Genomic DNA, 286,087 nt, shown 5'->3' on the forward strand with positions numbered 1-286,087 from the left:
GGGGTAACATAGTCGTCTCCTCCGCTACACCCAACACCTCTCCCATCACTCATGGCATCTTCCCATGCAATTGCAGAAGGTGTAACACCTGTCCTTGTATCTCTTCTATGCTTACCATCCAAGGTCCAAAACATTCATTCCAGGTTAAGCAGCATTTCACTTGCTAATCGTTCAATTTGGTATATTGTATTCGCTGCTCCCAATGTGGTCTCCTTATATCGGAGGGACCAAGCGTAGACTGGGTGATTGCTTTGCTGAACACCTTCGGCCTGTCCGCAGTCAGGGCACTGACCTCCCAGTTGCTTGCCATTTTAACACACGATCCTGCTCCCATGCCCACATGTCTGTCCTTCGCTTGATGCAATGTTCCAGTGAAGCTCAACGCATACTGAAGGAACAGCATCTCATCTTCCAGCCTGGCACTTTACAGCTTCCAGTCTCAACATAGAATTCAACAACTTCAGATGATTTGCTCTACCCCACCTCAACCCCTTTGTTTTCATTTTATTTTATTTTTTACTATTCTCTACCTTTTTATTTCTTTATGGTCTTTCTTGATTTCCCTCCCCCCCGCCCCATACTCTCTCATTCCCCCTACTTCATCCCCCTTCCCTGACTTTTTCCACGCCCCCACCCCCGTTTACCCTTTTCTACATTCTATCTCACATTCCACCAACCCTGGAATACCTTGGCACAGTTTACAGCTTCTCTGCCATTTGGCCATTCACACCCTTTATTCTCTCTGTGAACAGCTATTAGCAGCCTTTTCCCTTGGTTTCTATGGCTATGGCTTATCTTTCATTCTCTCCCCTGCAGTATGAATATCTCCCACTTTCTATACGTTTTAGCTTTGAACAAGGTTCACCTGGACTCGAAATGCCAGCTCTTTTCTCTCGTTACAGATGCTGCCAGACCTGCTGAGGTTTTCCAGCATTTTCTCTTTTGGTTTCAGATTCCAGCATCTGCAGTAATTTGCTTTTATTTCTACCTTTGTTGCCCTAGGAAGATGGTGGTGGGTCTGCTTCCTAAGCTGCTGCATCTCTTGCCTAATATTGTTGCCATTATGGTGGTGGGTCGATTGCTTTGATGTTAGAGTGCAGATGACTTTAGAGATCTGGATGTCACATAGTTTAGATGATACGGATCATTTGATGATCCCTGAAATGCTTCAGATTCTGCTACTGCTGGGTAACTATGCCCTGGATATAGAACATGAGGGGGAGGTGTTGGCGTGGTGGTACTGTCACTGGACTAGTAATCCAAGGATCAAGGAGTGCTCTGCGGATCATAGCATAGTGGATGGTGAAATTTGTATTCAATAAAAATCCACAATTAAAAGTTTACTGATGGCTGTGAAACCATTGTCGGTTGTTGGAAAAGCCCATCTGTTCACTAATGTCTTTAGGGAAGGAAATCTGCCATTCTTACTCGGTCTGGTCTACATGTGACTCCAGATCTATAGAATGTAGGTGACTCTTAACTATCCTCTGAAATGGCCCAGCAAGCCACTCAGGTCAAGGGGCAATTAGGGTTGGGCAATAAATGCTAGCTCAGCCAGCCACACCCAAATCCAATTTGAGGATGAAAAAAAATGAAGACAGTTCACCATCAATTTCTCAAGGGGCTATCATGGAATCATGGGTGGCACAGTGGCACAGCACTGCTGCCTCACAGCACCAGGAACCTGGGTTCGATTCCGGGCTTGGGTCACTGTCTGTGTGGAGTTTGCATGTTCTCCCTGTGTCTGTGTGTGTTTCGTCCGGGAATTCCATTTTTCCCCCCCCACATTCCAAAGATGTGTGGGTTAGGTGGATTGGCTGTGTTAAATTGCCCCTTAGTATTAGGGAGATGCATGGCGGTATGGGGATAGGGTCTGGCTGGGATTATGGTCAGTGCAGACTCGATGGGCTGAATGGCCTCCTTCTGCACTGTGGGGAGTCTATGAATGGGCAACAATTGCTGGCCTTGCCGCATCCAGTGGTCACACCCTTGAAACAAAAGGTAACCCATTCGGGGTGACTGACATTCAAGACTCCAGGAACACCTTGGTGGGAAGCCTAAATTGAAAATAAAGGGTGATATATTTATTTACAGTTGTTCAATGAAGGGTGGTAAATTTGTTTAGAATAGATCAATAAAGAGTGATATATATTTGTTTACAGTAGATCAATAAAGGGTGGTATATTTGTCTAGAATAGATCAATAAAGGGTGGTATATTTGTTTACAGTAGATCAATGAAGGGTGGTATATTTGTTTACAGTAGATCAATGAAGGGTGGTATATTTGTTTACAGTAGATCAATAAAGGGTGGCATATTTGTCTAGAATGGATCAATAAAGGGTGGTATATTTGTTTAGAATAGATCAATAAAGGGTGGTATATTTGTTTACAGTAGATCAATAAAGGGTGGCATATTTGTCTAGAATGGATCAATAAAGGGCGGTATATTTGTTTACAGTAGCAGCCCGGTAGGAAGGGGAGGGCGGGATATTGGCCAACGTGCATTGACCTGCTCCTTGAAGCACATATCCCATGGCCCAGGTGGGGGCGTGGCGCACGCAGGCCGGAGCCGCGTGCTGCGACCGTTAACGGTTTCGGCTCGCGGCCCGGAGCAGGCCCAGCCGGGCCGAGCCGCCATTTTAATTTTACCGCTGAGACCGGGACATTTACTCAGTCTTTCACCGTGAGGGAAGGAAAACAGCCACAAGCGGTGGCGGGAGGGAGGACCAAACAAAACGGAAAAGATGATCATCCTCAACTCAGGTAAGCCCCAGATTCGCACCTTGAAAATCGGGAGTTTATCCTTGCTCAACCGTCGCGCGCGGTTTCACCTCATTTGAAAAGTGCGCCATTTTCTGAGATGTGTTTACAACTGCGATGTTTACTCCTCCCCAACGCCAAATGTGACTTCTTCCTCATTCATTCAAGAGAAGCCCACTGGTGCATTTTATCCCCCCGCGACTTTGGTGGTGAAGGAGTGTGCACACAACGAAAATGGAAGAGTTTGATCCAGATCAAGGTGGCATGCAAACGGCTTGTCAGCTTGGGTCTTACATTTTTAAAAGTTTCTTTTTAAAGTTTAAAGTTATTTATTAGTGTCACAAGTAGGCTTACATTAACACTGGAATGAAGTTACTGTGAAGATCCCCCAGTTGCCACACTCCGGCGCCCGTTCGGGTTCCACTTGAGGGAGAATTTAGCACCTAACCAGCATTTGCTTTCGGACTGTGGGAGGAAACCAGAGCACCCGGAGGAAAGCCAGGCAGACACAGGGAGAATGTGCAAACTCCACGCAGACAGTGACCTAAACCAGGAATCGATCCTGGGTCCCCGGTGCTGTGAGGCAGCTGTGCTAACCACTGTGCCAACCACTGTGCCATCTGGTCTGTCCCTCATGTGGGGACCAAGATTGGACTCAATTTGAATTGGCTTTTTTTTTTGATTAAATTTCAACCAGCCCCCTGCAAACACAGTATCTTTCTTTAAAGCAGGAGATAAATTCGGACGAGTTGATCTTTCATGCTTCGTTTTATGTTCTTTCAAAAAAAAAGTATCTTTCAGTGCACGTTGCATGTGAAAAAAAGCACACATTTTTCTGTTTTTTAGTTTTCCCATTTTATTTCGCAACTACTGTACATCAAGGCACAACAGATCAATGTAGAAGACTTTTTCATGACCAGCATCCGAGGTGGCTCTAAACCGATGGTCTTAGAAAAAGACGTATAAATTAAAGGTTTTATTTGTGAGGATGCAGCAGCAAATTAGGTAAAATAACTTCTCAATGACAAGTTCAAAAGTGCTTTGGTTGCAAAATTTCACATCACAAATTCTGATTCTCCTGCACACAAATGATAACAGTTTGGAGTCTGTTACAGTGAACTGGAACGTTGTAACACGGAATTATAACGATACTTTTAAGAAGACCATTCAGCCCATCAAATATATGCTATCCCTCTTTAGAGCAATCCAATCCATTGCATTCCCCTGCTCTATCCATGCAAGTTTATTTCCCTGACTGTTATGTTGAATTTTCTTCTCTTAATTATTGTTTATCTCAATTTTCAACACCCTTGCAGGCAAGGAGTTTCAGAACATTTCCATCACTTCTCATGATACTTCTTCCTTACATCTCGACTGCTGACCACCCATATCTGACTGAAATCTGTGTCCCTCCCCAGTCCTTTACCACCAACTAAGAGGAAGAGTTTTTTCTTTGTTTACCTGTCAGCATTTTGCACATTTCTATCAGATCTTCCAGCCTCAATCTCTCTTACCCAAAGGAGAACAGGCCTAGCTTCTGAACATTGTGTCTGAAATCCCTCATTTTTTGGACAATTCTGGTAAATCTCCTCAATCTTTACTGTTTACAGTTCTGGTCACCCTATTAAAGAAAGTATATTATTAAACTAGACAGAAAACTTTACTAGGACTTGGTTTAAGTTATAAGGAGAGTCTGAATAGACTGAGACTATTTCACCTGGACTATAAGAGGCTGAGGGGTGATCTTATAGAGGTTGAAAAAATAATGAGGGGCATAGATCAGCTGGATAGTCAACACCTTTTCCCAACGGTAGTGGAATCTGAAACGAGAGGGCATAGGTTTAAAGTAAGAGGAGAAAGACACAAAAGTGTCCAGAGGGGCAACTTTTTCACACGGACAGTGGTGACTGTCTGGAATGACCTGCCAGAGGTAGCAGTAGAGGCAGGCACAATTTTGTCTTTTAAAAAGCATTTAGACAGTTACACGGGTAAAATGGGTATAGAGGGATATGGGTCAAATGTGGGCAATTGGAACGAGCTTAGTGGTAAAAAAACTGGGCAGCATGGACAAGTTGGTCCAAAAGGCCTATTTCCATGCTGTCAACCTTTATGATTCCATGTATCATTTTGAGGAACTCCACATCTTTCCTAAAATGTGGTGACCAGAATGGGACATGATACCCGAATTGTGACCAAACCAGAGATTTGTGAAGATTTGGCATAATCTCCCTGCTTTGGAAAGACATTCAATTGACTTCATACAAACCAGATCTCATCATTGTTAATTGATTTTGAGATGTTCTTTCTTTTTAAAATACACAACGTCCACTTAGATGGTTTTATATTTTCAGCACTTGTTTGTTTTGCTGGCGTGTTTCATGACATTTTAAGTACTTTCCTATACCATGACATTTTAATTGTAGTGATTTAATTGCATATTCAGAATAATTGCATTGTACATATCTTAATTATGATCAACTGGGATATATGGAAATGTTTATTCTTTTACTCATTCATTGCTGGCAAGGACAGAATTTATTGCCAATTCCTAATTGCTCTTAACAAGCTTTCTTGAACTGCTGCAGTGCATGTGTGTGAAGTGCACCCCATAGTAATACCTGCTCTGCAGGCATAGTATTAATATGGCTGGTCCAGTTAATTTTGTGGTCAAAAATGACCTTGACGATACTTATCCTCAAAATTTGCTCGCAGTCATTGCATTGAATGTCAAACGGAGAGGTTAGGTCCTCTCTTTTGGGGAAATAGACATTGGCATTTGGATGGCAGGAATGTTACTTATCAATAATTAGCCAAAGCTATATGTTGTCAGGTCTTGTTGGACATGGCATGAACTGCTTCAGTACATGAGCAATTGTGAACAGTATTGAACATTGTGCAATCATCAGCAAACATCCCCACTTCTGACATTATGACGGTGGTGGAATGATCTTATATGAAGCAGCTGAAGATGGCTGGCTCCCAAACCACTGTCCTGAAGAACTCCGTAAGAAGTCTCACAACCCCAGGTCAAAGTCTAACAGGTTTATTTGGTAGCAAAAGCCACTAGCTTTCGGAGCGCTCGCTGTCCCTTCATCAGTGAGTGGGAGTTCAGTTCACAAACAGGGCATACAAAGACACAAACTCAATTTACAAAATAATAGTTGGAATACGAGTCTTTACAGGTAATCAAGTCTCAAAGGTACAGACAATATGAGCGGAGAGAGCATTAAGCACAAGTTAAAGAGATGTGTATTGTCTCCAGGCAGGACAGTGAGTGAGAAGACCTGAGCTGAGAAAAGCTGAGACGATTGGCCTCTAACAACCACAACTACAATCACCTTGCTAGCTAGCTATGACTCCAGCCAAGAGAGAAGTTTTCCCTTTGACTTCAATTTTACAGGTGCTCCTTGATTCCTTGAAACTAAATCAAATGCTGCCTTGATGTCAGGAGCAGTAACTCATTGTTTCGACCAAGGCTGAAATGAGACCTGGAGACTTGTGGTCCTGGCAGTATCCAAACTGAGAATCAATAAACACATTTTTGGATAGTAAACACTGCTTCATAGCACTGTCAGCAACACCTGGTCCTTGCCTGATGATGGTGTGTCTCATTGATGCCTAGTTTTGATCTGATCTCAAATTCTCTCATTTATCAAGGTTATATGGGAATCTTCTTAATGTGATTTAATTTGATTTATTATTGTCGCATTTATTGGCGTACAGTGAAAAGTATTGCTTCTTGTGCAGTTTGTCTACAGACAAAGCATATCATACAAAGAGAAGGAAAGGAGAGAGTGCAGAATGTAATGTTACAGTCATAGCTCGGGTGTAGAGAAAGATCAGCTTAATATGAGGTAGGTTTATTCAAAAGTCTGATGGCAACAAGGAAGAAGCTGTTCCTGAGTCAATTAGTAAGTGTCCTCAGACTTTTATATCTTTTGCCCAACGGAAGAAGGTGGAAGAGAATATGTCCGGGATGCATGGGGCACTTGATTACGCTGGCTGCTTTTCTAAGCCAGCAGGAAGTGCAGACAGAGTCAGTGGATTGAAGGCTGGTTTGAGTGGACTGGGCTTTGTTCACGATCCTTTGTAGTTTTTTTTAAGGTCTTTGACAGAGCAGGAACCATATCAAGCTGTGATACACCAGAAAGAATACTTTTTATAATGCATCTGTAAATGTTGCTGAGAGTCACTGCGGACATGCCAAATTCCTGTAGCTTCCTGAGTTGGTGGGCTTTCTGAACTATAGTGTCAACATGGAGGGATCAGGACAGGTTGTTGGTGATCTGGACACCTAAAAACATGAAGCTCTCAACCATTTCCACTTTGCCCTCATTGATATCGACAGGGGCATGTACTATGTTTCCTGAAGTTGATGACTATCTCCTTCATTTTGTTGAATTGATGGAGAGATTATTGTTGTCACACCAGTTCACCAGATTCTCTCTCTTTCCTGTACTCCATTTCATCATTGTTTGAGAGATCAGACCCACTACAGTGATGTCATCAGCAAACTTGAAGATTGAATTGCAGGGGAATTTCGGCAGACAGTCATAGCACATGAGGAGTATAGTAAGGGGCTGAGGACGCAGCCTTAAAGGACACCGGTGTTGAGAATGATAGTGAAGGAGGTGTTGTTGCCTATGCTTACTGATTATGGTCTGTGAGTTAGGAAGTCTAAGATCCAGAGGGAGGAACCAAGCCCTAGGCCATGGATTATGGAAGTGAGTTTCATAGGAATAATGGTGTTGAAGGCTGAGCTGTAGTCAATAAATTGGATTTTGACATAGGTGTCTTTGTCTAGGTGTTCCAGGGTTGAGTGTAGGGCCAGAAAGATGGCACCTGCTGTGGACCAATAGCAGCGGTAGGTGAACTGTGGTGGATTCAGGGAATCTGGGACGTTGAAATTGATTTGTGCCATGACTAACCTTTTGGAGCACTTCATAATGATCCATGTCAGAGCCACCAGATGACAGTCATTAAGGCACACTGCCTGGCTTTTCTTTGAGACTTCGGCTCCACAAGGGCTGTGTGCGAGCTATTCCAACCAGTATTGTCAAGAAAAGATACACTTGCTGCAGGAAGGTTTTCCCTTGTATTGATTCTCTCACCACATGCCACATCCCAGTTGAGATCTTATGCGCTACAGGACAAGCCAGCTTGTGCCACTTTTGAAGGGCATTGATGTCCCTTCACAGAGTACATTCTGTACCATTGATGCTCTCAGTACTTCTTCCTAGTTGTTAACATGAAGAAATGCTGATTCATCAGCTGAAGAGAGTGTGTGAGGTGGGAGTCAGCAGGAGGTTTCCTTGCCCATGCTGGAATTGATGTTATGGGACTTCATGGGGTTCAAAATCAATTTTGAGGTCTCTCAGTGACACTACCTTTCAACGGTGATACAATTGTGCCGTCACTTCTGACTGATCTGAGTGACACGTGGGGAATTACATATTCAGAGAAAGTGATGGAAGAATTCACTGAAAGGTATAATTCAGTTAGTACTACTATTGTCAGACTGTTATTTGACTAGTCTGGGACATCTGTCCCAATTTTGGCACAAATACCCAAATGTTAGTGAGGAGGACTGTACCGGTTTGACTAAGTACATCTTTGTGTCTAAATCTGATGCCCCGGTTTATTCTTTGTTGTAACAACTTGCTAGACCATTTCAGAAGAGACCAAAGTGTCATTCACTACACAAAAAGGCCAGACTTGCTGAGGACAACAGATTTCATTTTCTAAATAACATTTATTACATAAATAAACCATACAATTATAAATACTATTAACTACGTGTGATTATGTTAGAAATGCAAGCTTTTAAATTTCTGTTGAAATATTCTGTTGTTTCAATTAATTGTTTGTGCGGGTAGCTGGTGTCAGTACGAGCACTGACTGTAAGTGACTTTGTCAGTAATGGTTCATGATGATGTTAGCACTGAGCATTTGCCAAGACTAATGTTATCAATAAATAATCTGGATTGCCTATTGCAAAATTCTACATGAGTTACACTTAATATCACAATAAATCAGTTAACTTCTGTTAATATCATCAAATTTTCTCAATCATTGCTTTTTTAGTTGTGTCTCGGACACTTTTAAGCAAACACATGATCCCTGAACCACCAGTCCCCCTTTCCTCCAAAGCAGATGGAGCTTTCTGTAATATTTGTGCTGAGCTGTTTTGCTTGGCTTTCTCTGCTTTTGCTTTGGCAGAAGTTATGGTAATATACCGGGTAACTACTGTGATGTGATAGTTCCTCAGAGCAACAAGCGCAGTAATGCAGTCATTGTAGAGCTCACAGAGAACAGGATTGCCACTGAGCATGATGTACTCACGCACAGATGGACCTGAGGCAATAGTTTGGATAAGTGCCTTGTGTGATGGAGGCATATAATCCCTCATCCGATGTAGAAATTCAGCTGTAATTCCAAATAGAGAAGCAAATTAGATATAAAGACTGGGAACAAATGTTATCAATATTAATTTGAATTAAAACAACAGGAAGTACTGGAAAAAATATAGCAGGTCTGGAAGTATCTGTGATGAGAGATAAACAATGTTTTGAGTCCAGTTTCGAAGAAGAGTCATTTTGGACTTGGAACAGATCAAATCTTCCACTCTGCAGATCTTTGGAGACTATACACACGGCTCAAGATGCATTTCAGGGTCCTGCAGATGTCTAGATGCACTGACTCCTTGAGAATTCCTGAGGAACTTCCAATGGACAATTTGCCTGTTTCCTCAGGCTGTCTGACAAAGTCTCAACTCTGAGTTAGCTTTGGAGACTTCAGATGGTTCTGGCTGACTTACCCGGTGAGTTAGCCTGGAACTGCTAGGCAAAAGAATCCTAGTCTAACTGAGTAAATATACAACTGACACCCACCCGTCACCCCTCTCACCACCACCAATTCCTTGTTAACACCTCCCCCCGCCACCAATCCCCTCTTTACACCTCCTAATCCAACGTCTACTCACTGATCCTCTGACTACCCCTTGACCCGACCTAGATTGTCCCTCATTACGTCACAACCCCCTCCCCACGACTATGACCTGATTAGCCCCATCACCTGAAAAGCATGCCATTGGTGTGTCCAGGTGGGGCATTCTCCATCTGAATGTTGGTGTTGAAAATACAAATGTCATAATTATGACAAAAAAGGTCACATAATCAAGGCATGGTGGATCAGACAAAATCCTCAAATCTTGAAGGATAAACACAAGAAAGTACCTAAATCCATACAAAATGTTTATAGAATGCCGAAGACAATGAAGATTCCCAGGAAGACACAATGTCTACGGAGATCGAAGAACCAAAACTGGAGTAAAGGGGAAGAAATGTTATATCTTGTAAATTAATGCATCCCTATGTAATGTATCACATGATTATCTGGTGACTTCAGTAGAGGCATTTAGGAGATTTCCCCTGTCCTTCATCTTGGATTGTAAGCAAGCAATACCTATCTAATAAAGCTCCACAAACTAGTTAAGTAATCCACTGTGTGGTAATATTTTCATTCATTTATTTTGCTTTAAAAGTGAGCTGACCACTTTAGTGTACAACACTTAAAAACACACACATCTTTCCAAAAGGAAACCACAGAAAAAAAACAAAGTAAGACAAGGAAATTTGGGTTTCGTAGAAACATAGAACAGTACAGCACAGTACAGGCCCTTCGGCCCTCGATGTTGTGCCGAGCTATGACTGAATTCAAGATCAAGCTATCCCACTCCCTATTGTTCTGGTGTGCTCCATGTGCCTATCCAACAACTGCTTGAAAAGTTCCTAAAGTGTCTGACTCCACGATCACAGCAGGCGGTGCATTCCACACCCCAACCACTTTCTGAGTAAAGAATCTACCTCGGACATCCCTCCTATATCTCTCGCCATGAACGTTAAAGTTATGCTCCTGAGTAACAGCTACATCCACCCGAGGAAATTGTCTCTGCATGTCCACTCTATCTATCCCCCTCATCATCTTATAAACCTCTAAGTCACCTCTCATCCTCCTCCGCTCTAAAGAGAAAAGCCCCATCTCCCTCAACCTTTCCTCATAAGACCTACCCTCCAAACCAGGTAGCATCCTTAAATCTGCTCTGCACTATCTCCAATGCTTCTACATCCTTCTTATCAGTTTCAGTTTATCTTTCCTCCCCTATTGATACCAAGGGCCGGAATTTTCCAGCAGTTTCCACTGGTGGGATCTTCTGGTCCTGGCAACAGCAAACCATGGGTTTTCTGACAGCAATGGAAAGATCCCATTGCCAGCCAATGGCAGGCCACTTAATCACCATTAAACACTTGGAAAATCCCATCCTATAAGTGAAAAGTAGTCACGGATGACTTTCAAAGCAAAGTTGTTCGATCAGCTGGATTTTGCAGGAATGTCATGCTGCCTTTGTGGTAGCCTCCACAAATAATGTATGTTACTCATGTGTTCCGCCCAGTTTTAAATGTATATAGTGTTTTCATAAATCGGCTGTAGTTTATTTCAAAAATCTTTTTTGCTTCTCAAAGTAGAGTACCTCTTTAATTAGTGGGTTAGTAGTGTGCATGGTGGTGGTGATAACATCATGGTATTGTCACTGGACTTGTATTCTAAAGAACCAGGGTAATGCGCTGGGAACTTGGGTTTGAATCCCACTATGGCAGATGGTGAAACCTGAATTCTGGAATTGAAACTCTATTGAAATCAATGTCAATTACCATAAAAACCCACCTGGTTCATTAATGTCCTTGAGGTTGGAAATCTACGATCCTTACCTAGTCTGGCTTACATGTGACTCCAGATCCACAGCAATGTGGTTGAATCTTAAATGCCCTCCGAAAGGAATGGGCAATAAATGCTGGCCCAGCCAGTGATACTCACTTCCCATTTCCTTATACATAATTGCTTAAAACATTGGATTGAAATTCCTCTCTTCTGTATTTTAGAATTTGTATTAACTCATTTAATGTAATTTTATTGACACCTAAGCTAACATAGTAGAGAAAGGAATTCTAGTCTAATGCATTAGCTGTTATACACATGCAAAATCATCCCATTTTATGTGTCTTGAGAGGACCTGCTGAAATGAAATAGTGGTGTGTCTTACCGTTTTCTTTATTGTGACGGATTCCCAAAAACTCGTCAAAAGATTGCAGAGTGGAACTTTGTGCGGCACTTCCACCTGAGAAGTGCCTAGGTTTATCCCATACTCCTTCATACAACAATCCTTCTGGAAAGGCTGGATTATCCATCCATCTGCAAAGAAAAGTAATACAAATCACAGCACATTTCACACAAAACTTCATTCGACATGATGAGTCATTCATTTTGAACTGAGCTACAACAAGTGCAGCTCATTCATTTGCAGTTCAGTATTTTTTTAACATTGGCTTACTCAGTGATATCTTTTCTCAAAGCTGTGCTGAACCAGTTTGTACAATACGTTCACCTCCTCGAACAAATACTGGATTTTAGTGCAAACTTGAATCGTGCTTTCTCCACTGGATTGTTTTGATCTCTCCAGGCCACAAGTCTTTCTCAGCTGTCCAAGCCAAAATATAGGGACTTGCTAACTCTCTCTCCACTTTTTGTCTTCTGGAACTGCATTGTGGAAGAATGGTATCATTATTCACCACTAGATGGCCTGCATTGTTTATAAAACAACTGCTAAATCGAACAATTAAAAACAATCTGGCTTGTAACCTTCGAGTGACCTAATTCTGTCAGGCATGTTGCACATCCACTGGGTTGGTACTGCTTACCATACTCTCCTCACGTTTTCATTCTGCTCTCTCACATCCCAAGTTCCAGGTTGCAAACTCTGGCAGAGAGACAAACAACTGCACAACCTCAAACAGACCACTGTCCACAGCAAACTACCCGGCCTTCAGGAGAACAGTGACCATGACACCACACAACCCTGCCACGGCAACTTTTGCAAGACGTGCCGGGCCATCAACGCGGCTGCCATCATCTCACGTGAGAACACCATCTACCAGGTACATGGTACATACTCTTGCAACTCAGCCAATGTTGTCGACCTGATACGCTGCAGGAAAGGATGTCCCAAAACATGGTACACTGGGGAGACCATGCAGACGCTACGACAACAGATGAAAGAACACTGCTCGACAATCAGCAGGCAAGAATGTTCTCTTCCTGTTGGCGAATACATCAGCAGTCACGGGCATTTGGCCTCCGAGCTGAGGGTAGGTGTTCACCAAGGCGGCCTTCATGACACACGACAGCGCAGAGTCGCTGAGCAGAGACTGATAGACAAGTTCTGCACATATGAGGATGGCCTCAGTCAGGGTCTTGGGTTCATGTCACACTATTTGTAACCCACATGACTTGCCTGGGCTTGCAACATCTCACCTACTGTCCTGTCTGGAGACAATGCACATCTCTTTAACTTCTGCTTAATGCTATCTCCAGTCACATTGTCTGCACCTTTAAGACTTGATTAGCTGTAAAGACTCACATTCTAATCAGTATTCTGTAAACTGAGTGTGTGCCTTTATATGCCCTGTTTGTGATCAGATCTCCCCACTCACCTGACGAAGGGCCAGAGCCCCGAAAGCTAGTGGTGTTTGCTACCAGATAAAGCTGTTGGACTTTAACCTGGTGGTGTGAGACTTCTTAATGTGTTTACCCCAGTCCAATGCCGGCATCTCCACATCGAAGAGACAATTGCACAGCTCTGGTGGGGGGAGTGGGGGTGGGGGGAAGGGGTGGGATAGGGATGTGGCGGGGGGGTGGGAAGGCGTGGTAAGCAGACAGTCTTCAGGATGTACTATTATCGGTCTAGTGAATGGCAACCCCAGTCATCCACATTATCAATTCCAGTCTCTGTTCCTTTTAGGAAGCAGAAATGCAGCTTTACCAGAGAAATGGCCAGGGTAAGAGAGAATAATGAGTTTAATGGCATCTGGAGTTTTGAAGATGGATGTGCAGCAAATCGTACCTGCATAAATGTTGTGAAAGGAGGACCAAAGAAAATCCAGAGAGTCAGGGTTTTGAAAGTTCCACTAACAGAAATGCCAGAGTATCTTTTTCCAGGATGGACACAAAAGGAAGTTGGGGATATACGTGAAATATGATATTAATTAGAGATGGTTTTACTGATGATTTATATGATGAGTAGCAATTAGGCTGTGTGAAATAGCAAAGGTTGACCAAGAGTACAGGTTGGAGAGGTTCTGTGGAGGCAGTGATTATGGGAGGATGGAAGACCAGTGAACTCAGAGGAGGAAATGCTTGATCAATTAGTATGGAATTTGAAATCAGCTAGGATGAGAAATTTCTCAATGAAGAGGCTGATGGAGGAAAGCTGTGAAGTCATCTCAGTAAGAAATTGTAATATATAACAGTTGGTGTACATTAAAATCAGACTGCGGACTGCTGTGGATCCTGGATCTTGACCAATTTTGTCTGGGGTTATTATTTTTGTTGTTTTAAATACTAGAGCAAGTGTCTGAATCAGAAGACAAGATTAGGAGTAGAGAATTAATACAGCACCATTCTGCCGCAGTCATGAGCTTCTCTACAATTATTCCAGAAAATAATATAATTATCATATCACTTTGCTTTAAGTCTTTTGTGTATCCACAAGACCCAAGTTGCTATTGGAACTGTGGTTGAATGGCCTGCAGAGATTTAACTTTTAATATGCTGAAAGATCTTCAATCAAACAAACTTAATTTTTCGTTACATTTGTTTTTCACTATGCTGGGATTTCTTGTGGCCCAATGGGTCTACAACTGATCAAAAGACACTAGGTGTTCGATGTAACAGCTTGTCTTTGGCACAGATCTTTGGAACCAGTTTTCCTGTTATGGACATTGGAATGTAAACAATATGCACTTACAGGGCCGAGATATGATGGGGCCTGAAGTGACATTGAACATAGAACATTACAGCTCAGTACAGGCCCTTCGGTCCGCGATGTTGTGCCGACCAGTGGAACCAATCTAATTTCAAAGTAGTGACCAATGCCACTACTTTGGCTCTAATTGATTGGCCTAATAAATAGAATGATGCAGTTAGGGTTTCTCATCAATTGGTTCTCGGCCTTTTGGCTAAGATCAAGTGTAGTATCGACATGCTGTACTTGCTTGAAGTCATTAGGTTACATTTTAGCTTCATTTGAAGCAATTTTTTAAAGCTGTATCTCGTCCTTTTGGCTAAGATGCAAATGAGATCAAGCCTTGGAGGAGGAGCTATACCTATTCCGATCAGCTTAGATCATGTAGATCAAGCCCAAGACAGGAGGTGAGAGCCCTGTCTTGTCAGCTTGGATCGGGAATGTCTCAATTTGTTGGGACTCTGAATTGGATTTGATTTGATTGGATTGAATTGGAATAAAGAATCAATTGGTTACCAAAGAGCCTTTGGAGTTTTAACTCTGCGAACACAAAGAATTTGTTCAGAAAGGCAGTGTGAAGGACTCAGGGACCAAGCTCACAAGGAAAGGTAACATCTGGAAGAAGAGGAGAACAAAGGACTGATTCCATGTGATAAGAAAATCCTGGCCAGGTTTTAATTGCAAGTGGGAATCAACCTTAAGTAAAGTAACAGATAGTATTTGGTATATGCATTGGAAGTATTTACTATTGTTTAAGTAGCTACAGAATAAATGAAATTGTGCTTAAGTATTTAAAGTCAACTTGGTGTCTTTATTCGCTGTAGACGTTAAAACACACAGGTTTGTGTAACAGAACATAAAATTTAAGCTCTTTTCAAATGCTGGGGAATATTTTATCTATGAATGTACCATTTTATTAAGTTATCAAATGACTCAGTATAAATTACGATGTTCAGTTTCCCAAATGATTTGGATTCTGCGCATTATTGTTTCCCATCAACTAATGGCAACTTTTTAAGTAAAATCTAGGTATTATGGCAGGAGCTATAGAAAACACAAATTCACATATTAAAGCAACTTTATTTAAAACCTTCAGACAAATCCAAAGCAAATGCAGCAGTGTGGTGGGAGTGCTAAATAAAACGAAACAAAGGGATTCAAAGCAAGTAAGAGAAAATGAAAGAATAATTGTAAGGGATATTTCACGTAACCCTAACTCCTATCAAGCCATGTAAAAGTGATATAACTTTTTTTTCCCAGACTGGATTTTCTGGTTAATGCTGAAATGACAGCTGATCTAAGAAAGCTGCTCACAAAGATCTAGTCATCTCTATGGCATGAATTTCCCCTTTTCCACCATCAGTTTGAATTTAGCACCAGGTTTGGGGAAGTGCACTCTGGTTCGGAACCCCAAATTTCTCTGAATGCTGCAGAGCCTTTTGTTATAAACAAGATCCCCCCCCACCCAGGAACCTGATTGACAGGCTTGCCTCCCTCTTCAGGGAAGTTTCAGGATGTTGCAAAAGAGGCCCCAACCTCAGGGGTGCGTAAAACTTCGAGCTCTTTAGGCTCGAGGTTGTGAATCAGGGTGGTTTAGAAAACTAGGGATAAACATGAGGTCTGAGATGGATCTGGGGCAGAGGTGAAGGTTGTTTCACAGGTGACTGACTGTGGGGGGTGGTTGTCAGTAGCTGAGAAATCACCAGAATTACACTGTGGCTTTAAAGTTTACTCTTTGTGAACAGGTTGTCTCAACTATGCTTTAATTCTCTGAAGTTTATAAGTTGAAAGATGATCCAATACAAGTTAGAATGAGTTTATGTAGAGTGTTTGAAGACTGAAACCTCAAAGCCAGCAACCATGGTTCCACCCTTGTGCAGCAGAAACCTTTAAATCCCTGCAGAAATATCACCAACATTGCCCTTGCGAAATCTGACAAATTCACTGGAAGGTTAGGCATACCAAATGACAGCACTCTCTCCCAGGCCAATATCCTCAGTTTCACTGGTCCCCCTCAAACCAAATGCAACGGGCATTATCCGCATGCCTGACACAAGACTCCCTCACAAGGAGGGCAGAGTAAATGCTACAAGGATACTCTGAAAACCTCCCTACGTGCGACATCTCCACACACTTGCCCTAGAATGCACAAACTGAAAAGCATTCGCAAAGGCACGAACCGCCTCAGACATCACTGAGTAAGCATTTGGAGCCCAAGCACAAACAGTAGAAAGTGTGCAGAATCCAGAGCATCCCACCCACCTGCGTCATCAAGCACCACCCATTCCACCTGTGGCAGAGGCTGCAGCTCCATGTTGGACTATTCAGCACCGCAGAACCCACACCTGCCCCCAGAAGTGGAAGCAAGTCATCCTTGAACCTGGTGCGACCAAAGATGATGATACGGTTGATATAGAGAATCTATATCCACCAGTGAAGAATTTCAAAATGAAAGATCATGATCTTAAATTTACAGCTAGGCCATTTAGAGAGAAATGAGAAAGCAAATCTTAGCACAAAGGTTTGTAGCGCTTTGGAACCCATTTCCCAAAATTCTTTGATTCCTGGACCAATTGGAATTTTCAATACGAAGATCATATTTTTCTTAGCCAAGGATACAATGGAATATCAAGCGACATGAAGGGTCCATGGATCGTAAGGTCAGGATCACCATGAATGGTGAAACAAGCTTGAGACACTGAGGCATCTAACCTCTGTTCCTATAGCTGTTATTGGAGTACTGTGTACGATTTTGTGATGCACCTTATAGACAGGAAGTTGGAGTGTTTGAGGAAGTACAGCACAGATACTGCTTTTAATATGAAGGAATAAAAATATGAAAAACAACTTGAAGAATGGGGTTTGCTTTTAGCAGAATACAAGTGATGAAACAATATGGCAGATGCTGGAAATCTGAAATAAATGTAAATAAGATGGTAAATGAGGCATATGGAATGCTTTTCCAAGATACAGAATATAAAAGCAAGGGTGTAAAAACATTGGTTAGACTGTAGCTGGAATTTTGCATTCTGTTTTGGTCCTCACATTACAGGAAGGATATAATTGCTGTGGAGAGAATTATGAGAACGTTGCCAGGACTGCAAGATTACAGCTATGGAAAAAAATTAGGTGGGCTCGGGTTGTTTCCCCTCAAACAGAGGAGGCTGTGGGTGACTTGATTGACATGGACAAAATTATGATGAGCCAGATAGACAGGAAAGACTTGTTTCCTTGAGCAGAGAGGTTAATTATCAAGAGGCACAGATTTAAGATGATTGGTAGAAGGAATGGAGGGATATAACTTAAGAACTAGAAGCAGGAGTCAGCAATCTGCTCCGCCATTCAATATGATCGTGGCTGATCTCATCTCAACCTCATTTCCATATAACCCTCATCCCACAACTAATTTAAAAACTTACAAATCTCCTCAAATTTGTTTGATGTACCAGCATCCAGTGTGCTGTGGGACAGAGAATTCCACAGATTCATGACCCTTCGAGTGAAGTAATTCCTCCTCGTTTCTGATATAACTCTGTCATCCTTTAGCATCTTGTTCTAGAATGTCCAGCAAGGGAAATATCCACTCCACCCTGTCAATCTCCTTTAGCATCAGAAAAACCTCGATTAGATCTCCTCTCATTCTTCTGAACTCAGCGAGCATAGGCCTAAACTGGTCAATTTCTCTTCATAAGACAAGTCCGTACTTTTCACCCAGCGGGTGGTAGGTATGTCCCTACCTGATTAGTCATTCAGGCAGAAACTCTCAACTTATTTAAAAGGTACCTGGATCTACACCTAAAGGACAAAAACTGTAAAGTTATGGACTCAGTTGCTGACAGGTGGGATTAGATGGACTGCGCAGACTTGATGGACTGAATGAATTCTTTCTGTGCTGGAACTTAGCTGTGATTCTAAAGGCAGAAATTTAGAAGCCCTTAGCACATCAGGTGGTATTGGAACAGTATTAACATTTTAGGTCAATGACCTTTTACCATGATCAGATTAATTAACAATTTGGTAGTGGTGTTTAAAAATTATGAAGGGGTGGGACAGAGTAAATGGAACCTAACGGTTCTCATTGATTAAGTGTTTTAGAATGGTTTGGACATTAAATCTAAGACATGGATGCCAGAGAGCAGTAGAAATAGTTTTACATGGACTGCTTTGAGACTGAAATGCTCTTTTAATTCAGTTCATGATGGAAGCACAAAGCATCATTATTCAGCATTTAAGTATAAATTAGAAAGGAAATTAAAGTAAAATGAGACAGAGGAACAGAGAAGGCACATGATATTAGGGCTACATTTTTATACATACTTACATAGAATGTAAAGACAGCATTTGTTTCCCATTGCGAATTGCCATTGAACTGAACATGTCAGAGGACAATTAAGAATCAATAACATTGTTATGGATCTGGAGTCATGACGGCCGGACCAGGGTAAGAATGGCAGGTTTCCTCCTCTAAAGGACATTAGTGAACCAGATTGGTCTTTACAACAATCAATGAGAGTTTCATGTTAACTATTACTGAAATGAGGTCCATCTTCCAGATTTATTAATTGAGTTTATATTCCACCAACTTCAGTGGTGAGATTTGAACAAAAGTCCCCAGAGCATTCGACAAATGGTTATCCAGATCCGAAAGGTTAGCTCTATTCTTTTTCCACAGATCCTGTGAGACCTGCTGAGGTTTTCCAGCATTTTCTGTCTTTGTCCCCAGAGCGTTAGTTCAGATTACCAGTAGATTACGAGTTCAGTGACATTACCATGATGGCATCATTACCCCATCTACTGCTTTACATTGAAGATCAAATCAAAGTGAACAAGCTGCTTATGTGTGCAATTTCTGTGTAATTTGTTTTTTGGAAATCAGGCACAGTGCTTTAAAAGTGGATACGTACCCAGAAAGAAAGAGTCGTATTATTCCATAAAAAATATCAGGATTCACATGGTCTAGGGAAAGAAGAGACAGAAAAATACATTTGATATGATTATTTGAACGTGAGACCAAAGGAATTAATCATTGACTAATATTTGTGTAGCAAGTAGCTGGGCTTCAGATTAAATTCTGGCTATTGGCTGGCACCCAATCTGAAATTAGGTTCACTGAAGTTTTGTCGCAGCCTAGCATTGAAACAGAAGAATCATCATCTGAGCTAAGTACACAGTTCAGATTGGCAAGCTTACAGATCTGAACTAAAACCTGGTTACAGTAAGTACTAGTTCTGAAGATTCTGATGTCCATCACGCAACATCCAGACAAAAACTGATAGGTATCTTTCTTAATGGAATTCTTCTATACATGGGGAAATCTCAAAGGTCACAGAAATTCTCTTCATGATCTTTCGTATCTCTCAGCAGTCCTATCTGTCGGAACTGCATTCATCATCTTTTTCATTTTTTTCAGTAACCATTACTTTTCCACAGGTAATAACAAAATATCAATATAGCTCAAATAGTGATGCTATTTCAGGTATTTAAATAACCAATGGCAAATTCATCAGCCAACATTACACTCGGGTGAACAAGTAAGTCAACGATATCATTATAATTATGTCTGAACTTACCATCCATCTTCTTGAGCGAATGATTCATCTTCCTAATTGATTCAGCCATATCTTGCAAAGCAGTTTTAATTGAGTCATCATCACTGTTCAGTACTGCTTCAGTTGCAATGGGAATAGACTGGGGAGATTGGAAATGTAGCATATTACAAATTCAAGTCAACAGTTGTTTTCATATTATAGCGTCAAATGTAGCTCAGTTAGTAGCACTCTCACCTGAGTGAGAAGGTTTTCAGTTCGAATCCCAATCAGGACTTAAACACAAAAAATCAAAAGCTGACATTCCAGTGTCAGACTGAGGGAGTGCTACACTCAGTACTGGAGGTCCCATCTTTGATGAGACATCAAACCAAGTCTTCACTCACAGGTGGAAGCAAAAGATCCCATGGCAGTCTTTTACGCTCATGTCATATGTCCACGAGGATATGGAGATGATGAATCATTTTTACTTTAAAAGTAAAAGAACAACATGGCATACAGACATTTTACCTTGAAACAAAATGGGTGCAAATATGACCTTCTGTGGTTTCTGCACAAAGGATTAACTCACGTCTGAACATACTTGCAGAAAATTCTTAAAATGGCTGGGGCCCTTCCCTTGAGTAGACATACCAAGACAAAATTCACCAGTGGAATTCATGGCTTCTATTGTTTGTGGGTTGACCCAAAAGTTGAAGTCTGTGGACTCCCAGACTTATTGTCTTCGAGCTCAAGACTTAATAATGAAAACTGTAAGGAAACCAGTCAAGTGATAAGTAGGTGTGAAAGACTACCATCCATTCTCCATTGAATTACAATGGCTCCTACTTGTATTGCTCTTGGTAGACAATAGGCATATTGACCTTGTGGCTAAAACTTATTAATGCAGGAATCAATCAGTCTGGAAACTGACAGGACAAGGAGGACAATTCCACCAGGCAAAAGAACACAAAACTGCCTGAAAACGAGTCAACCATGCAGAGTGAGGTAGTTTAATTAATCTTCATCTGCAAAATTTGCCTTGACAGAAACTGGGTTATAACCTTGTCTATGTCCCCCATGATCTGCATGGGGAATCACCAAATGACCTCACAGTTGGGCTCGTTGAATATGAGCTCCCTGGGAATTGGTAATTAGCCGATCAGATGGAGCTCATATATGGAGCCCTGTGTAAAGCAAGACCTTGAGAGGATCAGTTAACTTTTTAGTCCCAGTTGGGATCTTTTGTGTTCACTGCAGCCTAGTAGCTGTTGTTTACTTTCATCTGATGGAATAAAGCATAGTTCCTTCACAGCCAACTCTTGAAGTTGGCAACAAAGTAAAATAAACATTTTGGTAATCCTGCTCATCTGATCCTGGGAATCATTTAATTTTGCAATGCCATCTTTTGAGAAATTAGAGCCATACGACAGAGTATTGAGGACTGGCCACAATATGCTGAAAGAATTAGGTACTTTTGAGCAGATGAAACAGAAAGAGTTACTCAGCAAACAATCATTCTGTTGACTGCGTGTGGGCTGCAATATTCAGTATTATAAAAAGCCTGATGTATCCACAGTCCAAGACTTTTGGTGAATTGGTCGGATTGGTAGCAAATCATTACTACCTGAAACTTTGCTTGATCTTGCAACAGTACTGGTTCAATGTGACCACTAGATTTGCAGGGAAATCATTGATGGAATTCCTGATGTGACTAAGAAAACTGGTGGAGCATTGAGAATATGGTACAGCATTACTGGAAATGCTGAGAGACCATTTAGCGTAGGCCTAAATGATTTAGTAACCCAAATAAGGTTTTTGACAGAGCCAAACCTAAATTTATAAAAAGCCATAGAGCCAGCCTTAGCTCAGGAGAATGCAGTGAAAGGGGCCCAAGAGTTGCAAGGATCTTTAGGCAGTAACATCCATAGGCTCAGGCAAGTCCCCTACCACAGGCCCAAGTCCCCAGTTGAAAATACTCTTGAACCCTGACCTTGAGTGAGGACATTGGCTGAAAGAGAGTTCTACAGCACAAACAGTGCTGTGCATGCAGCCAGGGAGCCCACTGCAAGCAAGGTTACCAAAACAGAGTTTGCAAAACCTATTTAAAAGGGCAAACCACCCCAACTCAAAGTACCAGATAAGTCAGGCTCAAGAGGAGGAGCTAGCACCACTAAATTGCATCACCACAGCAAAAGTGGGCCCAATACAGTAACAGCTCCAAGTGAATGTACACTCATTGGATATGGAGGTGAACATGGGAGCATGAAAATTTAGCAGAAACCCAGCCGGAGTCATCTCATTCCACCAGCTGTCGGTGTTCTTTTGAAGTTCTGCATTATCTTTCATACAATTAACAATGCTTTAAAATGTTTTGTCATCTACAAATTATGTAATTGTGCCTTGTGCATCAAGGCTTAAATCACTGATAAATATCAGGAAGAACAAAGGTCTTAACACCAAATTTGGGAAACTCCATGATAAACCTTCCTCTAGTCTGTAAAACAACCATAACTACTATTGGTTTTTTGAGATAAAAATGAAAAGTGCTGGAGAAACAGCACCACCCAGGCAACATCTGTGGAAAGAGAGAGACAGAGCTCACATTTGAGTCCAATATGACCCTTTTTTGGAATTCTTTCCTATCACTCAGCCAATTATGTATTCATATTGCTATTGCTACCATTCCATGTTATTCCTTGAGTTTTAACTGCTCGTACATCTGTTGCGTAACATTTCATCCAACAGCTTTCAAAAGCTTGATTCTGTGGCAATAGTTCAAAAGTACAAGTGAAAATTTGTTTCTAAGCTTCATAGTAATTAAGTAATAATCCAGGGGAAATCATACTTATCAGAATATTTATTGAAGGAAATTATAAATTTAATCTGTCTCCACTCAGAGGAGCTTTAGAATCCAGTGTCTTAAATGAACAAGAGTCGAGGTGACAAAACAAGTCACATCAAATGTTCAATTCAGCTCGAAAAGTGACCTCAGTACAACCTACAATTAAATCAGTGCATGACAACGGCGAAGTAAGTTTAATTATAGGACAACTGGTGAGGCAGAAAGTTTGCATGCTGCTGTTCAAAGATACAGAGGATAACTACAGATCACAATGTGACTGAGTGCATTGTAAACAGGGTGGAACTTTGAAATAGTCATTGACTTCAGGGCAGCTAGTGGAGGCTATACACCAATCTGCATCAACAATGAAGTGGAAATGGTTGAGATCTTCGTGTCTAGGTGTTCAGATCATCAACAATCTGTGGTCTCTCCACACTGCCTCTATAGTTAAGAAAGCCCACCCATACCTCTACTTTCTCAGAAGGTTAAGGAAACTTGGCACAGCCTTTGCAACTCCAATTTTGACAGTTGCACCATTGAAAGCACCCCTTCCGGATATATCACAGTTTGGTATGGCTTCTACTCCGACCAAGACAGCAAGAAACTACAAAAGGTTGTGAATGTAACACAATCCGTCAAGCAAACCAGCCTCCCATCCATTGACTCCATCTACACTTTCCACTGCCTCGGAAAAGCAGCCAGCATAATCGAGGATCCCACACACCCCAACCTAGTTCTACCTTCTTCCGTTAGTAAAAAGTCTGAGAACAACCGATTGAAGAACAGCTTCTTCCCTGCTGCCATTAGACTTTTGAATGGACTTATCAGATATTAGGCTGATCTTTCTCTACACCCTATCTGTGACTATATTCTGCACCTTGTCCTTTCCTTCTCCTGTATGTATCCTATGAACTGTATGTTTTGTCTTTATAGCATAGAAGAAATAACACTTTTCATCACCCCAATACGCGACAATAATAAATTAAATCAAAAACTTGGAGAATTGGGTGAGTAGGAATTTGGTGCAGGAGTGAGAGGAGGTGGTATTTGTTTCTTTATATATATAATGGTTTATATAAAATGGAAGCAGCATAGTTCAGTGAGTGTAACTGTCCTTGACATAAAACAGCATTTGAGCAAAATTAAAGTCAAGGAGAAGGCACACATTCCACAAAGGTTGTGATTATTCAAGCCAATCATCTTAGTCCCAAGACATTCTTGCAGGAATTTCTCTGAATACTGTCCTAGACCCAACTATCTTTAGCTCCTTTAACAATGATTTTCCTTCCAGCATTACACAGGAGTATTACATGTTCACTGCTGATTGTACCATTTGTAACTTCTTGGATTCTGAAGCATCCCATGTCCATTGCAAAGCCTTCATCTCAACGGCAATTAGGAGTGAATAACATATATTGGCCTTGCAAGCGATGCTGACATCCCATGGATAAATAACAAAAAAAGCCCTGGAGAGTTGACATGGCAGATGCGGGGAAGCTATTTTCCCAACTGGGGAGTCAGCAATCGGGCACCTTGGTCTCAGGGTAAGGTGTTGGCCATTTAGGACTGAGAAGAAATTTTGTTCGTCACATGGTTGTCAATCTTTGAAATTCCGTACCTGAGAGCTTGGATGCTCAGCTGATAACTGTACACAATACTAAGATTAATACGTTTTTAGACACTGAGTGAATCAAGAAATATGGGGGTAGAGCGAGAAAGGTGATGTAAAACTTCAACTATTACATTATTAAATAACTGAATCAATGTTTCTTGCTTCAATTTCTTAAGTTCTAATGAACTTGTCAATAATGCTGCTATGGAGATGGATTTTTTTCAAGTCAAGTATCCCTCAACAAAGAATAAAGAGGATTGCTATCTATAACACACTGTCACTTTCTCTCTGAACAACAATCAAAGACAGCTTTCGCAGAGGTGTGGCAGCAGGACGTTTATGAACCCGTCAGTACAGGATACCGAAGGAGGTGATTCGGACAGGCAGGTCACACTTGATTGAGTGAGATGTACTCCCAGTTTGGAAATGAAGCAAATATAAATTTTAACAAAGCAGAAGTTGTATATGTTTCAACTCAAGTCTTTGTTTCACACTGTTGGCTGTTTGAAAGCAGGTGTTTATCTCATCAGAAAATAACTACTGGATAATAAAAGGTGATGCAATGCCACAGTGGTCAGCACTGCTGCCCCACAGCACCGGGACCCGGGTTTGATTCTCTGCTTGGGTCACTGTCTGGAGTCTGCACGTTCTCCCCATGGATTTCCTCTGGGTGCTCTGCTTTCCTCCCACAGTCCAAAAGACGTGCTGGTCAGGTGCATTGGCTACGCTAAATTCTCCCTCAGTGTACCCGAACAGGTGCCGGATTTGCACAATAACGTCATTGCAGTGTTAATATAAGCCTACTTGTGACACTAATAAATAAACCTAAACATGAAATCACCGGTAGATTTTAGACAGTTATTGGAACATTAGAAAACCTTGACATGCTATTGGACCATGTGTTGCATTTTACTGCTGTAAGCTTGTAACATGCTTTACTTTTCTTGGGTGTACCTTGATGCCTTGTACTGCTGCCAGTTCCACCTCGAGTGTCACCAGGAAGAATCCTTTCATGCTGTCTCCTCCCGGCAGTGCGAAGATAACGTCTAAATTTCTGGAAGAAATGTAGTACCATCTAGTGGCCATGCAAAGTACCATCTTAAAACCTATGAATATCAAACCTTCCTTTGCCACAATTTCTTTCAACCATCAATATCTTACTCAGATGTACAAATCTAATATTGTTAAATTTGTTCTATGCTTTTGAAGTGAAGCCTCTTCACTGAAAAGAATTGGAATGGAACTCCTCTGAAGAGGTTCTTTGTTTAGTTTATGAAGTTAAAGTAACATATAGGAATAACTGAGTGGCTTGTACAAGAAGGAAAATTGAGGCAAGATTTGAAGTCTGGAAATATTAAAATATGAAATGAAAAATGGCAAGAGCTAGAAATCTGAAATAAAAACATTTCCTTTCAAGTTAGTTAGTATTTGTCAAGAGAAAACATAAGCTATACTTGTTGAGCTTAAGCCCTTCTATCGAACAAGTGTTTTTAGGAAACATGAAGGAACTGGGAGAAGAAGTCAAAATATTTAAAAGGGCAAATACTGAGAGCACAGAGCTCTAAAAAGGGCAATCAGCTCCACTACCCAAAACAGAGAGAGGGGGCAGTTGGTTTTCAGTGTCTGCATGATCGTGTGGACTGAGCTATAAATCATTCGATATCATGCAGCAAGACTATATCTCAAAGGCAGTGCACTCAGTGCTTCCCAAGCTCATATATGACAAGGTATACCTCTATACTTTAGAAAGAATTTTTGAGGCATACCTCCTATTTTTCTCTGTCTTCTTCCCTTATTGGTAACTTCATTTGTAACTTCTCCCTGCCCTCTTGCTTGTTTTTTCTAACCTCTCCCTGTCTCTCCCAATCATCCAAGGGTTTTTTTGAGATTTTGCATTTTGTGCAGGTGCATGAGACCTTTCTCTTTAGCTCCAAGTCCCATTAGCCATGTGCATGGGCCTGACCAACAGAAAAAGTCTAAACCACACATGTGTGGCTCTTTCCTAGTCAGCACAAGATTTGTTGGGTCTTGGAGATGACAGAGAGCTGAAGACAAAGGTTAGTTTTAGTTTAATTACATGGACTTTGAATCACTTAGAATCTTTTCTCAGTGTGCTTGGGGAGGTTGGGGGTTGGGGGAGGACCAATTTCAAGGCACACAGGTTGAGAACCACTGCACTAGAGAACCTTTCTGGTGATAAGATTTTTGATATATGCTGTGGTTATGTTTGCCTTTGCAGAATGAGCCCCATAAAGATCAATTTGCTTTAGCTGTGTTCTCCAGATCATAGCAGCATAACATCCTTACCAGCTCAGCTGGTGATCAAATTCACAGTATGTCACCTATTGAGGGGAGGCGATGGCCTAGTAGTAATATTGCTAGATTATTAATCTAAAAACTCAGCTAATGTTCTGGGGACCTGGATTTGAATCCCACCACAGCAGCTGGTGGAATTTGAATTCAACAAAACAAAGCTGAAATTATGAATCAACTGATGACCATGAAACCATTGTCAGAAAAAAATCATCTGGTTCGCTAATGTCTTTTAGGGAAGCTAATCTGCTGTCCTCACCTGGTCTGGCCCACATGTGACTCCAGACCCACATCAATGCAGTTGACTCTCAACTGCCCTCCGAAATGGCCAAGCGAGCCATTCAGTTTCAAGGGCAACTAGGCATAGGCAAATGTTGGTCAGCCAGTGACACCTATTCCACAAATGAATAAAAAATAACTGCTGAACGTACATTATATCTGTGAGCACCCAAAAACTCCTCAGTGCCTGTGTCACCTGTGTAGCCAGAACAACTATGTTTGCAATAGACATTCACAGGTTCTGCCCATCTGAGGAATCAGACTGTTGCTGGTTGTCAAAAAGCATGAATAATCGTAATGATATGACACTCGTGAAGCCAACATAAGGCAAATCCATTACAGCACTCTGGCCACATTTCATTCTGATACCAGAGTCATGTATTCTTCCACAGTGATTTTAATCAGACACAGGCTTGCATCTGATCCTGTCCAGGACAAGTGAATTGAGACTTTTCAAGTTGGACCCATACAAGCCATCGGGGAGAGGACACTTAAATTATTTTAATCTGACCTGACAATTAACGCATTGTAAATTCAATCTGGAATTCCATCTGTACCTCCCAGAAGTAAGATATCAAATTCCACAATGAATATGCAAAAGAGGACAAGCAAATTAAAACTCATGTAAAAATTGTTAAATTGACAGGAGTAAACTTAATGAGATCAAGTTACTTTTCCTCCCTATCTAAATATGGAAGTGCATACATGTTAAATTATAAAGTTACCCTGAAAATTTGAAAAGTCATGAAATGTGGAAAAGGTGACACGGCCCGCAATCTTTCACAAACCACAACTGACACTCCATCTATTTTAATCTCTAAATAAAAAATGCTGCAAAAGTATCCAGAGCCCAAAGACAGTTGAAGGTAGCCCAACATTCCAAAGTAACCACTGCTTATTCTGTTTGTAGCTCAGCATTTTAAGCATCCAGATCGGTATCCTTTCAACCTTTCTTGATCTTTTGGTATGAATTGAACTTTGTTGACTTGTTTTCATTGAGCTGCAGGAGAAGAGAGAAGGTGGCATCTGCCTTAGATTTGGGAGGAGGATAGTCATTCTGTCACTGCACTGCTGATGTATGTCTTTTCCCAATTTGAAAGGCATTATTTCAAAGGGGAACATAACAATAATAATCCTTGCTTACCTCAGTTCCATTTCCCTGGAAATATTCACCAAAGATTTATGTGAAAGAAATAAAAAAAAGTTAGCATATTTTCTGAAGCAGATGAACAGCAAAATTAGCAACCGTCATTCAATTTATATTTTTTTTAATGTGCAATGTGAGACTGCTAACATGGAAAGTGAGGTGGGTTTGGACCACAATTAATACAAACATTCTGATAAATCAGGCAGTAAAAGCTTGGTGCAGCAAAGATTGCTTTTGCCCAGAGTCTTGCTCTTGTACTTCTCAAAGCCAATGCATCAGGGTGAAGCTATTGAAATCAGAGTTTCTGAGTAGTTTAGCTTGCAACCTGTGGATAGAGTGACTGCGATAAAGGGATAAATATGTCAGTGGTCACCCGATTATTAAAGGGAGAGACATACCAGAGGAAATATTCTAATAGGCTGGTGTGAATGAAAACAACCCACTCAGAAGGTGAAAAGTGTGGTTTTCTGCATTTCTCATTAACACAGTGTGATGCTAGTGTGCCTTTAAGAGGTGTTCTTTTCGAAATCATGTTTTCTGCAGTTGTTATTATGGCACTGGTTTGACTGGAGATGCCTGTTTATTACTGCTTAAATGGGGGTTTGTTTATTTTCACTGGGATATTTATGGTTCTGCATTGTTGGAAGAAAAAAACTGGTTGGCAGGCCGGGCGAGTCTATCTAGAGAATTGTACACTTCATCCAAAGTACTCAATTCCACTATCACATGAGTATTATTCTATGTTGTATTAAACCTGTTTGAAGAGTTCTCTTTCTGGGGTTGGTTTGATTGGGACAGCTCCTATATTTGTTAAGGGTTATACACATTATCATGATTGTTTTGATGTTGTTTGTCATTGATACAAATTATTGCTAGTGTTCTTACTATACATGTTAACTGTATTCTTAAATAAACTTTGTTTGATAAAAGCTCCCAAGTGGGTCACTTGAATCATACCTGAAGTGAAACCTATCATGCTTATCCTAACCAAATTCAAGATGCAAAACTTATGATCCAGGTGGTCTCCAAAAAACATTTTGGAGTTTCTGACCTGAACCAAAACAACAGAAAAATAATTACAATAGATCATTGTCTTGTTGACAAAGGATTTGGGAATTCCTTAAAGAAATTTAATTATTGTGGAAAAACCTGCTTATGATCAGAGATGCAAAAATTTCTTTGTCAGCTGTGCATTCTGTTGCCTTTCACCACCTCATGGTTTGTTGGTTTCACAGCAATGATGAGAGGGAGAACTTGATTAAAAGAAAATGGCTTTGTAACTTTACTGATGGGATCAGGATTCAAATACTTCATTTTTATCGATTATTGGGTGGCACGGTAGCGCAGTGGTTAGCACTGCTGATTGACAGCTCCAGGGACTTGGGTTCAATTCCTGACATGGGTCACTGTCTGTGTGAATTTTGCACATTTTCCCTGTGTCTGCAGGGGTTTCCTCTGGGTGCTCTGGTTTCCTCCCACAGTCCAAAGATGTGCGAGTTAGGTTGATTGGCCATGCTAAAATTGCCCTTACTGTCCTGAGATGCATAGGTTAGAAGGATTAGCAGATAAATGCTTGGAGATGTAGGGGTAGGGCCTGTGTGGAATTGTGGTTGATGCAGATTTGATGGCCCAGATGGCCTCTTTCTGCACTGTGGGGTTTCTGTGATTTCAGTATTATACAAGTGAAATGTTCAGTCACACAGCATAACAAGCAATTTGCTTCAATACCTTTATGGTTTTGAAGTTTTGTCTTTACACAACACTTACGTTAAACAGTGTGAAATTTGATTTTCTTTTTTGTTGCGTTGTATGTAAAAGAATTCTAAACAACTTTTTTTTTTGATGACTTCATCACATTACTGCGGAATCCTGGAAAAATGTCTTGCAAAATGTAGCTCAACAGTTTTTGATTCCACTCTACTTAAAATGTTCAAACAAAATATTAAAGAGAACTGATGCCAAGAAATTATTCCTGTTGTTGTGGAATTTATGACGAGGGGCACAATCTAAATAATTAGAACTGGAGTGAAATTCATAAATACTGATTCCCACAAAGGATAGTAAAAGTTTGGAATTGATCCCACAAACTGCAGTTGATGCCAGAAAATCATTAGTTTTAATTCTGAGATTGATAGATTTTTGTTCACCAAAGGTATTAAGAGTTAAGGGGCAAGGCAGTTCAATTGAGTTCGCTTGTAGAACAGCCAGGACATCATTGAATGCTGGAACAGGCTCAAGGGACAAAATGGCCTTATCAGTTTCGATGTTCCTATCCCATTGTTCATTTACAAGGTTCACACATGATGAGTGAATAATTTCCTGAGATATTGATTGCCCATCAGCACATGAGGCAAATCCCAATATCTTCAAACATCGATAAGTGAAGAAGTCAGAGGAGAAACTGAAGTATCTTGTAGATCCTTGATCAATTTACCACAGCCATCAAGGGAGGAAGAGAAACACCAACATCACAATACATATGTCCTCATACGTAAGTGGAAGAATTTATCGAAGTTCTTACCCATTGGGATCCTTTTTCCTCCAATTTGTTAATACACAATCTGCATGAACTAAGATAGGTGGTAGCCCAAGGATTTTGGATATTTCACAGAATGGCACTGCAAGGCTCTTGGGCAGCACCTAGTATTGAAAATAACACAAGAAATATCAACACAAGTAGGTCATTTGGTCTGTTGAGCCTATTCTGCATAATCATGGCTGGTCTTCTTAACCTCTCAACACTTTTTCCTTAGTATCCTAAATATCTATAGATTTCTGTCTTGAACCTATTGACTCACTGATTACAGCCCCCTGGGGTGAAGAATTCCAAAGATTCACAGCCACTGAATGAAATAATATTCTCCTCACCTCAGTCCGAAAAAACAGACCCCTTCAGTTGAAACTATGACTCCTAATTCTATACTTCAGCAGTACCTAGCAATAAAAATAAATCTTTTATTGCCAGCCACAGATCTTCAGCTTTCTAGGCCCCATGCTCTGGAACATCCCATGCTCCCCATGTTCTTCTCTTAATTTAAGAACTCCCCAAGCACTCAGTATTGCAATCACCGAATGACCGAGTCTTCCTCCAATTGCCTGCAACCCAATGCCAGCAACAGATGTGGAGACCAGCTTTTGACAGCTATTGAGTCTGTTTCCCATGATGCCCTCTCATTCCTATGGTCCTACCCATCCTCCAAGAGTTTCCTTTTTACTGTGGATCTCCAGATGGTCCATGTTGAGGTCCTTCACTTTATGAGCCGTTGAACACTGCAACCTTTGCTGCCAGTAAATCTCTGAGTAGTGAGGCGTCTCCTCAAGAATTACTCCAATTTGCGACAGGGAACACATCCATATTTAGTCTACTTGCTCCACACGCCAAACGTTGACTGCCCACACAGCGTGGTTCCCACACAACTCACCCCACACAACAGGTCACCCCACACAACAGGTCACATGACCCATTCCCATAAAGGGGCTATGCCCCAATAAACATAACACCTCCCCTCCCAATTCATAGAATCCCAACAGTGCAGAAGGAGGACATTTGGCCCAATGAGCCTGCACCGACCACAATTGCATCCAGGCCCTATCCCTGTAACCCAATGAGTCTACGTTACTCATCCCCTTGACGCTAAGGGGCAATTGAGCATGGCCAGTCCACCTCATCTGCACATCTTTCGGACTGTGGGAGAAAACTGGAGCACCTGGAGGAAACCCACGCAGACACAGAGAGAATGTGCAAAATCCATTGACAGTAACCCAAGGCCAGAATTGAACTTGGGTGCTGTGAGGCAGCATTGCTAACCACTGTACCATCCTGCCACCCCACCATTATCATCAAAATGTGGGATCAATCTTGGTTCAATGAAGAGTGCTAGAGGGCATGCCAGGAGCAGCAGCAGCAGCAGGCATACCTAAAAATTAGGTTCTCCATTAATGAAGTTTCAAGGCAGGACTACTTGCATGCAAAATGGTGGAAGTAGCATGCACTGGATTCCAAAACCAACAGATTTAGATTTAAGCTCTGCAGTCCTGCCACATATTTATTTATTTAAAATATTAATATTTTTGTCTTTATTCCACAGGTGGAGGTCCACCTCGTGTCAAACGAGGGGCATGCACACGGCGGGTCGTGCGTGGGCTGCTCTTGGAAGTTCCAGGAGTGGCCTAGTACTTCATGTCGGTGTGTGTGCTTGATCCTGGACCGGTAGACGGGCGCCGCAACAGCTCAGTGACTAGCACTGCTGGCTGTGCAGACACATGGATTTGGGCCTGTGTCTGTGGGAGTTTGCACATTCTCCCTGTGGTTGCGTGGGTTTCCTCCGGGCGCTCCGGTTTCCTCCCACACCCCAAAGATGTGCTCTTAGGCTAATCGGTTTTTACCAAATTGACACTATTTCTTCCCTGAATCTGACTGAGTAGGGTTCCATTCGTAGACATGCAGGGTAGAATAGGTGTAGGGTGATGCAGCGGCGCGGGCTCGTTGGGCCGAAGGGCCTGTTTCCCGTGCTGGGTTGTTCTTTGTTCTTTGTATATAGTACTGAATGGTGATGGAAAATTAAGAACCAGTCAGTGCAAAAGATAAGGCTGAAACATTTTCATCTTTCAGCCAAACATGCTTTGTGAATGATTCATCTCAGCATCCTTTTGAGATTCTGAGCATTGCAGATGCCAGCCAATTTGATTCACTGCAGGTGATATCAAGAAATGGCAAAAAGCACTGGATACAACATTTCAGCAACAGGACTGAAGACTTGTACTCCAGAATAGCGATGCTCTTAGCCAGGCTGTTCCAGTACAGCTACAACACTGGATTCAAAGTGGTAATTTCAGAATTGTCTAGGTGTATGTCTTGTACCGAAAAAGCAAGACAAATCCAACCCAGCTAATTACCACCCCATCAGCACTGTGATGGAAGTGGTCATTGACAGTGCTTCCAAGGGGCACCTATTCAACAATAAACTGCACAGTTTAAGCTCAGTTTGGGTTTTGCCAGAGTGACTCAGCTCCTGAACATATTATAGCTGTATTCCAAGCAAGGTGAAAAGAACTGAACAGTAGAGGTGAGGTAACAGTGACAGCCTTGTGTGGCATCAGGGAGCCCAGGAAAACTGAAGTCAGTGGGAATCCAGGGATAAACTCTCAACTGGTTTGGACTTGTGCTTCACACAATGGAAGACTGTTATGGTTATTGAAGTTCAATCATTTTAGTCCTGGTAAGTTTCAGCAGGAGTTTCCCGGGAGTGTCTTAGGCTCATCCACTTTCAACTGTTTCATCGACGAACTCCACATCACCAGAAGGTCAGAAGTGGGGATGTTCACAGATGATTACACAATATTCAGCACTATTCATGAGTCCTCAGATACTAAACCAGTCCATATTCATATACATAACCTGGACAGCATTTGGGCTTGAGCTGATAACATAGAACGTTACAGCGCAGTACAGGCCCTTTGGCCCTCGATGTTGCGCCGACCAGTGGAACCAATCTAATGACCCTCTAACCTAAACTATTCCAATATTATCCATATGTCTATCCAATGACCATTTGAATGCGCTTAAATTTGGCGAGTCCACTACTGCTGCAGGCAGGGCAATCCACACCCTTACTATCCTCTGAGTAAAGAACCTACCTCTAACATCCGTCCTATGTTTATCACCCCTCAATTTAAAGCTATGTCCCCTTGTATTAGCCATCAGCATCCAAGGAAAAAGGTTCTCATTGTCCACCCTGTCTAATCCTCTGATCAGCTTGTATGCCTCAATTAAGTCACCTCTTAACCTTTTTCTCTCTAACAAAAACAACCTCAAGTCCCTCAGCCTTTCCTCATATGACCTTCCCACCATACCAGGCAACATCCCGGCAAATCTCCTCTGCACCCTTTCCAATGCTTCCACATCTTTCTTATAATGCGGTGACCAGAACTGTACAACATTTGCAGCACATAAATGTTGGGCAATGATCCACAAGAGAGAATCCAAACTATTTTCCCTTGACATTCAGTTGGACTCCCATCACTGAATTGCCACTGTCAACATTGTAGGGGTCCCCATTGACCAGAAACTGAACTGGACCAGCCATATACGTACTGTGGCAGCAATATATGTCAGGGGCTTGGAATTCTACTGACAGTAATTCACCCCCTGACTCCCCAAAGCTGAAGGTGTATCCAGATAAGTGCAACTCCAACAACAGTCAAAAAGCTTAACTCCACAAGACAAAGCAGCCTGTTTGATTGGCACCAATCCAGCACTTCCAACATCCACTCCTTCCACCACCGAAGCCGGGTGCCAGAAGTATGTACCTTCAACAAGATGACCTGCAGTAATCCACCAAGGCTCTTTTGGCAGCACCCTCCAAATCTGTGACCTTGACACAAGTAGAAGGACAAAGGCATGGGATCATCATTACCTGAAAGTTCCCTTCCCAACTTAAAATATTCTGAAAACACTTCCCAACTTAAAATATTCCATCAATGTTGCTGGGTCAAAATCTTGGAACTCCACCCCTGCTTCCCCCCCATCCTAAGAGCAGTGGATGTACCTACACCCCATAAATTCAAGAACCACCACCTGCCACCACCTTTTCAGGGGCAATTAGGGATGGGCAATACAATTGCCAGTGATGCCCACAACCCATAAAAATAATTTTTAAAATCATATAGAGCTGTCCTGCAATCAAAATAGAAGGGAAAGCAATTCATCCAGCATTTTGCAACTGAACGGCTTGTTCATTAAGAATCAACCACAATATTTGGAATTTGGGTCATAAAAAGATCAGGCCTCAGTTGAGGTAAGCAGATTTCCTTCTGCTTCATAGGAGTGACTCTGGTGGATTTATCTCGCAATCTGGCAGCTTTTGTGATTCATTTTCATTAAGTTATTCCAGAAATTATTATTTTTATAACTTGACATACTGTGAATACTTATCTCCGGTTTGCTAGCTCAACCTCAGCAATATTCATGCTATGTAAATTTGTGTTCACAGTAATTGCAATGTCTCTCAACATATTGAACAGACCTTGATGTTCTCATCACGAATGAGGAAACTGTGCCTAAAATTGTTCTTTTCAAATCCTCATTTGCACAAGATTGAAACAGAGTAAGCCAACAATTAATAAGAGCTAATCAAGATTAATTTTCCTGGGAACTACTGATGAAGCAAAACTATCTTATAAGATTTACAAATGTCATTGTACAAAGCTGATGATAATGCAGTGGTGTGTTGGAGGGTAAAAACCGTTGTATGGCTTAGTTGTAGGTTATTAACTTGCACTTGCACATTCCTGCAAGTGAGTTTGAAATCTTGTCAGTGAAGATGTTGCACAGAGGACAAACGCTATCTGGGCCAAAAATTATTCCTCCATATCTCCCTGCAGCCTGAAATAGCTCTGAATAGATCATTGACCTATTCTTCTGTCCAGAGAAAACAGGGCAATTGTTACTTAGATGTTAAGTACGAAAATAGAAAATGGAAGGCATGGCGAGTAAAGCAGATATTCATACACATTTTGCTTCATCCAGTTTTCTAATTTTCTGACAAGAGCTCTATTTAAGGTTCAAAAAGTCAAATTAGATGTTTGAAAGGTTATGAAATGGTTTCACTGTCAGATCTGACCATTAAGTAGCTTTCAATTTGCATCATAACATGAGACACATGCATTCAAACCTTTGCAATGTTGTGTTCTCCCTCCTGCCACACGTAGCCCATTGTAATGAAGCTGAGTGCCATGTGTGCCAACCGTAGCTGTTTATACCCAAATAGAAAACCTGTGCTCAGAAGTTGCATCTGTTAAACCAAAAAGAGGAGAAATAAAATTCAAGGATTGTACTGGAATTTACTCCATCACACCTCATCCTGCAGTTTTTGGCCCAGTTACCCTGCCTACTCCAGTTCGGACCATGCCCTTCTGGCAATCCATCACTATCTACTTCTGAGTGGACTTGCATACTGAGTGTGAATAGGCAATTGGCTGAAAGAGATCGAAGATAAAATTTCTTCTGTCCTCATTTCAATATATGTGTACTGGACAACAGGTTTCACTGGTTAGAAATCAGGAGTGAAAACCAAGCTAATTTTGTTCATCTGGGACAATTAAACAATAATCACTTGCAGCACTCCCAGATATCGTACAGGACCAGTGGGTCCCAAGTTTAATTTCCACGTAACTGGTGATAGGAGAGATAAGCAAGAGGGGTTTTCATGCTTCTGGACTCGGCAAAGGGAAAATCAGCCATTGATCCCACTCCTGGTCCTTATACAGTAATACCAGCTGACAAACATGATTGCTGGGTCAAGGTCAGAATCCTCCATTCTGATGTTCCACTAATAGCTTCCCTCCACCCCACTACACAGACACACACACACACACATATTTTCAGTGGGAGAGCACATATAATATGAGGGATGGTTAGCTGACAGCTTTCCCCACCACCCCCAACCCATTGTCCATAATATAATGAATGATTGGTCCCAAATTGGAAGCTTTCCACCATTTTTAAATAAATAATTAATGAAAATTATGTGATGTGGTGGCCATTACGGAGACTTGGATGTCTCAGGGACAGGACTGGGTACTTCAGGTGCCAGGTTTCAGATGCTTCAGGAAGGACAGGGAGGGTGGCAGAAGAGGTGGTGGAGTGGCACTGTTGATTAGAGACAGTGTCATGGCTGCAGAGAAGGAGGATGCCGTGGAGAGATTATCTACAGAGTCTCTGTGGGTGGAAGTAACGAACAGCAAAGGGTCAAAAACTTTGCTGGGTGTATTCTATAGGCCGCCCAATAGTGACAGGGAAGTTGAGGTGCAGATAGGGAAACAGATTCTGGAGAGATGTAGTAATAACAGAGTTGTCGTGATGGGAGACTTCAATTTCCCAAACATCGACTGGAATATACCTAGGGTAAGGGGTTTGGATGGGGAGGAGTTTGTTAGGTGTGTTCAGGAAGGTTTCCTGACACAGTATGTGGATAAGCCTACGAGGGGAGAGGCTGTACTTGACCTGGTACTGGCGAATGAACCAGGGCAGGTGATGGATCTCTCGGTAGGAGAGCATCTTGGGAATGGTGACCATAATTCTATCTCCTTCACAATTGCGTTGGAACGAGATACAATCAGGCAGGCTAGGAAGGTGTTTGTCTGGAGTAAGGGGAGATACGAAGAAGTCAGGAAGTTACTTGGACAAATAAACTGGAAGGAGGCGTACTTAGGGAAAAGTACCGAAGGAAGGTGGCGGATATTCAAGGAATGTTTGTCTGGAGCTCTGCATGACAATGTTCCGATGAGACAAGGGGGTTTTGGTAGGTCGCGGGAACCGTGGTGCACGAAGGCTGTGTTGAACCTAGTCAGGAGGAAAAGGAAGGTGTACAAAAGGTTCAGGGAACTAGGAGATGTTAAGGATCTTGAGGAGTATAAGGACTGTAGAAAGGAGCTTAAAAGGGAAATTAGGAGAGCCAGAAGGGGTCATGAGAAGACCTTGGCGGGTAAGATTAAGGAGAATCCCAAGGCCTTCTATAAGTATGTGAAAGGTGAAAGGATGAGAAGAGAAGGGATAGGACCTATAAAAGGTGAAGGGGGAAAGGACTGTGTGGAACCAGAAGAAATGGCAGAGGTGCTTAATGAGTACTTTGCCTCAGTATTCACGGTGGAAACTGATCTGGGACATTTTGCTATGGATTTGCAGCAGACGGAAAAGATTGAGTATGTGGATATTAAGGAGGAGGATGTGTTAGAACTTTTGAATTCTATCAAGATAGATAAGTCGCCGGGACCAGATGGGATGTACCCCAGGATACTGTGGGAGGCGAGAGAAGTGATTGCAGAGCCCCTGGCGATGATCTTTGCGTTGTCGATGGAGACGGATGGCCCTCGATGTTGCGCCGACCAGTGGAACCAATCTAATGACCCTCTAACCTAAACTATTCCAACGTTATCCATATGTTTATCCAATGACCATTTGAATGCGCTTAAAGTTGGCGAGTCCATACTGCTGCAGGCAGAGCATTCCACACTCTAAGTAAAGAACCTACCTCTGACATCTGTTCTATATTTAACACCCCTCAATTGAAAGCTATGTCCCCTTGTGTTAGCCATCACCATCTGAGGAAAGAGGCTCTCACTGTCCACCCTATCTAATCCTCTGATCATCTTATATGCCTCAATTAAGTCACCTTTTAACCATCTTCTCACTAACAAAAACAACCTCAAGTCCCTCAGCCTTTCCTCATAAGTCCTTCCCACCATACCAGGCAACATCCTGGTAAATGTCCTCTGCACCCTTTCCAATGCTTCCACATCTTTCTTATAATGCGGAGACCAGAACTGTACGTAATACTCCAAGTGTGGCCGCACCAGAGTTTTGTATAGCTGCAACATGATCTCATGGCTCCGAAATTCAATCCATCTACTAAAAGCTAATACACCGTATGCCTTCTTAACAACCCTATCAACCTGGGTGCCAACTTTCAGGGATCTATGCACATGTACACCGCAATCTCTGCTCATCCACGCTACCAAGAGTCTTTCCATTAGCCCAATACTCTGTAATCCTGTTACTCCTTCCAAGGTGAATCACCTCACACTTTGCCACGTTAAACTCATTTGCCACCTCTCAGCCCAGCTCTGCAGCTTATCTATGTCCCTCTGCAAACTGTAACATCCATCTGCACTGTCTACAACTCCTCCGACTTTAGTGTCATAAACATATGGAGAACAATTTGTGAGATGTGTCCAGGAGGGCTTTTTGACACAGTACGTTGACAACCCAACTAGGGAGAGGGACCATAACAGGCTTGGTATTGGGGAATGAGCCAGGTCAATTGATGTTTCAGTGGGGTAGCATTTTGGACCGATTGACCATAATTCCATAAGATTTTGGGCACTCTTGGAAAAGGATAAGAGTGGCCCTCGGGTGAAGGTGCTTAATTGGGGGAGGGCCAATTACATCCAAATTAGACAGGGGGACTGTGGTTGCAGAGCAGTTATTTGAGGGCAAATCCATATCTGACATGTGGGATGCTTTTAAAGGCCAGTGGAATTCTGGGTCGGCTGGCTAGATGGTTACATAAGAACATAAGAACTATGAGCAGGAGTAGGCCATCTGGCCCCTCAAGCCTGCTCCACCACTCAATAAGATCATGGCTGATCTTTTCATGGACTCAGCTCCACTTATCTGCCCACTCACCATAGCCCTTAATTCCGTTACTGTTCAAAAATTTATCCTTGCCTTAAAAACACTCAATGACGTAGCCTCAACTGCTTCACTGGGCCGGGAATTCCACAGATTCACAAGCCTTTGTGTGAAGAACTTCCTCCTCAACTCAGTCCCAAATTTGCTCCCCCTTATTTTGGGGTCGTGCCCACTAATTCTAGTTTCACCCACCAGTGGAAACAACCTCCCTGCTTCTATCTTATCTATTCCCTTAAGAACATAAGAAATAGGAGCAGGAGTAGGCCATCTAGCCCTTCGAGCCTGCCCCGCCATTCAACAAGATCATGGCTGATCTGAAGTGGATCAGTTCCACTTTCCCGCTCTCTCCCCATAACCCTTAATTCCCTTGTCTGTCAAAAACCTATCTACCCGTGACTTAAATATATTTAGCGAGGTAGCCTCCACCATTTCAACGGGCAGAGAATTCCAGAGGTTCACCACCCTTTGAGTGAAGAAGTTCCTCCTCAACTCCGATCTAAACTGCACCCCCCCATCTTGAAGCTGTGCTCTCTAGTCCTGCTGCCCTTTCTGAGCGGGAAGAATCTCTCTGCCTCTACCCTATCCATCCGTTTCATTATCTTATACGTATCTATAAGATCCCCCCTCATCCTTCTAAACACCAACGAGTCATAATCTTATACGTTTCTATTAGATCTCCCCTCATTCTTCTGAATTCCAATGAGTATAGCCCCAGTCTACTCAGTGTCTCCTCATAAGCCAACCCTCTCAACTCCAGAATCAACCTAGTGAATCTCCTAGTCCTGGCTTGGTCATAGAAGACAGAGAGTTTTTCAGAACGGAGATCAGTAGCTAGTGGTGTTCCGCAGGGATCAGCGCTGCAACCTCTGTTGTTTGTAATATATATAAATGCTCTGGAGGAAAATGTGGGTAGTCTGATTAGTAAGTTTGCAGATGACAGAAAGATTGGTGGAGTTGCTGATAGTGCCAAGGATTGTCAGAGAATCCAACAGGATATATATAGATAGATTGGAGATTTGGGCACAGAAATGACAGATGGAATTTAATCTGGACAAATGTGAGGTGATGCATTTTGGAGGATCAAATTTAGGTATGAATTATACTGTAAATGGCAGAACCCTTAGGAACATTAACACGCAGAGGGATCTGGGTGTGCAGTTCCAAAATTCCTTAAAGGTGACAATACAGGTGGCCAAGGTGATTAAGAAGGCACATGGCATACTTTCCTTCAATGACTTGGGCATGAGTTCAAGAGTTGGGAAATCCCAGTGCAGTTGTATAAAACTTTGCGCTGCATTTAGAATATTGTGTGCAGTTCTGATCGCCACACTACCAGAAAGACGTGGAAGCTTTGAACAGAATGCAAAGGAGGTTCACCAGAATGTTGCCTGGTCTCGAGGATGTTGAGTACGAGGAGAGGTTGAATAAACTAGGATTGTTTTCACTGGAAAGACTGAGGGGAGTCCTGATAGAGGTCTGCCGAACTATGAGGCATTAACAGGATGAATAGTCAGAGACTTTTCCCAGGGTGGAAGTGTCAATTATAAGGGGGCACAGGTTCAAGGTGAGAGGTGGAAAGTTTATGGGAGATGTGCAGGGGAAGTTTTTCATGCAGAGAGTGGGTGCCTGGATGGTGCTGCCAGACGAGGTGGTGGAAGCACGCGCGCCAGCAACATTTAAGGGGCAGCTGGATGGATACATAAGTAGGGAGGGAATGGAGGGGATACGGACCAAGTAAAGGTAGTTTTGTTTGTTTAGTTAAGGCGTCATGATCGACCTGCACTTGATGGGCCAAAGGGCCTGTTTCTGTGCCGTATGTTTCTTTGTTCTTTTGGGGACTGTGGCTTGCTTTTGCAACAATGCTGCTCAGCACATGGAAACCCTTTGGCTGCCTCTATGTTTTTTCCCGGATTCACTAACCAAACCCCAGCTTGCATCCAACCCCGCCAATAAAGTTCCTCCTTTCTAGGCACTTTCTTCCAGGTGGGCAGACCAAGCTGGGAGTTTTCCTGACTTCCCTATCTGCCTCGTGGATGGAATTCCAGGTATTTGTGTCAAGAAAGAGGTGGAACTCATAAATTGCATTCAAGTTACCTGTCATAATTTAAGTGTTAAAACTTTTAATTGTAGCTTGATGTAACACAGAAGGAGGTCATTTAGTGTATCACACCTATGTCAGTTTTTTGGTAGAGCTATCCAATCAATCCCATTCTGCTGTTTTTGGCCCTGTAAATTTAGTCCTTCCAAGTACTCCTCTTTTGAATGTGTTTCCAATATCTTTTCAGGCAGTGCTTTTTTAAAATTTACCTCCTCAATAAGTTTTGATCACGACTGCGACAATCTCCCTTTGGCTTGGTATTTTGATGAATAACCCTCTTGTGAGGCACAATGGGACAGTTTGCGATGTTATAGGTGCGACACAAATGCAAATAGCTGATATTGTATCTGAACTCATCTGAAATTTGTGCTTAAGAAAGAAATACTTAATTTTGCCAACACACAATTTGGGATTTATGAGATATCCTGTACACTATGTAAGGTTCATGGGTAGCAATTTTGCCATTCAAAGTGATGCAAATCTTGTCCAATTTGAGAATCATGCGATTAATGTAAAGTATCAAAAGGATTTGCCAGTTAAAATAACTGGCTTTACGCCATCTGGTGACATTGGTGTGAGCGCAATTTAAAATTTCCTTGTATGTCAACTTGGACAATGAATATCAATCAGTATTTTGTCTGAAGAGAATATTTCTAAGTGACTAGGACAGAGCTATGGGGTAAAGCACAGTTGATACATTTTAAATTGACCCCAAATGTGCTCCTTAGAGGCAGAGAACATTCCAGGGGTGAGAATCACAGAGGATCATAAGTAGATCATACAGCCTCTCAAGCCTGTGTTACCAGATGATGTAAAACCAGTTATTTTCAATGACAGATCCTGCAAGTGATTGCATGATACTCAAACTGAACAAGACTGGCATCGTTCGAGTGGCAAAATTGCTACCCATGAACCTTACGTAGTGCACAGGATATCTCATCAATCCCACTGGTGTGTATAAACAAAATTAAGTATTCCTTTCTTAAGCACAGATTTCACGTGAGTTCAGATTTAATAACATACGTAAAGCACAGTTGGTAATACTTCTGATAGTAGTAAAATAAAGTTGAAGCATTGAAGTAACACACAAGAACTACATTGGCTTACATACTATTTTTTCCGACACTGTACACCATTCATGCATTAAAAGTGTGGTAAATGAAGAACTTACATTATTCACTGCGCATCGAAGCTGATGATATTCAATCAGATGAGTTAAGCTGTTTGCGATTTCCATCCAAGGTTTGTAGAATTTTGGGAGGTCAGACTGGTAAGAAAATGTAATTCACCAAGTGAGCTTAATGCAAATTTTGTACAGTTTGGATCAACAAATCATAAATTTGTGTAGTGGAAAACAAAATCCCCCAAGTATTCTTTTCTAATTAATCTCATCCCTTAATTTCCGAACTGCTGCTAGATAAATTTATGCCACTTTTCCACAGACTAACAACAAATGTTTTAAAATTATTGGCATTCTTATATGGAAGCAAAAATGTCAATTGAAATGCTAAGAATGGTTAATTTCATTTCAAGACAAATTATAAGCTTTTGGGTGGCATGGTGGCACAGTGGTTAGCACTGCTGCTTCACAATGCCAGGGACCCAGGTTCGATTCCTGGCTTCTCTGTGTGGAGTTTGCACATTCTCCTCATGTCTGTGTGTGTTTCCCCCAGGTGTTCCAGTTTCCTACCACAGTCTGAAAGACATGCTGGTTAGGTGCATTGGCCGTGCTAAATTTTCCCTTAGTGTACCCGAACAGGCGCTAGATTGTGGCGACAAGGAGATTTTCACAGTAACTTCATTGCATGTCAATGTAAGCCTTCCTTGTGACTAATAAATAAATTTTCCTTTTATTTTATTCACTTTGATTCTGAACATGTCAGTTCCAGCATCAAAAAATAGATTTGTTTTTGTTTGAACAGTTTATTTGACATAATGATGCTGATGGAGGAGGGATTTATTGGATGTACTGCTGAGGAATTGAAAAGAATTCAGTTGCGTCAAACTGCATCATGACTCCCTTTGTCAGTCGGTAGTTGAGATCTGGATTACACTGCCTGAAACGGTGATGTCGGCAGATTCAATCATAGCTTTTAAAAAATAATTGGATAAGCACCCAAAGAGCAGAAAATTGCAGGACCAATTGAAAAGGGCAAGGGAGTAGGACAAGGTTAAATTGTTTTTGCACAGGGTGGGCATGAGCCCGATGGGCCTGACTCCTGTGATGCATTTATCCTGACACTTTAGACTGTCAAAATGTACATCTGTGGAATTATAGTGTACCTGTTTCTTTAGCAAAACAGTCACTTATAAATGGATCGAACAAATGAGGTGAAAACGCACGCTTGAAGGTGTGCCACATAGGAAATATTACGTAATTAAAACTTGCCTCAAAATATGTGGTGTGAATGAAAAAAGAAGTTAAATTACTACTTTGGAAACTTTGCATGTGCCTGGAGTTCTGACCGCAGTTGACTTTGAAACTCCAACTAAAGAGCATAGCATTGGCTGCAATACAAATATAGATTTTTTCTTTATCTTCCAAAAAATGACATGGATAAATTAGTGGCAAGTATTTTCAGTATGGCAGATCAGGGAAGGGTGGCACTTTTGCAAAGGAGGTGAAAACACATGCTTGAAGGTGTGCCACATAGGAAATATTATGTAATTAAAACTTGCCTCAAAATATGTGGTGTGAATGAAAAAAAAAGTTAAATTAGTATTTTGGAAACTTTGCATGTGCCTGGAGTTCTGACCGCAGCTGACTTTGAACCTCCAACTGACTTTATTTGATTTCAAACTGTATAAATAACTTAAAATATGATTTAACAGTTGACATTTCAGGAAGTTAAAAATCATAGAATTGTTACAGCACAGAAAGATGCTTTCGGCCCATTGATTCAATCCCAGCTGCCTGTAAAAGCCATCCGGAGAGTCACCCTCCTATCCTGACTATTAGCCCTTCAATTTCCTTCCCTTTTCATCCTAATTTCAATTTCAAAGTCATGATTGATACAGCCTCTCTCACTACATGCTTTGGCAGTGTATTACAAATCTTCACAACTTGCTATGTAGAAAAGTTTTTTTCCCCATAGAATTAGAGAATAGTTAAAGGAGGCCATTTGGCCCATTGTGACCCTGCTAGCTCTCTGAAAGAACAATGCACCTAATTTCCTTACTTTACAAATCTTCTTGCCCCCTGGTTCTCAACCCTTTCTCTAATGTGAATGGCTACCCTCTATCAATTCTGTCTGGACTCCTCGTAGTTTTGAACACCTCTACCAAGTATCATCTCCAAATTAAGAAACTGCTGGAAAATCTCAACAGCTCTGGCAGCATCTGTGGAGAGAGAATAGAGCTAACATTTTGAGTCTGGATCACTCATCGTCAGACTCAAAACGTAGGCTCTGTTCTCTCTCCACGGCTACCGTCAGATCTGCTGAGATTTTTCAGCATTTTCTGGTTTTGCTTCAGATCCCAGTAGCTATGGTCATTTGCTTTGATCTCATTTCCAACTTGTTTGTTTTGAGGAGAACCTTCTTCAGGTTCTTAAATTTATCTATACATTATCCCTGAAACCGTTTCTGAAATCGTTTCTGTGCTTTCCCTCAGGTCTTTGCGTTTTTCTGAAAGTCCAGTACCCAGAACAGAACGCAATACTTCCATTGTGACAGAACCTCTGTTTTATAGAGTGATTTAATCGGTTCAACACAATCTCCTTGCTTTTGCCCTCTTTTTAAAGTCATATTAAAGTAAAAATTTCCTGAAAAGTTACATTTTCCTCTGCACTGATAATTGATTCTCAATGTGAACAACCTGTCTCTGACTAATAAACTAGAACACTTTGGAAGCATGCAAAACAAAAACATATTTCTTTCAACTTTACCAGTCTCATGACTGCTAAATCTCAGGAAGAAAATTCTGCATATAATTATTTTTAAAAAGTGCTTCTTCCATTGCACACTGAAAGTCTGAGTATCAAATGGAAGTGAAACATGAATTTCAATTCAATATTTAACAGCGGTAGAAAAACAACTACATACCAATGGATCTGGTAAAACAAATCCCCACTCTTTAGAAATGTGAAATTCATCCAGATTTATGTAATTTGTGCCTCTCGCCTTCTTTTCTTTGTTCATTGCTTGACTAAAAATGGTGATATTTCTTGAGTAAAAGATACTTGTTCAGCAACGTTGGAATATTCAAATTGCAAGTCTTGTTTTCAGATCTGTTCTAACCTCAGACAGAGCAGTCAGCAGCAAACAAAGTGGAATGAACATTGGACTTTATATCTAGAACTGGCTGCTTTAAATGGCCTTTTGAATAGCCAATGTGTATGTCATTTTATGGACAATCTTGAAGCTTCCTGAAATGACTGGCTGAAATGTAAATTTCACCTAGGGCGGTACCTATTGGCCTATTGGGATAGCCAAATGACGTTTACTTTTTCAGGAGACAGATTACATCAAATGCTCCACAAGATAAAAAAAGTAGAACTAAGTTAGCTGCATCCAATAGAAGGGACACAAAGTACACACAATTGTTTACCTGTATTTTGTCTGATTCATTATATCCATAAGATGAAATATGCCTACCTTCAGAAATTCAGACCCGAGCAAAAGCTGAATAAAACCAGGAAGAGATTGATTTTCTGTAACTCATCATACTTTTGCAAAAAAAGTGTCTTTTACAGGTTTAGAACATAGATTTGTCCAATCTTTTCGCTCGTCAGTGCCACATTTGTATATTTTCTCACTCAACAGGCTTCAGAAAGATAAGGTTTGACATGGAAATAAACTGAATTTCAAAACAAATTTGAGGTTTTAAGGAAAGAAACAATTGCTGAGCAGAACAGTCCTGTCTTAACAATAAATTATTAGAAAGAAAGTAAGTCATAGAATAACCAGAGTGTGAGTGGGTGCATGTGTTTTGGTGTTTGATGGGATGAATTAGTGGGAAACCAGAGACTGGGCATAAGGCAGACTCTCACTCAACCCCATACACTCAGGTACTCACCCATCCCCAGATTCACTGTCCATCCTCCCACACACACAGCCACTCACCTCCCCATCCCCCCACACTAACCCACTCACCTGCCCATCTCCCCACCACACTCACCCACCCCCACACTCACTGTCCATTCCTCCACATTCACCCACTCACCTGCCTATCCCCCAGACACACCCACTCACCTGCCAATCCCCCACACTCACCCACTCACCTGCCAATCCCCCACACTCACCCACTCACCTGCCCATCTCCCCACACTCGCCCACCGCCATGCTCGCTGTCCATTGCTCCACTACATACTCCACTCCACTGACCTGTAAACTTGAGGATAGTAATGGAAAAGGATGAGTGTTGTCCTACGGGTAGGGTGCTGAATTGGGGTAAGGCTAAATTTTGCCGGATGAGGCAGGAATGGGTGGCTGTTGATTGGGAGAGGCTGTTCGAGGGTAAATGCACAGCTGGCATGTGGAAGTTTTTTAGGGAGCAGTTGATGGGGCTGCAGGACGGGCATGTGCCTGTAAAAAGGAAGGAAATTGAGGGTCTCATCAAAAAGAAAAGAGAGATGTGCGTTAGATCCAGGCAGCGAAAAACAGATGGAGCACTGGAGAAATACAGAAGAAGTAGGAAAGAACTCAAACAGGGAGTTAGAAGGGCAAAAAGGGGTCATGAAATGTCCTTGGCAGAATGGATTAAGGAGAATCCTAAGGCATTTTATTCATACGTTAGGAACAAAAGAGTTGTCAGGGAAAAAAATGGGAACTCTCAGGGACAAAGGAGGGGAATTGGAGCCCAAGGAAGTAGAGGAGATCCTAAGTGAATACTTTGCATCGGTATTCACAAGGGAGAGGGACGTGTTGACTGGAAGTGTCTCAGAGGGAAGTGTTGACGCATTGGAGAAAATCTCCATTACAAGGGAGGAAGTGTTAGGTTTTTTAGGGAACATTAAGACTGATAAATCCCTAGGGCCTGATGGCATCTATCCTAGACTGCTCAGGGAGACAAGAGATGAAATTGCTGGGCCTCTGACAGAAATCTTTGTCTCTTGATTGGACACAGGTGAGGTCCCAGAGGATTGGAGGATAGTGAATGTGGTACCGTTATTTAAGAAGGGTAGCAAGGATAACCCGGGTAATTATAGGCTAGTGAGCTTGAGGTCCATGGTGGAGAAATTGTTGGAGAGGACGCTTAGAGGTAGGGTGTATGCACATTTAGAATGGACAATCTCATTAGTGACAGACAGCATGGTTTTGTAAGAGGCAGGTCATGCCTCACAAATTTGGTGGAGTTTTTTGAGGAGGTGACAAAAATGGTTGATGAGGGAAGGGCCGTGGATGTCGTCGATATGGGTTTTAGTAAAGCATTTGACAAAGTCCCTCATGGCAGGTTGGTGCAAAAGGTCAATGAATAGGTGGGTGAGTAAATGGTCGATGATAGTGGGTAGATGAGAAGGGTAGGCAGGTTGGTGGGTGATGTGATAAGTGGGGTGAAGATAAGTCTGGATGGGGTATGTGGGGGAGGGCAGGCGGGGAGGCGGGGTGGGGGGAAGATGGAAAGGCAAGGTAAATCGGAGCAAAACAGGACAGCCAGTTGGTTCAAGTCAGGAAGGCAGTTGTGGGAAGGGGTGGTTGGAGGAGTGATGGGGGCGGTGGGGTGTAGTGACTGTGAGGGGGGTGAGGGTGATCAGTTGTGTTGCTTCCTGGTTTTAATCTGTATTTGAGTAACTGTGCAGCTAAATACCATGGAACTGTTCAAAGCCTCTGAATCTTAACTCGGAGACATTCGTGGAGGTTCCTGGGGAGCAGGGGAATTGACCATTGAAAGTTTAAACTTCCCAGGAAATTTCCACCTAAGTCCACAGATTAGGATTTGATTTGATTTGAATTATTATTGTCATATGTATGAACATACAGTAAAAATTATTGTTTCTTGCGCACTATACAGACAAAACATTCTGTTCGTAGAGAAGGAAATGAGAGACTGCATAATGTAGTGTTACAGTCATATCTAGAGTGCAGAGAAAGATCAGCTTAATACAAGGGAAGTCCATTCAAAAGTCTGACAGCAGCAGGGAAGAAGCTGTTCTTGATTTGATTGGTACGTGATCTCAGACTTTTATATCGTTTTCCCAACAGAAGAAAGTGGAAGAGAGAATGTTTGGGATACGTGGGATCATTAATTATGCTGACTGTTTTTCCGAGGCAGCAGGAACTGTAGACGGAGTCAATGGATGGTGGGCTGATTTACACGATGGACTGGGCTACATTCACGACCTTTTATAGTTCCTTGCGGTCTTGAGCAGAGCAGGAGCCATACTAAGCTGTGATATAACCAGAAAGAATGCTTTCTATGGCGTATGGTAAAAATTGCTGAGAGTCGTAGCTGTCATGCCAAATTTCCTTAATGTTCTAAGAAAGTAGAGGCATTGGTGAGCTTTCTAAAGTCGATGACAATCTGCTTTGTTTTGTTGACATTGAGGGAGAGATTATTGTTGGCGAACCAGTTCACCAGATTCTCTATCTCATTCCTGTACCCACTACGGTGGTGTCATCAGCAAACTTGAAAATCAAATTGGAGGGGAATTTGGCCACGTAGTCATAGATGTATAAGGAGTTTTGTAGGGGGCTGAGAGCACAACCTTGTCCACACTGGGAGCAAAAAAGGAAATCAGCTTCTCACTTTCATCTTACATTGCAGCATCTAGTCAGTAGCCTTGCAGAATATAACACTTCAGATACAGATCCAGGAACCTTTTAAGCCAGTTAAACGTTTCAGCCTCAACCAGGCAGTGAATTCCAGATCGCATCACCCTTTGGAAGGTAATTCTTCTACCAAACACCTTAAATCTATGCCCCAGATAAAGGACCCCTCAGCTTGGGGAAATGGATCGTTCCTGTCAAAGCCCCTCATAATTTTGTACACCTTAATTAGCTTCCTCTATTCCAAGGAAAACAATCCGAGCCTCTCCAATCTCTCCTCGTAGCTACAATTATCAAGCCCTGGCAACACTCCTTCTCTACTCACTCCAGAGCAATTATGTCTTTCCTGTAATGTGGTGACCAGAACTCAAAACTCCAGCTCAGGCCTAACCAGCATTTATACAGCATTACATCCCTGCTTTTGTATTCAGTACCCCATTCAGTAAACAAAAACATTCCATTCACTTTCTTTAATGCTTTATTCACCCAAGATGCTACCTTCAGGGATTTGTGAACTTTCATTCCAACGTCTCTCACTGCCTCTACCCCTCTCAATATCTTTCCATTTACTGTGTATTGCCTATCTTTGTTTGCCCTCCCCAAATGCAATATCTTACACTTCTCTGGATTGAATTCCATTTGCCACTTTTCCGCCCATTGAACCAACCAGTTAACATACTTCTGGAGACAAGAGCTAAGCTCTTCACTCGTGACACAGCCTATATTCGTGCAAATTTCCCAATCATGCCTCACACATTTAAGGTCAAGTCATTTTTACGTACAACAAACAGGGCCCCAACCCTGAACCCTGTGGAACACCACTGGAATCTGCTTTTCATTCACAAAATCAGCTGTCAACCTACCCTTTGTATCCTGTGGATTAATGTTTGATCCAACTTGGCATTTTGCCCTGTATTCCATGGAATTTCACGGTATTGACTAATCTGCTATGTAGGACCTTGTCAAGCTTCTTAATAAAGTCCATGCAGACAGCATCCCCTGCACTACCGTCATCAATCCTATGTTCCTTTCACAATTTGATTAAGTTGAAAGATGTGATCTTCCCCTAACTTAATGCGAGAAATCTCTGTGCCAAAGGGTTATATGTATCCTGTCTTTCAGAACTGATTCCAATGATTTGTCTGCCACCAAAGTCAGACTGGCCAATCTATAATTTTCTAGCCCATTCTTCTCACCATTGTACATTATGGGTAAATGATATGTGCAAAAGATCCTAAAACACCATTCAGAGAAGCGTAGGAATTTCTCCCAGTGTTTCCCAACACCATCAAAAACAAATTATCTGGTCATTGATTAATTTGAAGTTGGTGGAAACTTCTTTATGTATAGCTTGGCTACTGTATTTCTTTACTTGAGAGTTGACTGCTCAAAGTTTCCATCCCTCCAATCCTCTTGTACCCCACCTCTCGCGAGAATTAGGAAATGATCTTCGAAGCATTCACTATTCTCTCCATGGCTTCCTTTGTCTGGTGTGCTAATGCCATCGTCAAAATGATGTCCACTATGGGCTAGGCGAAGGACTGTGCGTGTGGTGTGCGCATACCCCCTCGTCCTAAACTCCAGCAAGTCCAACTCAAACTGCTTAATCTCTCTCCATGTGTCAACCTTTTCGTCCCCGGAATCAACAGTGGCAAAATACAGTTCTGAATTTTGCAGCCCAAATACTTGTTTCCTTCAATTGAACCAGAATTTTTATTTCAATCCAATGCAATTTGTGGCAACAATCTTTTTTGTGTTGCTGATAGTGTTATTTTGATATATGTGTATTTAACTGGAAATGAATAGTCTCGGGTCCATAATACATACCAATAACCAAGGTTATTAATTAACTAGAAATATCACGATAGAAAATACTTATGAAGTTACAAACCAATTGTAAAAACACCTTTATATTTGAGTTTTGCATTGTTCATTCTCAGGATCTGCACAATTTGTTCTGGAGATTGAGTTGTATTTAGTGAAGCCCCTCAGCTGTTTCCTTGAATTGAACTCTGCAGTCTTCTATTGTTTCAGTTTTAAAGACAGGCGACACTATTGTGGTCAAGGTTACAAATTACGGCGCCCTATTACACTGCCCCCTTGTTCTAAAAATAACTTCCATAATGATTGTGGCCAAGGACTGCTTTGGTAAAATTTTGTTAAGGAGTGTTGCCAAGAACAATAGCAATTGGAAAACTAAGTATTTTAATTTCAAATTTTACAATTAAATCAGTTCATATATGACTTTCTCTATATGTTAGTACAAAAATCACCCAGACTGTTGAATAGCAAGAGTTTAAAATGCAGCAAATAACTTTTAAAAACCACTTAAGGAGGCAGACAGGGCCTTAGTCTAACAGCTGATCAAAGATATAGCACCTATGACAATGCAGCATCTTATTCCACATAAGTGTTGGTTTTCGATTCTCGCATGCAAGTCTTTGAAAGGGACTTGAACCCATAGGAACATAGGAATTAGGAGCAGATGTAGGCAATTCAGCCCTTAGAGGCTGCTCCGCCATTCAGTCAGATCATGGCTGATCCCTCCCTAGTCTCAAATCCATCTTCCCACGTGTTTCTCAAATCCTTTCAACCCATTTTCGAAAATTCAAAACTATCTATCTCCTTCTTGAAATTATTCAATAATTCAAACTCTACCATGCTTTGGGGCAGCAAATTCCACAAATTCACCATCCTCCGTAAGAAGTAATTCTTTCTCCTGTTTTAAATCTACCACCTCTCAGCCTATACCTGTGACCTTTTTTTCTAGATTTCCCCATAAGGGGAAACATTTGGTCTACATTTAGTTTAACAATTCCTTTTAATATTTTATATACCTCGTTCAGATTCCCTCTCATCGTTCTAAACTCCAGCGAGTATAGCCCAAACTGTTTAGCCTCTCCTCATATGTCAACCCTTTCATCCCCAGAATCAATCTGGTGAACCCCCTCTTTAACGCCACCACATCCTTCCTCAAATAAGGGGACTAAAACTGGACACAATACTCCAACACCCTATTCAATTGCAATTCCAGTCCTTTTGCAAGAAATGCTAACATTCCATTTGCATTTTTATTGCATGCTGTACTGGCATGGGGCAGCATGATGGCACATTGGTTAGCACTGCTGCCTCACAGTGCTAGGAACCTGGGTTTGATTCCTGGCCTCAGGTCACTGTCTGTGTGGAGTTTGCACATTCTCCCTGTGTCTGCGTGGGTTTTGTCCAGGTGCTCCGGTTTTCTCTCAGTCTAAAGATGTGTGGGTCAGATTGATTGGCTTTGCTAAATTGCCACTTCGTGTCAGGGGGTCGAGCTAGGGTAAATGCATATTGGGATGGGGTCTGGGTGGGATTCTGGTTGGTGCAGACTCGATGGGGCTGAATGGCCTCCTTCTGCACTGTATGATTCTATACCTACTTTCTGTGATTCATGAACATAGAAACTTGCATTGGCTCCAGGTTAAGCAATACTTCCACGGCCTCACCAATTCCTCTTTGTTAATGTCCAATCCCACAACCCTCCAAGATATTTATCTTAATCTAATTCTGACCTTCTCAGCAATCCGAATTTTAAATGCTGTGCCTGTGGTGGCCACTCTGGAATTACATCCCTAAACTCCTCCACCTCTCTATCCTCCTTAAGATATAACTTAAAACCTACCTCCTTGACCTTGGTTTTGGCTTTCTGACTAATAAGAACATAAGAACATAAGAAATAGGAGCAGGAGTAGGCCATCTGGCCCTTCGAGCCTGCCCCGCCATTCAATAAGATCATGGCTGATCTGTCGTGGCTCAGTTCCACTTTCCCGCCCTCTCCCCATAACCCTTAATCCCCTCTCTTATCAAAAACCCATCAACCCGCTTCTTAAAAATATTTAGCGAGGCAGCCTCCACCACTTCAACGGGCAGAGAATTCCAGAGATTCACCATCCTTTGAGTGAAGAAGTTCCTCCTCAACTCCGTTCTAAACCGCCCCCCCTTTATCTTGAGGCTGTGCCCCCTAGTCCTACTGTCTTTTTTGAGCGGGAAGAGTCTCTCCACCTCTATCCTATCCATCCCATTCATCATCTTATACGTCTCAATGAGATCTCCCCTCATTCTTCTAAACTCTAACGAGTACAAGCCTAGTTTATTCAGCCTCTCCTCATAGCTCAACCCCCTCAACTCCGGTATCAGCCTAGTAAACCTCCTCTGCACTCCCTCCAAGGCCAAAATATCCTTGCGCAGGTGCGGCGCCCAAAACTGCACACAGTACTCCAGCTGCGGCCTCACCAATGCCCTATACAGCTGCAGCAAGACCTCCCTACTTTTATATTCAATCCCCCTCGCTATGAAGGCCAGCATCCCATTCGCCTTCCTGACCACCTGCTGTACCTGCAGGCTGGGTTTTTGCGACTCATGCACAAGGACCCCGAGGTCCCTCTGCACCGTCGCCTGCTGCAGTTTTTCGCCACGTAAGTAATAGTCCTTCCTACCATTCTTCCTACCAAAGTGGACCACCTCACACTTGCCAACATTAAATTCCATTTGCCATTTCCTGGCCCATTCGCCCAGCCTATCTAGATCCTTCTGCAGACTCTCCACACCCTCCGCACAATTTGCCTTTCCCCCAATCTTGGTGTCATCAGCAAATTTCGACACCCTACACTCGGTTCCCTCCTCCAGATCATCTATATAAATGGTAAATAGCTGAGGCCCCAGCACCGACCCCTGGGGCACCCCACTAGTCACCAACCGCCAATCCGAATAGCACCCATTGACCCCCACTCTCTGCCTCCTATTTGACAACCAATCCTCTATCCACGCTAACACCCTACCCCCAACTCCATGTCCTCTGACCTTCTGCAGTAACCTCTTGTGAGGTACCTTATCAAACGCCTTCTGAAAATCCAGAAAGACCACATCCACCGGCTCTCCTCTATCCACCGCCCTAGACACATCCTCATAGAACTCCAGTAAATTTGTCAGACACGACTTCCCTTTAATGAAACCGTGTTGCGTCTGCCCTATCAAGCAATTCCCTTCAAGATGCCTCGCAATTTCCTCCTTAATGACGGATTCTAACATTTTACCTACCACAGACGTTAAACTAACCGGCCTATAATTCCCCGCCTTTTGCCTGGCACCCTTCTTAAACAACGGCGTAACATTAGCCGTTTTCCAATCTTCCGGCACTTCCCCGGAATCCAGCGACGTCTGGAAAATAACCACCAAGGCATCCACTATAACCTCCGCCATTTCTTTCAGAACCCTCGGATGCATTCCATCCGGTCCTGGGGACTTGTCCACAATCAGCCCCTCCAGTCTGTCGCGCACCACCTCTCTAGTAACAGTAATGTCATTAAGACCCTCCAGTCCTACCACCTTTCCATCACTAACACCCGGCAAATTATTCACGTCCTCCTCCGTGAAGACAGAAACAAAAAAGTTATTCAAGACCTTAGCCATATCCCCATCCCCTACCACTAGGTCCCCTTTCTCATCCTCTAAGGGACCAACGTTCACCCTAGCCAGCCTCTTCCTTTTTATATATTTATAAAAACTCTTGCTATCCTTTTTTATATTAAGCGCTAGCCCAGCTTCATAGCTTCTTCTACCCTCCTTTATCAACTTTTTTGTCAATCTTCGTTGACATTTAAACCTTTCCCAATCCTCTTCTCGCCCACTGCTCTTAGCTACTCTAAATTCCTCCGCTTTTAATTTAACACTTTCCTTCACCTCCTTCGTTATCCACGGCTTATTACCTCTCTTCCTACTGTCCTTTTTAACCATCGGAATAAATTTCTGCTGAGCACCAAGAAAGATCTCCTTAAAGATCCTCCACTGCTCCTCAGCAGACCTACCTTCCAACGCGCTCCCCCAGTCCACATTCGCCAATTCTTCTCTCATCCTACCATACTCCCCTCTATTCAAACAAAGGACTCGTGTCCGGGAACCCACTTTCTCCTCCTCCATCTGCAACAGAAACTCCACCATACAATGATCACTCTCTCCAAGAGGATCCTTCACCGCAAGGTCCCTAATTCTACCCGCCTCATTACATAGCACCAGATCCAAGATAGCTCGCTCCCTCGTCGGCTCCAACACACACTGTTCCAGGAAACTATCCCGGCAGCATTCCAAGAACTCCTCCTCGAGCCCACCTCGTCCAACATGGGTCGACCAATCAATATGCAGATTGAAATCCCCCATAACTACTGCCGTCCCATTCCTGCACGCCGCACTTATTTGCGCATTAACAGCCCGCCCCACCTCCAGATCATTATTCGGGGGCCTATAGACGACACCCACCAGCGTCTTCCTCCCTTTGCTGTTCCTAATCTCCACCCACAACGATTCCACTTTCTGCTCTTTGGCTCCGATATCATCCCTTACTACCACCTTGATGCTGTCCTTAATCAGCAGAGCTACGCCACCCCCTCTTTCCTCCTGCCTATCCTTCCTAAACACTTGATAGCCCTGTACATTCATCTCCCAGTCCCTGTCACCTTGCAGCCACGTCTCTGTAATGGCCACCAGATCGTATCCATTTGTGTCGATCTGCGCCACCAGCTCATCCACTTTATTCCGAATGCTTCGTGCATTCAGATAAAGCGCTTTCATCCCAGCCTTCTTCTGGACCCTATTTGCCGTAACGCCACCACTTGGGACATCCTCAGCCTCTTCCCTTACCTGTACCCTATCCTTAACTGTAGACCTCCTAACATCACCTACCCTCGCACCCTCCCCCCCCCTAATTAGTTTAAAGCCCTGTCTACAGTCCTCTTTACTCGATTCGCCAGCACTCTGGTCCCAGCACGATTCAGACCAACCCCATCCCGCCCGAACAAGTCCCACCTCCCCCAATACTGGTGCCAATGCCCCACAAATTCGATCCCATTCCTCCCACACCAATCTCTGAGCCACCCATTCACTTCCTTTATCCTGTCAACCCTACGCCCGTCTGCACTCGGTTCAGGCAGTAGCCCAGAGAAGACCACCTTGTCGGTTCTACTTTTTAATTCCATTCCCAGCTTCTCATACTCCCTCCCCAGATCCTCAGTCCGCACTTTGCCTACGTCGCCGGCACCCACATGTACCACCACAACCGGGTTCTCACCCTCCCACTCCAGATTCCTCTGCAGCCCAGCTGCGACATCCTGTACCCGAGCACCAGGCAGACAACACACCCTTCTGTGCACTTTGTCATTGTGACAAAGGACAGTGTCAATACCCTTCACCCCACTATCCCCAATCACTACTACGTTCCTTTTCCCCTTCTCTTTGCCTATGTCCTGCTGCATCACTGTACCGTGTGCAGTTTGCTCACCAACCTCACCTGCCTCGTCCTCTTCCAGAGTGGAAGCAAGAACCTCAAACCTGTTATGCAGATTAAGAGGCTGAGGCCTCCGCTCCTCACCCCCCTTCCTCCTCCCAGCAGCCCCCTTTTGTTCCTGACCCTTAGATTTAGACAGTCTAGAGGGGGTGGATGTCACTTGCACCCCATTGACAATGACACCCTCTCTCCCCCTGATGAGCCTCAGTGTCTGTAGCTCAGAGGCCAGCTCATCCACCTTGAGCTGGAGCTCCTCCAGCAACCTGCACTTACTGCAGACATGGTCTCTGGGAAGGACCCTGGGGTCCACCAGTTCCCACATCATACAGGAACCACACATCACATGCCCCTCCATTATTCAATATAATTTGTTGTGGGAAAAAATTTTTTCCTTGTTTCTTGCTGTAGTAGTTTTGAAAAAAAAATTTTTTTTTTCCTTGTTCTTTCAACCTGGCCTTTTTACCTTCAAGCCCTTTTTGATATTAAGCCCTAATAGCTCACTCTGCTTCCCTCTCACTCCGCTGCCCGCTCCGACGCTGCTCGCTATCTACACCAGGCCTCCTTTTAAACTTGGCGCTGATTTAAAGCTGATGGGCCACAACTGCCTGATAATCACTCCCTCACAATTCTTAAAGCAGTAAATACAATAAGTAAATGCTTTAAACAGTTCTACAAAGAACAAAGTGCTTTAAACTTATTTTAAACAGGTTTTTAACAGGTAAAGTCTTAGCTTTCTCTCTGATGCTCCTTCCTCGTCTGCTCCTCTGAATTATTTTGTGACATTACGCTGAAGGTGTGATATAAATGGATGTCACTATTGCTATTCTTGACTGAGCTATCAGAGATGTATAAGATGAGACTTAGCTCATTTGTCTTCACACAATTGACAACACTCTGGGCCAATTTGGCCATTTGTCTTCAATGTTTTAACTTCAGCAAAGTACCTGAGAACATAAAACAGTCACAGCCTGTTTCAAACTCTGGTATGGTTTTTCAATAACATTAGAGAGTTGCCAGTGTAAAGTAGGAGCTCATTTTCAATGAGGATCGTCTAGTGCTTCTCTTGACTGCAAGACTCAATCATTGCAACCAACATACTAGTTACAAAGAAGCATGTTGCCTGCCTGTCTTTGATGTTGGGTGACATGTCAACATTGGAAAGTGAAGCTGACAGTGAAGGATTAAACCATCAAGTCAAGTGCTACCAAAGTTGAGAATCGCTGTCTCACTGCCTAAACAATAAATAATCAACAATTAAAATAAACCTCAGATTAAATGAGGACTTCAGTTTAGAAAAAGAATCATTTTTATTTCATTATTGCTCTTTATATAGATTAAATAAAAGCCCTTTGTCATCCACAGGTGCATAATATCTTTACATCTTTTAATAAAAATCAGTATTTTTGAAAAATGTAAAACACTACTTATTTTTAAGCAAAACAAGTGCAAATATTCAAGTGAAGTGAAGAGAGTTTGGTTACATTTAGAACGAGGGATACCTGGGAGTGAATTGTAGCCTCAAATCCATTGATGGTTTTGGTTAATCTAAGTAATGCCAGTGCTGGGGGAGAGGGTTCATTCAATACTCTAAAATCCCATGTTAGGTGTCAACTTTTCACTGACTTTGATGTTAAATTGTCAGTATATTTTATATATATTGCTTTAACCTGAAACCTATCAATAGATAATGCACTTGAAAAAACACCCAACCAGCATCTGGCTTGCAGCATTCTGTGTTAGGCACAAAAGTCATTGGTACAATCACCTGGCTCACAGTAAGGTACACTCTTCTATCCTTGTCACAAAAGATATACACGTGCCTGTGACCATTTTAATGTGATGAATTTATGTAAAATTCAAGAGATGAACTCTTAACACCACAGTCATATGATGCATTCCTCCAACTAGAATGTGAATGAATATTTCAACAAATACCAATCTTCGAAGCATAAAATTAATCTGATCAGTCTAATGAGTTTCAGAAGATGGTTGGATGTCGTCCATCTGTCAGTTGGACATTTAATTAAACATCATACGCTCATGTCCAAAGCTTCCTCAAGTGGAAGCCACACAAAGATAAAATGTTGCTGCATGAACCATCAAGCCCATATTTAATCCTGGAGTCTACTGCTGACTCTTGATTGAACTTAAAGGGAAAGAATAACAGAGTTAAAATCATGTCCATAATTTCAGAATCATAGATTTATAAGCATTACTGGTTATGCTTCACTTTCAGAAATATTTTGGGAAGGTCAATTAGATTTTTCTTGAACCATGGCAGAAAAAATTTTTTACATGGACCATGACTGTAATTGACCATCAGCTAAGAACGTTTCAAGGAAAAATAATGCATTCTGATGGGATTTTAGATTATAATCCTGTATACAACAGTATCCCAAGTTCAGTGAGTTTACAAACCTGTTTTTTGTAGTAGATTACAAGGCTATTTGCTTCACAGAATATATTATATATAAATCAAGATAGCTTGAATCAGAAGTGCCAGTTAAAAGTTTTGCAATGTATCATGGCAAACCTCATTTAACACAATATAAAAGTTCCATTATACATCTTATGTGCCATTTGTCCAGGGTACATACATTATTTATGCAGGAAATATACAACATTTGTCTAGGCTTGTACCCATCAGACATGCTGGGTAGAAAAATGATTCATTTGCCAATGTTATTGCAGCTATGTTTGAATAAACTATGCTATCACATATATTAAGCAGCACACAGCACAATATACAGGAGCTCGTCAAGAGATAGAGTGAAGCCTTACAGTACCAGATGCAAGTACTGTGCACTGTACTGTATGAGATTTCCATTAAAATTTCATAAAAAAGATACTAAAATGCACATTCAACACTGCAACTAAAATGTGTGCCCCAAGTGTCTTGATGTACAAATACAAATAACGACAAGCTTCTCCCGAGTTGTCGGTGGTACCTAGGAGTAACTTTCCAGCAGCTAGTTTTAACACACAAGGCAATATTGTACCACATGGTGGTCAGGTATAGCTTCACACTTAAAATTCACTGCATGATGTGCACCCAGTGATGAATGTCTACACAAAAACTCAAGTCAAAAATCAACTCAGAGCAACTGTCTCAGCTTTCTTGCTGTAAACTAAAATACAGCATGAGAAGAGGTTGTCTGCCTCCCACCTTGGTTTGTAAGTGTCAGCAAGGGAACCAAGAAAAAACTCCAGGGCAGTGGAAACAAAACGTAGAGTAAATAGAAACAGGTTTAAAAATGTTTAAATTTCAAACTCAATTTAAAATAGGCACATATTTTAAGAAATGGCATGGACACAGCAGATGACGTTTACAAATTATTCCCTTGATGGATTGAAAAGACAAATTATTCTCATTCTGCTCTGTTGCAGACATAATGAGAACTTCTGAATGGGTAACCAGCAGAGAAAGTTCACCAAAGCAATCAAACAATGTGGAAGCTGTTGAAAACCTCTATAGAAGAACAAGAGAAGGTAGGAAAGATGGAACATGCTGCTCAATGTAATATATTGCAATCTTCAAAATAGTAAAATAAATTAGTTGTCAGTAGTAATAGTTTTTTTCCTTCTTTGCTATTATGCATCAAGTATCCAAGAACAAGTAACCATGGCTGAACTTTCAGCATTTTGAAATAGAAGGATTCCTTCAAACTAAAGGTTACAATCATTTCAGACAATTTTCATTTTGAAAAACATAGGAGGTATTCAGTTGCAATTTCCTTTGAAGATTGCTATCAGCAAACAAGGCTTTCTTGAGGAAAATGAAGCATCTGTAGAATGCAGAAGTGTTTGATTAACTTTAATGTTGATGAATCAGTGAAGTTGATTGACACTCTGGGAGGGCATGGGCAAGATCGCAAACGAGCACACACAATTTGAACATCTGCACAAGAGTCCTGTACAGTGTCAACTGCAATTTAACCTATATCCTTTGGGTCCTAGGAACAGGTCTTGAAGGTGCTGGACGTGGGGGTGGTGGCCTGAAAGAAAACAAAAACACTTTCAGGAGAGAAAAAAAAATCAAATTTATGATTATACTCCAATACATTCTCACATTGTCAATGAAACAATGTGATAATTGAGATCATCATCAAAGTGAACTTGAAATTCAGTGATTATAAGCTTGATGTCCTGTACTATCCAACCATTAAGCACATCAGTTTCATCTGAATGCCAAAAAGAGAATCAGCTAACCCCAAGGCTAATAATAGAGATTTATGGTCAATGATGAAAGGCAGGCCATGCATTTCCCCAAGCATCTAGCCGAAAGCTGTTGATACTTCAGTTTTTCCAAGCTCAAGCATTTATGAAGAGTCAAAAAACACAGATGTAGGCCAGAATTCTCTGACCTCTCCCATGGCTGGGATAGTAAACAGAGATTTGGCTGCGCACCAAATTCTGTGTTCTCACTGGCCACAGTAGCAGGGTGTACAAGACCAGAGAATTTGGGCTATTGTCTGAAAGAAGGTAATGGTCATTTGGAAAACAAAATTAGAAATTCCTTTAGATGTCAAATAGGAGGTTTCAAATGAAAAAACTGGAGAGTTACCATTTGCAACAAGGCTCATGTGACAGTAAGCTGGATATCTCAAACTTGATAATCAAGATCACATGGAAAACAAAACACAACGGCGCATAATTTCTAAACTCAAGTGATATAGAAAGAACTGCACTTCAAAACTACTTAATTGGTTATGAAGTGCTTTGTGGCATCCTGAGATCATGAAAGTTACTATATTAATGCAAGTTCTTTCCTCAGTATATCAAAGTGCAGGAGAGCAGAATCTAGGAGTGGAAATTGGTATGCAAGCAAAGTATTCATTAACCTTGAACATATACAGTTCACAATTGGGAACAGACATACCTTGCTGGTGATGGCTGTGGTGGTCGAACTGCATATGTTGGCACTGTGGTACTTGTTGTCTGAACGACCTGATTTATAATAAGAAGATATATCATTTGGGAATACATTGCTCAAAGCAACATTTTATGTACCAAAACATTTTCTGGAGACAGCGTGCCTCTATCAGTATTATATGCCAAACATGGATGAAAGGCAAGTGTACACAACAGTTTTATGAAATGTTCATCTATGTTTTAATCCCTTTTAAATAATTTAATTATACGAAATGGAATCCAAGCAAATTCCACAACATGAATGTAAAAATGAAGTAATCCCTGGTATGAAAACATTACAGATTTGATTCAAACATTCCACACACTAACTAAAAAAAGTTAAACACCTCCTGATAGAAAGTTGGTCGAATGGAGGGTTTGAAGAGCGACGGACATGCTGAGTCGTAGGGCGGGATTTTCCGGCTGCGTTTGCCCCAAGACCGGAAAATCCCGCCGAGGTCAACAACTTTCATATGGTCCCGTTCCGCCCGCTGTGATTCCCGTGTCAGGCAAGACAGGTAAATTCTGGTGACGATGTCAAAGTGAAGGTTAAGTCTAAGTCTCTGTTAATTTGTGTGCTGTGCACGTCAGCCTCTGACAACTGAATTGAAATTACGTTTTCCCATTTGAAATTGAACTCACAAGCTTCAGCAAGACTTTGGTGTTTCATATTCAACAAGGAGTAGATTCAATCTATTGTCCCAGAGCCTAAGGGACATTTACATGTCACCTAGCCAACTTAAAGTGTTTTTACTGATCTTTCTCCCCCAGCCCTTTTCTCTCAAGTAGGCCAGTGATCTGTTTCGTATTTGCACATATCCTCTGATACTTTGGTCCAGAATTTCCTGGAGAACTGCTCCATTGGCAATTATATAATACAGCACAGAGAGAAAATGACCTCATTGACTTACTTCTTTCCTGACACCAGACGGTGGATTTTGGGAAGTGCACACAACCTCTATCATTCCTGTCTCTGAAACAATGAAGTTAAGCACAGCTCCACCTGGTCCCATTAAAATCAATTATAAATCACAAAATCCTGAATTAAGCCTCTTAAGACTAAAATGACTTTGCAGGCAGAGACTTGGTGATCTGGATGTGGCCTAGTTTGTTGGTTTGAAGGATACATCAATGGTTCAACTTATCATTTTTTCTGAGTAAAACTGGAGGAAATTACTTGAGCAACTTGCTGGGAGATTTGTTGGAATTTTATCATTTGGTGCATCAAATCAGTATTTCATTAAGAATTGATGAGTTAAATATGGTTTGTGGCTGTAACAATTCAAACCATTTCGACAGTTTGATTTGCAGAAATAACGGGCAGGATTTTCCAGGCTTGCTTCTCTAAGATGGGAAATTCCCACCCAAGGTCAGCAGACCTTTGCATGATCCATCCCTGCCCGCTATGATTTCTGTGGCAGAGGCGACAGGACAATTCCGTCCAAAGGTTTTGTTGGTCGATTGAAAGAAAATAGTTCTGTGCACATTTGCTGCTATTGCCTGGCGAAACAGATGGGGTCTCCACACAGTTTATCAACAGAATGAAAGTTACAGCCTTCAACAGACACACAATGCATTCTTAACACGAAGGTACATTGCTGAATAACTTGCTCAACCCAGTGACCAGTTTTCAAAACTGGTTCACTTTGGAAATACAGTGCAAATATTTAGAATGCTGGGTGAAAATGTACTTCATAGATTTTCTAGAAATCACATGTAAATAAATCATTGGTGAAAAATGGACATTATTTGTTCAAGACAAGTATTGACTTTGAGAAAAAAATGTTGAGTTTTTTATCTTGCTCTATTTCATTACAATGCAACAAAGCAGTGTATAGCAAATGAGACATTTAGACTTTTGGATGACGTGGAGGAGCAATACTCCATAAACAATATCATGACATCATGCTAATTAGTCTTTATAATGTTTAAACAAGTAATTCGTAGTGTCTAGTTCAAGTTAGAATTCTAAAACAACATACCTTTGCCATTACATGAAATGATGTGTGTCCAATCTAATTAACATTTTAGTTATTCACCAGTTTAACAAATCTTTTTAGGCAATTGTCAGTTTTAGCCATTCAGTGATCAAATTAGGTTTAAATTAGTGATTGGTAATGAAACAAAATAAAGCAGCTGATGAGGACCAGTTATCAAAGTTTCAGCAGCATGAGAATGGCATGTCATCAAGATACACAACATTGTATGCCATGCAAGTATGTCTCAGTGGCCACTCATACTGCACTGTGTCTGGGCTGTATTAAACCCATAGGCACAATCTTGCTGTGACGCCAAAGTTACATCCCGTTGGCTACTGAGTCCCAAGATTTGATAAATTAAATTGCAATTTCCAAAGATATCATTGGGCATGGTTGACAGGAAATATTCCTGGATGGCAATCATTTGATCTAACTTTGTAAAGTTAGTATCTTCAACACATGGAGCAATGCCAGAGGCAAGAAACATTTGCAGTATGCAAACTCCATGTGTTTCAGGATTTGCGTTTCAAATTTTGTTGGGAAAAGCGATTTAAAACATAACCATCCATCTGGTTTTATAATCCATGCATTTTATAATAATTATCACAAATTGAGCATTTCAATTATGCTCAGTTTAGAAAGTAAGAAGGAATTGAATCTTACAGTACAGCCTAGCAGGCAAGAATCTTCCCTGCTTACTTGGACTGTGCAACACCAGAACAAGTCTAATATAGAAGGCAATTGGAATCCATACAATCCCTACAATGCAGAAGGAGCCCTTTTGGCCAACTGACTCTGCACTGACTCTCGGAAAGAGCATCTTACCCATGCCCATCATATCCCCAAACCTTGTGCATTTACCACGGTTGATCCACCAACCTACACATCTTTGGACTGTTGAAGAAAACCCATACAGACACAGGGAGAACATGCAAACTCCACACATACCTGTCAAACATGGATCCCTGGTGCTGTGAGGCAGCAGTGCCAACCTCTGTGTCGCAGTGCATATCATGGTTAATCTTTGCTAAAATTCTTATTTACCTGCATAGGAACTATGGGTTGAATTCTCCAACAAAAACAAAGTGATGCCACCAGTGGAAAAATCAGTGCATTCCCTATTGGCCCTGGCAGTGCTAGTCAGCTGCAAGTCACAGGCACTTGGAAATGTTTGTGGAGAGGGTGAGTTTTGCACTGACTTTCAGAGGGTGGGACCTAATCATGCTGACAGATCCTACGCCCCTTCCAAATTCACGGTGCCTGGTCCCCACTTGTCAGGACCATGGGAAATTGACGCGCGTGAGACTTCCAGCTGGGGGATGGTGGGAGCATCCTGAGACACCGGAGCATTCTGCCTCAAACACGCTAATTATATTACAATCGATGCAAATATGTTCTGATCAGGTTTCGCCCTCTCTGGGAGCAGGCCAGGAGACTTGCAATGGGTTTGACATCCAGCATGAATCCCAGTTTGGGCCTTATGCTTCCTTCAGTGGACATTGGGAATCCCAGCTGGGGTTAACATCCCCAGAGAATCGCCCCTGTAACTCTTCATTTCTAATTAAAATTTGTTAATGTCAGCCTTGGAAGTCTGAATAACCACAGTTCCTTGGAAGAAGAGAATTGTGTCTCATTGTTGTGATTCCTCCATCGGGTGAAATAGTTTCACTGCATTTAGCCTATAAAATCCTAATATAATTTTAAACACTGTAGTTAAATCATTCCTCAACTGTTGAAACTCAAGACATTACAAGATATGTTTGTGTCCTCATGATTTTACTCTTTAAGCCCTGATTTCATACCATTAATACTTAACTGTGAAAAACTGTTCACGATTTCCTGATAGAAGACCCCTCGATGGACATTATATGGCACAGTATAACAACCAAATATTCTTCAAGAATACCACAAATAAATCACACAATAGTAAAAAAAAAGCACCTTTCACAACCATAGCTTATCCCAAACAATCACTGAAGTGCTGTAAAGTATTGTCACAGTTATTATCTGAGTGCAACAAGCTCCCACAAACAGCAATTGTACAGGGTGTTGGTGAGACCACATCTGGAGTATTGTGTCCAGTTTTGGTCTCCTTATTTGAGGAAGGATGTGGTGGCAGTGGAGGCAGTTCAGAGGAGGTTCACCAGATTGATGCTAAGGATGAGGGGTTGATGTACGAGAAGAGATTGAACAGTTTCGGTAAAACTTACTAGAATTTAAAAGGATGGGGGGGATCTGATCGAGGTATATAAAGTTTTAAAAAGCATTGATAAAGTAAATGTAGCCCAAATGTTTCCTCTTATGGAGCAAACTAGAACAAGAGATCACAGGTATTGGTTGTGAGGCAGTAGATTTAAAACTGAGATGAGGAAGAACTACTCCTCACAGAGGGTTGTGAATTTGTGGAACTCGCTGTCCCATAGGCCGATGGAGTCTCAATCATTGAATGGTTCAAGACATATTTCTGATTAAAAAAGAGATAAGGGGATATAGGCAACAGGTAAGGAGATTGATTTGAGCCCAGGGAGAGACCAGCCATGATCTGATTGAATGGCAGAGCAGGCTCGAAGGGCTGAATTTGCCGACATCTGCTCCTAATTCTGACATTCATAATATGGTAATGACCAAATAAGCTTAGTGACTTCTGATGGTTGGGGAATAAAATGTGAGCGAAGGCACTGGAAAATGAAAAGCCTGAAAAATGAAATGGGCCTTAATTTAATGTCTCATCCATTTAACATCTCTAACAGTTTTAAAGATTCACGCATGATACATACTTCATGAGAAGGATACAAAGGAATGAGTGTATTTAAGGCTATCAATCTCAAAACTGAGGGGAGGAAGGGCGTTCTCAAAAACTTAGTAAATTGCATGAACATATTCCTCTCAATAGATTTACAGCGTTAGTCTCAAGTAATTATTTATTAATACTAAGTTCAGTTATTTATTAACACCAGGTTTTTGGAATGTATGCTATTGTCGTCTCAATTTACTGAAGGTATACAGGGTATTCCGTTGATAGTGCATATAACACAAATTTGCATGTTGAGCAGAGGATGGGTTATTAGAGCAGTGATGTGTACATGCCCCCAAAAGCTTATTGTGATAGAAGTTACTAAATATTAGCCAAGCTAATCATGATATGCACATGACTTGAGATAACAGAAGTAAATTATTTCCCATCTTCAGCCTCTGCTATCTTCAAAGGAATTTATTACTTGAATTTCAAATAGATTGTAATCATCCAAGCTTTTCCAGTATTTGTGTCGTCACCTCCCATTTCAGAGAGTAATCACTCAATGTCCACATTGATTCAGCTAAAATCAGCATGAAAATGTATTACTCCGCCTTCCGATATTGATGAAATTAATAAAAGTCCGTCACACACACACAGAACTATTGTTAACTTGTGGTGCTCTGCATCCTTCACTTTGATAATTAAATTTGAAAAAGTCATTCATCAGTCAATTTTTGTCACTGCTGCTCTTGCTCCAGAGGCTGGGAGATGGCCAGGATTAATCTGGGTGACTCATCAGCGAATTCAACTCCTCAACATTTTCCGCAGCAAACATGTCTAGTCAGAAAAATGCACCATGAAGACTATGGGAAATGAAGTTGGGCTGGGCATTGTCTTATAAGGATAAATTGCACACAGTTGATTTATATGTCCAAGAGTTTAGAAGACCAAAACATGATCTCATTGAATTGTATGAAATTCTTAATAGGCTTCACAGAATAGATGCTGGGAAGAACGTTTCCCCTAGCTGATAAGTCTAGAATGAGCAAGAGTTTCATGAAGTTTATTAGTGTCACAAGTAGGTTTACATTAACACTGCAATGAAGTTACTGTGAAAATCCCTTAGTTGTCACACTCCGGCGCATGTTCAAGTACACTGAGGGAGAATTTAGCTTGGCCAATGCACCTAACCACCACATCTTTCGGACTGTGGGAGGAAACTGCTGCACTCAGAGAAAACCCAAGCAGACATGGGGAGAACATGCAGACTCCGCACAGTCACCTGAGGCCAGAATTGAACCCAAGTCCCTGGCGCCGTAAGTCAGCGGTGCTTACCGCTGTGCCACTGTGCTGAAGAAGGTCAGGAGTAATCCCTTCATTCAAAGGGTTGTGGATGTTTGGGGCTCTCTGGCCCAGAAGACTGTGGATACTCAGCAGCTGAGCATATCAAGTCAGAGACTAATAGATTTTTAGATAACAAGGGAATAAAGAGATGGGGGAAATAAAGAAGCAATGCAAAAAAGACGGAGGATGGTAAGTTCATGATGGAATATGGAGGAGAGAAGGGAAAATAATAGTTTCTAAAGTAATACAGCATTCACTACTGAAGATTTATCACGGAATAGCATACATAAGCAGGGACAGAATGCTTGATTTACTGAAGAAATGTTAGTGTTGTCAGAGGTGTCTGCAGTGCACCCTAGTGGTGCCAGGATGTCCCTGCAAGATTAAAATGGGAAGTCAACATGGATCCAAAGGACCCTGGGTGAATTTACAAATGGATGTTGCAGGGCCATTACTACGTGTACATGAAAAGTGTACTGTTTAGTAATTGTAGACCAGTTTACTGGATGGGTTGAATCATTCCCATGTAAGGATGCCACAGCCACACCAGCAGCCATGATATTAGCAAACAAGATAATTCCCAGGCAGGAATGCCTCTTCAGCTGAATTCTGATCAGGGAATTCATTTTACAGGGAGAGTTTTGAAAAAGGTCTGTCGTATGTTGGGAATAAAGCAGAGGTTTCACATACCATATCACCCTCAGAGTTGAGGGATGGTGGAGAGGATGAATTACATGTCTATTAGAGTCAAGTGCAGCAATAATTAGAGGGATCTAATAGACAATCTGCATTTTCTCAAAAAGTAGGTGATCACGCAACAGCAGCACCGAGATTGGACTAAATTGGTGGGAGACAATACTCCTAAATTGCCTTCAATGGGGGATACGGAAATGGTGAAACTCATGACAGACGAGTGGCGAGGAATTTGCTTGGAAGGGCCTTTTGATGTGGTGGTTACAATGCAGATGTGCCCATATTGATGAGGAGCGTGGAGACACTGGTCTCAGTTAAGGCCACACTCTGGTGGTAAGCCCCAAATTAGTGAACCTGACCCAGGGACTGAATGACTTATTATAATTGTAGAAATGAAGAGAATCTGATCAGATTGAATTTATTCTGATTGCTAAATTTAAGATTGCAAAGCCATCAGGATTCCGTCTCAGATTATGTTCACAGAAGATTTCTCACTGCCACAGCTACATCAAGGCACAGCTCCAAACAAGGTTGACCGGACATCCCCCAATGCAAGAGCAAGTCAAGTCACGAGCATGTTTAAAGTGTGGTGCAGTGATTGTGTGAGTTTTGTAAACAAACTATTATTACCTGACATTGATCAACAATTGTGTTTGATTGTAAGAGAGAAATTGTAGAGATTGCTATAATGAATGCATGTGATTATATCTTTTATTATTGAATGTACAGCTTTTGACTCACGTGGGACCAGCAACTGAGATTCTTCAGCGTTCCCCTCAGGAGGTAAATGTTAATGCTTACTTATATATGGCACACACATGCCAGATTGACCAGTCAGGTGAAGTGTTGGGTATGTTCACACATCCCCATATATGCAGGAAGGGTGATCAGTAGAGAGGTAAGGAAAGAATTTCTTAACAGTGAGTCTTGTGCAAGTCATATAAACATGTACACCCATCTATAACCTAGGGGGACCAGTTCCTAGTTTAGTTTTAAAACAGCCAATACCAAAATCAAAAGGGATACATTGTGGTAGAAATGTGGAAGGCCAAGGGGAGAACTTAGGCATGAGTAAGTGTGAACACATGATAGATCGAACCACCCGGCTATACCTGAGTCCACCCAATAATGACCAATCTTGCAATATTTCTTATTGCTTTACAGGAGGCAAGATTTATCCAACTCTCAGTGGATGATATTAGATTCGTGAGGATAGGGCATATTCTTGGCTCCCTGTCGGATGGAAGGGATTGTGTTAGCTTGGATATGTAATCCCATGTACACATCACACTCCTAAACTCCCTCCTATGCCAAGACATCGATGAGCTATTACAGAAACAGAATGGGTTCTTTGGCATATTGTTTCCCCAACATGGAGTAGCGAAAACGCGTGAAATTCTGGTTTTATGCTGGTTTTACTTTGGAACAAGTTGCCAATGGTACAGCAACTGCCCTTGCTAAGGTTAATGAGGAGATGGTAGCCATGCACACTGTAGTCCTTCAACACAGATTGGCATTGGAGTAAGTTTTGGCAGCAAGGGGTGGGACTTCTGCTCTGATTAGATCAGGGTGTTGCACGGACGTACCAGATGGTTCAAAAAACATAACGAATCTTATCAGGTTAATCATATCAGGAAAACAGTAGAGAAACCCGAAGACCTGAACCATTTACCTTAGGTGGTTGCCTCTCAGGCTGGCTGGGCTTCTTGGGAACATCAATCTCACAAGGGATTGCAGTATTCTTCATGGTGATCTTGGCATTGATGGTGCTTGTCAATGTAGTTAAGTGTGCCTGTGCAAGGTGGTCCAAGTCCATAGAAGAGATGGTACCAGTGATGGCAGTTAAGTTAAGCAAGCAAGGATACAAAGGGACCAGTCGTCCTTCAGGACACAGGAATGGGTATTGGGACACTTCCATTTAGTGGCCTTATATCTGAGGGTCACAAGCAGGGACTGATGGGGGTAGTACAGAACTGCAGTATCAGGCCTTCCAAATTAGTTTTACAATCATAAGTGGACTAGGTTTAGGTAATTATAAAGTGCCTTATATATAGTAAGAATTCACTATGTGTCTGGAACAAAATATACAAGGTATTATAAACTGCAAACGTATTATAAACTGTATAACCACAAGTTAACTAAATATTATGAGCTTAAATTGTATTTTCAATATATACGTTTGTGCATCTTGGCCAACTTCATTCTGAACGCAGCATGATGGGAAACATAGTGGTAGACAGGCCGAATTCTTTTAATACAACGGAGCGCAGAAAGGCAGTTTCCGTTATCTATTTTTCGGTATACAAAAGGCAAGTTTAATGTGCCTGTTATTTAAGGGAGTAAATTCGTTCATGGCTAGCAAGGCTGGAGCAGTCTCTCAGGTTGATAAAGAAGGCCGAGGTTCCAGCAAAAGAGTGACTCCCTTCACCAATTAAAAATTACAGATGTTAATAATGGCCTTGGTGACTTGACCTTGGTTACTGGTAATGACATGGGCTAGGTTTTCGAGGTAAAAGGGGAGGAACCTATATGGACAACAAATTAATAATCTCCTATTTCTGTTGACAGAACCTTATTGGCTAAGGTAATAATGTTGAATAGTGAGACTGGGCCCTCCAGTCTGATTGACAAGACTAGGAGGAATATTTAAATGTTCAGAATATAATAATTTTACCGGGCAATATTAGGTCAGAGAGGACAGACAACCCTCACTGACTGTATCTCTCTCTCCTGATGTATGCATTAACAAATAAATTCCTTTTTGTTCTTTAACTATATACTGTCTTTCGCAGTCTACGTATTGATTGAGTGAGGTTCAACAAGTACAGAGCACCCAGGGGATACCTGAGAAATTCCTCTTACAGTGCCCTTACTAACCCCCACTCTATCTGATCAGTGGCCTCCTGATGTCTCTGGGCTTGCCCTGATGGCTCCCTCCTCCTCTCACTCTGGATGGCCAGCCCTGATCAGCCCCCTTCCCTCCCTTTGCCACCAATCTCAACTGCAGATGTGCCACAAAATCTGGCCCCAGAGACGTGCAGAGGTTGTGGCGCCCAGCAGGAAGCCTGCTAAATGGCCTCCGCTGATGTCACCCAGCCCACGTCAACTGGGAGAACCGCTCACCCCGCAGATTTCCAGCAGAGGGTCACAAGGTGACCGTCCTGAGCAAGAAATCAAAGCAAATTTTCCTTTACCTACAGAAGATGCATTCAAGTCCTGTTCCCCATCCAGGCTGAAATCAGCCCATTGAGCACAGGCCAGGAATGAAGTCTTCAGTCAAGTCTGTCATTGAAAAGCCATAATTATTTTGAAACAATGTTTGAAGATGTAAGTGTTAACAATGCAGTTCTAAGTATTAGTTGGCGACATTAACAACAAGCTGGATTTGAAACATCAATAAACGCAGCTGTCAGCTGAAGGCAGATAAGCTAGCAGCTATTTTATCTGTACAGATGATTTGTCTTTTAAGTGAACACCGAGGCACAAAACAAAGTCATGCTCTCGTCAGTCATTGACTGACAAAAGTAATTAACATTTTAAATAGATACAACAGGAATAGAGGAAGGTTTGAAAACTGTACACTCCTGAAACAATACTTTTAAATTGTGACAATGGAAGCAGTAAACAAAAAAGAGGCTGTGATGCTGAGGCAGGTTTCCTGCTATGAGCGTTTGTCTTCATAAGATCATAGAAACCCTCCAGTGCAGGAGGCCATTCAGCCCACTGAGTCTGCACCATCAACGGAGAATCCTACCCAGGCCCTATCCCCATAACGCCACATATTTACCCAGCTAATCCCCCAAACCCACACATCTCGGCACACTCAGGGGCAATTTAGCATGGCCAATCCACCTATACTGCACATTTGAGGACTGTGGGATGAAACTGGAGCAACCGGAGGAAACCCATGCAAACACAAGGGGGACACGCACACACCACGCAGACAGTTACCTGAGGCCAGAATTGAAGCCAGGTCCCTGGCCTTGTGAGGCAGCAATGCTAACCACTGTGCCACCCAGTATTTTTAAAGCTATTTGCTTTTGCACTACTCCCACATCAGAAAAGCACTGTCTGCACTAGACAAAAAGTAGAATTATACACAGATCAAAGAACCATCATGGCCGTAAATGTGAATTAATTACTTACTCATTGCATATTCAATACATTTGCTCAGAGCTGCCCCTTAAATTATCATGCTGCATGCAGTTCTAAAATCAAAGCTTTCTCACAATGCACAAAGCTCCCTGATGTTGTGAGTATGTTTCATCAGCATTTGTCGGTCATAGATGATCAATTATCTTTCAGCAGCACTTAGCCTCAATATTCCCAAAAGTTAAGTTGTGAGTAATTACATTTAACAAAAGTTATATTTAGTTTGGATTTAGTTTCAAGCAAAGAATTGCAGCATTAGTCTACTTCCTTTAAAGTTGATTCTGAAATAGGCTTTCAATCGTGCACAAAATGCAGAAGAGCTTTGTGAGTTTATATTCAAGAGAAACACCAAATTACTGCCGAACATTACATGAAAGCAGAGACAGAAGACCAGCTCAGCGAAATATTTATTCCTGAAGGTTCAATAAGTTAAATTACCTGTTGACTTGGCAATAAGTTGACCTGAGATGTTGAAAATAAGTAAAATTACTGCTACGTCTAAAATATTGTCGCAGATAGTCCTAAATTTTGACACTGTGGCCTGGCAGGAACTAGTTTTGTCTTGTCCTCCTTACCAACCCTTAAGCATTGAACTAGAGTAGCCTGAAGTATATACGTAATTATGGCATGTTAATCGCAAGATTGGTTAAATTCAGGAGTGCTTTTTTTTGGCTGTGTCTGTTTTTGAGTTAATATGCTATGGCCAAAACATGAGATATTGGGAGCCCATATATTGGGCATCAGAGCAGATTCAATTAAGCCAATGCTGTTGGATGAAGCAGCAGAGCTTCAGTTCTGCATGTGAGCAATACACAGTTAAACGCTGGACTTGGGATCAAGGAGATCAAGATCATTTGGCAGTCTCAGGATCAGCATTGCAGACCAAGGGGCTGGTAACAGAGTGTGCATAGGATCAGGATGGTGACTGTGGGGGTGAGAGTTTTTATTTACCCGATGTTTAGGGTCAGTTTTCCCTGAGTGGGCAGTGTTGCTGCATCAGGGAAAGCCAGCATTAGGTAGGAGGCCTGAAACAGATGTTAAGCTCCTTACTTGAATATGCAAAGGGTCTAATGCCTGCTTAAGACATGGATAAGGGATATCTTGATTATTGGTGTACCTCCAACAGAAATGTGTACAGGATTTCGGCCCAGGATTTCAGGAGCCAGGGAAGCTGGATTAATGAGCTACTTCATCTAATTTAACATCCACTATCTGTTGTTCATATATTGTGCAGCTTTTTCTGGATGGAAAATAGTTTCTAAGTGTTGCAACAATTATTGGAGCAGTTGTGTAAATTTGAAGCAATAACATGAAACCCAAAAAAAAACAATGGAGCACAGCGATTAAGTCCACAGCTTGTCTCACAGAATCAACCAGACCTAGGCACAATGGTGCCTGGCTACTAGTTCAATTGCTAACTCATAACAAGGAAAAATGCAAATTACATTTGGGGCATTTATGGCCACTTGTTTTATCAAACATACCCATTTTCCCAAAAGCAGGAATTGAATGGGGAAGCAAACAGATTGAAATACATGGTAAAAATGCAAGCTTCAGTTCTCACCTCAGAACAGCGCTGTTCGTAGAATCTGTACAGTGCAAAAGGCGGCCATTTGGCCCATCGAACCTGCACTAACAACAATCACACCCAGGCCCTCTCTCCATAACTCCACATATTTACCCTGTTAATTCCTTTAACACTAAGGGACAATTTGCCATGTCCAATCAACCCAACCTACACATCTTTGGACTGTGGGAGGAAACCGGAACGCCCGGAGAAAACCCATGCAGACGTGGGGAGAACATGAAAACTCCGCACAGACAGTGACCCGAGGTCGGAAGTGAACCTAGTCCCTGCCGCTGAGAGGTAGTAGTGCTAACCACTGTGCCACCGTGCCGCACTGTTGTTGCAAGGCATGAATTAACAATGATTTTAATCCATTGTTATAAATATTCTGTTGGTAAGGCTGTTAGATTTTGGGGCTGAATCTTTATTTTAGGGCAAGATGGAGAAATAATGTGGGTTACAGGACCGTCTGCTGACGACAAGCCTGGGTAGCTAAGTTGTTAAAAGTCAAAGGGAGGCCAAGATGTTTTTTGTTGGGAAGAGGGCACAAGATGCAAATCATAACCGAAGTAACCTTGCTAATGAAGACGGACTTCACTCTCCATGTCTTAGGAAGTTATCCAGAATGTCCAGTTTTGTCTACTGAATTCTAATATAGAATAGCGTTGGTGGTCTAGATCATTAATTAGCATTTCTGCCTGGAGGCATGAGGGTGGGGCATCAGGCAGAGAGAGAGAGAGATTTGTAACTGCAGCTTAAACATTAAATGGGAGATGTTTTCTATTGTTTAGATTATGCAATTCATACTGATTTAGACACATTTTTAGTTTTTGTATTGCATTGAAAGTCTTAAAACGTGAAATCCTGCTATGTGATCCTTCTAGTCAATCACTGGAAAAATAAGTCTTGATGGAGATGTCTAACAGCCGGACTAGATTTAGAACAACGTGTGTACTGGGTTGATGCTCAAACGTAGTGACATTGAGAACCATGACTTACCCCTTCCTTGGCTGCGTTATTTGAGGCACTTCTCGGTTGAGCTCGGTTTTCAGACCTAATTTAGATAGAATAAATGTGACAGAATAACCCAATAATCCATGTGACCACACTTAGCCTTGTCAAGTTTCTTTTCCATCATCAACAGAAGATTACAAATTAATGTTGTACCCTGATGCGCAATGCCCATTGTCACAAATGCAAATATATTTCAAATAAGTGAATTTGCATCTCTATCGCAACTTATTATATTCTTCGGGCACCTCAAAGCATTTCACAATGAACTACTTTTGAAATGCAGCAATTGTCATTTGGTACATGAACATGGAATTGGACTGCAAGATCCTACAAAACGTAAATGAGGTGCAACTGCAAGTTAATTTGTCTTTCATTGGATATGTTATTTGATTGAAGATTATTAACTGGAATATTGAGAGAACTTCCCTCTGTTCTTTCAATAGTTCCATGGAAACAGTCATGGTTTCACAACCAATCTGATAGAGGGCACCACTGGCAGTTTGTTTGTCGTATTAGGCATCAATATATGTGCAATTATGAATTGCAGACTGGCTGCAATGCTTGTCTACTTAACAAAAGGGTTATTAAGAGCGAGTGAAAAAATTTGTCCAGGGACCCAATCAGTGAATGTAGTTCAGATTAACTCAAGTCAATCCAGACCACTGGAAGCCTCAGAAGATAGATTCAGAGATTGTGGTACATATTGGTACTAACGACGTAGGTAGGAAGAGTGATGAGATCCTGCAACAGTAGTTTAGGGAGTTAGGTAGAAAGTTAAAAAGCAGGAGTAATCTCAAAATTACTCCATGTGCTAGTGAGGCTAGGAATAAGAGGATCGTGCAGCTCAACATGTGGCTAAACAGCTGGTGTAGGAGGGAAGATTTCAGATATCTGGACCATTGGGGTCTCTTCTGAAGCAGATGGGACCTGTACAAGAAGGATGAGGTGCATCTAAATTCGAAGGGCATAAATACTCCGACCGGGAGGTTCGCTAGCGTCACACAGGAGGATTTAAACTAGTTTGGCGGGGGCGGGGGCCAGGGGCCAGGGAACCAAAGCAAAGGTGAACGAGCTGAAGGGGAACCAGACAGTAGCACCAATAAGACTCCGAGGAACAGCAGGCAGGGTGGGGTTGCTCATCAAAGAGGGTCTGGTGGAATGAAGTGCATTTGTTTCAATGCGAGAAGTGTTAACAGGTAAGGCAGATGAACTTAGAGCTTGGATTAGTACTAAGAACGACGATGTTGTTGCCATTACAGAGACTTGGTTAAGGGAAGGACAAGATTGGCAGATTAACATTCCAGGATTCTAATGTTTCAGGTGGGATAAAGGGGTAAAAGGGGTGGGCGAGTTGCACTACTGATGATGGAGAATATCACAGCTGTACTCTGGGAAACATCTCGGAGGGCTCAGGCAGCAAGGCAACATGGGTAGAGCTCAGGAATAGGAAAGATGTAGTCACAATGTTGGGGGTTTACTATAGGCCACCCAACAGCCAGCGTGAGATAGAGGAACAGATATGCAGGTAGATTTTGGCAAGGTGGAAAAGTAACAGGATTGTTGTGGTGGAAGATTCTAACTTCCCCTATATTGAATGGGACTCACTTACTGCGAGGTGCATGGATGGGGCAGAGTTTGTAAGGAGCATCCAGAGGGCTTCTTGAAACAGTATGTAGATAGTCCAACTGGGGAAGGGGCCATACTGGACCTGGTATTGGGGACTGAGCTCAGCCAGGTGGTCGAAGTTAGAGTAAAGGAGCAGGTCGGGAACAGTGGCCACAATTCAGTAAGCTTTTAGGTACTGATGGATAAAGATGAGTGTAGTCCTCGAGTTAAGGTGCTAAATTGGGGAAAGGCTAATTAAAACAATATTAGGCAGGAATTTAGATTAGAGGCAGATGTTTGAGGGCAAATCAGCATCTGGCATGTGGGAGACTTTCAAGTATAAGTAGATAGGGATTCAGGACCGGCACATTCCTTGAAGGATGAAGGATAAGTCTGGCAAGTTTTGGGAACTTTGGATAATGAGAGATGTTGTGAGCCTAGTCAAAGAGAAAAAGGAAGCATTTGTCAAAGCTAGCGGCTGGGAACACACAAAGCAAATGTGGAATACAAGGAAAATAGAAACAAACTTAAACAAGGAGTAAGGAGGGCTAAAAGGTGTCATGATAAAGCATTGGCCAACAGGATTAAGGAAAATCCCAAGGCTTTTTATACATATATAAAGAGCAAGAGGGTAGCCAGGGAGAGGATTGGCCCCCTCAAGGACAAGAGAGGGAATCTATGAATGGAGCCTGACGAAATGGGCAAGGTATTAAATGAGTACTTTGTGTCAGTATTCAAAGAAAGGACTTGGTTGATGATGAACCTGGGAAAGGCTATGTAGACAGTTTGAATCATGTTGAGATCAAAAAGGAAGAGGTATTGGGGTTCCTGAGAAACATTAAGGTAAAGTCCCCAGGGCCTGATGGGTATACCCCAGAACAGAGAGAGGCAAGGGCGGAAATTACTGGGGGCTTGAGAGAAATCTTTTTTCTTCACTGGCTACGAGGGAGGTCCCTGAGGATTGGAGAATAGCCAATGTTGTTCCTTTGTTTAAGAAGAGTAGCAAGAATAATCCAGGTTATTACGGGCTGGTGAGCCTTACATCAGTGCTAGGGAAATTATTGGAGAGGATTCTTTGAGACAGGATTTATTCCCACTTGGAAATTAGTGGATGCATTAGTGAGAGGCAACGTGGTTTTGTGAAAGGGAGGTCATGTCTCACAAACTTGATCGAAGTGACAAAGATAATTGATGAGGGTAGGGCAATGGATGTTGTCTACATGGATTTGACAAGGTCCCTTGTGGCAGACGAGTGCAGAAGGTGAAGTCGTATGGGAACAGAGGTGAGCTGGTAAGGTGGATACAAAACTGGCTCGGTCAAAGAAGACATAGGGTAGCTGTGGAAGGGTGCGTTTCTGAATGGAGGGCTGTGACAAGTGGCGTTCCTCAGGGATCAGTGCTGGAACCTTTGCTGTTTGTAATACGTATCAGTGATTTGGAGGAAAATATAACTGGTTTGATTTGTAAGTTTGCAGATGACACAAAGGTTGGTGGATTTGCGGATAGCAATGAGGACCATCAGATGATACAGCAGGATATAGATCAGTTGGAGACTTGGGCGGAGAGATGGCAGATGGAGTTTAATCCAAACAAGTGTGAGGTAATGCACTTGGGAAGGTCCAATGCAAATAGGAAATATACAATAAATGGCAGAACCTGGAAGAGTATTGAAAGGCAAAGAGATGTGGATGTACAGCTATACAGCTCACTGAAAGTGGCAATGCAGGTGGAGAAGATAGTCAAGAAGGCATATGGCGTGCTTGCCTTCATGGGCTGTGGCACTGAGTTTAAAAATTGGCAAATCACATTGCAGCTCTTTATAGAACCTGAGTTAGGCCGCACTTGGAATATACTGTTCAATTCTGGTCGCCACAGTACCAGAAAGATGTGGAGGCTGTGGACAGGGTACAGAAAAGATTTACCAGGATGGTTGCCTGGTATAGAGGGCATTAGCTATGAGGAGAGGTTGGAGAAACTTGGTTTGTTCTCACTGGAGCGATGGAGATTGAGGGGCGACCTGATAGAAGTCTACAAGATTATGAGGAGCATGGATAATTAGAAGCTTTTCCCCAGGGTGGAAGAGTCAGTTACTCAGGAACATAGGTTTCAGATGTGAGGGGTAAGGTTTAAAGGAGATGTATGAGGGAGATTTTTTATACAGAGGGTGGTGGGTGCCTGGAACTCGTTGCCGGGGGAGATAGTGAAGCGGATACGGTAGTGACTTTTAAGGGGCGTCTTGACAAATACATGAATAGGATGGGCAGCGTGAGATATGGTCCCCAGAAGGGTAGCGGGTTTTAGGTCAGTCAGGCAGCGTGTCGGTGCAGGCTTGGAGGGCCGAATGGCCTGTTCCTGTGCTGTAATTTTCTTTGTTTAAGTCCCATTCCTTGCACATACGCATAATGTAGGCTGATACTTCAGTGCAGTCGTGAGGAAGTGCTGCACGGTCAGGTATACAAAGAAGAAAGAATAATACAGCACAGAAACAGGCCATTTGGCCCACCAAGTCTGTACTGATACAGATGCCTCTCTAATCTAATATTTTCTTGCCTCTACATGGTCCATATCCCTCTATTCCCTGCCTATTCATGTACTTATTCAGATGTCTCTTGAATGTTGTTATAGAATCTGCTTCCAACACCTCATCCGGCAGTGAGTTCCAGGCATTCACCACCTTGTGTGTGAAAAACTTGCCCCTTACATCTCTCTTAAACTTGACCCTTCAACCCTGGCAAAAAGACTCTGACTATCCACTCGATTCAAGACTGTCAGAATCTTGTAAACCTCTATCAGGTCCCCCCTCATTTTCTGACGGTCCAATGAAAACAATCCAAGTTTATTCATAATCCATGTTCTCCAAATCAGGCAACATCCTGGTAATTCTCTTCTGCGCCCTTTCCAAAGGCACAACATCCTTTTGGTCGTGTGGCAACCAGAATTGTACACAACGTTCCAAATGCGGCCTAACCAAAGTCTTCTACAGCTGCAACATTATTTTCCAATTCCTATACTCAATGCCTTGGCCATTGAAGGCCAGCCTGCCATATGCCATCTTGTCCACCTGAGTTGCCACCTTCAGGGAACAGTGGGTCTGAATGCCAAGTTTCCTCTGTATGCTGATATTTCTAGGGGCTCTACCATTTACTGTATGCTTTCCTTCTGCAGTAGGCCTTCCAAATCGCATCACCTCTCATTTGTCTGAGTTAAATTCCACCTGTCACCTTTCGGCTCAGGTCTCCAGCCGATTTTATATCCTGCTGTATGCTCTGACAATCCTCCTCACTAACCAGTATTCCCCCAATTTACATTTTCCCCCAAATCATTGATATACATTACAAACAGAGGCCCCAGCACTGATCCTGGTGGAACACTGCTTGTCACAGACCTCCACTTAGCAAAGTACCCTTCCACTGGTACTCTCTGCTTTTGATGCCCAATAAAAAGTCTGACAACACCAGGTTTTAGTCCAACCGATTTATTTGATAGTAAACTCACAAGCTTTCGAGGGGACTGCGTCTTCGTCAGGTGAATGGAGAGTTCTGGCCTCGGACAGAGCATATAAAGCACAGACGGTTTAGAGATTACTGATTAGAATGCGAATCTTTACACCGAACCTGCTGTTCAAGTCTTAAAGTGGCCGACAATGTGTGTGGAAGGATCACTGATCACAGGTTAAAGAGATGTGTATTGTCTCCAGACAGCACAGTGAGTGAGGTTTTGCAAACCCAGGCAAGTCACGGGGGTTACAGATAGTGCGACATGAACGCAAGATCCCTGTTGAGACCGTCCTCGTGTGTGGAACTTGGCTATCAAGAAGCCATTCCCTATGGACAAGCCCTCCGTATACACAGGATTTGCTCAGATGAGGAGGATCGTGACAGACACCTCCAGACCCTGAAAGATGCCCTCATAAGAACAGGATATGGTGCTCGACTCATAGATCGGCAGTTCCGATGCGCCACAGTGAAAAACTGCACCGATCTCCTCAGAAGGCAAACACGGGACACAGTGGACAGAGCACCCTTCGTCGTCCAGTACTTCCCCGGAGCGGAGAAGCTACGACATCTTCTCCGGAGTCTTCAACATATCATTGATGAAGACGAACATCTCGCCAGGGCCATTCCCACACCCCCACTTCTTGCCTTCAGACAACCACACAACCTCAAACAGACCATTGTTCGCAGCAAACTACCCAGTCTTCAGGAGAACAGTGACCACAACACCACACAACCTTGCCACAGCAACCTCTGCAAGACATGCCAGATCATCGACACGGATACCATCATCACATATGAGAATACCATCCACCAGGTACACGGTAAATACTCTTGCAACTCGGCCAACGTTGTCTACCTGATACGTTGCAAGAAAGGATGTACATTGGGGAGACCATGCAGACGCTATGACAACGGATGAATGAACGTCGCTCGACAATCACCAGGCAAGACTGTTCCCTTCCTGTTGGCGAACACTTGAGTGGTCACGGGCATTCAGCCTCTGACCTTCGGGTAAGCGTTCTCCAAGGCGGCCTTCTCGACACACGACAGCGCAGAGTCGCTGAGCAGAGACTGATAGCCAAGTTCCACACACATGAGGATGGTCTCAACAGGGATCTTGGGTTCATGTCGCACTATCTGTAACCCCCGTGACTTGCCTGGGTTTGCAAAACCTCACTCACTGTGCTGTCTGGAGACAATACACATCTCTTTAACCTGTGATCAGTGATCCTTCCACACACATTGTCGGCCACTTCAAGACTTGAACAGCAGGTTAGGTGTAAAGATTCGCATTCTAATCAGTAATCTCTAAACTGTCTGTGCTTTATATGCTCTGTCCGAGGCCAGAACTCTCCATTCACCTGACGAAGAAGCAGTCCTCTCGAAAGCTTGTGAGTTTACTATCAAATAAATCGGTTGGACTAAAACCTGGTGTTGTCAGACTTTTTACTGTGTTTACCCCAGTCCAACGCCAGCACATCCACATCATGACTACTTTGATGCCCAAGCCAGTATTGTGTCCATTTTACCAGCTCACTTCGGACCCCATATGACTTCACCTCCTGCAGCAACTGCCATGAGGAACCTTATCAAAAGGCTTTACTAAAATCCATGTATACAACACCCCACTGCCCTGCCCTGGTCAATTTTTCTTATCACTTCATCAAAGAACTCAATCAAGTTTGTGAGACACGACCTCCCTTTCACAAAACCATGCTGCCTATCACTAATAAGCCTCTTCCAGACGTGAGTATATCCTGTCCCTAACAGTCTTCTCCAATAATTTCCTCACCATTGATGTAAGGCTCACAGGCTTGTAATTTCCCAGATTTGTCTCTTCTGCTCTTCTTAAAGACAGGAACAATGTGAGCTACTCTTCAGTTCTCTGGTACCTTGCTGATGGCTAAAGAGGACGCAAAGATTTTGGCCAAAGCTTTGGCAATTTCTTCTCTCACCTCTATGTTTTTGGATGAGACATGAAACCAAGGCCCTTTTCACCTTCTCAAACAGAGCTTAAAGATCATATGGTGCAAACTGAAGAAGAGCAATGGATTGCTCCCAGTGTATTGGCCTATATTTATCCTCAACCGTTACTTTCTAAAAAAAATCTGTCATTACTACATTGTTGATGTGGGATCTTAGTGCACACAAATTTGCAACTGTGGTTCCTTCATAACAACAGTTATTACGTTTCAAAAAATACCTCATTGGCAGTAAAGAACTTTGGGGTGCCCAAAGATCATGAAAGACTATTGTAAAGGTCTTTCCTTATCACCAAGTACATTTTTGTTCAGGTTTACAGGAATCAATACACAGACGTCAAAACCGGGAACTAAGAAATATGCCCATTTTGCACTGATTTACAAATACCTGTTTAATTTCACTGTTAAAAAGCAAGTCCAAGCAGAGTCCATAGACAATGTTGAACGCAATTCAGAATATTATATGTGATGCCGTTAACAGTACATTGCTTTATGGCAGTCCCCCTTGCAGCAGCAGAGAAACTAGAAGCAGGAGTTAGCCATTTGGCCCTTCAAACCTGCTCAACCATTCACCGTGATCATGGCTGATCATCGAATTCAATATCCCGATGCCCCCTTCCAACCACACCCCTTGATCTCTTTAGCCCCAAGAGCTATTACTTCTTGAAATAAAGCAACGTTCCGGCCCCAACTACTTTCTGTGGTAGTGAATTCTGCATGTTCACCACCCTCTGGGTGAAGAAATTTCTCCTCACCTCAGTTCTAAAAGATTTATCTCTTACCCTCAAACTATGAGCCCCTAGTTCTGGACGACTCTACATTGGGTGGAATTCTCAAAACAAGTTTGAAGTGTCAAATTTGCGGGAAAACTGGAGTAAATCATGCTGGGTTTTTTCAGTGGGAGTTCACACTGGAATCTTCCACACTGTGTGCAATTAGTGCGAATATCACTAAATTACAGGGATCCTATTCACCCTGGAGAGGCTGAAATCAGCCCAAACCGTCAGCCTCCCCATTTGCTAGCCAGCTTAATCGCTGGCCAGCCCAGGAGCCCCGCAGTGCTGCCCCCCCCCCCCCCCCCCCCCCCATGGCCCGATGGCAGCCCCCTGTCCATTCGTGGGCCAGCCCCAAATCCAGCCATGCCTACCCCAATCTCAGCCTTCCCAGGCAGTGATTACTGCCTCATTCTCCCCACAGATCACCACCCCCCCAAATCCACACTGATCGCTGGCTTCCCCCCAGCCCCCACCGGATCCCAATGCAGAGTGCCAGCAAGACCCCCCCACCAATTGCCCTGAGGCCCCACCCACAGCAAGCCGTCCCTCATGGGCCCCACTCCCAATTGGCCTTGCCCCTTTGGCACTGCCCAATGCCCAGCAGTGCCAGGGCACAGGCTGGCACTGCCATATTGCCCATGCCAAAGGGGCACCGCCCCCCCCCCCACCCCCCACTGTTGCCCGACCCTTTGGAAGTCCCCAGTTGACCCCCTTCACTCCAGCAGAGCCAGGCCGCGAGTTCCCCAAAAGTGGGGAGCTAGTCTGAATCTCAATGGAGTGAAATACTCCAAGTGGGGTAGGAGATGTCAGTGGGCCTGAAGAATTCAGTCCTGGGCCTGCTAATAGCATTGAAAATAGTACGTAAAGTACTATTTAAATGCTAGCCCCGCCTCCGAGCTAATTTCCAGCATCGCGCAGATGCCACCAGAAATCCGGGTGTGGGAGATCCAAGTGGAGCACAAACACTTGCAGAAATCCTGCGAATTCGCTGATGCACAATTCTCCTAGCCAGCTGCACTAATTATTGTTAATATTTTATAAGTTCGTATGCGATCCCCTCTCACTCTTCTAAACTCCAATAAATACAATCCTAACCGATTTAGGATCTCCTCGTATGACAGACCTGCCAACCCAGGAATCAGTATGGTAAAACTTTCTGCACTCCCTCCGTAACAACGACATCCTTCCTCAGATAAGGACACCAAAACTGGACACAAGACTCCAGGTGTAGCCTCACCAACACCCGATACAATTGCAGCAAAACATCCCTATTCCTACACTCAGACCCTCTTGCAATGACGGCCAACATACTATTTGCCTTCTTTACTGTCTACTGTACCTGATCGCTTACTTTCAGCAACTGATGCGCAAGGACTCCAAAGTCTTGTTGAGTATTCACCTCTCTCAATTTACACCCATTCAACTAATAATCTGTCTTCCTATTATCGCTACCAAAGTGGATAACCTCACATTTATCCACATTATAGTGCATCTGCCATGCAGATGCTCACACACTGAGCCTGACCAAATCATGCTGAAGCATCTCTGCATCCTCATCACAGCTCACCCTCCCACCCAATTCTTTACCATCTGCAAATTTGGAGATAATACATTCAGTTCCCTCTTCCAAATCATTAATTTATAATGTGAACAGTTGGGGTCCTGGCACAAATCCCTGAGGAACCTCACGAGACACTGACTGCCAATCAGAAAAAGACCCATTTATGCCAACTCTTTGCTTCCTGTCTGCTTTCTATCCATCTCAAGGCATTACCTGCAATCCCGTATGTTTTAACTTTACACAGTCTGTTGTGTGAGACTTTGTCGAATGTCTTCTGAAAGTCTAAATAACCTACATCCACTGTTCTCCTCGATCAACTCTACTAGTTACATCATCAAACAATTCCAATAGAATCGTCAAGCATGATTTCCCTTTTGTAAATCCATGCTGACTTTGTATGATTATACCACTGTCTTCCAAATACTGAATTATGAGATCTTTGATAATAGACTCTAGTAACTTTCCCAGTATCGACATTAAGCTCACTGGTCGATAGTTCTGTTTTCTCTCTACCTCCCTTTTTGAATAGCAGGTTTACATTAGCTACTCTCCAGTGTATATGAACTATTCCAGAGTCCAAAGAATTTTAGAATATAACCACCAATGGATCTAATATTTCCAAGGTCACTTCCTTCAGTACTCTGCGATGAAGATTTATCCACAATCAATCCCATCAATTTTCCGAAAACCATCTTTCTATTAATGCTGACTTCCTTCAGCTCCTCACTGAAACATGTTTCTCTCAGCACTTCTGGTATATTATTCATGTCTTCCGTAGTTAATATTGAAGCCAAGTACAAATTTAATTTCTCAGCCATTCTTTATTCCCCATTATGAATTCTCCTATTTCTGACTGTAAGAGGCCTATATTTGTTTCTGCCAATTTTTTTCTCTTCACATATCTATAGAAACCTTTGCCAACAATTTTTATGTTCCCTGCCAGCTTACTTTCATAATTTCATTCTTCCCTTCTTAATCGATCACTTGGTTCTCCTTTGCTGAATTTTAAACTGCTCCCAATCCTCAGGCCTGCTGCTTTTTCTTGCCAAGTTATATGCTTCTTCCTTGAATCTGATACTATCTCTAATTTCCCTTCTCAGCTATAGTTTGGCCAAAATTTGCTTATCACTCTTGAGCCAAACAGGAACAAACAACTTCTGGAGTTCACCTATTCGTTCTTGAAATGCCTGTCCACTGTCTTTCCTTTCAGTAATGTTTCCCAGTCCATCATGGCCAATTGATGTCTCATACCATCATAGTTACTTTTACTGAGATTCAGGACCCTGCTCTCAGAATCAACGACATCACTATCCATCTTGACAAAAGTTCTGTCATATTATGGTCACTTGGTCCCAAGGATTCTCTCAACAAGATTGCCAATGAATCCTTTCCCATTGCACAACACCCAGTCCAATATGGCCTGCTCTCTTGTTGGCTCATCAACATATTGCTCCAGAAAACCATCTCATATACACTGCAGGTGCGTAAAGCATCAAGGCTGACAGCATGCTACAAAAAAGTTGCAGGTCACCTCAGACCATGAGATGCAAGGTGCAGCTCTTTGCTCACACTATCTGAACTTACAACCTTTAGCTCATTTGAGAACTCCGGCCCGAACAGCACTGCACTCAAACTTCAGGAACTGAAGCAGTTCAGTGAGGCAGCTTACTACCAACTTCTCAAGGGTAAATAGGGATGGGTAATAAATGCTGGCATAGCCATTGACAACTAAATCCCATAAATGAATTTTTTAAAATTCTCAACTTCTATTGAGGTCAAAATCATCTATAAAGATTGCTTTTCAGGGTCATAAGACAGTTGTCATACAGTATTGACAATCAAATTTGCCTTTATGTTTTCAGCTCAAGATATCTCAACTTGACAAAGAGAGGGTGATGCAAGTGCTGTGACTTCTCCTTCATGTACCATGCCTTGACAGGGTGTTGGCGATCATAGAAATCATACAAATTGAAATCAGAAACCCTACAGTACAGAGAGAGGCCATTCGGCCCATCGAGCCTGTACCGGTCACAATCCCAGACCCCACTCCTATATCCCTACATATTTTACCCACTAATCCCTCGAACCTACACGTCTCAGAACACTAAGAGGCAATTTTAGCATAGCCAATCAGCCTAACCCACACATCTTTGGATTGTGGGAGAAAACCGGAGCACCTGGAGGAAACCCACGTAGACATAAGGAGAATGTGCAAATTCCACACAGTGACCCAAGCCGGGAATCAAACCCAGGTCCCTGAAGCTGTGAAGCTGCAGTGCTAGCCACTGTGCTACCGTGCCGCCCATGGTCCACAGATATGCTTGGAAAAGTACTGGAGTGATTTGGCATTGTCTTTTGCACTGTGGCTGACCAGAAAACTCACCCACTCTTGAGCATCAGGCATATTGAAAGGAATCACAGGTAACTAACCTATCTGACCACATTATTATTGCAGCTTCAGAGGCCATCATGTCCTCAAGTTCGACTTGAACCAGAACTTCATACCCAGAGCTTGTGACACAACCACAAAGCCTTCCACAGTGACTATTAAAGAAGCATATTATCCCCCGCTTCACTACAATTCAAGACCTTGTGTCTAAACATTACAACAAGAAGGAACAAACCTCACAACATGAGGTTAAAATCCAACAGGTTTATTTGGTAGCACAAGCTTTCAGAGTGTTGCCTCTTCATCAGGTAAGTGGCTCACTCACCTGATGAAGGAGCAGCGCTCTGAAACTCGTGCTACCAAATAAACCTGTTGGACTTTAACCTGGTGTTGTGAGATTTCTTACTGTGCCCACCCCAGTCCAACACCAGCATCTCCACATCAAGAAGGAACAAGGGCAGTGAGGTACATCATTTCTGAATGTTACAATTCAGAAGCATAGTGTCCCAAGTAAAAATGTTTCGTCTAAAGCAGGCATCACAGAGTTTGCGTGCGTGATAATCAATTTCATCTGATACTGACAGAATTTTTGTGCTTTTCCAACAGTTTTATGCTTCTTTTCAAACTGCCGGCATTAGCCAGAACACTCTAACCTCACCCACAATCGTGATTCTCTGCAGTAACTAGCATTTTGGCTGTGTCAAATTCTGTATTCTGGCTGGCAGCAATGGTGGGACAAACAAGATTGCAGAATGCACGCCATTGCCTTTTTTCTCAAAAAAATACAGACATGCTTTGACATTGAAAAGTGTAAAATTGTTACTTCTGCGTTTGTGAACTTCGCTTTCGACAGAATCTTCGCACTAGTTCATTTCTTTTCACAAACAAGTAAATAGTCACAAGGAGCAGAGGTACCACGAGAAGGAAGAACACCAGCAGGCCATCCCTAAGTGCTGTATTTTTATCTGGAAGGAAAAAAGACGCTTAATTAACAGAAACTAATCATTACTCAGAGAGAAGTCAGTAGCACTGTGACGTGATTGCAGAGTCACACTGGCAGAGACACAGACATCAAAAAACTTGACAAAAATGTTATGAGCACCGGAGAACAGTTTACAATCTATAGTCATCACATCATAGACTTAGACAAGTTAGATCTACATTGATCAAAGAAAAATACTGTGTACGCATGGATTTCCTATTGTGATACTTCTTGGCAACATTTAACTTGGAAAATATCTAAGCACAGGTGTCATGCAAATTCTGCGTTGCAGGAGCTCGAAAAAAATGTGTTGGCCTTATGGTTTGAAATATACTATTCCATTGTTCTTTGTTTTAATCATTTGAATCACTAAATGTCAGCAAAGCTATGTTTTTTGAATTAAAGTTATTAGTGCAGGCATTTTATTTCAAATCATGTTGTATTTTAAATGATCGGGATAGCTAGAATTGCATTATTTTATCGCTGAATTATTTAAGTCAGATCTATTATTAATATGAATTACAGAAAAACTAACTACTATTAACTGAGGGATTTTTTTTCTTGAGTTACACTAAATAACATAGACCTGAATGTACAGGGCACAATTTCAAAATCTGAAGATGACACCAGACTTGGAAGTGTTGTGAACTGTGAGGAGGATAGAGATAGACTTGAAGAGGTTATGGACAGGCAGGCGAAATGGGAAGAAATTTAATGTTGAGAAGTGTGAAGTGATGGTCAGAAGGGGGAAGAGGTAACAAAATAAAGGTTACAATTCTAAAGGAAATGCAGGGGCAGAGGGACCAAGGTGTACATGTGCATAAATCATTGAAGGTGGTGGGTCAGGCTGAGAAAACAGTCTGAAACCTGGGTTTCATAGGTCGAGGCACAGACTACAGAAGCAATTAAGTAACAAACCTTCATAAAATACTGGATCAGTCTCAAAAAGGATATGAACTGTTTTTTTCAGTCGGAGTTCTCACTCGAATCTTCCACACACGGTGCACTGCAATTTCAGGGGGCGGTGTCTATTCACACGGGGGTGGGGGGTTGCTGAAACCAGCGGATCTCAGTGCATGCACAGAGGGCCCAAACTGTCAGGTTCCTGCTTGCTGGCCAGATTGATCGCTGACCAGCCCGGGACCTCCGCAGTGCTGCCCACCAATCCCCACAAGCACAGGCCCACATCAAACCCTGGCCCTTGCCACTGCCCCATGCCCACTGGACATTGGCACCTTAATTCTGGCAATGCCAGGGGCACAGGCTGGCAGTGCCAGGGTGTCATGCCCAGGAGGCACCACCCGTCCCTCCCCCCTGCCACCCGACATCCTCCCCCCATTGGGGGCCCCTTTAGATTGTCCCTCTTCACACCAATGGGGTCATCCCAGTAGTTCCCTGAAAGTGGGGACTATTGCAAACCCTGTTGGAGTGGGTGGGAGATGCTAGTGGATCTCGAGAAACCCAAGGTATCCAAAAAAAACCAAAGGAACTTTTTCTTGGGTTTGGAATGCACTGCCCGAGTGTGGTGGAGACACATTCAGTTGCAATTTTCGAAAGGGAACTGGATAATTATCTAAGGGGAAAAGATTTCACTGAACTATAGGGAAAAGATGGAAGAGTGGAACTCGCTGATTTCTTTGTCTTTGTGGCAGTTCTCTACAATGTACTAAAGGGTCTCCTTCAGTACTTCACCCATTCTACGATTCTAGTTACAGATACATTGAGGAACTTGATAAACAGGAGAAAGAAATAAGCTGAAGGTTACTCCGGTCAAGAAGGATCAAAGGAGGTCGGTGTGGAATAGAAACATAGATGAGGTGGGCCAAATGGCCTGATTCTGTGCTGTCAATTCCATAGAAAGCTGCCAGCAGAGTAAAGGAACAAAATTGCCACCAATTTGCACCGGCGTTTGCTATGGACGCAAATGGTGACGTGGGCACTAAATATTGAGTCGGAAGGCTGACCAGCCGGTTTGACCAGAGCACCAGCTCCAGAGCTGGCTGAAGCTGCACAGCTCAGGTGGCAGTTACCACGAGCCACACCCAGCTCCAGATGACTGACAAGCAGCAATCTCCAAAACGATAACGATGGGGTTGTGAAGTGAGCGGTAGATGGATTTTAACACAGGGAAGTGTGGGGTTATGCACTGAGGGAAGTCAAACAGTTCCAAGGAGTACACAATAAATGGAAATACACCAAGAGGGCAGATGAAGAGAGAGATCTTGCCTTACAAGTACACAGGTCCCGAAAGGCGTGATTGTAAAAAGGCTCTTCCGCATTGGCAAAGGTATAGAATATAAAAATAAGGATACAAGGTGGAGTTGGAAAAACATCGGTGAGACCAGAACCGGAGTATTGTGTGCAGTTCTGGTCACCACATCAGGGGAAGGACGTAATTGCTCTGGAGAGAGTGTAAAGGAGGTTTACAAGAATGTTGCCAGGGTTAGAGAAGTGTAGCAATGGGGAGAAATTGAATAGGTTGTGGTTAGTCTCCTTGGAACAAAGAGGGCTGAGGGGCGAGTTGATAAGAGGTGTACAAGATTATGAGGGGAAGAAACAGAGTGGACAGGATAAAACTGTTTTCCTTGGTAGAGAATTCTAAACCAGGGGACATAGATTCAAGGTAAGTGGCAGTAGAGGGGACATGAGGAAGAATTTTTTTAAATGCAGAATGTAGTGGGTTATTGGAATTTGCTGCCCGAGTTGGTGGTGGAAGCAGAGAGCCTAAACTATTGTAATAAGTGCCTGGATTTGCACCTTAAGTGCTGTAAGCAACAGGGCTAAGGGCTGGGTGCAGAAAGATGGGATTAGAACAGGCACCAGAGGCTGGCATGGACAAAATGGGCTGAATGGCTTCCTCCATGGTTACATGGTACAGCTCAGGGTCTAGGTCACCTTCCACTCCTCCACCTCCAGATCCCGTAACACCTGCTGCTGCTCAGATAGAGCCAGCTGCATCACTGACCATACTGCCATGGCCACCACAACCGTTAACGGAGCAGCAGAATGGATAGCCAGTCAGCAAAGGAGAATTTATCATCTTTAGCATCCAGTGGTGTTCAGGTGGTGCTGGAGTGGTGCTCCAATGCTCACAGGCAGCACTACACTCCTGCCTCTGCAAGCATTGACAATAAGTTAGGGTTGGCCTGGAGGCCATTACTCTGGTAAGTGCTGCTGAAGCAACCTTGATAAATTGCAACATTACACACTGTACACTGCAATTAAATGGCGGATGTTTAAGCGAGTGGACATAGTCCCAACCAAGCAGACCGTTGTGTAGTTTTAATATTGTCACAAACATTATCATTTTAAGCTTCAGCTCTGTATTTGAACACAATAAGCTAACAAAATAGTTTTCACTTGCCGTCATAGGTTGGTCCACTGTCAATGCTACCTCCATAGCCAGTGTTTACACAGTCTGGAGGTGCCCACCCTCTGTCACAGTGACAGTTCTTATTGCTGTTGCATATCTGAAAACCAAAATATGACTTGGGTCAAAATAATTCATTCCTACAGAAGTGCAAAGTTATTGGAGAACAATATAAACATTTGCCAAAATGAACTAGCTTTACATTATGTAAGAAAAATAAACTATTCTGTCAAGATCCCATCCACAAGTCTGTGAATTGGTGGTAACCATAGAAACCCTACAGTGCAGGAGGCAGCCATTTGGCCCATCAAGTCTGCACTGACTCTCTGACACATCATCTCACCCAGGCCCCATCCCTGCAACCCCACATATTTCCCCTTCTAACTCCCCTAACTAATACACCTTTGGGCACGAAGGAACAATTTAGATATAGCCAATCCATCGAACTTGCAAATTTTTGGACAGTGGGAGCAAACTGAAGCACTTGGAAGAAACTCACATAGACACAGGGAGAACAAAGTCTACAGTCACCCAAGGCCGGAATTGAACGTGGATCCCTGGTGCTGTGAGGCAGCAGTGCTAACCACTGTGCTAATCCAAATGCGTTAGGTTACTTTAGCATCCAGTGGCTGATGTTGGATGAACTGTTTTAGACTGCTATTACTCCCAATAAATTAATTAACCAAATTTATCATCACCCCCTCTTAACACATCGTGTAAACATTTATTTTCTATCCATCTATTACCTTTCACCAGAAAAACAAAGCACAACTTTGCCAAAACTTGGTCAATTTTGTATCATGTGCTCCCCACCAATTAGGAACTGGATTGAAAATACACTTTTCTCACCGACATCAGAAAGGGAGGTTCAAGATGGATTTAAACCCATCTCCTTGAAATTAAAATACAATACAGGAAAACACACCCATGGAATGGTATTGTACACACACTCTCATGAGTTTGAAAGGCTGTTCCTGAAATCTAAATGTTGTTTCATTCTCCAAAGATACTGCCAGACCCCCTCTGAATATTTCCAGCATTTCTATCTTTTTATTTCAGCTTTTCAAAATCTGAAGTACCTGACTCCTGTATTAGTGGTCTGTTTCTGTGCGTACATTCCAGATAACTTGACCAGAGTGGTGAAAACCATAACTTGATTATTTAAACCACTTTTAACCAACATCATTGCGTATAAAGTAGTCTTGTCATTATTCATATACAACTGCACGAGAAACATTAAACTTTAATTCTGATGTCTTCGCAAAACTTGTGTTGTCATTTCCTTCATGTGGATTTAATTTAAACCCAGAAGGTGGAAAATAGTAAATATTTTAGAATAGTGGTAAAGGCAACAGTGTTCGAGCTGTCTGTAACATTCATTGCTTGTTCAAAATACAGATTCTAGTTCAGCAATGGGCCAACTGTTTCATCTAGACAAAGGAACACCCTAAATATAAAGCTATAAACAGAAAATGCTGGAAGTTTTCAGCAAGCCTGGACAGAGAAACAGTTAAAGCCAATGACCTTTTGTCAGATCTGCAAAACGTTAGTGGTATTACAGATCTCAAAACAAGCACAGCAGTACAGAAAAGAACAAATGGGAAAATCTGTGATTTAGGGTGGAAGAAAAGGCAGATTAAATGTTGAAAAGAACATAAGAACGTAAGAAATAGGAGCAGGAGTAGGCCATCCAGCCCTTCGAGCCTGCCCCGCCATTCAGTAAGATCATGGCTGATCTGTCGTGGCTCAGTTCCACATTCCCGCCCTCTCCCCATAACCCTTAATCCCCTCGCTTATCAAAAACCCATCAACCCGCGTCTTAAAAATATTTAGCGAGGCAGCCTCCACCACCTCAACGGGCAGAGAATTCCAGAGATTCACCACCCTTTGAGTGAAGAAGTTCCTCCTCAACTCCGTTCTAAACCGCACCCCCTTTATCTTGAGGCTGTGCCCCCTAGTCCTACTGTCCTTTCTGAGCAGGAAGAGTCTCTCCACCTCTATCCTATCCATCCCATTCATCATCTTATATGTCTCAATGAGATCTCCCCTCATTCTTCTAAACTCTAACGAGCACAAGTCTAGTTTATTCAGCCTCTCCTCATAGCTCAACCCCCTCAACTCCGGTATCAGCCGAGTAAACCTCCTCTGCACTCCCTCCAAGGCCAAAATATCCTTGCGTAAGTACGGCGACCAAAACTGCACACAGTACTCCAGGTGCGGCCTCGACAAACAAAAGAAACAAAATGTAAAGGAGGTGTAAACGTGACAACAGAAATACAAAAGCAAAATAGTGGGGATGGTGGAAATCTGATATGAAACTATAAGTGTTGGAAATATTCAGCAAGTTTGGCAGCGTCTTGTTGAGAGAAACTGTTAATGTTTCAGGTGCATTAGCTTTCAACAGCAATGGAATAATTACCAAATAATGTAATCCAAAAACAAAAGAAAACATTAAAAAAAGCAAGCTGTGTGTACGATCTGAATATAAATTTTGAGTTTGGATTAAAAGATGAGCTCCTCTTTCTTAAGGCTAATGTTGAATTTCATTGGAACAATGTAGAAGGCTGTGTGCAGAGTGGTAGTGACGTGGGAAGTAAAAACAATAATTGATTGGAAGGTGAGTTACCATTGTGGACTGAATGGGGGTGTTGTACATCATGTGGTCCCCTGAATTTAAGAGGAAGCTGCCTAAGTAGTGAATAAAGCAACCTATTTTAGCCAAGGGAAACTATGATTTACTTAGAATCATAGAATCCCTACAGGAAGCCATTTGGCCCATCACACCTGCACCGACAACAATCCCACTGAGGTTCTATCCCCATAACACCACATATTTACCCTCCTAATCCCCCTGAGATTAAGGGGCAATTTAGGATGGCAATAAACCCCCAACCACGCACATCTTTGGACTGTGAGAGGAAACCCACGCCAGCACAGGGAGAACGTGCAAACTCCACAGAGACCAGAATTGAACCCAGGTCCCTGGCGCTGTGAGGCAACAATGCTAACCACTGAGCCACTGTGCCCCCCTACTTGTACCTTCAATTTTGAGTTCAGTAAAAAAAAAATCAGTGTTTTAATTAGAATTAATACTTTACACAGGAGCTCTTACTTACACCATTGCCATTGCATTTCTTCTGCACGTCACAATCATATTTTAGGATTGAGGCATCAACACATTTGAAATCCATGCAGATCTAAAATACATTAAAATGATGGTAAATCGGTGAGAATGTGACCAACGCTGATCTTTATTGTTCTTGGATTTATACATAATATTTGTTTTGAGAACAGTGAATAATTACAACTTTATATACGTAAGATGTTTGAATTAAAATATAATTTTTCTTATGTGGCATGCATGGGGAATGGTTGGTGCCAGTTGATGAAAAATGTGGGTTAACAGAGTTCTGTTTATTAATGAAATAGATTGCAATACTTGGAGCATGAATGCAAATTCTCAAAGTTAAGAAGGGTTTTGTTTGCTTGTAATCTTCAAAAGTACATTGAAACATAAATCAAATACAACACACAAGTATATATTCCAGATAATTTCATAATTTCTTCCATTTGATATAGTTATGAATCATGCTGAAGGAACATCAGCGATTTGGGGAGCAGAGAATTCCAGTTGGTAGAGTGCTGTACAAATATAAAGACCAGAATTCACCCAAATCGGGACTAAGTGCCCACGAGTGGAAAAACTGGAGGGTTGCCCACCTGCAAATTAAAGCATCCCAATAAACCCACCAGCCTGCCTGGCTTTAGAGATTGGGGCAACATTTTTAGAGGGTGCCTTGATTTCTGCACTCAGAGACAGACAACAAAATGCAATGATGACCTTTCCCCCTGCCCCAGCTGAACACCCAAACCCTCACAAATAATGGATCAACTCTCTCCCACCCAACACATACACAGATACACACACACACACACACACACACACTGTGGTGGTGATCCAATTCCCTCTAATCAGACCCCCATTTAGACCCCCCATCCGATCCTGTGCCTTGGCAGTGTCGATAGTGCCTGGCATCTTCGAACTGACATCCTGGCCTGATGCTTTGGACCCAGAGGGTGGTCAAGGAGGTTCGGTCCAGTAGGCATCTGCCTCTCTGTCACTGCCAATCTGCAAAGGAAGGATACCCCAACGATCCTCGGGGAAAGGGCTGACCTCACCAATCTCCTCTGGGATCGGGGGGGGGGGTCTCATGGCGGAACTGCACCTTCTAGCCCTGGCAGACCTAAAGGTCACCCCTAACATGATGATTTCAGGTAGCTCTGCAATTAACATTGTCATTGCTGCCTGTCAGCTGTAAATATTTGAAGTGACCTGATCACTTTAATTTCCAAGCCCCATAGACAGCTGGCAAGCTTTGAAATCACAGCAGCGCTCCATTCTGCATTTCCCTTTCTCACTGTCAGAAGTTGTGCCTGTGAGCTGTCCTATGACAGAGAGAAGATTGGGCATGGTGGCATAGTGGTTAGCACTGCTGTCTCACAGCGCAGGGGATCTGGGTTTGATGCCCAGCTTGGGTCACTGTGTGTCGTCTGCACATTCTCCCCATGTCTATGTGGATTTCCTCCAGGCACTGCAGTTGCTTTCCACAGCCTGAAAGATATGCTGGTTCGGTGCGTTGGCTATGCTAAATTCTCTGTGTCTCTCAACAGGCGTTGGAGTGTGACGATGAGGGGATTTTCATGGTAACTTCATTGCTGTTAATATAAGTCTACTTGTAACACTAATCAGTAAATTTTAAACTTGAAAAAAGATTTAAATTTCACTGGGGGAGGGGGTAGTTTCTCCTCCATAAACATTTGCTCAGCATCAGTGTATTCACATAAGTTTTATCTGGTCTCTTAAGCCTTCCTAGAAAGCTGAAAGCTTTGAAACCCTCCCTGTTCCACTAAAAAGCTTTGACCTCTTTCAATTTCATTGTGCAGTGTTTTAAAATAGGCTTTCATTCACAACTTAATGGATTTCTAGTCAGCCTCCAGTCAGCAGTGTTTATTGGCCTTTCCCTTCATGCTTGAATGAATCTCAAGTTACTCCCCATTGTTCTTAATTAACTGACAGCAGGGGTTAAATGGTTTCACTTTTGAGTGATATGCGAGTGATTTTCAACATTAACAAGTGTGTTAGAACCCTTTGTTAATACTGAGATACCCTGGGAAATTTGCTGACCCTCCTTCCAAAAGTTTCATCAAGCCAAAGGTAAACGCTTCTATTGCTGTAAAAAAAAATGTTTTACTAGAAACTGAAATTATTCGATAGAAAGCTATAAAAACACACTAAAATTACAAAATCTTAAGTTTACAAATTTCTGATTTGGAGAATCCTGTAATATCTTTCCAAGCATCCAGAATTCCAGAAATCCGAACGTCAGAAAATCTAATTCTTTCCAAAATCTAAGTTCTGCAAAGTTTAAGTGTCTAAGTTTAAGTGTATTTAGAGTTTCAGTATATTTGCTGGATTTCTGAATTGCACTCCTGCAGATACAAAAGTCATCTCTTCTATTCTCTGACTGATTTCCAGGGCATGGGGTTCATTGCAATAAACTCATCTTTGAACACAACAGCAATCTATGTTGACTGTTATGAAGACAGCAATGTTGGAATTCCCCTATCAGGCTTCACCTTATGAATACTTATGATGCAAAATCAACACAAACTTAATACTAGATCACAAACAGTTGATTGGAGATAGAGTTAACTCAGTGCGTAAGGAGTTCAGTTGCTGGTATTGAACTCTTGCAATATTGTATATTTTTGACAACATTAAAAACTCAACATACTTGTGTCAGCACCATCAAACTTGCCCATGATCCAACTTTACATGGGTCCATAAAAAAAAACAAAGAAAATTACAGCACAGGAACAGGCCCTTTGGCCCTCCAAGCTTGCTCCCACCATTCTGCCTGACAGAACTAAAACTCTACCCTTCCAGACACCATTCCCATCCTATTCATGTATTTGTCAGACACCCCTTAAAACTCCCTATCATATCTGCTTCCACTGACTCTCCCTGGCAGTGAGCTCCAGGCACCCACCACCCTCTGTGTAAAAAAACTTACCTCGTGCATCTCCTTTAAACCTCGCATCTAGCACCCTAAACCTGTGCCCCCGAGTAACTGACTCTTTTGACTTGAAAAGAAGCTTCTGACTATCAACTCTGTCCATGGCCCTCATAATCTTGTAGACCTCTGTCAGGGCACCCCTCAACCTCCGTTGTTTCAGTGAGAGAAACCAACTTTCTCCAACCTCTTCTCATAGCTAATGCCCAGAGATCAGAAGCATGAAAAATAAGTGCCTCCTTTTTCTGCCATTCCAGTAGAGGCGGTGGGGGGATGGGAACAGTGAAGGCACACAAGCAGTAGATAGCTCATTCCAAGATCACATGTTTTCATTTGTTCACTCTTTTCTGAGATTTCCAATCTCAGCAGCAAATTTGAAATGTGTAAGGATGTGAGTGATCCATATGCGGCAAGCTCAAATTGCCATTTGTTCAGCACTTAGTGGAATACTCTGTCATGTTAAGTCAGATGTCAAAATAACCAGGCAACCATCACCAACTGAATCATGACCTTTAGAATAAGTATTTACGTACTTAAGTAGTATATCTTTGCTTGCACTTTGAGCCTTTTAGCAGGCTTAACATTTGGGCCAGAATTTTCCGACCTTTCCACAGCTGGAATTCTCCAGTCCCACTGCTGAGAGCCAAATTATCCATTCTTGCTGGCAACAGTAGCAGGGCATATGACATCAGAGAATTCTGGCCTGTATCATGAGACATGGATTACATAGAAAGAGCCAAAGTCAGTGAACATTTATTATACCTTGCCCGTGTCACATCGGGTCCCTGGGTTTACCATGCCAGGATCTGGGACATCCGATCCCAGTCGGAAGTCAACCCCCCAACAAATAGTCCCACCAATTGGTGTCTGGATGATGGAAGGTTGGATTCCAAAAACAGGTCGAGAGTTTACGTTCTCACATTGCAGCTTCCCACACATGGAATTTCTAGATAAATCAAAATACAAAAACACCAAGAGATAGTACTGCAAAAGAAATGGTATATTGCATAAATTATGACAGAAGAAACATGACAGTAATGTTCACTGAGTAATTTACTCAGTGGTAAGTTTTTTCTTGCAAGTAGTATTGTCGCCTCCTGGTCAGGAGATTGTGGGTTAAAGTCCCATCCCAAAGCTGAGTACAAACACCAAGGCTAACAATTCAGCACAGTACTGAGAGAGCACTGTACCATTGAAAGTGCTGTCTCAGGTGAGACATCAGATGGAGGTTCTTGCTATGCTCTGATGTGGATATCAAGATCTCATAGCATAATTATGAAGAGCAGAGGAGTTATCCCCAAGAGTTCTGGCCAATATTTATCCCTCAATCAATGTCATGAAAACGTTTTAACTAATCATTATCCATGCTGTTTGTGCAAATTACTGAATGAATTTGCCAACAGTGCTTCCAACATTAAAATAGTGACTACACTTCAGAAGCACTTTGTGGGATTTGCTGAAATTGGAAAAGGCACAGTATAGATGCCAGTTTTTCAAAAGAATCAGAAGCAGAATGTTACGGAACACAAACAGATTTTGAGCCCACTAAGTTTGTACTGATATTTTTACACCATCAGCTATATTGTCTGGACCCACATTCTTGCTCACTCCCCTTACTCTTTGTCTCAACGATGGGTTGAAATTAGATAAGGGAAGGAGCGTAAAACAAGCAGGAAGTATTTATTTTTGTTATACCGGAATACAATATTGAACTGAATGTCAGGAGGGGGGTTGGATGAAGAATGTTATAACACCAGTGTTGCATTTTCAATTGGACAGTCTCAATCATATTCACATTGATCCTTTACTCTCACAATCCATGACTCAACAATGACATTTTTGCTCACTATCATAGAATAGTTATAGCGCAGGGGCAATTCAGCCCTTTCAGCTTTCTGCAAGAGTAAATCAGCTAGTCCCACTCCACTGTCCTTTCGCAGCACTGCATTTTTTCTCTTTTGAAAACAATGATTGAATCTGTCTCCACTGCACTGTCAGGCATTGCATTCTACACCCTAATCATGCACTGTGTAAAAATCTTCTTCCTCTGATTGGCTTTGGTTCTTTCCTCGTCATCTCAAAGCAGTGATCAATACAACAGTCAGTGGAAGTTGCACTATTGGTTAGAAAAACCATAAAAAGGCTTTACTCCTGGAGGAATAGAATTGTAAAGTAGGAATGTTATGCTAAACCTGTATTGAACCTTGGTTAAACCGCACTTAAGAGGACTGTGTGCTGTTCTGGTTGCCACATTATAAAAATGGATAGAAAAACACTGCAGAAGCTGTAGAGAGGATTTACAAATATGATACCAGAAATGTGGGAGTACAGAATCATAGAACAGAATCACAACAGTGCAGAAGGAGGCCTTCTGCCCATCAAGCCAGCACCAACTGCAAACCTACCCAGGCCCTATTCTCCATAACCCCACAGATTTACCCTGCTAATCCCCCTGACACAAAGGGGCAATTTAGCATGGCCAATCAACCTAACCCACACATTTTTGGACTGTGGGAGGAAACCCACACTGACACAGGCAGAATGTACAAACTCCACAAGGACAGTCACCTGAGGCCCAAATTGAACTTGAAATTGAGGCAGCTGTGCTCACCACTGTGCCACCATGCCGCCCATAGCAGCATGAAATGCAAAGTTTTGTCTCTTTTCTCTTGAAAAAAGACTGAGTGGTGATTGAATGTTCAAAATGGATACGGAGAGAATGTTTCCTCTTGGGAGAAAAACATTGGGCGGCATGATTTTAGAATCGTATCATTGAGATAATATTGCCTCCTTGTTCTTCTGACGAAAATCTAACTCTTCAGAACTATAAAGTATATTAATTAGTCTATATATGTTTTTTCTAAAAAAAATGAACATTTTGAAGCATTAAATAGCCAATTATAGAATAAATAATAAATGCACAAATTTAATTATTTAATGAGTAGAACACTATTCAGCGATTGCTTCTGTGTGCGCCACTCAGACACAAGTCTCAAGACTACACTTACCATAATTTGGAAACCTCGACATTAGAACCATTAAACCCCAAACTGAACAATGGTCAAGATTAAATGGTACAATGTTGGAAAACTAAACATATATTGGAAGAAGACAAATAACAGATTATTCAACTATATCTTTGTCCTATCAAAACTAACCTTTACGCTTCGTACCCTGGTGACTGAATTAAAGGTTAGATTGGTATACTCAACTGAGATGTGAACGACAGAGGAATAAAATGAAACAGGGAAAAATATACCTGATCTCACATTTCTTATATGCAGCCCCACTTGATCCACAGTTTCCAAAACGGTCACCTTTTGAATTCACTTCTTGAAAACATGTCTGTGGAGCAGTCTTTGCGTCTGGAAATTAAAAACCAAATTGATGGAAAAAAGTACTGATTTCAAACAGACCTTCTCTGAACCTCCTCCAAATACTCAAAACTCCCCATAGCTTTCCCTGGAATTTAAGATCTCAGTAAGATTTCCACAACAAAAAAAGTAAACAGCGCATTGACATGTTTCATCTCATGTTGTTACTGCTTGCATTAGAAACTTAGACCTGCACCCCAACAGTTAAATATGTACCCCAAAAGCTACCAGTGGATTGTGGCTGCAGTATGTGCTCTCTGCACAATGTGCACAGCAAGTCGTGAAGCTTGCTTCAACAAAACTTCGTAGCCCCATCTCCCGCTACCAACAGGAAGGGCAACAACACCAGTCTCTCTAGTTCTGTGCGAACACCTTCTCCTCCACGTTAAGGTTGCGAATTGCATGTGTTTCTACAATGCTGTTGATCAAAATTTTGGAATGACGCACTCGATGGTGGAGAGGTGGAATAATTTTAAGAAAAATGCAAACTCTTATCAATTTAAAAACATTTTCACTGGTCATTTAAAATAACTGTTATATTTATTTAAAGAAAGGTTAATTCAGTTGGGAAATATACTTTTAATGCTATTATCCAAGACACTTATCGGGGACTTACCGCTTCCAAATAGAGCGATGCACTGGGCATCATAACTCTGGCATGCTCCATTGTAGCAGTATGAACTGTTCTTGTGGCAAGGGTGCCCATCCTGCACAAACACATCAGGCTGGCAGATATGACTTGTTCCATTGCAGTACTCTGGGAGATCACATTCATCTGTAGGTGCTCGGCACACTGTTCCAGCTGGGCGGAACTATAATGGCATAGGTGGAAGGAGTGGAGTAGAAATGCTAAACAAAAGTTGCATGGTAAAGCTTAGACATGCACAGTGCAAATTTTGTGTGCACTATTACATTCTATAATTACACAAGAGGTACACAAGGTGAAACTGCATGGGATTAGAGGTGAGCTGGCATGATGGATACAGAACTGGCTCATTCACAGAAGATAGAGGGTAGCAGTGGAAGGGTGCGTTTCTGAATGGACTGCTGTGACAAGTGGCATTCCTCAAGGGTCAGTGCTGAGACCGTTGCTGTTTGGAGCCAAATGTAACTGATTTGACACAAAGGTTGGTGGATTTGCAGATAGTAATGAGGACTGTAGGAGGATACAGCAGAATATAGATCGTTTGGAAACTTGGATGGAAAGATGACAAATGGAGTTTAATCTGGACAAATGTGAGGTAATGCATTTTGGAAGGTCTAATACAGATGGGCAATATACAGTAAATGGCAGAATCTTTAGGGGTATTGATAGAGGGATCTGGGTGTACAGGTATACAGGTCACTGAAAGTGGCAACACAGGTGGAGAAGGTAGTGGTATGGCATGTTTAGCTTTATCAGTCGGGGCATTGAGTTTAAAAATTGGCAAGTCATGTTGCAGCTTTATATAACCTTAGTTAGGCTGCACCTGGAATATAGTGTTCAATTCTGGTCGCCACATTACCAGAATGATATGAAGACTTTGAGGGGGTACAGAAAAGATTTTTACCTGATGTTGCCTGGTATGGAGGGCATTAGCTATGAGGAGAGGTTGGAGAAATTTGGTTTATTCTCACTGGAACAATGGAGGTTGAGGGGCGACCTGATAGGGGTCTAAAAGATTATGACAGGCATGGACAGAGTGGATAGTCAGAAGCATTTTCCCAGGCTGCAAGAATCAATTACTCACTGTCAAATTTAAGGTGGGAGGGCAAGGTTTAAAGGAGATGTATAAGGCAGCTTTTTTTTTTTACATAGAGGGTGGTGGGTGTCTGGAACTCGTTGCCAGGGGTAGATAGTGGAAGCAGATACAATAATGAGTTTTAAGGGCATCTTGACATACATAAATAGGATGGTAATAGAGGGATATGGTCTCCAGAAGGTTAGGGGGTTTTGGTTCAGTCAGACAGCATGATCAGTGCAAGCTTGAAAGGCTGAAGGGCCTGTTCCTGTACTGTAATTTTCTTTGTAAAGTTTGAAAAGAACTGCCTTTTCCACTAAACCAAAATTGTCTGTCCCAAATCTTCCAGCTAAGGTTGGAACTCCTATTTCTCACCCTGAACCAAAAACACTCTTAGTTTTCTTCGATTTTCCAGAACAATCTTCCACTGAAGGACCTTTCCAACTGACTGAGTGCAGCAAACCTTGGAAGGTGCAGATGAGAAAACCCATGCAGAAGCCACATCCTCTTTTTATGGCACAAGCTGCAGTATTCTGATAAGCAAAGAATTTAAATGCTCCAAAGAGTCTTTGAAAAGTAACAGAGACATCCATGAGTTAGATGATCAATTGGCTGCGATAAGTGGGTAGGAAACTAGGTGGGGTGTTCAATGTAGGTAGGGAGGGCAGATCTGGTTAAATTGGGAATAGTAGTTATGTGTATTGGAGGGAAGGGTGAACGGTGAGGCTATTCAAGTTGTATTGTGAGGGAGGGGGCAGTTGAGGGGAAGCTGGGGCAGGGGCGAGTGTGAGTGTTGGGGAGGGCAGTCAGTTGTGTAGTTATCAAACTGTTAGTGTAGGTTTTAATCTAACATTTCCCAGATACCTGTTCAGGTTGGAAGCATCTGAAATTCCTGACTCCAACTCAGAGTTGGAGGCTTTTACATATTATCTCAGGGAGCATGGGAATTGCCCACCGGAAGTTCAGACTTCCCATGCAATTCCTATAACCTCTAAGGGTTCCTGTGGCTAAATCTGGAGGGGAAGGGGGGTTGCCGAGGGACGTTCAGTCTCTGACTCTCTGGAGACCAGAACCTCTGGATCGTTTTTTCCTCAAACCAACAACACTTTGATTTTTTGTCTCATTTTTAATTTTGTCTCATTTTTCATGTTATCAGATGCTTCCCAGAAGCATGTGCAAACAAAATCTGACAGTCACAGAACAGACACTGTGCCACATGACCAAAAGATCTTAAGGAAAGAGAGAGAGAGGGGTTTTGGGAGACATTCCAGAATACAGGACTTTGGCAACTGAAGACATGGCCGCCAATCATGGAGTGATTAAAATTAGTGAAGCCAGAACTGGAAGAATGTAGATATCTTGGAGGATTTTAGGTCAGCATGGTAGCACAGTGGTTAGCACTGCTGCCTCACAGTGCCAGGAACCCGGGTTTACTGTGTGGAGTTTGCACGTTCTCCCTATGTCTGCGTGGGTTTCCTCCAGATTCTCCGGTTTCCTCCTTTAGTCCTAAGATGTGCGAGTTAGGTTGATTGGTCATACTAAGTTGCCTCCGAGTGTCAGGGGGACGAGGAGGGTAAATATATGGAGTCACGGGGATCAGACCTGGGTGGGATTATCGTTGGTGCAGGCTTGATGGGCCAAATGGCTGCCTTCTGCATTGTAGATTCTCTGACTGGAGGAGATTGAAGATTGGGAATGGTGGAGTCATGAAGGATTTGAAAACAAGGATGAGAATTTTAAAATCAAGGCTTTCCTTAACCTGGAGCCAATGTAGGGCAGCAAGTAGAGGGTGATTAAAAAATTGGATTTGGTGTGAGTTCGGATACAGAGTTTTGGATCACCTCAAGTTCACATAAAACACTGTACAGTTAACTGACATAAAATATTCTAAACCCACGTTTATAATTCTTAAGACAATTTCAAGAGCACTTGTACACAAAATGAAATAATTTCTGCAAACTGAGAGCAGTTGTCTCAGAGCAAGAGAGAAGATTGTAATTTCAATGACTAATTCTGAAGAGATTGTAAATAGTGAGTGTGGCTGGGCAGTCAGTAAAGGTCAGGATGATTAAAAAAGCAAATTAAAGCTATGTATAAGCACTAAATAGAGACTGCTGATATTTCTGGTCATGGGATCCCTTTCCTGACCCATGCACAAAGGGAATCTCCTTGTACCTCTTCAACTTCACTGCCAGGGTTGCATTTTGCTCTTGATCTACTTTCAGCATTCACCCTCCTGTTCTGCTTATTGCCCTCACTCTCCAGATTATTCTCTTCAATCATTACTTCATGATCTTTCCCAACCCTCTCTTGACATCTTGACTTCCACTGTGTCCACTGTCTTTCTGATGTGGGTATGCCAGCATTGGACTGGTGTAAACACAGTGAAAAGTCTGACAACACCAGGTTTTAGTCCAACCTATTTATTTGATAATATACTCACAAGCTTTCGGGTTAGTCCCTTCGTCAGGTGAATGGAGAGTTCTGGCCTCAGACAGAGCATACATAAACTGTCTGTGCTTTATATGCTCTGTCTGAGGCCAGAACTCTCCATTCACCTGACGAAGGGACTAACCCGAAAGCTTGTGAGTATATTATCAAATAAATAGGTTGGACTAAAACCTGGTGTTGTCAGACTTTCCACTGTCTTTCCACAGTGGGAACTGAAATTTGGTCTCCAATGATCTGTGTTGCACCTGTCCAAATGAATAACCCATGTGTTTCTCTATCACCAAATGTGTACCTTCTATGAATCATTTATCTCCAGCTCACAAACACAAGTCAGCCTTCAGGTTTATCCAGTCTTAGCGATGTTCAGAGACAGCAAGTTGGATTTGAGCACATATTTAAAAATGGTAATCTAATTCAAAACTGAGGTATGCTGCATTGTTAGAGGTGCCATTCTTCATCAGTCATGTTCATGCAGATGTTAAAGCTCTAGTTTAGGAAGAATATTGAGTTCATTCTTCAACAAACACCTTTAATTCATGGAAAATTACTCTGCACAAATCTGCCTGAATAACCTGTGTGTTTTAAGAAGAATGAAGCATTTTGGGACTAGCCACTATTTTTATTCAAGTCTTCCTGTTCAAAGAATGTAGAATGTTACAGCACTAAAGAAGACCACTGAGCCATCCATGCCTGTGCCAGTTCCTTGGAGAGCGATCCAACGACAGTAATCCCAATCCTCTGCTCTTTCCCTTAAACTCTTGTCATTTGTTTCCTTCGAACATTTAATCAATTCTCTTTTGCATCTGGTTATCAAATCTGCTTCCACCACATATTCTAAATTATGACTAATAGTCTAAAAGTAATACTGCTTCTGCTTTGTTTTTTAATCATCTTAAAGCTGATGTTGTCTGGTACTGATCCACCTGTCACAGAAAACAGTTTCTCTTCATTAGCTGTATTGAAACCATTCTTTCCTTCATAGTTATTCCTAAATAATTTGGCTGCAGCTGATCATGCTGAACCTTCAGGAAATGGGACCATCATTTTCAGCAATGCCCATGCTCTACCAATTCACTCTATTTGCATTTGCAGTATGGCAAATTATTATGCTTGTACCATATTAGTTCTGCACATAGTACTGATGCACTCTTGACAGCAAAACATATCGTGATTCTGCTGTGCTTTTAAGAAATGCATTTTGGATCATGTTTCTGGTGAAGGGTGCGTTTATAAAGCAGTTAAATAATGGCGAATTGTCTTTAAGTGGCAGCTCACCTGCTAAACATACAAAAGGATAATGGCTTCTAATTATTGGAGTGTTGTTTTAATCTGTGCTCATGCATTTTTGTTATTCTTAGAGTTGTGTCCTCTGGTTTCAGAGTAGGTTTTGATGAGGTTGATTGACATGTGCGTGCCATGTGGGTTGAGCTGAACTTGCAGGAAGAAAAATGCAGGCAGTTACTGTTTGAATTTGAAAGAGCAGTAGCTTTTTTCCTCTCATTTTGTCTCTTTATGAAATTGAAGTCTGGGGACCTGTGTGAAAATAGGTATCTCTCTTCAAAGATCTGCAAAAGGGCTCAAAGTCTTTTCTTCCTCTCTCTTTCACTGGAATTCTGCTGTGTGAAGACAGGTATTCCTCTGGATGCTGCTGTCAGAAAATGGGAGTGTCTCTGTTTCTCTGTCCAGAGGGTTTGAAAGGCTGGAGAACTGGGAATTCATTTAAGCCTATGTCTTAGTAAGTCTGACTAACTGATTCTGAAGAGGAGTTTACATTTATGAGGCTATTGCTTAAATTGGAATTAATATCAATAACTAGCAGTTACAAATGATACCTTGTCATGTTGAAGTATCTCAATTCGTAAAAGTTATGCTATTTCTTTTTGTTACGCTTTAACCGTCTGGTTAAATAAAGTTTGTTTTAATAAAAGCTTCTGAGTGGGTCAATAGAATTACCCACACGGAGTGAAACACCTGACATTAATGCCAAAATCAAAAATTTGGGTCCAGTCTAACTTTACAGAGTGAGAGCTAACTTTATAGAGTTAAACCTTATCGAGTTTCTGAACTGGTCCCTGACAATATCTTTCAATCCTTTGAAATAATTGGTGTAAAGAAGTAGAATCTAATGAATTTAAATTTACACAGGATAAGGCTGCCTCACTGTGTTCGCCCTCACTTACCTTGCATCTCTTGCAGCAAACCCCAAATGCACACTGTGCTCCATACTTGAGCTTACAGGTGGAGGCTTCGCAACAGGGATCATTTTCACAATCCTAAAAAATATGTAAAGAAAGCATACCACATGCAACAAGATTAAATGAAAACACAAAATTGCCAACAGTTCTATCTTCCTTTCACTCATGTCACACACAACTGAAAGGCCAAAATCATCATCTCCTCCTCACCCAGTGTTATTCGAAAGCGTGTCATAAGCATGTACAAAGAAAACCTATTTAGAAATACTAAGTAGTCTCACAGCACCAGGTTAAAGTCCAACAGGTTTATTTGCTCCGAAAGCTCATGCTACCAAATAAACCTGTTGGACTTTAACCTGGTGTTGTGACACTACTTACCGTGCCTGTCCTCGTCCAACGCTGGCAACTCCACATCATGTTTAGAAACAGACACTAGATGCAACTTCTGAATTTAAGCTGCAGAAACAACCTTTTAAAAAGACTGCAATCCCGCTTGTTCCAATTCTGGACTGAGCAAGAGTTGCCCAATTCCAGCTTTAACATTGGCGTGTCCAGTTGGGTCAGAATTCAGTCTGGAGAATGTTTGGTGCAACACCCCATCCTGCCACTATGTGGCATGCCACGTAAGCAGATCAATGCCACAGGGTGTTCACCCTGTGTGAGCTTTTCTTGTTGATGGATAATTGTAAGGTAGTGCTGCAGCACACATACCCCCAACCCATTCTTCTTCAAGCACAAGCTTCAACCTGGCGAAAGAGCCCTTGGGCCTATCGGATGTTGTGCTTGTATAATTTTGAGGAAGTATTTTCATTTATCTTTTCCAAAGTATCATCTGATGAAACAATGCCAAATGCAGTTCCATAACTACAGTACAGGATCACTGGTTCTTGACTCAAGTCCTGACTAATATTCATGTTAAAACTCTATAGCACCATCAGGGTCACGTTGCCAGTCTCGGATTGATAGAGGAAAAGTGAAAGCACAAGACAGGAAAAGTGTGTTCCTGAATGCTGAGTAAGCACCAAAAGCGGCAACGCCCTATAATATTTGTGGATTAGAATATCCCACAGTACTGTCAAATGTTAAAAGGAGTGGGAAAAGCAATACAATTAAACAAAAAAAGTTAGGAGGCAGAAACAACATTCTTGACAAATCCTGACACTACATTGCTACCACCACGTGGCACAGCTGCAATCAAGAACCATAGAATCCTACAGTGCAGAAAGAGGCCATTCAGCCCATCGAGTCTGCACCGACCACAATCTCACCCAAACCCTATTACCGCAACCCCACACATTTTCCCCACTAATCCCGTGACATTAGGGTCAATTTTGCATGACCAATGCACCTAACCCACACATCTTTGGATAGCATCCAGAGGAAACCCATTCAGACACGAAGAGAAAAGTGCAGACTCCACACAGACAATGATCCAAGGCTGGAATCGAATCTGGGTCCCTGGTGCTGTGAGGCAGCAATGCTAACCACTGTGCCACCATGCTGCCCCATTGCACCACCATGCCGACCCACTGCGCCACTGAACACCAATGAAAAAAGGTTGTCAGACATCATCTGGTTAGACCATGGCCAGTTCATTCTTCATGTCCACCCACTTCTATTAAAATATGCACTCAAAATCAAAACTTCCTCACGATTTAACTCATTCTCCAGTTGAAAAACAACCAAGTTAACATTACAACATTGCACAAAAAGAATACAAAGTGGCTGGGTCTACTTGTCTGTTTTGGCTCTTTTCAACAGGAATGCAAAACAAACCCCAGTGCCCACCTGTCTTTAGAACACTCGAGAGTTCAGCTCCAAGATCTTTCCCCTGTTTTACAAGGACGAAGCAATGTTTTCTGCCAATGGCAAAGCATTCCAGGCATCAAGAGTCCGAGATAGTTCTTTTAACCTTTCTTCTCACACTCAATGATGATTTTAAATTCTTCATACCCCACCATAAAATTCCATTCGAGTATCCCTTTTCGGCCATCAAATTTGTTAACTTTAAAAAAACTCATTAATTCTCTTAGTCTTCTTTGCTCCACTGGAGAGAGCTCCAATATCTTAAGTTACTCTCTATTCCTGTGATTTTATATCCATGGTATGATGCTGACTATTTCAGATTGCACATTATTTCAGGTGTCAATTGGCAATTTCCCACCTGCAGCTCTGAAATACATACAGCACAATCATCGCAGATTCTATCATAGGTCTGCTAGTTATTCTTAACTGGCAAATAATGACAGCTATGTCCCTCATGTCCAACTGAGCAACTGGTCTGAAGCACCAACAATTACCAATTTACAATTACAGGGGCAATCTTGGGGACACAGGAAAGTAAGAGTGATTTGCTTGAAACAGCAGAGAGCTGCAGAGGACACCACAATCATAACCAGGAGTCATAGAGGTTTACAGCCTTTGGCCCAACTTGTCCATGTCGCCCTTTTTATTTAAAAACGCTCAGCTAGTCCCTTTGGCCCGTATCCCTTTATACCCAACTTACCCATGTAACTGTCTCAATGCTTTTTAAAAGACAAAATTGGACCCACCTCTACTACTACCTCTGGCAGCTTAAGAACATAAGAGATAGGAGCAGGAGTAGGCCATCTCGCCCTTCGAGCCTGCTTCGCCATTCAATAAGATCATGGCTGATCTGAAGTGGATCAGTTCCACTTTCCTGCTTTCTCCCCATTACCGTTAATTCCCTTGTCTGTCAAAAACCTATCTACCCGTGACTTAAATATATTTAGCGAGGTAACCTCCATCACTTCAACAGGCAGAGAATTCCAGAAATTCACCACCCTTTGAGTGAAGAAGTTCCTCCTCAACTCCGATCGAAACTGCCCCCCGCTTATCTTGAGGCTGTGCCCTCTAGTCCTGCTATCCTTTCTAAGCGGGAAGAATCTCTCTACCTCTACCCTATCCATCCCTTTCATTCTTGTTCCAGACACTCACCACCCTCTGAAAAAACTGCCTCTCTGGATCCTTTTGCATCTCTTCCCTCTCACCTTAAACCTATGTCCTCTCGTTTTAGACTCCCCTACCTTTGGGAAAAGATATTGACTATCTAGCTGATCTATACCCCTCATTATTTTATAGACCTCTGTAAGATGACCCCTCAGCCTCCTGTGCTCCAGAGAAAAAAGTCCCAGTCTATCCAGCCTCTCCTTATAATTCAAACCATCAAGTCCCAAAAGCATCCCAAGTAAATCTTTTCTGCGCTCTTTCCGGTTTAATAGTATCCTTTCTATAATAGGGTGACCAGAAATGTACATAGTACTCCAATGTCTTGTACAACTTCAACAAGCCATCCCAACTCCTGTATTCAATGTCCTGACCAATGAAACCAAGCATGCTGAATGCCTTCTTCACCACTCTGCCCACCACTCTTCACCATTCTGATTCCACTTTCAAGAGGCTATGAACATGTACCCTTAGATCTCTTTGTTCTATAACTCTCCCCAACACCCTACCATTAACTGAGTAAATCCTGCCCTGGTTCAATCTAGCAAAATGCATCACCTCGCATTTATCTAAATTAAACTCCGCCTGCCATTTGTCAGCCCACTGGCCCAATTGATCAAGATCCCGTTGCAATTCGAGATAATTTTCTTCATCAGTCCATCATCTTCAGGTCAAGAGTGAAAGAACATGGGGAACCATTGCAGAAATATTGTTGGGGCCAGTATCAATTCATCAACATAATCACAATCTATTAGGAATAACTTGAGCGTAAGAGGAATGAACGATGTAACTTTACAGCTGACCTTCGGTGACCCACAGTCACATTCTTCTCCAGTGTCGACCAGTTTGTTGCCACAGTAGGGGGGGCTGTATTCTTCCTCAGGTGTTGGAATGTTCAACAGGCAAGAACCCCCTCGATTTAAGATCATATTTTCAAAGTCATCAGCACTGCAACTGCTGAAGTTTGTGGCACCTCTGTGACAGAATGAGAAATCCAGAAATCAGTCATTACAAACCAAATAAAAAATTAGATCATCATTTCAAAGTCAGCTTGCATCGCATCAACCCAACAGAAGTGCAGTGCATCAACTAGACACCTACCAGGCAAGTGATATACTGATATCACTGTGATGCTACTGCACCTTTAAGAACGATATTTTTAATCATGTTCTCTGCAGTTATAAGCAGGCACCAAGCTGCCTGCTTAGAAATCTTTTATTAACAAAGAAAAAATAAAAAGTATAGCACAGGGACAAGCTCTTCAGCCCTTCATGCCTATGCCGACTATGATACCCTGACCAAACAGAAAATCTTCTGCCCTTCCTTCGTCCGTGTCCCTCTATTCCCTCCCTATTAATGTCCCCATCCAGATGCCTCTTAAATGTTGCTAATATGCCTGCTTCCACCATCTCCTCTGGCAGCGCGTTCCAGGCACCCACTACTCTTTGCATGAAAACTTCCTCCACACATCTCCCTTAAACTTTCCCCCTCTGACCTTGAACCTGTGCCCCCTTGTAATTGATACTTGCACCCTGGGAAAAACCTCCGACTATCCACCCTGAATATGCCTCTCATAATTTAGTAAACCACAATGAGGTGTTCCCTCAGCCTCTGTCTTTCTCGTGCTGCTGCTTAAATGATTGAAACGGGGTTTTGTTTATTTCTTACTCTAAGTCTAATACATTTTTTGGTCCTGAATTGTTGGAGGAAGAAGGATGGATAGATCAGGTGAAAGGAGTTATTTTCCTTTCAGTCTTGTTCAGATTCAGGGGCTGTCTTGGTTTTCAAGCTGCAGGCTGCTGTTTCAGTTAGAAGGCGTTTTACTTCAGGTTGGATGCAGTGTTCGATCTCTCTCAACCTGGTGTTTTAGGAAGCAGTTCTGACTTCAAGCTTGTCTGTGTGTGTGTGTGTGTGTGTGTGTGTGTGTGTCTGTGTGTGGAGAAAGCTGCAGAATTCAACAGCATCATGTGAGCATCCTTGTTTTCTGTATTAAACCTGTGGCAGAGCTATGTTTATAACGAAGTTTTGTGGCACTGGAACAGGAATCTGCTGTTAACGTTTATACAGTATAATGGTTGTTTTTTTTTGTTTATAATTGATAAAAGCTATTGCTAATTTTCATTCTATGTGTTAACTGTATTTTTAAATAAACTTTTGAAGTCGGGAAAGGGTTAATGCATTTTGTACCTGGAATATGTCACAAACATAACCCTGCCTCAGAGCTGATCTCCTTGAGCTTATACTGCTCCTGGCATTAATATAAGTTATTTGTTCATATATTACATGCTTTAACTCTCACTTTTATAAAGACAGAAGTTTACTGTGGCTGTTATTTTGTAGACTTTGCAAATCTTACCTATTTGTGTTAGTTGGACATCATTACACAGATGGTAGTTTACAATACCGGCTTCTGACAGCTGCTGATGGCAGATCACAATACCAGCTTTTAACAGGAAGAGTCCTGCTGGGACAGCACGATCGCACAAGTAACTTCAAAGACAAGGATGCCAGTACTTCTGCAGAAGGGTTTTGAATACCTCTGAGACTGTTAGTGAGTCAAAGTACAGTAGCTTTTATTTCAAAACTCTGGCATTTATTCCAGAGTTTTGGGAGAACTGGTTCCTTACAATGGACTACTAGACTTCTCATAGAACACAAACATAATTGGGAATTTATACATTATGAGCTCCAGCAGTAATCACGATTCAAAGTTCCAATTCCTGCCAGACCTCCAGGTCTTCCTTCCCTGGTCATCATTTAGCTTCAGAGTTGACCAGAGATTACTGTCCAGCTGGCAGCTGCAGTCATGACACAGGCTTCATCCGGTCACGTTTCAAAACCCTTCTGCAGCAGTACCAGCATCCCTGTCTTTGAAGTTACTTGTGTGATCGCGCTGTCCCAGCAGGACTCTTCCTGTTAAAAGCCAGTATCGCAATCTGCCATCAGCAGCTGTCAAAAGCCAGTACTGTAAACTACTATTTGTGTAACCATGTCCAACTAACACAAACAGGTAAGATTTGCAAAGTCTACAAAATAACAGCCATGTTAAACTGTCTGTCTTTATAAAACTGAGAGTTAAAGCATGTAATACATGAACAAATAACTTCTACTGCTCCTGGCATTAATATAAGCTAAAGGAGATCAGCCATGAGGAAGGATTATGTTTGTGACATATTCTTGGTATAAAATGCATTAACCCTTTCCCTACTTCACTTTGTTTGATAAAAGCTCCCTGGTGGGTCATTTGAATCAGACAGCTTAATGAATAGGCTAGATAAGAGTCCAGAACAGGTAGCCGTGGGGATGTCAGGCAGAAACTGTTAGAAATTACTTCTTCTATGCTGTCAGAAAATATCTGTAATTGGCCAAGGGACATGTCTTTTACTAATAATGATTGAACTATTCAAAAGACGGTTGGCTGGACTGCACAGCCCTTCTCTCCTGGCATGCATTGGTCAATAAAGAACTGTCTTTCACCAGGATTCTGTGCCGTGAGTCTTCATATTCGCGAAAGTTCAGCTTCATTCATGGCCTCTGAAAAACCCCGACACTTTCCTTGATAAGTAGGTGTGAAACTTGTTGAGGTCTATCAATGGCAGGGTAAATCAGGGCAAGAATAGAGGTTTAGCCTTTAGAAGTAAAACATCTCAAGCTTATCTTAACCAAATTCAAATAACAAATCTTACAATCCAGGCAGACTTCATAAAACACTTTGGGGAGTTTCTGATCAGGATTATAACAGTCACCAACACAGAAGGCACGGTTCATGCAGGAGGGGCTTTTGAGTCAAGTACTTACGTGGCTCCAGCGTTCATTATGCAAGCTTTTGCTTCACAATTGCATTTCCGGTCATTATCATGGTTCATTCCTAAGTTATGGCCCAGCTCATGAGCAACGATGGATGCAAAATAGAGAATGTTTTGCGAATACTAGAAAATAAACCAAAAATTCAAAACCATGGCAATTAAGACCAAAAACTTCAGAAGCATGAATGCTGCCACTCCACCCACCCTCCACACTTCAAACGAAATATATAGTTTCAGGATATTTAGTAAACCAAGGAGATCATCACAAGAGAATAATGAAAGAAACTAATTCCTCAATCTACATAAATATGGGCTTATCCACTTCAGTAGCAATAATAGGAAGACAGATTATTACTTGACTGGGTGTAAATTGAGAGAGGTGGACATTCAACGAGACCCTGGAGTCCTCGTGCATCAGTCGCTGAAAGTAAGCGCGCAGGTACAGCAAGCAGTAAAGAAGGCAAATAGTATGTTGGCCTTCATAGCAAAATGATTTGAGTCGAGGGATAGGGATGTTTTGCTGCAATTGTATAGGGCGTTGGTTGAGGCTACAGCTGGAGTATTGTGTGCAGTTTTGGTGTCCTTATCTGAGGAAGGATGTCCTTGCTATAGAAGGGGTAGAACAAAGGTTTACCAGGCTAATTCCTGGGATGGCAGGTCTGTCATATGAAGAGAGACAAAGTCAGTTAGAATTGCACTCTTTTAGAAGAGTGAGAGGGGATCTCATAGAAACTTATAAAACTCTAACAGGGTAGGTTCAAGAAAGAATGTTGCCAATGGTGGGGGAGTCCAGAACTAGAGGTCAGTGTTTGAGGATAAGAGGATAACCTTTTAGAACTGAGGTGAGAAATTTCTTCACCCAGAGGGTGGTGAATGTGTAGAATTCACTAACACAGAAATAGTTGAGGCCAAAACATTGTCTGATTTCAAGGAGAAATTGGATAAACCTCTTGGAACTAAAGGGATCAAGGGAGATGGGGAGAGGTGGCGGCGGATCAGCATATTGAATTTGATGATTAACCATGATCAAAATGAATGGTGGAGCAGGCTTGAAGGGTCGAATGGCCTCCTCCTGCTTCTAGTTTCTATATTAACCTAAAATATTCATAACAAACAAGTCCACTTGATTGGCACCCCTGCCACCAAATCAATATGCTTCACCACCAACACATTGTGGCTGCAGAGTGCCCTCCACAGACTGAAGCAGCTGGTCAGTCTTAATTCAACACCATCCTTTAGCCCACAGTCTCCACTACACAGAAGGCAGAGCAATGGGATATTGGCACCTTCAAGATTTCCTCTAAGTCTCACATCACCCTGACTTCAACATGTTTCCTACTCAACGCCACTTTGAGAATAGCATCACCACACTGACTGCTGTGGTTCAAATCAACCCACACAAAAGCTTGAGTTGAGAAATCCTTTGGGCCTACCTTACCTGCAATGCACATATTGTGAGAAGAAATAAACAAACATATTATTAGGATCTTTTTTTAAATAAAACACTTGTTATTAAGAGTTCTTAAGAATTTTCAGGTTTTGGTTGTGGTCATCCCACTGTGGTTATGGCAGGCTCCTTGCAAGAGGAGCTGGAGAAGAATTATATCATTGTCCATCCAGAGGACTCATAGAAATAGAATCATAGAAACCCTACAGTGTAGAAGGGGACCATTCAGCCCATCGAGTCTGCACCGACCACAAACCTACCCAGGCCCTACCCTCATATCCCTACACATTTACCCACTAATCCCTCTAACCTATGCATCTCATGACACTGAGGGGCCATTTTTAGCATGGCCAATGAACCTAACCCACACATCTTTGGACTTTGGGAGGAAACTGGAGCACCCAGAGGAAATCCACGCAGACACGAGGAGAATGTGAAAACTCCACACAGACCCAAGCTGGAAATCGAGCCCAGGTCCCTGGAGCTGTAAAGCAGCAGTGCTAACTACTGTGCTACTGTGCCGTCCAAGGGCTAGTGATTGAATAACAAATATCAGCAATATTGATCCAATGCTCTGTTCTCAGGGAGCAGATTCAAGGTAGCCCGTGGCTTCAGGAAACTAGTCTTAATCACTGCACCTTTCTGTCTAAAACAGGTGAAAAGCAAACAGAGGACAGGAGTGAAGAGAAATCGGGGGTGGGGGACGAGTCTGCGGCCCCATATGATTGCACGAAGTCCACACACAGTCAGAAAATCGCAGAAGAGGGGCCTAGCACATTTCATGCAGGTGAGAACTCCCTTTGAGATTCTCCTCACCCCTGCACCCCAACGTAATCAGTTCCCGCCCTCAACCAGATCAGCATATGTAAACATTCAGTTAAACATGCTTTGTCAGTTTAAAGCCGGATGTGTCCGGCTCCCAGAATTCTCCTTCCCTTCCGTACAACGGGAACCCAGCACGAATCAGTACAAGCGTCCAAAAACAGACACCAGTCGTGATGGCCACGCTGGGGGTCCGGAGGCCATTGATGTCTCGAGGGATTGCGGATGTGGGCACTGCCTCTGGCACCCTGACAGTGCCAAGGTGGCAGTGCCAAGGTTAGCACTCCCAGACAGCAATGGGAATGAAGTGGAGGGGTCATGAAGAGAGCAGAGCATAAAGGGGACCCATTGGGAGGGCTCCAATGCCAGTTTGGGGTGGAGTGGGGAACATGCCATCAATGTCCATGGAGTTAGGGTTTCCATTTAAAAAGGGTCTTTTCCAAAGCACAGCAAAACTCACCACACCCCCAAAAAAATAACTCAATGCAGGAAGATTAGATATGCCGGCATAAATCGCACCCGTTTTGTCGCCTGAACTGATACAGAGGGCAGAATTCTCCAGCATCCTCAGGCAGCCTGTGGGAATTCCTGCTGAATGGAGCGTCAGCCAGAGTGGGACGCAACCTGAACATTATTCAAAACATCTCATTTCTATGTAATTGGTGGGCTGGACAGCCTGGTCAGCGGCCACCTGTCACACACCTGCCATCTCTGTCAGAGGTCTCGTGGGCGTAACTTAGAACATAGAACAGTACAGCACAGTACAGGCCCTTCGGCCCTCCATGTTGTGCCAAGCTATGTCCGAACCCAAGATCAAGCTATCCCACTCCTTATCATTCTGGTGTGTTCCGTGTGCCTATCCAATAACGGTTTGAAAGTTCTGAAAGTGTCTGACTCCACTATCACAGCAGGCATTGCATTCCACACCCCAACCACTCTGAGTGAAGAATCTACCTTGGACATCCCTCCTGCATCTCCCACCATGAATCTTATAGTTATGCCCCCTCGTAACAACTACATCCACCCGAGAAAATAGTCTCTGAATGTCCACTCTGTCTATCCCCGTCATCATCTTATAACTTCTATTAATTTGGCGCTGCTTTTTCACAGATACCTGGCATCTGAGGGGGAGCAAGGAGTTAAGTGAACACTTTAAAAATTCTTTGCTTTGCTCCGGGGGGTTTGTGAGTCTCAGCTGGGGCAAGCAGGGTTAGAGTCGGAGGGAAGGGGTAACCTCGGGAAGAGGAAGTCTTGGCAGACTGTTCGCATGGAGTTTCAGAGGTGTTGCAGGTAACCCTAGCTAATTTCAGGCACCTGTGTTGTAACTACGATTCTCTGCATCCTCTATAAGCTCTGAGTTTTAAGCTCGGTATAAATCTCTGAGCCAAGGCCACCTAAATCCCTGTACCCGTTATCCACTCACAGTCTGATCTAACCTTGGCTTGATGGTGAAACCCTGAACTCAGACAAGTCCTCCCTTAACTGACAGCAAGTGGAGTAAATGAATTAAAATTACAGGGTTAAAGAAACACTGAGGCATAAGATTCAGTCCTTCTTCATTTATGAGATTATGGTCCTGATATCTCTTTTACACTATACATTGGAACACCTCATGAGACTCCCCTCATTGATTGTCCCACATCAGATGAGGGAGAGGATTTGGGAGGGTTCGTGCACACAAAGATCAGGTAGCCGATATTACACAAAAATCCTCATTGCAGACACAGTCAGAGGGTGCCCCATGAAAGATGATGCTCTCTGTCCCTGCCTCACAGCTGCTCCCTCTGGTCACATCCTTATCCCACTGAATGACATGAACATGATCAGAATCTTGTTGGATCTCAGGCAAGCTTTCAAACAAAACTCACACTGGAACCAATGACTGTGTCACTCAGTGCAGCTGAACTTCCTGATAGGGTTCCTTCCAGCACAGATGTGAACCTTCAATCTGTGGCATCATGAGGAGATACTTAGCTGCACAGCATAAAACACCTGGTCTACACATCCACAAGGCACCTCAGCAAGGCCCTACCTCCTTCAGACTCCTTTGGAGATGCTGAGGAAGGGGTACTAATTGTTGCTAACACCCAATTTTGAGCCCCCATGCTGCCGACGTGAGATGGAGGAATTGAGAGAACTTCGGCATGCATTTCAAACCAAGGGGTGTCCGTCAGCTCCCTGAAGGAAGCAGGGCTGTCATGTCTTCCTGGAAGGGGCCGGGTTTTTGGTCAGTGGAGCCGGTGGAGGACAGAGGACAGATGGAACTTCAATTTCCAGATCATACGGTTGACTAGCACTTTCTTGCAGCCAAGCAAACTGTCTCAGAGAACATGGAGTGATCTTCACCCAAGAGGATTCACCAGGCGCCATAATTCACCTGTGAGATTTAGATCTGCCCTTTCTCATTCATCCTATCTCTCATCTTCTGAGGACCGATCCCTCAACTTTAAAGAGACTGCAATTCTCCCCAGGGAGAAACACCAAGTCAAGCGTCAGGGCAAGAGTCAGTCACAGGCGGGGCCATGAGGCGGACAGGTGTGAGGCCACCAAGTGTTCATCACTTTGACCAGATCTTGAAGCATACCATAGGTGTTGTGACAGGAGGAATGAGGAGCACGTAAGGCCATGAAGCAAGATGAGGAGACACGGGTCATTGGCCTCACTGTGCAAGCTCACTGGCGCGGTTCACTGGGGATAATGCTCAGGGTTGGTCAGCCTTCAGCACCAGATAGGCATGAAGGAGAATTCTACAGTGAAAAAGATGGATAACATTACTGACTCTCTGTCTTATCAACATTCTCACAAATAGAAGTTGAATTCTGGTTTGGAGCCAGGCCAACTCACCTTATCGTTGCTTGCTGGTACTGAGGCACACAGGAGATGGCAAGAGTGTGAGGGCCAGACCAGGCATGACACTGCACTACAGGAGCCAGAGCTGGAAAATCAGGGGAATGCTGCAGAGGCTCAGGTGCCAGCCGCCCATCATGCCAAGAAAGGGGAAAGAAGACAGCAATACTGAAGAGCTGAGGTCTACAGGAGGCGCTGGACTTTTGAGGAGCTGTCGGAAATAATGGGCTGCAGATGACTATTTCTTCGAATGGAGACAGTGCGACACTTGTGCCAGGTTCTAGCACACCTAGCACTGAAAGGTGGCTGAGGAGGACATCCGCTCCAAATTCATGTTGCCCTGAACATTTTAGCCAATGGCTCTTTTCCAGGTTCTAGCAGGGATCTCTCAATCATCTGTGCACAGGTGCATCCGCCAGGTCATGGATGCCCTGAATGCTCGCGTGGTGGAATACATCTCATTCAACCTGGACCAGGCCAATCAGGATGCCCAGGCTACAGAACTCCATGCCATTATCAGGATGCCGCAGGTCCACGGGGTGATCGATGACACCCGTGCTGCCCTTAAAGCACAGGCAGAGCACCATGACAACAAGTCCCATTCTGCCACCAAGAGCATCATAGAACAGTGCAGTTCTGGTATGGCCCTGCCCATCATTCCTTCTTCTCTCCTGTCATGAGGTCTTATTGTGGCGGTCAGAAGGTGGACATTTTAAGACTGTGGCCAGGTGGATATGGGGGCTTGATATTGACGCCATTGTGTCAGACATGGGGCAAGCCTGAGAAGGATACTGAGTAGGGAAGGAACAGTGGGGGAGTTCTGAAGATGATGCTGGTAGCCAGTGCTTGAAGGTTGGAAACGTTGATTGTTAGAAAGCAGAGGTTGGACATGGTTATGATGCCATGGGAAGACCGGTGGGAACTGACTCTTGCTGCTTAAAGGAGGTCGTTCAGCTTTTTCTAGCATTGAATAGCATTGTTCCTAGTCATGCTGTTGCTGCTCATTGCCTTGGCCACTGCCTCCCAAGCTGCTGCTATAACACGGGCTGGAAATCTCCTGCCTGTCCCAGGGAACAGGGTGGCCCTCCTTTCCTCAACATCTGGTCCACATCAAAATAGAGAAATCTTGGGGCTGCCGTTCTTCCTGCTATCTTCATTGCTGAAGTGAATATTTAGTGAATAGGGAGTACCTATCACCTTCTCCTGAAGGTGATTCCCGACTCCCAACGAGTTATCCTCCACTGGAGTCAGAGATCCACAGGAGAGGTAGGTTGATGGCTTCCATTTAGCGCTGCCAGCCAGCGACAGTGAAAATAACTTCCGTTTTCATGCTGGCAGGAGCACTTCAAGTGAAAACAGGATAATTCTACCCTTAGGCAATTTTTGGGAAAATTCATCCCTGGAATTCTAATATAAATTATAAGTAGATTCTCTGAAAGATCAGCTGAGCAATTCTGAGCAGAGTGCATTAAGTTCCTTTCACTCCTCTCTAAGAAAACAGATAATTTCCAGAATATGTATAAGATTCAAAGCACTGAAAAACATGAAGGCAAGTGTGGGACTTGAAGATGAGCACTGTCCTGTTTGACAGCTTGCTTTCTTCCCCTTCTAGGAGCAAGAGATTTCAACACTGTACAACATACTACCAATTTTGAATAGAAGTAACACACATGATTTTGCTTAATTGTATAAAAAAGCAGATCTGCTTTCTTGAATGGGATATTGTCACAAAGTTCCACAAGGAAATAAACACAGTATCATGGGCAAGAACTTTGCACTAAGAGCTAGCAGTGTGCTTGGTATTCACAAATTCTCGGAGTCTACATCTACAGTTCACCTCACAGAATTCCCAAACTCAGTTGTTCCCAAGGAAAGAATACAGCAGCAACTAAGCACTCCCCTGTTGAGAAATGGGCAGAAAACAGTTTTGCCAGAACAGTTTCAGTACTGACAGAGAACAAAGAACAGCATAGCAAAAAACAGGCGCTTTGGCCCACCAAGCCTGTGCCGATCACATTGTCCTGGAGAGACCAACTGCCTGTATCCCTCAATACCCCACCTGTTCATGTGTCTATCCAGATAAATCTTAAAATGTTGTTAATGTGTCTGCTTCAACCACTTCACTCGGCAGTGCATTCCAGGCCCCCACCACCCTCTGTGTGAAAAAAATTTCCATCGCACATCTCCACTCAATCTTCTCCCCACCATCCCCCCTCCCCACCTTTATCTTGAACTTATCCCCTTACGATTGTCATTTCTACCCTAGGAAAAAGTTTCCAACTATTCATTTATTCATGCCCTTCATAATTTCCTAAATTTCTATCAGGTCACCCCTTAGTCTCTGTCTTTCCAGGGAGAACAATCCTAGTTTCCTCATAGCTAATACCCTCCATACCGGGCAACATCTTGGAAAACATTTTCTGCACTCTCTCCAAAGCCTCCACGTCCTTCTGGTAGTCTAGTGACCAGAATTAGACACAGTATTCCAAATGTGGCCTCATCAAAATTTTATACAACTGTAACATAATTTGCCAACTTTTATACTGGAAGCCGAGGTGTTGTTATTCCCTGTCCTTTCCACAATTTGATTCACAGTTCATTTTTCTTAAAAAAAAGCAAGTGAGTAGAAATAATTCCGTACCACATTGATTCCACCACTGTGGCTCCTTGAACATATGGTGCTGACAAAGGCCATTCCTGCAGTCTCACCAAACCCCCTTTTTCTGAAAAATATGAAAGCAATACAGTGAACAAACAGTAACACTTGTTTAAATGTGTTGTATTTTCCTCCATACTGGCTAATAGAAACATGGATTATGGTGCTTGTGGGTTAAAATCTTCCTATATTCAATGCTTCATTCTCTCCCATGAACAATATTTATGGTGGCACACATCATCTATCGAAATACCATAGAAAACATTCTTTCTGGTTGTATCACAGCTTGGTATGGCTCTGCCCAAGACCGCAAGAAACTACGAAGAGTCGTGAATGTAGCCCAGTCCATCACGCAAACCAGCCTCCCATCCACTGACTCTGTCGACACATCCCGCTGCCACAGAAAAGCAGCCAGCATTATCAAGGACCCCATGCACCCCGGACATTCTCTCTTCCACCTCCTTCCATCGAGAAAAAGATACAAGGTTCTGAGATCACATACCAACCGACTCAGAAACAGCTTCTTCCCTGCTACCATCAGACTTTTGAATGGACCTACTTTGTATTAAGTTGATCTTCGTTCATACCCGAGCTATGACCGTAACACTACATTCTCCACTCTTTCCTTTCCTTCACTATGTATGATATAGTAAAAAGTCTCACAACACCAGGTTAAAGTCCAACAGGTTTATTTGGAATCGTGAGCTTTCAAAATGCTGTTCCTTCATATGTGAGCACATGTATGGTATGCTTTGTCTATAAAGTGCGTAACAAACAGTATTTTCACTGTATACAAATACATGTGACAATAATAAATCAAATCAAGGACTCTCATATGGGACTGAGTTCAGGAGAAATTTCATCATTCAAAGGGTTGTGAACCTTTGGCACTGTCTACTGTAGTTGGATATGGATGATCAGATGTCCCTACTGTTCAAGGAATCAAGGGGTGTGTGTATAGTGGGGGGATGTAATTGGTATAGTAGATCAACTGCGACCTTACTGATTGGTGGAACAGGCTGAAGGGGCCAAAAGGCCTCCTTGTGTTCCTATTTCTTCTGCCAAATTTTCCACAAAATCAGCCATTCTAATGTCCTGTACCAGCAATATTCAAAACAGCCAAATAACTGGAGAAAATAGATTGGGGTTACTTTCCTAACATAAATGGAAAGAGTGAACTAGAAAATCTAGCTGAATTCTAAGGAAGCAGAACAAAGTACATCTGAACTTCAACATTTCTGCCACCTGAAACCAATTCTCCTGCTGATGAATTACATTTAGAAAAGCATTTAGAAAAAGTCCCTCCTAACTCAAAGCCTTTAATTGCAACCTCTCCACAATAGATTGCCCTTTCTGAGGACATTCCCTAATTCTTGGTCAAGCTTAAATTCTGGTTGGGATAACACATAAATGGCGTCATGGATAGAAATCAATGAACTTTCACCACATCTTTAAAAACACTCAAGTGTGCCTCCCTCAGGGAAACAAGCTTCCTGCCTCACAATTTGAGTTGACAGACTCAACACTCACAGAATTAAATGTGCACTGTCATGCCTGCGACGAGGCAATAAGTCTTTCTCTCTCCATTGGACAAAACGCCCCAACACTTCTCCTGCTCCTCCTTCAATGTTGATTTGATTTCGATTTGACCATATTTCCAAACCAACCAGCACAATACGGATGTTCATGGAACTGTACATCTGAGGAGGGAAAAATGCAGTTTGTTACTGTAGTTCCAATATATCTCTTGTCATACGGCCAAAAGATCAGTTTAATCAAGGCTCTGGCACTGAATTGGTTTCACAAGGTAATTCACCATCACCTTCAAGGACAGTTGAAGATGGACAATAAATGCCAGTGATGTCTACATCACAGAAACAAATTAAGAAACAACGCTGTGGGGGTGATTTTACCATTTTCATTTTAAGTGCTGAATCTGGGTGCAGATCTTGGTCCAACTTCGAAATCTGTTCTGAGGTCCCCCCATATGCACTTAGCCTGAAAAAAATCGCGGGTCTGATTCGTGCTGTGGGCAGGGCTTATCACATCTGAAATGCTGCAGCTCCGATCGGAGCCTTCAACTGCGCATGCGCAGTCAAATAAAAATTTGAATAATGTTCCCCTGTCGCATCGTTCCCCGGCTGCAAAAAGCAGATAAAGCAGACCAGGTACTGTAGATATCGTCCATAGATAATAGCCCCAGCCCCACAACATACTGTTCCCCTTATCCAACCCCCTGCTACCCAGACCCATTATGACCCTCCCTGCCCCACTTCCCTTCCACCGATCGCCTGCAGAGTGGCAGCAGACCCCGCCTGCTCCTGCCCCCTCACCCCACTCCACCAGAGATCCACCTGCCTGCCTGCACCCCCACCCCCCACCGAGAATGATTTTCAAGTTGTGGATGTTGAGATAGTCTCCAAGAACCTCCCATGTTTGTGGTATCTCTATTTCCTGCAGCATGTTGCTGTATTCCACTATGTTGGGGCCAAACCATTTCCCAAGACTTAGTCAGGTCTATGACATCTCTCAGGCAAGTCCTACAACTGTATTACTGGTATCCTTTAACTAATAATTCCTAGTCTCACATCCTCAGTTTTGTTGGTGTTTGACAATTGGGTGATGGGGAGGAACAAAGGCAGCGTTGATGCAGAAGAATCACCAGTCGACCCATGCAATTTTCCAGGTAGCCTCTTCCACGTTCCACTGTTGCAGCATTGCCACATCTGTAGCTCACCAGTCGAAAGTGGAAAATCTGATGGTGTTGTTAGAGTCCCAGGAAAGTACCTCAAAATCATTCTATTTTGGCATAAAGGTGAAAGAGGATGCTTCTCTTAAAGAGTAATTCCACTGACAAACGTTGATGATTTATCACTGTCACTGTGTGCCAGTGATGGAGTGTGTGACTGTTGAAGGCGGTGGATGGGTGGCCAGTCAAGCTTTGTCCTGGATGGTGTTGTGCTTCTTGAGCGATGTTGGAGCTGCACTCATTCTGGCAAGTGAGAAGTTTTCCGTCACACATCTGATCTGAGGTTCTCATCCCTATCAGTCCTTGGAAGGCAATAGCATTGTAAAAACCAGCCTGTATGATGACACCAGGAAACTCGATAGCACCCTGCCTCGAGATCTGTGCAAACCTCACTGTCCTATCCTCATTCTCCAAATGTCTTTCATTATTTTTCTCATGAACATTAAGCACCTAAGTTGTGAAGAGGACAAAAGGAGATCATAAAATCATAGAATCGTACAGTGCAGAAAAAGACCATTCAGCCCATCGAATCTGCACCAACCACAATCCCACTCAGGCTCTATCCCCATATTCCTACATATTTACCCACTAATCGTTCTAACCTATGCATCCGGGACACTAAGGCGCAATTTAGAATGGCCAATCAACCTAACCCACACATCTTTGGACTGTGGGAGGAAACCAGAACACCAAGAGGAAATCCACACTGACACAGGAAGAATGTGCAAACTCCACACAGACAGCGACCCAAGTCATGATTCAAACCTGGGTCTCTGATGCTGTGAGGCAGCAATGCTAACCACTGCGTCACCATGCCATAGCCACATCTGTAGCTCACCAATAGAAAGTGGAAGATCTGGTGGTGTTGTTGGAGTGCTGGAAAAGAACCCTGTGGAGGGGCCAGATAGATATGTTAAAATGAGTGAGTAAAGATTTCAATCTGCCAAGATCCTTCAGCATTTTATATTTTCAATCAAGCCACCTCTGACTCTTCTAAAATCCAACGGTTCCAAGCCTAGTCTTTTCAGCCCTTATTCAAAAGGCAACTCATTGTAGGAAAATGTGAAATTGTCCATTTTGGCAAAACAAATAAAAAACTGGCATACTATCTAAATAGTGAGAGATTGCAAAGCTCTGAGACACAGAGGAATCTCAGTGTTCTAGTGCATGAACCACAAAAGGTTCGGATGCAGGTACTGCAAGTAATTAGCAAAGCTAATAGAATGTTATTGTTCATTGCGAGGGCAATTAACTACAAGAGTGTGAAGGTTATACAAGGCATTGGTGGGATTACACTTGGAGGACTGTGTTCTGGTCTCCTTAACTAAGCGAAGATGTTAACACCTTAGAAGCAGTTCAAAGAAAGTTTACTGAATTTGTATTTGGAATGAAGATGTCTTATAAACAAAGGCTGGAAAGACTAGGCTTGTAACCTTTGGATTTTAGAAGAGTATGAGGTGCTTGATTGAAACATATAAAATCCTGAAAGATCTTGGAAAATTGGATTTGGAAAGGATTCTTCCTCTTGTGGGAGAATCTGGAATTCAGGGTCACGGTTTTAAAATAAGGGATTGCCCAGTTAAGACTGGGATAAAGAAGAAAACTTCTCTCAGAGGATGAGAGTCTTTGGAGCTCTCTTCCTGCAAAGCAGAGACCTTAAACATCTTTAAAGCACAAGAAAATAGATTCTTAGATTCTTGGTAAGCAGGAGAAGGGAGGACAAAAGGTTATTCAGCAGGAATGTGGAGTTCAGGTTAAAATCACATCAGCTGCGATCTTATTGAATGATAGAACAGGTTTGAGGGGCCAAATGGCCTACTTCTGCTCCTAACTCATATCTTCGTACATGGATATCTTGTATTGCAAGACTCAGAGGAAAGGAAATTCAGGCTGCGGTGACAGTGGGCTGTATTAGGCCAGATGCCAGTTGCAGCATTTGGAGGTCCTCTTGCAACCTTATCGAAAAGAATTGAAAGTTTCTTCTACTCTGCTTCTCAGACAACTGCAAGTATTTTTATAACACAGTTGAAGGTGCAATAATCTTTTCAAGCACACTTCTTTGGTTTGCTCTATCCTTCTGCCGCTGTTTGTAATCCTCCCACAGGAATTCTTGGAAGGACTCCCGTGAATAAGCCATTTCAAAACCCGAGGCCCCAAACAATTTAGAACAACCAGCATTAATTAAAAGTACGTACAAATGATTTCAAGTGGAAAAATTGAATACAATGGGATAGTAATTGAGATTAAATTCACCCCCAAATTTTGAGACCTTTCCTAACCAAGGAAATGCAGAGGGAGTTAGGAGAGATTCTGGTCTATTAATAATGGAAGATAAAAGACGTTCCTTGTGAAATTACCCTGTTCCACTTTAAGACCTAAACATGCAGAAGCTGCAAACAGTCAATTTTGTTATTCTTCATTCCCTGGTGTTGTTGCCAAGTCTGCGCACGCAGGCAGACCACAAGCAGTCTCCAAGCAGCTGCTCATGGGACAGAAAAAAGCCAGAAGCCTAGAAAGGTCTCGGTAATTTTCCCCGTGATAAGAAATTGTGAAAACACACTTACTCCATCAAGGTAATTAGCAAGTTGAACCATCTGTTCCCTCACAGCAGTCTCATTCTTAGTGACATCATACTACAGCAAAAAACAGAAACAGAAACAAAAGGTAGCAGCAACAACAACTCTTCATGGCTTTAATTCTTCCATTTCTTTTCAGTTGGAGAGACAAGTTTTGATTCTTACCAGGTCCTTATCCACAACCAAGAAGAGCTCAACATAGCGAGTCTGGGGCAATATGGCCCGCTTGCTCTGTGAACAAAAGAAGGGAGAAATTAGTAAATTTTCTGACATAATAAAGAACCACTTTTTCCCAGCTTTAAATTTTCACCTGAGATACTCACTATATTTTAAAACAAATCTGCTATGATCGCACAACAATGACAATAGAAAATGCTTAACACATTTGCATGAGACAAACAGTAATTTTGAAGATATTCCATTTGCTCTGTACTCCTTCTTCCATCTTTTGTCTCTGGTGATCTCTGTCTACACTCTTTGAGCAGTTCAAGTGGGGCAAAGAGTTTGAGCTCCTGTTTACCCTTCTTTAGCCATGGTCAGAACCTTATGTTGTGGGATGTGCAGATGTGAATCTGGAACATTCACTTCACAACATGACTGTAGAGCTCCACTCAACTGCATCACCAGTTCCAGACATTATAGGCTTCATAAAACGTAGGTAAGCCAGAACATTGCAACTTACAAGCAATCTCACCTACCTTCTGTTGGGATAAAGTGGATCACACAAAGCATACTTGTGTACCAAAAGACACAATGAAACATGTTATAAAACAAAAATTTACCAACAAGATTTCAAATATTTTTGGTATTTGAGCATGAACGGTTGGACATTGTCCTCCAATGTGAAGAGAATATGATTAGATTCATTACAAACTCTTCTCTTAATGTCTGGAGTATGGACAGGGGTGTGCTGCTTGAGAAACTGTATGTACTAATGAGTGCAAAGTGTTTTCATCAATGCTCACAATAAGTTCTGTTCCTCCTTGGGAGCACCACTGGTGTCAGCTATGGCTGTGGTTGGAGTCTGGAAGTTGTCTGTTCAGTTTCCGATCCAGGGACAGGAACACGAATTCTAAGCTGAAGCTGCTGAGGGAATGTTGTGGGTGCTATCTTTTGGATGACGAGTTAAATCAAGGCCCTGTTTTCCCACTCAGGTGAACTTCAAATATCTCTTGGCACCATTTGAAGCAAGGGAGTTATCATTGGCATCCTTACCAACAGTTATCCCTCAACTAACATCATTGAAGTAAATTACACAACCATTTTCAGACTATTGGTTATTGAAACTTGTTGTGATGTTACAACAGTGACAACATTTGTTAGGGTTACAAATCAAAAACCCCAAAGAATATTATGAAGCCAGACTGGACCCCAAAAATGTTTCCATTTCGTCATTAATGTCGGGATAGGTGTTTCACCCCAGGTGCCATTCCACTGACAAACTAGGAAGCTTTCATCAAAACACACTGTATTTAACAACAGAGTGTTACTATAACAAATGAATTGGCTTAACTTTTAACAATTGAACAAAACACAACACAATATAATTCTTCCAATCAAGCAAAATTTATCATACAGACTTAAATTTCTCTTTATAATTAGTGAGCAAAACACAGACATACTTGCTGGGGTCATAGATTAATCATCCTGGAGCTTTCAGAAAGCTCCTGGAGAGAGAGATACACTTGTTTCTTCCAGCGTCTCCAGGCAGCAATTGCTTGTATTTTAAAATGAAAATGAAACTGGAGTTTGCTGCAAATGTAGCTCCTCTCATTAATCACATACCTAATCTGCATACCTAATCCAAGACTCCAAGAGAACCTCAATAAAGGTCCATTAACTCGACAATGTAACATATGCTGACCTAAAATCAGCAATCTTGCATTTTCATCACTTGAATTGCATACATTCCCAGATAAATTGACTCTTGTAACAAAACATTGTCTCTGAAGATATCCGCACCTTCTACACAAAATATATCAAAATAGTACCTTATCACATACTTCAGAATTATTTATTTATTATTAGGGTGTAAAGTGCTTTGGGCATCCTGAGATCGTGAATGGCACTATATAAATGTGAATATTTCTTCTTTCTACCAGGTCTTGGAACATCCTGAAATTTGTGCATTGAACCTTAGTGACTCATATTTTAACCTCAAGTTATTACCTAAAATAAAATTAGGGTGTATTGTTGAAGCGTCCTGATTAACTTTGCTCCTCAAATCAGCACCTACCACAAGAAATTGAACACTCTTTCACGAATGATACTTGAACTCAAGAAGTTAAATTACGTAAAATTATGCTGTGTTCCCTGGAATTTAGAAGGTTGAGGCGTGATTTGATTAAGATTTCCAAGATATTAAGGATAGATAGGGTTTCTTGAAAGGTACTGTTTCGACTTGTTTAGGAGTATAAGACCAGAGGACAGAAGCCAAAAACTAGAGTCAGACCTTTCAGGAGTGAAATTAATAAACATTTATTTTTGTAAGAATTTTTGAATTCTTACAAGTTGCGCCGATCACATCCGTACCTACCAAGCTATAGAACTATCTGTAACTCCCAATCCCATTAAGTCCCATGTCTTCATCCAGAAGTCTTTTAAAAGACCCCAGCGAGTTCACCTCTACCACCACCAACCGCAGCCAATTCCGCTCACTCACCACCCTTTGAGTGAAAAACTTACCCCTAACATCTCCTCTGTACTTGCTTCCCAGCACCTTAAACCTGTGTCCTCTCGTAGCGACCATTTCAGCCCTGGGAAATAGCCTCCGAGAATCCACCCTATCTATTCCTCTCAACATGTTCGATTCACAGCTTGGGGGCACTGTCTCTGTGGAGATTGCAGGTTCTCCCTGTGTCTGTGTGGGTTTCCACTGGGGGCTCCAGTTTCCTCCCACAGTCCAAAGATGTGCTGGCTAGGTGCATTGGCCATGCTAAATTCATGTCAGGGGCTTAGCAGGGTAAATAATGGGGTTACAAGGATAGGGCTTGAGTTGGGTCATTGCCGATGCAATGGGCCAAATGGCTCCTTGGGCCTGCACTGTGGGGATTCTATGGTTTTATGACTGCCATATAGGGAGAGATTAAGTCAGTTAGAATTATATTCATAGAACCCATAGAATCCCGACAATACAGAAGGAGGCCATTCACTGGAGTTTATAAGAGTGAGAGGGGATCTCACAGAAGCATATAAAATTGTAACAGGGTTAGACATGGTAGATTCAGAGAGAATGTTCCCAACGGTGGGGAGCCCAGAATTAAGGGTCATCATTTGAGGATAAAAGAGAAACCTTTTAAAGATGAGGCGAGGAGAAATTTTTTTTACCCAGGGAGTGGTGAATGTGTGGCATTCACTACCACAGATAAGTAGTCGAGGCCAAAAAGTTTTTGGTTTCACGAAGGAGCTAAAGGGACCAAGGGATTTTGGGGGGGAAAGTGGGATCAGGATATTGAATTTGATGGATCAGCCTGGATCATAATGAATGGCGGGGCAGGTTCGAAGGGCTGAATGGCCTACTCCTGCTCCGAGTTTCTATGTTTCTTCCACAAACACAACTGATGCCAGATCAACTATTAGTTTTAAAACTGAGAATGGTAGATTTTTGAGAACCAAAAGTGCTGTTAGGCACTTAGTTTGTATTTAGATGTTCAGAAAAAGCGAAACCTAGTTTTAGCTTCATTTAAAGGTTGATGAGCTGGATCCAAGAAGTCAGGTGCCCTGTTTGAATATATGCATTTTTAATAAAGTTTGATAGCTTTTAAGAAATGGGTTGTCAAGGTGGTAGCTATTTAGTAAAGTTAAAATAAAAATAGAAATATTATGCCTTGTGATAGGTGTTCAGAGACACGCAGACAGAAACAGAGAAGGGTGGTCAATTAGTGTGCACACACCAGAGAGTGCAAGCAGAAGACTTAATCTGCTTTTAAATCCAGCATGTTTGCTCAGGAACTGAGTGAAAGGAACTTGTGTGTTTGCTCTGAATTTAAAGTATTAATGAGTTTAGATTGCAGTTTTTGGCTGTCTCAGGGACCAGTTGAAGAACAGCATCGAGTGAATACTTAGAAGTTTCAAAGTGAGCTCCTCCAAGTGAGAAACCTTGGTGTTGAGACAGTGACTGGGGTCTTGTCTGGAAGATTTGCGGCGATCAAGTAAACAGGCCAGGATTCTCCCAAAATAATTCGAAGTCCCCAATTCACATGAAAATGGGAATAATACCCGCTGGGAGTTATTTAGATTTTTAGATTGTGATGCACACAGAATGTGAGAGATTCAGAGTGCCTCAGTGGGATTCCCAATGAAAATCAGGGGACAGGGCCTATTCCCACGAGAGAGGACAGTATTGTGTAGAGGGGGCCACCGCGCATGCGCCAATCTAGTGGGCCCAGAGACTTCAGTCCCAGGCCCCCTAATAAGATGGGGATGTGTATCAGAATATTGTAGTCAGCTCTGTGCTGGAAATCAGCATGGAGCTGATTAATCTGGAAATCTTTGCTATGGAGGCCATGGCGCCCAGTGGGAAGCCTGCGAAATGGCCTCCGTTGATGTCTCCTGGCCCATTGCACTGGCAGAGCAGCACAGCAGGCTGGGAGAATCGCCCCCACAGTGTGAGTTTGAATAATTCTCTGATATTTGTATTGAAAACTTCCCAATCTGTTTGTAATAAAATTCATTTTGTTTTTGTTTAACACGTTTTATTCTTTATGTTACCAAGATCATTCTTGTGAACGTGTTCAATAACTGACCTCTCCACTTTCTAAAACAAAACAAAGTTAGGATCTACCAAGCCAGCTTTCGCTCTGGAATCGTAACAATATAAAGAGATTAGAAAGCAACGACGTGTGGTTAGACCAAAAATCAGTCCTGTTCTCTTTGAATAGCAGAACAAACTTGAGACAAAATGGTGTACTCCTGTTTCTTTGCTCTTCACCTATGCAAAAAAACAGGAGTAACGTGTGCCTAAAATGAGTCACTCCTATTCAAAGGAGACCATGGTTGTAAAGTAAAAGCAAAATACTGCAGAATCTGAAATAAGTGTAACATTAAGAGACTTTTTTAAAATTCATTTCTCTGTGACTCACAACTTTAGCTGATGTCATTGTTGCTGGGCTGTCTATGAGGAGTCCTCCTATTGCTCAAGTGGTTTCAATGGGGGTTGTTTATGTTTACTCTGGGATTAGTTTTTATGACCCTGCACTGTCAGGAGCAAAACTGGTCAGGTGACAGGAGCGCTTTTATTTTCAGTTGGAGCTGCAGGCACAGTGACACAGTGGTTAGCGCTGCTGCTTCGCAGCACTAGGGACCTGGGTTCAATTCCTGGCTTGTGTCACTTTGTGTGTGGAGTTTGTACATTCTCCCCATGTCTGCGTGGGTGTCCTCTGCATGCTACGGTTTCCTCCCACAGTCCAAAGACGTGCTGGTTAGGTGCACTGACCCGTACAGGCACCAGAGTGTGGCGACTAGGGGAATTTCACAGTGACTTCATTGCGGCGTTAATCTAAGTCTGACTTGTGACAAATAAATAAACTTTACTTAAAAATAAAAGTTAGTTTTAGAAGTGACAGCAAGCTGAAGAGAAGTGTTTCTCTATCTCCCCGTTTTCTTTGGAAATTCTGGTTGTCTGAAAACAAAATCTTGCCTTCCTGGAATAGAAAATCTGCTGTTGGTGGCTTGACCAGAGTTTCTCCCTGGGGTTCTGAGAAGCTGTTCTGACTGCAAACTATTCTGAGTCTATCAAGAGAACTGCAGAATTCATCCAACGGATTCAATTCCAGTATCATGTGAGCATGAGACTGCTGTGTTGAACTTGTTTAAAGGATTTTGTCTATAGAGGGTTTTAGTTTGATTGGAACATTTAAAGATATTTGTTAAGGATTATACAATATTGTAATTGTTTTGATTTTGTTCGTGATTGATAGAAGTTATTGCTAATTTTCTTTCCATACATGCTAACAATATTCTTAAACAAACTGCTTGATAAAAGCTCCCTAGTAGATTATTTGAATCATGCTTGAACCATATCATGCTTATCCGAGCTAAATTCATGGTGCAAAATATAATATAATATAAAATATGATCCAGGCGGGCTTCTTAAAACATCGTGGTGTTTCTGACTTGAACCACAACAGAAATAAAAACCACAACAGAAAATATGGAAAAATTCAGAAGGGGGATTTTCCACCCTGTTTTTCAGCGGGCAGGAAAGCCAAAAGGGTGCAGGGAATTCGACAAGCATCCAGAAATGGCTTTTACGCTGGTGGTGTTTCCTTTGCAATTGTCTCTGTCAAAGATCTCATGGGGTTTCACCGTGATAGCTCGGGAACATATTACCATACATTTGCATGCCATCAATGGGCCATCCCGCTATATCATCCCCACCACCCCGTCGGGATTTCCCCCAACCCCCACCTCTGGCATGACATCACAATGGCAGAGTTCACGACAAGTCTTGACAACCAGAGACCTGGTGAACAGAACCCATCAGGGTTGCACGGTAAGTACAGCCCCCAGGGGGAAGAAGGTTATGTCTAAGCACTGTCTCAGCAGTTCTAGGGATGGTGCACTGAGAGGGGGCTTCCTTGGGTAAGTTCGGGATGGAGTTCCAGTGCCCACTGGGTGGGAGGGTTCCTTTTATTTGTTTTTTTTTTCAAATCAGGGTGTCCTCTGTCAGGAGCCAAGGTTGCTTGAGCCCACCCTGCCTGCAAGGCGAAGAGGGACCAGCTCCTTCCATTTTTTTGCTGGCCTTTGCCATGTGTATTGGAGACAACACTTGGAAGAAGAATTGAAAAATTCCACTGGCATATTTGTGTAGTGCTTTGAGATGGTTGCATGACAGAGTGTAGGAATAAACATAGTTTCCATTTAAACTCTTATTTCCGTCATACAAAATTAGGCTGTGTGTTTTGGTATAGGTAGTAATTCATCTAAAGTAAGTCTGGTTACTCTTGTACAAGCATTTGGAAGGGACCCGGGAGTTACAAAATCTAATTTTGTGCCATTATCAAGGACAGTACCCAACATAGCAAAACAAATTATAATCTGAAAATATCAACAGTGGTATGATGCAATCAAGATTCTTCCATTCCAACCAGTTAGCAGTTTCCCTCAAATTATCTTGCAGGCTCCCAATTTTAAGTAGGACTGGAGATAATAAAATGACAGGATGAAGAGGGACACCTCATTATTGTAGAAATTACTTCAAGTGAGAGGGCAAAACATAATCACTTAGGGGTTGTGCACCCCACTATCCCGCCTGTGTTTCTATATTCTGGAATTATCCACACGTCTTCCAACTCTTGGTTGCCTTTAGGCAGGAATTTACAGCCCCTCTCAAACCCAGCCAGGTCTATGTCAGCAACAATAGGTACAGACCAGTATCCAACCAACATGCAGTATCAAATATACTGCAATCGCTCCTGTACAACAAAAAATATCTGTTCAATCTAAAGTCTTTACACACATTAATAAAAATGTTTTTCAGCACGTTTGGATATGCAGGTACATTTCAAAAGAGGTTTACGAGATAAAATTATTTCCACAAGAATTTCTTTCCCTTCTTGTTTTCTAATGGAAACAAACTCCTAAATTATGAAAAGTAAAGATCTGACACAGATTTGGTGGAAAGGCTGAATTTGAACCAGAGGCCAAGAATAATTTTTTTTATTTGTTCAAGGGATGTAGGTGCCGTTGGCTGAACCAGCATTTAACGTCCATTCCAAACTGTTGGCAGTGAACTGACTTCTTGAACTGCTGCAGTCCATGTGGTGTAGACACACCCACAGTGTAGTTAGGACACGATTTCCAGGATTTTGATCCAGCCACAAGTCAGGATAGTGCATAGCTTCTAGGGAACTTTGCAGGTCACGGTGTTGCCATATATCTGCTGCCAGTGTTCTTCTAGATATAATGGTTGTTGGTTTGGAAGGTGCTATCTCAGGGGTATTGATGAGTTGGTGCACTACACCTTGGAGTTCATGTTTGTGGATGTGGTGCTAATCAAGCAGGCTGCTTGCTCTGGATGGTATCATGCTTCTCAAGTATTGTCAAAGCTGCACCGATCCAGACAACTGAAAAGTATTCCCTTGCTTTCCTGACCTGTGCCTTATAGTTGTGGACAGGCTTTTGGAGGTCAGGAGGCGAGTTGCTTACTGCAGGATACCTAGTCTCTGACCTGCTGTTGTAGCCAAAGTACTTATCCAGTTCAGTTCAGTTTTTGGTCCATGATAACTCCCCAGAATATTGATAGTAGGGGATTGAGCAACAGTAATGTCACTACAGTCATGGGCTGGAATTTTACCATCCTACCCGCCATGGCAATCAGGGCAGGAGAGAAGTAGACCACGGAAAGGTCCATTGACCTCAGACGGGATTTTATGGTTTCAGGACCAGGTGGGTGAGACCATAAAATCTCACCCACTGAGTCATATGTCTCCAAGCATTGGTTAGATTATTTCTTGTTGGAGCTGGTCATTGCCTGGCATTTGTGTGGCGCCAATGTTCCTTGTCACTTGTCTGCCCGAGCCTGGATGTTGTCCAGGTCTTGCTGCATATGGGCTTGAACTACTTCACTATCTCAGGAGTCGCAAATGGTGCTGAATGCTGTGTAGTCATCAGCAAACATCCTTACTTCTGACTTGAAGATGAAAGAAAAATCATTGATGAAGCAGCTGAAGATGGTTGATCCTGGGACTACCTTGAGGAACCTCTACAATGATGTCCTGGAACTAAGACGATTAACCTCCAACAACAACAGCCAGGTATGACTCCAACTAGCGGAGAAATTTCCTAACTCCCACTGACTCCTGTTTTGGCCTCCTTAATGCCACATTCAGTCAAATGCTGCCTCGATATCATGGACAGTCACTCTCACCTCTGGAGTTTAGCTAATGAATGGAAACAAAGAGCTCAAATCCCACCGTAGACAGCAGCTGAAGAATTTGAACTTAATTGTTTAAATAAATCTGGAATTTTAATAAAAAGCTAGGATCATAATGATGACCATATAACTATTAGATTTTCATAAGAGCCTATCTGGTTCACACTGCCTCTGAAATAGCTTGACAAATGTTCAGTTGTGAAGAAGATAAGCTGTGCACCATCCTGACTTGGAATGATATCACCATTCCTTGTGGCTGGATCAAAATCCTGGAAATCCTGTCCTAACTGCACTGTGGGTGTGTCTACGCCACATAGTCTTCTGATGGGCAGTTATCTTTGTGCACGGTCCTGTCAGCGATGCCCACATTCAGTGAACTAATAAATTAAAAACTTATCTGCACATTTTCATTCATTTGATGATTTTAGGTGCATAACTAATTGGCAGTAAAGGAATAGTGAAAGCTTAGACTCACACGCAGGAAACCCATTATACTGTGGCCATCATGGAAATTTTGTTCCACATGTTCCTGATGATCCTGCTGCCTGGCAGTGCCCAGATCAGATACTCCACATACCAACCGCTCTTCAAGCATATCCTCCACATGATAAACTATATGTTGGAACGTATGGGAAGATTCAAGTGGTTCAATTGCATAGTGAGTGTCATCTGTCTCCAGTAGACCCCTGTGGAGAAACAATGACAGTTGTGTCTTATTATATCGGTCATTTTTCAATATATTGAAAGCCAATCACTTTTTTTAATTGATGAAAATAGAAGTAAATTGAACATTTATCTGTTTTGTTCCAGTCCAGTTGCAGGATGTAAGGGTATTAACTGTGTGTCAGTAGAATGTATCGTGAATATTTTAGTCAAAGGACATGTGAGGAGCAGAGGACAGTGATTCCTCCCACTTTTCTCACTATTTGCATCCTCCTAGTACTACACCAACTGTAGCTCAGCAAAGAACCGTGTAGCCTTCTGACTTTTACTTGCACCATTGCTCAGTTAAAATTACTCTCGGCTCTCAGCTCCTAGTTCCAGTCCAGGGGCTTGAACTAGAATCCAGACTGACAGCTCACTGCAGTACCGAGGAAACACACTGTTGGAGATGCTGTCCAAGGATGAGCTTTTAAACCAGAGTCTCGTCTCCTTTTGAGGGACGACACGGAAGATCCATGGCACGATTTGAATAGGAGAAAAGGAGTTTTCCCCATGGGCCAAGGCCAATATTTAATCTTAATTGGCATCTAAAACAGACTGTCTGGTCATTATCACATGGCTGTAAATGGGAGCCCTGACATACACAAAGGCTACCATGTTTCCCTCATTACAATAGGGACCACACTTTCAAAGTAGTTCATCGGCTGTAAAGTGCTTTGAGATGTCCTGGAGGACATAAAAGGTACTCTTTGAATGCAAGTATTTATTTTATTTATTTTGATCTCGTTGGCGATCAGTGACCAGTGGTATACCTCAGAGATCAGTGTTTGGACAGCAATTGTTTATGATTTACATAGATGATTTGGAGTTGGGAACCAAGTGTAGTGTGTCAAAATTCACAGATGACAGTAAAGATGAGTGGCAGAGCAAAGTGTGCAGAGGATGCTGAAAGTCTGCAAAGGGATATAGATAGTCTAAGTGAGTGGGCGAGGATCTGGCAGATGGAGTACAATGTTGGTAAATCTAGGGTCATCCATTTTAGTAGAAATAACAGCAAAATGGACTGTTATTTAAATGGTAACAAATTGCAGCGTGCAGAGACTTGGGTGACCTTGTGCAGGAATCTCAAGGAGTTAGTTTGCAGGTGCAGCAGGTAATTAAGAAAGCAAATGGAATTTTGTCCTTCATTGCCAGAGGGATGGAGTTTAAAAACAGCAAGGTTATGTTGCAGCTGTATAAGGTGCTGGTGAGACCACACCTGGAGTACTGTGTACAGTTTTGGATTCCTTACTTGAGAAAGGATATACTGGCACTGGAGGGAGTGCAGAGGACATTCACCATGTTGATTCCGGAGCTGAGGCAGTTGGCTTATGTGGAAAGACTGAATAGACTGCGGCTACACTCATTGGATTCAGAAGAATGTGGGGAGATCTCATAGAAACATATAAGGTTGTGAAGGGAATAGATTAGATAAAAGCAGGGAAGTTGTTTCCACTGGCAGGTGAAACTAGAACTAGGGGGAAAGCCTCAAAGGGGAAGCAGATTTAGGACTGAGTTGAGGAGGAACTTCTTCACACAAAGAGTTGTGAATCTGTGGAATTCCCTGCCCAGTGAAGCAGTTGGGTCTACCTGAATGTTTTTAAGGCAAGGACAGATACATTTTTGAACAATAAAGAAATTAAGGGTTACGGTGAATGAGCAGGTAAATGGAACTGAGTCCACGAAAAGATCAGCCATGATCTTATTGAATGGCAGAGCAGGCTCGAGGGGCCAGATGGCCTAATCCTGCTCTTAGTTCTTATGTTCAAGTTAGGAAGCAAAAGACAGATCCAGAGCACTGTAAATGGAAATCACAGAATTACCACCAAATGTTGCCATCCAAAAACAAAAAAGAAGTGGGGGCAGGGTTTCACCAATTGAAATTACTCCATGTTGAGGAAGCAAAGTTGTAAAGCGCCAAATCGAAAGATGAGGTGATGTTCCTCGAGCTTACGTTCAGCTTCGTTGAAACAATTTAGGAGATTGAGGACAGCAAGGTCAGAATAAGAGTGGGGCAGAGAATTAAACAGACAAGTAATCAAAAGCTCAGAGTCCTGTTTTCAAACTGAACAATTTGAGATTTTACATCATTTTGCTGACAATCTGACAAGCTTTTCTCATGCAACGTGCTCCAAGACAAAAATCAATCTCGATTCTCTAACTGTGGAGTTACACATGGCGGCAGGTAAATTACATAGAATTAATAAACAGCACTTCCACAGCACAATTTATTTCAGAACCTCTGTGTTTTACATGCAGTCACTGCTGTTTTGTAGATAAATGTGAGGAGAGGTCCAATTTTTACCTGAGCCCATTGCAGGTGCTAAGAGCAACCATGGAATTATCCATCCCTTCTACATACCCTTGGAAGTGGCAATGGTCCTGGAAAAATAGATAGTAAGGAAATGTTTAAACACATCATCCAGAAACAACAGCAATGGTTTTGCTGGTATAATTGTCAAAGTTCCTTCAACAGCATCTTCCAAACCTAACACTACTAGTCTTTAACACTACCAACAACTCTCGCTTTGTCATACGTCCAATATATCTTTGTCAAATCTCTCCTCACTTCTGTTTGCCCCTGACCTTCTATTTTGTTCCACCGACTCCATCCCGTCTCAAACAGTATAAAATCCATTACATTTCTTTCCCTCTTTAGCTCTGAAAACCTGTCACCTGGACTTGAGACGTAAACTTTGTTTCACTCTCTATAGATTCTGCCAGTCCCATCATCGATAAAATTACAGAATCCTACAGTGCAGAAGGAAGCCACTCGGCCCGTCGAGTCTGCACCAACCACAATCCCAGCCAGGCCTTATCCCCATAACCCCATGCATTTACCCTCTCTAGTCACCTTAACACTAAGGGGCAATGTAGCATGGCTAATCCACTTAACCCACACATCTCTGGACTGTGGGAGGAAACCGGAACTCCCAGGGGAAACCCATGCAGACACAGGAAGAATGTGCAAGACACAGACAGTCACCCAAGCCGCGAATCGAACTCGGGTCCCTGGTGCTGCAAGTAGCAGTGCTAACCTCTGTGCCGCCCCAAGTTTTGCAGCATTTTCTGTCTTCATTTCAGACTGGCAATATTTTGCTTTTATTTTTATTGATTTTAACTCTTCCATATAAGTGCAAACACAGTGAGAGAAACAGTGAAAACAGGGCAGTGCCACTTATGCCAACTTATTATTTTAACATTGCTGTTTTTTATGGCATAAATATGTACTTAGGGTCTCAGAGGGAAGGTTCAGACATCTGCTGGGACTCTGGAGTGAAGCAGATAATCAAAGTTTCAGCTCACGACATCACCAGCATATAACAGAACGGTTGTGATCAAATGAAAGTGAAGTAAAATTATTTTAGTCTCTTAATCATCTCTAATCAGAAAAAGGAAGTACTCAAATCTTAAGGGGGCAAGAAATCACAGCAACAGTCATTGATAGAGAAGATCATTATTGTGCCATGAATAAAGTCATGGATTTAGACAGCTGAGTTTCTGATGGCTATAAGCACATGGACTGAGTCAGTGAAACTCTTCCTATGTTCTGCTGCTCACAGCTGGTGCTTCTACCCTGCCTCCAGGATAAGGTTGGACATGTGATGAAAGTCCTCTTGAAATTTCAACTTGTTTTGGAGGCAGCCCAGATACAAAGAGAGGAACTTGAAACTCAAGAAAACAGGATGGCCATTGGCAAGACATAAAATTTGAAACCTGAGAGAACTCAAACCCAATTGACCATGCATCGCTGCATTTCCAATTTCAATAGAGATTGAAACGCAGGCTTGCAACCACCTATGACAAGGATGTTGCCCAATTAGTTATTTTAACAAGGCTGTGTGCCTCAGAGATTATCAGCATTTTAAATTTAACACTGTTCCACTGAGTTTCCGTAGCCTTGGGAGTTGAAAGAAGGCAGAATCTGAAGTGTGAAGGAGTAGGCAGTTTTTCGCATTAACCGTGGTCCAGGTTCTTTCAGCTGTCCCCAAAAACTCAACTGTTTCCCTTCCCACGATCAGAATTCTGATCATGTTCCCCCATCATTCCATACCCATTCCGTCCTCCACCTCATTGAATACCTGAACATCTGGCCGAGTTGAGATCAAGATCCCACTGTCACTGTAGGTGAACATCACAAAGTCCTTTCGAACAATGTCTCTGAAGGAAAAGAAAACTAACAGTCAGAACTAAATTCACCATATGCCAACAATCCCAAGATTTTGGGATTGCACAGAAACTTTCAAAACCTGATACACATTGGTGGTATTTTACATGTGACTTATTTTAAGGCACTCCAAGTCATTATTCATTTATTTGACACACTTCTTTTTCAAAATGTAATAATACTTTCAAAATGTTAAAGGCAGCATTCTCATCCAAGAGCAACACAAAGCCTAGTGTGTTGATCGATATTCTGATTCAATCGTCAAATTAAAGTCCTGCACACAACTTGGCTCAAATTCCAGCCTGAGCCAGGACAGAGGAAGCACGTCATTGTTAGAGGTGCTAACTTTCAGCTAAGATCTCAAACCTAAGCCCAGTCTTTCCTGTTCAAATGGACATAAGTGAGCCAATGGATTTATTGGAAGAAAAGGGAATCCTCCATGCCCTGGTATATATTTCTCTCTTCAGCCAACAGATCCGCAATGATTACCTAGAAAATGCTTTGGTCTGTCCCGAGATCATGAAAGGCACTATAAATTCCTTACTATGATGCTTTAGGTCTTTCAGTTAAAATAGTTTGAGCGAGGATAGCTAGCTCTGATAATGCAGTACTTACCTAATTTTCGGGGCGATCTAAGAATGGATTTTTGATTTGATTTGATTTACTATTGTCACGTGTATTAGTATACAGTGAAAAATATCTTTTCTTGCGCACCATACAAAGCATACAGTTCATTAAAAAAAAGGAATGAGTGCAGAATTAAGTGTTACAGTCATAGCTAGGGTGGAGCAAGAGATCAACTTGGTGCAAGGTGGGTCCATTCAAAGGTCTGATGGCAGCAGGGAAGAAGCTGTTTTTGAGTCGGTTGGTACATAATCTCAGACTTTTGTATCTTTTATTCTGATGGAAGAAGGTTCAAGAGAGTATGGCCAGGGTGCATGGGGTCCTTGATTATGCTGGCTGCTTTTCTGAGACAGCAGGAAGTGTAGACATTGTCAATGGATGGGAGTCTGGTTTGCATGAGGGACTGGGCTTCGTTCACAACCGTTTGCAGTTTATTGCGGACTTGGACAGAGCAGGAGCCATGCCAAACTGTGATAGAATCAGAAAGTATGCTTTCTATGGAGAAGTTGGTGAGAGTTGCAGCAGACACACCAAATTTCCTTAGTCTTCTGAGAAAGTAGAGGCGTTGGTGGGTTTTCTTAACTATAATATCCGCACGGAGGGACCAGGGCAGGTTGTTGGTGATCTGGCCACCTGAACACCTGAGAAATGTCAGTATGCATTCAACCATCTTGGGTCACTCACCACCTAAGAAATTTGGACTGGAATTAACAAGGGTCAGAGTTTGTGAACTCACTAGAAGTGTGGAACTTCAGCATCTTGACTACAATGAAAAATTGTCTTCAGAAAGTCCTCGGAGGCAATTCTCCCAAAAAAATTCTCAATATCGAATTTATGTAACTGCAGTAAAGTTCAGCAGGAGTTTCAAAATGAATCTCCCACACTGTGTACTGTAGAGTGCACTAACGTGAATCATATTAGAAAGCTAAGGGCAGGGCCTATTCCTGCTGGAGAGGCTGGCAGCATAGCGCTGAGCGGGCCATTGCATATGCGCTGATCTGTCAGCACCAAGATCGGCGCATGCGTAGTCGCCCTTCACTGCTGACCTCATTGCTGCCCCTCCCACCCTCTCCACGGTTTGATCTTTAGCCCCCCCCCCCAAGACATGTACAGGCCAGCCTTCTTCACCCCTCTCCACTCTGTCAGTGACAACGTGTGGCTGTGAAAGTGGGACCATCAAGAAAAATGAGGTGGCTCAAATAAGAGCAGTTGAAATGAAAGGACTCATTCAAATGTTGTGCTTGTCATGGAATGCCAAGCAGAAAATGAATGGTTGCTCGGGAAAGCTAGTATTAAGAACAACTTGGAAAGCAGTGACATCAAGGAAATTCACATACTTCGGAAATACAACTTCAAGAGCAGGAGTGCTTGGAAAGAGGTAATGCAAAGCAAAGCATTATGAAAACATGCAAAAGGATGATCCAAGGTGGCATGGATGGATGATGCGACTATGTTAACCAGAATCGCTGTGGGACAGGCGACAGAGAAAGATAATCCAGAGTGCAGCCAACCCTTGAAATGAGGACCAGTGAAAAAAGACAGAGACTAGGAAATGAGTGGCATAAACTATTGATTCTCTGGAGACCTTTCAAAATTGGCTAGACTTGTATCCACAAAATTTTGGCATGCAGGGTGGCCTCCAGAGGAATTAATCGTTAAAACATTAGAGGGTATGAGATGGACATGACATGAGATGGACACAATATGAGATGGATCTACAGGTAAGGTTAAAGAAAATCCCAAGAGGTTCTTGAGTTACGTTAAGAGAAAAAGGGCGACTAGGGAGAGGCCCCTTAAAGATCAGCCGTCTGCGCGCTACAGAGATGGGTGAGATTTTTAATGGATATTTCTCAGTGTAAACTGAGGAGAAAATCATGGTGCTAAAGCAATAACGGGAACAAGTGGTGATGTCTTGGGCCACATGCAAATTACTAGGGAGGCATTATCTGCAGCTTTAGAGCGCATTAAGGTGGATAAATCTCCTGGCCTGACAAAGTGAACCCTCTGATATTGTGGGAGGCTAGGTAAGAAATTGCAGATGCCTTGCAGAGATATTTGCTTTATTTCTTTCCACTGGTGAAGTTCAGTAAGCCTGGTGGGTGGCTAATGTTGTTCTGTTGTTTAAGGAGAATAGCAAAGAGTAGTTTTAAGGGGGGCAGGGGGAAGCACAGTGGATAGCACGACTGCCTCTCAGCTCCAGCGACCTGGGTACAATTCCCAGCTTGGGTCACTGCCTGTGTGGAGTTTGCACATATTCCCAGTGTCTGCATGGGTTTCCTCCCGGTGCTCCGGTTTCCTCCCATAGTCCAAAAGATGTGCTGTTGAGGTGCACTGGCCATGCTAAATTCTCCCTCAGCGGACACAAATAGTGCTGGAGTGTGGCGACTAGGGGATTTTCACAGTAACTTCATTGCAGTGTTAATGTAAACCTGCTTGTGGCACTCAAACTTTGAGATAAGCCAGGGAAGTTTATCCAAAGTTTATTTATTCATGTCACAAGTAGGCTTACATTAACACTGCAATGAAGTTACTATGAAAATCCCTCGTCGTCACACTGCTAACTATTGTGCCACCGTATGTTGTTAGGGAATTACAGGCCGGTGAGCCTGACATCAGTAGCAGGTAAGTTACTGGAGGGGATTCTGAAGGCTGAACATTTGGAGAGTCAAGGTCTGATTAGGGACAGTCAGCACAGCTTTGTGCATGGAAAGTCACGTCTGATGAATCATTTAGAGTTTTTCAAAGAGGTAACTAAGAGGATGGATGAGGGTAGGGCAGTAGATGTCGTCAGTATGGACTGCAGCAAGGCCTTTGACAAGGTCCTACACGGCAGGCTCGTCTGGAAGGTTAGGTCACATGGGATTTAGGGAGAGCTAGCTAACTGGATTCAAAAATGGCTTGATGCTAGGAAGCAGATGGTTGAAGGCTGCTTCTCAGACTGATGGCCTGTGACTACTTGTGTGCCTCAGGGGTCTCTGTTGGGATCCGTGTTATTTGTTATTTATATAAATGATTTGAATGTGAATGTACGAGGCATGGTTCGTAAGTTTGCAGATGATACTAAATGTGGAGGTATCGTTGATAACGAAGAATTAAATCAAAAATTACAGGGGGATTGTGGTCAGTTAGAGATGTGGGCCAAGGATTGACAAATGGATTTCAATACAGGTAAGTGTGAGGTGTTGCATTTTGTAAAGTCAAACCAGAGTATGACTGAGACAGTGAATGGTAGGACCCTGGGGAGTGCTGAGGGACAGAGGGACCTCAGAATACAAGTACACATTTGTAGAAAGCAACATCGCAGGTAGACAGAACGGTGAAAAAGAAATTTGGCACACTGGCCTTCGTTAGTCAGAGCATCGAACATAGAAGTTGGGACATTATGTTACAGTTGTACTTAAGTCTGGTCAGGTCGCACTTGGAGTACTGGGTCATAGAAAAGACATTGATAAACTGGAAAAAGAGTGCAAAGATGATTTATGAGGATGCTACTAGGACTAGTGGGCCTGAATTATAGAGAGAGGTTGGTCAGGCTAAGACATCATTCCTTGGAATGTAGGAGAACGAGGGCCGTACTTAATCAAGTGTGTAAAATCAGGAGGAGCATAGATAGGATGAATACACATAGTGATGTTAGTGTATCATTAGAATCCTACAGTGCAGAAAAAGGCCATTGCACCGACCACAATCCCACCCAGGCCCTAGCCCCATACCCCATGCATTTACCCCAGCTGTCCCTCCAACACTAAAGGGCAATTTTGTATGGCCAATCCACTCGTGCATCTTTGGACTGTGGGAGGAAACCCAAGCACCCAGAGGAAATTCACACAGACACAGGGAGAATGTGTAGACTCCACACGGACAGTGACTCAAGCTGGGAATCGAATCTGCATCCGTGGTGCTATGAGTGCTAACCACTGTGCCACCTTTTCCCCTTTAAGAGATTTTTTAAAATCATGTCCTATATCGCTCTCAGCCCTCATTGTGGCACCAGGTTGTCTACGCGAGTCCTTTTATTGCTCCTTAAATGGCTTAAATGGGGGTTGTTTATTTTTACCTTGGGAATTAGTTTTATGACCCTGCATTGTCTGGCAGGTCAGATGACAGGAGCTCTTTCATTTCCAGTTCTGAGCTGCAGGTTTTAGTTTTAAAAGGGACATCAAGCTGGAAAGAAGTATCTCCTTCTCTCTCTCTCCATAGTTTTGGGCAGTTCTGCTGGTTTAGCTCAAAGCTAAACCTGAAGTAGAAGATCTGCCATTGGTGGCTTGACCAGAGAGTCTCCCTGGTCTGGGAAGCTATTCTGACTTCAAACTGTTCTGAATGTATTAATAGGACTGCAGCATTCATTCAAAGGACTCAGTTCCAGTATCATGTGAGCGCTCGTCTTTGCTGCGTTAAGCCTGTGAAAAGGGTTTTGTCTGAAGGAAGTTTAGTTTTGATTGGAACATCTTAGATATATTTGTTCAGGGTTACACATTATTGTGGTTGTTTTGTTTGTAATTGCTAAAAGTTATGATTAATTTTCTTTCATACATGTTAACTGTATTCTTAAATAAACCTTGTTTGATAAAGGCTGCCTCATGGGTTATTTGAATCATACCCAAGGTGAACCATATCATGCTCATCCTAGCCAAATTCAAGGTGCAAAACCTATGATCCAGGTGCACTTCATAAAACATTGTGGAGTTTTCTGACCTGAGCCATAACAATAGTCTTTTTCCCAGGGAAGGGGAAAACTCGAGGCTATGCATTTAATTTGAGAGGGAAAAAATTTCAAAGGGATCTGAGGGGCAACTTATTTACGCAGAGGGTGCTGCATATGAGCTGTCAGTGAAGGTGGTTGAGATAGGTTCAATAGCAACATTTAAAAAGCATTTGGGTAAGTACATGGATGGGAAGGCAGAAGAGGGATATGGGTCAAATGTGGGCAATTGGGATGAGCTGGGAGGGCACCATGGTTGGCATGGACCGGTTGGGCCAAAGGGTCAGTTTCCATGCTGTATTGTTCCATCATTCAAGAAATTGTAGATTTCAAAATGTGTGATGCAAATCTGCTCACTTTCTTTTGGAAAATGACGGTTCAGGCTTTAAATATGGTACAGAAAAATAACTGTCCTGTGAGACAAATGGAATAATCAAAGAATATGGGGGACTATTCTCAGTCTTCACAAATGATCGATGTGAAAGACCAATGGAGAGGCCAAATATGAAAAAGTTCTTGGATTTCCTGACTTGTTTGGATGTACGTTGAACAGGTCACAGGTTGGGACATCCCAGTGTGACAAGCTCAAGTTCAGCTTGTGTCAGAGCAGCTTATTTTTTGTTTAAAAGCAGCACTGTGACATGGTGCAATGGCGGTGCATTGTTCACCATGACTGAACACACACCCATGCGTACACACACAACCTGGGACAAAAAAGAAAATGGGCATAATTCCAAAGAAACAACCACATGATTCACTCACTGTTTAGTTCACAGAAACATGCATGCCTGCCAATATCTAACCTGACTTAGCAAAAAAAAGGACAAAAAGCAGAGCAAAATCTAGCTTCCAGATAGGCGCAAACACTTCCAATTCATAGCTTTTATTCAGTCATGTGCAGTATGTGGTATTTGTTGAACTTGCAAAACAATACTTTATTCGGAGTATCTACTTTATTTCAAACCAAAGTGCTTCCATATGCTATAATCACACTTTATTCCATCCACAGGACATTTGACAGCCATTAAATGATGGCACCTGTTGTTTGCAAACAGATGCAGCACCCAATACATGCACAGCAAGATCCCACAAACAGTAAGTGAAGAAAAGCAACTAACTAGTTTGCTTTATTTTGGCAGTGATGGTTAAGAAAGGATTATTGGCCAAGGCACCAGTAGAACTCCATACATATTTTCCAATCATGTCAAGTGATCATGTGCATCTGCCTGAACTATCAACATGTCCTCAAGTTAAAGTTTCCATCTAAAATATATTATGAGTCCTTGTCAGGGGGATATTTATATTTTTCACATTTAAAATTCCCATTTCTGTAACACTGTTCGACTTTGCCCTTGCCTCAGCTTATCTGCTGCTGAAACCTTCATCCATGCCTTCATTTCCTCGACACTTGACTAATCCAACGCACGCCCCATTAGCTTCCCATGTTCTACCCTCTGTAGATTTAGCAGATTAACTCGTTGACCTTGGTAATGTTAACTGGAGACAAGGGTCAAGCCATCAATGTTTGTCCAGTCCAATAGGTAAAGTCTTCAATGAGTTGCATTTATATCGTGCCTTTCACAACTTCATGCCAGCCCACAAGTAACCATCCAGCCTAACGACACTTTCTAGATCCTGATCCATAGTCTTTTACATTACAGTACTCGAAGCACTTATCCAAGGATTTCTGCTTCTTGCACCCTTTCAGACAATGAGTTCCAGATCCCCACCACCATCTGGATGATAAAAATTTCCCCTCGAATTCTGTCTAATCCTCCTATCGTTTCCCAAAATCTATGACCTTGAGGGTGGCACAGTCGTTAGCAGTGCTGTCTCACAGCACCAGGGATCTGGGTTTGATTCCTGGCTTGGGTCAGTGTGTGGAGTTTGCACTTTCTCCCCATGTCTGCATGGGTTTCCTCCCAGGTGCTCTGGTTCCTCCCACAGTTTGAAAGACATTCTGGTTAGGTATACTGGCCGTGCTAAATTCTCCCTCAGTGTACCTGAACAGGCACTGGAATATGGTAACTAGGGGGTTTTCACAGTTACTTCACTGTAGTGTTGACGTAAGCCTACTTGTGACACAAATAAATAAACTTGAAACAAGGCAATTTGTTCACTCTATCTTGACCCCACTAAATGTTATGCAATTAGGTCACTCCTCAGCCTCCTCTGTTCCAAAGAAAACAACCCCAGAGAAATTCTCCACTCCAGGCAATATCTCATGAACCTCCTTCCGACCAAAGCCCTTTATCGCCAATTAAGTAATTTTGCGGTGTAGGCAATGTCATAATAGGACATTGCAATTTTCTAACCTACAGGATGGGATGGAAATGGGGAGGCAAAAAAAAATGGATGACGAAGTGGCAGGGGGATACTTTGCATCCCCATAAAGATGTGTCTGTATTTCTAATAGCAAGAGAAGGAAAAATGGAGATGAAGAGACAAAGAATAAACTGCATGTGCTGAAAAAGTATAACAACAGAAAGTGCTGGGGCTACACAACCACTTCAGCAACATCCAGAAACATGCCCTTTCAGAGGTCTGTCATGTTTTACCGGTATTTTCTCTCTTTTTTAAAATAACAGGAAGGTATGTGATCCTGGCATTGTGAAGTTTCAAAACTCAGGTGATCTGCTCAGGACAAATGGTGCACATCAGTGCGAGATACTTTTCTGATCACATTCAGAATCACGTTTTTTCAATGTAGTTTCAATCAACATAGGATTCTCACACACACAAGGCAGGGCAGCTGGATGCAATTTAAAAACAAAACCTACAATTGAAACTAAACTGTTCCATTTATGTGGATTCAAAGGAAGTGGGGGAGACTAACAAACCTGTCCGTGGACTGCAGAAAATAGAAGAGGAAGGGTGACCACCAGCTTCTCAGGGGAGTGAGCAATGGGCAACAAAAGATCTACCAGTAATATGGAGAACTTAACAGAGGATTAAAAAAACAAGTTTCCCAACAATTAGCCAACCATTATCCAATCACAGTCTTTTAACCTTCGCTAGTCATAAGAATTTAAGCAGGCTGAGTGGCCTTTTTCTGTGCTGTAACACACTATGGGCACAATTTTACAGCCTCATCCCACCCATCTTCTGAAAAGATGAGGTGGTATGATCAGGTGAGGTGCAAAAAAAATGCACTGTTTCTCGCCTCCCCCAATCGTACCAGTCCTGTTTTACCTGCTCGCCAGTGAGAATCACAGCCAGTCATTGTCGACAGAGACTAGATGTAATGGCCTTGCAGATGAATCAGAGGCCATTGGAGCCCCTGGGTGGTCAAAGGTATGGCTGGATAGTGCCCATGGGGCAGTACCAACCTGGCACTGCTTGCCTGGCACCCTGGTACTGCCCACGAGGCACCATAACGATGTCAGGGGCAGTGCGAAACAGTGGGGCCTTACTCAATGGAGATTGAGCAGGGAGGGATTGAAAATCTGTAGGGCTGGTGATCATGGAGGGTAGGGGAACTCTGCAGGGGTGGTGATCAAGAAAGGGGAAACTCTGCAAGGGTGGTGATTAGGGATGGAAGGGGAGCTCTGCAGGCAACGTCCAAGGGATGGGTGAGCAGAACAGCATGGGGGCAGGGGCTGATCAGCAAGGGGTGCATCCTGATGTCCATAGTGCGAGTTGAGGGGAGGCGGGGGGGGGGGGGGGGGGGGCGGGGGGGTGCGGGGGCGCGGGGTGGTGTGGTGTGTGGGGTAGACCAGCACAGGAAGTGACTGGCAGAAGGCTTTAGGAAGTCTGAGTGTACACTGGGAGATCAGGGTGTCATTACAGCTGAACAAGCAGTGAGCTTAGATTCCGCCCTGCACCAAAACAAAAGCTGCGCAATTCTAGATCACTGAACATAGAAAAACGACAGCACAAACAGGCCCTTCGGCCTATAAGTTGCGCCAAACATATCCCTACCCACTAGGCTTACCTATAGCCCTCTATCTCACTCAGTCCCATGTACTCATCTAAAAGTATCTTAAAAGACCCAATCGAATCCACTTCCACCACCACCGCCGGCAGTCGATTCCACTACCTGAGTGAAAAACTTACCGCTGACATCAACTCTGTACCTACTCCCCAGCACCAGCACCCTAAACCTGTGTCCTCTTGTGGCCTCTGTGTCCTCTCCTGTTTTCTCACAAGTTCAGCGCTTTGAATTTTTTTCACAAGATCGCGCCCTATGACTCTAAAGTGGAGCAGATATGTTAGCTATAGATGGGCTTTGGGGAGTCAGGAAGTGTGTTACTTGCCACAGGATTCTGAGCTTCTGTCACTAAAGTACTTAGATGGCTAGTTTAATTCAGTTCCTGGCTAATGGCCATGTAGCCCCTCACAGCTGCTCCACCTGTTCCATCATTCAGTATCATTTTTTGGATTTTTTTTCTGGGATGTGAGTATCACCAGCATTGCCATCCCTAATTATCATGGAATAGATCACAGTCAGCCGCTGCTTCTGCTGGTCCTCCACTGTCTACGTGGTGTTAATATACTCATCGTGCTATGAGGTCAGAAATTCCAGAATTTTTGCCAAAGTGGTGGCACAGTAATGTAGCTCTAAATCATAATGATATGAGGCTAACAAGAAAATTTGCAGTGCTGCTGTTCTTAATTGTGCTTTAAGGAAGTCGAGATCATGGGCTCGAAAAGCACGGTTGAAGTCTTGACAAGTTGCTGCAATGCTGCAGATCATATACATGTCAGTCATTGTGAACGAGGAGCAGAATGAGTGAATGTTAAAGCTGATGTAAGGTGCCAATCAATCTTGGAGTAGCAAGTGGTAAGTAAAGTTTGCACTTCACAAATGCCAGGCAATGCCCATCTCCAACAATTTGGGTTTTTGATAAGCGAGGGGATTAAGGGTTATGGGGAGAGGGCGGGAATGTGGAACTGAGACACGACAGATCAGCCATGATCTTATTGAATGGCGGGGCAGGCCCGAAGGGCTGGATGGCCTACTCCTGCTCCTATTTCTTATGTTCTTATGTTCTTATTATGTTCTTAACACAGAATGCAACCATCACTTCTTGATATTCAATGGCATTACCATCGCTGAATCCCCCACTATCAGCATCCAGGGTTTACCATAAGCCAGAAACTGAATTAAACTAGCCATATAAATACTGTCGTGACAGAGGCTCAGAATCCTGTGGTAACTTCCTGACTCCCAAAAGCACACGACCATGAGCAAGGCACAGGTCAGGAAGGGGTGTGATGGGGTATTCTCCACTTGCCTGGATTAGTGCAGCTCCAGCGACAACCAAGGAGCTTCACGTCACCCAAGACAAATCAGACCACTTGACTGGTACCCCATCCACAAACATGGACACCCTCCATCACAATGGCAGCAATGCGTACACTCTACAAGATGCACTGCACAAACTCAAAGTCCTTAGGCAGCACCTTTCAAACCCTGCGACCATCTAGAAGGACAAGGGAACAGATATATGGGAATACCTTCACCTACAAGTCTTCCTCCAAGCCACTCACCATCCTGACTTGAAGGCATATTGCCGTTTCTTCACTGTCGCTGCATCAAAATCCTGAAATTCCCTTCCTAACAGCACTGTGGGTGTACCTATATTATATGAGCTGCAGCAGTCCAAGAAGGCAACTCACCATCACCTTCTCAAAGGTGCTTCGGGATGGGCAATACAAACGCTGGCTGAGCCTGCGATGTTCATGTCATGAGTAAATCAAACATAAAAGAATGGCTGTCTGTGATTTGGATGGTGTCAGGTTTCTTTAGTAAGAACATAAGGAATACAAGCAGGAGAAGGCCATTCATAGAATCTTTCACTGTAGGAAGAGGCCATTTGGCAGAATCATAGAATTTCTACCCTCTAGAACAGGGGTTTCCAGACTACGGCCCGCAGCAGGCCGCTTCCGGATCAGAATTTGGAGACCGCTGCTCCAGAAGGAGGCCATTCAGCCCAACAAGTCTGCAGCAACTCTCTGACAAAGCATCTTACACAGGCCCTATTCTCATAAACCCACAGTACTTACCTTGCTAATCCCCCTAATCCACATCTCGGCACACTGAAGGACAATTTCACATGGCCAAACAATCTAATCTGCACATCTTTGGATTGTGGGAGAAATTGGAGCACCTGGAGGAAACCCACACAGTCATGAGGAGAATGTGCAAACTCCACACAGCTACCCGAGACCGGAACCTGGGTCCCTGACAGTATAGGGAGGAGCACTAACCACTGTGCCTCCCTGCTGCCCATTCAGCCTACTCTGCCAGTCAATAAAGTTACAGCTGATTTGATGTGGCATCAAGTCCATTTTCTTGCCTATCCCCCTTAACCCTCGACTCCCTTGTAAGATCAAAGTCCGTCTCATTCATCTATGAAAATATTCAAGGACTCTGCTCTCTGTGGAAGAGAATTCCAAAAAATAATCCTGTGGGAGAAGAAATTATTTTGAAACTGTGGCCATAGTTCTTGATTTTCCCATGAAGGGAAACATCATCTCAGCATATCCATATGTTGTTGGAGTTGCACTTTTCCAGGCAAATGGAGAATTTTTTTCTCGATGCTGGTCAGACTTTGTGAAGTCTTTGGTGAGTTACATACTGATCTGAAGGTGTCCTCAATTCCAAGCTCCTGCCCCTGAATCTTGTGTGGTTGAAATATCTGTCCAACTCAGCTTTAAGGATATTTTAAATTTCAAAGATTTACAACCTTCTGAGAGAAGAAAATACCTACTCATCTCCATCATCAATGGAAAACTATAATCCCTACTTCTACATTCTCGCACAAGGGGAACCATCCCTCAACAACAATCCTGTCAAGCTCCATCAGAATTGTATAGGTTTCAATGTATTCTTGCAGTGTTGTAAACTTGTTCAACCTCTCCTCATGAGGCAATCACTTCATCATATGAATCAACTTAGTGAATCTTTTCTGAGCCCCTTCCAATGCAAGTATAGCCTTTCTTACATAGTGAGACAAAAGTTGTACATGGTACTCTCGGTGTGGTCTCACAAATGCACTATCCATTTGCAGCAAGACTTCCCTACTTTTATCTCCCATCCTCTTGCAATAAAAGACAACATTGCATTTGCCTTCCTCATTACTTGCTGTTGTCGTCATCGCCAATTTTCCTAAAAATTATACAAAACCAGAAAACTTTTTTAATGGTGTGTCAACCCCAAGATGTCTTGGGCACTGGAAACTGTGTTTATCTCTTATTTATTTTCAAAGTACAATCTTTTCAAGATTAATTTTGCGTGCGTGTCAATAGCAACATACAGAAGTCAAGGCTGAAAATCCGTTATCTTATTCCCATCATGGTTCACAGTGTTAAGCGGAGCCTCAATACTGTTGATTTTGACAGGGGTGGGGCCAAGTGAAAGTATCGCTCCAAAATTTACAAATGTGTTGCTTAAAAACTTGCCTTTTGGATTTATAAAAAAAACAAACAGCACACCACATGGTGGCAATTTCAACATGACTTCAGGCAGTATTGAGAAAACATTCAAAAGACTGTACTTTCACCATTAATTGAAATTCTTCCCAAAACAGTCACCATGGTAACATCACATGCAGAGCATATGGGGCTAGAATTTACAAAAAGCTGTCTATACACTGGCTATTCCCCAGTACACTTAGTTATTTAACTCTTCTTAGTGTGACTTTGCAAATCTTCTAATTCCACCATTCATTCACAGCAATTTGTATTTATTATAGCAGCTTTAATGTATTACAAGTCCCAAGGTCCTTTACAGAAGCAAAATTTGACTGAGATACACATATTCGGACAGATGACCAAAAACTGTCAAAGACGCCTGTTTTAAGTAATGCCTTCAAGGAAGGCAGGGTGGTAGACAGGCAGGAGAACTTTAAGAAGAGAGATTCAGAGCTAAGGATCTGAGCAGCTGTAGGCACAGCCACTAATGGTGGAGTCATTAAAACTGTGTATGCTCAAGGGACACAAATTAAAGTAATTCCAATTTATCCAAATACCCCTCCTCTTAATTTGCTCAAAATTTGCCATTCCAAGAATGTTAAAAGAAATGAAATGAGTACATCATTGCCCTCAAGAAGTCATCCCACGTTACAAAAGCATGACTGTTTAAAGTCAGCAACGAGCACTCAATAACACCCTATTCACTTCCTGATCAAGAGAAAGCTACAGTGAAATAGCACTAACAACCAGTCTATGAAAGCAATTATGGATTGCTTCAAAGGCTTCTAAATAATTTAAGACGGAGAAAAAGTCCATCAGTTACACTTATGATCTGACCTCATTAAAATAAAGAGAATGCGTAAAAGCTTGACCACAATTGACAAAGCTGTTTGAGGCACTCTGAATTTTGCAAGCTGAAGTTCAGGTAGTTTGTTGTTGCCACAGAAATATTCAGAGATTTCTATTTCCTCAAGTTTAAGTGTATTTGTGCATCTGTATTTTTGATAAATGCAAAGGCAGGTTTGGAATTAAACCACCCAGGCCATCAGTCATCAGTTCATGTGTCAACCTATGGCGCATCTGCTGCTCTTGGTAGGGTTCAAAGTGGAAGTGCAGTAGGAAATGATCAACAGATCTTCCTGCTCCTAATTTCTGGGCAGTGACGCATACTAGGTATTGCTTGTCTAACTATCAGCTAAGAACTAACTTTGCCTTCGTGGCTGAGCGGCAGTGGCTGTCGGAGGTTGCCACATCAAGGCTGTTTACTAATGTGAGGCTCCCTATGGGACTAATTCAGGAAGGGGAGTCACTTCCTTCCTGAGAAAAAAATGGCAGAGGCGGGAGGGCAACGTTATTCTTCTTGTTTTGGATCTTCCCATCCAAAACACCATTTCTGATCAATAGAGTATAATTGAATAACAGTCAGAGTTACTGGATTAACAATCCAGTGGTCCAGAGTTCAAATATCACCACTGCTAGTTGTGAATTGATTTGTGTAAATCTTTGGGGGAAAAAGAACTTGCTTGGTTAATGTATTTCCTTCAGCAACTTCCAATCCCACCTGGTCAGGTTTATAACTGACATTTTTTCTGATTGACTGTTCAACACCCTCTCAGAGCACTCCAGCATCAGCTTCCCAGGGTAGCAAAAGACAAGCAGCAAATATGACCTTGTATCACTCACATCCCAAGAAGGAATTCTTTTACAGATTTTTTTTTAGGCATCTAGTACTACAAAACAATGACAGTGATCTGTGCAAGCTTGGATTTAACCATCAACAGACACAGAACAGAGACCCAACATTGCTGATTATGAAATGATACTTACTCATTTCTCTTCAAGTGGACAATGTGTTCATGGCCTTCCACCTGAATGGCATATGACAGTCTGTCCTGAGGCATTCAGCATAATAAAAAACAGTCATTAGCAAATACTTTTGGCTCTTTTTTATACATTATTAGCAAATTACAATAAATTACATGTGCAAACTTACAAAAATTAAGGGGGGAAAAAACACCTGATAGAATGTGTGTTGAAAAAAGTGAATTGAAACCTCTTACTCAGGCATCAGTCATCCAGAGGAAATCTTGAAAGGCTTCTAAATAATTTAAGACGGAGAAGTTCATCAGTTACTCTTGTGATCTGACTACATTAAAAGAGGAATCGTAAAAGCATGACTCCAATTTCCAAAGCTGCATTCTGCATTTTGCAATCCATGCAAGCTGAACTTCAGGTGGTTTGCTGTAACCAAAGACATATTCAGAGATTTCTGTTTTCACAAGTTGAAGTGTATTTGCGCACCTGTGTTTTGGACAAATGCATAATCGCAAGAGTAACTGATGGACTTTTTCCTCAGTCTTAAATTATTTTGAAGCCGTTGAAGAAATGCATTTCTTGAGAAAATACTTGTTCATTGGAATCCTGTAACACTGGAATTCCTCCCCAGGGGTAATTACAATGTTCAGATTTCTAAATGGGTTAGTCTATTGACTTGCAACTTTGTTCGCTTGCTGAGTAACTGATCTCCATTAGTAGAGGAGAAGATAAATGGAGGAAGACAAGTTACTCTTCTGACATATTTCCAGTTGATTATAGAAAACTAATAGCAAGGTCCAGGGCAATGGATTATCATCCTCTGCTTTGCTATGAATAAAACATCTGATAGCAAGCAGGTGGAGGGGTAAGAGAGGTTTCCAATTACATGATCACAACACTGATTTGGGAAGGTCCTTCCTTCTCCTCTGTCAAAATTTATACAGGCCTCTTAGTTCAAACAATGAATGTAATTATTAGAAAATATGCAAACTAATCGTCATTTAGCATCTAAAGCAATTTTATTTACCACTTGAAACAGCTCAGTAACCACAGTGGATTTTAAGCAGATTTTGGCAAATCTGCAATTTGTGCCAAATATTGTGGAGCTGCATTATTTGTACAACCATAGAAACTAAAAGCAACTGAACAACTAACAGGCCAGACTGAGCTCAGCAGTGGCACTCTTGTTTCCGAATAAAAAGTTGCGAGTACAAAGCCCTGCACATATTCAAGACAGGTGCAAGACAAAATGTCTTGGGACGTAACACAAAACCCGGGTTCAGTCTGCAATCTTTTGGTTGAGATGTCTTGTCTCTGAACTGGACACAACTTGTTCAAAGTGTACCATTCAAGGAAGATCTTCCTACGCCTTGATAAACAGTTATCACTCAACCAACATCACTAAAACAAACCATCTGGTCCCTTTATCTCCTTACTGTGTGAAAACAGTTGCCACATTTCCCAACATTGCAACATGTTATTGGCTTTGCAGTGTTAAGATTCTGAGGTGAGAAAAAGCACAATGTAACTGAAAGTTCTGCATTTCTGAAATCAACACTTTTCTTACATGAAACAGCAAAAGGGGAACATAGCTGCTAAATCTAATCTTAAAAAAAACTCAGAACAGGGGGTCATCATCGAAAACTTAGAGCCAAATATTTCAGGGTGAAACTACGACACAGTTCTATGTGTAAATGGTGACAGAAATCTGGAACTTTCTTCATATGGCAATTGATGCTAGATAATTGTTAATCTGAGATTGGCAGACTTTTGGTGATCGAAATATATTAAAGGCTATCGGGAAACCATGGGTTTGTGCAGTGAGTTCACAAAACAGTCAGAAGATGCAGACGATTCTCAAAAGGCTAAATAGCTGGTTGCTGTTCCAATGATCTTACTTGAAATTTGAGGTGAAGAATATGATAAACAGACACTTTGAATCGAAGTGTTTAAAATAATCCGTCCAACAAAATCAGTTTCCTCAAGATTTTGAGAAAATGTCCCAAAAGGTGTCTTGAGAAAAGTAGCTTAGCTGAAACCCTAATGCATAGCAAAGAAATCCCCTCTTTTTAAAATCAATCACAACAGAGAATGTGACCATTCTGTTCTTGCACAAAAAGGAGGATCTACGTCAAGAACATATCAACTAAGCTTCCAGGAAACACACAAGGCACTGGTGGGCTGTAACGTCACATGGATTTTTTGGCTGACTATCAAGCTTATAAGATCCTGGCAGAAACTAAACAAAAATAAACGAAAACAGCTTGAAGTGTTTGAATCCTTGTAATAAAACCTAGAGTTTTTTTAAAAACTGCAGATAAAGGTTACATGGCAATGAATTCCTCTGATAGCATAGCTGAAAACAGGCCATCAAAATTCCAAGGTTTAAAGAATGCATCCATTAGCGTAAACAAAAAAAGTCTAATGTTTACAGTAAGTACATAACTTAACTGTCATCAGACTTTCCTTGTATTGTTTCACTGACACAGTTATAAACATGAGAGGTCTCGCTGACCAAATTAAGTTGCTTTGCGCAACCACAGGGTGCTATCTCATCAAAGACTTTAGAGAATGATTCAGTAGAGAGTTAGGAAATTATCTGATTCATAATTCAATGAAACTAACTAAAGAATGAGTTAAATTTTGAAATACAGTGTCAAAACCTGAGGCCAGAAGAGGAATATCATCTACTGCAACACAAACTTACAAAGGATATATAGAACAGTGAAACCAGTCGTTCAGCTCAACCATTCAAGCTGGCGTTTACACTTCACTGAATCCTTCTCCCATCTTTTACCATCTAAATCTACTTTCGTAACAATCTATTTCCTTTCCCTCAAATGCTTGTCTAACTTCCCCTGAAATGCCACTATCATAATCGCTTCAAACACTCCCTGTGGTAATAAGTTCCACATGCTTAAACCATTCTTTGGGTTAAGAAGTTATAGGGTAATAGAATTCCCTATTGATTTCTTGGTGACTATCTTAAACTGGTGGTTTCCGATTACTCCAATCTCTCTATCAAAAGATTTTATAATTTTAAAGATCACGACTCGGTCACCCCTCAGCCTTCTTCTACCAAGAGTCACAGCCTGTTAATAGTCCAAATATTCAGACCCATGCATTTTGGATATTATCCTTGTAAATCATATCTGCACCCTCTCCAGAGTCTTGAGATCCCTTTTACAATCTGGCAACTAGAACACCACAGTACCGTTAAGTGTGATCTGACCAAGGTCCTTGTTTAGATCACTTTTCAATCCTATCTAATATAAATAAATCCTGTTGTGCTTTTCTGTGGCCCTGTTTTTAAATAGTTCATATGCTTGTACCCTGAAATTGCTTTGTTCCTCCACCCTAGGCTTGTCAAACCAGCGGCTTGCTTGCCATACTGTGGTCCGAGAAGTCCCTCTCCGTGGCCCCTGAAACCAATGAACTGGTCAGAGAAATTGAAAATTCCTGGAAAGGACTGCTCTTCCAGTCACAGCCTGTTTGCTGGGGAAAATGAGCCGAGAAGCAGCAAACATGGGAGAGAAAAGGGCTATTATTATTGGAGGTTCAGCAAACTCAGGCAGCTGCGAGTATGTGGAGATAGGAAGAGAGCAGGGAAGAGAGAGATCTTTGGGGTCAGACAGAGAAAGGGCATGTCCCCTTTTCTTCATACTCTGTCATTTTTCTTTCAGCTCACTTCCAACTCTTGTTGCTCCGTGTGATGCCTTGTCCTCATCTTGTGGCTTGTTGTCTTCTTGTCTCCTGGGTCTGAGAGAGAGAGACTCTCGGCCACAAGGGACAACATGTACCTCCTATTCCCTCCACATTTCACTCTCCATAGAGACTGCCAGGGTTGCTGAGTATTGCCAGCGATTTCTGTTTTGATTTCAGAGTTCTAGTAACCATCCTATTCTGCTTATCACACAAGTTCAAAGAACCTGAACAGGCAAGTTAGATAATAGTTTCTTTTTTAGCAGGAGGCAAGGGCAAGATTTCTGAAAAAGCAATGTTACAAAACTTGCAGATTTCTACTGTCACGCATTAAAAAGATTTCACTTCTAAATAGGCTGTCAAATTTTAAGATATGCTCTCTGATTATGGATACCTCAATTTGAGGAAATGGTTTCTCTCTGTCTACCCTATCTAACCCCTTAATTGTTCAAAATACCCTGTACCTCAATTGGATCTCTTTCAAAAAATGCTAAAAGGCAATCTGTTTTCAAACAAATCTTCCTGAATCCTTTTCATCATAGAGACTTAGCAACACGGTACAGCCACGCAAGTCAACAGCATAATGATTTTCCGATATACCTGATGAGAGGGAGATAGGCCAGCATCTCGCTTTTCTCTTTCTGTCAACTGTCGTGGGATTGTAATTTCATATGCAGACAGTTTTGACGTTTGATCAGATGCTGGATGTAAACCATCTATGAAGGAGAACCAAAAACATGAAATTTAGTTTATGCCATTAACATTTACACAAGAAATTTAAAAAATGTTGTTCATAAATTAAAAAAAAACAATTAGGAGCTAATGATGTGACTTGTCCACCATTTGGTCATGTCAGCTACAATTCTCACCAACTTTTACAGATGCACCATAGGAAGCATTCTTTCTGGTTGTATAATAGCTTGGCATGGCTCTTGCTCTGCCGAAGACCACAAGGAACTACAAAAGGTCGTGAATGTTGCCCAATCCATGACACAAACCAGCCTCCCATCCACTGACTCTGTCTACAATTCCCGCTGCCTCAGCAAAGCAGCCAGCATAATTAAGGACCCCACACACTCCAGACATTCTCTCTTCCAACTTCTACCTTTGGGAAAAAGATACAAAAGTCTGAGGTCACGTACTAACCAACTCAAGAACAGTTTCTTCCCTGCTGCTGTCAGACTTTTGACTGGACCTACTTTACATTAAGTTGATCTTTCTCTACACCCTAGCTATGACTGTTAATGCTATATTCTGCACTCTTTTGTTTCCTTCTCTATGAACGATATGTTTTGTTTGTAATAGCGTGCAAGAAACAATTCTTTTCACTGCAAAAAGACACAATAAACTAAATGGGCAAAGGTTGTGGCATAACCTTCAAAGAGGTCCATAAATTACCTTTTTGTTACCTTCCTGCAATGACAGATAAAAACATATTTTCCTTCAAGAGGGATTACATTTTTAGAAGCTATAAACAATTTCTTCATATATTCAGAAAGGTTTCATAAAAAAAAAATCACTTTTTTTGATCATTTTTCTCTTTCCAAAAGCAATGCTTTTTCTCTGAGAACGACCTTTTCCCCCACATTGTTTCTTCCTTCCTGAACCAGGTCCCTTCAACTCTTATAAACCCATCACCTGTCACTGAACTGTCATCATCCACAAGCAATTATGTTGCAAAATGCCAGGAGCAGCCAGCAATACCCAACTCACTTCTGAAAAACAGTTGTCCGGATAGAACTCTCAATTCTTCCAAATTCCTGTTCAATCTTTGCTCCCATTACCAGTATTGCAAAACAAAAAGCATGGGTGGGGAAGGGTTTTTTCAATTTTAACTGCCTTAGCTTCCAACTTTTTCACAATACTATTGGTGGTTCTTCATGCCAAAGGCAAGAGGCCCAGTTCATACATTTTCTATTAAGACGGACTTCACTTCGCACTTTTGTCAAGTGGATTTTTGATCTTCATCAGTCCAAATAACTCCCATCTTGTTACCACGTGCTTTTAAATGCTTTACAACATAGGAAGTAGGAACAGGAGGCCATTCGGCCCTTGCTCCCTGCTCAGCCATTAATTATGAGCATGCCTGATCATCTAACTCAACCGTCTAATCCCACCCTACCCCCCCTATCCATGAGGTTAGTACAATACCTCACAGCATCAGGGCCCCGGTTCGAGTCCTGGCTTAGGTCATTGCCTGTGTGGATTCTGCACACATTCTCCCAGTGTCTGCTTGGGATTCGTCTGGGCGCTCTGGTTTCCTCCCACAGTCCAAAAGACGTGCTGGTTGGGTGCATTGGCCATGCCAAATTCTCCCTCAGTGCACCTGAGCAAGAACTGGAGTGTGGCAACTGAGGGATTTTCGCAGTAACTTCATTGCTGTGTTAATGTCAGCCTACCTGTGACACCAATAAATAAACTTGAAACTAAACTTTAAATATCCATGGTCCCCCTCACCCAAAAAAGATAAATCTAACTCTTTCTTGAAAAAGGGGATGATTCTTCCAGCCCACTGCACTGCATTAGTGTACAAGCCAATCCTTACTTTTCGCAATGCAGTGGGCCAGGAAACTCAAGCGGGGGACATTTAGGAGTGCCACAGCCTCCGGATTGCTGGCACTAACAGCTCAGTGCCATAAATCGGCACGGAGTTGTATAAATTATGAAAATGAGCATTTCAATCTAATTAGCAGGCCTGGGACTGAGGTCTACAGGCCCGCGAGAGTCTCCCCCATATCCCTCGCCAGGAGCGTTTCACTCCAGTGGGGTTTACAACAGCTCCCCACCACTGGGCATTGGTCAGTGCCAAGGGGGTGAGCCCATGGGGGTAGGGGTGGTGGGAGGATCTTGCTGGCGCACTGCACTTGGGTCTGGCCAACGATCGAGCCGGCCAACGAACAGGAGGCCAGCAGTGCAGGCTACTGTGCATTCACCAATCTTGCTGCTGACAGACCGGCACATGCAATGGCCCACTCAGCGCTATGCTGCCGGCCTCTCCAACGGGAATAGGCCCTGCCCACCGATTTTTAGCAAGATTCAGGCGAGGGCAGTCTGCAGTGCACAGAGTGCAGGAGATTCATTTTGAAAATCCTGCAGGAAAAAACAGCTGGATTTACTCCAGTTTTAACACAAAGTCGCTACTTGGAATTTTTTTGGGGGAGAATCTCCACCCAAAGTGTTTTGGCCTCAACTGCTTTCTGTAGCAAGTTCCACAAGTTCTTCTGAACTCCAGTGACTATAATCCTAAATGACTCAATCTCTCCTCATATGTCAGTCCTGCCAACCCAGAAATCAGCCTGATCAGCCTTCTCTCAACTCCCTCAGTAGCAAGAACATTCTTTCTCAGATGAAGAGATCAACACTGCACACAATACTCCAGATGTGGCCTCACCAAGACCCTGTATAATAACGGTAAGATGTCCCTGTTCCCGTACTCAAATCTTCTTGTTATGAAAGCCAACATATTATGCTGATTCCAGGGATTGCAGGCCTGCTTTATCAGGAAAGATTAAGACAGTTCGGATCATAATAGCTGGAGTTTAGAAGAATAAGGCAGTGCGGTGGGGGGGGTCTCAAAAACCTATTACATTTTAACTGGACTAGATCCGGTAAATGCAGGAACAATGTTCCTGATGCTATCAAGAACCCGCAACCATACCATTTGCCTTCTTTTCTGCCTGTTACACCTGCACGCTGACCTTCAACAACTGATGTACAAGGACACCAGATCTCATTGCACATTCCCTGTTTAATTTATAACTATTCAGATAATAAACAGTCTTTTTTTTGCGACCAAAATGGATCATCTCATGGATCACATTTATCCCCACTAGACTGTATTTGCCATGCATTTTCCCACTCACTCACGCTTGCCAAAATAATGCTGAACTATCTCTGCATCCTCCTCACAGCTCACCGTCCTACCAGCTTTGTGTCATCTGCAAATTTGAAGATATTACATTTTGTTTTCCCCCTCTAAGAAATTGGTATATGTTATGAATAGCTGGGGTCCTGCGGTACTGTCACTGCCTGCCAGTCAGAAAAAAACCTATTTATTCCCCCTCTTTGTTTCTGCCTGCCAACCAGTTTTCTATCCATCTTAATACACTAACTCCAATCCCATTAACTTTAATTTTACACACTAATCTCTTGTGTGAGACTTGGTCGAAAGCCCTCTGAAAGTCCAAATAAACGACATGTACTTGCTTCCCCTCATCAACTCTGCTAATGACATTCTCGAAGAAGAATTCCAATAGATTTGTCAAGCATGATTTCCCTCTCATAAATCCATGTTGATTCTGTCCAATTCTACAACTGTTTACCAAGTGCTCTGTTATAAAAAGTTTGGTTGTCGGGAGAACTCTAGAATCCATGATCAATGTCAGGCTGACTGGCCTGTAATTCCCTGTTTTCTCTCACCCTCCCTTTTTAAATAGTGGGGTTACATTAACTGCCCTGCAATCTGTAGGAACTGTTGCAAAGCCTCTTGAATCTTGGAAGATGACCACCAACTCATCCATTATTTCTTGGGCCACTTCCATAAGTACTCTGGGATGTAGATTATCCAGGCCTGGGAACTTATCAGTCTTCAATCCCATCAATTTCCTCATCATGTCTCTGCTAATACGGATTTCCTTGAGTTCCTTCTTCTCACTAAACCCTTTGTTCTCCAACATTTCTGACAGATTATTTGTATCCTCATTTGTGAAGGCAGACCAAAGAGTATATATTTAGCTGGTCAGCCATTTCTATGTTCCCCATTCTAAATACCCCTGTTTCTGACTGTAAGGGATCTAACATTTGTCTTCACCAATCTTTTTCTTGACAGTCAGTTTTTATGTTCTGCACAAGCTTTCCCTCAATCTCAATTTCCCCCTTCATAATCAATCTCTTGGTCCTCTGTTGAATTTTAAACTGCTCCCAGTCCTCAACAAGGATCTTGGGTTCATGTCGCACTATCTGTAACCCCCAACACTTGCCTGGGTTTGCAAAACCTCACTCACTGTACTGTCTGGAGACAATACACATCTCTTTAACCTGTGATCAGTGCTCCTTCCACTCACATTGTCAGCCACTTCAAGACTTGAACAGCAGGTTAGGTGTAAAGATTCGCATTCTAATCAGTAATCTCTAAACTATCTGTGCTTTATATGCTCTGTCTGAGGCCAGAACTCTCCATTCACCTGACGAAGGGACTAACTCGAAAGCTTGTGCGTTTACTATCAAATAAATCGGTTGGACTAAAACCTGGTGTTGTCAGACTTTTTACTGTGTTTACCCCAGTCCAACGCCGGCACATCCGCATCATGGCTTTTTTTCAGGCCAATTTGTATGCCTCTTCCTTGGATCTAATTATTACCTCTATGTGGTAAGCCTCTGTTTTACTTTTTTTAAAGGGAGGTGGACTTCTATATAACATTTTCTGCAGTACATTTTTATTAACCTTTTCACATGAGATAAACACTGCCGAAAGCTTATGTTACAATGTTGTATGTGCTGTTCTGCTTGTCGCATACTCACAGTGTGTGATTTAGCTGAGCTTGGCAGACCACTAACTTGTGCACAGAGCATAATCACATGTCTGGACTAATCAGTTTGACCACCTCATGTGATCTGTTTAATGAACCAATTAATGTATGTGGACATACCCTGGAGAAATGAATAGCAATACTGTGCAAGAACAATAAAAGGGGGGGGAGAGAGAGAAAAAGAGAGAAAAAAAGAGGGAGAGAGAGAAAGAGGGGGGGAGAGAGAGAAAGAGGGGGGGAGAGAGAGAAAGAGGGGGGGAGAGAGAGAAAGAGGGGGGGAGAGAGAGAAAGAGGGGGGGAGAGAGAGAAAGAGGGGGGGAGAGAGAGAAAGAGGGGGGGAGAGAGAGAAAGAGGGGGGGAGAGAGAGAAAGAGGGGGGGAGAGAGAGAAAGAGGGGGGGAGAGAGAGAAAGAGGGGGGGAGAGAGAGAAAGAGGGAGAGAGAGAGAGAAAGAGGGAGAGAGAGAGAGAAAGAGGGAGAGGGAGAGAGAAAGAGGGAGGGGGAGAGAGAAAGAGGGAGGGGGAGAGAGAAAGAGGGAGGGGGAGAGAAAGAGGGAGGGGGAGAAAAAGAGGGGGGGAGAGAGAAAGAGGGAGGGAGAGAGAAAGAGGGAGGGAGAGAGAGAGAGAGAAAAAGAGGGAGAGAGAAAAAGAGGGAGAGAGAAAAAGAGGGAGAGAGAAAAAGAGGGAGAGAGAAAAAGAGGGAGAGAGAGAAAAAGAGGGAGAGAGAGAAAAAGAGGGAGAGAGAGAAAAAGAGGGAGAGAGAGAAAAAGAGGGAGAGAGAGAAAAAGAGGGAGAGAGAGAGAAAGAGGGAGGGAGAGAAAAAGAGGGAGAGAGAGAAAAAGAGGGAGGGAGAGAAAAAGAGGGAGAGAGAGAAAAAGAGGGAGAGAGAGAGAGAGAAAAAGAGAGAGAGAGAAAAAGAGGGAGAGAGAAAAAGAGGGAGAGAGAAAAAGAGGGAGAGAGAAAAAGAGGGAGAGAGAAAAAGAGGGAGAGAGAAAAAGAGGGAGAGAGAAAAAGAGGGAGAGAGAAAAAGAGGGAGAGAGAGAAAAAGAGGGAGAGAGAGAAAAAGAGGGAGAGAGAGAAAAAGAGGGAGAGAGAGAAAAAGAGGGAGAGAGAGAAAAAGAGGGAGAGAGAGAAAAAGAGGGAGAGAGAGAAAAAGAGGGAGAGAGAGAGAGAGAGAAAGAGGGAGAGAGAGAGAGAAAGAGGACGAAAGAGAGGGCGAGCAAGACTGAGAAGCTGGTGTCCATCTGCCTGTAAGAGACGTCTTGAACGAACTTCTATTAAACTTGTCTAAGACCACGAGGTGTCAGTGAATTCTTGAACCTCACATCTTATACCCCTTGTAAGCCATCTTACGCATTTTAATTTTGCACCATGACAGGGATGAACAATTGTTGCAGTTCTCCCAAGAGCTCTTCAAATGTTTGTCATTGCTTTTCAACCCTCATCCCTTTAAAAAAACATTTTCCATTCCATCATAGCCTCCTTTTTAAGATTCAGAACCCTCCACTAGAATCATCTTGATGAAAAATTCTATCATGTTATGGTCAGTCATCCCCAAAGGGTCTTGTACAACTAGATTACCAATTATTCCTTTCTCATTAGACAATACCAAGTATAGGATGGCCTGTTCTCTTTTGATTCCTCAACATATTGGTCAGAGAACCATCCTCTATACGCTCCAGAAATTCCTCCCATGTTGAACTGTGATGAATTTGATGGTCCAGTCTATATGCAGGTTAATGTCACCCATAATTACAGATGTTATTTTGTTGCATGCTTCTCTAATTTCCTGATTAGTGCCAATAACCCAACATTTGATGTTGTTTCAGAAAGGGTCATCATGTCATATGCAAGAGCAGGTGCTTTCGTTTCTGTTCTCAGAAACTTATGTAGTTTTGCAGATGAACACAGCTACGAATTCCTTCAGGCATACTTCCAAGACCAATTGTGATAGCACGGCCCCTTTAAGGGACAATTGTTCTTGCATCATATGATCCCCCCCGCGGGACTATCACAGCGGAGCACGAACCTCAGTCTATCGGGTGTTAGGACTCAAGTAGGTGAAACCTGCAGTGTGTGTCTGGGAGTCTGTGGGACTTGACCTCTATCTGTACTGAGCTTGCTGGTCATCATTCAATAAGTCATCATTGTTTCTTAAGGCTTCCTTGTCATATTCAAGGTAAAGTCGCCATAGTCCCAGAGGGCGCTTTTCCCTTTGAGGGGAAGAGTTGATTGATGGTGATTTAACCTGAGGATCACCACATCTAGGCAAGGGGCAAGGTTGAGAAAGTGGGCTTTCATTAATAACCTTGCACTGCAATACCAGTCGTATAGCAGTTACCGATTTTGGAACAAAAACTCTTCAACCTCAACTCTTTTTAAATGCCCTTTCAGTCGACACCTCAATAGTTACTTGTGGTAAAGCATGCATGTTTGAGTATATGTTCAAGGGCTAATTAACTTCTAATTTCTATCATTGTGGTTCTGATTTAGAGTGTCTGTTATTAGATATCATGAATTTGATTGCAAGATTTAAACACAACACACGGGAGAATAGCCATCCAACTCCAAGTCATACCATCATAAACTAATAGTCACATTATACACACCAAAGTACAGGAATGAAAGAAAATCTGGTGAACTGGTGCGACGACAATAATCTCTCCCTCAATGTCAACAAAACTAAGGAGGTTGTCATTGACTTCAGGAAACGGAAAGGAGAACTTGCCCCTATCTACATCACCAGGGACGAAGTAGAAAGGGTCAAGAGGTTTAGGTTTTTAGCTGTCCAATTTACCAACCTGTCCTGGTTGCCCCATGCCACTATAGTTAAGAAAGCCCACCAACACCTCTAGTTTCTCATAAGACGAAGGAAATTTGGCATGTCAGCTATGACTCTCACCAACTTTTACAGATGCACCACAGAAAGCATTCTTTCTGGTTGCATCATAGTTTGGTCTGGCTCCTGCTCTGCCCGAGACACACAAGTCTGAGGTCACATACCAACCAACTCAAGAATAGCTTCTTTCCTGCTGCTGTCCAACTTTTGAATGGACTTACCTTGCATTAAGTTGATCTTACTCTACATCCCAGCTATGATAGCAACACTACATTCTGCACTCCCTCGTTTCTTTCTCTATAACGGTATGCCTTGTCTGTATAACACGCAAGAAACAATACTTTTCACTGTATATGACAATAATAAATCAAATCAAAGGTTAAAAGGATATTGTTTTCAAGAATATTTGGCTCCAGTGTTCAGTCATGTTTGCAGACACAAAGGCCTGTGTCTCATTTTTGTCAGAATGACATTACCAACTCATTACTTCCTGGAGTTACCTTCTATTCTCACCAACTTGGTTATGCTCTGCAAAACAGCGTCAGCACTCAACCTTGGTTTTGCAGCTAATCAAATCAGTCCAAATATGAACAAAGATTTAAACGACACTTTTGTATCAAACTACTTTGGGAAAGAACCCAAAATTGATTGAATGGAGAAAGTGGCAAAGAGTAACCTTCAAATGACTCAGCCTGAACTTGACCTATACCGTACAGTGACTCCAACAAAACTCAGTTGTATCATCAGCAGTTTCACTACAGTTGGTTTTGATGCACTCAAACAGATGCTATTCCCAATCAATGAGTTGGAAAAGCATGATTAAAATCATGCCTTGTTCAAGTCATATCCATCCTGCACTTCAGGTTTTTCCTCAAACAATTCAACTGTGAAAAGCAATTGCTTTTGTCATCACTGCTTGAAGGTTAGGGATGTCTGTCCTCTGTTGGTTGGCTGAAGTTGTGTTTTGTGGTGCTGTGTCAAGTGTCCTGACCTCTGGTGAAATTAGATGACCCAGGAAGATGCGGATCAGCAGCTGGATTTTTTCCCCCGGAGAGGAGGAAGCAGTGTAATATCCAATCAACCAGTTGTCAGAGGTTTGTATACCAATTCCCTTCCCTCTCATCCAGGGAAGAACAATACTTGAAAGGAAGCAAGAAAATAAAAATGTTTGTATGCATGTGTAGGTGTAAAAAACATTAATTAATTACTCTATTGATTTCCTTCACTCCATTTCTCTTTCATCACAAGATATTCTTTGCAATAATTTTCAGCAATTAAAAAGCACATAGAATTATCCTGTTGAAAGAAATATCTAGCTGTCAGACTCAGCGATACTCAATGAAATCACCATATCATTGAAAATTTACGAAATTAGGCACAAAAAATTTGACCAAATCTGAAGGATTTCTATCAACAAAAGTATTATTTTTCTCAACGCAGTATTTGAGACATGCTGTAGGAACTTTGCTACCAGGAAATGAAGTAACGTTAAGAGTTAATGGCAGCCTAGTCGATTTGTAATAAAAGAACAATGACAAGTACAGGACAGGCACAGGCCCTTCAGCCCTCCAAGCCTGTGCTGATCACGATGCCCGAACTAAAAGAAAACCTTCTGCCCTTACTCTGCCTGTATCCCTCTATTCCCTCCCTATTCATGTACCCCATCCAGTTGCCTCTTAAATGTTGCTAATGTGCCTGCTTCCGCCATATCCTCTGGCAGGACATTCCAAGCACCACCACTCAGTGAAAAACTTTCCCCGCATATCTCCCGTAAACTTTCCCTCTCTCAACTTGAAACTGTGCCCCCTTGTAACTGACACTTGCACTCTGGGGAAAAAGTCCCTGACTATCCACCCTGTCTATGCCTCTCATAATTTTGCAGCCTTCTATCAGGACTCCCCTCAGCCTCCGTCTTTCCAGTGAAAACAATCCTAGTTTATTCAATCTCTCCTCATAGTCAACACTCTTGAGACCAGGCAACAACCTGGTGAACCTTCTTTGCACTCTCTCCAAAGCTTCCACATCCTTCTGGTAGTGTGATAGCCAGAACTGCATGCAGTCCTCCAAATGCGGCCTATCCGAGGGGAGATCTCATTGAGACGTATAAGATGATGAATGGGATGGATAGGATAGAGGTGGAAAGACTCTTCCCGCTCAAAAAAGACAGTAGGACTAGGGGGCACAGCCTCAAGATAGAGGGGGGGCGGTTCAGAACGGAGTTGAGGAGGAACTTCTTCACTCAAAGGGTGGTGAATCTCTGGAATTCTCTGCCCGTTGAAGTGGTGGAGGCTGCCTCGCTAAATATTTTTAAGAAGCGGGTTGATGGGTTTTTGATAAGAGAGGGGATTAAGGGTTATGGGGAGAGGGCGGGAAAGTGGAACTGAGCCACGACAGATCAGCCATGATCTTATTGAATGGCGGGGCAGGCTCGAAGGGCCAGATGGCCTACTCCTGCTCCTATTTCTTATGTTCTTATGTTCTTATGTTAATGATGGCCTGCCCTGCCGCAGGGGCTCACTTTTGGTGGGATGGGAAGATTCTGCCAGTGGGAAGAGTATATTCCACCCAAGTGTGTTGACATGAGGTGAACGAACGTTCCTTGATGTGCTGTGGTTGTTTATTCCTGTCAGAGTGTTTCTGCAGCAGTTTAGAATTAGCTAACTGTCTTTGAGCATTTATTAGCACCCCAGTGAAACAGCAGGACAACAATTAGGCTAATTTTCATGATCAAATTTTGAACATGTTCTGTACAGATTTCTGGTGTTAACAACATCAGCTGAAAAGTAGCTATCTAGCCTAATCTCGATTTCTAGGTCTAAGCCGGTAGCCCTCCAGGTAATGGCACTTCAAGTGCATTTCCAAGTTTTTCTTTAAATGCAATTAGGATTTCTGGCTTTGCCACTCTAAATGAGTTCCATACACACTGTGGATGAAAGAATTTCACCTAAACTCCCCTCGGATCCTGCTTTCAATTGCTTAGAATCGATGATCATTGATTATTGACCTTTATGCTCAGGGTAATAGGTCCTTCCTATCCATTCAGCCTAGGACACTCAATTTTATACCACTCAATTTAAACATGGTTTGCTTTCTCTGTTACATAAGAAAAAACAGTAAGAAGTCTCATAACACCAGGTTAAAGTCCAACAGGTTTATTTGGAAGCACAAACCACAAACTTTCAAAGCGCTGCTCCTTCATCAGGTGAGTGGAAGTTCTGTTCACACTCACGCACTGAACTCCCACTCACCTGATAAAGGAGTAGTGCTCAGAAAGCTTGTGGCTTGTGCTACCAAATAAACCTGTTGGACACGAACCGGTGTTGAGAGACTTCTTGCTGTACTAGTTCAATGCCAGCGTCTCTACATAAGAAAAAGCCCAGCCTACCTTTCCTTCTTGAGAAAATTCTCCATTCATAGATCTACAGAACAGAGACAAGTCCTTTACCCATGCTGACCAAAATGCTCCCTGGCAACACTTCCATAAATATCCTCTGCAACCCTCTCAAGTGTGATTTTATTGCAGCTAGGCTGACTGCTGGATTTGCAAACCTTACAAGACCACTTTTTTTTCCTGTGTTGCATGTTCTGCTTTGTTGTGAATGACCTTTCTGTGAGCAGATCGCTGTAGAAAATACTTCTTAAGAGACTGGTTATTAAGTGTCAACTGACTGATATAGTGCAGGAGGTATCTTGATGCCCTCAGGCTCATAAGTCTCAGTAGGGAAGAGGATTGCATCACAATCAGAAACATTGGCTAGTTCTATACCCAATCCTATCTCTGTCACTTACTAGATTTGGGAAGCTCAGTTCAGTGCTGTTGCCCTTTTAAAACGTGCCCGAGATTAGATTACATGAAGGCCTCGATTTTCCAGCTCCTCTGTTTTCCAGCAAAGTAAGCAGCTTGCCTTAGGCCGCATGCAGCATTTTGTAATGCTGGCCTGCTCTGCCACGTTTGATGGGACAGGAATTCCCTGCTGGTGGGAAGTGTGAGAAAATTCCATCCAAGTGGAATGTTCATTGACGTGCAATGATTGTTTACTTTTGTCACACAGAATATTTATGCATCAGCTTACAATTGGCTAATGGTCCCTGTACATTATTCACACCCCAAAAGAGTTTTTTTTTTAGGACAAACGCATTTCCTTGATTATGTCAAACATGTTGTCTGGTTGGTAGGTGCCAAGAAACAGCCACAATATCGAACATCAACTGGTCCTCTGTACAGTCAACTGACCATTTCCAGAGTCGCATCAGCCTGGAAAGAGCAGTGTAGACAGAAAAGTGACTCAAGAAGGAAACCTTAAATTTCTTCAAGTCTCTTAGCTTTAATGATACGATAAAGTTTTAAGTTAATGGTGGATTATCCACTTGTTTACAAAATTCCTGCAAGAATACTTTAGTTTACCCAATTTTCTTCCAATTAAACTGGTTTTCACCAGGATGAGCCCATGGGGTTCAAGCAGGCTGTTGGGCTCTGGTTCCTGGAGATTAGTTGGACGCACATTTGAATTCTAGGTCCAAGGTTTTCAAAGAATTTTCTAAACAGTTAAAATAAAATATTTATGAATTACTGGTATATTACAATTGGCAAAAAAGCAAAAGGAAACATAACTCCCCTCCTCCCTACGTCCCCCGTACATCCCCTCTCCCCATCCCACCCCCATAAAAACAAGTTGAAAGCTGCTATGGTGTAAGTAGAGCTCCAAGAAACAACATTAGAGGGGATTCTTGGCCAAGGGAGGACAAAGAGAGAAGTCTTAAACAACCAACTGCTGTTCTGCTGAGAGTGTCCAGGAAATCTTCAAGTGCTGTAACTACAAAATTACCAAGGATTAGGAAATCTTCTCACTCTCCCAAAAACCTGAGTGCACCTGAAAAGACAAACCTCCAAATGGTTGACTGCAAATGCTAGCACAGCTGTTAAACTGAATCTTAATTTTCAAATCCTTCACTTCAGAAAGAAGGAATTCAATACCTCACTGCTGGATGGTGATCTTATTTTTTTTAACCTGTTGCTAATTTAAGCTTGAGTGATGCACAAACATTTTAACACTGTCTCTTGTCTGTCAGGCTTTTGGAAAAGCAGATTTAGTGTCATGAAGAGGTTGCCATGCCATTTTTGGATTGTATCTCAGTATGAAGTGCTGTACATCAGGTGGAAGAAATTTGCATCTTTCAAACAGCGAAATAAAAATTTATGCCATTTCATGATATCTTGCAGAAACTGATTTAAACTTTCATCTTTAGGTTTCTTCTTCCTCTATCTGCATTTGAATCCTCGTAGCTGGATTTCAGTGAATCACTTTAACCAAAGTAACTTCCAGCAGTCGTTTTTTTTATTATCATGTCTGTCCAAGACTAAAGCCTGTCTGCTGAATTATGTTGAAATGGTACCTCTCAAATTAAAAAGGGACCATGGACACACACACAAATGTTTTGCTCAGTAAGACACTGTTTACATGGTCATGACACTAAAATTACAATTCCCCTTTTAATGTTAATTACACCATCTGACTTTGGATACCATGGCTATGCTGTGAAAGCGAGAGGCTCCAGTTCTGATATGGGTCATTTTAAGTTCAGGGTCAGAGAACCATAAGTATGTGGCTGAACATATTTAAAATCACATTTAAATCAGAGGGAGGTTTATACCAGAGTTCCAGTGTAGCCCTGTTAACAAACCAGGACAGTTTGGTCACTTCTCCCAGGAATAAACAAAGCACAGCAGCCAACACATATTCATGCAAGGCTCAAGAATGCTGCAGGAATCCCTTGCTGAACAGATAAGGATTTCAAGCAGCATTGTCTTTGCAGATTTGGGCTGCGAAGTGAGAGCAAGTATATCAGCCTCAGGAAAAGATGATGAGTGCTCTTGTTGCTGTCATCGCCATCAGCACTCCTGCTGCATCCATCTCACAGTCAATAAGCTTCACTCCTCAGGTCGTGAGACAAGCACCTGGGCAATTCCACCAGCTTCAAAAAGAGTCCATGTACAATATATCCAACACGCAACGAGAAAGAATCCGTGTACAATATAATCAATGCAAAACTAGAAAGAGTCTGTGTACAACATAACCATTATGTGGAGATGCCAGCGTTGGACTGGGGTAAACACAGTAAGAAGTCTTCACAACACCAGGTTAAAGTCCAACAGGTTCATAAGAAGGGTGCCAGGCAAAAGGCAGGGAATTATAGCCCGGTTAGTTTAATGTCTGTTGTAGGTAAAATGTTAGAATCCGTCATCAAGGAGGAAATAGCGAGGCATCTTGAGGGGAATTGCTTGATAGAGCAGACGCAGCACGGTTTCGTTAAGGGGAAGTCGTGTCTGACAAATTTATTGGAGTTCTATGAGGACGTGTCAAGGGCGGTGGATCAAGGAGAGCTGGTGGATATGGTCTTTCTAGATTTTCAGAAGGCGTTTGACAAGGTACCTCACAAGAGGTTATTGCAGAAGGTAAGGGGGCATAGAGTTGGGGGTAGGGTGTTAGCGTGGATAGAAGATTGGTTGTCAAATAGGAGGCAGAGAGTGGGGGTTAATGGGTGCTATTCGGATTGGCGGTTGGTGACTAGTGGAGTGCCCCAGGGGTCGGTGCTGGGGCCTCAGCTATTTACCATTTATATAGATGATCTGGAGGAGGGAACCGAGTGTATGGTGTCGAAATTTGCTAATGACACCAAGATTGGTGGAAAGGCAAAATGCGTGGAGGGTGTGGAGAGTCTGCAGAAGGATCTAGATAGGCTGGGCGAATGGGCCAGGAACTGGCAAATGGAATTTAATGTTGGCAAGTGCGAGGTGGTCCACTTTGGTAGGAATAATGGTAGGAAGGACTATTACTTACGTGGCGAAAAACTGCAGCAGGCGACGGTGCAGAGGGACCTCGGGGTCCTTGTGCATGAGTCGCAAAAACCCAGCCTGCAGGTGCAGCAGGTGGTCAGGAAGGCTAATGGGATGCTGGCCTTCATAGCGAGGGGGATTGAATATAAAAGTAGGGAGGTCTTGCTGCAGCTGTATAGGGCATTGGTGAGGCTGCAGCTGGAGTACTGTGTGCAGTTTTGGTCGCCGTACTTACGCAAGGATATTTTGTCCTTGGAGGGAGTGCAGAGGAGGTTTACTAGGCCGATACCGGAGTTGAGGGGGTTGAGCTATGAGGAGAGGCTTAATAAACTAGGCTTGTACTCGTTAGAGTTTAGAAGAATGAGGGGAAATCTCATTGAGACATATAAGATGATGAATGGGATGGATAGGATAGAGGTGGAGAGACTCTTCCCGCTCAGAAAGGACAGTAGGACTAGGGGGCACAGCCTCAAGATAAAGGGGGGGCGGTTTAGAACGGAGTTGAGGAAGAACTTCTTCACTCAAAGGGTGGTGAATCTCTGGAATTCTCTGCCCATTGAGGTGATGGAGGCTGCCTCGCTAAATATTTTTAAGACACGGGTTGATGGGTTTTGGATAAGCGAGGGGATTAAGGGTTATGGGGAGAGGGCGGGAATGTGGAACTGAGCCACGACAGATCAGCCATGATCTTATTGAATGGCGGGGCAGGCTCGAAGGGCTAGATGGCCTACTCCTGCTCCTATTTCTTATGTTCTTATGTTCTTATTTGGTAGCAAAAGCCACGAGCTCTTGGAGCACTGCTCCTTCGTTAAGTGAGTGGGAGTTCTGTTCACAAACAGGGCATATAAAGGCGCAAACTCAATTTAAAAAATAATGGTTGGAATGCGATTCTTTACAGGTCATCAAGTCTTAAAAGGTACAGACAGTGTCAGTGGAGATAGCGTTAAGCACAGGTGAAATAGATGTGTATTATCTCCAGCCAGGACAGTTAGTGAGATTTTGCAAGCTCAGGCAAGTTGTGGGGATAACTAGCACACAACTAGAAAGAGTCTGTGTACAATATAACCAGCACACAACTAGAAGGGGTCTGTGTGCAATATAAGCAGCACACAACTGTGCCTGGCAAAGTTTGATCATCAGCACATACTGGACAAGGATATGCAAACTGAGCAATCTGTTAACTGCCACACAGGAATGGGAACCATATCTACAGACTTCTCTGCATGCAGCCAGTTCCCAGTTTACAAGTTAAATTAAAACTGGCAACCGCCAAAGTCAGCTGACAAATCTGGTGCCAACACATTTCCAAATGGATTTCCCACTTGTTTTTCTTACTGCCAGTGCATGTAAGGTGACATAGTCAGTAGGCAGGCAGTCTTACCTCTGAATCAGAAGGTTGCTGACTTCAGATCCCACTCCAGGATTGAAGTGTAAAAATTATCAGTTTCATGTAACATAATTTTGGATATGCATAGGCCTCCAAATCAATTGGACTGCCTCAGTAAAGATGACACTGGAAACTAGATTTTTTTAAACTCTGTCCTCCTCTCCAGGAGGTCAGATACAGCTCATCATAGAAGTGATGTAGTACAGATAACTAAATACTGCGAAAACTAAAATTAAGTGTGTCTGAATATTTTTCAACTGGCTAAAAAACCAAAGCAGACATTTCTCCTTCAGCGTTCCTTATTAGTTGTGAAGAGGACTGTAGACAGGGCTTTAAACTAATTGGGGGGGGGAGGGTGCGACGGTAGGTGACATTACGAGGCCTAAAGTTAAGGAGAGGGTACAGGTAAGGGTGGAGGCCGAGGATGTCTCAATAATAAAGGGAGTAGGGGGCGTGAGTATGAATAGGGTCCAGGGGAAGGCTGGGATGAAGGCACTTTATCTGAATGCACGAAGCATTCGGAATAAAGTGGATGAGCTGGTGGCGCATATCAACACAAATGGATATGATCTGGTGGCCATTACAGAGATGTGGCTGCAAGGTGATAGGGACTGGGAGCTGAATGTCCAGCGGTATCAAGTGTTTAGGAAGGATAGGCGGGAGGGAAAAGTGGGGGGTGTAGCTCTGCTGATTCAGGATAGCATCAGGGTGGTAGCAAGGGATGATATCGGAGCCAAAGAGCAGAAAGTGGAATCGTTGTGAGTGGAGATCAAGAACAGCAAAGGGAGGAAGACGCTGGTGGGTGTCGTCTATAGGCCCCCGAATAATGATCTGGAGGTGGGGCGGGCTGTTAACGCGCAAATAAGTGTGGTGTGCAGGAATGGGACGGCCATAATTATGGGGGATTTCAATCTGCATATTGATTGGTCGACCCATGTTGGGCTCGGTGGGCTCGAGGAGGAGTTCTTGGAATGCTGCCGGGATAGTTTCCTTGAACAGTGTGTGCTGGAGCCGACGAAGGAGCGAGCTAACTTGGATCTGGTGCTATGTAATGAGGCGGGTAGAATCAGGGACCTTGCGATGAAGGATCCTCTTGCGGAGAGTGATCATTGTATGTTGGAGTTTCTGGTGCAGATGGAGGACGACAAAGTGGGTTCCCAGACACGCGTCCTTTGTTTGAACAGAGGGGAGTACGGTAGGATGAGAGAGGAATTGGCGAATGTGGACTGGGGGAGCGCGTTGGAAGGTAGGTCTGCTGAGGAGCAGTGGAGGATTTTTAAGGAGATCTTTCTTGGTGCTCAGCAGAAATTTATTCCGATCGTCAAAAAGGACCGGAGGAGGAGAGGTAATCAGCCGTGGATAACGAAGGAGGTGAAGGAAAGTGTTAAATTAAAAGCGGAGGCGTTTAGAGTAGCTAAGAGTAGTGGGCGAGAAGATGATTGGGAGAGGTTTAAATGTCAACAAAGATTGACAAAGAAATTGATAAAGAAGGGTGGGAGAAACTATGAAGCTGGGCTAACGCTTAATATAAAAAAGGATAGCAAGAGTTTTTATAAGTATATAAAAAGGAAGAGGCTGGCTAGGGTGAACGTTGGACCCTTAGAGGATGAGAAGGGGGACTTAGTGGTAGGGGATGGGGAAATGGCTGAGGTCTTGAATAACTTTTTTGTTTCGGTCTTCACGGAGGAAGACGTGAATAATTTGCCGGGTGTTAGCGATGGAAAGGTGGTAGGACTGGAGGGTCTCAATGACATTACTGTTACTAGAGAGGTGGTGCTCGACAGACTGGAGGGGCTGATTGTGGACAAGTCCCCAGGACCGGATGGAATGCATCCGAGGGTTCTGAAAGAAATGGCGGAGGTGATAGTGGATGCCTTGGTGGTTATTTTCCAGACGTCGCTGGATTCCGGGGAAGTGCCGGAAGACTGGAAAGCGGCTAATGTTACGCCGTTGTTTAAGAAGGGTGCCAGGCAAAAGGCGGGGAATTATAGGCCGGTTAGTTTAACGTCTGTTGTAGGTAAAATGTTAGAATCCGTCATCAAGGAGGAAACAGCGAGGCATCTTGAGGGGAATTGCTTGATAGAGCAGATGCAGCACGGTTTCGTTAAGGGGAAGTCGTGTCTGACAAATTTACTTGAGTTCTATGAGGATGTGTCTAGGGCGGTGGATAGAGGAGAGCCGGTGGATGTGGTCTTTCTTGATTTTAAGAAGGCGTTTGATAAGGTACCTCACAAGAGGTTATTGCAGAAGGTCAGGGGACATGGAGTTGGGGGTAGGGTGTTAGCGTGGATAGAGGACTGGTTGTCAAATAGGAGGCAGAGAGTGGGGGTCAATGGGTGCTATTCGGATTGGCAGTTGGTGACTAGTGGAGTGCCTCAGGGGTCGGTGCTGGGGCCTCAGCTATTTACCATTTATATAGATGATCTGGAGGAGGGAACCGAGTGTATGGTGTCGAAATTTGCTGATGACACCAAGATTGGTGGAAAGGCAAATTGTGCGGAGGGTGTGGAGAGTCTGCAGAAGGATCTAGATAGGCTGGGCGAATGGGCCAGGAACTGGCAAATGGAATTTAATGTTGGCAAGTGCGAGGTGGTCCACTTTGGTAGGAATAATGGTAGGAAGGATTATTACTTACGTGGAGAAAAACTGCAGCAGGCGACGGTGCAGAGGGACCTCGGGGTCCTTGTGCATGAGTCGCAAAAACCCAGCTTGCAGGTGCAGCAGGTGGTCAGGAAGGCGAATGGGGTGCTGGCCTTCACAGCGAGGGGGATTGAATATAAAAGTAGGGAGGTCTTGCTGCGGCCATATAGGGCATTGGTGAGGCCGCAGCTGGAGTACTGTGTGCAGTTTTGGGTGCCGTACTTACGCAAGGATGTTTTGGCCTTGGAGGGAGTGCAGAGGAGGTTTACTAGGCTGATGCCGGAGTTGAGGGGGTTGAGCTATGAGGAGAGGCTTAATAAACTAGGCTTGTACTCGTTAGAGTTTAGAAGAATGAGGGGAGATCTCATTGAGGTGTATAAGATGATGAATGGGATGGATAGGATTGAGGTGGAGAGACTCTTCCCGCTCAGAAAGGACAGTAGGACTAGGGGGCACAGCCTCAAAATAAAGGGCGGGCGGTTTAGAACGGAGTTGAGGAAGAACTTCTTCAAAGGGTGGTGAATCTCTGGAATTCTCTGCCCGTTGAAGTGGTGGAGGCTACCTTGCTAAATATTTTTAAGACACGGGTTGATGGGTTTTTGATAAGAGAGGGGATTAAGGGTTATGGGGAGAGGGCGGGAATGTGGAACTGAGCCACGACAGATCAGCCATGATCTTATTGAATGGCGGGGCAGGCTCGAAGGGCCAGATGGCCTACTCCTGCTCCTATTTCTCGTGTGACGTGTTCTCACACAGTTGTGTGCTGTTTATATTTTATGGAGAAAGAGCCAGAGAGAAAGACAGAGCACCTCACCTCAATAGTGGAAATAGAAAAAGAATTTAGAGGTTCCTGAAAAAAGAAAGACAGAAGATTCCGGAAGATGACAAACCTGGTTATAATTTTGAGTGACTAAAAATGCTATTTTTTTTTGTTATTAAGTGGGAATTTATTTATCTAAATAGCATTCCATTATAATAGTGTTTTATTCAGTTTGTTAATAGTTTAGTTAATCTGGTCACTGTGAGTTAGATAAGTAAATTGTTACTCGTTGATTCTGCAGAAAGTGTCTCGGGGAGCTATCTTGATTTAACCACTAAAAGTTGCTGAAGAACAGTTTATACCACTTCTCACACATTTGAACAGATTATGAGGCAAGCTATTCCTCTTTGAATGTTTACATGTTAGTTCTCAGAGAGGGGATCAACCTCTACTTCATAACAACACTTTGACAAGGAGCAGACAGCCGCTCGGGCTGCATTGTGCTGTCTCCAACCAAAAGATCCGAAACGTGTGTCCAAATGGACTCATTACTTTCAAGGCAGATGAATGCAAGATGACCGAGTAGCCGAGGGTCTGACAGGAACAACATCTCCAGAGAAATTCATAAATTTGCCGGTAAGCTCAGTAGCTCACTGTGCACTTCCTTATAAGTTGCATGAAGTAGGAACATTGGAGCAGAAGTAGGCCATTTGGCCTGTTCCATCGTTAACTTCGATCATGACCAATCTGGTCAAGATCTTAGCTTGATTTTCCAGCCTGTACCCCCATAACATTTGATTCCCTTGCCGAACAAAAATCTAACTCTGCTTTAAATAAATTCAAAAGCCGAGCCTCCATTACCTTTTGGGGAAGCAAATTACACATACCAGCTAGTTTTGGGAGCAAGATTTTCTCTTCACTTCTGTCTCAAAAGGGGACCTCTTATTTTTAAACAATGTCCCATAGTTTTACTCACCTCACAACAAGAAATATCCTCCCACTATCACAGACAAGTCCGCTTAGATGTTTCAATCAAATCACCTCTCATTCTTAACTTCAATGGATATGGGTCTAATCTTTTCAATCTTTCAACACCGTCATCCCAGGAATGATTCCAGTGAATATTCTCTGAACTTCTGCAAAACCAATTACATTTTTTTTAAATAAGGAGACCCAAATTGCACACAGTATCCCAGATGTAGGTACCTGTACAGCTGGAGTACAACTTCCCTACTTTGATGTTCCATTCCTATTTTGATAAATGCCAAATTTCCATTTTAAAGTTTATTTATTAGTCACAAGTAAGGCTTATACTAACACTGCAATGAAGTTACTGTGAAATTCCCCTAGTTGCCATAGTCCAGCGCCTGTTTGGGTCAATGCACCGAAGCAGCATGTCTTTCGGAATGTGGGAGGAAACCCACGCAGACATGGGGAGAACGTGCAAACTCCACACAGACAGTGCCCCAAGCCAAGAATCGAACACGGGTCCCTGGTGCTGTGAAGCAGCAGTGCAAACCACTGTGCCACTGTGCTGCCTTCTTAGTCATTTGCTGCACTGCATTCTAACTTCATGCTATTCAGAGGGACACCTAGTTCCCTCTGTGCCACCAAGTCAATGGTATACTACTTTTCTCCTCTTCCTGCCAAAGAAAATGAGTTCACATGTATTTCATCTGCCAAATGTTTACCCACTCACTGAACTAGTTTAAGTCCCTTTGGAGAATCTCTCTCTCTTCTTGACAACTTAGTTTCCTACCTATCTTCGTGTCTTTGGCAAATTTAGTGACCATATATTTGCTCCCTTCATCCAAATCATTGGTAGATTGTAAATGGTTGAGAATCCAGTCCTGATCCCTGTGGCAATCCATTAGTTACAAGCTGCCAATCTGAAAAAGACCTATTTATCCCTGCTGTCTGCTTCCTGTGAGCCGACCAATGCTTTATCCATGCTATTATCCGTACATCATGAACTGTTATCTTATAGAATAAAATCTGATTTATTATGACATGTGGTTTCTAAACCCTAAATGATTATCACCAATGTGTTTCCAAACTCCACTCCCAAAAAGACATGCTTTAAAATCTTTCAAACAATGCTTTTCATCATCTGTTTACATTAAGAATCCACACAAGGTTTTCCAACAACTTGTCCAATAAAGCTTTTGCTCCACTTTTCACAAGGAATCCAGGACTAGGTTTTCCGAGTCTCCACCTGCTTCCTTTATCTTGAATTGCAACATGCATCCAAAATTCTACACAAACCCAGATACTCAGTCTCCAACAGAATCCAACAGCTTCAAACACTGGAAATAAGGATACCAAATGTTACGATTACTTCAGGAATGTGGCTTGTCTGTAGCCAATGTCATCAGTTCTTCTCTTCATAGGTCTGACTTCAACTTCCATAACCAGTATCCTGCTCCAAAAGGTGGATACTCCAAATAATTCCTCTTTGAGGTTTTTACTTCAGTATTCCTGGAGCTTCTTTTCCATTTCCTGCTTTCTAGAAGTTTTCTGGAATTTGCTTTTGCGCACCTTATTCCGCTATATGGCTTTTCTGCTTCTAGCAAAGCTGTTCACTTTCTCGTTTCCTTGTCCAACTGCTATAAATCTAGCTAAAACTAAACTCAAAAAGCATTCCTACCCCAAAATGTGTCCCTGGTTACTACGCAATAACTTTATTCATCTCCCAGCTTTACTTTTCATGCCTTAGCCCTCTCTAAGCATAGTTTGGACTGACCAAAACCCCCACCACATAAGCACCTTTGTCCAGCATGAACCTAACTATAGGTTTACTCTTACTTACACAGCAACACTAAATTTGGTATGTCCATGTCAACTCTCACCAACTTTTACAAATGCACCATAGAAAGCATCCTTTCCAGATTTATCACAGCTTGGTATGGCTTCTCCTCTACCCAAGACCGCAAAAAAGAGTCGTGATCGAAGCCCATTCCATCACGCAAACCAACTTCCCATCCACTGACTGTCCACATTTCCCGCTGCCTCGGAAAAGCAGCCAGCATAATTAAGGACCCGACGCTCCCGCAACATGGTCTCTTTGACCTTCTTCTGTTGGGAAAAAGATACAAAAGTCTAACATCACATACCAACTGACTCAAGAGCAGCTTCTTCCCTGCTGCCATCAGAGTTTTGAATGGGCTTATCTCGGACTAAGTTGATAATTCCCTGCACCCTAGCTATGACTGTAACACTATATTCTGCATTCTCTCCTTTCCTTCTCTCTGTACAGTATGCTTTGTCTGTACAGCGCACAAGAAACAACAGTTTCCACTGTGTACTAATACATGTGACAATAATAAATCAAATCAAATTGTACTTATTATAGTGTTTAGAATTCTGCAAGTCCAAGGTGGATGAAGTTGGGAAATAGATTTATTTTGTCCCCATTCACGGCAAATTCCATTCCACCAAGAACATGAGCAGTGACAAGGGACTTACTACAGCAATCTCATTTAGAGTTAAATTAAACATCGCTTGAAGACATTTGCAGTGAAAAAATCTGCAGTGTCTTTAATGTGCAAAATGTTGTAGGTGCTTTGCAAGTGCATGATCAAAAACATTTGATACCAAACCACATAAGAAGATTTCCGAGCAGATGACCAAGTGCACATTCAAAGAGGTATGTCTTAAACAGCATCTTAGAAAAGGAGAGAGAAGCAGACAGGTAATGCCAGAGGTTCGTGCTGATACAATCCACCTAGTGAAACCCTAAGCCAAACAGCATTAACTTTCGAAAATGTGTTGCACATTTGAATTGGATGAACCAGAGTTATAATAAAGAAGTGAAATATTATTATTCTAATTTCTCAAACCAGTGGAACAAGGCAGATAACTTGGTGTGGTTATTCTCGTTAATTCCAATACCCTGAGCAGTAAAGATTATTTGTTGTAAGATCTTGTTCTTGTGCTGGAGGTAGCACTAAAATGCACAAAATCATGATTACTTTGGCTTGCCATTAACCTCAGCTCCAGTTATTATACAAAGACATCTTTGAGGCTTCAGTGCAGCTATACAACCAGAGAGATGATTTTTGGTTTGCCTGATCAAATGGGTCATTTCCACATCAAAGAGAAACTATTAAACTTGCAGAACTGAACTGCAGACAGAGTTTAACACCACTCTCTCTCAGAATCAAATTTGACCATTGAGCAACAGAACAACTTGCATCAAATTTAAAAAGTAATGACGTTGATATGTACTTCTGAGGCAGTACACTGCTCTGGTCAGACCCCATTTGGAGTATTATGAGCAGTTCTGGGCTCCGTATCTCAGGAAGTATGTGTTGGCCTTGGAAAGGGTCCAGAGGAGGTTCATAAGAATGATCCCTGAAATGAAGAGCTTGTTGTATGAGGATCGGTTGAGAACTCTGGGTCTGCAATTGTTGGAGTTTAAAAGAACGAGAGGGGATCTTATTGAAACTTACAGGATACTGCGGGGCCTGGATATAGTGGACGAGGAGGCTATGTTTCCACAAGGAGGAAAAACTAAATCCAGAGGGCACAACCTCGGGCTAAAGGGACAATCCTTTGAAACAGAGATGAGGAGGAATTTCTTCAGCCAGAGAATGGTGAATCTGTGGAACTCTTTGCAGAAGACTGTGGAGGCCAGGTCACTGAGTGTCTTTAAGACGGAGATAGATAGCTTCTTGATTAATAAGTGGGTCAGGGATTATGGGGAAAAGGCAGGAGAATGGGGATGAGAAAATTATCAGCCCTAATTGAATGGCGGAGTAGACTCAATGGGCTGAGTCCAATATTGATCATTCAAAGTCAGGCAATGTACTACAAATGTGCATTATCCAATGACTTGAATTATGTACACACAGCCAAAAAGCAAAATTAATTGCAAAATAGTTTAATTTATCAATCGACATATAGAAGGCATCATAATAAAATTTTAATTTGACACTTCATGCCATCCTCATAACTATGACTTCGGCAAGTCTCATCCAGCTAGAAGAAATAGTTAAAAGTGTCATCCACTGTTTGAGATTATTTTGAAAGGACAAAAAGCATCCATTACAGTGGTGCATTGCATCGCAGCCCAACATGCCATGCACCACAGAACAGCAGAACATAGACACTGTTAATAATCCTTGTAATTGGGTTGTTAGGAGAATTCATGTGTTGTCAAGCATGAGAAATTACATCAGGGGAATATAATAAAATTAGAAAAAAAATTAAAAGCTGTAACTGTGTCTCTAATCATGCCACTTGTATGCCTTTCACCTCCCTTTCAATCGACAAAAGGTCATGAATGTAACCCAATCCATCAAGCAAACCAGCCTCCGATTCATTGACTCTGTCTACGCTTTCCGCTGCCTCGGAAAAGCAGCCAGCATAATTAAGGACCCCACGCACCCTGGACATTCTCTCTTCCATCTCTACCTTTGGGAAAAAATACAAAAGGCTGAGGTCACGCACCAACAGACACAAGAACAGCTTCTTCCCTGCTGCTGTCAGACCTTTGAATGGACCTACCTTGCATTAAGTTGATCTTTCTCTACACCCTAGCTATGACTGTAACACTACATTCTGCACTCTCTCCTTTTCTTCTCTATGAACAGTATGTTTTGTCTGTGTAACACGCAAGAAACAATACTTCTCACTATGTTAATACATGTGACAATAATAAATCAAATCAGAAATCAATCCTGGGTTGGTTCAATGCTTTTCTGTGATCATGGATAATCAGGGCATCCATTCATTTCTCAGCAGTATGTTCATCATCTGTATCATTGGAGCTCAATTTCCAAATACACAGCTCTCCAAATATACAGGTCTCAGGAGTAGAGCCTGTCCTTGATGCTCAGGTGGGAAGGGGGAAGAAAAGAACAGGATTAGTGATTGGGGATTCCATAGTTAAGGGGATAGATAGGAGAGTCTGTGGGAACGAGCGAGACTCGTGGTTGGTATGTTGTCTCCCAGGTGCCAGGGTCCATGATATCTCTGATCGAGTGTTTGAGATCCTTAAGGGGCAGGGGAACCAGCCCCAAGTTGTGGTTCATGTGGGCACCCATGACATAGGTAGGAAAAGGGACGGGGATATAAAACAGAAATTCAGAGAGTTAGGGTGGAAGCTTAGGGCTAAAACAAGCAGGGTGGTTATCTCTGGTTTGTTACCTGTGCCACGGGATAGCATGAAGAATAGAGAGAGAGAACATTTGAACTGGTGGCTAAGGGGATGGTGCAGGAGGGAAGGGTTCAGATACTTGGACAATTGGGGCTCATTCTGGGGTAGGCGGGACCTCTACAAGAGGGATGGTCTGTACCTGAACCAGAGGGGTACTAATATCATGGTGGGAAGATTTGCCAATGCTGTTCAGGGGGGTTTAAACTGATTCAGAGAGGGGATGGGAACCTGAATTGTAGCTCCAATGTACAGGAGGATGAGAATAGGGAGGTCATGGATAAGGTTTCTAGGTCACAGCAGTGTATTGGCAGGCGGGAGGGTGGTTTGAAGTGCGGATACTTTAATGCGAGGAGCATTCGCAATAAGGTGGACGAAGTTGCAGCCTGGATTGGTGCCTGGGACTTCGATGTTGTGGCCATTTCAGAGACATGGATAGAGCAGGGACAGGAATGGTTGTTGCAGGTTCCGGGGTTCAGATGTTTCAGTCAGAGCAGAGAAGGTGGTAGAAGAGGGGGAGGCGTGGCATTGTTGGTCAAGGACAGTATTACGATGGCAGAAAGGACGTTTGATGTGGACCTGTCTATTGAGGTAGTATAGGCTGAGATTAGAAACAGGAAAGGAGAGATCACGCTGTTGGGAGTTTTTTATAGGCCTCCAAAAAGTTCCAGAGATGTAGAGGAAAGGATTGCAAAGATGATCCGGGATAGGTGCAAAAGTAACAGGGTAGTTGTTATGGGGGACTTTAACTTTACAAACATCGATTGGAAAAGCTATAGTTCAAGCACGTTAGAGGGGTCAGTTTTTGTCCAATGTGTGCAGGAAGGTTTTATGACACTATGTAGATCAGCCAACAAGAGGTGAGGCTACATTGGATTTGGTACTGGGTAATGAACCAGACCAGGTGTTAGACTTGAAGGTAGGTGAGCAGTTTGGTGATAGTGACCACAATTCGGTTACGTTTACCTTAGTGATGGCATATAGGCATATACCGAAGGGCAGTAGTTATAGCTGGGGGAAAGGTAATTACGAGGCTATTAGGCAAGATTTAGGATACATAGGGTGGAGTAGGAAATTGCAGGGGCTGGGAACATCTGAAATGTGGAGCTTATTCAAGGAGCAGCAACTGCGAGTCCTTGATAAATATGTATCTGTCAAGCAGGGAGGAAGTGGTCGAGTGAGGGAACCGTGGTGTACTAAGGAAGTTGAATCTCTGGTGAAGAGGAAGAAGGAGGCTTATGTAAAGATGAGACGTGAAGGCTCAGTTAGGGCACTGGAGAGTTATAAATTAGCCAGGAAGGAGCTAAAGAGAGAGTTAAGAAGAGCTAGAAGAGGGCATGAGAAGACTTTGGCAGATAGGATCAAGGAAAATCCTCAGGCTTTCTACAGGTATGTCAAGAATAAAAGATTGGTTAGGGCAAGATTAGGGCCAGTCAGAGACAGCAGTGGGAAGTTGTGCATGGAGCCTGAAGAGATGGGAAAGGCACTCAATGAATATTTTTCGTCAGTATTCATGCAGGAAAAAGTCAGTGTAGTCAAGGAGAATACTGCGATACCAGGTAGTAGACTAGACGGAATTGAGGTACGTACGGAGGAGGTGTTGGCAATTCTTGAGAGAGTGAAAATCGATAAGTCCCCTGGGCCGGATGGGATTTACCCTAGGATTCTCTGGGAGGCTAGGGAGGAGATTGCAGAGCCTTTGGCTTTGATCTTCATGTTGTCATTGGCTTCAGGTGTAGTGCCGGAAGACTGGAGGATAGCAAATGTTGTCCCCTTGTTCAAGAAGGGGAGGAGAGACCATCCTGGGAATTATAGACCAGTGAGCCTTACTTCTGTTGTGGGCAAAGTTTTGGAAAGAATTATAGGGGATAGGATTTATAATCATCGAGAGGGAAATAAATTGATTAGGGATGATCAACAAGGGTAGGTCGTGCCTCACAAACCTTATAGAGTTTTTTGAAAAGGTGACCAAAGAGGTGGATAAGGGTAAGGCAGTTGATGTGGTGTATATGGATTTTAGCAAAGCATTTGATAAGGTTCCCCATGGTAGGCTACTGCAGAAAATGCAGATGCATGGGATTGAGGATGATTTAGCAGTTTGGATCAGGAATTGGCTAGCTGATGGAAGACAGAGGGTGGTGGTTGATGGGAAATTTTCAACCTGGAGTTCAGTTACAAGTGGTGTACCTCAAGGATCTGTTTTGGGGCTACTGCTGTTTGTCATTTTTGTAAATGACCTAGATGAGGGTGTAGAAGGATGGATTAGTAAATTTGCTGACGACACCAAAGTCTGAGGAGTTGTAGACAGTGAGGATGGATGTTACAGTTTGCAGAGGGACATAGATAAGCTGCAGAGGTGGGCTGAGAGGTGGCAGATAGAGTTTAATACGGAAAAGTGTGAGGTGATTCACTTTGGTAAGAGTAACAGGAGTACAGAATCTAGGGCTAATGGAAGGACTCTTAGTAGTGTTGACGAGCAGAGAGATCTTGGGGTACACGTGCATAGCTCCCTGAAAGTTGGCACCCAGGTTGATAAGGTTGTTAAGAAGGCGTACGGTGTGTTAGCTTTTATTGGCAGAGGAATTGAATTTCGGTGCCATGAGGTCATGTTACAACTGTACAAAACTCTGGAGTGGCCGCACTTGGAGTATTGTGTACAGTTCTGGTCGCCGCGTTATAAGAAAGATGTGGAGGCATTGGAAAGGGTGCAGAGGAGGTTTACCAGGATATTGCCTCGTATGGTGGGAAGGTCTTATGAGGAAAGGCTGAGGGACTTGAGGTTGTTTTCATTGGAGAAAAGAAGGTTACGAGGTGACCTGATTGACGCATACAAGATGATCAAAGGATTGGATCGGGTGGACAGTGAGAGCCTTTTACCTCGGATGGTGATGGCTCACACAAGGGAGCACAGCTTTAAGTTAAGGGGTGGTAATTATAGGACGGATGTCAGAGGTAGGTTCTTCACTCAGAGGGTAGTAAGGTTGTGGAATGCCCTGCCTGCAGCAGTTGTGGACTCACCAACTTTAAGGGCATTCAGTTTGCAGTGGATGGTCAGTGGATATGCATATGGATAACATTGGAATAGTTTAGGTTAGAGGGTCATTAGAGTGGTTCCACTGGTCGGCGCAACATCAAGGGCCAAAGGGCCTGTACTGCGCTGTAATGATCTATGTAAAATGACAAAGCTGTCAAGGTATACACAAAGGAGCACTGTTAAAGTGTGAGCTGTAGAAACTGCCTTCATTGAAGTATTTTGCTGTCCCTTTGCAGGAGAATTAATTTCTTTTTCTCTCGAGTACCAGCTTTCACCTGGCTTATCTCAGCAAAGTTCTCTCTATACTAACACACTGCTCTCTGAAAGCTAACCCAGTTCACATACACACCTTTCACAAACATACACAAAATTAACCAACACCCTTGCAAGCTTAGTGACTATAACTAATTGAAAGCATATCAGATGCTGACAGATTGAATTCTCTGTACACACAGTGCTCTCTGACAGTGAAGGCTGTAATCATTCAGAGCAACTGAAATCTGCTTCCGAACACTGATCGAAGAGGAAGCCACCCAAGTTATGTTGATCCAAGGAATCACTTGTAAGCCCAGTTTCAGGAAGGGTGTGGGATAATATTAAAGATAAATTGAGGCATTTCCGGCGGCTTCCGATTCCCCTCTGTATCTTCATTAATTACAAAAGTCAAAGTTCAAAGCTCTACAGACATTCTGGATCTGGAAATTTGCAGCTGTCTGGGACAAAAAAAATATACTTTGCTGATTAAAACACAACTCCTGGGATTTTCCCTTCATTCCCTCTTAGCAAAACAGTATAAATTCTGTGTAGTGAACAATTCAGATTGCAAAAGACCCCAGACAGAGTGATTCTTCTTGAACTTGCTCAACTGAAATGAGGAGCAACAGATAAAGTCCAATAGCTCTCTGTGTACATGGACTAAACAGTGGGAGAACTATAAAAACCCAACAGTTCCTGATTCATCATAGAATAAATGGGAAATGAAACTCTTAAATTAGGGTTTTGCAATGATTCTGCCTCAGGCAAATCAGTATCGCATTCCTCATTGTTAACTTAAGCAAATAAGAAGTATAAGCAGGAGTAGGCCATTTGGCCCGTCCATGGTATAGACAACACAGAATAGACCGCATCCCTTTAACTGAAAGTATGAGTCACAATCATCAGGCAACAGAAAATTGTAATAGAACCAGTGATTAAAAAGTGAACACATTTGTTTATCACATTTACTCTCTCTTAAGGACACAAAGACAAAACGCAAAACAGTACAGATGATGTGTTACAGGATGCCATGTACCATCTCTCTAGTCCTTCCTCATTCAGCACTTCTACATCTTTAATATGTACAGCTTGCACATAGAGATCAAAATGCATATGATTTCTCACACATGGTACACTATTTGAACATTTTTGCTTGATAGAACTGTTAAGTGGGTCACTTTTTGTAATCAGTTTTAACATTGCACCTCACTTTTCACTGTAGCATTGATAGAAAAACACAGTTACAGCTTTCGAAATTTGACCTTCCTTTAACCTGCTCCTTAATCAGATTTTAGTAAAAGCTCAGGCAGGGTGCAAACTACTTAGCTGCATGCACAGGATAACCAATTAATTTGTATTGTGGAGTCATCTATTATTTCTTGAGAGACTGCCGACCCTCTCACTCGCGTAAACAAGTTTTAAAAATTCTTTATTATTGTATGACTGAAATTGTTTTCTCATTTTTAGCTGGAAGTTTATTAATCACAAGTAAGGCTTACATTAACACTGCAATGAAGTTACTGTGAAATTCATTCAAATGGTGACATGGCGTCCTGTATGTCTTACTGAAAATTACCACTTGGCATTTCATTACTCCAGGCAGACAAAAAAATTAACACAATGCTAAACTGCAAGTGTTGCAACAGAACAGCCAAATGGATTCTCTGTTGTCATTTGCTTATCTGCTGTTTTCAAAATAAGCTGATAAAGTGTCGTAGTGTGCACAAAAAAATTAAAATGGAATCAATGAATTATTTTAGACTTCAGAGTGTAATAGTTGCATAATTTGCCAGCAGCTGTGGCTTTTTGCATTGCCAGTGGTAAGATAAGACATATTAAATGGCTAGGCCATCCCTTGGTTCAGGAGACTGTTATTTGTGGAATATGAACAGGTGGCTTGGCCTAATCAGCCACGTTAATTTTATATACCACCTGATTGTCAGTCTTCATCCTGTGTGTGTGTGTGTGTGTGTGTGTCCACCACATTCTCACAATTCTTCAACCTTCATCTGGCCCTCAGAAATATTTATCTTCTTTCTTATTTTCTGTACATGTTGACAGTGGTCTAGCAGCTTTACCAATCTCAAGATGCCCTAAGGTGCATTTCCGCCCACCAAATCCTTTTGAAGCAAGGTCATTGTTCTAATGAAGGATATGTGCTGCAATTATGCCAACAGCAACATAATACTAGCCAGATAATTTGTTTCAGGTGTTGGTGAGGGATACACATTTGCTGTTGGGTTAACAGTGGGAGACTATCCAGAAGACCATTAAATATAGGAGTAGAATTAGGCCATTTGGCCCACTGAACCTGCCGTGCCATTCAATCATGGCTGATGTGATTTTCATCACCATTCTCCTGCCTTCTCTGTGAACCTTGATCCTCATATTGACCAAGAACTTATCTATCTCTGTCTTAAAGACACTCAATGACCTGGCCTCCACAGCCTTCTGTGTCATGAATTCCACATATTCACCACCCTCTGGCTGAACAAATTACTCCTTATCTCAGTTTTAAAGGGACGTCCTTTCACTCTGAAATTATACCTTCGAGTTCCAGTCTCTCCCACTAGTGGAAACATCCTCTCCATATCCACTCTTTCCAGGCCTCTCAGTATTCTGTAAATTTCAATAAGATCACTCCCCCCATCCTCCTGAACTCCATCAAATATAGGCTCAACTGCTCCTCATATGACAAACCTTTCATTCCTGGGATCATTCTTGTGAACTTACTCTGGACCCTTTCCAAAGCTAGCACATCCTTCCTTAGGTATCGGGCCCAAAACTGCTCACAATATTCCAAATGAGGGCTGACCAGAGCCTTATACAGCCTCAGAAGTACATCCCTGCTCAAATCATAGAAAACCTACAGTGCAGAAAGAGGCCTTTTGGCCCATCAAGTCTGCACCAACCACTATCCCACCCAGGCCTATCCCTATATCCCTACATATTTACCTGCTAATCCCTCTAACCTACACATCTCAGGACACTAAGGAGCAATTTTAGCACGGCCAATCAACCTAACCCACACATCTTTGGACTGCAGAAGGAAATCGGAGCACCCGGAGGAAGCCCACACTGACACAAGGAGAATGTGCAAACTCCACACAGACTATGACCCAAGCCGGGAATCAAACCCAGGTCCCTGAAGCTGTGAAGCAGCAGTGCTAACCGCTGTGCTACCCTGCTCTTGTATTCTAGCCCTTGAGAAATGAATGCTAACAATGTCAATTGTGTTGAAGCATCATATCTGAACTCAATCCAGTCCCAATCTCATATCCACTGCTGCGTACCTCAGTATGCAGTTTCGGGACAGCAATCATGAATAGGACCTGTTGGCGATTTTCTTTTTCCGTATCTAGGAATGCAGAAACCAACTCAATGGTCCTACCAGCTTTCTCAACATGGACACAAAAGTAGGCCTTTGGGCTCCTTGAGACTGTTCCGCCATTCAATGAGATTGTAAGTAATTTGCAAATTAACTCCATTTATCTGCCTTTTTCTCATCGCCCTTAACACTTCCAGCGAATAAAAATTTACATCAGTCCCAACTTCATATTGAACAATTCATTTGGCATCAATTGTCATATGTGGAAGAGATCTAAACTTCTACCACTTTTTGCCTGTGGAAACCTTTCTAAAACTCTCTCCTGTTTTCAGGCACTGTCCAGTCCTGGACAGTCTATGATCTGGAGTCCAGGATACAGACCAGGAACTGTGGATGAAGATCGTAGACCGTGGATTAGTTTGCTGTTCTATCTGGGGATTACTTGGCAATTTGCTTTGCAAATTGTCCACAGTAGCATAATATAATAGGGAGACAGTGGTGTCGTGTGATTTCACTGGATCAGTAATCTGGAAGCGCAGTCTAATATTCGAGGGACATGGAATCAAATCCCACCACAGCAGCTTGTGAAATTTAAATTCAATTTTAAAAAATCTGGAATATAAAGCTAGTCTCAGTAATCACGACCATGAAACTATAATTGATTGTTGCAAAACCTTATCTGGTTCACTATGCCCTTTAGGGAAAGAAGTCTTCCATCCTTAACCGATCTGGCCTATGTGACTACAGACCCACAGGTACATGATTGATTCTGAACTGCTCTCTGAAATGGCCTGGCAAGCCATTCAGTTCAAAGAGGACAATTAGGATAGACAAGAAATAATGCCCTCGCCAGCAACACCCATGAAAGATTAAGTTAGTTCTGAGAACATGAGGCCAATTCGCCACACTTGACGCAGATCACACTAACCCCAGAGAATAGCGTCCGGGCCTAGGAATCGGTTTTGCGCCCAGTACCAAACAGTTTGCAATCCTTCACGGCTCTTTCTAATGGCAGCAACCAGATTGGTGAGGCAGATTAGCATATTTAAATTCATATTTATATGCATAGCCCTTTCGACTCCCACTGCACGGGAATCTCCAGCCATCAGGCGGGGGAAGGACTGGGGGGCCTGAATGGCGAGAATCACTCCTGGTCTCCCCTCGCAGACACCCAGCACAATAGCCATGCTGGGAGGGGTGTGTTGGGGGGGCGGTGTTTGTGGGGGGTGGGGGGGGGGGGGGGGGGGGAAAGCAGGAGGGGAGGCCATTACAGCACCCAGGTGGTAGTATGGCTGGGCAATACCCATCAGGCAGTGATCTAATCACCTGGCAGTGCCACTGGACATCTTGGCATGGGCCACCAGACAACATGATAGTGCCAGCAGCAGTGCCAAAGGGCTGGGGCCGGGTGGGGGACTCATGCAGGTATGGCTGATGTTGGGAGCCATAACAGGGGTCAGGCAGGGTTACCCACTGGGACAGTCTGATGCTGATGACCATTATGGGAAGGGGGTGGGGAAACATGTCGCCAACAACTTGGGGGTGTCTCAATGGTTGTGAAGAAGGGGGGGATTCACCCACTGCACACTGAAGTTTCACAAGTTGAACAATTCCTCACGTAAACGTTTGAAGTTCAAAGGATCGAGATAGAACATAGGACGGAGAACATAGAAAAACTACAGCACAAACAGGCCCTTCGGCCCACAAGTTGCGCTGATCATTTCCCTACCTACTAGGCTTACCTTGAACCCTCTATGTTACAAAATCCCATGTACTCATCCAGAAGTCTCTTAAAAGACCCTATCGAATTTGCCTCCACCACCACTGACGGCAGCCGATTCCACTCACCCACCTGCCTCTGAGTGAAAAACTTACCCCTGACATCTCCTCTGTACCTACTCCCCAGCACCTTAAACCCATGTCCTCTCGGAGCAACCATTTCAGCCCTGGGAAAAAGCCTTTGAGAATCCACCAGATCTATACCTCTCAACATCATATTCACCTCCATCAGGTTACTTCTCATCCTTCGTCTCTCCAAGGAAAAAAGACCGAGCTCCCTCAACCTATTCTCATAAGGCATGCCACCCAATCCAGGCAACATCCTTGTAAATCTCCTCTGTACCCTTTCTATGGCTTCCACATCCCTTCTGTAATGAAGCGACCAGAACTGAGCACAGTACTCCCAGTGGGGTCTGACTAGGGTCTTATAAAGCTGCAGCATTATCTCCCGACTCCTAAACTCAATCCCTCATGGGGCAGGAGACTCTTTGTCAGAACTGTCTGGAATGTTAATCTGTCTCTTGTTGCTTGGGAATTCTTCAAATCACACCTACAATACCTGCTGAAAAATGGGAGTTGCTTCTGGCTTGTATTCGCTCAGAAATTCACCTTTTCCGGCAGCCTTGTCAGAAGCCTTCAACCAGGCGATGTATGCAGTCTCAATCACAGAATAATTACAGGTGGGGAAAGGAAATGGCCACATTAGAACTGAAATGAGCAAAGAGCTCCCAAAACAGGGTGGTGTTCAAATCGCTTGTGGATATACAGGGAAGAGATTTCTGATTCAGACAGATCCCTGTGACTATGGGAGTGTGAATTTAAATTTAGACTCAGCTGATATGCTTTGAGTTATTTTTAGTTTCAACATATCCACTGCAGAGATAGAAATGATCAACTACAGAGACAGTGTTGACTCAGACAGATCCTAGTTGGAATAAAGATGTTTGGTTCATTCATAGAATCCCTGCAGTGCAAAAGGAGGCCATTCAGTCATCGAGTCTGTAAAGACTACAATTCCACCCAGGCTCTATCATCTTGACCCCACATATTTACCCTGCCCATCTCCCTGACACAATGGCAATTTATCGTGGCCAATCAACCTAACCTGCATATCTTTAGACTGTAAGAGCACCCAGAGGAAACCCATGCAGACATGGGGAGAATGTGCAAACTCCAAACAGACAGTGACCCAAGGCTGGAATTGAACCCAAGTCCCTGGCACTGTGAGGCAGCAGTGCTAACCACTGTGCCATCGTGCCACCCCAAGGGTGGCAAAGGTGACAAAGGTTCTCGAAGGAACAACCCCTACCAAGTGAGAATAGTTGTACGATTTTTTTTCCTCTGGAAACTATTGTACCATGCCATTTCACACAGTTGTCTGGTTCCTATAACTATTGTATTTTCAAACTCATTGTCATCATCCTGAGTATTGATATCTTTGTCTCTTTTACTTCTCAATTATCCTGCTGCAGTCTCTGATAACTCTTTTACTGTCTTCTTATGCACACCTTTTCTCAGTGATTTAACTTTCCACAAACACTGCAGTTTGATCCATACGTAGGACATTTCCTCCACCTATGAATGAATGGTTCTCCCTATCCCTTGCATATTCCTCTCTCTGTCTCACTCTCTGAATGGAGTGCATTCTTTTGTTGCTGTTTTGCTGCATCAATCTTGCCGCTTTCTTGTGACTTAATTGAAAGCTAGCCATTTGGGTCATCAGTAAGATCTGTCTATTCTTGGCTTCATGTGTTCTTCCAATGTCTACAGCCTATGTTATTGTGAGCTTGTCCTTTTGAATTAAATCTTATTTTATTTCAGGGTGTCCAGAGCCTTGCAACTTTTCATCTGTGTCCTTAAATTTACATCTTACATTCTTGTGACAAAATTGTCAATTCATAGATCCAATGAGAGAGGTGTGCTGAATTTGTCAAAATGTTGTCTGGGTTGTGGCTGTCATTTTCACTCAGCTCCCAACAAATTTAAGATTTTCTCTCCACCCAGAGAGCTTTATAATGCAAGCTTTTTCATATGTGGGCACTACAACAGCAACATCATGGGTGGGGATGGAGAGAAGGGGGTTGGTGCTCACTGAGGTTGGCATGGAGAAGTCTAGCAAGCCAACAATGAAGCTAGCCAGCGATCAGGAGGCCGGCAGTACGGGGCCACTGCATGCGCGCATGTCTGCTCTGACAGATCAGCACACATGTAATGGCCCACTCAGCTCTATGCTGCCAGCCTCTCCAGTGAGAACAGGCCCAAGCCCCAGATTTTCAGAGTGAGTCCCACTGGGGCTCAGAGTGTCAGAGTGCTCAGAGTGTCAGAGATTCATTTTGAAAATCCCGCTTAGAAAAAAAATCAGGAGTTACTCCAGTTTTCGTGTGAATTCGCCCCTTAGAATTTAGAGATTTTTTGGGAGAATGGTTTTGAAAATGGAAAGGAATATGGGAAAAGCAATTTCAGTCAATATGCTAACCAAAATGGGTTCAGCTTCCGTCCAAAGAAATGTTTCATTGATTTCTCACTAACTGCTACATTACCAAGTTTGTATCATCCCCAAAATTTAAAATTATACTTTATATAAGCAACAGTCTTAATTTCCGTCCATGGAGGATGCCAGTCCAAACTTCCCTCTCGTCAGAAAAACATCTATTCACCACTGCTCTGTTTCACATCCTTTCACCCATCATATACCCAAAGTATATTCCTTTACTATCAACACCCTTAATTTCTGAATATGTCAGTCCTATTGTGGAAATTTATCAAATGCCGTTTGAACTTTGTACATTCAAAATGGGTGGGATTTTCTGGCCACACACGCCCAAAAACTGGAATCGCACCCAAGGTCAATAGTCCTTAGCATGTTCCATCCAGTACGATTCCCATGGTAGGCAGGACAAGAAAATTTTCCCTAATATCCACTCCACTCTCTTGTCAAAGTTCTTTGTTACTTCAAATGACTGTCAAGTTTGTTAGATATTGTTTATCTGGGAACAACTGTGTACTGGCAAAACTTTATTAACCTTTGGAAGTTAGAATTCATTTTATCAAACTTTCTCAATTGTCAAATTGCATTTGCAAAGATCAATATTTTGAATGATCAAATTAAAACCATGATGCACACAGTGCACTGCTGCCTCCTCTACCTTCTGCAAAAGAGTCAGAAAAAAATACTCAGAGTTAATTCAGTCTGAATGCTGCCAATGTTAACATGAAGCTTGTGGACCATGATCCAAAGCACACTCCACTAAAATCCCAACCTTTCACCAAATAAGTAAGCGCCATTTAGTTTTTAACCTTGCTTCATTTTCAAGAAATAAAATTTTAAAAAGGAAAGGACATCAGACTTCTGCACCTATTGACTTACAAGTGTATAGTTTCCTTTATGACATATAAACACAGTGATACATTAAATTTTCATTGTGGTGTTCCCTGGCCAGATAATCTGGTCTTCATTAAATCAAGAGCATTAACAAGTTATTGCCTCAAAACAGATACTTGACAGAGAAATGAAACAACAGATATGTATGGAAAATGTTCCTATGTTCAAGGCTCCCCAGGTGTAAACAAATAACTTTTGAATTGGTGATTTACAGCACTAAAATAGATTTATCTCCGAATCACATAATCAACCACAATTATTTGATTTTTGTGTCTACTTCTGTTACAGAATGAGAATCTGTCTCTCTTGTCCAGAAGCTATGTCACCGTTGACTCAGGATGTGGATCAAAGGTGGGTCGAATGAGTTGAGAATGGATGAACCTTAATCTCATCAAATTACAGATCAGGCTCGAGGGACTGGGTGCCTTAGCCCCATTCCTATCTGCCCAGTATGGATACTGATGCAACGCCCACATTTACAACATCAAAAACATTACTGCAAACTACTCAACAAAATGTTGGCATATGCTAGCGTTTACCAGTTGATTTTTGTTTGTCATGAGAATTTTCTTGGCAAATGTTCCACTCTGAAAACAAAAACTGACTTCTTCAGCAACTTGTAAGCTTTGACAAAGGGTTTATCTGGACTCGAAACGTCAGCTCTTTTCTCTCCTTACAGATGCTGCCAGACCTGCTGAGATTTTCCAGCATTTTCTCTTTCGGTTTGTAATATTCTATTGGACAAAACTTAACCATTGGGTGAAGCAACACTCGTACGGCATTAAATAAAAATCCGCCAAAATACCTCAGGTTTAAGCAGAGTCTGTAATTTCCTTTCATAAACCCTGCAAGTCAAGTTCATCTCTACTGTCGGTCCAATCAAGATTTTATATTTAAGAAAACAATCCTATTACGCACACAGTTGGGCAATGAGTTTCTGGGAATGACACTCACATCCATAAAACATTCAGGTCACTGAAAATGATATTTAGGTCCATAGTGTCTTCAGAATCAAGGAACTTTCTTTGCACTTAATGAATTGCAGTTGACTTTATTTCATCTCCAGTGAATTAAGAAAATGGGAGAAATCAACCCTTTCTTGATTAAACTTGGAGTATTGTGTACAGTTCTGGTCGCCGCATTATAAGAAAGATGTGGAGACATTGGAAAGGGTGCAGAGGAGGTTTACCAGGATGTTGCCTCGTATGGTGGGAAGGTCTTATGAGGAAAGGCTGAGGGACTTGAGGTTATTTTCGTTAGAGAGAAGAAGGTTAAGAGGTGACCAAATTGAGGCATACAAGATGATCAGAGGGTTCGATCGGGTGGACAGTGAGAGCCTTTTTCCTCGGATGGTGATGGCTAACACGAGGGGACATAGCTTTAAATTGAGGGGTGGTAATTATAGGACGGATGTCAGAGATAGGTTCTTTACTCAGAGGGTAGTAAGGGCGTGGAATGCCCTACCTGCAGCAATTGTGAACGCCAACTTTAAGGGCATTCAAATGGTCAGTGGACAGGCACATGGATAACATTGGAATAATTTAGGTTATTGTTCCAAACACCAAAATCAAATTGAATACAAATCTTGGTCCCCACAAGACAGACATATGAGATCCAAACTGACAACACCAACATAAAGCATTGCATGCTATCTTGGACTTGATCCATCACTTGATTTTTATTAAAAGACAAAAACCAACACCATCCTACTCATCCATTTTATTATCCTCCTTTCTTACCTCCATTTTTCCACTTTCTATTCCAATTCTCTTTCTTGCCACCCCACCCAGCCCCCACCTACCTCTTAGGGCAACTGCCACATTCCTCAGGCAATCCTTTCATAATCTGTACCTCTGTTCTGCCATTCACACATTTTGACCACTTCCTGGACACTTTCAGCACCTTTCAAAACCTCCATTTACATTCCTTTTATACATTCCACCTGCTCCCCACCCTCATACTGTCGGTCTCTGGTGATTCTCTTTGCCCTCAACACGAAGGGTCACCTCGACTCAAAACGTTGGCTCTATTCTCTCCCAGTAAGAAGTTTGACAACACCAGTCAGACTTCTTACTGTGTTTACCCCAGTCCAACGCCGCCATCTCCATATCATCTATTCTCTCCCCACAGATGCTGTCAGGCCTGTTGAGATTTTCCAGCATTTTCTGTTTCTTTGTTTCAGATTCCAGCATTATCTTGCTTTTACCAACCACCAACTTACCTGCCACCGCCTTCGCTAACCACCAAAGCTGCTCCTATCATCCGCCCAACGAGGGGATTAAGGTCAGTCTGAAATCTAGCACAACTTCAGAGAAAGTGCAAAACAAAACGTTTTCGCCCCACTCTAGAAAAAAGCTATTAAGAAAAAAAAACCGCCGGCTAACGACTGCAGTGGGAAAGGGAGCTAAAATAATGTAATGGGGAAATTGACAGCCGTCCAGTACAAATACTAGCTCACTGAGATAATGCTCCATGAACCCCCGAGGGAACCCAATGCTATTCCCAGAAGCCGGTTCGCTTTGTTATTTCCCCAGTAACTCACCCATCTCCGCTATCGCCAGACAGAGCAGTGCAGTCAAATACATCACTGAGGCAGTGGAACATTTCCTTAAACTTCCAGCCATGTTCTATCTTCAATCCGTCCGAGCCGCAACCAGTGCTTTCTCAGCAACGGGGAAGAAGCCAGGCGTTGTTTTCGCTTCGATAGGCCAGTGGTCAATGCATCTTACCCTTAATTTAAGTTCAAGGGAAAGTGAGGGATCTGTCGGTGTGATCGGCTTTATACACAAAGGCTGGCCGTATCCTGCAATCTGAATAGAACATGCACACACAGTTAAATCAAAGGACTTTCGAAGGAATGTTCCTCTGCTGCAGCTCCAACTGCGGTTCCGCTCTGATCACCCATTCATAATCCCGTCCGGCTGCTACACGAACGCATGCTCACTCCAGACACAAAAAAAACTTGATCTGGCTACACCCCCCTGCTCTGTTCAGTTGCGCAAAGCAATCTCTCCTCTGGGGCTTTACTGTGGCACAATAGCTTCTTGGATCAGAACTTGCATTGATCTTGTTCTGGGATAAATAAGTGAAACTAAAAGTCTAAGTTTATTCATTTGTCACAAGTATTATTGTCACATTTATTAACATGCGCCAAACAGACAAAGCATACCGTTCACAGAGAAGGAAAGGAGAGGAGTGTTACTGTCAGAGCTCGGGGAGAAGAAAATCAACTTAATGCAAGGTAAATCCATTAAAAAGTCTGACAGCAGCAGGAAAGAAGCTATTCTTTTGTTAGAAATAAGGCCTTATATTAACATTGCAATGAAGTTACTGTAAAATTACCATCGTCGCCACAGTCCGGCACCTGTTCAGATCAATGCACCTAACCAGCATGTTTTTTCAGAATGTGGGAGGAAACCCACGCAGACACAGTGAGAATGTGCAGGCTCCACACAGTGACCCAAGCAGGAATCAAATCCAGATCCCTGGTGCTGAGAAGCAGCAGTGCTAACCACTGTGCTGTGCCACCATGTGAATTGAGGAACACAATATAAAGACAGCCCCTTGGAGGGACATTGCGTTAAAAAAATCAATTTCCAATGTAATCTTAAAACATTCAAACAAAAGGTGATTAAAGATGTTGATAAAGCACCCAATACCTGCAATGCCCACTGTGCATGGAGGCCTTGTTCAAGCCAGCAAACACCGTGTGCTCCTCCTGTCCAAGGATAAAGATGTGCAGGTCAGGTTGGTTGGCCATGCTAAATTGTCTCCTAGTTCAGGGAGGGCCAGCAGGGTAAATACGTGGGGCTTATCCAGGGATAAGGCCTGGGTAGGATTATGGTCAGTGCAGACTCGATGGGCTGAATGACCTCCTTCTGCACTGTAGGGATTCTATGATTCTATGACACCCTGCCACAAACGTACGAAGATTTGGGTCAGATAATCTCCTCTTGATTGCCTGCTGCATGGATCTGTTGATGGCAAGCCCTGGAGCAGGTCCATGAAGATGTTGTCCTCCATCCCCTCCCCTCCATACTGGTGAGAACCTGCATTTATCTAGCATGAGAGTGCAGATGAGATTTTGTGCAATGCTACCCTTCTCATGGCTCTGATGCAACTGAGCAGGAGAAGAAGGGCCTTTTTCCATCAGGCAGGACAAAGGGAAGAGCCTTGTCTGAAGTAACAGAGGCCAGCAGAAGCTGAGGAGGAAAGATTAGTTCTACAAAGGCATTTGACATGACCCACACAATGTATGGGAAATGCCTCTCATCCTTGAAGATGAGTGAGAGACAGACCTGAAGATGCCTTCACTTGTCAAGAAGTCTGGTGGCTCACATCTGTCACATCCTTTGGAAGGATCTGATGACACATGGATCGGAAGGCCACGCATTGCCAGTGGCTCCAAAGATGGCTGCAACAAACACTCAGCCTTTTAGCGAGTGGTTTGTTCAAGAGCGCCACTGGGGTCTCAGCAGAATATCACAATCCACCGCTCAGAAATTCATGCAAGAGGTCGCTGATGCCTTATTCAGTAAGGTACATAATCACATCTAATTCTCCCCGAATGAAGCCAACCAGGATGCAAGAGCAGCGGGATTGGGAGCAATATCCAGCTTCCCACAGGCGCATGCTTTCATTTGCATACATGTGGCATCAAGAACTCCCAGGCAGCAGCCACATAAGTTCCTCAAGAGTCTACCAATGTACCAATGGTGATCTGTGATCACCAAAAGCAAATTACCCTGGGAGCTTGCACAAAATGTTTTATCTTGAGTCACTCACAAGTGCCACAGACATTTAAGGGCCCTCAGCACATTCAGGGTTGGCTCATCAATGATAAAGGTTAACCCCAAAAGACATGGTTAATGATGCCCATTCAGCAGCCATAAAGTGTTTCACAGAAGAGTTACAATGTGGCACATTCTGCAATAAACTGCTTGATTGGCATGCTTAAAATATGTTTCAGATGCATTTGTCTGCAGTGCAACATGGCTCTGGACCAGTCAGGCACTGACCTCCAATACTGTCTCCAGTAGGTGAGCTGCATCATTGTTATTTGCTGCATTCCATACAATCTAGTGCACCAAAGGGGTGCATGAGTTGCCACTTGGAGAAATGGAGGAGTTGCACATCTCCTCCAATGTAGAGGATGTAGAAAGGAATGACATTGAAGAAGGCAAGCATGTTGATACTCCATATTAAAAGGCCCTAGCATGGGTCATTCCTGGCAGATATGCCCATGAGACCCTTATAGCGACAAGATTCCAGGACAATGAAGATGATGAGTTCCCAGAGCCCACTTTCCTGTCCCTTCCATGCAGGTTCAACATTAACAACTTTTTTTGCTATTGTCAACATCTCAAGGAAGGACCTCAATCTCAGAATGGGTAGTCACAAACTTGCATGATGATGGCCTCATCCTTGGATGGCTAGGTAGCCTATGGATTGTGTGGCTGTTCTGTGATGGGATGAGAACACCATCAGCATTTACTGTATAGCAAGTAGACATGATCCAGTCCTTTCAATCACTGTCTGTAGGAGTCTGCAATACGCATAAGCAGCACTGCAAACCTCAGTTTCTCCCTCCCTCAGCGTACCTGAACAGGCATCAGAGTATGGTGATTCGGGGATTTTCACAGTCACTTCATTGCAGTGTTAATGTAAGTCGATTTGAATCATTCACGCACCCTGGAAAGACTCTCTTCCACCGACTTCCATTGGGAAAAAGATACAAATGTTTGAGGTCACGTACTAACCAAAAAAACAGCTCTTTCCCTGCAGTCAGACTTTTGAATGGACCTACTTTGTATAAAGCTGATCTTTCTTTATACCCTAGCTATGACTGTAACAGTACACATGGTCCCTGGAAAATGGTCCCCGGAGGGACATGGTCACCAAAAGGGTGGAGGGTTTTAGTTAAGTCGGGCAGCATGGTCAGTGCAGGCTTGGAAGGCCGAAGAGCCCGTTCCTGTGCTGTAATTTTCTTTGTTCATTCTTCATTTTGCACTCTCTCCCTTCCTTCTCTATGTACGGTATGCTTTGCCTGCATAGCGCAAGAAACAATACTTTTCACTGTCTACCAATACATGTGACAATAATAAATCAAATCAGATATTAAGTTGATTTTTCTCTGCACCCCAGCTATGACTAATACTACATTCTGCACACTCTCCTTCTCGATGAATGGTATGCTTTGTATGTTTCGCGCACAAGAAACAATACTTTTCACTGTCTACTAATATGTGATAATAATAAATCAAATATAAGTTGATCTTTCTCTGTACCCTAGCTATCTCCTTTTCTTCTCTATGAACGGTATGCTTTGTCTGTATAGCGTGCAAGGAACAATATTTTTCACTGTATACTCATACATGTGACAATAATAAATCAAATCAAATATTAAGTTGATCTTTCTCTACTGTAGCTGTGACTGTAACACTACATTCTGCACTCTCTCCTTTCCTTCTCTATGAATGGTATGCTTTGTCTGTATAGCATGCAAGAAACAATACTTTTCAGTGCATACTAATATATGTGACAATAATGAATCAAATCAAATTTTAAGTTGATCTTTTTCTACCGTAGCTATAACTGTAACACCACATTCTGCTCCCTTTCCTTTCTTTCTCTATGAATGGTATGCTTTATCTATATAGCGTGCAAGAACTAATACTTTTCACTCTATTTTAATACTTGTGACAAGGATAAATCAAACCAAATATTAATTTGATCTTTCTCTACCATAGCTTCGACTGTACATTCTGCACCCTCTCTTTTCTTCTCTATGAATGGTATATTTTGTCTGTATAGCGCGCAAAAAACAATACTTTTCGCTGTGTGTCAATACGTTACAACAATAAATCAAATCAAATATTAAGTTGATCTTACTCTGCACCCTAGCTATGATTGTAACACTATATTCTGCACTCCTTTCCTTCTCTATGAATGGTATGCTTTGTCTATATAGTGTGCAAGAAACAATACTTTTCGCTCTATGTTAATTCATGCGACAATAATAAATCAAATCCAATATTAAATTGATCTTTCTCTGCACCCTAGCTATGATTATAACACTATATGCTGCACTCTCTCCTTTCCTTCTCTATGTATGGTATGCTTGGTTCAGCACGCAAGAAACAGTACTTTTCACTGTGAGTTAATACATGTGACAATAATAAATCAAATCAAATATTGATCTTTCTCTATACCCTAGCTATGACTGTAACAGTACATTCTGCACTCCTTTCCTTCTCTATGAATGGTATGCTTTCTGTATAGTGCACAAGAAACAATATTTTTCACTGTATACTAATACATATGACAATAAATCAAATGAAATATTAATTAGATCTTTCTCCACCCTAGCTATGACCGTAAAGCTACATTCTGCATCGCTCCTTTCCTTCTCTATGAACGGTATGCTGTCTGTATAATGCGCAAGAAAGAATACTTTTCACTGGATGTTAATACATGGGACAACAGGAAATAAAATCAAATAAAGTTTGAACTTTCAAACTTGTCAATCACTGAGTGGTGAAGGGGCGCGGCGAAAGGGTCAGAAAGCTGCTACCTGATTGGACAAGGCTGGTCTCGCTTAAAGGGGAGGCGCGCAGTCTGGAAAGCGCCTGATTGGACAAAGCTGGCCCCGCCCTCGGAAAGGGGGCGGATCGAAGTGGTCACGTGGTGTTGAAAGCGTCTGATCGGACAAGAGTGCCGTCAATCAAAGGGTGACGTCGGTAATGGGAGTAATGGCGGAGGTTGTTGTTGTACAGTGAGTGGGGTCGGCACTGAGGGAGCCGGAGGAGCGGGCAGGCGGGATGTGGGCCGTGTCGCCCGGGCACCTGCTGCTGGGCGGGCAACTGGCTCTGCTGGCTGCCGCTGTGCTGCTGCAGTGTCTGGCGGCGGGCTCACTGTCGCAGAACCTGACGGCTAACGGCTCAGAGCAGCAGCAGCCGCCGACGCAGCAACAGGCCCGGGACAGGCAACAACCAGAGGAGACGGAACTGCTGGAATACCGAGACCCGCTTTCCCCGTTGGTGCTCTGCAGATTCTTGTAAGTCCCTCACCATCTCCTTTCTCTCTGTATTCCCATTCGCCAATAACCTGAACAACTTTATTTATATCACTGGTGGGTGTACGTTAGCATTGCAGTGAAGTTACTGTGAAAATCCCCCAGTCACCCCACTCCAGCGCCTGTCTGGGTACATTGAGGGAGGTGCATCTTACCAAGGCTCCCCCCTCCCCTGCATTCCTGTAACTCTATATATTTACCCCACTAATTCCACCCCCCACCAGCCGACACATCTCAAGTTTATTTATAAGTGTGACAAGTAAGGCTTACATTAACACTGCAATGAAGTTACTGTGAAAATTCCCTAGTCACCATGCTCCAGTGCCTGTTTGGGTACACTGCAGGAGAATTTAGCATGGCCAATCCACCTAACCAGGTGCATCTTGTCAAGGTCCACCTTCCACCTCCCACCTCCCCCCGCCCCCCCCGCCACCAATTCCTGTAACTCTATACATTTACCCCACTGATCCCCCTAGCCTACACATCTGAAGTTTATTTATTAGTGTCACAAGTAAGGTTTACATTAATACTGCAATGAAGTTACTGTCAAAATCGTCCCAGTCACCACACTCGGGCACCTGTTTGAGTACGCTGAGGGAGAATTTAGCACCTAACCAGCGCATCATTTGGACAGTGGGAGGAGACTGTAGGAAACCCAAGCAGACATGGGAAGAACATGCAAACTCCACACAGACAGTAATCCAAGCTGGGAATCGAACCCGGGTCCCTGACGCTGTGAAGACACAGTGCGAACCGCCGTGCTACTATTCACCTCCTGAACAGAGGGCCAAGTGTTCACCACTGCTACAAAATAACTCAGGATCGTTAAACACATTCAAACATGGGCACCAAGTTTTTTTTTGTCTTCTGCATAATCTTGACCTCAGGATCTCTGCCAGAAGGATGAACCTGTGTATCCTTTGCAAATCACTTATCTTTGTTGGAGTGCAAGTATGTAAAACAAAAAAAAAAGTGATTTAAAGTCTGTTTATTCGTCGCACATAAGGCTTACATGAACACTGCAATGAAGTTAGTGTGAAATTCCCTGTGTAACTACTGTGTAAATTAAAGTTAGCATTTAAGGTGTAGATCTTTCATGGGAACAGAAGTATACTGTTTTTATTTTAAACGTAAACCATAAATCTTCATGCATTTAGTTTGTTAAATGATGGTACTTCTAATATTATGTTTGTTTAATTTTGTATTGCTTTTGTTTGTTGCAGGCCAGATGAATTTGTTAGATGTGATAAGCCAGAGGACCTTGCTGGAAATGTGACTGCCTCCCAAGAGCGTGGATATGGTTGTGTAAAAGTAAGGAAAATTTCACTTCTGTCTTCACCGTTTATCATTTTTTTTGGTTCAGTAAAACTGTGAAATCACTTGCACAAAGGGTTATACTTGAAATTTTGACATCTCTGTTTTTACTAAAGTTGCTAACTTAGTTCCCACTGTGCGTTTCCAGGATTTTCCATTTTTTATTCCTTATTAGGAAATCGCCGTCTAATTTACAGCAATGAGTTTCAATCCTCCAGGGTGCTGATTGGAATTAGTAATTGGATGTGAACAACTCCATGATCTTTAGGAGTCTTTCTGTCACTGCAATTTGAACCTCAAACATAAATTTAATGAGCTGAAACTATCTACTTTTTGTGTTCATAGAATCCCGACAGTGCAGAGGGAGACTCATCAAGTCTGCACCGACCACAATCCCACCCAAGCTCTATCCCCACACTGCCATTCAATTACTCGAGCTAGCTCTCCCTGACACTCGGGCAATTTAACATGGCAAATCCACCTAACCAGCACATCTTTCGGACTGTGGGAGGAAACCGGAGCACCCTTGCCTTCATCAGCAGGGGCATTGGGTTTTAAAACTGGCAAGTCCTGTTGCAGCTTTCGAGAACTTTAATTAGGCCACACTTGGAATATATTGTTCAACTCTGGTTGCCACACTACCAAAAAGATGTGGAGGCTTTGGAGGGGTACAAAAAAGATTGACCAGGATGTTGCCTGGTATGGAGGGCATTAGATATGAAGGGACGTTGGAGAAACTTGGTTTGTTCTCACTGGAACGATAGATGTTGAGGGGTGACCTGATAAAAGCCCAGAAGAGTGAGAGGCATGGATAGAGTCGAGAGTCAGAAGCCTTTTCTGAGAGTGGAAGAGTCAATTATTCGGGGGCACAGGTTTAAGGTGCGAGGAGCAAGATTTAAGGGAGATGTATGAGGCAGATTTTTTTACACAGAGGATGGTGGGTGCCTGGAACTCACTGCCGGGGAAGTCGTGGAAGCAGATATGATAATGACGTTTAAGGGCCGTCTAGACAAATACATGAATAGGATGGGAATAGAGGGGTACGGTCCCTGGGAGAGTAGGGGTCTTAGTGAAGTTGGGCAGCATGGTCGGTGCAGGCTTGGAGAGCCGAACGATCTGTTCCTATGCTGTAATGTTCGTTCTTTCCTCGCCCAGAGGAAACCCATGCAGGCACTGGGAGAATGTGCAACTCCACACGTGACCCAAGCTGGGAATCAAACCCAGGTCTCTAGCACTGTGTGAGGCAGCACTGCTAACGACCATGCTGCCCCTTATGCTGGCATAAAGATTTGATTTCATTTGGATTACAATTGTGTGATTATAAAATTACCTAACATAGCTGGAGGCAAGCCAATGTACAAGTTTGAATGTGAAATGTGGCCTTGGTGAGCAAAGCTGCAGTTAAGACCAGGCAGCTTGGACTTTCTGATGTATTACAAAGCTAGAAAATCTTGTCAGTGTGGAGCTGTCTGATGAATGGCATTAAATGGATTGCATTGATGTAATCATGCTAAGGGATTTTATACTTGTAACTGGACGTGAAGGGCCTGATGTTAAATGGCTTAATTAACTTTGTACTTTGATCAACAGTTTGGCGGGCAAGCTTACAATGAAGTGGAGCACACACCAGTGCTATGTTATGCATTGAAGGATATCCAGTGTGCTGGGCCACGCACTTTCCTCCGAGGAAACGTGCCGTGCATCAAGTAAGAACTTAATTTGAGTTTATCAATTAGCTTTGAATGTCACTTTCCTTTTTCTGATTTTCACCATCAAATCTAAGAGGAGGATTGGATCAGCATTTCATCTGTAACGCGATGTTAATTCTTTGTGACAGTCAGCAGGTTTTTTTGTGATTCAGGTGGCTTAAGACGATTGAAAATGTTATGGACTGCACATCTGTGGATTTCAGACTTTCAAAGGGAATGGGATTATGTATTGAAGATAAAAATTTGCAAGGTGATGAGAGGGAGAAGGACATGGTGTGGGACTGAGCGGATTGAATTTTTAAAGTGCTGACACAGTCACAAGGAGGAAAATGGCCATATGTTAGATAATTCTGGTCAGTGAAAAACAAATTATCTTACTTTTCACTTGTTGATGTGGTGTGCTAAATTGCACATATATACACATGTTGTAAACTAATTATCTTAAAGGTAATGTTTAGATACTTAAATCTGTTGAAGTAGAGCAGTGTGAACCTCACCTGGAATGAGCCAAGTCCAACTAGGAGTGAGTCGGGTGTGAAGAGTTATAGGTTGGGTGTAGGGTGATGAGGAGAGAAGTGGCGAAGAGCGGAGAGGTAAGCAGCAAAATCATGGAGTGAGATGGCGTGAAGTAGGCCGGGAGTGGAATGCAAGATAGAAGAATATAATGAAGCAGCTGCCAGTGGAATTGGAGCAGAGTGGCATGACATGGGCAAGGAGCGTACATGCTTGTTATATCTGAAAGTGCACTGAATAGGAGAGGAGAAAAATTAAAATCACTGGCTGATGTCACAGGGCAGGAAGCATGTGGATAAAGTGGTTGGTTTTTATATGAATTAACCTTTCAAGTCTTTAAAAGCTTAAGCCAATTTGACATTTTTCCATATAAAGTTAGTGCTTAATCAATCATGCTCATCTACAGGATGAAGTTAAAGTTAAATTAAGTGAGAGATAGTAAAGTTGTGGAGGTTTTTCAGTTAATTTAATCTAAGGTTTTTAGGTAAGCTGCCTATAAAATGAAGTGACATTAACACAGGAGAATTGCATTGGAAGCATTATTCAAATAATAAGTCTAATAGTCTGAGAAATAGAGGCATGTCAAGGCAGCTCATACCTATGGCATGCACATTATGTTCTGTGTGGGAACTTCAAGATGCTTCTCGTGCCCTGGACAACAAAGTGTTGTCAGCTGCAGTGCCTCAACTTGAAGTTTGGCTTTGCATTTGGCTTTACGGGGAAACTGGAGGTTAAGGTACTGATGGGTTAAAAATTAAGCAATATTAGGAATCCTTGCCATACTTAAGCTGCCAGGCCCTGGGGTGATGCATCCAACAAGGGTAGTAAGGGGGTAGAAATGGCCAAGGCAATAGCTATAATCTTCCAATCCACAATACCAAGGAATTGGAGAATTGCAAACATTACAGTCTTGTTGAAGAAAGAGTGTAAGGATCAGTCCAGCTATTACAAACCAGTCAGTGTAACCTGGTGATGGGAACAGTGTTGGAAACAATTTGGAACAAAATTATCATTCACTCGGGCACATGTGGGTTAATTATGGAAAGCTAGCATTTAGGCAAAATTAACCAATTTGTATGTCTTTGAGTAGGAAAAGTTTATTTATTTGTTGCAAGTAAGTTTACATTAACAATGCAGTAAAGTTACTGTGAAAATACCCTAGTTGCCACACTCCAGTGCCTGTTCAGGTACACTGAGGGAGAATTTAATGTGGCCAATTCACCGAACCAGTGCGCCTTTTGGACTGTGGGTGGAAACCGGAGCACCTGAAGGAAACCCACGCAGACATGGGGAGAATGTGCAGACTCCACACAGACAGTGACCCAAGCTAGGAATCGAACCCAGGCCCCTGGTGCTGTGAGGCAGCACTATTATGCGATGAACAAGGACTTCCAAAAAAAAATTCAGTAAAGTTTCACACAGCAAGCTTGTTGATAAAGCGTTTGGACTGGAGGAAGTAGTGGGATTTCCCAAGGTTCAGTATTAGAACCCCTGATTTTCTTCTCGTATATTAATGACCAAAAGTTGGTTAGGCAGGGCACAGTTTGCAGATAACTTAACACTTGAAAATACTGTGAACTGAGAGTTCAAAAGGCTGATGGAATGGGCAGATGAAATTTCGTGCAGAGACACGTGAAGTGATTCATTTTGGTAGGAAGACTGAGGAGATGCAATATAAAATTAAGGGTGCAATTTTAAAGGGGGAACAGGAGCAGAGGGATCTGGGGATATACGAGTACAGATCGTTGCAGGTGGCAGGACAGGTTGAGGAAAGCGATCAATTCGACATATGGGATCCTTACAAGGGCATAAGGCACAAAAGCAAGACAACTTTCTAACATGGGTTCAGCCTTAACTGGAGTATTGAGTCCAGTTTTGGCATCACACTTCCGGAACAATATGAAGGCATTCGAGAAAGTGTGGTAGGATCCATAAAAAATAATTCCGAGGATGAGGACCTTCAGTTATGTGGATAGATTGGAGAAGTTGCAGCTGTTCTTGAAGAACAGGCTGAGAAGAGACTTAGTGGAGGTGTTAAAATTATGTTGCATCTTGGCAGAGTAGATCAGGAGACACTGTTACTTTGGTTGAAGAGTTGAGGACCAGAAGCCAGAGATTGAAGCTAAATGGCAAAAGAAGCACCAACAAGATGAGGAAACTCCTTTAGGAAGTATTTGGAATGGAGTTCCTGAGAATGTGGTGGAAGCATATTCAATCAAGGCTTTCAGAAGAAAATTGGAGAGCTATTTAAAAGAAAAGAAATGACAAGGTTTTGCGGGGGGTGGGAAGGCAGGTCAGTTGACACTGGGTATGTGAGACTTGCATGAGTGCTCTAGCAGACAGCTGGCAGGAATGCAACAAGCTGAACGTCTCCTGTGTTCTAATCGTTCCGAAATGCTCTGAAACCCACATTGCTTTTTGAGGCCTTCACTCAAGCAGCAGGTCCTGTAGTAGAGAGGATGCTGGAATGGAATTCTAATATTTTTCTTAAATCCCATGCCGTGCCTCGAATTGGTATCAGCTTGCTTCTTGTATCTGCATGTTAGTCATCTTCAGAATTGAAGATCAAACCAGTTGGCACCTGTTGCATAATTCTCTGCATTCCTCCCATCTAATCTCCAACTCCTCAGCCGACTACGCTCTGTCGAGAAAGCTCAAGTTAGTTTGAGGAACAACACCTCATCTTTTAATTAAACGCTTTTCAGCTTTCCAGACTGAACATGGAGTTCGTGCTTATCTTTTGCTTCTTTGCCAATCCTTCTACCATCTCCTTTTGCCTTGCACCAACATTTTATTTGCCTCTTCTATCCCTTTCCCTGCCTCGGTACTTGAGACTTGTTAATTGTCCAACTTTTTATAGAGCTGAGGAAAGGGTAACTGTTTCTTTGTCAATATTATGCGCTTTTATTCCAAATGGATTTATGTTTCGTGGGTGATCCAAACTATTCAATCTGATGACTTATTTTGAACCTGTGCTGTGTTTTTTTTTAACTAAGCCCTCTTAAATATGTATTTTGCAGGTACACAGGACACTATTTTGTAACAACTTTGCTATATTCCTTTTTCCTGGGGTGCTTCGGTGTCGATAGATTTTGCCTGGCGCACACTGGCACTGCAGTGGGAAAATTGCTGACACTTGGAGGTCTCGGGATTTGGTGGTTTGTGGATCTAATACTACTCATCACAGGAGGCCTGATGCCCAGTGATGGCAGTAACTGGTGCACTTACTACTGAAGATGCACTTCAACTGAATTCTGTGAAGTTTTTTTGGGTTGGTTGAGGGCATGAGAAAGGACAAAGCACAACAGGACCCTGTTTACGCCCTGTCCTGGACTGACTTACGGTTTGTTTGGACACATTGAATCCAAGCACGTAGACACTTGCTTTTTTTTTGTCATTCCTCATGTTTGATCTATCCCTATGGGTATTTGTCTCAGGCTGAAATAGGCTGTGTATTATTTTTATTAAGTCTGTAAATATAAATTTTGCAATCATGTTATTTTGATTTTGTTTAATTTGCCTTATGAGAAATTAATTACACATACACCAAACGAGATGTACTGGAACATTTTAAGCTGGAAACTATATAACCACACTTTAAACCTGGTTGAATTTTTCAATCATTCTTTGCCTGTTTTTTTCCACAGCACTTTAACAAACCATGAAAACACAACCTAAAATTTGAAAGATTAGAGTTGGTGGTGGTGGAACTAAATGTACACACCATAGAAAATGTTTCTGGAAGTTGTAATCTGAAAGGAAGGCAAACTAAGAACTTGTACAAATTGATTGTTTCCAAACAAACGTAGAGAAATTCCAGTGTGTGCTATTTAACATACAAAGCCATCAGAGTATATTATGCCTAATCATTTAGGAGGTGAAATATGGCCAATAAACTGTTTTTAAATGTATACTTAGTATCTTTGTGTGAAAGATGCTTTTATTTTAAGTATTGCACTGCAGTTTGTCACAGCTGGTTAGACCTGAGCACTTGGTAATGTGATAAAGCTCAGTTGAAGTAAGCTTAAAGTAAGATTGCATTGCTCATTCATAGTGATGTTTGATTTGGGCAATTCATGTTGGATTTATTTCACATTGCTTCATAGCTATGATTCAACAGGTCTTGAGGCAGCACCATATCCTCAACTATCCTTTTTGACTTCTTTTCGTGCTGGAAACTAGTTTGATTAGCACTTGGTATCATGTAAAATTGATCTCGATAGGAAAGCTGCAGGTGCAGCAATATACAATCATGCATCATACTGTACCAAGGAGTATAAGTGGTACAGTTGGCAACATTTGCGATTCATTATTTGCGTACCTAATTGTTCATTATTGCCACGGTATTGCAGACTGCAAACTTATCCCCTTGCCTCTTTTTGAGTTATTTCTGTGATGACATTGCACTCTTCACTTTGATCCATTCTAGTCTTTATTTTGCATACAGTAGTGCTGGCTGAGGGAGAGAGAGATCAGAGACAGGAAGGCCGACAGAGGTTGAAAGACAATTGGGAGGTTTGGGCAGAAAAAAATTGAGGGGAAATATACATGGGGGCAGAGTGGGGGAGGGGGGGAGGTGGAGAGCAAATAGGTAGAATTTAAGATGTACAAGGACAGGGTATGCAAGTAGACAGATCAAATAAAATATATAGTGAGGTTAGCAGGCACTTAGTATCTTTGTGTGAAAGATGCTTTCACGGAAAATGTGTTCAGAAATCAATCAATTTTTTTACAAAAATCCCTTTTAACGTGTCACACAGAATGCCTGCCAAACTCCGGATCTTACACTGAGGGCTGCTAGATATCGACACTGCAACTTGTCTCACTGCTGAAGAACAAGAGCAAGCCAAATATCATTGAACCCTAAGTTGTGCTAAATCTCTTCTCAGCATTACCAACAATTAGTACTTTTGAAATGCAGTCATGTTTATTCAGGGAAACAAGATAGGCAATTTGTGCACAGTAATTTGTTGATTTTATTCTTGGGATGTGGGCAACGCTGGCTTTGCAAGCATGGATTGCCCTTGAGAAACTGGTGATGAGCTGCCTTCTTGAGTCACTGTAGTCCATGTGGAGAGGGGTAACTGTAGTGCTGTTAGGGAGGATATTTCTCCACCAGCGAATTCAATGAAGGACCAATATGCTTATCTACCTTCCTCTTAAATGCATATAAGGTCGTCATCTGTGCCACCCCACATCATAGCAAGTTCTTGTTCTCTCATTCTCAATACTAAGCAAAGAGTTTTGTATTGGTAGTGAATATGAGCAAACTGTGATCCAAGTGTGTATACCTAGGTTAAAGCCAATCCTGTTTCTTTAAAAAAAGCACACAGCCGGTCTGGAAAAAATGTACTAGAAAAGATAATTAAAGAAAGTGATACATGATTCACCTCAACCTTTGATTTTAAATCATCCATTTGATTGTAGCAGGACAAAGTATTGAAGCAGGCAAACAGTTCCATGGGTCACAAGTACAGGAAAGAATCTCATTGGTGTTGGAGTGTCAGTGTTTAGACAGAATGGCGTGGAGGGTAACCACCTCCCAAGTCTGTGCCAGTGCTACTAATTAATTGGTTTTCCATATGGAGCTTGAGATGGGCGCAGGACTTGTCCTTTTGAATTTTGTTACGTCACTAAGGAACCCAAAACATGAATGTTTGTTTTTAAAATGGACTAAGCTACATGGAAAAGAGAGGTGCCATAAGTCACCTGATCAGAAAATTGTCCCTTAGTTTTGGAAACTACCAACATGAATTACTAGAATAAAAGAAGCCTCCTCACCATTGAAGAATCTCACACCTAATTGTAATGACATTCCATCAAGAAATCAGGAGACTGTTACCATTGCAAGCTCCAATTTGACAAAGTCATTTATTGACTCATCTCACACCTGGGATTACCCAGGCCCAGTTCAAACAGATGCAACGTTATTTGCATCTTTGTAAGCATACAGCTCTATTGGAGTCATAGGGTCGGCACGGACAATAGCTTTCCAAAAAAGAGCCCCGATTATGAATAGGAACTCTGGTTGTGCTGTTGTCAGCACTGAAACTAAAAGGCCAGTTTCAGGCAAAATATAAACATTCCTTTTGACATCATTGTGGAGGGAAAAGAAATCATAAGTTGTCATTTTGGGAACTGAGAAACACTCCTGTTTTAACATCAGCTGGGCAGCATGGTAGCACCATGGTTAATTAACACTGCTGCTTCACAGCTCCAGGGACTTGGGTTGGGTTCGATTCCAGGCTTGGTCACTGTCTGTGTGGAGTTGGTACCTTCTCCCCGTGTCTGTGTGGGTTTTCTCCGGGTGGGCCGGCTTCTTCCCACAGTCCAAAGATATGTGGGTTAGGTTGATAGACAACGCTAAAGAAATTGCCCTTCATGTTCTGAGATGTGCAGGTCAGAGGAATTAGTGGGTAAATATGTAGGGGTGTGGGGGTAGGGCTTAGGTGGGATTATGGTTGGTGCAGACTCGACGGGCCGAATGGCCTCTTTATGTGCTGAAGGGTTTCTATGATTCTAGTTCCAGCAACCTGGCTAAACCAAGCAACTGTCCACCATCTCTCAACTTCTCAAAGTTTGAATTTAAATGTCTCTGATCTTTCCTGACCAAGTTGTCTGTCCACAGAAACTTCATAATGCTGCATTGTCATTCGAGGACTCTCATATTTTGTTATCTTGACCAGGAATTCATCCGAGCTAAACTCTGTCATGCTCACCAGTGGAGTTTGACTTCTTAGACTGTCGAAAAGAACATAAGAACATAAAACACAAGTTATACCAACTTATTGTTGTACATCTCCCCCCTTTTATACTTAGTATTTTGTGTGTGTGTGTGAGGTAACCTGCGTTAGTCTTCATGATTATACAATGAATCACATGAACCGAGGGACCAGGGAACTGTATCACAGCCTACTTTAAAAATAATTCAACACCACTTATGCTTTAGGATACATGGGGAGAGGACAAAGCAGTTTAGTTTCTCCATCAATTTATTTATAAGCTTTCCTCATTTCTACACTCTTCTGTAACTAAATAGCTGAAATTAAAAGCTTGGCAGTTAAAATAGTGCATGTGAATGTTCAATGTTGATGAGTTGGCATAGAACACAGCACTGCACAGGAATAGACGTTTTTAAATGGTCCAAAGCTTAGGGTTCAAGGAAGCTGGTCCATAAGAGTGCTACAAAAGGACTATTTATTTCCAATCAACTCCTGTGTGCCCCATTCCTTCCCACATTCTTTTGAAGGCATTGATCTTTTAAGGTACAGTTGCAAAGGGTAACAGATGGCTTCCATGAAGTCCAATACCAGGTCTCCTTTCATGTGGCAGTTGTATTTCATTTTCCAGAATGGCTTCCCGAAAGGTGAAACAGGCATTCTGATGCCTTTAAAAGGTCCGTGTAAGTTTTCCTTTTAATCCTGATCACAGTGGACATGGAGATATGTCACAACTCCAGCAGTAGAATTATCTGTGGCCACGAGGAACTGCTCCACTTCTCAGAGATACATATTTTACAGTTTATTTGCCGATGGGCCTGTCCCTTTATAATCTGTTTCAAAGCATTTTGTAATCACTGGCTCATTCTGTGGATGATTGGTTCTGTCACAAAACCGCCTATTAAAACCAACGTTGATCAGTTTCTTCATCCCCACGGAGTCGAAATCCTGGAATACCTTGACTAACCATCATCACAAGGACTGACTGCTGTGTTGCAAGCTGAAATGTTGCCAGCATCATCTCAAAAGGCTAAAGTCAGTAATCATCTGCAGTTATTTCTGTGACGCAGATAAAATCAGATTACCCTCCTGTTAGTTAACAGGTGAGGCAAATTTTGACACAGGTAGTTAAATACGCCATTGACATTGAAAAACAGTTTCAGTAAACTTATAGTCATTACAACAGGTGTGTGTGCCGATAGCCCGTGAACCGAGTTAACCTTAAATGCAATGGGTCCACTGTTATTTGTCAGTTATGTTAATGATTTGGATGAAAATATAAGAGGCGTCGTTAGTAAGTTTACAGTTGGCACCAAGATTGGGGATGTAGTGGACAGTGAAAAAGGTAATTTCGGATTGCTTCGGGATCTTGATCAATTGGGCCAATAGGCTAATGAATGGCAGATGGAATTTAATTTAGATAAATGCGAGGTGGTGCATTTTGGTAGATTAAGTCCTGCCCTGGTTCAGTCAGTTGATGGTAGGGCATTGGGTAGAGTTACAGAACAAAGACATCTTGGGGTGCAGGTTCATAGCTCCTTGAAAATGGAGTCACAGGTGAAGAAGGCATTCAACATCTTGGTTAAATTGTCAGAACATTGAATACAGGATTTGGGATGTCTTTCTGAAGTTGTACAAGAGATTGGTAAGGCCACACTTGGAATACTGTGTACAGTTCTAACCACCAAATTATAGAAATTAGTAAACTAGAAAGAGTGCAGAAAAGATTTACTTGCGTGCTCCCGGGATTTGATGGTTTGAGTTATAAGGAGAGGCTGGATCAACTGGAACTTTTTTCTCTGGAACATAGAAGACTGAGGGCTGATCTTTCGAGGTCTATAAAATAACGAGGGGCATAAGTCAGTTAGATAGTCAATATCTTTTCCCAAAGGTAGGGGAGAGGGCATAGGTTTAAGGGGAGAGATACAAAAGTGTCCACAGGGACAATTTTTTCACACACACTGCTGTCAATGTCTGGAACAAGCTGCCAGATGTAGTAGTAGAGGCGGGTACAATTTTGTCTTTTAAAAAGTATTTAATTACATGGGTAAGATGGCTATAGAGGGATATAGGCCAAATGCGGGCAATTGGGACAAGCTTAGAGGTTTCAAAAAAAAAGGGCAGCATGGGTTGAAGGGCCTGCTTCCATGCTGTAAACCTCTATGACTCTGACTTATATTAATAGTATTAATAATTTTAATATTTCTAGTCTTTAAATAATAGTTGCAAATCTGCAGGTGTATACTAAATGAAAATAAGCTAAATTAACTCATCAGGTTAACCATTGAAGAGAGAGCATTTGTGAACTTGACAGTAAAAAACCGTAGAAGTCAGAACTGTTAGAGGAACAGGACAGGGAGGAATAAATGCAGGAAAAGTTGGACGGGCATGGTTTCCAAAATGTTTTCATCGTGGTTTCCATTTGAAATGTGTGAATTTTAATCTAATGTCAGGATTCTTGGCAATTCTATTGCCCGTCTCTAATTGCCCTTGGTAAGGGACCGTCATGAACTGCTTCAAGTCATTTACTACACCCAGAATCAGTAATACAGCAGATTTCCCTCCCTTAAGGACAGCAGTGATCCACATGGGTTTTTATAACAATGAAGTACTTTCGTGGTCACCATTACTGTTACTAGAATTTTATTCCGGATTTATTTAATTAATCAAACTCCCAGCTGCTGTGAGTTTTGAACTCATGACGCTAAGTCATTAGTGGGTGGCACAATGGTTAACACTGCTGCCTCATGGCATCAGGGATCTGGATTCAGTTACGGCTTCAGGCAACTGTCTGTGCAGCGTTTGCACGTTCTCCCTGAATCTGCGTGGGTTTCCTCCTGGTGCTCCGGTTTTCCTCCCACAGTCCAATGATATGCAGAAAAGTTGGATTGGCCATACTAAATTGCCACTCACTGTCCCAAGATGTGTCGATAGTGGGATTAATGAGGTAAGTATGTGGAGTTATGGGAAAGTGGGTGAGATCCTCTGTTGAAGAGTCAGTACAGACTCGATGGGCCGAATGGCTTCCATCTACACTGTAGGCATTCTGTGATTAGAGTGCTCCAGTACCTATCAAACATGTACGACTGGTCTTTCAGATATTAAAGTAAAACAAGCAATACCAAATGTTTGGGGGAGAAATAGCTTCGGAAACTGGATTAGGACTTGTTTACTCAAATGACGAAAGTGCTGGTGTTCATTATTTTTATTTGGTACTTGTTAAGACCTAACAGAAATTAAAGTATTTTTTCAATTTACAATGTGTGCCAGTGGAGCTGTACTTGAACTTTTATTTGTGTTTTTCTAATAAGATTTTAAAAGCAATGTTTAAAAAAAGCATGGACATCAGTATTAAATCTGAGATCATGACAATGCATTTTATCTATTGCCAATCTAAATATGACTTGCTACTAACCTGCCAAACACATTGGAAAAAGCCTCAAAAGTAAATGTTTTCATTTTTTTAAAAAAGCATAAAAATGTAAGCCTCATGGGCAGCTTTTGAGTAAGCTTTTGCTTACTTGAATCTGGCTTCAAGCTTCTGTCACACTTCTATTAAATTATTATCCATATTCTGATCAATTTGCTTTGGAACAGAGATTTGTTGATCTGTCATTTCTGAAACCTTTAGCAAACATTTTAAATGATACTATTTTATCAACAGTTGTGGAGTAGAAAATAATGCTGCTGTCCATTGATTCATTCCTCCATTTCAACGTTGGGAACTCCAAAAATAGTTGGATTTGGTCTCTGCTGTAAACTTGCATCAACAGATGCCATTTTGCTACCTGGTCACTGTTTTAATCCTTCTATTCTGTCCTCTTGATCATCTCTGATTTCAATCAGTCCACCGTGGCGGCTATGCAGCAAAATTCCTTCCTGAGTAAGAAACTAACAAAACCTGAGAGAAACTTACAATAACAGGTGGTGGCAGCAGTGACTGCACTCGCAGAAGACCAGTAGAAAACAGTGGGAAAAGCCTCAAGTGAAACAAACCCAGCACAGTTCAGAGCAGCGAATGAAGGACTTTGAGGCCAACCACACCAAAGTCAACAAATAGTCAGGGCAGTCCAGCAAGACAAGTGTTTTGGGAAAAGACAACTCTGAACCAGGGTACAGAGTGGCTACTGCTTTGCCCCTACCAGACTCCTTTTTAAAATATAGAAGGCCCCAGCAAGACTGAGCAACAGCAACAGTGGTGAAGGTGTTTTCCCCCATTCTGCAATGCCTCAGGCCTTGCAAGTAAAGACGGCAAAAATCAAGTTAGAACTTTGCTAAGCTCCAAACGGCATATAACAGATGAAGTGCTGACCAGGCAGGTGGTGAACAAAATGATGGCCTTGGAAAATGTCATCAGAGCCATTGACTCGTACTTCAGTCTTCAGCGTAGTCAATAACAAAGTGAAGGGATTCAGCAACGAATTGTACTGCTGAGCCAAATATTGAGAGTATAAGAACATAAGAAATAGGAGCAGGAGTAGGCCAACAAGCCCTTCGAGTCTGCCCCACCATTCAATAAGATCATGGCTGATCTGTCGTGGCTCAGTTCCACATTCCCGCCCTCTCCCCATAACCCTTAATCCCCTCTCATCAAAAACCCATCAACCCGCGTCTTAAAAATATTTAGCGAGGCAGCCTCCACCACTTCAACGGGCAGAGAATTCCAGAGATTCACCACCCTTTGAGTGAAGAAGTTCCTCCTCAACTCTGTTCTAAACCGCCCCCCCTTTATCTTGAGGCTATGCCCCCTCGTCCTACTATCCTTTCTGAGCAGGAAGAGTCTCTCCACCTCTATCCTATCCATCCCATTCATCATCTTATACGTCTCATGACCTGATCAGAGATAGAATAGTCTTTGGCATTTTAGCTGAGACTCTGACTTCTTACAATCTTGGGAAGATTTAAATTCAAGCAAAGCTGTACAGCTGGTCAGACAGGCCCAAGAGCAAAAATAGAATAAGATTTTTTTGTCAGAAATGCGAAAGAAATTTCCTGACTCGTTCAAATTGTGGGTTGTAAAATCAGAAGTACAGCAAAGGTGCAACTTGTGAAATGCTCTGAAAAAGTGCCAACCTTCATTTTTCAGTTCATCTACTATGGCTGGAAAAAGGCAGACAGCTAGAATGCCTCTTTCAAATTAGGTAGTGCCATGCGTGTCACAATTTAGGTCATTTTAAAGTGGTCTACCTTTCCAGGAAATCTGTGTTTACAAGACAGATGGGGAAATCTAAATGAACTTCCATTCAAGAGACTCAGTTTGACTTAGAATTCTGTCTTCATAAACAAAATTCCATCCCTGTGATCACAGGAGGACATTGTGAAATTTTCATTTCTCTGAGGTGAAGCTAGATGCAACAGGAGGCAGTTAAATCTCTCGGGATCCAGGGTGAGGTGGCTAAATGGGTACAAAATTGGCTTGATGACAGAATAAAATGGAGATGCCGGCATTGGACTGGGGTAAGCACAGTAAGAAGTCTCTCAACACCAGGTTAAAGTCCAACCAATTTGTTTGATAGTAAACTCACAAGCTTTTGAGGTTTGCCCCTTCGTCAGCCCATTTGTTTGCCCATTCACCTGACAAAGGGGCAAACTCCAAAAGCTTGTGAGTTTACTATCAAATAAATTGGTTGGACTTAAACCTGTTGATGATAGAAGCCAGAGTATGGTTGTATAGGGATGTTTTTCAAACTGAGGCCTGTGACCAGTGGTGTGCATCAGGGATCAGTGCTGGGTCCACTGTTATTTGTCATTTATATTATTGATTTGGATGAGAATATAGAAAGCATGGTTAGCAAGTTTGCAGACGATACCAAGATTGGTGGCGTAGTGGAGAGTGAAGAAGGTTATCTTGGATTGCAACAGGATTTTGATCAATTGACTCAGTGGGCTGACGAATGGCAGATGGAATTTAATTTGGATAATTGCGAAGTGATGCATTTTGATAGCTTGAACCAGGGGCAGGACTTATTCAGTTAATGGCAGGGCACTGGGGAGAGTTACAGAGCAAAGAAATCCAGGGACACAGATTGATAGCTTCTTGAAAGTGGAGTCACAGGTGGATAGAGTGGTGAAGAAGGCATTCAGCATGCTTGGTTTAATTCGTCAGAACATTGGATACAGGGTTGGGATGTTTTTTTGAAGTTGTACAAGACATTGGTAAGGCCACACTTGGAATACTGTGTACAGTTCTGGTCACCATATTATTAGAAAGGATGTTATTAAACTAGAAAGACTGCAGAAAAGACTTACTAGGATGCTACCGGGACTTAATGGTTTGAGTTATAAGGAGAGGCTGGATAGACTGGGACTTTTTTCCCTGGAGCGTAGAAGGCTGAGGGTTGATCTTTTACAGGTCGACAAAATAATGAGGGGCATAGATCAGCTAGATAGTCAATATCTTTTCCCAAAGGTAGGGGAATATAAAACTGGAGGACGTAGGTTGAAGGTGAGAGGGGAGAGATACAAAAGTGTCCAGAGGGGCAATTTTTTCATTCAGAGGATGGTCCGTGGAACAAGCTGCCGTAAGTAGTAGTAAAGTCAGGTACAATTTTGTCTTTTAAAAAACGTTTAGACAGTTACATGAGTAAGATAGATATTCTGATGAAGTTCCAGACATGTCCAGGCCTGCTGAGGGAAAAACTTGAACTGAATAGAAGTATGAAAGCTGAACCACTGCTGAAATTCCTACAGCATCAGCAGAACACTGTATTTTTTCTTAAGAATATTCTTCATCCTTCTCTTTGTCCATCTATTTCTGAGACATTGTATAATAGTTCATTTTTGCAGCAGCAGGAGTTTATTGACCCTCTACAGCTGCAGAAGTTTTCACCAAAGCTAAACCAGCTTCAGTCTTTCAAGCAAGAGAAGCCTGTAGTCCCATCTTTCCCAACGGGATAAAAGAGAAAAAAAAAACCTCGGAGACTATTCTAGTTCTGTCTTTTTACTACTTAACCTTCCTAAATCGTTAGTATCTCCTAAATCCACAATAACATTCTTTGTGACATACACTGGCTCCAAGCCCACCAACATCCATAAAGTTGAAGCCCCTCTCACGAACCCCCCCAACCTCCCCCGTCCCAACCACTTTCCTACCTGGTGTTAGGGCTGTGCGTTCTCTGAACTCTGGCATGCCTGACAATGCTCAGCATAAATTGATAAATACTTGAACTACTCTGCAGCAAATCACATCACACATTACTGACAAACTTTTTGGTAAATATTCACCTCTCCATTTCTATTGGCAGGAATGTAAGTTATATTTGCATCATAGTCAAAGATCACCAGAGGGCACTACATAACACCAAAAACAATCACAAAAATATCAGCAGAAGGATAGCAAAATGAGAAACTCAGTGCAGCAAACTCACAGCAAAAAAGATGACACATCAAATTTTCAACACAAAATTTTGAAGTTTCTTGACAAAAATTACATACGTAGTTTGAAAAATAAATCATGAGACACAGTTTGTTTCAGAGTCCCCCTTTATAATGTGGTGAACTGGATAAAAATGTTGTTAACCGTATCTGATTCTTTGTAACTTGGCCTTGATCTTTCAAAGAGGAATTGATTTTATTTTCCCAGCAGCAGATTAGTCTGATTGATGAAGATGCATCATTTAATTTAAGTCTGCACTGTTAGTGTTTTCTCAGTAATTATTTCAAAGTAATTGTTGACTTGGTCAACTGTTGACTGCCTGACAATTCCAATTGTTTAAATGTCAGCCGACCTCAGCCTCTCAATTCCCCACCAGAATTAAACGAACAATTCTGGATAAATGCTTCAGTACAGCATTGAGAACTAATCGCACAGTTGGAGGTGCTGTCATCGAGTTATCGAGGTTTACAGCATGGAAATGGGCCTTTCTGCCCAACTTATCCATGCTGCCCTTTTTAAAAACCTCTAAGCTTGTCCCAATTGCCTGCATTTGGCCCATATCCCTCTATACCCATCTGACCAGTGTGGAAATGCTTTTTAAAACACAAAATTGTACCCGCCTCTACTACTACCTCTGGCAGCTCATTCCAGACACTCACCACCCTCTGTGTGAAAACATTGCCGCTCTGGACCCTGTTTTTGATTGAAACCTTAAACTGAAGAGCTATCTCCTTGAAAAACAAGCAATTTTTTTTCGAAAAAGTGCAAGGAGTTCTCACCGAATGCCCTGAGTTCCATTCGTGCCTTAGCTCCCTCTGCCAAAGCTGCTAATAGCGGGTTCAGCATTTTTGAAAAGGACAACCGCAAAACAGCTGCGGTTCTAGATTTAGGTAAGGCACTTATCAATACAATGAGGAAGAGGTTGTTCAGAGTAAACTGGGGAAATCTATTCATGGGTAAAACAGCAGATTGGTGAGGGGTAATAATTTAATATGATACAAGACCGGCTGAGACCCTGTGTGCAAAAAATGGATGACTAAAGAAATGGGACAACATAAAACTAGTTTGTACTGCAGGGCTTCCATTCTATTAATAATCTGGTCAGCTGATCAAAGACACCAGCATAAATTTGTGATGGGCAAATCTTAGCTGCCAAATCTTAGTTTTTTTAAACAATGTCTTAAGTCGTGGACAGGACCATATTCATGTTATTTATATAGACTTCCAGAAGACATTTGATGAAGTCCACCATATGGGACTGTTGACTAAAGCTGAAACTCATTGAATTGAAGGCAAATTATTGACTGGTGAGGCAACTGGCTGAACATCAGGAAACAGTGTAGGGATAATGGGTAGAGAGTTAAATTGGTCAGATGCAACTGACTGGTTGTGTACTGCAAAGACCTTGAGGCCTCACTTGCAACTGTTCAATGTACAGTCAAAGGACAGTTGGATGGAAAGCCATATATCCACATTTGCCAATGATGAAACTTGGCAACATTGTAAGCAATGATGAAAGTATAAAATTGTAAAAAGATAATCATATTTTAATAGATTAAATGATTGGGGAAAAATATAGCAATTGGATTTCACCTCAAGTGGATGTAAGGATATCTACCAAAAAGAGGACTGCGCAGGGTACATTATAAATAGAAGTTAGAAACAGTGCAGGTCCAAAACAGAACTGGGACGGTGTGGGGAGGGGGGATTCATACACAACTAATACGTCATGAACAAATACAGAAAATAATAAACAAAAGATAGGCAATGTAATGCTGGCCTTTTATCATTGGAAGGATATGAGTAGAAGTCATGTCAACTCCGATTAGAGAATGTCTGGACTACTGTGAATGGTTTTGGGCACCATGTTATAAAATATACTGGCGCTGGAGGAAGTACAGTGCAGGTTGACCAGATTATTCATAGAATGGAATCCCTGCAGTATAGAAGGAGGCCATTTGGCCTATCAAGTTTGTACCGACTGCAATCCCACCTGAATCCTTATTCCCGCAATTCCATGCATTTATGCTGCTCATCCCCCTGACACGAGGGTCACTTTAGCATAGCCAATCAACCGAACCCACACATCTTTGGACTGTGGGAGGAAACAAGAGCACCCGGAGGAAACCCACACAGACATGGGGAGAACGTGCGAAGTCCACACAGACAGTGACCCAAGGCCGGAATTGAATTAATACCTGAACTTCAATGGTTAAATTGATAGGTTATATAAACGAGAGCTGGGATCCCTCAATTGGTGATGACATTTACATTTTCAAGATATTAAGGGAAACAAATAGTGTCGATTGAAATTCATTTCTGCTGGTTGTGGGTATGGTCGAAAGATTAGAACCAGAACATTCAGGAGTGAAATTAGGAAATATTTTTACACACACACACAGAGCAATAGAACTTTGAATTTCATTTTCACAAATGAGAGTTGTCAAAGGAATTGATGTTATACCTGTTGTGAATTTGAGTTTTATAGACTGTAAAAGTAGGCTCTAAAAGTTATTGAAGGAAATGGGGAAAGGACAGATAAATAGAGTTAGGCCTCAGATCAGCCATGATCTCAATGAATGACAGAACAGGCTTGAGAAGCGAAATGGCTGATTCCTGTTTCAATATTTCTGGATGAACAGCTCACCACACTGTTGTTTGTGGCTCCTTGCTCTATATATTTTGGCTGCTACGTTTCCCAACACAGTCACAATCAGGCTTTGAAATGCTGTGCAGCATCCTGATCGTGTGAAAGGAGCACTATATCAGTGTGTCTTTTATGATGGAGTAGTTTGCTCATTGCTGCAGTGTATATTGTGATATTCGGCAATCAGATTTGTAATGTCTTGACTGTTGCTGTTCATGTTGGTGCCTCAATTGCTAAATACTCATTTATCACTAATACTCCACTGCTGAGATCCTTCTTCCTACTGCCATTGGGAAATGGACAAAAGATTTGGAAGGTGCAGTTTTTTTTCCAGTTCAGATGAACAATTAATGCAGCCAAAAAGTGATTTACCAATTGTCTAACTGATGTGTTAGCAGAATCTGGGAGAGGACCAAACCAAACTGATAAGAATAATGTTCTCATTCATTAAATCTTGAAATTAATGCCAATCAAGAATGGACACACGAAGCAGAATTTCATGGCTGTCTCAGGGGTTGGGGCTGTAAAATGCAACGAGTCATTCAAAACTCCATTGACTTTGTTGCGTACCAAAGAACTGACCAGTGGAAGAAAAATTGTTATTTTCAGCCCTTTTTTGGCTTGTTGCTCAATTGCTAGCTCCTTCAAATAAACATCTGTAGTTCAGAACAAGACAAGAAAGTCCATATTGAAGGTTGTTGAAGCAATGCTTCAAATCATTTGATGAGATCATATTTGTTTCAGGAATGTAAGATTGATCACTCCATATGACCATGTCACCCTTGGCTGTACAACTTGCTATCATTTAAAAAAAAACTAATTCTGATAAATCCTTCCAGATGTGCACAGCAGAAAGTGAGTGGTAAGACAATGGCTTGAAGTGTAGCCAGGAACATAACCCAGGAATAGTTAACAGCCACACCTGAGGCAGAAGGGAATAAGCATCTGCCAAGCATTGAGATGAGTTAATTGGGCAGTGGTTGAAGAGGGGAAATTTATTCAGCTGCCAAGTGAGACAACATGACGGTGGCTAATATTTCTTACCTGCTCCCAGCCTAAAACCAATGGAACTTTTTGATTCATGTTTGATCCTTCTGTTAATAATTTAAACAATTAACCTCACCCATTCAGATGTTTGGCAACACTGTTCATTGGCAAGATCAGTGTGTAATTGGTTCTATCTTTCAACAATGGAGAACCATGAGTACAACCAAGCTGCACCAATCGCTACAAACAGTTACAGTCATGGGCTACGTGGCACTTGGGAAACAGATTTCAATCATTACGGAAACCAGTGGAACAGGATACTGCTGTACCCCAAGTCAACACAGATTCAAAAGGATATGTCCGCACTCAGATAGTTGGGGTTGAGGTTGGCAGGTGGAGAAGAGGCAGAATGAGGTCAAGTGGCTGCGAAATAAGAAAATGTGGCAAGACAGTCAAGTAAAAATAGCTATCTGCTAGATTGGATTGGGCTGAATTTTAATCCTGAAAAGGCAGTAAATGTGGAAAGTGTCAAAAGTGAAAAATGCAATAATCTTGAACAGCCTCTCAGTCCAGCAGAAGTGTGATGTGACACAGACTGAACCATTTACGGATTGCCTTCAGTTTAGTAGCTGTTTGAACTTTAACCACACACTGCCCCAGTTGTCAAAGCTTGGGAAGCTTCAGTTTAATGATGGTGAGAATCCATGTGGTAATGGCCTTTACTGCACCACCTGTGGGTTGGGAAGTTCTGGAGTGTTTCATCTTGGGACAATAAGCCACCCAGTAAGCCCTACACTCTCCACTCCCACAAGCAGACCTTCCCAATCTTGACCTGAGCCCCCTCCCAGCCCAGCAACCCATCCCCCACTAAGTATTTGGGGCTGTCCCCAGTCGTAACATAATTCAGCATTCGCAATTTGGACCTCAGACCACCTGCACTCCATTTCTTGGTGATCTGGGCACCTGGACCACAATGAGATTCCCACCCATTTTCTGGATTGCTGCAACTATTCTCCCCTTCCTTGCAATCCTGACTATTCCCAACAATTTCACTCAATCGATCAATGCGTCCACTTGCCCTCAATATCCTTGAATGAAAGGTTTCCAATCAAATTGTCTGTGGCTCGGAATGCAATTTCAAGGCACCCTGCAGCTTAACTGTCCAAGACATTGAGCAACCCAGACCTCACAACAGTTCCCTACAAACATGACAGAGAGTTTGCCTCTTGATTATACCTAGAGTGGAGTAGCAGATCTATGAGTTTCAGGAGCTTTTTTACATCCTAGACTTGAGTTGTTGAAAGCAATAGATATAATTCACAATGGAAAAACATTTATCGAGATGTGAAACAGAGGACATTTTGAAGGTTGGATTATAATGCCTTCTAAAGACTGAGTTACTGCAGAATTGTTTTTTTTAAAAAGATGTGACAATATAATTCATCTTTTTTATTTATACCTACAAAGCCCTTAACCACAACACTTAACACAATTTAGGAGACTACTGGTGAACAAAATATTCAAGTAACAGCATTGAAATCAGATTACAATGGTCTGCAATAAACTTTTAAAAAAAAACTTTCTAATCAATGATGTCAGGTATTACAGTGATCATCAAGTCTTCATTTCCACGGCGCACAACCAGGGCCAAAGTGTCACTCTTTTTAATTGCTTCGCTCACTTGTTCTGAAGAAGTGATTGTTTGTCCATTGATGCTGATAATGATATCACGGTCTCTTAAACCAGCACTGAAAAAGAAGAATTTTGAAAAATTATCAAAGTGCAGTTCTGTATTAACATACAAAGTTCCAAAAGTCAACAATGAGGGCCATGACAACAGAAGTATAAAAAGGAACTGGGTGCATTGTTGACAACATTGTGGGTTTTAGAAGCCCCTTTGTTCACTGCTGATAACTACTGCAAAATCAGTCACTTTGGAAAACAAACCATTTCATTACAGAAATATAACCTCTGTCTCCTTTTTGGGCAACACTATCATGCAATGGTGATGGATCAATGGGCCAATTAAAAATATAAGCCTAAATGGAAACTACTTTCAAGTATTCCTTTGCTTTTGCTCAACGGAGTTAACATCTCCATTGAAATGGAGGACACTAAGGAATCTCCTACATTAAGTATTTGTAACCAAACATTAAAAATTAATTTACTGAAGAAAAAAATTGCATTTGTCAAGTTGGTTCAAGTCAGGGCATGCAGCTCTGCACTTGATGTCACCACTCAGTACTTGCAGGTCAGGTACAGCACATCAAATAAAGCTCCATCGATTTGGCCCCAATAATACGCCTCGGCGAATAAGAGTGGATGGATCAAAGTGCCCCTGCGGACCATCTCTTTCCAGATTGCAATGCTTGAAACAGACAAAACCAGTTTCCAGCTGACAGCAGAAATGGTAAGTGATAGGAAAAATTTGTCACTGAACTTCAAGTAGTTAACTTTCCTATGCTCCACATGATTGTTCCTTTGTTTGTATCCCAGTAACCATGTAGTTAATGCTTTCAATTCAGAAGTGAAAATCTTACAGCTCCTCACAGTCACAAATCTTCTGCATCTTTTCTTAATCTTACCGGATGTTGTCAAATGATTTTATAGAGAGCCGAAGCAGACTCTGGGTGTATGATAAAGGCAAAACACTGCAGGTGTCCCTTTGCTTTTTGTTCCACAGCATCTTTGTTATTAATTTTTTCTCTCTCTCTTATCTATTCTTGATCTTTTCTTTTGTTCTACCTGACTGTCCCACCTCTGCTTTTCAACAGCATACAATGAATCCCCTTTACACCTCTCTTCAGTTCTGAAGAAGAATCATTATCGAAATCAGAACGTTAACTCTTTCTGTCCACGTGTGCTGCCAGAGCTGCTGATTCTTTCCAGTGCTTCTCATTTTTATTTCAGATTCTGATTGTAATTGAAATATTGAAGGGTTTGAATGTCTTGACTGACAGTCAAACTCTTTTGAGATTAATGCTTGAGTTTTGCCTATTTCCACCAGCTGCAACATGGAACCAAACATTGGGGCGGCTTTGTGGCACAGTGGTTAGCACTGCTGCCTCACAGTGCCAGAGACCCAAGTTCAATTCCAGCTTCGGGTCACTGTCTGTGTGGAGTTTGGATGTTCTCCCTGTGTCTGCGTGGGTTTCCTCTGGGCGCCCCCATTTCCTCTCATCAAAGATGTGTGGATTAGGTTGATTGGTCATACTGAATTGGTGTCAGGGGATTAGCAGGATAAATATGTGGGGTTATGGGAATAGGGCCTGGGTAGGATTGAGGTCAGTGCAGGCTCAATGGCCTCCTTCTGCACTGAAGTGATTGTGTGATTAAACAGGTAAGACGCATTCTGCATAGGAGGATTAACTACATGATTGATGTGAATTGGTACAAAAAGTTGCCCATCACTTCTATAGTTGAAAAGCTATCTACACTCCAATGGAATTAATTTTATAACAGTGTGCAAAGCTTTTCCAATCATAAACATTTCATTCTAAACTCAATTCCCTCTATCCGGGCACCACAAATAGGATTGTCTTTTAAATTCATGAGTCACAGCACAACTGACTATTTGTCCTCCCCCGTTCAGCATACTTATGTAAAAGATAGCTAAACACCACAGAAGGTTTGATCAGAAATGCTTGCCACTGATGTATCAGAACCAAATTATTCCATTCAAATTCTGATAGTGGCAAAAGTTAGTTTAAGAGCTTGTCTAAAAGGTGGACTTGGTGTGTTGATGCGGGCAATCAGCATCTAGTGAGCATTGTTTTATCCATGGTAATGTCACTCAATACAACTAATAAATGGGTTCTTAATATTTTTGTGGATTTCGTGACCCTTGTCACCAGCCTTGCTTCATTGTACATCCCCTACCTTGCTGCAGGTGTCGCTGGAATGACTTCAAAGATGTAAACCCCAGCAGAAACGTCAGGAAAATCTTTGTCACGAATTTTCAGGTCACGCAAGAGACTGAAATGAAATGGAGAATGGTTATTCCTACTGTAAACCCCATACATCAGAATCTTAAAGTATGGTGTGTTACAGTCAAACCCAGCAACTTCAGTGCAAGTTCACATTACTAACGTTTGAAGTGAGGAAGATAAAAGCCAGTGTAGGTGGTTTGCAAAGTCACAAGCTAAATTTCTCATTGGTGATGTAATTCATTTTCTTGAATTAGTCTGATTGCTAGTCACACAGTCATAGAAATCAGACAGTGCAGAAGGAGGCCTTTCAACCCATCGGGTCTGCACCAACAACAATCCCACCCAGGACTTAGGGCACATATTTATCTCGCTAAACCCTCTTACTGACACATCCTGAGACACTTAAGGGTAATTTGCATGGCCAATCAACCCACACATCCTTGGACTGTGGGAGAAAACCCACAAAGTCACAGGGAGAATGTGCAAACTCTACACAGACAGTGACCCAAGCCAGGAATTGAACCTGGGAGGCAGCAATACAAACCACTGTGCCACCATGCCACCCTCTTCCTAACTGCAGTGATAATAGTACTGATCAACCAAACATTAAACAACTGCAGTTGAAGTGCTTGGATACAGAGATAAAAGGATGCATACTCCATAACCAAAGCCCTACAACAAGCTTAATGAGTGCAAGTACACGACACTTACCTTGGTGTCAGGGCGACCATTCTTATTCCCATATACCTCTTCTTAGGTGAAGAGTTTTCTGTTGGTATAAAAACCAGACTTAGTAAATCCCTGGTGCCTTTGAAATGGACCATCGCGGTTACTGATCATAAGAAACAACATAAGAAATAAGGCAATGCAGATTCCTGCTTGGAATCAGCCCATAGACACCAGCAGTCATTCTTCCCTTAAATATCCAAACTCTAGACACTGTGAAGGGTTGAGCACTGGGGAGAAGCAAGACGGTCATGTTTGATTTGTCCCTCAAATGCAATTTTCAGCCAGTCACTGAATACAGGTTAAGAACCTCTGTCGCTGGTTCCATTTTCCCAATTTTTAGCTCACCACTAATTGTACTTCTCTCCATCCAGAGCTAGAATAGCTGGGATCAACTGACTCAGCAGAGACAAAGTGTGAAATGTGCCAATGGTGATGTACCAACTAAAACATTGGTGCTAGGGGGAGGGGGGGCGGTAGAAGGCCAAGAGTTTGTGTTAAATGAGAAGAATTAAACAGTTCTTCTCTGTGTGCCGCACTTCTTGTGGAATGTTAAAAACAGCACACCATTAAAATATAAAGCCGTGTTCTTTCCTTTCTGCTGATTTTACAGTTCTGATAATCAAAACCAGTTGAAGTTTTTCCACCTCACAGTCGGTTTCCTTCAGAAAACACCAGTCAGAGCAACGAATGGTGTGCAATATAAAAGTCAACCAGTCTGTTTTTAATCAGTAATGTGTGATTAATTTACTGACTCGTACCTTTTAGCTGGCGGTCATGTGATTCTGCAAGGAACTGCTGAATTCGTTTTGCGGGGATAGCAAAAGATATCCCAGCTGTCACCTTAAGCGTGTTAATGCCAATAACTTCACCATCCTGCAGTGTAAAAGAGTTAACAACAAAAAGGCAATTTAATGAAATTGCTTGGCGAAGGAAATACTTTGCATATTGAACTTCTGATGTCTGGAGTGGAATTTTAACGCCCAAGTATGAATAAGCTTGGGATGGATCAGAAGTAGAAACACAACACATTTTAAACCAGCACAAACCCAACTATTTGTAGTTTTAACAGGAGTGTGACAGGGAAGGCAGTGGTGGTGGGTAACCAACCAGCTCCCAATAAGCAAGTGTCTCATAAATATTTAGAAGATGCTGTCTGCCACAGATTTTACATTGTTCCCACTTTAACTTTTATCAGGGATCAGGTAACCCAGCAGGTAAAGGGAGGAAAGAGTGTTGTCTGGAAGAGGTCATTGCTTTTCCTGGACTGTAGTGGGCCTGGAGAAGCTGGGGTTGTGCCATCTCACTTCTCCCACAACCTGCACTCTCACCTCTCTGATCCAGCAAGCTAAACTTCTGAGTAATCAAACCTCCCCATCTTCTGTTACAACACCCTCTATGAACTTCTCCCTCCCCTAATCTAGTCAAAGCTACATCATTGATATCCTTCCCTGATCTCTCTGGCCATCTTTCCTCTTCCCACAATCAATGGCATTCAATGCATTGCCACACAATAGACTTGAAAAAAGTGACAGCTTATGGAGTAAAAGGGACAGTCACAATGCAGATACAAAGTTGGCTGAATAATAGACAGCAAAGTGTAATGATCAATGGATATTTTTCAAGCTGGAAGAAGAGTTATGTTATGACCATGAAGGCCGTGGGGTGTCAGCAATAGATCTACCATTGGGCTTCGTGGAGGAAGAACTGCCTTATTGAACAAATGGAGGGTCTCCCAATGAGAAGCAGCCAGTGGGACTTTTAAGCCCGTATCTTTACATGGACTGGTGCTTTAGATCCCGAGTGAAGATTACCTGACTGTAAGCCACAAGGGTGGCCTTTTCCTTTGGTGCATAACAAAAGGGTGTTGGTGACGGGAAACCAGCATGTGGCCGAATTACTAATCGGTGATGAGAAAAATTCTATCTTTCTCTCTGGACAATCTCTGAACGTTGTGAATTTCTCCAGTAAGAGCAAGCCATTATGCCTCTTTTTGGGAAACTCAAACCCCACGGCGCCAGTGGGGAAGACTGGACCCAATACACTGACTGCATGTGTTACTTTTTCAGTGCTGACAACATGGAAGCAGACGAAAGGCGAAAAGTGATATTGCTAACGGTATGTACGACCCTGACTTTCAGTGTAGTAAGAAGTCTGACCTATCTGGATGCCTTGATTCAAAAACCTTTAACGAACTTGTAGACCTGGTTAAAAAAAAGACTACGACCCGAAGCCCTCCGTAATTCTCCACTGACATTGCTTCAACGTGACTGGAAGAAGCCCCAGGAAACATGCCTGAGGTCTTGGCTAGGAAAAAGGGCTAAAGGAACTACAAGGGGCATCAGGCAGCAATGTCTTCCAACTTGGGGGAGGGACCTCATGCAGCCAAGCCTCAATGGAGAGTGTTTCTGTCAATCAAGTATTCAATACTCTAATGTCACCACCAGACAGTCAAGGAAAGACAGTGCCAACACAAAGAGTATGAATGAAAATACTGCAGACAGGCGCAGTTGCCAGTGCACAGATTACTATACTGTCAAAGGACACAGCCATGGTAAAGTTACAGGTACAAATAAAAAGCCTGCAGCCCAGAGGAAAGCCGAGGCTGGTACCTGATCATACCATGTAGGTATTTTCTCTTCCACAGACAGGGACACTACAACCGAATTGTATTGTAAATTGCCCTGATAATGGTGGAATTACTGATAACTGGCCATCCCTTGGAGATGGAGATGGACGCAAGAGCCACGGTCTCTGTTATAAAAGAACACACTTACAAGCATCTCCAATTAGGCATCCAATTCCTGAGGTTGGAAAAGAAAACGAAGGTGAAGGTAGCCACCGACACGGGGGGCGGGGGGGGGGGGGGATCCTTTATAATTAAATATAATTGAATGGAGCCCTTTGGATACCTCTGGATAGCAAAGGTACAGACTCTGAGGCGGAGGCTGAAAGTGGGCCTTCCAGTTGAAGCGGAACCTGCTTTAGTAACTCTGCGACACTCCCTCCAAAGAAGGTCCCCTGTTAGTCGCAGGAACAGCCTTTTCCTGTAGCTTTTAGGTACACAATGAAAGGTGTTGCCAATGTGAAAGTGGTGTGTGACTATATTACTACAGTTTGTAGTGGCATTCCCCGGGGTCAGTATTGGGATGCTTTTCCTGCTCCATATTAATGATCTAGATTTTGTAATGCAGGGGACAATTTCACACATGACACAAAACTTGGAAGTATTGGAAATTGTGAAGGCGACAGTGTTGAACTTCAAAAGGAAGTAGACAAGTTGATGTACTGGACAGATAGGTTGCAGATGACATTCAATGCAGGGAAATATGAGGTCATGTATTTTTCAAGAAAGAACATGGAGTGGCAATATAAAATAAAGGATCCAATTCTTGAAGGGATGCAGGAACAGAGAGACCTGGGTGGGTGTGTGTGTTAGCACAGATCATTGAAGGTGATAGGACCGGTGGAGAGGACAGTTAATATGGCGTAGAGTATTCTGTGCTTTATTAAAAGGGGCACTGAGTACAAGATTAAGGAGGTTATGCTGAACTTTTACAGGACAGGAGTTCAACCACAGCTGGAATATTCCGTTCCAGGCGCAACATTGCAGGAAGGATGTGAATGCACTGGAGAGACAGCAGAAGAGATTTACAGGAATGGTTTCAGAAATGAGAAATTTGAGTTACAAGGATTTTTGAGAGTTTGGGACTCTTCTCCTTGGACAGAAGATGGCTAAAAAGAGATTTAACAGACATGGTCAAAATCATGAGGACGGCTGGAGTAGAAATGGAGAAACTATTCCTGCTTGTAAAAAGGATCAAGATTGACAGGCACAGATTTAAAGTCACTTGTAAAAGAAGCAAATACAATTTGAGAAAATAACTTTTTCACACAAGTAGTGGTTGGGGTCTGGTACGCATGGACTGGAGATGTAGGGAGACAGATTCAATCAAGGCATTCAAGAGGGCATTAGATGATAATTTGAATAGAATTGACATTCAGAGATTGACCAGAGGGAAAGTAAGATCGAGGAAAAAAAGAATTTTTCTCATCGCCAACATAGTAATTCAGGCACATGCCAGGATGGGGAAAAGGCAGGGGAATGGCACTAAGCCATGATGCTTGTTTGCAGAGCCAATGGAAGCATGATGGGTTAAATGGCCTCCTTATATGCCAGGACAATTGTGTGAATATCTCCAGGCACTCCCACACTGATATTGCCATTTCCTTCCCTCCGCTCTCTACTTCACTCCTCTATGTTTCCTAGCTGTGATGTTGTGTCACTTGCCTGTTGAGAAACAAATGCAGTTTGGGGATCAGGGAATAGATTCACACCATAAGGGTGTACGAAGGAATCAATATGTTTAGGGTAAAGTGATTTATCTTCATAAAAGGTAATTATGTAATCACGTTAAATTCAGCAGTGTCTAAGAGACACACCTTCCACTTTTCTGGACAGCAAAGCTGCCCCGTCTCACTCCCTTTCTTTTAAGATTAGGGCCTCAGTGCCATCAATTCTTGCAGAATGTTGAATGGTAAAAATGCGAATATGTAACCTTTATATGAAGACAAATTAGAACAACTAAGAAGTCATTCTACCAAACAAAAACTGCCTTAATAGCACAAAATGGTTCACTGTCTCTTGAAGACAACATTCCCTCCAGCTATTTTGCCAGAATTGATGCTGACATACATCTTCTGATGCTAATTTAGTCCTGTTGTCCTCACTGCACCACATTCTGCCCCTGTGGTTCTGCCCAGTCATCACGAGCTTCGAAAACCTTCAACCAGGTAGAGTCTACAACCTATCCATTACGACATAAGGCACCCACCATCTTTCTGAATATGTCATTTACCACAGAAACCATCAGCAGTGTTTAATATTCTCACCTTGGAGTCAGATGAGTATATACTTTACCACCACTTCTGACTCGAGCACAATATCAAAGCTGACATTCCAATGTCGTATGAGGGACTGCTTCACTATCTTTCAATGAGATGTAAAACTGAAGCCCCACATTTTCTTTTAAGTGACAATAATAGCCCATTGCCATTCCTTGAAGGATAGAGAAGTGTTCTCTCTTTGTTCTTTGACCAACATGATTGAAACAGTTTATCTCCTCGTTATATTGCTGTGTTTGAGAGCTTGAACAAATTGGCTACTGTCTTTCTGACATGACAATAGTAATTACTCTCCATGTGGCTGCAACTTTGGGATGCCTTTGAAAAGTCAGTGGAATTTATGTAGTTTGACATAACTTGTAGATTGCTTCAGGTAGAAAGAGAATGCTTTGTGATATGACAGTTGTTTGAAGGAATAACTTCTTTTCTGGAATTAGGGAAGGGAAGGTCTAAATTAGACCTTAGTCAGCAACAACCGTTGCATAAATTCCACTGACTTTTCAGTCAACAAAAGGATCTGCATTTACATTGCGCCTTTCACAGCCTCAGGGCAACCGAAAGTTACAGCCATATGGAGAGTAGTCACAATTGTAACGTGAGAAATGCAGCAGCCAATTTGTGCACAGCAAGCTCTCAAAAACAGCAAAATGATCAGGATGAGATAAACTGTTTTAGTCATGTTGGTCAAAGAACAAAGAGAATTTCTCAATCCTTGAAGTAATGGCAATGAGATATTACTGTCACTTAAAAGAAAAAAAGTGGAGGCTCAGTTTTACATCTCATTGACAGCGACTGAAGCAGTCCCTCAAAAATATCTGACTTGTGGTTGTCCCAATGCAACCTCATAACTTTGCGGCTGGTACTTAGAGTTATTGGCAAGTGCAGAATAATTCTGTCATTCACCGAGCATCTGCTTTCACTATCAAGTGGATAATAGCAGTTTCCATCAGTTAAATGATGAGTTATTTATCAACTCAATTTTTGGAAACACATTGCACTTCCAAGAAGTAGTCATATTGTGACAGTTGGCCTGGTTGGACTGCAGCCATTGATGTGACATTTGATCAACTCAACAAACATTTTTCCCATGCATCATTCTGAAACTGTAGATCCAAAAGTGATTCCTTGAACTGGAGAGCAGGAAGTGAGGATCAATTCTTCTCCCATGGGAATGTATGTACTTCAGTAAAGCCCATAACTGCTGCTTATCCCACCTGTTTTAAATTGGTGCGTTATGGCATCACGTCTCCTCTTCTGAAAGCGGACAAATTATTTTATGATCCAATTCCACAGGTGTCATGAATGAAGAACACGACAGCACAGGAACAGGCTCTTCAGCCTACCAAGCCTGCACTGACCACGTTGTCCTACCTCGACCAATCATCTGAATCCCTTTATTCCCTGCCTGTTCATGTCTCTATCCAGATAAGTCTTAAAAGTTGTTAACGTATCTACTTCAACCACCTCACTTGGCAGTACATTCCAGGCTTCCACCATCCTCTGTGTAAAAACCCTTCCCTGCACACCTCCACTGAACCTTTTTCCCCTTACCTTGAACTTGTGCCCCCTTGTAATTGACATTTCTGCCCTGTTGAAAAGGTTCCAATTGTTCACACTATCTATGCCCCTAATAGTATTATAAACTTCTGTCAGGTTGCCCTTCAGCCTCCGTCTTTCCAGGGAGAACAATCCCAGTTTATTCAATCTCTCCTCATAGCTAATACTCTCCATACCAGGCAACATGGTAAACCTTTTCTGTACTCTCTCCAAAATCCCCATGCCCTTCTGGTAGTGTAGCGACCAGAATTGGACACAGTATTCCAAATGTGGCCTAATCAACATTTTATATAACTGTAACACAATTTGCCAACTTTTAAGCTCAATGCCCCTTCGGATAAAGGCAAGCATGCCATATCTTTCTTCACCACCTTTTCCTCCTGTGTTGCCACTTTTAAGGATCTGTGAACCTGTACTCCCAGATCTCTCTGTGCGTCTATACTCCTGATGGTTTTGCCATTTTATAGCTCCCATCTGAATTGGATCTACCAAAATGCATCACCTTGCATATGTCCAGATTAAATTCCATCTGCCATTTCTCGACCCAACGTGGTCCAGCCTATCTATATCCTGCTGTATTCTGAGAATCTTCATCACTATCTGCAACTCCAGCAATCTAGCTTAATCTAATTCATGAAATTGCTATGTGAATGACAGAGTCAGCTCAATTCTGCAAAGCATCACATGTCAAATCCAACACTGCCCTCAGCCAACATCAGTATTTGAGCAAGCTCATGAGATGGTCAGTCCAACGTAGCTTGTTGTAACAAGCAAACTTCCAACAGTAGAGCCACATGCAGATGGGGATAGTCAATTACGTTTGATATTGAAAATTCCTGTGCCAGACACCAAACATTTTCACTTCCACAAAACACGGACCCAAATTCAAAAAAAAGTGTTCCCTCTTGGGAAAGTTTCACGCAACTTGGAAAGGAATCTGCAGAATTAGTGCTTGTGGTTTACATGAAGTGTCACCAAGCCTGAAGTATACATTAGACCAAATGTGGCATCCTCTGTGTTACTTTGGTGTAGCTTCTTTAACTCCGAAGAGAACAGAGACTCCACCTAAATTCTTCCTTGTTTGTGTCGCTCAATACTTCATCAATTAAGTGAATGTGTCACTGAAGGAAATTCAAGAGAATTTCTCAATATTTAACAAACAAAATCAGGTTATAATGGTTGAGCTGACTCTACAATTATAATACATCTCTGTAAGGATAGATCATGGGAGGATGTTGTCCCTGGGTGAAACTCTAGAACTAGGGGGGGTTTTAATAAGGGATCGACCATCCAGGACTGGTGCGGCACGGTGGCACAGTGGTTAGCACTGCTGCCTCACAGCCTGTATGGTCACTGTCTGTATGGAGTTTGCACGTTCTCCCCATGTCTGCATGGGTTTCCTCTGGGTGCTCCAGTTTCCTCCCACAGTCCAAAGGGTGTGGGTTAGGTGGATTGGCCAAGCTAAATTAACCCTAGTGTCAGGGATCATCAGGGTAAATATATGGGGTTATGGGATAGGGCTTGGGTGGGACTGTGGGCCAAATGGCTTCCTTCTGCACTGTAGGGATTCTATGATTGAGATGGCGAGAAATTTAACATTCAGTACAGTAAGCAATTAGAAAGACTAATGGTACGTTTGCCTTTATTGCAAGAAGGTTTGAGTATAGGAGTAGTGAAGTCTTGCTTCAAATGTATAAAACTTCATTAGAACACACCAGCACTGTTCCTTTTTGACCCACTTCGGAAGGATATTATTGCCAGAAAGGGAGCACAACAAAGATTCACCAGACTTGTTCTCAGCATGGTGAGACTATCTTACGCAGAGAAAGTAGGGAAACTCTGGGCCTTTAGTCTCTCGGGTTTAGAGGAACGAGACGTGATCACATTGAAACCCACAAAACATTCTAAGTCATACAGAGGATAGATGTAGGTAAGATGTTTCACCTGGTTGGAGAATCTCAAACCACAGGACCCAATATGAAAATAAGGGGAAGCCATTTTGACCAAGATGAGGAGAATTTTTATTCACTCGGAAGTTTGAGAGTTCTTTGGAATTCTCCATCCCAGAGGATTGTGAAAGCTCAGTTACTGAGCACATTTAAAGTAGACATTGACAGATTTCAAAATACCAGTGACATCAAAGGATATGGGGATAGTGTGGGGAGAAGGCATTGAATTGGATGATCAACCATGATGGTACTGAATAGCAGAGCAAATCTGATGGGCTGAGTAGCCTCTTCCTGCATCTCAGTTCCTATGTTCCTAAATTTCTTCACTCAAGGGGTTTCTGAATCTATGGAGATCTTTACCCCAAATAGCTGCAAAATCAGTGACAGAGATCGATAAATTTTTGAAGACTAAAAGATTCAAGGGATCTGGGGACAATGCAGGGAAGTTGGGGTAGAAGATCGTATTGAATGGCAAGAGTAGGTTTGAAAGGCCAAATGATCCACTCCAATTCCTGCAGGACATAATGCATTCGCAAGCATTCCAGCTTGAGAAAAATGAAAAAGCAGTGGCATATTTCAAATGCCAATCGCACTGAGAAGATATATATTATAGAAGTGCTGCAGACAGCTGTAAATCTGAATGCTTTCTTTCAGAATGTGGCTTTTCACCTATTTACTCTCATCAACCATGCATTTGGCTGAACCAAGTCATTCTGCACCGCAGTCTAGCAGCTGGTCTACTTCAACATGCTTGGCTGCCAGAGAATTAATGAGCAAATCGAAGCTACATGCACCACATCCAAGCAGAAAATTCAAGCTCAGCATGCCTCTCATATCCAAGATAAATAAATTCAGAGACACACAAAACTTCAGTGCGTTCTATTTTGTCCCACGTACCATAAGCAGTTTCTTTAGTTCCATCACAGCGAGAAAATTCATTCAAAGCTTCAGAGTGTCAATGTCACTGTGCTGTATATTGGTAATATTAAACTGTGAGTATGTTAAGCTTCACCAGCAGTTAAATGACTTGTGGACAGTTTGTCCAAAATTCTGAACAGGTTTTTGTTTATTCATTCATGGGACATGGGCGATGTTGGCTGGTGGTTTATTGATGAGAGTAAATAGGTGAAAAGCCACATTCTGAAAGAAAACATTCAGATTTCAGCTATCCGCAGCACTTTTATTCCATATATCTTCTCACTGAGATTGGCATTTGAAATATGGCACTTATGGACATTTGTTGCCCATCCCTAGCTGCCCTTGAGAAGATGGTGGTGAGAATGGTTTTCAGAGGGCAGCTGAGAGTCAACCACTTTGCTGTGGCTCTGGAGTCACATGTCGGCCAGACCAGATAAGGATGGCAGATTTCCTTCCCTGAAGGACATTAGTGAACCAGATGGGTTTTTCCCTGACAATCGACAATGGTTTCATGGTCATCAGTAGACTCTTAATTCGATATTTTTTTTAAATTGAATTCAGATTCCACCATCTGCCATGGCGGGATTGGAACCTGGGTCCCCAGAACATTGGCTGGGTTTCTGGATTAATAGTCTAGCGATAATACCAGTCAGCCATCGCCTCACTATGGTTTGATCATGGGGTATAGTCTCCATTTTCATCCTGAAATTCTTGAGTAGTAAACATTAAACTCAAAGCAGACAGTCACTCGAATAATTTGAGCTCTTAAAAGAGTTCAAAACTTACGTACTAAAAAGCTATCTTCTTAAAAACTCTACTAATTTAAAAATATGTTAAATTGTAGCTCACCAGATTGACAAGTGGCCCTCCTGAGTTTCCATACTGTAATAAAAACAGAACATGTTCACAGGACATGATTTTAACATATATTTTCAATCTTAAATTGATGCACAATCTTTGACTCAGAATATTTTTAAATTCAAAACTTTAGTTGCAATTTTAAACACCAAAAAAAAGCATTCCTGTCTGTCTGAATTTTGGATTTTTTTTCTGAAGTCTGGAATATTTGCAAGAAATTACAATATTCAGAGAACTAATAACACACATTGATTGAAGACTTCAAAGTTAAATCTTAAGTGTATCCCATGGAAATAACTAATGCTACTGTCTGTGTGAGCTACCATGTTATAATTTGCAGTTTTTGTGAGGCAAACTACTGAGATAGTTTTGGAACTTATGGCCTTTCCACTAAATTGATTCTTTCTTTCGTGCAGTCCAGGATAAGTTGAACAACATAAGCCAAACTGTCCAAGTTTATCAGAAAGCTTTTGCAATTGGCCAACTTTACTTTACTTTGGCTGTGTTCTCTTGGGGAGGCCATTTTGAAAATATTCAATATTTTGAGATATATGTGTATATTTTTTCAATGTTTTGGGATCACAGGATGAGCACCAGAAGGTTGGTTCAACATTGGGGATTTCCCATTCTTAACCGTGCTGCATGTCAAAAGGACAATGAAAAGAGGAAGCAAGTCTGGATCATTCTTCGCCTCTGATCTCCGAATTGAAAGGAGACTCGTGAAATCCTCAAGTTATGTGAGCCACCTAACTTTCAGACATCTGAAATGCACTTTTGGTTTAGAAACAAGAGGAATGGGGCAGTTGATAAAAGGAGCTCACATCCTGAAACCATGACATTTGAGGATGAAGCTACTATTGTGAAAATGTCAAGTCTTTTAGCATAATATGAATTTAATTCCTGGCCTCTTTCCATGGTTTTTTAAATTGTGCAGTAAGAAGTCTCACAACACCAGGCTGAAGTCCAACAGGTTTGAACGTGTTGGATTTTGACTTGGTGTTGTGAGACTTCTTATTGTGCTTACCCAAGTCCAACATCTCCACATCATTTTCAAATTGTTCCAGGACAAACCACTGGTACTAAGATTCATTGATTCAATAAGTCTACTCCTGTCTGTTCATTCAAATTGAACTGACAGAAAAGAATACTTCTTCCTTTAAATGAAAGCAAATTATTGTGGATGCTGGAATCCAAAACCAAAAGAGAAAATGCTGGAAAATCTCAGTAGGTCTGGCAGCATCAGTAAGGAGAGAAAAGAGCCAACGTTTCAAGTCCAGATGACCCTTTGTCAAAAGCTTTGACAAAGGATCATCTGAACTCAAAACATCAACTTTACACATTCAGAAATTGGGATTACAAGTCCAAAAATGTGTGGGTTAGGTTGATTGGCCATGCTAAAATTGCCCCTTATTGTTCTGAAATGTGTAGATTAGAGGGATTAGCGGGTAAATATGTAGGGATATGGGGGTAGGGAACTGGTGGGATTGTGGTTGGTGCAGACTCGATGGGCCAAATAGCTTCTTTCTGCACTGTAGGGTTTCTATGAATTACAAGCAAGATTATGCATTGTGCACCGAGATATGTTTTTTTCAATCTTAAACTGTACGAATCATGGCATGTTCCAAAGTCACAAACTTGTTTGTTCCTCTAATAGTGTCAGAGGTCTCTGTTCTATTGGAGCTTAGTCATTTTCAAAGAAGCCTTTGTTGCCTGTACTGAGTCATCCATTTCCCAGACATGTCTTTTTGACAAAGTGAGCACTGGATTCAGAGAAGTGATTACTCTAGAAAATAGTTTAGCATTTCACCTTATCAGAATTCATGGGCTGTTTTATTATTAGCTGTGAATTTAGATCATTATATCTTATTTTTGCACATACTCTGCTCTTGGATCTTACATTGATTATGGCATCTGTCTGAATGTAGTCCATATCAGAATCTTTCAGGCCAAGTTCCTTGCCTCCTCTCTCAGTAGTGCTGACAATCCCTGTTGTCACCGTATTTTGCAGCGAAAATGGACTGCCAATTGCCACCACAAACTCTCCTGGTCTCAGATCTGAAGAGCGTGCTAGCAAAAGCACAGGTAGAGGGTTCTATTCAGAGAGAGAACAAATAGATTAAGGTTCATTTTTTTTAAGCTTTATGAACATATAACAGAGTATGAAATAGTTTGTGTGAAAGAAATGCAAGGTTTCAAATAGAGGAGTTGAAATGATTAAACTGGGGTCAGTGTTCCAATGCTTTGTGTGATTTGCCTCCCAGTTGGCTCAGACTTCTTCTGTATTTGCAGAAGAGGAACCTCTGACTAATTGAGAGCCGAATTGGCCAACATCCTTATCTTTGGAGATAAAATGGGAATTATAAAACTAAGAGAACTAAAGGATAAATCCAAGTATTGTCCAGTTTCACACTGATCAGGGAAAAAGATTCTACCTCCGTTAACTTACTTTTGGGTGTATTTTAATTAATGCTATATCTGACTTCTGGTCAACATCTTTGACCTTTGCTTCATAAACTTCTCCGTTCTTCAACTCCACTTTTATTTTCTGCTTATTGCTGAGTACATGAGCATTGGTGACAATTAGACCATCCTCCGATACGATGAACCCCGAGCCACTTGCCACAGGCATTTCACGGTTAGTGAAAGGCATCCTGCAAAGCAACAAGTAGTAGTAACAGAACACAGTCAGTTTTCCAGTATGATGGGGTACGCCAAGGTGGCATATAGTTTTAGCTGTTAACTGCCCTTGGTTATATACTATTTTTTTCATCAAAACTTATTCTTGTGAGGATATCTTTATTTCTTTTTATGGTGTTTGACTTAAGAGTATGGGCAAAAGGAGCAAGACTCCATGGTTAGCTCTTCAGAAAGCTGGTGCAGTGTGAATGGGCAAAGTGGGCTTCTGCACTTTGGGTCAGCTTGAACATCATGGGACAGTGAGAGGTTAAGACTTGAAGTTTCCTCTAATTTGGACCAACAGGCTTCCCATAAAAAACACAAGGTGGCAGTAGGGTATGGCAGGAGAAAGGTGGACTTACTGTCCATTCCAAATGTCTGAGCATTGTAACTTCTGTGCCGAGCGTAGTAAACACAGAGGATCCATTAACAATAAGTATGCATAGAATCCATAAAATCATAGAATCTACTGTGCAGGAGGCCATTCAGCCCATCAAGTCTTCACTGACAACAATCCCACCCAGGCCCGATCCCTGTAATCCCACATTTACCCTGCTTATCCCCCTGACACTGTGGGGCAATTTAGCAAAGCTGATCAACCCCTAACCCACACATCTTTGGAGCATGGGAGGAAACCAGTGCAACCAGAAGAAACCCATGCAGACAGTGGGAGAACATGCAAGAATCGAACCTGGCATACGGTTATATTTGTCAAGTGTACTTTTGAGATAGGCAAACTAAGCTTGTGAAGAAGCATGGTTTTCAGTAGTTATTTGGAGGTCTCTAAAGATACAGAAACCAAAAAAGCTCTGTCTCCAGTTGGGTTGATGAGTTACCCTGCATATGAATAGTTATTTCCAAAATCACGTATCTTGTGCTTACTCAAGGACTGTGATTGTGAACCATAGAAAGAAAGAAGGGAGGTTAACTAATGATTGATTGCAGCACCATTCTATAAACATTTATGGCCTAGAACATTGTGCTTGACTCCGACTGGACTTACTCCATGGAGGTTTCATCACATGGCCCCTAACCAACATTTCCTCTCATTTTTCTGAAGCTTCTGGTTATATTTAAATGCAAGACTGCTGACAAAGAATTTGTGCAGTTTCACATGGGTGATAATTTAAAGGAACTAACACATATGGCCAGCTTAGAGGAACCCCATGCAGTTCTAGTTCATATCTGGTGAAGTTCCTCTTAAATGGGGATTCTGCCATCCTTAATTGTGCTATAATCTTTTATTACTCTGTTTGTTTATAATTATTATCATGAGCTATCACCTTCAAAGACATCATGAAGCCCTGAATTGGCACTATGTATAATGAATACTGCCCATTTAAATACAAACTGCACTGCAGAAAATGTTGTTTTCTGTGCACAGTGGTTTGATACACATGTTTAAGCCTCAGGCTCAGTTGCTCGGCTGGAGTGACTCACCCTGATTTTTATTGGGAGATCCTTTACAGATATTTAAAAGGGGCCACAAATATATCCTTGCATTCATTAGCAACCATTCTTATTGAATCATGGAAATAATTACAGAACAGGTTGACTAAATTTGTGCTGATGAAGGTTTACAATTGCAGCTGTCTACTGAGCTTAATAGAATGCTGAGATATTGATATGAGAGAGATATGGCATTTGAGGACACGGTTGCTGAAATTTACTGCCTTGCCCGCCCGAGGCTCATAAGATCTCACCCTGAGGCCAACAGAGAATGCCGTTCTGCGAGCCCCACCTGCCCCAATTCTGGAGCGGGCAAAGTGGTAAAACTCTGGCCAATTTTTCTCAAATGTCGGCTTTGGAGAGGGTACAGATGAGGTTTACCAGGACATTGCCTGGTATGAAGGGTATTAGCTATTTGTGGGGGGTTGGGCGAAGTTGGATAAACCCAGTTTGTTCTCACTGGAATGACAGAGGTTGAGGGGCGACCTGATAGCAATCTACAAGATTATGAGGGACATAGCTTCTGACTATCTGCTCTTTTTCCTACGGTGGAAGAGTCAGTTACTAGGGGGCACAGGTCAAAGGTGCAAGGGGCAAGGTTGAAAGGAAATGTATGAAGCAAGTTTTTTCCCCCACACAGGGGGTGGTTGGGTGGGTGCCTCGAACATGCTGCCCGGGGAGGTGGTGAGAGCAGGTTTGATTGTGGCATTTAAGGTGCATCTCGACAAATGCATGAATAGGATGGGAATGGAAGGACACCACCTCCGTAAGTGCATACAGTTTTAATTTAGGTAGGCATCATGATTGGCGCCGGCTTGGAGGGCCTTGGAGGGCTGTACTGTTCTTTGAATATCTCATCTTCCTTGACACTTTGCATTATTATCCCATAGCTCCCATAAATGATGAGATAAAATGCATTTTTTTTGAAGTATAGATTTTCTTCAGGAGATATAAAGTATGGTATAAAGTTGTGACACAAAAGTACTTTCTACCCCCTTCCTTATGTGTATTCTCCTTCATGTCACTATGGAATGACCACCTTGTGATATTGAACCTTGAAAATGTGCAATTTGCCAAGTAAACACATGTAACGTGAAGTAATTTCTCTCACCTCCGAAAAAGTTCAAGATGAACGACAGCTGGAGCAATTTTCTCCACCACATCAGCAATGAAGTTAAACTTGAGTCTCAGACTGTCCGGGTGCTGGTGACCTAAACTAAGCAATTGTTTTTCATTTAGTAAACAAACAAGAACATAGGCAGTCTGTCACTAACCTGACAGCAACATAGAGGATTGTTTTTCACCTTAAGAGAACATCAAGCTTATATCAAGCAAGCCTATTGGGCACAGTATAAGAACCCCATCTCTTTCTTAAACATGTATCTAATTGTATTCTTCAAAGGACGAAGACTGCACATTTTCATCATGAACTTGAAGAAAATCCTTTTCTTCCTTTTGCTGGTTCCTCAATTCTGCCATGTCTTCCCTTTTCCCATGGTAGCTAATTTGGAGCCTGAGTTGTGTATCAGACAATATGGCTCTAAACTCACATTTCCTCATAGCTCATGAAAAACTGGGATTTCAAGAGTTTATGAGGGGGCTACTTCAATGACGACCAAAGAGGAGGTCAAGAAACTAAAGGATAAATCAAAGGGTGACACAGTGGTCAGCACTGCTGCCTCATAGCTCCAGAGACCTGGGTTTGATTCCCAGCGTAGGTCACTGTCTCTGTGGCATTTGCACATTGTCTGCCCGGGTTTCCTCCGGGTGCTCCGGTTTCCTCCCACAGTTCAAAGATGTGTATGTTAGGTGCATTGGCCATGCTAAATTGACCCTTGGTGTCTCAGGATGCGTGGATTAGTAGGGTAAATATGTGGGATTATGGGGATAAGGCCTAGATGGGATTGTTTTCAGTGCAACCGATGGGCCGAATGGCCCCCTTCTGCACTGTAGTGATTCTATGATCAATTTGCAGCATCTTTTTGCACATTTCCAAGCAGTGGCAAAGGGTTTCAAACACCTTGAGCACTGAGAATAATTGGTGAGAGGAATTAAACTAAGAAGGCTCTGGAGAACAAATAGATATGAGAGGATGAAGAAACCTATGTTACGACAAATTTCTGGAAAAATAATTTCATTCATGTTCAAGGTTAAACAACTGAAGGGAACTGGACTGCTTTTTAAAAATGAAGAAATATTACTTCAGTGTTGGTATTCAAAAAAAAGTGGGAGAAGCTGATGGTTAAAATGTAATTTGTGCTCTGCTCTCAACACTAAGATATATTTCCCCCTATACCTAAGGCAAAGTTATTATTTGTTTTTATGGCTGTGTGTCTCACTCAACTTTGGAGCCTTGCCAAAAATAATCATGTCAAGATCAGAAAATGGAGCCAATATGCACAGTACATTTCAAACTGATCCAGGGGGTTCTGGGATTGCAATTTCATGTTTGGGTTCATTTTTTTCCCCCCCTCAAAGAAAACTAAATCCCATTAGCAATGTCATGTCGTTGCTTCTACAGCCCAGCTCAAATATCAGCAGTGGTTGTGCAGCACTGCTGACCAAGTGAGCCTGCAGACACTTCATAACACAGTGACAAAGATGGTGGCACTGCTTCACTGAGGAAGTTGTGTGGATGAAGCCATTACTCCAGACTTAAGGAGGAGTTGCCTGTCATAGTACATTGCTCACTACTGGATTGCGGGTTCTTGCTCGGTTTCGTTGCACTATGCAAAAAGTGTTCTTAAAGGGTTAAATCAGAATGACAACCAACAAAGAATTGAACCTAAAGTCACTGTTGTTCCAGTATATTTAATCTCAAGTCCCATTAATATATGCCAGCACTGCACATTGAAGTCTTGGTATTTGATGCTGAATCCAAGAATAATATTCCATTTGATTTCAGACTCAGATGAAAAATAATCTGTTCAGCTAAAACCTAAATATAAAGCTCTTAGGTGCACTCTGTCTGTTTGATTCTTAAGCTGCTTGGAGTGCTGAAAATCAAACAGCAACAGAAATGTTAATAAAAAAAAAAGTGCTCAAATGGTCCAATAGTGGCAATGAACTGGGAGGCAAGTGGCTAGCTCAGTTCTTCTTCGCTCTGTTAACCTCCTGGCTCGAGGAAGTTGGCCTGCTTCCACAAACTCCCAAGTGACCCGAGAAAATCATTTCAGCTTTTGCAGAAATCAACTTCCCAGCTGTGCTTCAGAGTTTAGTCACCCTCTTGTGATACTAGAGCTACCAAGGCAGTCAGCAAAGAGATTAATTTACCTTTTGTCAAGTAAAATGTCAAAAAATCTTGACCAACTTTGCCAAAACAGAAGATGTGACTTCAAAGTCTGAGATGCATAACATCATCCTTCTCTGGGCAAGTTTATACACTCAAAACAAAATGCTGTGGCAGCAGACAGGGAAGTTAAAACAAGATGGAATTTCTGCTACCGGCCAGGATTTTATCTTCATAAATACAGTGTGCGTGCACACAAAAAAAAAATACAGCCTGAGGGGCTCAAGCTTCCAGGTCTTCATTGCGGGACAAACTGATAAAATGTAGTTTCCAAAACAAACAGCTATGCTCTGTGTAAGAGTTTCAGCTTCCTCAATCACAGCAGCTGTTGCTCACAAGAGTGTGCCAGATAACTGACCGAAATTCAGACAGGAGTTGTAACGTGGTGATGCCATTCTTGCAGCAAGACCATTCTATTTTCCGATGAAAATGCAACTTATGTTACACCAGCAAGTTGCGTAATTCCACTGCTAATTCTAATCTGGAGGCTCCTAATGGAGGTTTATCGATCCCCTCACTCTCTTGTGGCTGCACGATGAAGCAGCCAATACACTTGTCCAACTAGCAGCAGCCAAGGCTGGGAGTGAGCGGAGCAGGGCAAGATCTTAACCCTACGGTTTCTATCTTCCTTGGGACATGGTCTATGCAGAGCTTTAACTGGCATGTGACCAAATGTGATGATTAGAACACACAAACGTGGACAAGTAATATCATGGAAATGTCTGCTCCAACTGACGCACTATCAACTTTCTTGGCTGGCTGAGTTTGCCAAGCATTTTCCCAACCTTTCTTCATCAGGTGTGAAAAATACTCAGCAATTCTCAGCGAGCTGTCATGGCCAGGGTAAAATCTCTCTCTGCTGTTGCTACCCTCAACTAAGAGGAAGACGTTCACCATTCCCAACCACAGGAGATATCTATGGCCAATTAAATGTTTCTGAATTGTCGGAATTAATGATGGCTCTAGAAGGCATGTTGAGTGGTTGCTCTGTTGCTCTTGAGTCAGATGTTTGTGGGTTTTGGTCCCAGTGCAGAGGTTTTGTTGAACAAAATGAATCAAGACTGACACTCGGTGCAGTAAAGAGGCAGGATATAATGAGGAATAGTAAACAATGAACCTGTCTCTCCATTCAGATGAATGTAATCCCTGCCAGGGATCTTCTGTTACTGTCATGACCAATACTCATCCTTCAGTTACCACCACCAAACAAAATTAACTCGCCAGTATGAAGTCGATTTATTATTGTCACAAGGAGGCTTACATTAAGTGATGTACATCAGCTGTAATGCAGTGCTACATTAACACTGCAATGAAGTTACTGTGAAAATCCCCGAGTTACCACACTCCGGCACCTATGCGGGTACATAGAGGGAGAACTTAGCATGGCCAGCACGTCTTTCGGACTGTGGGAGGAAACCCACACTGACATGGGGAGAATGTGCAGAGTCTGCACAAACCCATGTTGGGAACTGAGCCCAGGTCCCCAGCACTGTGAGGCAGCAGTGCTAACCACTGTGCCACCCTATTAGCTTGCTGTTGTGGGAGTTTGCCATGTGTAAATTCCACGATTCCAACTGTGCAACAGTGTCTATGCTTCAAAACTATTATATTGACTGTAAAGAACTTTGGGACATAGAGGTCATGAAGGGCACTCCAGAAATGTCTGTTTTTTTTGTTCTACAGTCAGATTCCAGAAACAGCAATGCAGTCAAGATCAGTTTCAGTGGTGATGACTGAAGAATAAACGTTGGCCAGAACACTATGTGGGGAGTTTTACTGTCCCACCCTCCACAGGAATCGTAGCGGGTGGAAGGCAGACCATGTAAAGGTTCATTGACTTCAGGCAGGATTTTCCAGTTTTGGGATGAGCGTGGATGAAAAATCCCACCCTCTGGGTATCTCCCCTGCTCCTCAAGATAGAGATGAACCCATCACACTTCGAAAAGTCAGCACCTCCACCACTGCAGTAGTTCCTCAGTACTGCACTGAGGTATCAGCATGTATTACGTGTTCAAGTTTCTGGAGTTGGGCTTGGAATTCTAAATTTTCTGACTCAGAAGCACAGGTGCTCCCAATTGATGCAGGGCCTCACGAACAGGTGGACTGGTCCCAGAAGGGGAGGGTTACATGGATAATCAGTCCTACTTCATTTCTTGTGTCCTCACAGACATGTGTCCTCAAGGTTAGTTGCACGACTGGTCCATGAAGGAGATGAAATAATAGCATTGGTTCCTGTGCACTTTACTGCTACGTGCAGCTGGCCTAAAAAAGGTCATTATTGGCTACACCACATGGCCTTGTTGACTCAGCAATCCAACTGTGACTCTGCTCATCCGCAGTAGAAACATCAGGTTTCAAAAACTGCTGACAAAAGGTCCAAAAATAAAACAGGGAATCGCATTACAGTGTCAACACCAAAGGGTGCAAGATCACTTTCATAGCTGATATAAGCCAGACATGTGGGCTTTGGCAGCCCAGTTGTTTGAGATTATGACATTGCTGGGGAGAATCATAGGATCATCAAATGGTCAGCGCACTGAAGGAAGCCATTCGCCAAGAGAGCCCCTGCCAGCTCTTCACAAAAGCAAATCTCACTCCCCCACCCTTTCCCATAACCCTGCAAATGTTCCAGTGCTTAACCACATCCCTTTGAAAATCACAACTAAATTGATTTCCAGCACTTCTCCAGTCAGTCCATTCCAAATCCTAATTAATTGCTTTGCAAAGAAGCTTTTCCTTGTGCCACCTACGGCCAGTTTAGATCTGTGTGCCCTGTCTCTTGGCCCTACTGCCAATAGGAAACAGTTTCTCTTCCTTTATTTTGTCTAGACACCTTATGATTTGCAACATGTCTATTAAATCTCCTCTCAAGCCTCCCATCTGAAGAAAACAACTGTTTAGAAAGTGCAAGCTCAAACTTATTTTAAAGCAGTCATGTTTCATTGTGACATGCTGATATAATTTTACGTTATGTTACATATTCTGATCGCCAACCAAAAGAATATATTAAAAGTGTCACTTTGAAACAATGATACTGCGAATTTTATTGCTTGTCCACTCAGGTTTATGTAAAAGCTCAGATTATTCATTGGTTCTGGTTTTTCCGAAGTGTGTTATAGTTGTTTTTATAGTTTATTCATTCGTGGGATGTGGGTATCACTGGCCAGGCCAGCGTTTATTGTCCAACCTAATTACCCCTTCAGAAGGTGATGGTGAGCGGTCTTCTTGAACCACTGCAGTTCATATGTTGTAGGAACACATTAGGTATTCCAGGGTTTTGACCCAGTAACAGAAAGGGAACAGTGATATGGTTCCAAGTTGGGATGGTTATGCGACTTGAAGGGGAACTTGCAGGTGGTGGTGTTCCCAATCACCTGTGACATGTATGACTCCGACAATTGACAAGCTTTCCTCCAATTGCCACTGATTTCCATTATGCTCAGGCTCAGCGATGTCACACTCAGTAAAGTGCTGCCTCGATGACAAGGGCAGTCACTCTCACCTCATCTGCTGAGTTCAGTCTATCTGCCCACATTCAGTTGAGTTTGAAAATACGTACTTGTAGGTGAGTGGACCATTACCTTCCTGAAAATGATCAGGAAATGCAGGGTAAACATCAAGGTAAGTTATTGACAAGGTTGGCTTTGCTGAAGTCACTTGCCCCATGCTGCCTTCTCCCACTGTGTTGGAGGTTGCTTCTCAATTAATCACCATTTGTGATCTAGTCGATGGAAATTCCTTCTTAGCTAATACTTGGTTTCTTATTTCAGTATCATACTGCAATTCATACATTTCTTTCAATATGATTTCCCTTCAAAACCATTGATCTCCATAGCTACTTCTTTACAGCATAGTTTGTGCCTAGTCTTTGTGTGCTTTGTTGAGAAATGCAACATCGATCAGACCCATACCAAGTTCCTCAAAGTAGTTAATTGTATTGCAATACATTTTTGCTTTGTTCAATACTTGGAGACAAGGGTGATCTGCTTGAGGTGTACAAGATTATGAGGTACCTGGACAGAGTGAATAAGGAACACCTGTTCCCCTTAGTTGAAGGGTCAGTCACAAGGGGACATAGGTTCAAGGTGAGGGGTAGGAGGTTTAGGGGGGAATGTGAGGAAAAATATTTTTTCCCCAGAGCGTGGAGATGGTCTGGAATGTGCTGCCTGGAGGGTGGTGGAGGAGGGTTGCCTCACATCCTTTATAAAGTCCCTGGATGAACACTTGGCATGGTATAACAACATTCAGGGCTATAGGCCAAGTGCTGGCAGATGGGATTAGGTGGAAGTTCAGATGTGTCAGTGCAGACTCAATGGGCTGAAGAATGTCTTCTGCACTGTATGATTCTATACTGGATGCCTGTCCATTAAAACTTTACTTCCATTTCTATGTAACGGAATATACCAGCATGTCTGCTGTCAGTAAACTGGATTTTATAATTTAGTTTCCATCATCTCCCTCAAAAAAGGTGAACACTGCAGCAAATTCTTTGGCATTGACAAGAGATAAGTGACAATTATCCATATAAAAAAAATTATAATTGACTGCTAATTGTTCTGACAAAACTGGCACTGTTCCAGTTTTTTTTCAGTGATGGAAAAGAAACTTCTATTTTTTGAACGAAGGCACTCACACTTCACTGAAGAATGGAAATTTGAATTGGGCCACCAAACTGGGGCAGTGATGGTTTGAAGGACTGAATTTGCAGGTTTGTATTCAAAACGAATGAAAAAAACTCAGTTTACCTACTTAATAAGAGCCTTACATACATGAATGGATAAATAAATATCTAAGGGGCAGTAATGCAATGATGGCTCCAAGAGGGAGCATGGAAGGTTGTGTTGAAGCGGCAGTGTGCCTAAGATCTTATATTAGCAGAATTAAACCATTTGGCCCATTGTAACTGCTTCACTATTCAATCATGACTGATATGATTCTCTTGCCTGTAACCCCTGATCCCCTAATTGATCAAGAACCCATCTCTGTCTTCAAGACCCTCAATGACCTGGCCTCCACAGCCTTCTGTGGCAATGAGTTCCACACCTTCACCAGCCTCTGGGCTTGATGAAGCAGAGTACAAACCCGAGCTGGGTTGGAAAGGGATAGGATACGGACTGGGAGGGAATTGACTGATAGTTGGAGGCTATCTGACCTCTTGTGGAGTTGTTCCCTCACACTGGCTGTCCCATCACTGGTGGTGTACCGTATTCCCACATACCTGCATCACAGGCACCCTTCTGGATCAGGATGACTGGAAGAGCGTTTGAGGACTGATGACTGCGGCTCAAAGCCTTCAGGTTGCATATGTTCTTGTACGTTTGCCCATCGCTGCCGCACACTTGGTCGCTGTGTATGCAGCCGCAGGTGCCCTTCTTGCGTTTGCCGACGGGGTAGATGCACTGGAAGCCTTCCGCACAGACCCCATGAATGTCATCCCGCCCCCCGCAGCTTTCGCCCTCAGCCGCGGCGCACACAGTGCAGCAGCCGCAAGAGTCCTTGACTTCGCCCTCAGAGCAGTTCACCGGAGCCGGGGGGCATTTGGAAGTGTCGCAGACCTCGGGGCAAACGTGTCTCGTCACCCTGCCGTTCACTGCGATGAGGCAGAAGCTTACTAGCAGCCCAGCTCTCAGCATGGTCCAAGAAGAAGGGGGAAAACTTCTTTCAAATTGCAAGAAAACAAAAATATACACAAAAAAATTGAGGGAGTTGTTGTTTCTTGTTCCCTCCCAGCAGGTCAGAGCTCGCAGGAGGAATGAGAGGCAGTTCCTCACTCCCTTGTAATGAGTGCTGCGCTCAAAGCTTTATTTTCCGGATGGAACAGCTCAGTCCTTGCACTTCTCAGGTTTCTCCTTGCTGATGGGTGTACTTTGTAGTCTGTTGCTGCGGGAAAGTAGGGCAAGCACCAGAACCAATGAAATCTGTGCCAAAATCCCCTCCACCAAGCCCATTGGATGTTTCCCATTAAGTGCATTCTCGCACGAAGATTTAACCCTTGCAAGCAGCACATTTTAAATCAGTCGTGATCAGCAATTATTTTTAAATTAGCCTTTTGAACGATCTGTCCTGGAACGGTTGTAAAAGAATTTTGAATGGAGGTACCTTATATTAAGCTGATCTTTCTCTACACCCTAATTATGACTGTAACACTACATTCTGCACCCCCTCCTTTCCTTCTCTGTGTATCATAGAATGCCTGTCGAGCAGAAGGAGGCCATTGGGCCCATCAAATCTGCACTGACCACACTCCCACCCAGCCCCTACCCCACAGATTAACCCTGCTAGTTCCCCCTGACACCAAGGGAAAATTTAGCATGGACAATCAACCTAAACCACACATCTTTGGGCTGTGGGAGGAAACCAGAGCACTTGGAGGAAACCCACGCAGATACAGCGAGAATGTGCAAACTCCACACCGGCAGTCACGCAAGCCAGGAGTCGAACCCGGCTCCCTGGCACTGTGAGGCAGCAGTGCTAACCACTGTGCCACTGCGTCGTTAGTACTGTATGCTTTGTCTGTGTAGCACACAAGAAACGATACTTTTCAGTGCATTCGGATATATGTGACAATAATAAAGCAGATCAAAATCAAATCATCTTTTTATGACCCCGTACAATTATTTTACAAACAGCATCAATGCAAAGAGCCTTGCAAAGTCCTCGTGTATGGCTCATCTGTTCAAATGGATGGTTGGGGGACAATATACCTTGGTTAAGCTTCTCTGTAAGAAAGTACAAGCCATGTTCTCAATCTTCCTTCCAATAAAGAGATGCTGTAAAGTACCAGCAGCCTTCTCGATGCTAAACCAAAAGATGTGAGTCCCAGCACTGAAGCCCATAACTCAGGCTGACACTGAAGGATGTGCTGCATTGCTGGAGATGCCACCTTTCGCCTGAAATGTCCAAGGCAGTGGAAGCAAACAGAGTAGGTGGCAAAGTTCTGAAGCACAGGAAGTCGAACAGTACAGCACAGGAGTACGTCCTTCGGCCCACAATGTTTTGATTCTGGCAGTTATATCGGAAGATTCTGTTGTGGCGGAAGATTTTTCTACTGCCCTGACTATTTTTTTTTGGCCTCAGCCAATGCCAGTAGAACCAGAGTATCTGCCCATTTATGTCATTTGTCGCTTGTGGGATCTGGCTGTGGGAATTTTTCTATCAGACAACAGCAACTATACATCAAAATTGTTATGTTGCTTGTGAAGCACTTTGGAAAATAGTGAGAGCAAGGAAAGTGCTACATAAAGACTGAACCTTCTTTCACTTGCTGTGTCAAAGTATTGATGATGTTTGTTAAAGAGTGCTGGGGAAAGGAGCAAGTGGTCCCATTTCCGCCATGTCATTCATGTCATCATGGGTAGCCTGGCGGGACTGTGATTAACGCCGCTGCCCCACAGTGCCAAGGACCCAGGTTCAATTCCCGGTTTGGATCACTGTTGTGTGGAGTTTGCACGTTCTCCCCGTGTCTGCATGGGGCTTCTCCCCACATTCCAAAGATGTGCGGGTTAGGTGGATTGGCCATGCTAAATTGACCCTACTTTCAGGGGAATTTCATGGGGCTACATGGATAGGGTGGGATTGTTGTTGGTGCAGGGTTGATGGGCCAAATGGCCTCCTTCTGTACTGTAGGGATTCTATGAACACATTCTATTCAGTGAACATGCCTTCTACCCCAGAGTGCCATGGGACACTCAGTCATTGAGCTTGTTGAAGTTGGAGGTTGACAGTTTTTTTGGACAAGTAGGGAATCATGCGATTTAGGGGAAAGTTGGGAAAGTGGAGTCGAGGTGGAAAGTCTCAGTTCATGCAAAGCAGGCTCAAGGAACTGAATGCACAGCTTCTCATGCCCTTAGATACTTGGCTGCTCTGAAAGCATTTCACAGCCATTTGAGTACTATACCTTGGAAATGAAGCCACTGTTGTAGTGCTTATTTAAGGAGAATTCTCCAATGTCACTGTGCCTGGTGCAGATCACGCCAATCTTGCAGAATAGTGTATGGAGCAAAAAATTGGTTTTATGCCCAGTGCCAAACACCTTGCAAGTCTCCTGGCCCCATACTAATGCCACAAACCTCACCGTGCCCATAAAGAATACAAGGCCAATAAGCATATTTAAAGTACATTTAAATATGCAAAGCCCCTGTAACATCCCAGCGCACAGAATTCACCGGCCTTCAGGTGCGTGGCGAGAGCGGCAAGAATCACTACTGGTCTTCACCAGCAGAGACCTGGTGCAATGGTAACACGGAGGTGGCGAGGGGGAGGAAAGAGGGGGCTCAAAGGCCATTGAAGCATTCAGGTGGTCAAGGGCATGGCCAGGAGGTGCCCACTGGGTAGTGCCTTCCTGGTAGGACCTGCTAGACACCTTGGCAGTGTTGGGCACTGCCAGTATGCCAGAGGCAGTGCCAAGGGGGTGAGCAGGGGCTTTTTGGGGAGAGAGGGGTCAATGCAGAGGTGGATTCTGTGTGGGTTCATGATTATGAGGGCAGGGGGGGTTCAAGTCAGGGTTCTGGTGGGTGTTATGTCAGGAGTCAGGCAGGGAAACCCATCGGGAGGGCTCCAATACCCCAATGTCGGCGACCTGTGTCAGGGAGGGTGTGGAGGAACATGACACTGCATGGGGAGGGGTCAGTCCCGATGTCCGTGGGAGCAGAGGGCCTTCCAGTGCATTGTGAGATCGGGGTACCTGTGCAAAACAGCGCCAAATGGGCTCACCAGCTCCGTTGGCCAAAATTGCTACTTTAGATTTGGCATTGTGTAAATGAATCAGGCTTAATTAGTAATCTCATAGCAAAATCTTTGCTGGGAAAAATTGATTAGACTACAGCTGAATTCCATGAGAATTCCAGGAATATTAAACTGAATCAAAGCCAATTTTGCAGATGTGGGCAGGTGGATGGGGGTGGGTGATGGGGGCAAGGAGGCGGTGGGTTAACTAAGGTCGATTGGGTAAATAAACTAAAGGGTGTGGTGGTAAATGGCAAACTTCTAAGGAAAAGATTCAAAAGGTTCAAAAATAAATATACTCCATGATAAAACAAAGAAGAATTATTCATGATTTACCAGGGAAGTTAAAGACGGGATAGTAGATTAAGATTAAAGCTTCAAAATTATTTTTTAAATATTTATTCATTCAGAGGGTTTGTGTATCACTGACCAGGCCAGTATTTATTGCCCAAACCTAATTACCCTTGAGAAGGTGGTGGTGAGCCACCTTCCTGAATTGCTGCATGTGGTATAGGTACAACTTCCAGGGTTTTGACTCAGCGACACAGAAGGAACAGTGGATATAGTTCCTAGTTGGGAGGAATTGCAAAGAACAGCAATAAACTTGAGAATTGAAGTGTTTCATAAACCAAACAAAACTTGATCAAATAAAAATAACAGAATCTGAAAGTAAACCGACCAGGAATATAAAAACAGATCATGAAAGCTTTGTAGAGTGGAGAGTAGCTAAAATAAACACTCGTTGTTTTCAGGGCTGAGAAATTAGCATGAGGAAATGCCAGCGATGTTGAGTAAATATTTTGGTTTATCTTCACAGCGGAAGACACATGTTACATAACAGAAATAGGGGGGAGCCAAGGGGCCAATAAGAGCGAGAGACTTGAGATCATTAATTCCTGCAGAAACAACTATTTGTGAAATTCAAGGGACTAAAATCCCAGGAGGTGATGGCTTCCATCCCAGGGTTTCAAAACAGCTACCCACAGAGATAACAGGTGCACTGGTTATTATTTTCCAAAATTTCCGAGATTATAGAACAGTCCCAGCTGTTTGTGAGTTAGCAAATGTAACTCATCTATACATGAAAGGGGAGAGGAGAGAAAGAAAACAGGAAATCAGTTGGTGGAAAAATTTTGGACTCTACTATTGAGGAAGTCTTTTAAAAAAACTGGGAGAAAGCCAAAGTATTTATCAGACAAAGTTTTACAGAAGGAAAGTTGTGTTTACACATTGATTTTTTTTAATCCATTTTACAGGAAGTGGGTGTCACTGGCTAGGCCAGCATTTATTACCCATCCCTAGTTGCTCTTCAGAAGATGGTACTGAGCTGCCTTCTTGAAGTCTCTGAGGTGGAGATACACTCACACTGCTATTAGCGAAGGAATTTCAGTATTTGAACAGAGCGACACTGGTGGCAAGGCAATATATTTCCAAGTTAGGATGCCAAGTGGCTTGGAGGGCAACCTCCAGGTGGTGGTGTTCCCAGCATCTGCTGCTGTTGTCCTTCTAGATGGTCGTGGTGGTGGGTTTGGAAGGTACTGCCTAAGGAACCTTGATGAGTCCTTGCAGTGCATCTTGTAGCTGGTACACACTGTGGTCACTGTTTGTTGGTGGTGGAGGGAGTGAATGTTTTTGGAAGGGGTATCTATCAAGTGGGGCTGCGTTGTCCTGGATGGTGTCGAGCTTCTTGAGTGTTGTTGGAACTGCACTCAACCAAGGGGAGTGTATTCCATCACAGTCCTGACTTGTGCCTTCTGAACAAGATGTTGGGGGTCTGGAGATTGTCGCCGCAGGATTCCTAACTTTTGACCTTCTCTGGTAGGCGCAGTATTTATATGGTTCGTTCATTTCAGCTTCAGTTCAATGGTAACTCGGATGTTGATAGTGGGGATTCGGAGGTGGTAATGCCATTGAATGTTAAGGAGCGATGATTAATTCATCACTTGTTGTAGATTATCATTGCCTGGCCCTTGAGTGTCATGAATGTCACTTACCACTTATCAGCCCAGACTTGGATATTGTCCCAATCTTGCTGCATTTGGACATGGGCTGCTTCAGTATCTGAGGTGTCGTGAATGGTATTGAATATTATGCAATCATCAGTGAACATCCCCACTTCTGACCTTATGATGGAAGGGAAATAATTGACGGAATAGCTGAAGATGCTTGGGCCTAGGACACTACCCTGAGGAACTATTTCAGTGATGTCCTAGAGTTGAGGTGATTGACCTCCAACCACCACAATCATCTTCCATTGTTCCAGATATGACTCCAACCAGTGGAGTATTTTCCAGCTGTTTCCCCTTGAATCTTGTTCTGCGAGGGCTCCTTGATGCCATACTCGGTCAAAGGCTACCTTGATGTCAAGGGCAGTCACTTCCACCTCACCTCTGACATTCGGCTCTTTTATCCACGTTTGAGCGAAGGCTGCAATGAGGTCAGGAGCTGAGTGACCCTGACGGAACCCAGACTGGGTGTCACTGAGCAGCTTATTGCTGAGTGGGTGCTGCTTGATAGCACTGGCCCTTCCATCACTTTACTGATGTTCAAGAGTAGGTGGATTGGGCGGCAATTGGTTGGACCAAATTTGTCCTGTTCCTTGTGTAAAGGACACACCTGGGCAATTGTCCACATTGCAGGTAGATGCCAGTGTTGTAGCTATCCTGAAAAAGTTTGACCAGGGCAAGTTCTGGATCACAAGTTTTCAGGACTATTGATGCAATGTTGTCAGGCCCAATAGGTCATGCTAAATTCAGTATACTGTGCCTTCAGCTGTTTCTGGAGTGAAATGAATTGGCTGAAGAAGAGCATCTGTGATGCTGGGACCCTCAAGTGGACACCAAAATAGATCACCCAGTCGGCACTGCGAGCAAAAGACTGTCGTGAATGCTTCAGCCTTATCTTATGCATAGATGTGTTCAGGTCCTCCATCATTCAGGATGAGGTTCATTGTAGAGCCATTTCCTCCCTTGAGTTGTTTAATTGTCCACAACATTCACAACTGGATCTGATCCATTGGTTGTGGATTTGCTTAGCTCTGTCTATCACTTGCTGTTTATGCTGTTTGGCACGCAAGTAGTCTTCACCAGGTTGACATCTGATTTTTAAGTATGCCTTGTGTTGTTCCCAGCATGCTCTCCTGCACTCTTCATTGAACTAGGGTTGATCCCTTGGCTTGGTAGTAATGGTAGAGTTGAAGAAATGCCAGGCAATGAGGTTGCAAATTGTGGTTGAGTGCAATTCTTGCTGATTGTCTACAGTGCATCTTGGATGTCCAACATTGAGTTTCTAGATCTGTTTGAAGTCTATCTTGTTTAGCACAGTGGTAGTGCCATACAACACATTGGAGAGTATCATCAATGTGAAGACTAGACTTCGGCTGCATGAGGACCATAAGGCTATTATGAACAGGTGCATCCACGCAGGTTGGTGAGGATGAGGTCAAGTATGGTTTTCCCTCTTGTTGGTTCCCTCAGCACTAGACCCAATCTAGCAGCTATGTCCCATAGGACCTGGCCAACTCGGTCTGCGGCAATACCACTGAGCCACCCTTGGTGATGGACATTGAAGTCCTCCACCCAGAATACATCTGTGCCCTTGCCATCCTCAGTGCTTCCTCTAAGTGTTGCTTAACATGGAGGAGTACTAATCCATCAGCTGAAGAGGTGATAAACAGCAAGAGAGGTTTCCTTGCCCATGTTCGACCTGGTGCCATGAGATGTCTTGGACTCCAGAGTTGATGTTGAGGACTCCTGAGGCCTCTCGAGGCCACTTCCGCTGGATCTATCCAGCCAGTGGGACAAGACATATCCAGGAATGGTGGTGGTATGGTGGTGTCTGTTATGATCCAGGCCTGTATTTGATGAAGTTAGCTTAAGTTTTACCTTTGAATTTGGCAAGAGTGAGCAGAAGGCATTTCACTCCAGGTATGATTCAAGTGACCCACGAGGGAGCTTTTATCAAACACAGTTTATTTAAGAATACAGTTAACACATAACAAGAAAAATCCACTAAACTTTTACCAATTACAATAATCAGCCACGACGTAGTATAAACCTTAACAGCCAGCAATGATGTCAAACAAAGCCCATAAACATACACTTCTTCTGAGACTTAGCACAAAAAGCAAGCATACTGAACTGATGCTGGACTTTGCAGCTTTTTAACACCAACTGTGAATTGGTCCTTTGAATGTTGGATTAAAACTCTGAGGCTTTTCAGTCCCAGAACATTCAGTGCACATCTCTGGAGAGACAGAGAGAGAGAGAGAGAGAGACACTGCCTGCCTCCACTAGCTTCTAGCTAGCAACACATATCAGCAGAATTTCAGAGAGAGGGAAACAAGAAACAATGCCTTCCGTGTCAGCTCCAAACAGGTTCTGAAAAAAATAAAACTAAAGCCTTGGACTTTTCTGTGGAAAAAAAACTGTCCCCAGGCATCGCCTGACCTGTCAATCATCCCAAATCAAGCCCCAGTCACCAAGGGATTATTAAAACCCCCGGACCTTGCATTAGTCCAGATTAAAGTAAACATATTATTCCAGCAACAATTAGAGGTCGCTGCTTCTTGACACAGAACAAAGATCAAAGAACATTCCAACACAGAAACAGGCCCTTCAGCCCTCCAAGCCTGCGCTGATCACGTTGTCCTATATAGACCAACCGCCTGTATCCCTCTATATCCCGTCTGTTCATGTGTCTATCCAGATAAGTCTGAAATGTGGTTACCGTGTAAGCCTCAACCACCTCACTTGGCAGTGCATTCCAGGCCCCCACCACCCTCTGTGTAAAAAAACTTCCCCCGCTCATCTCCACTGAACCTTTCCTCCCTTACCTTGAACTTGTGCCCCTTTAAAATTGTCATTTCTGCCCTGGGAAAAAGCTTCCAACTGTTCACCTTATCTATATCCCTCATAACTTTATAAACAGACAGTTTGATGGCAATAAAATGCCAGGGTCTGTTTGCAAAATCCGAAGAGAATTTTTGATTAAAAGACCTTTCATCATATGTCTGGGACATTACCCGTAAAGTACGATTCCATGAGTATCACTATGTCACTGTTGCTTCCCTAGTCTATGAGACAGCTCTCCCAATTTTGGCACAATGTAATAACTTAACGATAAATTAGCTGATGATACACAGCCAGATGGGACGTCAGCTATGAGGAGGACAAAAAGAGGCTACAAAGAGATATAGTAAAGGCAGGCTATTTGACTGAATAACAAAGATGACAGGTGGAGTATTGTGTGAGGAAATGTAATATTATTCACTTTAGTTCGAAGACTGAAAAAGCAGATTTTTTTAAAGATGTGAGATTTGTAAATATTTATGTTCAGAGATACTTGGGAGGACAGAAAATTAGTGGCAAGGTTCAGCAAGGCAAATTGCACATTGATCTTTATCACAAGGTGACTGAAGTACAGCAATAAAGAAGCCTTGCCACAATTATACAGGGCTTTGGTGAGACACACCTGAAATACTTTACCTTGTAAATAGCTGAGATCCAAACATTTTCTGTGACACTTCACCTGCCAACCTGAAAATACGCCATTTAGCTTTACTCTTCGCTTCTTGTCCATTAGTTAATCTCTGTCCATGCTAATATACTACCCCCAACTCCATTAGCATTTATCCTTTAGCATTAACCTCTTGCGTGGCACCTTTTCAAGTGCCTTTTGGTAGTATAAGTAAAATCTTTTAATTTTGGTATTCAAACCTCAGGATATACTTATCTTGGAGGTGGTTCAGCAAAGGTTCCCTAGATTTGTTCTTGGACTGAGAGAATTGTTCTGTGATGAAAGGCTTATAGTCGCTGGTGTTTAGGAGGATGAGAGGTGATGACATCCAAAGTACAAGGTTCTGAAGGAGAATGATAGGGTAGTCACTGAGAAGTTATTTTGTTGGTCTGGAAAATCTAGACTCAAAGTCACAGTCTCAGGATAAGGAACCATTTAGGACTGAGACAAGATGAAATTTCTTCTCTCAAAGGGTGGTGAATCATTGGAATTCCCTTCCTAAGTGATTTGTGTAACCTCCATCATCGAATAAGGGTGGCACAGTGGTTAGCACTGCTGCCTGACAGCGCCAGGGACCCGGGTTCAATTCCAGCCTCAGGTCATCGTCTGAATGGAGTTTTCATGTTCTCCCCATGTCTGTGGGTTTCCTCTGGGTGCTCCAGTTTTCTCCCACAATCTAAAGATGTGCGGGTTAGATTGGTTGACCATGCTTAATTGACCCTTGGTGTCAGGGGATTAGCAGCGTAAATATGTGGGGTTAATGGAATAGTACCTGGGTGGGATTGTGGTTGGTGCAGACTTGATGGGCCAAATGGACTCCTTCTGCACTGTAGGGGTTCTATAATTCTATGAGTGTCTTTAAGACAGATTTTTAACTTGTCGGGAATCATGGGCAGATGGGAAGCAGACAGGAAGGTACATAAGAAAATAACATAAGAACTACGATCAGGAATAAGCCATCCGGCCCCTCGAGCCTGCTCCGCCATTCAATAAGATCTTGGCTGATCTTTTTGTGGACTCAGCTCCACTTACCCTCCCACACACCATAATCCTTAATTCCTTTATTGTTCAAAAATTTATCAATCCTTGCCTTAAAAACATTCATTGAAGTAGCCTCAACTGCTTCACTGGGCAGGGAATTCCACAGATTCACAACCCTTTGTGTGAAGAAGTTCCTCCTCAACTCAGTCCTAAATCTGCTTCCCCTTATTTTGAGGGTATGCCCCTAGTTCTCGTTTTATCTGCCAGTAGAAGCAACTTCTTCTCTATATTCCCTTCATAATCTGACATGTTTCTATAAAATCTCCCCTCATTCTTCTGAAGATACAAGTGGGGCAATAGATTAGCCATTGCCATTGTGGTAATGTGGCCCCTTGAAGGGGTGACTCTTTGTGGGCCATGTGATCAGGCTGGATCCTATGGAAGACCTGAGCAAAGGTGCATGTCCTGGTGGCTGGGAGGAGATAAGTTGGAGCCAGGGAGGAGAACAGAACAGAGCTGTGTGATATTTCTGTTAGACCTTGTAGTGTAAATAGTTATCATTTTAATCAGCCCTTTTTGCTGTTGGACACACATTTTACCACCGCATTGCGCCCGCTTTCAAGAGCGAAAACTTGGTAAAGTCGGGCGTGAGGCAAGTAGTGCAATCCATGCCCACCTCCGCACCAGTTCCCCCCTTTACCAAGGCCTGAAAATGGCCATGCCAAAATGGGTGCGACGGACTAAATTGACTTAATGGGCTGCACGCCCAATTTTACCGGCACGTCCCCCTTTATCATTGCGTTCGTCCATCCAGAATCGGTATAAAACAGACATGCTCCACAAAATTCCGATTCGGGCACTCCAGCTAGTCAGGAGCAAGTGCTGAGCGTCTGAGAGCTCTCTGCTTGAGATCGTTGTGGGGGGAGCGGGGGGGGGGGGGAGGGGGGCACAAGGTGAGTTCGCTGCCACTCTGCTTGAGAACAGTATGGGAGGACGGGGCATTAGTGCAGGGTGGGGGCGGTGGTTGGTGTCTGCTGCCACTCTGCCTGTGATCAGTGAGGGAGAAGGGGCCCGTGATCAGTCTGGGTGGCAGGAGTGTTTGGGGCGGGGATAAGGTGGTCAGTAATGTTATGGGGTTGGGGCAATGTCTGTGAGGGCCAGGAGGAGGCATTACCCGGCCTTGGAGGGATATGGCAGGGGAGCAGCATCCTACCTTTTCTTTGCACATGTGCAGTTGGAGGTGCTGATTGGAGCTGCAGGGTTTTGGGCGCATTAAACCCTGCTTATGGGCTTCTGCAGCACGATTCAGTCTCACTGATATTTCTGCAGGCAGAGTGCACATGAGGGTGTCTGAGAATGGGTCTAAAAGTCAGATCTGAAACACTGCCAGTTTCAAGTCTGCCCAGCACTTGGAATCAAAATGGTAAAATAGGGCCCTAAGAGTGACCTCCAGTTATTAGAGCCGTGCTAAATGATGAAGCAGGCTCGAGAGGCCTTATTGTCTGCTCCTGCTCCTATATCTTTTCTGTTTTTACTGACTTCTTGATAGGATTGCAATTTGATGGAGTTGACAAAGGATTTTTACTATTTGTATTGTATCCCAGGCTCAAGTCCTCTGTATGGCTATGGGATGGTCTTCTGGGACCTCCACAGTGGCCAAGAGAACAGTTCACACGTGGCTGTTACAAACAGTAGTTCTCCATTTGCTGTGGTGGGATTGCTGTGAAACTGGAAGAGCTGTCTTCCACTTGAAAATATTTGTTCACACAGCTGTTATGATGTTTAACATATGAAGGAGATGACAATCTAATTCCAGTTCGTTATCACAGCAGATTTGAATGCGCTGTGACACGCAGGGTACGAATATTGCGATAGTCTTGAAGCCAGATCATTATTTTTCTTGTTTTTTTTATTCTTCTCTTTTCCACTCATAAGGTGTCGACTCTTCCCAGGGTTCCTCTGGAGTTGAATGGCTTCTTCTGCTCTATTAAGTATATATGACTGTGATATTACAGATAAGCGCATGAATAGAATAGCAAGCAACAAGGGCAACTACAGATGTTGGCTTTGTCCATAATATTGCAAAACTCTAACCTTGATTTGGTCCGCTGTGCAAGCTCGGTGCCTGCATTAATGTAATATGCCCTCACTGGGAACTATTTTCCAGATAATTTCCTCAACTCACAGAAATATTACAGTCAAGACTGGAATTGTCCCCACTGTCCTGGATGGATGAATGCTGTGGCAACTAAACTGAAGGAGCTTGCCACCATCCACCACTTAATCAGCATACTTTCCATCAGATTCAATATCCATCGCCTCCACCACTGACAAACTGTGGCTATAAGTGTTAATTGACTTCAGGATGTATTGCTAAAACTCACTCGGCTTCACTGTTGTGCATGTGTGCTACAGCTTCCCCAGCAACCGACAAGCTTATTGAACATTTCAAAGAGATAAGATACTGATCAAACGATGGCTGATATCGCAAAGCGAATGTTTCTGAAAAATTCCTACTTGGATTAGACTGGCACGTCTGTAGTTAGCAGGGCTTTGCGCACAAGAATCATGCCTTACACATCTGTTAGAGTTCTTTGATGAAGTGACCAGGAAGGTTAATGAGGGCAGGAAGGTAGATCTCGTCTATATGGACTTCAGTCAGGCCTTTGATAAAGTTCCACATGGTAAGCTGCTCTGGAAGGTTAGGTCACATGGAATCCAGGGAGAGTTGATAAATTGGATATACAGTTGGCTTTATGGAGGAAGCAGAGGGTAATGTGGAAGGCTGCTTGTCAGACTGGAGGTCTGTAACTAGTGGTGTGCCTCAGGGGTCAGTGCTGGGCCCATTGCTGTTTGTTTGGATGAGAATGTACAAGGCATGATCAGTAAGTTTGCAGATGACACTAAGATAGGTGGTATTGTAGATACTGAAAGTTATCAAAAATGCAGGTTGTTTCAAACAGTCGTTCTCCACTTGCTGTGGTGGGATTGCTGTGAAATTGGAAGAGCTGTCTTCCACTTGAAAATATTTGTTCACACAGCTGTAATGATGTTTAACATATGAAGTAGATGAAAATCTAATTCCAGTTCATATCACAGCAGATTTGAATGCGCATTGGCACTCAGGGTACGAATATTGCGATAGTCTTGAAGCCAGATCATTATTTTTCCAGGATCTTGATCAGCTGGGGAAATGGGCCAAGAAATGGCAAGTTCAATATAGGTAAGTGTGTGGTGCATTTTGGAAAGTCAAATCAAGGTAGGACTTTTATGGTGAATGGTCGGACTTCAGGAAACATCGTGCAATAGAGGGACCTTGGAGTTTAGGTGCACGGATCTCAAAAGGTAGAGTCAAAGGGAGATAGGGCAGTGAAGAAGGCTTTTGGCATGCTGGCCTTCATCTGTGAAGACATTGGGTACAGAAGTTGGGAAGTTGTGTTGTAGTTGTACAGGATGTTGGTGAGACCATACCTGGAGTATTGTGTTTTGGTCGCCTTGCTATAGGAAAGATTTTATTAAACTGGAGAGAGTGTAAAGAGATTTACAAAGATGTTGCCAGGACTCAAGGGACTGAGTTGTAGGGAGAGATTGGACAGGCTAGGTAGGACATTTTTCTTTGGAGCGGAGGGGACTATAGAGGTGTATAAGATCATGAGAGGCATGGATAGGGTGAATGCAGTCTTTTTCTCAGGGCTGGGGAGCCATGAACTCGAGGCAGAGGTTTAAGAGGGGAAAGAAGTAATGGGAATCTGAGGAGCAACCTTTTTACACAGAGGGTGGTACGTATGTGGAATGAGCAGTCGGAGGAAGTGGTTGAGGCAGGGACATTGACAACATTTAAAAGGCATTTGGACAGATACATGGACAGGAAAAATCTAGAGGGATATGGGCCAAATGCAGGCAAATGGGGTTAATTTGATGGGCTTTTTGGTTGGCATGGACTAGTTTAGGCTGAAGGACCTGTCTTCATGCTGTAGATTTTATGATTCTATGATCTTCCTGGGACGATATGGAATATCACACCTGAAGAAGTGTTGAGGTCCACTTCAAACGGAGACCCCTGAAAGGAATGGGAAATGCAAACGGCTGGAGTAATTTCCTGAGTTTGTGAGGAGACTGTGTCAAACATCTCATCAACATCCAAAAAATACCCATCTCCTGTTGACTTATTTCTCAGAATATGTAAAAAGTTCTGAGATGAATGCAAAAAATGAGTACTTCCTCTCCTGGGGGGCACTCCAGAGGAACAAATGGCTTAAAAACGGACTGACCACCAGTGAAAAGCAGAAGAACAAAGAAGTGAGGAGGAACTTTCTCTTGCTGGAGGCAAAAAGTGGAGGCAGAACAGGAAGAAACAGGACATCCTTTTCAGTTAGTTCTGCAGAGACAGCCAGGTCATCCTACCCTCTGGGACAATCTAAAAAGTGTCTCCAGCAGACTGCGAATCTGCCAATGAGAGCTGTACCAAAATCACTCAACTTAATTTCTGCAATGTACTGCCAGCTTTGCCTCATGGACTAGCCAAGGACTGATTTGTATACATTTATAAAAACTTTTATTTGGACTTTTAACTTTGTGGTGTGTGTGTGTGTGTGTGTGTGTGTGTGTGTGTGTGTGTGTGTGTGTGTGTGTGTGTGTGTGTGTGTGTGTGTGTGTGTATGTATACTGGCATACTGTGCCTTTATTATTTTTCTTTGTGTTTTCGTAGCGAAATAAACTTACCCTATCTTAGATTCAAGAAAGCCTGATTAAATTGGCTCCTTATAAAAAGTAAATATATTTGGATTGGAAAGGGGTATCCATGGGGAACAGATTGGGCAGCACGTAGCACAGTGGTCAGCACTGCTGCTTCACAGCTCCAGGGACTTGGGTTCGATTCCCGCTTGGGTCACTGTCTGTGTGGAGTTTGCACATTCTCCTCGTGTCTGTGTGGGTTTCCTCCAGGTGCTCTGGTTTCCTCCCACAGTCCAAAGATGTGTGGGTTAGGTTGATTGCTCATGCTAAATTGCCCCTTCGTGTCCTGAGAGGTATAGGTTAGAGGGATTAGTGGGTAAATATGTCGGGATATGGGAGTCGGGCCTCGGTGGGATTGTGGCCGGTGTAGACTCGATGGGCCGAATGGCCTCTTCTGCACTGTAAGGTTTCTATGATTTTCTATGATTTCTAAACATGCTGCAACCCAACTGAGGATGTTGGCAAAAAAGGGAAGGCACCTTATTCCTCCTCACCTGCTCGTAACACTAAAATCACTACAGCTAAGGGCAAGAGCAACCAGAACCCGAACAGCACAACGTCCACACGCGATCCTGACTCGGAAATATATTGGTATTTCTCTCTGATCACACGGTCACAGAAGTCCCGACGTAACGCTTCATTAGCACAGGAACTGCTGGGAAGATCCGCTACCATCTTCTCAGGGCAGTCATGGATGGGCAGGAAATGGAGTTTTGCCAGTGTTGCCTATACCCTGTGAAGAAATGAAAATTACCCTTGTTCATTTTGGTGCCGGATGGCTCCTTTAATTTGACAATGATCAGTGACAAACAGCAACTCAAACCCCACTGTCTGGCTCTGGCTTGGAGCATTGGTCAACTTGGCGCGAATCACTCAGAGTCGCTTTTCCCTTGTTGGGTCCATTTTGCCAGATTCCAGCTGGGCCGTTAACTGGACACCGCAAGAAAATTTGACTTGAATGGAGGGAAAAGCTGACACCATCTGGTACATTTTGTTTCAATCAGACTTCCTGCTGCCATCAGTGGGGCCTCATTGACGCCAGCCATGGAAATATCTGCTGGCCAGATTACTCCAACCTGCTGACAGTGAAAAAGAGATAGACTGGCAAGCTCCACACATGACGGAATAAACAGTACATTTGAAAGAAACATGACAAATCAAAAGATTCAAGTTTTTGTGCAATGAATTTAGTGTGAGCCATATGTATTCGGTTAAGGCACTGTTATTTGAGTCAGGCTAACGATCATGGCACCCCTATTATTTGGTTTCAACAGTATTAGTTTCCGGTGTCTGTAGGTTGTATGAGTAATTATTTACATAAGGAAATCTAAATGAAGTGCCCGAGAGGAAATTCCAAAGTTATTTGAGATGGCAGTTCCCTCTGTTGGTAAGTTATCATCAGCACAGTTCAAAGTCATAAATAATTAAGTCCACAAACATTATATTCCACCGAGAAACTGTTGACTACGCACAATCTTAACCGGGCTTAAAAAAAAAAGACAAAATGAAAATCAGAAACATCTTTTCTTTTCTCCCATGTTGGCCTTGGTCCCAACCTTGTGTTTGAGAAGCCAATGGATGTTAACACCAGACAAGGACACGTCAGTTCACTTTGCCTTTTCAAAAGCAGACAAAAGTGTCCCCAATTAAAAGGCACCCAAATTGGAAAGTTCATTCAGATTTTGGTGCGAGGTTGAAAGATTAATAGGTTCCCCAAATTAATTTGGCTTGCCCTGTGCAAGGTGTCAGCCCTGGGTCGGTTGAAACAATCTGGCCTCTGTGTCAGATGCTGTGAATTCAAACTTGAATATGTAATCTGGTATGATATTTCAGTGCAGTGCGTAAGGTGTGCTGCACTATCTATCAGGGCTGCTGTCTTACCGATGCAATGTCAACCTGAGGCCCCATCTGCCTTCACAAGCGGATGTAAAATATTCCATAGCATTTTTCGAAGAAGAGGGCTGTGGATGCCGTTTATGTGGCATTTGACAGGGTACCACATGGCAGTCTGGTACAAAAACTAAAATCACATGGGATTCGGGGTGACCTGGAGAAGTGGATACAGTACTAGCTTGGTCATAGAAGACAGAAGGGTGTTTTTTTTCAGAATGCAGATCTGTAGCTAGTGGTGTTCCGCAGAGATCAATGCTGGGACCTCTGTTATTTGTAGTATATATAAATGATCTGGAGGAAAATGTGAGTGGTCTGATCAGTAAGTTTGCGGATTACACAAAGATTGGTGGAGCTGCTGATAGTGTCAGGGATTGTCAGAGGATCCAGCAGGATATATATGGATAGATTGGAGACAATGGCAAATGGAGTTCAATCCAGACAAATGCGAGGTGATGCATTTTGGTGGATCAAATTTGGGAGTGAATTATACTGTAAATGGCAAAACCTTTGGCAACATTAACATAGAGAGGGATCTGGGCATGCAGGTCCACAGTTCCCTAAAAGTGGCAACATATGTGGCCAAGGTGATTAAGAAGGCATATGGCAAACTTGCCTTCATCGGCTGGGGCATTAAGTACAAGAGTTGGGAAATAATGCAACGACATATAAAACATTGCTTAGGCCACACTTGGAGTATTGCAGTTCTGATTGCCACACTACCAGAAAGAGGTGGAAGCTTTGGATAGAGGGCAAAGAGGGATCACCAGGATATTGCCTGGTCTCGAGGGTGCTGGCTCTGAGGGATTGAATAAACTAAGCTATTTTCCACTGGAAAAGACAGAGGCTAAGGGGAGACGTGGTAGAGGTCTACAAACTTATGAGAGGCACAGAAGGGTGGATAGTCAGAGGCTTTTTCCCAGGGTGAAGGTGAAAGATTCAAGGTGAGAGGGGGATTGTTTAAGGGAGATGTGTGGGGAAAATTTTTCACACAGAGAGTGGTGGGTGCCTGGAACGCGCTGCCAGAGGAGGTGGTGGAAGCAGGCACATTAGCAACATGTAAGAGTCATCGGGATGCGTACATGAATAGGTAGGGAATAGAGGGATATGGTCCGAGTAAGGGCAGAAGTCTTTTTTTTAGTTTAGTTAGGGCATCATGAACAGCACAGGCTTGGAGGGCTGAAGGTCTTGTTTCTGTGCTGTACTTTTCTTTGTTCTTTGATTGGAATTCTGGTCAACAATAACTGATGACCCGCAACCTAAACCACTAAAAAGCAGGTATGATGGTTCACGAGGATGATCCCCGGTATGAGGAAAGGTTGAACACTTTGGGGCTCATTGGAATTGTAAAAAATGAGAGGTGATCATACTGATACATATAGGATTCTTCAGGGACTTGACAGGGTAAATGCTGAGGGGATGATGAGCATTTGTCTTTTTTTTTGTGATGTGCCTTTTCTATGACATGTCCAAGTTGAATGCCAACATTATATCAGTAACTGAAAGGCATTTCACTCACGGTGAAACTCTGCGATACCTATTGATTCCAGTAATTCAAGTTACCTTGATGAAAATATTTAATCGAGTTTCAATTTTTCAAATATTCACTCAGCATTAAAGTGTTACGAGTTCTAATAGTTCAAAAACTATTTCAATTGTCCTCAAAAATACAGATATGTATGAGAATAGATGGTTGTTTTCCCTTTGGCAATTTGGTATCAAGTTTTCTCTCAGGAGCCTAATTGAAAGAAAGACCTGTTATTTATAAAACCTCCCAATGTCTCAAATGATTTACAGCCAATTACGAACTTTTGATGTGTAATCATTGTTCTGATTCAAGAAACACAGCAGCCTATTTGCAGAAACTCTCATAAGCAGCAATTTGATAATGGTAGGATAATCTTTATTTTCCTGTGATGTTAATTGAGGGACAGCAGGGAGTTGGTTTGCAGGTGCAGCAGGTATTTAAGGAGACAAATGGAATTTTGTTCTTCATTGCTAGAGGGATGGAGTTTAAAAACAGGGAGGTTCTGTTGCAGCTGTATAAGGTGCAGGTGAGGCCACACCTGAAGTACTGTGTACAGTTTTGGTCTCCTTACTTGAGAAAGGATATACTGGCCTTACAGAGGGGTTACAGAGGAGGTTCCCTTGGTTGATTCCCCTAGATATGGGAAGGGGCTATGGCTTAAATCACCAGCATGTCTAATGTAACAGTAAAGAGTGCTATTGCGCATGTGCAGACTGCTGTGGCTGCATATGTGCAATAGCAACCAGCAGAGGCCTGACAGATCTGAGAGACTTGTCAGGCCTCTGCTGATGCAGTCGGCCTTGACCCAGCCTCCATGATCTCAAGAACCTGTACTTAACTTTTAATCATACACAGCAAAGACTTGGAAAAAGGAACGGAGAGCACTGCATCCAAGTTCAAAGATAACACTAAGTTAGGAGTCTCTCCTGAGTTATGTAGAGGGAAGCAGGAAATTACAAATGGATGAAAACAGACTGAGATAGTTGGCAGAGCTATGGCTATGAGAAATTTGCATCTGAGAAAGACAAATGGGAATATTTCCTGAATGGGGTGAGGCAAAGAACAGAAGTTGACAGAAATTTAATTTCCAATTGTATAAATCGGTAATATATGATGCATAAGCACAAAGGGTATTTTTTATGGGATAGGAGCATCATTGGCAAGGCCAGCATTTGTTGACCATCCCAAATTGCCCTTGGGAAGGTGATAGTGAGCCACCTTTTTGAATCTCAGCAGTCCATGTGATATAAGTACATCTACAGTGCTGTTTAGGAAGGAAATTCTAGGATTTTGACGCAACAGCAGTGAAGGAAGAGCAGTATAGTTCTAAGCCAGAATGGTTGTGAGTTGGAGGGCCCTGTTCCCATGCATTTGCTGCCTTTGTCCTTTTACGTTGTGAAGTTTCAGGCTTGGATGGTGCTGTCAAAGGACTTTTGGTGAGTTGCTGCTATGCACCTTGTGTATGGTACGCACTGTTGCCACTGTGCATTGATGGTGGAGGGAATGAATATTTAAGGAGATGATAGCGTGTTGCATTAAGCAGGCTGCTTTGTCCTAGATGGTGTCAAGCTTCTTGAATGAACCGCATTCATCCAGACAAGTGAAGAGTATTCTTGTAGCTGGTGGACAGGTATTGGAAAATGGAAGAGAAGCTACCCAGTGCAGGATTCCCAGCTTCTGGACTGCTCTAAAAGGACAATGGAAGTCGGTTGTTAGCTCAAGAGGGTTGGAATACAAAGGGGAAGAAGTGATGCTTTAGTTGTATGGAGCCTTGATCAGCCACCATCAAGACACTGTGTTCAGGATGGGACACTATTTCAGGAAGGGTATATTGACACTGTGGTGAATAATAACAGGGCTTAAAGAGTTAAATTATGAAGACAGGATAAACCAAATTTGTATTCTCTTTAGTTCAGAAGGTTATGAGGTGATCTAATCGAGATTTTTTTAATGACAAAATAATTTGATAGGCAGTTATAAAAGAACCATTCCCCCAGTTGAAAAATTGAAAATGAGGCAGAACAGCCATCAAACTCAAGTTAGGCCCTTTAGGAGTGAAATCGGGAATTCCTTTTTCACACAATATGTCTTGGAGATCTGAAACTCTTTCTCCCTATAGGATGGGTGCTGGGACAATTGAAACTTTAACAGCTGATGTTTATTTGGTAAAAATATCAGAAAATAAAGATAGGGAACTGGTGTTGAGCGGAGAGCTCGAAGGAGTTAAGAGAGTGACACATTTTTGAGATTGAAAAACATGGCAGATTTTTTAAGGCTTGTGTTTCCAGCTGGACCACACATGCAGCCAAGAAAATTGTGTGTCCTGTCTCTAATTTTCCATCATTCAACTCAACTCTACGAACTGATTTGTATATCTTCCACTTACCAGCGCAGCGCTTGTGAAGCCAAATTGGAACTCTTACAATCGTAGAATCCCTCGAGCGCCGAAAGAGGCCATTTGGCCCACCGGTCTGCACAGACTCTCTGACACACAGTAACTTATGCTGTAGAGATGCCGGCGTTGGACTGGGGTAAATACAGTAAGAAGTCTCACAACACCAGGTTAAAGTCCAACCAGTTTATTTGATAGTAATCCCACACCTGACGAAGGAACAGCGATTCCGAAAGCTTGTGGGATTACTATCAAATAAACTGGTTGGACTTTAACCTGGTGTTGTGAGACTTCTTACCCAGTTTCTTACCCAGACCCAGCTCCTCATTCCCGAAACCCCACACATTTACCATAGCTAATCCACCTAATCTACACATCTTGGGATACTAAGTGTCAATTTAACATGGCTAATCCGCCTAATCTACTCATTTTGGGACACGAAGAGGCAACTTACCATGGCTAATCCACCTAATCTGTACATCTTTGGGCAGCATGGTGGCACACTGGTTAGCAGTGCTGCTTCACAGCTCCAGGGACTTGGGTTCAATTCCCACTTGGGTCACTGTCTGTGTGGTGTTTGCACATTCTCCTCGTGTCTGTGTGGGTTTCCTCAGGGTGCCCTGGTTTCCTCCCACAGTCCAAAGATGTGTGGGTTAGGTTGATTGGCTATGCTAAAATTGTCCCTTAGTGTCTTGAGGTGCATAGGTTAGAGGTATTAGTGGGTAAATATGTTGGGATATGGGGTGCGGCCTGGATGGGATTGTGATTGGTGCAGACTCAATGGGCCAAATGGCCTCTTTCTGCACTGAAGGATTTCTATGATTCTTTGATCTTGGGACATGTAAGAAGCAATTTATCATGGCCAATCCATCTAACCTGCACATCTTTGGAGTGTGGGAGGAAACTGGAGCACCCGGAGGAAACTCACACAGATACAGGAGACAGTGAGCCAAGCTGGGAATTGAACCCGGGTCCCTAGCACTTTGAGGCAGCAGTGCTAACCACTGTGCCACTGTGAAGCATTTCCATTCAAATAATGGCCTCTGTTTTCCTTTTCACAATGTTGATGGATTGGTGTATTTATGGCTGATATGGTTTCTGATTTCTAATACCTGTATTTTTTTTTAGACTGTTTGCCTCCTTTTCAAGATAGATCTCTCATGTGAGTGTTCGCCGCAAATTAATAGAAAGTGCCCATTTAAAAAACTGTCCAGGCCCGCAAATTCCCAAGCTGTGTCCCCACAAATTGGTACAGATCTCCACCCTAATGAGTGAATGGCAAAACCACAACAACTGCAGGATGTGGACATGTTCCCACAGCCATTCCAGACTGTTGAAACTGCTGTCCGCACTATTACTACATCTTGAGTCACACAAGCCAGCTATGAATCACCAAAGCACTGTGAAATTCCACCCTGCGTTTCATAAGCTGAATGGGCTGAGTGGGACAATCATAAACAAGTTGCTTAAATGCTTACTGCAACCTGGCCACTTTAAGAAAAGCTTTTTAAAATCTCATTTACCAAAAAAGATGGGTGCAGTCTGAAGAATTTGTGCACCATTTATCTCCTTGTATCGACATGTCCCAACACAGCACTGGGAAACTGTTTCTTCCAGTCTTTGTCACTTTGGATTTCAGACGAGTGCAAGGTCAATAAATTTGTTTTTGTTCACTTTTCGTTAATGTAGTTTCTAAAAGAAAATATTTTTTGAAAAGTTCTATCCTCACTTTTTAACGTTTGCATATTCCATTAATTCACTGAGTTTTCCTTTAAAATTTAAAATATGTGCCCCCTCCTTATTTTGGAATTCGCTCTTTCCTGTCTCCCAGTCAAAAATGTTAGTCAAATGTTTGCTTTTGAATTTATGGAAGATAAAAAGAAGGAAGTTTTGCCGTAGCCATACAGTCGGGACGACAATGTACATATCTGGGCACTGCACCTTCAAAAGAGTGGGTTGGCCTTGGAATGAGTTGCAGTGCAGATTCAGCTGAATGTTACCGTAGCTCCAGGGGTTACTTTTATGAGGGGAGAGATTACATAAACGTTCCCATTAGTGTACTGTTGGCCCAGAGAATTACAAGGATACCTGCCATGAAGAGAAAAGTTTTCTCTCATGGAATTTCAAGCAGGTTTTCCAAATGAATCCCTCCGGACTGTGTGCACAGCCAAGCATACTCTGAATGCCAATGTCTGCCACCCTAAACACGATACAGATGCCTTTACCATGGCTGTATAACTTCCACTGAGCTGTATGCAGCAGACATGGAAGAGTGTGTGGCTCTGACCCAGGAGAGGGGTGATGCCTGGAGAAGATAAGGAAGTGGGAACTCCACCATTAACCATTGCCTCCCCCACCCTAGAATCATAGAACCCCACAGTGCAGTTGGAGGCCATTCGGCCCATCGAGTCTGCACTGACAACAATTTCACCCAGGCCCTATTCCCATAACCCCATGCATTTACCCTTGCTAGTCCCCCTGACCCAAACGGACAATTTAGCACTGGACTGTGGGAGGAAACTGGAGCACCCGGAGGAAACCCACACAGAGATAGGGAGAACATGCCAACTCCACACAGACAATGACCCAAGGCTGGAATCGAACCCGGGCCCCTGGCTGCAGTGCTGACCATTGTGCTACTGTGCTGAGTCATTACCCAGCATGCTGCCCCAACTCCTGATGGCTGCCTCAGCTGATACAGGTCCTGGTGGAGCAGTCTATAGGGAGCCAAAACCCAGAGGCCACAGCTAGGTTTAAAACAAGGGAAGAAATTGAGAAGCTTATCTCTCACCCTGCTGAAGTCTCAGAGGATGCATGGTGGGGAGGAAACGTGTTAGGACCTTTTGGATTATTGGATAAGAACCCTTGCTCACCCCTATTGAACTGGTGATCTACATCAGGAAGAGCATTGAAATAAAGTGTATTGGTAGCCATCAGATCAAAGTGACAATGTCAGAACATCTGGAGCAGAAACAGTACTTCATGAGCTGCACTGTCATTCTTTTCACTTGTTCCACAGGGGCTGTATACTTTCAAATTCCTTCACTAAGCCTCTCTGCTCCTCTTTCCTCCTTCAGGTGCTCCTTAAAACCTACCTACCTCTTTGAACAAACTTTTGATCGCTTGTCCTCATGTGACTCAGTGTCAGACTTTGTCTGATAATGCTCCTGCAAAACACCTTGAGACAGTTTGTTCAATTTAAATGCAACGTAAAAGCAAGTTGCTGTTGCTTGTAAGATATCCAGGGCAGTACATGGTTGGTGCATGAGCTGCAGAAAAGTTCGTGACATGGCAGAAACCTCTGTGAGGTTGCCGGCGTGCTTCCTAAAGCCCATCCGACACATATCACTGGTCCGAGAATTTTAGAAAACTGAGTGTGAAGTAGTTACACTTGTCCCAAGACTGGAAAACTCATCCTCCCCCCCCCGCCTCCCCGCCGAGGTCAGTGGACCTTTGCGTGGCAGCTGCTACAATTCCTGTGGTGGGTGGGGTGGGAAAATTCCATCCTTTGGGTGGAATTATCCCATCGGGGAGGGACAAACTCCTGTGATGGGGCAGGGAATGTTTCCCAACTCTGAAGTTGATAGGAAATCCCACGGTATCACATGGACCTGGCATTATTAATGATGCAAATAGGTGTTTGTCGACATCTCACATGGTTTGGGGGGGGGGGGGGGGGGGGGGTTGGTGGAGGAAGAGGTAAGGATGATGGGTGACGCATACCCCACCATTGTATCCAGGTGCCATATTTATAAGGTGTCCAGACAAGGCCAATAGGGACGACAGGAATGGGACAGGGTCCTTCCTCCAGCGTCAAAGTTCAGCGACTCATTCCCTTCGCATCCTCCTCGACTAAGCAACGGGCAGGAGCCTTTCTGGTTGTGCCTTCATCTGCATTACATTAGCAGCATGCAAATTAGTGTAAGAATGACTTCTGGTGGGAATTGTAGTCAGCCACAGCAAGTGTACCGAAAGATCCCACTGTCATTTCATACTGGTGTGAAAATGTTTTTGGACCTTCATCAAAGTCTCTCCCCCCGCTCCCCCCCCCCCCCCCCCCGCCCCGCCCCCCTTGAATCAGCCGATCCAGGCATGGGAAAATTCCACCCTCTGAGTTTCAAAGCTACATGTTACTCCAAGATTTGAGTTTTATATTTCCCTCTGTTATTTTTAATCTTTGGTTCTTGCGTCCCATCCACCTTCTTTGAGTAATTTCCTATTTCTGCTCCTGAGGGAGTTAGAGTCATAGCACTGAGATGGAATTGTTGGAACATGTTCAGTTAGCTGATTCTGGAGGATTGGCTTATGAGGAGAGACTGAGTAGACTAGGGCTGTACTCATTGGAGTTCAGAAGAATCAAGGGGGATTTTATAGAAACATCTGATTATGAAGGGAACCAATAATATAGAAGCACGGAGGTTGTTTCCACTGGCAGGTGAAATTAGAACTAGGGGGAATAGCCTCAAAATAAGGGGAAATAGATTTAGGACTGAGTTGAGGAGGAGCTTCTTCACACAAAGGGCTGTGAATCTGCCCAGTGAAGCAGTTGAGGCTACCTCATTGAATGTTTTTAAGGCAAGGATAGATATATTTTTGAACAGTAAAGGAATTAAGGGCTAAGGTACGTGGAGCTCAGTCCATGAAAAGGTCAGCTATGATCTTATTGAATGGCAGGGCAGGCTCGAGGAGCCAGATGGCCTTATCCTGCTCCAAGTTCTTATGTTCTTCTGGTCAACTGTGAGCCATTCTGCTCTCTGACACCACACTGCCTGGAGAGAGCAGTTCAAGGGAAGTACTTCAAAGAGTAAAAATAAAAATGACAGGTTTGCTGGAGAAGTATTATGCAAATACCAAATGTCCTTCTGAAGTGGAGAGTCTATAGCAGTGTTTTTCAATTTTTTTTCCCGCAAACCACTCTTACCAAATGGCCGCACCTCGCGACCTGTGCCAGGTTCACTTGCTCACCAATGTGTCTGGAGCGCCTGTTCGAACCTCACACTCTCAGTCCAACCTGCAATGTTCATACTTACACTCAGTTGTGCTGAGAAATCCCTCGCTCACTTTAACCAAGGAATATGTTGCACTTCTGAAATTTCAGCAATGCCAACAAACTTGACGAGACACTGCTACGACAGTGTGGGATGTACTATCACAGTGTTTCAGTTTTCAGCTGACTTCTCATCAAGGATCGTGCGAACCAGGTCGAATGCTGTCGTGAGAATTAATTTCTCTGCCACAGTGTGAGGCATTTTCCTTTCTGCTGTGCGGTCAGCCACCATGCAAAAGGCTAATTATACTTTGTCATTTAATGTTACATCTCTGCTGGGAACTTGAGCTGATGATTTCAGTTCTGGCTGCAGATCCAAAGGTTTGTTCTCCAGGCTGCCACGATCCAGATGTTTTTGCAGTTGTGATGTTTTTAAACCCTCATTCACCAGTATTTCCCCAAATATAACACACAGGCTTTGTATCCTGATTCACATTGGCACTGTGAACAAAACCTCCCTCAAAAGTTATCTTTACCCTGCTTTGTTCCTGATTTTAGGTATTTCTTTGCAAGCTGTTCACTGAAGGACTCTGTCCGTGCCTAACCTTGGTACCACTCTGTGCTGTTGTGGACTCAGCAGAGCATCTAATGCTCTTTCTGGCGCATTCAGATGCAAGTTCCTGGCCAGTAAGTGTATCAACTATCGCTATACCTGACTCTCTTTTATGTGTGACAAAACCATTCATGTCCATAGCTGACTTACTTCGAAGGGTAAGAAACTTGGCACCACTTACATACATACATACAGGACGCTTGGTGCCAAGTGCACATACGAGCAAATATTTATTCTTGCCTCGTGTGGTGAAGGTAACCACGTCTGTGTTGGTGAGTTGTGTGGGATAAGCCGGTAATGCTTTAGTGATGTTGCCCTCATAGGATTCCTCAGTGCCTCTCTCTCCGAGGTGTCATCCAGGGGGTTGTGCTCCAGGGCAGTGGGGGCAGCGGCAGCACCCCAGAGGCCGGGTTCCTCTGGATTCAGAGCTGGATACGCATTAGGGGGAGGGAGGCAAAACGTTCCATGCAGCATTGCACTTACTTAGAGGAGGACCGAGGTTGAGAGTGCGCCTCTGCTCACCTGCATGCTGGTTGTAGGTAACCATTCAGAATGGCCCATCACCCCCTGCCAGCTCCATGGCACGCTCCTCGACGCTGGTCAGCTGCCGCAGGTCACCACTTCTGCACCGCCCCCCCCCGCCCCCCACCAGTCTCCGTCATCTGTCATGCGTTGTGGATGTTCTTTTCCTGTGGGAACATAAGGTGGATAACAAGTATTAGCATATTGCAGCGCATGGTGCGCGGTGCGTGTCTGTGTCTCTGGCGTTGTGCTGACAGTTTCGGGGAAAGCGGTCACCACTGAAGGGTGCTCGTTGAGGGGTGAAGGGAAGGGGTTAGATTTTGTTCCTGGGGGAAGGGTCACTTGTTGCATGCCCTTCAGGTGTCTAAGCAGGGTTGGAGATCAGTGCCAAGCATGTACGGGGTTCAGAGTGGGATGCTCACACCCTTGCTGCTCACAGAAGGTGGCACTTTTTTTGCAACACTGCCGGCCAGAGCGCGGTGTCAGGCTCCTGACATTCACCACTTCTGATGCCTCCTGACACAGTGCACCCCTTGGTTCAGGTGCTTGTGAGAGATTTTGAAGGCTGCATTCAGTTGAGCATTACGCATCCCTTCGGATGCTGATTGGCTACGATTCAATGGGCTGCTGTGTCCAAGAAGGATGGGGTGCAATACTTAGGGCTCCTCATTGATAAACTGCTGTGTCCAGGGAGCGATGGGCAATACTCCAGGCTCCTAATCGATAAGCTGCTGTGTCCAGGGAGGGATGGGCAATACTCCAGGCTCCTAATCGATAAGCTGCTGTGTCCGGGGGAGGGTGCAAAATTCAGGGCTCCTAATCGATAAGCTGCTGTGTCCGGGGGAGGGTGCAAAATTCAGGGCTCCTAATCGATAAGCTGCTGTGTCTGGGGCCGGGGAGGGAGGTGGGGGGGGGTGTGGGAATGTGCAATACTCAGGGTTCCTAATCGATAAGCTGCTGTGTCTGGGATGGGGAGGGGGGTTATAATACTCAGGACTCCCATTCAAGAGAGGGGATGATCACAAGCTGGGGTGGTGCATGCCAGCCAACTCTCTGCAGGACAGCAGTCAGGACAGTCTGTTCAAAGGATGGAGGGATTGCGTATCCCATTTTCTGGATCCATGGGGGCATGAGCAAGGAGCCATGTCTGTGTGTGGGAAAAGGCAGGGGTGGAAGGGATGGGGGATCCACCGATGAGGCCAGCGATGTTTGTGTGTGTGGGTGGGGCGGGGGGCTCAGCGATGAGGCCAGCGATATTTTTGTGCGGGGGAGTGGGATGTGGGCACCAGCAATGAGGCCAGCAATGTGTTTGGTTGGGGGGAGGAGGCCAGCGATGTGTGTATGTAGGGGGGGAGTGGGGGCCAGTGATGAGGCCAGCAATGTCTGTGTGTGTGTATCGGGGTGGGGGGAATCATGGCCCTTATTTATAACCCCTCCAATGATCACAGATTTCTTTTCATCTAGAGACACATTGAGGTCTGAGGAAGAAAGTGCTTTAAGTCCAACCCTTTCTACCCCTTGACCTTTTGAGTTGATTTGATTTGATTTATTATTGTCACATTATTAGCATACAGTGATAAAAATTGTTTCTTGCATGTTATACAGACATACCATTCATAGAGAAGGAAAGGAGAGGGTGCAGAATGTAGTGTTACAGTCATAGCTAGGGTGTAGAGAAAGATCAGCTTAATGCAAGGTAGGTCCATTCAGAAGTCTGACGGCAGCAGGGAAGAAGCTGTTCTCGAGTCAGTTGGTACGTGACCTCAGACTTCTGTATCTTTTTCCCGATGGAAGAAGGTGGAAGAGAGAATGTCCGGGGTGCGTGGAGTCCTTAATTATGCTGGCTAATTTGCCGAGACAGGAAGTGTAGACAGTCAATGGATGGGAGGCTGGTTTGTGTGATGGACTGGGCTACACCGGGATCTCGGACAGGCACAGCCAGTGACGGAACATTTCCTCAAAGGAATTACGGGGCATGTACTTGCTTGCCCTCGGCACCCTCCGCCTTCAGTGCACCCTCTCAGGAGCCTGCCCACCCACCTTCTGACCCTCAGCGGCAGCCCCCTGCCGTACTTCCTGAGGGTCTGGTGATGGCTGCTCCTGCGGGGGGTCTCTCCACACCCACCACCTCCTGAGCCGCCACCTCCTCCTCTTCCTCCGCCCCTGCTGCCACCAACATGGCCAGCTCCAGAGCGAGCAGACATCCACCTTCACAGTGGGGTTTGGAAACAGCATAGAATGACAGATTATTCTCTTTGGCTGCATAGACCCAGCGCCACCCCGATCCATCACTTGGGCCAGAACCCCCACTTATGTGTGCTGGCAACATTACACAACCCATGGTGCCATGCGTGACCTGATTAGATTGTGTGAGACTCCCATCATGACAAATGCTGGCATAGATTACACAGATTGGTGTGCAGCTGTGGGCAATGTGCACCCTTGAGCATTGCTATGTGTGCAACTGCAGCATCCATTTCAGGCATGTGTCGTTGGTCCATGTCACAAGGCAGGGGCAGACGTGTGTGTGGGGGATGATGATGAGTCGGACTCCCTGACAGAACCTCACTCAGAGAGTTGTGAGAAAATAGAAGCCCCCCCCCCCCCAAATCTCCCACTCCCCCCCACCCCAGCTGTCACTGGTCCATGGGCCAATGCCTGAAGGCAGCAGGAGGAAGGCCACCGATAATCGCCAGGACCTGCCTGCAACATACCCCCGCGCTCCGCGAGCAACACTTACCTACTCACACCAGTTCAAGGCTGCCACACCAGGTTGCGACTCGTAAATACCTATTCTGATTCATGCTAAAGTTACATCGTGCCAAAGAGGTTGCAGACACAGACATGGATGGAGATTGCCTTGTGGATCCCGATAATGGCATGTTAAGGTATGTAAACTCATGCTAATCAGCAGCCTGCCGGTTTCCTGCGGGCTCCCTGTGGCGCTATTTTTCTCTGGGAAATGCGCGCAGGTTGTAAAAGTTGACGGGGAAACGGCTGACACACACATCTCCCCTGCCCAACCCACCAGAAATATTGCTGATTACGATGGGAGAATTGCCTCCGATGTCCATTTAAGAACTGTTCAGTCTTACGCAAGAATTGCTCAATGTATAAAATACACCTTTCAGAAAAAAAGCTTTCAGAAATTTTGAGGAGCATGCGTTCGTATGTGTTGTTTTTAACACTTACCTGGTTGGAAACTTAGACAAAATTTATTGCATTCAGAATTCAGAAAAGATTAGAAATGTGGCCTATCCCGAAAGCTCAGAAGTATTCTGCTTTCCAAAGATGTTTCAGTATGCAGTCACCTCCCTCACTGGAATGATGGCATCAGGCCATTGCTAAATATGAGCATGATTTTCCATCCTGCATGAATCAAACCCAGGCAAATTGTACTGTGTATAGCAATAATGCCCCCAGCGTCAGGATGGGGTCCATCCTGACATTGTGCAATCATGCAAACTAAACTGGCCAGGAATATTACACCTCTCCTGATTTTAATATCACCATCATCAATTGTTGCAATCAATATATCGACATTTTATGATGTACCAAGGTTGCCCCATGCCCCAGGTGCACGTTGGCTCTTTTACTGAGACTGCATATGGATTTCAGTAAGGCGTTTGACAAAGTCCCTCATGGTAGGCTGGTAGAAAAGGTTAAGGCGCATGGGATACGAGGCCAGGTAGCTAGGTGGATTGAGAACTGGCTGGGTAATAGGAGACAGAGGGTCGTTGTGGAGGGGACTTTGTCCAGCTGGAGGCCAGTGACCAGTGGTGTGCCGCAGGGCTCAGTACTGGGACCTCTCCTCTTTGTAGTCTACATAACTGACTTGGAAGTGAGCGTAGGTGGTGTGATCAGCAAGTTTGCTGATGACACCAAGATGGCAGGGTTGGCGGGTACCGAAGTGGATTGTGAGGTGATACAACAGGATATAGATAGGTTGGTGCATTGGGCAGATAGGTGGCAGATGGAATTTAATCCTGACAAATGCGAGGTGATGCATTTTGGAAGGAATAATGTAGAGAGGAGTTATGTGATTAAAGGTAGACAAATTAGGAGTATAGAAACACAGAGGGACCTGGGAGTGCAGGTTCACAAATCCATGAAGGTTGCGACACAAGTGGAGAATGTTGTCAGGAAGGCTTATGGAATGCTAGCCTTTATAGGAAGGGGTATAGAGTTTAAAAGCTGCCGTCTAATGCTTCAGTTGTATAGAACGTTGGTTAGACCGCATTTGGAGTACTGCGTCCAGTTCTGGTCACCTTACTACCGGAAGGACGTGGAGGCTCTGGAAAGGGTGCAGAGGAGGTTTACCAGGATGTTGCCTGGCATGGAGGGGCTGGGTTACGAGGAAAGGTTGGAGAAACTGGGACTGTTCTCCTTGGAAAGACGGAGATTGAGGGGGGACATGATAGAGGTATATAAGATACTGAAGGGAATAGACAGAGTCAATAGGGAGAGACTCCTCCCTAGATTGGTTACAAATACAAGAGGACATGATTTAAGGGTGAGGGGGGAGAGATATAATTTGGATATGAGAGGAAGGTTCTTTACGCAGAGAGTTGTGGGGGTATGGAACACGCTACCGAGTAGGGTGGTGGAGGCGGGAACGTTGGACTCGTTTAAGGTTCAGTTAGATAGGCACATGAGTGAAACGAGGATGGAGGGTTATGGTAGGGGTTATTAAATAAGGGTTAGAACCTCGGGAGACACTGGAAAGGCAGGCTTGTGATTAACGTTTTTGTCTTTTATTCCGCAGGTGGAGGTCCACCTCGTTGTCAAACGAGGGGCATGCACATGGTGGGTCGTGCGTGGGCTACTCTTGGAGGTTCCAGGAGTGGCCTAGTACTTCGTGTCGGTGTGTGTGCTTGATCCTGGACCGGTAGACGGGCGCCGCAACAGCTCGGTGACTAGCACTGCTAGCTGTGCAGATACATGGATTTGGGCCTGTGTCTGTGGGAGTCTGTGGGGGTTCTATTCGTAGACACGCAGGGTAGAATAGGTGTAGGGTGATGCGGCGGCGCGGGCTTGTTGGGCCGAAGGGCCTGTTTCCCGTGCTGGGTTGTTCTTTGTTTGCATTTGTAAAAATGTTTTGCGGCAGTTTTGTCAGGAAAGGTAGAGTGAAAGGCAAACACAGCTCAACCTATCTGGGGTTGTTGGCATGGAATTTAGCTGTGCCCACTGCTGCTCTGTTATGTGAGTTAGCCGTGGCTCAGTGGGTGGCACTCGCACCTCTGAAAGTTGCAGGTTCAAATCCTACTCCAGAGATATGCACACAAAACCTAGGCTAGTGCTTCAATTGCTGACTTTGAAAGAAATGTTATGTCAAAATTCTAGCTGCTCCCCCACAGTGACCATGGCACTACTTTGAAGAAATACAAGGGAAATTTTCCCTGTATCTTGACCAATATTTATTCCTCAATGAACCAAAAACAGCTTAAAGTTACTGATGCGTTTTACCACAACAACTACACTTCAAAAGCACTTTACAAAGAGCCATGGGATCGCCAGAGGTTGTGCACAAATGCACATTTTCCTTTTTCCCTTACACCATCCATTCTGTTTGTCCTCATAGATTGGCAGCTGAGAATCTTTCAGCAGCAATCTTCACTTCGTCAGTCACTTAGGGCTGCAAACAGTGAACCCTCAGCCCTCTTGACTCAACATCCTTTTTGGAATAATCCTCTGGGAATTGCAACCTGACTCAGTGTCCCCAGCGCCTCTGCCCAGGCTGGAAAGCAAACATAAAAGATAAACATTTGAACCTTGACTCAGATACAG

General features: G+C 42.8%; 4 protein-coding genes and 1 non-coding gene across 6 annotated transcripts; 2 read left to right on the forward strand and 3 right to left on the reverse strand.

Moving 5' to 3' along the window:
* Positions 1–8,816: 8,816 nt before the first annotated feature.
* ido1 (indoleamine 2,3-dioxygenase 1) lies at positions 8,817–45,767 on the reverse strand. Its single transcript, XM_080216993.1, has 10 exons — positions 45,672–45,767; positions 42,800–42,895; positions 36,013–36,132; positions 30,861–30,979; positions 28,337–28,351; positions 25,555–25,654; positions 20,189–20,306; positions 19,523–19,574; positions 11,862–12,010; positions 8,817–9,187 (listed from the first exon to the last, which is right to left on the reverse strand). The coding sequence occupies exons 1-10, from the start codon at positions 45,765–45,767 to the stop codon at positions 8,817–8,819; spliced, it is 1,236 nt and encodes a 411-aa protein (XP_080073119.1).
* On the forward strand, positions 14,813–15,002 carry LOC145361477 (U2 spliceosomal RNA). Its single transcript, XR_013889843.1, has one exon. It is a non-coding gene; the product is annotated as a U2 spliceosomal RNA (small nuclear RNA).
* Positions 45,768–57,970: 12,203 nt separating the features above from the next.
* On the reverse strand, positions 57,971–199,735 carry LOC145361175 (disintegrin and metalloproteinase domain-containing protein 9-like). 2 transcript variants are annotated; one of them, XM_080216795.1, is made up of 23 exons: positions 199,361–199,735; positions 159,498–159,613; positions 155,208–155,272; positions 140,550–140,628; positions 138,773–138,849; positions 136,241–136,451; positions 127,056–127,121; positions 126,879–126,947; positions 123,096–123,265; positions 121,551–121,632; positions 113,786–113,916; positions 110,791–110,962; positions 107,006–107,098; positions 101,270–101,465; positions 100,539–100,644; positions 98,042–98,225; positions 94,322–94,402; positions 91,200–91,305; positions 87,677–87,818; positions 75,029–75,083; positions 72,901–72,924; positions 61,526–61,593; positions 57,971–60,641 (listed from the first exon to the last, which is right to left on the reverse strand). In XM_080216795.1, exons 1-23 carry the CDS (start codon positions 199,440–199,442, stop codon positions 60,584–60,586), a joined length of 2,433 nt encoding a protein of 810 aa, XP_080072921.1. In that variant the 5' UTR covers positions 199,443–199,735; the 3' UTR covers positions 57,971–60,583. The 2 variants fall into 2 exon arrangements, with proteins under 2 accessions (XP_080072921.1, XP_080072922.1); XM_080216796.1 differs by lacking the exon at positions 72,901–72,924.
* A 4,789-nt stretch (positions 199,736–204,524) lies between these two features.
* Positions 204,525–212,339, forward strand: tm2d2 (TM2 domain containing 2). The gene is made up of 4 exons (XM_080217063.1): positions 204,525–204,874; positions 206,116–206,203; positions 207,797–207,912; positions 211,449–212,339. The coding sequence occupies exons 1-4, from the start codon at positions 204,639–204,641 to the stop codon at positions 211,660–211,662; spliced, it is 654 nt and encodes a 217-aa protein (XP_080073189.1). The 5' UTR covers positions 204,525–204,638; the 3' UTR covers positions 211,663–212,339.
* A 15,251-nt stretch (positions 212,340–227,590) lies between these two features.
* On the reverse strand, positions 227,591–254,286 carry LOC145361287 (serine protease HTRA1-like). Its single transcript, XM_080216931.1, has 9 exons — positions 253,631–254,286; positions 246,235–246,334; positions 243,445–243,649; positions 242,896–243,090; positions 240,990–241,022; positions 231,573–231,687; positions 230,797–230,854; positions 230,036–230,131; positions 227,591–227,904 (listed from the first exon to the last, which is right to left on the reverse strand). The coding sequence occupies exons 1-9, from the start codon at positions 254,043–254,045 to the stop codon at positions 227,739–227,741; spliced, it is 1,383 nt and encodes a 460-aa protein (XP_080073057.1). The 5' UTR covers positions 254,046–254,286; the 3' UTR covers positions 227,591–227,738.
* Between the last annotated feature and the right edge of the window lie 31,801 nt (positions 254,287–286,087).

The sequence above is a fragment of the Carcharhinus amblyrhynchos genome, chromosome 34 (genome assembly GCF_965287045.1).
Source record: "Carcharhinus amblyrhynchos chromosome 34, sCarAmb.v2.hapA, whole genome shotgun sequence".
NCBI lineage: Eukaryota > Metazoa > Chordata > Chondrichthyes > Carcharhiniformes > Carcharhinidae > Carcharhinus > Carcharhinus amblyrhynchos.

Bases quoted from the DNA above. Each gene is read 5' to 3' on its own strand.
- LOC145361287 (XM_080216931.1), bottom strand. From the start codon at position 254,045: ATGCTGAGAGCTGGGCTGCTAGTAAGCTTCTGCCTCATCGCAGTGAAC. The intron at 231,688-240,989 runs GTGAGCTACAAT...TTTACACTGCAG, and splicing joins GAGGGCCACTTGTCAATCTG to GATGGTGAAGTTATTGGCAT. The intron at 227,905-230,035 runs GTAGGGGATGTA...CTTCTTTTTCAG, and splicing joins CCAGCGACACCTGCAGCAAG to TGCTGGTTTAAGAGACCGTG.
- ido1 (XM_080216993.1), bottom strand. From the start codon at position 45,767: ATGAACAAAGAAAAGAAGGCGAGAGGCACAAATTACATAAATCTGGAT. The intron at 42,896-45,671 runs GTATGTAGTTGT...TTTTCTTACCAG, and splicing joins TTGTTTTACCAGATCCATTG to TCTGACCTCCCAAAATTCTA. The intron at 12,011-19,522 runs GTACGTATCCAC...TTTTCTTTGCAG, and splicing joins ATACGACTCTTTCTTTCTGG to ATGGATGGATAATCCAGCCT.
- LOC145361175 (XM_080216795.1), bottom strand. From the start codon at position 199,442: ATGGCTGGAAGTTTAAGGAAATGTTCCACTGCCTCAGTGATGTATTTG. The intron at 126,948-127,055 runs GTAAGAATCAAA...TTTTTGCTGTAG, and splicing joins TGGTTGTGGATAAGGACCTG to TATGATGTCACTAAGAATGA. The intron at 123,266-126,878 runs GTAAGTGTGTTT...TTCCCTCCTCAG, and splicing joins TTGCTAATTACCTTGATGGA to ATGTACAGTTCCATGAACAT.
- tm2d2 (XM_080217063.1), top strand. From the start codon at position 204,639: ATGTGGGCCGTGTCGCCCGGGCACCTGCTGCTGGGCGGGCAACTGGCT. The intron at 204,875-206,115 runs GTAAGTCCCTCA...TGTTTGTTGCAG, and splicing joins TTGGTGCTCTGCAGATTCTT to GCCAGATGAATTTGTTAGAT. The intron at 206,204-207,796 runs GTAAGGAAAATT...TTTGATCAACAG, and splicing joins GTGGATATGGTTGTGTAAAA to TTTGGCGGGCAAGCTTACAA.